Here is a 253,908-nt window from a genome sequence, read left to right on the forward strand (position 1 = left end):
TAGCAATTATCTCATAGGAAGCAGCAGTAACATAAAAGTGAATATACTTGGCAATGCTGCTTGGTGTGACACGAGACCAGTTACCAAGGGCATAGATTTGGGTATAGGCAGGGCATTTCGGGCTGATTCGGTCCCTACCAATGTTAAAACCAACCCTAAGGCCTTGCCTGTTAGCTTTTGGTTACACTTTTTCACTGCTAAATGAAGAAACCACTACTGTGCAGCTACAGTAAGAAGAGAAGCAGGGATTGGCTCATGAGAGGCTATGAATACACAAACATGCAGAGGCCTAGAGTCAGCCATGTGGGATAGAGGAGTATTGTTCAGGCTAGATATATTTCTCCAAAATTTATTACGATCTGCTTGGAAGAATGGAGGAGGCAGTGACTGACGAGTAGTACCAGGACCTCTATGAATGATGAGAAAGGATCATTCTTGCAATCTCTCTACACATCAAATATTGTTCATTATGAACTGGATAAGCAAACACAGCAAAGGTATTCCGCATACACTTAGTACTCATCTGGATGAGACTTTTATAGAGACCAAAAAGATTTAAAACGGGTCTCACGATTTCCTGGGTGTCCGACGGTGGGAATCAGTCTCTCCACATAAGGACTGCAGGAGGTCGTTGATGTTCTGAGCAGATGCTGGAGAAGCGACTTCGTAAATTAGCATAGGTCATGAGCTGTGACTTTGGTGCCTATGCTTTTAAACCAAATCCGGCATTCTGGGATGCAAGAACTTCATTTACAGGTCATAATGAGTATCTTAGCAACTTCTCCAACCTGCAAAGTTAAAGGTGTCAAAAGATCTACTCTTTATGAATGGAACCCATAACCTGAATTAGACTCAACTGCATCGCACCTCTTAGAGCAGTGTTTCCCAACCCAGTCCTCGGGGAACCCTGGACAGTCCACATTTTTGCTCCCTTCCAGCTCCCAGTCAATCAAGAACACAGAATACCTGGTACAGGTGCGCTGGGAGCTGAGAGGAAGGAAAAACGTGGACAGTCCGGGGTTCCCCCGAGGACTGGGTTGGGAAACACTGTCTTAGAGGAATTTCACTCATGATGATCCATGCCTTTCATATGCATCTGGTCAGGCTCATCATCCCCAGTAACGGACTTTGAAAGATCAAACCACTATTGCCAACAATGGTAAAAAAATCCTTTTATTTGATAAAAACATTTTCTGTAACTCCTTTATTACAAAATTCACAACTTGAACACGGTTTAACATTGGTTCACTCTCGCGGCCCCACGCAAGGAACGGAAATGTGCAAACAGTGCTTCTGCAGCAGTGACAGCATAATCCATCCGCCTGCTGGGCAAGTAAGAACCTAGAGTAAGAGTCTCCCACAGGAACAACCAACACGCGCAGATTAAAGTGACAGTTGGGCATAATTAAAAAGGGGAAACAAGCAGCTGCAACTCAACCCTTTGGTCTGTAGAACTCCGATCAAACCTCACACCCACCCCTCACACTTTCCATTAAAAAAAACAAACCTATCATAATATCTGCATCCTAAAAAAGTAGAACATTTTTTTTACAATTAGTGATATTGGGGTTCAGTAGGAGGTAAATAGTTTCCTGATGTGTGACATATATAAATACACACACGCACACGCACACACAAACACACACGCTGTTTTTTTTGGCAGGAAATTGTAACGAGGTGCCTGCATGCAGCCGGAGAAGCTGATCACTGTGAAACACAGGAGTGCAGCAAACCAAAGGGCGTCCGGCATGCTGGCCGAATGCTGCTTGCAGGGTGGAACGCAGAGGCGTTGGAACCCTTACTAATGAGAGACCGAAGAACTGCAGGTTTCCATGGAGAAAAGTTATTCTGGGGGGGAAAAAAAACCTGTAAACATTTTGCATAAGTAAAAACGCACTGTTCCACTCAACAGTGGAAAAGTAATGAGTTCCTTCTGGTGCATCCAGTGATGAATTAGTTTGTCCGTATTCATTATAGTCAAGTCAGGTGTTCCAGTCCACAGTCCAGTCCCACCATCCTTTCCACAGGAGAGCAAAGGCTACAGAAAGCTGCTTCTAACTGTCCTCCAGCTAGGTCATATACCCACTGTGACCAGCATAAATCTACCTTTTTTTTTTTTTTTTAAGATTTTGCATCAGATAATTCTATTCTGATTTAATATAGTTGTAACCCCCCCCCCCCCCCGCCCAAAAAAAGACACCTAGAATAAGGCAAGTGCTAAACATGATCACTTTTATACATAGGGTTGTTAAATTAAAATGAAAATAAACTCATACTGAGTTTTCCCCCCATTTTTAATACATTCTTGTGATGCTGACCTGACATATGATGTTCTTACAGGAATGTGGATTGGGATTGCAAAGATGCAAGCTAATGCAGTCATGAGGAATCCAGATACGATCTGCAAAAAGCTAAACAAAACTGGATTCTCTGACGCAATACAGCAGGCCAGAATTACAGCAGGATTACAGATAACTGATCTTAAGTCTTCTTTCAACTCAATCCCCCCCCAACCCAACATTACCCAGCCCTGCAAAATCAGTCTGAGGGGGCTGATCTCAAGAGATTCTGGCACTTGCTGTGCTTCTGAGCTTCAGTGTGGCCGTCGATGCTGTTGTCTTCCACTCGCGGCGCCCCCTGGATTTCCTTCAGCCGGGCCATGGCCTTGTCGATGGTGCCGATGCTGACCAGATTGAAGTCGTGCATGCTCACCATGTGCAGCAGAAAGTTGCGGCACAGGTTCCTGTGAGCGATCTGGGCTCCGCATTTCTCCACGAACAACAAGCAGGCCTGATTCATCTGATTGTCCGCTATGAATCTGGCGGGTAAGAATTTGACAGTAGAGGGCTTGAACAGTGCTAAGAGCATCGGATGTCTTTAAAACCACACTGTCTAAGATGAGCAGGAGCGTCAGGTTTTGGGCCCCATGACAGCATATGATACTGAGTGCCCAGCTCAGAACAATCCAATTATGTTCCTAATATTTTAAAGTCTCTGTCACTCCAGGGAAATTGGCTTCACCCTAACATTCCTGGCCCTGTACAGTATCCCGGAGAACCTCTCTCTCTCTCTCTCTCTCTCTCTCTCTCTCTCTCTCTCTCTCTCTCTCTCTCATATAATACATATATATTATACATATACACACACACATATACATATATATATTATATATACACAGACACACGCACACGCCAATCATGAATATGAGTCGTGATACACACCCATGCTTCATAACGTGCAGATTCCAGAGTTTCATCACTTCCTTCTCGCCTTCGTTAACATCCATAAATTCTTCGATTTGCTGTGAGAATAATTGGGACCAAGGTGAGAAACACCACAGTTATGCTGGAACGGGAACCAACTTTGCTCCATCCGAAGCCCACATGGGGGTGGGCCGCAGCCTCCCCCCGGGGCAGGAGTCGAGCCTCACCGTCACCGTCTTCTCCCTGAGCCAATCGGGGTCCCGCTCGTCCTCGCTGTCCACCTCCATCTCCTGGGGCCGCAGTGGCATGCAGCTGTCGCTGTGGAAGTAGAGCCGGTTGTGGCCGCTGATGTAGGTGCGCTGCTGCTCCACTTCGCCCTCCTCGGAGTCCAGGAACTCGGACAGGCTGGGCTTCGAGCGCTTGGGCCTGAAGCAGAGACCGGGTCAGAAGGTTCCTCTCAAGACGCATGAAGCCCTCCAGCACTAGTGATCTACATGCAGTTCCATTGTTAAAATATATCACGAAAAACGTGCACAAGATTGTTTATAAGACACTGGCTAAAATGATTGCAATTTTAGCAAATTAAATTACTGTTCGAATTCTCAAAGACAAAGCCTTACTTATGGTATGCACAATATGCAGTGAGGCTCAGATAATCACTACACAGATATAGAACAGAAATAAAATATATAATAACCATATATTGTAATATAATTAATATATAACTATCTGTCAGTTGCCTGGAAAGTGCCATGCCACCAGGGGGCAGCAGGCTCACCTGCACACCAGCACATGTGTCACAGCGGTCCTCTTCACGGGGCCGTTGCGGCTGAAGGCAAACCCCGGCTGGCTGTGGATATCCTGGGGGTTCCCCACGTAGGAGCCGTCGTAGCACTCGTTGACTGACACGTCTATCCGGGCTCCTTTAGGGTGAGGCTGGGCAAGGTGTGCAAGTTAGCGCGGCCTTAGCACCAAAAGCCCTCCGTCACAGACTTTTAGGCGTGTCCTCCTTCCAACACCAAGTACAGGCAAACTTTTCAGTTCAATCATCCTAAGTTCTAGTTGAAGAATCCGCCTTTAAAGAACATAGAAGACACCAGCTTTGATCTGAGCCTGCCACACTATTTGGCCAATCACATCGTGCCTTCACGCTCCTCCTTACTGTTTATAGGCTAAGGCTGAAGAGCGACTAACCAATGAGGAGATCAGTAAAACTGGAGGCAAATGAAAGGTTAATGGACTGTATCCATCCATGGCTCGATGAAGGCTCACACTGGTCTGTATCAGTCTAGAGATATGCAGCTGTACTAAAAACGCAAGTATGACTTCCATAAAGCACAAAAGGAGAATACCAGCAGTGTAACATCCACAACTTGCAGAATACAAGCCAAACTAAAAACAAACTCAGAAATGTCTAATGCAACTTCTCTCCCCAATGACCTGAATCCATTTATACTCACTTTGATCTTGCAAACCAAGACCCTCCCTTGCACACGTCTGCAGCATTTGACGATGCAGACTTCTCTGTCTCCGAGGGAGACTCGAGAAGAGCTTCTAAATAGATTAAAAATGCTCGCAGAGCAGCCAGTGTTTCAGGACACATTCTGAAAGCCCACAGCGACTGGCTCGCTGATGCTTTAATGGACATTATTAGTCTAAGTCCACAGTTGCCAGCCATTTTAAATAAGCTGCAATCATTTCAACGCAAACAATTACAACACGGCCACATTCACCCCAAATTCCATGGAGGCCTTGAAACGTTGGCGATGGGAGACAGAAAAATCAATGTCCTGTACAACTTTGATGCCCTTCCATTTGTGCAGCACTACTACGGGTCAACAGAGAACGCCATTCAATGTCTGTGGAGTACACATCAGCATTCTGAGGCTCTCCCTGAACATCATGGATTTTAGCTGGCACTTAGGAGAAGGCATCTGAGTAAGCATCTCACTGCGGTGAGGTAATTTCAGGGTAATTTCACTTTCACTTGAACTTTTAATAAGGTAGGAAAACCGTTAATAGTGAAGCAGCGGTTCTGCTCAGGCAGGGCCCTCACCACGTAGCTGAAGATGAAGCGGCTGTGGGACAGCTTAAGGTGCTTGAGGAGGCTGTAGAGCCTGCGACAGTTCAGCGTGCACCAGGGGCAGTGCAGGTCGTCCCGGGCCTCTGTCTGCTGCCTGCTGTTGTTGTTGTACAGGAACTGAGAAGGGACATTCCAAAAAGTGCTTAAAAAGGAGCAAACAGAAAGGAGGAGGAGGAAGAGGGGGGGAGGAGGGAGGAGAAAGCGCCATTCCAATGCAGGAAGATACCGGAACCACAACATGACAACTGCTTAAGAGAGCATGTCTGAGCACTTTGCAGTGACTACAGCAGAACCTCCAGTGTGGGTCTCCTCAGTTTGGCTCTATCCAGTTAAGACCAACTTAGAGCATTAGTGCAGAAGAAAGGGTGCCGTCATGAAGAGGAAGCAAATAAATAAACAAACAAACAAACAAATAATCACAACTCGTGGTAAACATTCACCTGATAAAACACACGCAGCTTCTGCCGGGGTTCAACCAGTATCTGTTCCTTTCTTGTCTGGATATTTGTGCTGATTGAATCTTTAACTGCTAAAAACATAGCAGGCAAACGTTAGAATAAGCTTTTATTTTCTGGCACCCACTGCCACGGTAACACCGCACAATGCGGAGGTCCGAGCAGGGCCCAGACACGCCGTGTGGTCTTACCAAGCGGGGCCGGCCTTGGCCCACTGGGCCTGCTCTCCGTAGCACCGGCATCCGAGTTACGGGTGGTCAGGGGCTTGGCCACCGGCGCGGTCGACTTGCTGCCGACGTCCCCAGTCCAGCGCAGGGTAAACTGCAGCGTGGGTCCCTGAGAGAGGGTTTCAAACGGAGGGAGCCGCTGTGGGACAGGCGACTTTACATTAATGTCCTCGTTATGCCGAAAAGGGCATCTACAAATATGAAATGTCCCAGACGGGGCGGGGGGGATGGGGGTCTGAAGCCAATCACCACTGACAACATGGGCCATCTGAACCCCTATCAGGATACAGTGCCGGTTAAAGCCCACATGGAGCCCCAAGCAAACTTCGCCCTCCCACCCCCAACTGGCACAAACCATCCAAAACAACATGAAACTGCCCAGCCACGTCAGGGCCACCTGAGGAGATGGCAGCCAGTCAGGGTGCCCAGCGGGTTAACCAGCATTATCAGGAGATGCACAAAAACCAAGAGCCGAATGATGATTGATCTATGGAGTCTATGACTACCACGTCACCGCCGGCATGTGGGGGGAAGAAAAGAAAAAGCACAATGCGGCTGTTTTTTTTGGAAACCACTTTAACCGGAACACTAGACCTCTAAAGTATAGAAAAACCCTGAGGATTATTCCTGTTAACAGTACTTCTCTGATAAAATGCTAATATGAACAATGGGTTTTTACGTCAACATTTTCAGTGCTCGACTGCAGATTTGCCCACAGTGATAAGTGAACACAATGCACCTCTGTATTACAGGGGCTGTACAAACCTTTCAGATCTGACGCCTACTGGCATTGCGGGGCGGGAACACGCAAACCAGCACCAGTCTGGTCCGAGAGCTAGATAAGCAAGCAAGCAATGCTTTCTCCCGCGGACGTACCTTCCCGTCCAGAATGGTCTCCCAAGTAGCCCTTTTCTTGTTGACCGGACATTCTTCCACTTCCTGCATAGAGACCTCATACTCGCCATCTAGTAGCTGTAAGCGTCTGCAAATGCCAAGGGAGACCATCCTTAACAGATGCATCATAGGACTAAATCAGGGTTCTTTAATAGGTGCTACTTTGTGTATCATCACTCCCAATCAAGGCACCCCCCCCAATCCTAAATGAAAAACACACAATTTTCAGCCTTGATCCACTCCTTAACTTTTATAAAACTGAAGCAGATGACAAGGTTTTAACTGTCAACAAATCAAACATGTATCTCTGCCTAACAGCTTGTCTGAAATGTGTTTGCTGTATATTATTTCAGCTACAGATACCAAAATCACCCTTCCATTTTTTTTTTCTTGGGGAAAAGGGAGATATTAATTTGTCTGTAAGCTGGCAGAAAACCTCGCACATCAATATGCGCACAGCACCTGTTCTTGTCAAAGACTGTCATCTGTGCAATGAAGGTGGTCTCTCCATCACCCCTGAGAGCATTTCTCGTTTTTCTGTTTGGAAGTTCTCCTAGAACATCTGCAAGTAAACCAGAGATATTCTTCACATAGATTTAAAACTCACTAGCGCTGCAGGATGGACACATCACTCAGGACTTAGCAGCACAAAGAAATAAGTGAGCACAAAACTCACCAATATTCCCATTGGGTTCTCCACTGAGATGCCTTCGACCCGGCCGGGAAACCCTGAAGAGCAAGGAGTAGGACTTGACCATGTGACTGTTGTTAGGCTCAAACTCGTTGCTGGAAACCAGGAGAGAGGGGAAGGCGGCAGGTTTGGCTTGACTGCAGTCCGGGTTCAAAGGCACCTGCTTTTTCCCCGTAGGCACTTGTTTAACCGGGCAACTGACATCCTAGGACCACAAAGAGAAACTGAAACTAGACCATCAGAAATCAGCAAAGACGTACAACTCCTGGGTGTGTCACGTTCAACACTGGGAATGGACAAAAGAATTAATGGCGTAAAGACCTTGTTTTACAAAAAGCAATGTAACTGACACAGGCAGTATGGGCAGGTGTATAAGAGATGATGAACAATTAGTGCAGCAAGAATTCTGAACTGTTATGTCCCCCTATAAAAACACCAACATCAGTGCTGTGTGAATCAGCCTAAACATGGAAAGTGACATGGAAAGTGACACTCCAGATTAGTAAATGAGCATATCGGCAGCTGCTGCAGCACAGAGCCGTCACAAAATACAGCGCCCAGGTGAAGTCTGAAAAGGTGGACAATGCAGGTATGGAAGAGAGGAGGAGGAGATGACTGTCAGAAAAGTACATGTTCTCCTGATATCAGCATATGTGGCAGACAGACACAGAATTCGCCCATTTCTCACCTTCCTTTTCTTGTGGCAAACTTTGACAAGTAGAACCTCTAAAGACACTGAATTTTGTTCGTTCTCTGAGTTTACAGATGGCTTTTCTGTAAGAGGAGAGGGCACACATGAATAATAAAAAAGAACTCAATAAAGGTAAAGTAAACCTTCTGTATGTACAACAAACTGAATATTCAAGAGAGAATAACCCAAGTGACTGAAGTGGAGCATGAGAGATCATCACAAAGACCTACCGATTTTATGGAAGAATCCTGTAAAAGTCAACTGTAGGTGTGAAGACAAGCTGTGGAGAGAATATATATTATAAGAAACGAATTCCTGCCTTACAGAAACATGTCCACGACAATCAACACCAAAAATGTCAGGATATCGTAGCTCCAGCAAGACACACTTTTACCTGTGTGACTCCTGATCTCCCTTCATCTTCTCTACTTTAAGCAGCATCTCGTCTACTTTATACATCTTCCTGTAGGGAGGGGTAAACCTGGTAAACCGCACAGGCACCTGAATGCATGCCCACTACAGCAGACCTTGCGAAACGCGATATCTGCACATTTACAGTAAGTACAGCAAAGTCAGGCACACACTGGTGAGTTAGAACAAGGCTGAGATGCCAAGACCACAGCTGTTCTGAGCAGATTCCGCACTCTGCAATTACACCAGAGCCTTATTTAGCACTGAATTTTTTCTCCCCCACCACAGACCCAGCCTCTCCCCAAGCAGCTAATATAAAAAGCACAATCTAAGGAACTATGTACGGTACATCCTGGGGACCCACTATTTCCACTGTAATAAATTCTATTGTGGATACTGCTGATGCAGCAGAGCTGTATATGAATAGCAAATGATGTTCAACTACCAAAGAGAAAGAGGAGATAGACCTGGGTAACAATCCAGGCTACAATCAGAATCCATGAGAACCCAGGGAGAGGCTGAGCACAGGGTCTTATTGCAGCTCTGTGCATTTTCGCTGCAGCTCCTGTTTCAAAGGACTGGGGCACAATGCTTAAAACATGAGAGAAGCGCAGAGCTCATCTTTTCAACCATTAAATGCCCCTTTGAGAATACAGTGACTAACTAAACGTGTTTGACACAAGTGAAAATGCTAATAAATGTGTTAGAGCGGAAGGAAATTAACAAGTAACACAGCAAATTAATACAATGACAGAAACAAAAGGTACATCAACTTATTTTATAGAAAATGGTCTATAGATTTTCCAGCAGCGTTATCATAAATAATCAGCTTTAGCTCAGCTTAACGAGATTTCAGGAAATCCTGTACTTGGGCTAGACTTTTGGCTAGACTGGCTTTCAAATACATATTTCAAAAGGGATTTGACAGATGTGTTTGGTGTCTTTTAACAAAGACCTGCGGGGAACTGTTAGCATAGATTCCAAAACACATGATGTCTCATGGTTTTTCCTCTCAGATTGTGCCCAAAGTAAAGTTAAGGAGATTTTTGAGGGGTAGGGAGAAGGAGCTGATGTTTTAGGTATGCATAACTGATAAATCTGCAGGTATGGGGGGGGGGAGGGGGGGGCGAATTGCTCCTTGTAATACATGTAAAAATTACCAGATGTACAAGGACAGTACTATCGGGTATCAGATAGGTGTGACGTAAATCAGAGCTCAAAGCCCGAGGCTTCAGATGTACAGAGGTGAGCTTTAAATACACCCAGACTGTAAATGCACTGGGCCCAGTACCTTAAATGAACCGATATCAATTACATAACAGTATCTGCTAAAAGTATAACTGTACATCATTCCAGAAACAAATAAAAATAAAAATAAACCTAATATTGAGCATATAGGCATAAACATGGTGTCACACCTTAGAACAATTTATCTTAACTGTGAATCAAAGAATCAATGTCAACATAAGTGGCATGTAGGAATGGGAATGAGTACTTGAATGCACGAGTACCCAAAAGTGCTCATGCATACTCAAAAGCGTACCCGAGTACTTGATGGTGAATCTGGAGATATATTAGAATATTTGCACACTGAAATTCAAATCCCCTTGAATAAACTCCAAACGAGCATGCAGCTGAATATTGAATGTTGCGTACAGTGTATGATGCATTTTTATAGCCAAATCACAATGCAGTTAAATTGGGGAAGGGCTGTATGTACTTATTTTTCTGATTGTGTAAGAAATTTGGGGGCAGGTAGTATATTTCCAGACCAGCTGCACAACAGTTAAGGGGGCCACGCACTCCAAAAAACATCCGGACAAAACGAGATTGAACATGTCACTGAGAAATATCTGTCACAAACTTAGAATGAATAATGTGGTGGTGTTTTATGTCATGCCACAATCCTAGAGGGTGCAGAATGTTTTCAATGGACACGCACACATTCCACAGCAAATATTTAACAGTTAAGACATTTACTATTAACATAGTGATAAACAGAGATGATTACCACTCATACGTCATATTGCTAAAACAACAGTGATTCCATTTGAAGTATGCAGCCAACTTAACTACGTTATCTAACCCTCCAAACACTCACTCTCTGCAATCCTGCCCCAACTCTGCCTCGACACCCCCAACAAGTGCTAATTTTTTTTTGCCATGTCAGGTAATCAAAAAAAAAACAAAAACAAAAAACGATAATTAACATCCCTAGTTGCAGGTAATCATTATTTGTGGATCGCCATTATTCCCATAGGCTGTGACTCCGAAACTCTACAGAACAGGCAAATCTGATATGTTTACAATCAGGCAAGCAGCCACATGACCAAATTACATCGAATAAACTCGCACATATATAAAGAGGAATGTCGTTATTGCATTATCCTCAGCCACTGAAAGGCAGCCACTTAGAGCACAGGTGTCAAAAATTTCCTTCTGCAATGCAGATCACTGACCATCCTTAAAACATACTATACTAAGTGTAATTAGTAGGGCTGCAACAGCACATGAATTCGTCATGTTCAGTAGATCACTTTCGGTTCATTACGCATAAAAAAATTGCTTGACACAAGCAGAACCTAAATTCACAAGTACATGTTCAACACAGAAAACATCATGCTATAATGTGGCTGTGCGTTATGTTTAGTGCTAGAGAGCTCAAAGACTCTCCAACAGCACTTAAATAAGCAGTTTGGGAAAATTTTTGGTTTCCCAATAAATTACACCAGCACTGGAGAGAGAGTAGCTGATAAGACCAAGGCTGTCTGTCGGCTCTGTTATTCCCAACTCTGATATGTTGCTGGAAAGACAATCAACACGCCGACTTATTTGAGGCATCATCATCCGAATGTGTCTACGACCGGAGAAGACAAAACCGGCCTCTGCAAATTATACTCCCCTTGGCGTTTAAGGCCTTTTGCCAGAAAACTCAGACTGTGCTAGAAAAAAATAACCACGGCTATGGGGGTGTTTTTCACTGCAGATATATGACCAGACTCGGTAACAGAGAACACTGGATTTAGACAGGATTTAGTTCATTAAGATTGATGATTTTGAAAGTTTACTTCTTATTTTCTACATTTATTTTTGTAATGTGCAAATGAGCAACTCAAGATTTGTTATTCGGTCATGTAAAAATACGCAACTGATCCTAATTGCGTTTGTGTTGGCAGTTTAAGTTACTTCTAAACAAATTCTTTTTTTCCCCTGCAGTACTGGAATTGCTCCAAATCATTACCCCAAATCAGAGGTCTGTACCAAACTGTGAATTTTGTGTGCCCCTAGCAATTAGAGAAGCACTTGCTCGGGTCTCTTAACCCTTTAGGAGTTCTCCACTTTGACAATGAGCAGCCAAAGTTTTTTTCCATTAATTTTTATTATAAATACAGTGCGGAATCAGACAGACTTATATCATATGTACAAGGAAAATGCTTTGGCGTGTTTACTACAGAGGCGCATGGTAGCAAGTATCCCAAAGGACACACAAGACATTGTTGTGCAAAATAAGAACATGCAAGTCTTATAAAATGATGCAGTGCATACAGAAGTCAGAGGCATGCCGGAAACCAGCATGTACGTACACAACAAACATAATCACTGTAATAAGTACATTCACAAGCATTGCCGTTATTTAAAAAGTATTTAACCCATCTTACCTTTTGGCATTTAATCTGGGGTTTCTAAGGGGCATATATGTGAGACTTCTGTGCAAGAATATAGGCTGAAATAAAGAAGTTTTTCACCAAGTTACTTCATGATATAGCAGTATGAGTCAGCAACTATAACACAGTCAATGTTCTTGTCACTTGCTCTCCAAAAATCAGTAAATGTCAGATTATTATGTTATACAGACGGACATAACAGATATCAACAACTGGTGTGGTGTGCCTTTATTTGCAGACACTACTTACTGCAATCAGGTTTCTTGTGCGAAGGAATCTGTAGATTTGGGTTGGTTCTGACAATAGAAAGTTGAAAAGGCAAAACACTGAGTGACTTTTGCTACTCAAATCTCCTTCCTACTATTAATGCAAGTATAACTCAATGCAGTATTGCTTTAGATACGGGTTCCCTCCCCACAAAGATGCAACAAATACAAGAGGCAAAAACTCTACTTCTGCAAAACTAATGGCAGATGCTGTAGTCTTTTACATTTTCTTTGCATTTGATCACAGGAAATGGTTCACCAGCAAGTCACTCTCAGCAAGTGCAGCAAGTGATCAAAAGACACCTGCGTTCTACAATAACAAAATGAATCCGTAGCGTAGTGTTTTCCCCCCATTGCAAAGGCAACAAATAAGTTACCGAACGTGCTGCGGACATCTTTATTGCAGGAGTGATATCTAATGTGCACGTGACACAGACGAGCTGCATGCAAGCGGACATGTGCATCCAAAATAATTACAGCCACATATAATAAATCTGTTGTTCGATACGGTTACAATAACTACATGCACTTTCGCCGATACAAGGTGCAAAAGTCGTCGGCAACGTCCAACAACTTTATTTCCAACACTCACACTTCCAACATTCACAAAACGCAAGTAAAGCGACTACGCGTCACTGCTTCATCCTGTTTGATCCCACCCACCGATTCTTAATGCCATTTTAACATTCGTCTCTAATCCTCGTTAATGTCAAATTTAATTCCGTATATTTGGTTCGTTCTAAACAGTAAATAGACTGGCTGCATAAGATAACTTAGTTAATTACAATGCAATGACAAAACTGAAGTTTTAATTCAGCATTGCTGAAGGCCAACATGAGCATAAGGACTGTGATCTATTCAGTTAGTGAGGGTAACATGTACACTTTGCACACAAACACCATCATATCCTGAGGATCATGGACGTCTAAGGAAGCCAAGTTTAAGCAAGCACGTAACTGGTATCATTACCAAAGTAGAAAACTGGCTTAGATACCTCACATCGATTAACTAAACTAGATACACAGCGATCTGAAGTTGATAATTTTTTTCATAATGGTCAAAGTACCGGCACGGTTTTTCGGTCCCTTTCCACAGTGTTGACCCAGCGAAGTCGATCAGCCGTTCTGCTGAGGGATGGCCACGGCGCTCAGTACATACTCACTTTCGAAGGCCTGTAGGAACAGCTCGTGGTCTGCTTGGATCTCTTCCATCTTCGGCTTCTTCACCGAGGCCATCGCAACAACTGGGGACGGGCACACAATGCCGCCGCCTTTACAAACGGTACCGCGACCCTTGACAGGAGCCGAACCCGAAACCGAACCGTGTCCCTGGGCGAGCAATGCGACAACCCCACGGCGAAATCGCACCGGGAGAACGTCCTTTTGCTAAACGAAGGTCGCAGTGAGCTTACTTTCAAAAGCCACACATTGATTTCTTTTAATAATTTAGACGGACAACTCAACGAGAGAAGTTGTGCGACTAATTAGCTACCCGTAAACATCCGTGTAAACAAAAAAAATGTATCAAACAGTCCGACTAAGCCTACGTATCGCCCTGTGTGAAATAAATTAAAGAATAAATTATAAAGATGACAGTAACACGGATCTTTCCTTTTCTCTAGCAAAATACCAGCCCACGACCCGGCTAACTGACGAAGTGCTGCCAGGGAGAAACCGTGAAGAATCAGAGGCGGCTTTGCTCGCTATAGTTATTTATACAAATATGTGAAATTCAGACACTGTCAATAAGGATTCTCCCAATTCCTCTATACCTGAACTATAAGCCTTTGTTAAGATTTTCTTGATTTTTTTTTTTTTAGAATATGTAAGTACTAGTAGTATATATATAGATATATAATACGGGGATATTTACAAATAGACACGACCCGGCAAACGCCTTCCCCACGCACTGCTACTTCAGTTTGACTGCTCTCACTAGTGTACGCCGCCTGCAGCGCAACACAGCCCCGCTGGCCGCCCCGCCCGCCCCCGCCTCTACTTTTGGACGAATGGACGGGAGCGCCGGCGCTCTGGACGCCATGATTGGCCGAGCGAGCGACGCGCAACTATGACGTCAGAGAAAAGTTAGGTAGAGATGACAAATTGTCACGCGCGTCCCACTGCAGTTTAAACGATTTTGCGGGAAAAGATATTGCGGCTTGACTGTAGTGTCGAGGGGGTAGCGATTGTACTACGAGGCTTTGGAAATAATGGATAGACGCCTATTTTATGCATTCGTCTTTTTGATAATTAAATGAAATTAAAGCTCTTTTCTGGCAAAATGTTAGCCGAATCACAGAACCAATTTGTATTTTATTTAGTAATCGAACGAATTTTTGAGTGTCTGTTTTGTAAATTGACGGAATACAGATCCGACAAGGGGTGATTTCCCCGTGGTAAAAAAACAACGCCCAGGGAAGACATTCACCGACGAACTCAAAATATTGAATAAACGCCGTTCTTCCTAATAACCCAATAATGCATTACTGATATTTCTTGTAACGCATTACATTTGCAAAGATTCAAGAATCATGGTAAATAGGGTTAATATAAGTAATCGAAGATATCAGAAATTAAATACTTAGTAAAAAACTGACCCGTGTGGGAGTTCTCTAAAGTTAAATATTGTCAGAATGTGACTCTGGCAGTTTAAACAAAATAAAATACAAGAATAATGATATATCACAAAAAACTCGAACACCTACTTAGGGAAACGCAACCATAGAACACTATTATACAGAACGTGACCTCTTAGTTTTTCTAGAATTGTAAATGCAAGTCTCATGCTATAAAACATTTCTTATAATATAGTAAATTATATGATATTATTACTGCTACAATATGGTACAATTCTGGATGGCTTTCACACCTTTTTATTCTATTATTTTAAATATTTTGAATATAGCGGGTCTGGTACAATTCAGGCGGTACATATAAAGTTAAGCCCCGTTTTCAGAACGGAATTATTACCTTGAGCACCGGAAGTTTGAGCTATCATAACTTCCACACATGTGTTCTGATTAGTACTGCGGACATCTGTAGTAGGTTCGTTGATTTTTAAATAAAATCTTGATATTGTATGCAATATTTGTTTGTAACCTATTACAGATATTTAGTAAAACATGGCTGATATAGTTCAGCTACGGATAGAGGACCGGATACCTGGACTGGAACAACTTGAAAGAGTAGGGTTATTCACTAAAAAAGAAGTGAGGTAAGTCCGATTTTGCTTCTGGATTATTATTTATATTATTACGATTAATGTAATAAAATACCATTTAGTGGCGTAATGCTTTTTTTGTCAGAGCAAGCATTTGTTGTATATTAAACTTTCTTATTTCACGTTTCTTAGCTTTCCTGATGTGTCTACGCAATACGTACCTACGTGTCCTCCAGTAGCAACTTGCAAGTATATTTTACGTAAATATGATGTTAATGTGCTCAAAATGCAGGTCAATGATTAAAAAGTCAACTGCTTTGGAGTACAAGCTGTACAGATCTGTACTAAGCAAAGAAGACTTCATCAGTTATATCCAGGTGGGTAGCCACGTAATTGGAGTTCACATTAATGGCCAGGTACACCTGCATGTACAGCACTACGAATGTGTTTGGCGATATTTTAGTGTGTATTTACTGACAACATAGAAAATAATTTAAGATAATTATGCACCACATCTATATTAAAAAGGTATATAGTTAGAAATAAAACAGATTTGTTTATAGGTTTGTCTTACCTTAGTTGATTTTATTGTACAGTGCTTTGTTTGACACCTACAGTATAAATAAAAATGACTTTGCTTGATTTGAGTATGGAATGTTGAGTGAACAGCCATTCAGAGAGTGAAACAATTTAATTAAAATTATAAGTCAGTATTTTACAAGTAGCGCATCTTGCTCTTTATTCAGCAAACTGTAACATGATACATCAATCACTTGTTCTCTTTTAGTACGAGATCAATGTCTTGGAGTTAATAAAGAAGAGAAGAGTGGTAAGTCAATTTACTGTATTTTAATTTGAGACCTAGAGAATTGCCATACACAAACTGTTCCTCACCATTTTTTTTCTGAGAGTAGTGCTGCATTCAACAATAAGCTGTCCCAGATGAAGTTTGCAATGTGTAGTAAGCTTTTACTTAATGTATTTGGTACAGCTTTGAGGGTTGGGATATGGCTTTATGTACAAAAAATTTGGAGTCTCCCATAGGCTGGGGACTTCTAGGGTTGGATGTTTATGATTTGATACAAACTATTAATGAGATATGTAAGCTGTCGATTTGGGGAAGCCATGGTCTGTTACGCATGCTATTCCTACAGTTTGATATGAAGTGCATGTAAAGAAAAAGGATAAATTGCCAAATGCTACAAATTGCGCAGCTGGGATAGAATCATTTAGGTTGAACAGACAGTCACTTATGATTTTACATGTGTTTTGAAGCCTTTTGTCAGACAGGGTCATCTTTTATTTTGTACTTGCATCCCATCAGAAGTCATGTGTCTGTACATTTATCCCAGAGGTGGCAGTTCAGAAGTTCAGGTCCAAAAAGTACAAATCCAGACCAAGAATTTGTTTCAACCAACCAGCTGAGTGCTCTGTGACTGTGACTCTTTATACACACCTGGTTGGTTGAAACAAATTCTTGGTCTGGATTTGTACTTTCTGGACCTGAACTTTCCAGCTCTGGTTTATGCCCATGTCAGTTTATCTGGCACATGGTCACTCTTTGTCGTGCGTCTTTCACAACTCAACAATGGTGCATGTACCTCGTTTCAGGACCATGAGTGTCAGCTGTAGAATGCATGGATTACTTTTCTGATTATATGTCTCATGTTGTGGTAACTCAGCGCATAGGTTACAGGTTTAAAAGGGAGGATATCGAGTACCCCATCATTGAGAGGATAAACAGTGTCTTCAGACGGGCAACCGTGAAATGGAAGGTGAGGAGAGAAGTTTTTTTAAAATGATGATATTTTACGAATGAATTGGCTCTAATGGCATATTTAGTCAGATAAGTCGGCATTTTGCATATTTAGTTAACACTCGGCTCCTAGAAGACGGGTGGGCTCAGCTCAGGGGTGCTCCTACTGCCTAGCGCTCCAACCTAGCAAATGTGTCTTGCTCCTTTCACAGGAGGATGTGCAGCTTTGGTTTTCACATGTTGCATTCTGTAAGAAGTGGGTAAGTTATTCTATATGTTTCACTGTTACTGCTTCCTCTGATAAATGTTGTGTGCTGCTTCCCTAATTAAAATGACCAACATGTTTGTTTTTTAAACTAGAACACAAAGGCTCAGCTCAGCAGAGTGTTTGCCTCGATGTTGGCCATTCACCCGGACAAGCCAGGTAACACACATCCTGTCACTTAATGAGTGGAACCGCACAAAAAATAAGTTCCTTATTTATTTTGATTTATTTTTATATAGATGTGTTGTATGTGGCATTGTGTATTTCTCCCATACGTACCCAAAGCCTTATGGATCATGGCCGCCAAATGTGAGATGGAGGACAGGAACTCCTCAGAGACTGCCAGGAACCTTTTCCTGCGGGCCTTGCGTTTCCACCCTGAAAACAAGAAAATCTACCAGGAGGTCAGTAATGGATGGGGTCCCCTGGGCTGCCCTTGCCCTGCTCTCATGGGCTGTTCTATAAAAGCATTTTGCTGGCATTTTGTGAATGGAGCAGAAGGTCAGATCCTGAACCAGAAAGCAGCATGCCATCATTTTCTGTGGTCATTTCTGCGGATTCGGCATATTATTTGACCTATTGCCCAATAATTTTTTTTAATCCAGTACTTCCGTATGGAGCTGATGCACGCAGAGAAGTTGAGGAAACAGCAGAAGGAGCTGGAGAATGCCAAGATGGACCTGGTGGGTGATGTTCTTGTGCTCTGAAGAACTCCTTTCTGGCGACGATGAGTCATCTTACTTTGTCATTTAACGTAATCGAAACTATTGAGGAATCGGTTACAAGATGTGCAAGGAAAGCAGCTGTGCTGTAGATGCACTTTAGAGCAGTGCTTCCCAATCCGGCCCTTGGGGACCGACAGACAGTCCATGTTTCTGTGAATGGAGGCTAGCAGCATTATGAGGTAGCCTTACTGTTCTCTCTCTGTCGGCCAGGGAGAGTACGAGTTCTCAGAAGAAATCCTGGGCGGGAAGTTGGCCGAGGTGGTGTGCAGAGACGCCACCTCTAAGATTAAAGGTATGATCTAGCAGAGCGTGGCCTGCCTCCCCTCATCAGACACGGCCCGGGTTAACGTGTCTGCCTGGCTCGCGGTCCCCAGGTGTCGAGTTTCTGCTGTCCCTGCTGAGGATCGCGGCCCTGTTCGACTTCACCCAGGAGCTGCAGGACGCCATCACCAGAGAGTAAGTCCTGCTCCGCTCGCGAGATCCAGTCAGACCCTTCAAAATGCCGAGGTGGGCGTTGACCGGAACCGCGTTCAGTCTGCAGGAGAATTACGTGGACGACTGCGTCACCTGGGACTACATGGCCAAGCGGGAGCTGGAGACCGGACTGGGGGCGGCGGCAGAGACGGAGCTGAGAAGCGCCAGTGGCAAGGCGACAGACGTGGCCAGGAGGGAGGAGAGGTGCTGCCAGGTCTACGAGGAGGGCTTGAAGAACCTCAGCACAGGTGAGGTGATTTTAGAAGCTTTGACGTTCAGACAGTGGAGTCGGGGAATGCAGCCACTTTGCCACCTGCTCCTCACTAATCTCCCTCATGTTCCCCTGTCACACAGAGGCCATGTGGGCCTGTTACATCACTTTCTGTTTGGACCGGTTCAGGAGGAAGACTAATGTCTCCATGTTGAAGGAAAAGGTACCTGATCTTTCCTCCTAACTTCAACCTTGCTGTGAGGTGGAGGAATCGGGGGTTATGTTTTAATTCTGAGTTCTGAGGCAGAAGTGCAACTAGAGGTGATGGGACCAAGACATCTGATTGGTTGGTCCCACCTCCTCTACAATCGGATTGGTTATCTCCCTGCACCAATCGTTTTCTTCTTCTGTCCTCAGAACATTTTTGTGTAAGTAAAACTCCCATGAGCGGTAAAGGCAGGGGGTGCATTTCCAGTGCACAGGAGCTTCATCTGGTTGTGTCTGTGTCCCTCAGAGGCAGGGGCGGCTGCTGGCAGTCCTTCAGAGAGCCCACGACGCCTCCGTGCTCTCCGAAGACCTCCACAGGACGTGGGTAAGAGGCGAGAGACCGCCATGTGCACTGAGAGGAGGGCAACAAAATCCAGCTTGGTGGGCTTGACCGGGCCCCATTTAGAGTACTTGGTGCTATGGAGAGCAGATGTATGTGGTAGGGACCTGTGGACAGACGCTTTTTGTTATTAGCGTTGAGTTACTCCAGCAGAATGATAATCTGCTTCGGTTTGCAGAAAGCTGCCGCACTTTGGTGCGTGTCCATGGTATGTTATATGAAGCACGATGTAGAACGGGCGCTGTGCCCAGAACGAACACTCCCTTTCCCGAGCTTCGAAGGACCAAAGCTGTGGCATGAACTGTGGATGTCCCCCCCCGCCCCATGTCCAGCTGCAGGTCCTGCTGTCGGCCGGGGACGCCGACGCCGCCGCTCAGGTTGCCGTGGCAGCCACACAGCGCTTCAGCCAATCGGCAGAGGCCTGGAGCTCCAGCCTGCAGGCGCTGGTACAGCTGGGCCGTGCTGAGACAGGCGAGCTATTCCAGGAAGCCCTGAAACGCGTGACTCCCAAGGTAAACCTCCTCGGCAGCGCTGTAACTGGGGCAGCTCTCTGAGATGATTACTTTTGTTCTGTTGCTGGCCTGCCCTCATTAAAATGCATTTATCCATGTGCTGGATGTTCCCTGTCTGAATTAAAGGACGAACTGGTTTGATGGTTTTTATGTTGTTTACATTGAGTGAATGGCATCAAATCCATGGTGGGTTTAACTGCGTTTCACGGTCAAACGTCCCTGACGTAATGACACGCTCGCCCCGCCGTGTGTAAGGGAATGCAGGACTCCGATCCCTCCTGAGTCCTCCTGCTGATTGGCTGCCCCGTCGCCCGGCCCGTCTGGCCATTCGTGCACGCTGTCATTCCGTCACCCAAGGGCTCGATTGCCTGGATGGCAGGGATGCTTTCGCTTATCACCTGCTTCTCGCTCTGATTTCCCAGGAGAGTCTGCCGCTGTGGCTGCTCCGGGTGGAATGGAGCACAGCAGCCCAGAGCCCCGAGGAGACGGAAGCTGTGTTCCAGGTACCTCTGTCTGAGGCCAGCCTGTGCTGACCTGCATCACCACAGTGATTCTTAGCATGTGCTGCTCTTAAGCTTACAGGAGGTCTGAGCAGGCAAAGGCAATACTAACCCTATATTTATGCACCATAACATACAAAGACCTACCCTAACCCTATACAGATGTACCCTCACCCAATATAAATCTTTTGACCATTCAGCCATGTTATGCTTAATTAAGTCTGACTCTGTTAATATCCCTGTACAAGTTAAGCTCACCTGTTATAAGGGCATTCACAGTTTTCTGGTATATGACATACTTTACTCTTTGATAAGACCTCGGAGTTGACAGTAAACGCTGTTTTGTTTTTTTTGTTTTTTTTCCCTCCTTACAGAAAGGTTTGGCATCCAGAGTCCCCGCTGTTTCCATGGAAATGAAGCAGAAGTACCTGGACTGGTCCTACAGAATGGGTGGATATAAGAAAGCCAGGAAGACCTTCAAAAGGTGATCCCCTTTACCCCCCCCCCCCCCCCCCCCTCAAAGACAGTGGTTTATCGGAAAAACGTCGCACTGCGATGTGAAATTAGAACATTGTCCAAATGCTGTGCTGTACACACACACTGTCGCTAAACCCTCCTCACGCCGTGCTTTCAGCCTGCAGGAGCATCGCCCCTTTTCCAAGGGATTTTTCCTCCGCATGATTGAAATAGAAAAGGAGCAGGTGAGGCTGGACGTTCTATTACACTCATATTTTTGTGAGCATCCAGATCTAAAAGTGAGCATTTTATCATTTAAGTTTGGTTTTCAGTTCCATTTTATTCTTGCACATAAATTGCCATCATGTAAAACCTCCCTTCTTATGGATTAGAAGCAACAACAGATCTCATAACACTGCCGATCGTTATTTTAATAAGATCATGTTACTCAGGGTTGCATATTGTCTGCTTATGTATCTGTCTGGTCCTGGTTTGGGCTGCAGTGTATTGTGGGAATGTGCAGTTGCAGGTAACTCTGAGTGTGTTGTGTCTGGGTTCACCTGTAACGCTGCTACATTTGCAGGATTCTCCAAAGATCAGCAACCTGAGGGATTACTATGAGCGGGCACTCAGGGAGTTTGGCTCCATGGACGACGGTGAGTTTAGCTAAGCGTGAGCTTAGGCCTCCCTTAGTGAAGTTAGGCCTGCTTAGGATTGGTTAGTGCAGTAGGGAATGTGTGTCGTGGTGGCTTGTCTGTGACATAATATCGCAATGAAAAGATGTGAGTCACCATCATCCTTTGTCACTATGGTGGTAAACGTGGATCTTGGTCTTTGCAGATCTGTGGCTGGGGTACATCAAGGAGGAGCTCGGTTCCCGTGGCAATGCAGAGAATTCTGGGACAATTCACTGGAGAGCAATGAAGAGCCTGGAAGGGGAGCGTGTGGAGCGCTTCGTCACCCAGTACACCCTCCTGCAGACAGGCCACATATAGGCCAGTGCTCTGTTCGCCTGGGGGCAGCCCCCGGTGACGCGCTGCCCCCTGTTTGTTCCTGGGCGCAGCTTGTTCTGGTTGGCAGGCAGGACACAGGTGCCAGTTTCATCCTTGTGTCTTCATGCGCGACCAGCACCTCTGGTTGCTCTGTTATCCCAACACAGTTTTAAAATGTTCCCAAAAAAATTAAACCTTTTCCCTGAAGACATCTGTTTCAAATTTCAAGCTAAGTCCACTGTTGCCTTTTTCATGGTTCATGTAAATTTTGTTGCCAAACCCAGCACCTCCTGCAGTACTTCTGGTTAGGAGGCTGAGATGAGACACTTTCAGGTCCATAATGAAGGGCCACATGCTACCTGCCTGTCCACAGACCTGATTAAATCCACTTCAGTACTGCCAATGACTAAGCAGAGTCAGACTATGATTATAACATGGTGTACGTCTGACAGAAAGGTGTTTATGGTTCTAACACATCACCTCATAACCTGCAGTTACCGCCACTGTAATCAGGGGTAACCTGGGCTGCTGTTGGATTCTGATCGTTGTGTGGCCTGTGTATCTTAAACCTTTAAGATAGTTTATTTGGAGAAGCATTTTTACAAGCCTGTAAAGTTTTACATTACCATACTTAGCTTCATTGCTATGAAGATACCTACCACCAATAAGTATCAATTATCTTATCTTAATAAAAATAGTTAGTGTTGTCATTAGTTGCACTTTGTGCTGTTGATGTGCAAATAAATCATTCAAATAAAGGCCACACTTTCACTTTTTATTTTGTGGCTCAATATAATTATTTTCACTATACCGTGTAATTTTTAATAGATGCAGCTTCTCGGTTACAACTTTGTAACAGCTAAGCCATCCTTCTTTAGCATTTTGGTTAGGGACACCACTATCATCAGCAGCCATTCAGGGTCTACACATCTCACCATCCTGAGCTCCTTGCCAAGTGGTCGCATTTCAGCTCCTCCATGTGGTCCTTGGTGGTGTGCAGAGACGCCACAGCTTTGATGTGCACCGGCACAAATGACCTGTCCAAGAACCACTCAGTTCACGTGTGCTTTGTGTATTATTGGTTCTGTGTATATGGACCAGTCAGAGAGATCAGCATAGCATAACAGGACAGTTCAGAAGTAATGCATTAATACAGTGAGCATAAGGTCCAATTATTTCTGACATTTATTTAGCAGATGCTATTGTCCAAAGCAACGTACAAGTGAGACAACCCATTATAATCATACGGCTGTCAAGGACTCAACTAGGCATCATTGCATCTAGGCTGAGTTGCCAGTGAATGTTTGGGTACATGAGTCATTTTCACCCGACTTTCACCCAAAGTCAATTTATTTGAGATCCATTATTTGTATTACAAATACTGCGACTAAAGGTACATTTTTTTTTACATTAATTAACGAGCGATTTTAATGACAAAAGTTGCCAGAAGCCTTTCTGGTTCAGGAGTTCTGTGCTAAACTCACTGAAACACAACACCTCAGACAAAGTGATCACAAAACATACGTAATGTATGATTAAAATACAGCGACAAACACTTCAGTACAAAATAGTTCCTTATCTCTATTTAAAAAGTAAATCACAGCTACTTGTTACTATAGTTACAATTAAACGATGACGTGGCCCCATTTCTGCTTATTACAAATGTCTTTTAAAAACAAGCAAGCATCTGAAAATATTTTATAACAGGCTAAATCAATGTCACAATCATTCCATTCAGTTATGGTCAAACAATAGATCTTAAAATTATGTAATTATTAATTAAGGTCACTTGAAACTTTTCAGTAAGACCAAAAAGGTGTATATAACTTCATACAACTACACCCTATGAAGTGGGAGATATGAACCCTCTCAGGATACAATTTACAGTCAAACTTATTGATAAACATTACAGTCCTATAAACAAATTAAATTTGATTACCTTAGTTGAACATATAATTCTAACTAAAATGGTTTAAATTCCTTGGGCAGGGTTAGAGTTTTCCTTGGGTTGAGAGCAGCTGACAGATTTCAGAAGGAGTCAAAGTTCATATACCCTGGTTTTCTCAAGGGGCAAAACCCAGATGTGCCAGAGTCTCTTGTTTGGGTTCTGCTGCTATGGCGATCACCTGGACGATGCCTTTGGGATTCCAGCGAGCCCAATCAGCTTTTAGCATTCAAGGTTATGTCAGCCGAGCAACAGTGTGGAATAATTTTGGGAGTGTCCTTGGCTGTGGCTTCATGCACCTTAGACACCTAAGTGGATCCTGGGTTGTCTTCATTAAAGTCTTCATCTCCAACTTTGAATCCGTTGGTGCTACTGACCAGATCTCAGTCCAACCTTTTCCATTACCTTTTTCACCCATGTGCCATTGAGCTAATGGACAGTTTTTAATGCAAAGGAATTTCACCATCTTGTTTGCCTGTTCAATCTTGACACATTCTTAGCACAAAGCAGCTTAAGGCAGCAGATGTAACGCACACACAATGAGGGGAGCTGTGATTAGTATCTCTTCCGCATGTGAGGCACAGAGCTGGCTTTCCAGTCACGTGGGCCATAGCTCTGGGGTGCCCCTGTTCCTGGTACCCATGCATCACTGCCAGTGGTGGACGTCAATGTCTCCTCAAGAAAATGTAGGTGACGAGTATGACCAGGCCAGCAATCAGCATCCCGATAACACACTGATAGATGGCGATGGCATTTTCCAGTGTTTGAATGTGTTTCTTCATATCGGTGTGCTTGAACTTGTAGATATCGGAACCGATTTGCCATGCAAGTGAAACAACATTTATCACAGCCTCCATGGTGGGAGAGACCATCAAGGGGTGCAGCTTACCTTGTGGGAACGCTCAGCTCTCCTCTTCCTAGAAAGAGAGGGGCACATGTGGCTTGGGAATTCAGGAGAAGGTGGCTTTATTAAGAAGCTTGATCACACAGACAGGGACGCCCTTTAGTCAGTCACGCCCATAACCCAGATACTTAACCCCTGGATCACTGACTTCAGACTGTATCACACTGAGCACCTGTGACATCACAAGTTTTATTGTTACCTGTGATCTTTGGAACATCATGTATACAGAATGGTACATGAAACAGAATGAAGGGAAGAGAAGGCAAAGGAAAGAAAAGAAAAAAAGAAAAGATGAAAAGGAAAACAGAAGACAAAGGAGAGGAATGAAAAAGTCCAAGTATCGAAAAAAATCCTCTGGGGTTTAAAGGTCCCCCTCCCCCCCAATGGGCATTTAACGTTTTAGTGTGCCAAACTTATCAGTTTCATTGATACGAAGAAAGATACCTACCAACAATAAAAAAAAAGTTATAGTGGTATCATGAGTTGCACTTTGTCCTGTCGACGTGCTAATAAACCAAATGAAGAACACACTTTCAGTTTTTCATTTGTGGCACTGTATGTCAATTATTTTCACTGCATCTTGTAACTTTTAATGGATGCAGCTTCTTGTTTACAACCTTCTAACAGCTAATGTGGAAAAATAATTAAAGGTTAAGTGGGATGAGTGTTGTGGGATTGTTGTTTTGTCTTAGGCCTTAGGCAAGAAGATGCTGTTGCATTGTGGGATTGCTCTTCTGTCCTGGGCTTTAGGCCAGAAGATATTGTTTGTTCTTGTGGACTCGTGACAAGAAGTATGCTGGAGAAAACACACTGTGGAGCACTCTCACCTGACACGAGTTAATGGAATTGTCGTAATAGGGAAGGAGGGGACACAGCTGGTAGCTGACTAAGGGAAACTTGGGGTTCGTGAGGGAAGGCTGTCATGATAACGGTGAATAGTGCATGAGTAGCTGGGAGAGGAGAAACCTAATATTACCCTGTTTGTGAAAGTCTGAGCTAATAATATAGGCTACTTAACGTTATTGTAGGATATCACAGGTACACTCACATAGCCACTGTCAGTACAAACAACATGTATCAGTAGAGCAATATGTAATTAATCAATCATGTAATCATTATGCATGCACTTAGTAAGCAAGACTGGAGGTCGTAAGAGGAAATTCAACATTGGACATGTTATATGGTGACCAATCATGTTGAGGAAGATCTTGTAAGGGGGCACTTTTCTTTTGAGGGGTGTGCAAGCACCCGGGTTATGCGGAGCACTCTGTCACACTAATTTGCACTCTTTATCTCACTAATAAAGATTTTACGTTACCAATCCGGAGTTATGGACTTAGTTATTTTTCCATCTAGAGCTAAGATATAGGGGGTCTTTCAGAGATAAATTTTTGCTTCCACTCTAAATGATCCTTGTTTAGCCTTTTGGAAGGGACACCACCACACAGAGCAATGCTGCAGGTTCTGGACCTACACATCTCACCATCCCAGGCTCCCTACTGAGTGATCGCAATTCAGCTCATCCATGTAGTCCTTGGAACGTCCTCTTTGATGTGAAACGGCATAAAAAACATGTCACTGCTGAGCCCCGTCCGGGTCAGGAACCCGTCAGTTCAAGTGATTAACAAGGTTGTCTTCAGATGCTTTCAACATTATATACAGTCATGTGAAAAAATTAGGACAATATCTAATACTTCATCAAAAGCTCTCTTTGGTTTACACCAAACATGTCCTCTGTTACTGCGCCCAAATAATTCAATTTCAGATTCATCTGATTCATCATCGTCCAAAGCACGTTGTTCCAAAAGTCCCAAGTTTTGTCTAGGTGGGTCTCTGGCAAACTTCAGTGTTGTCCAGATGTTTTTTGACAGTGAGGGTTTCCTCCGTGCACAGCTCCCATGTAAATCAAACTTGTGCAGTTTCTTTCTGATGGTAGTGTAGATGCATGTACCTTGACATAGACTGTGGCAATAGCTTCCTGTATGACCCAATTAGCATCTTAGTTCATTTCTTTTCATAATTAAGTGAATTTATTTCTTGTTTTTGCATGTACGTCTGACATAAAGGTGTTTATGGTTCTAACACATCACCTCATAACCTGCAGTTACTGCCACTGTAATCAGGGGTAACCTGGGCTGCTGTTGGATTCTGACCGTTGTGTGGCCTGTATATCTTAAACCTTTACGATAGAGTTTCTTTGGACGAGCATTTTTAGCCTGTAAAGTTTTACAGTGCCATACTTATCAGCTTCATTGACATGAAGATACCTTCCACCAATAAAAATAAAGCTATGGTATTATTAGTTGCACTTTGTGCTGTTGATTGCAAATAAACCATTGAAATAAAGGCCACACTTTCACTTTTTATTTTGTGGCTCTATATCAATTATTTTCACTACAGCTTATAACTTTTTTTATACACATCTCACCGTCCTGAGCTCCTTACCGAGTGGTGGTAGTTCAGTTCTTCCATGTCGTCCTTGGAAATTCCTCATTGATGTGAACTGGCACAAACAACATATCACTACTGGGTCCTGCCCCATCCAGAACCAGTCAGTTCAAGTGAATACTGGCGTTGTTCAGATGCTTCCTGCATTTTCTACATTCTGTGTGCACCGATCAGTCATAGATATTAGCATAGCATAACAGGACAGCTCAGAGGAAATGCATTCCTACAGTGAGCATAAGGTATACTAGCTAGGCTGAGTCCAATTATTTCTGACATTTACAATGATTTATTTAGCAGATGCTATTGTCCAAAGCAACGTACAAGTGAGACAACCCATTATAATCATACGGCTGTCAAGGACTCAGCTAGGCAAAATTGTGTCTAGGCTGAGTTGCCAATGAATGTTCAGGAACATGTGTAAGCAATACTGGAGCAAGACGTAACCAACACATTCCAAACAAAACAAGAACCTAATATGAGAACCATTCAAATCAATGGGCAGAGTCCAGAGGAAAGAGCATTGAGGGATCATAAGGCTAGCAGAGGTGTTCCCAGAATGGACAGGTCTTACGGCCTTTCTTAAGCCTCTTACGTATTGTCATTTTCACTCAACTTCAATTTTTTTATGTCAGTTTATTTGAGATACATTATTTGTAATATAAATTCTGGGACAAAAGGTTAAAAATAAATTCATTACAGTAATTAAGGAGAAATTTTAATAACAGAAGTTAACAGAAGCCTTTATGTCCCAACACACAAAACCCCAATCAAGGTGATCACAAAACATATGTGATGTACAGTTAAAATACAGTGACAAATACTTCAGTACAATGTAAATCACAGCTACTTGTTATTATAGTTACAATTAATCGATGACGTGGCCCCATTTCTGCTTATTACAAATGTCTTTTAAAAACTCAATGAAGCATCTGCAAATGCTTTATAACAGGCTAAACCAATGTCATGACCATTCTGCAAATGCTTTATAATAGAGGCTAAAACCGATGTCACACAACGAATCTTAAAATTATGTAATTATCAGTTAAGGTAATTTAAAATTACTCTTCAGTAAGATCAAAAAGGTGTTTCATTTACCATACTTTTCCACCCGAAACAGCCTTCACATAACTACACCCTATAAAGTGGGAGATATGAACCCTTCCATGATTAAATTTACAATCAAACTTATTGATAAACATTACAGTCCTATGAACAAATTAAATTTGATTACCTTAGTTGAACAGCATGTATTTCTAACTAAAAAGCTTTAAAAAGTTCCTTGGGCAAGGTTAGAGTTTTTCCTGGGCTGAGAACAGCTGACATCTTAGAAGGAGTCAAAGTTCATATACCTTGATTTTTTCAAGGGGCAAAACCCAAAGGTGCCAGAGTCTCTCGTCTGGTCGGCTGCCACTATGGTGATCACCTGGACGACGCCTTTGGGATGCCAGTGAGACCAGTCAGTTCGTTCTGCTATCTCAGCCAGGCAACAGTGTAAAGGGACATTTTGGGAGCTGGATCTGACACCAGACCATAGTAGGTCTGAGTTTTGATGCTAAAGTTTAATGTTCTCAAGCAGAGCAGGTTCTGTAAGAATCCAGTTGACTGAATAAATGGCTTCATGCACCTTAGATACCTTAGCGGATTCTGGGTTGCCTTCATTAAATTCTTCATCCCCAACTTTGAATCTGTTGATGCTACTGCCCAGATCTTTACAGTTCAACCTTTTCCATGACATTTTTAGCCCATGTGCCATTGAGCTAATGGACACTTTTTAATGTGAAACAATTTCACCATCTTGTTTGCCTGTTCTATCTTGAAATGTTCTCAGCACAAAGCAGCAGATGTAGCGCATACACAATGAGGGGTGCTGTGATTAGTATCTCTTTCGCATGTGAGGCACAGAGCTGGCTTTCCAGTCACATGGGCCATAGCTCTGGGGTGCCCCTGCTCCTGGTACCCATGCATCACTGCCAGTGGTGGACATCAATGTTTCCTCAAAAAAATGTAGGTGATGAGTATGACCAGGCCAGCAATAAGTATCATAATAAAAAAGTGTTGGTTGGTGATGGCATTTTCCAGTGTATGAATGTGTTCCTCCACATACTGACATTTGGTGATGGCATTTTCCAGTGTATAAATGCGTTCCTCCAAATACTGACATTTGGTGATGGCATTTTCCAGTGTATGAATGTGTTCCTCCACATACTGACATTTGGTGATGGCATTTTCCAGTGTATAAATGCGTTCCTCCAAATACTGACATTTGGTGATGGTATTTTCCAGTGCATAAACTCGTTCCGTAACATACTGACATTTGGTGATTTCATTCCCCAGTGTGTTAAGGTGTTTCTCAAAGGTGTCAATTTGATTCTGGTGTTTAGACTCTTTAATGGTGCTAAACAAGTCATATATTAACCTGATAGCTTCAATCACGTCTTTTGATTTAAGAAGACCCATCTTGGGAGCCAGGTTTCTTACCAGCAGGACCCCTCAGCTCTGCTCGTCCTAGAGAGAGAGAGAGAGGCACATGTGGCTTGGGAATTAAGGAGAAGGTGGCTATTTCAAGAAGCTTGATCACACAGGTGAAGTGGAAGAGAGAGATGCCCTTATTAGCATTTAGAAAGGCTCCTCCCACCACAGAAAAGCTTGCTTTAGTCAGTCACGCCCATAACCCACATGCTTAACCCCTGGATCACTGACTTCAGACTGTATCACACTGACCACCTATGACATCACGAGTTTTATTGTTACCTTTGATCTGAGGATCATTATGTATACAGAATGAAAGGAAGAGGAGAGACAGGAAAGGAAAAACAAGAAAAAAGAAAAGAAAACCAGAAGACGAGAAGAGGAACCAAAAACTCCAAGTAGGGAAAAAAAAACTTGTCAACCCCCCCCCCCCCCCCCCCCCCCCCACAAGGCCATGCTAATATTATAGAAAAAGGAAGAATGGACCTGCTTTGATCAAAACAAGGTGCTAACTGAGGTCATGTTCAAAGCTATCAGTGAATCACTTTTCCATGTACAGTGGATATAAAATGAGCACCACCCCTATTAAAAAGGCAGGATTTTGTGATGTAAAAAAATGAGACCACAATTATGAATGGGAATTGGTAAGATATTACTGATACCAATGCCATTATGCCGATTCTGCTTATCAATCTGGTTCTTTATCGATTACCTTATCATTTTTTGAGCCAATTTTCTATGAGAAAACAAGGACACCTACACAGGCTTTCAGCATCAACACAACTGCTTTATTATCTGACATCCCAAACAGAATACTGCCTACAGGTCACTGCCTACAGGTCAGTGACTGCAGTGCAGTAAGACCAGCAGCTATACAACTGTGACCAACATATCTGAGTCCATCTGTTGCATCTTCACTGCATCTTAAATTATAATGCACCTTTGCTTAAACTGTTTTAAAACAATTTGGAATAAATACTGACAAATAACTCTGCCTCTTCCTCTGCCACGGTGACTCCTTTTTCATGGCAAATAGACACACGCGTATGATGTTAATTTGCAATCAATGTGCACCTGCAGGTGTTGTGCTCTAAACTGCCCCCTGCCACGGATTGCCGACATAATTTTTACAGTGAAAAACTGCTGACTTTTGATTACTTTTGGTGTTTGGTTCGATGTCATATCATTTCCAGGTGTGATGGTGTGATGGTATGAAGCTAATCGCGGCATTATAGGTATGAAAAAAAGTCAGAAGAGGAAACATATTGAAGCAGAATGAATTCAACCAAGTGTTGAAAATATTATTCAAGTACATGAATCACTTCTTGTGACTGAAGGTGAGTGTAAAAAGAGTGATTAGGTCAGGGATATTTTCACTGGTTTAACATTAGCATCACGATCACACACTGACGGGTCACAGAGCGCATTCCTGAAGACAAGTTCAACAGGGTTTCAGGGCACACTGCCAAACATTAAATAAAATGATGAGAATCCTGTGGTTTCATGTTTCATGCCAGCTTCATAAAATGGTCGGTGACCAACATGTCGACCGAGCTCCCATTATGCTCCACAGACCAGAAATCTATAAACACCAGCTCATGGGGGAACAGAGGTATTGATGCTCTCTAACAAGTCCTCACATAATCACAATTGTTCCAAAAGAACCACTGCCAACCAAGAACAAGCTTCCTGGGCAGCTCCTGGTGACCAGCATTGTCATGAATGCCAGTCAATGCCACCGGCCTTTCAGTACTGGAACTTTTAAAAATATATCAGTGAGACAACTGAGACAATTAAGTTGAAAGGTATGATGAACGCATGCACAGTTTTTTGGAATCTACGCCCAATACATAATGCTTTTGACCGCGTGACATATTTTTGACAGTAACGTCACGGATGTCAATTCGCATTCAAAATGAAACCGAAACCATAAAATTGCACTTTGTATTTGTAATGTTTTAAAGTTATGACTTTTTAAAACGTATTTTGAAAGACAGAAAATACACACTACATATTTTATATATAGACCAGGGGTGGGTAATCTTATCCGCAAAGGGCTGGTGTGTATGCAGGTTGTCATGCCCCGATCGTCCGCTCCTCCCGTCTGCCACGCCCCCTCGTTAACCCCATGTGGATTCCCCGTATTTACCAGCTGTTCCTGATCGTTGTCAATTAGTCCATTGTATTTAGTCTGCGTTTCCGTTTGTTTCCCCAGTCCGGTCATTGATGTATTGTTGCGTGTATTGTTGATGCGTCATTACCTGCCTTTCCGTGGATTAAACCCCGTGTTCCTGATCCCTGGCTTTCTGCTCCTTTGTCTGTGCTCCGGGCGCTCATACACCGTGACACAGGTTTTTGCTGCAACTCCCTAATTAGATCACTAACTAGAGGACTGATTGGCTGAAGAGTCCTCACACCTGGGTTTGAAGAGCTGACCTGAAAGTTATCCTAAAAACCTGCATACACACCGGCCCTTTGTGGATAAGATTGCCCACCCCTGATATAGACTAATATCTATCCATCCCTTTTCCTGCACGCATATTTACTTGTACACACACGTCTCATTTGACAGCTACCTTGCCCCATATAAATCTCCCATGCGCTCAGGCCCTCTTGCTCTCGCTACACAATGCAAAATAATGCATATGATTATAATATAAGTTTGTTATGTGCACCCCGACACATGATAATCACCTCTTCCAACATGCGCAGTACAGAAAAGGAAACAGAAAGTAACATAAGAACCCTTATAAAGGTGAAAATGGGGGAATGCAGCACAGGACTACTAAAAGGGAGATATGAACCCATCCATGATAAAATTTACAGTCAAACTTATTGATAAACATTACAGTCGTATGAACAAATTAAATTTGGTTACCTCAGTTGAGAAGTTCATATTTCTGACTAAATAGTATTAAGTTCTAAGTTGTTGACCGGTACCACATTTATATCATTTTCATTGATATGAATATAACTAGCAAACAAGAAAAATTTAAAAAATAGTTTTTATTAGGTCCACTTTGTACTGTCAACATGCAGATAATTCAAATAAAGGCCACACTTTCACTCTAATTTGTGGCTCCGTATATCAAATATTTTCACTGCGCCTTGTCATTTTTAATAGACGCAGCTTCTCGGTTACAACCTTCTACAGCTAAACAATCCTTCTTTAGCGTTTTGGAAGGGACACCACCACACGCAGCAGCCCTGCAGGTTCAGGACCTGCACATCTCCCCATCCTGAGCTCCTTACCGAGTGGTCGCAGTTCAGCTCTTCCATGTGGTCCTTGGAACGTTCTCTTCGATGTGAACCGACGCAAACATGTAGCTGCTGGGCCCCGTCCGGGTCCAGAACCAGTCAGTTCAAGTGAATAATAAAGTTGTTCTCAGATGTTTTCTGCACTGTCACATGTGTGTTCTGTGTGAACCGACCGGTTAGTCAAGTTAGCATAAAATAACATGAGATCTCAGAAGAAATGCCATCCTACAGAGACTTCCTGCTTATCAGGAACGTAAGGTATACTAAGGTATATTAGCTAGGCTGTGACCCATTTAATTTAATTTAACCAACAGTTATTTACTTAGCAGACACTGTTGTCCAAAGTGAGGTACAAGTCAGGCAAATATCACATGACAAGCATATGGCTGCCAAGGACTCAACTAGTGACGTGCACAGACTCTTCGAGGGGCAGTTGCTCGAACAGGGGGGTTTGGCCGCTGCCTGGGGGGGGGAGACGGATGGGCAGTAAACCCTCTGTAAATTTTCACAATCAGAATAGACCTCCCAAGATGAAGATCGCCTCAAGGTTGCCAGCTTATCCTTTCCTTTCCTTCCTCAGACGCTGAAGTCTCCACTCAGATCTCTGCATGTCTGGTAGACATCTCATCATGACAGCTGAAAGTCAACCTCAGCAAAACTGAACTGCTATTCATCCTGGCTGTTCCATCCCCAAACCAGGATCTTGCAATCTCCCTGGACAACTCTACGATCTGTCCTTTGGTCACCGCCCGTAATCTTGGGGTAACCATAGACAATCACCTGTCCTTTTCCTCTCACATTGCTAATCTTTCCCGCTCCTGTCAATTTCTCCTCTTCAACATCAGAAGGGTTCATCCATTTTTTTCTACATAGGCCACTCAGGGCATTTTCCAAATGCAGTAAATGTAATGTAAATGTTTTCATGACCTGGGTGGGGGGCCCATCTCGGGAAATTCTGTGTGATCATTGGATGTCGAAAAAGGGCACTTGGAACATCAATGGGAGGGGGGGGCACTTTCATTTGTTCCGGTGAAAGCGGCAGGTGCTCAAGCACCCCCAGCCCCCTCCCTACACATGCCTGGACTCAACTAGGCATAACTGCATCTAGACTGAGCTTTCAATGAATGTTCACGTGCATGTTGTACAAAGCAAGAGCTACTCAACACTTCCCTAACAAAGCAAGGTTAGGTGCCTAATAAAACAACCATTGAAATCAACAGGGAAAGTGCAGTGCAAAGAGCGTTCAGGGATCACAAGGCTAGCAGAGGTGTTCCCAGAACAGACAGGCCTTAAGGTGTTTCTTGAGCCTCTTGTATTGTACTTTTCACCCAACTTCAGTTTTTTAAGTCAATTTATTTGAGATACATTAGTTCTTGTATTACATATTTTGGGACAAAAGGTTTATAACTAATTAATTAATTACAGTAATTAAAGAGCGATATTAAAAAGAAAAGTTAACATAAGCATTTCTGTCCTAAACTCACCAAAACATACAAAACCTCAAACAAGGTACATATGTGATGTATGGTTAAAATACAGTAGCAAACACTTCAGTACAAAATAGTTCCTAATCTCTTAAAAAACTGAATCACAACTACTTGTTACTATAGTTACAATTAAATGACGACATAGACCCATTTCTGCTTATTACAAATGTCTTTTAAAAGCTCAAGCAAGCATCTGCAAATGCTTTATAACAGAAGCTAAAACCAATGTCACTTTCATTCAGCTCAGTTATAGTCACACGACGGATCTTAAAATTATGTAATTATTGAGGTCACTTTAAGTTACTTTTCAGTAAGATCAAAAAGGTGTTTTGTAATTTATTATACATTTCTCCCCAAAAAAGCCTTAATTTACCTACAGCCTATGAAGTGGTAGATATGAACCCTTCCAGCATACAATTTACAGTCCAATGAACAAACCAAATTTTATTACCTTAGTTAAACAACGTAGATTTCTAACTAAAAGTTTATTTGGGCAGGGTTAGATTGAATAATAATTTGTACTTTATTAATCCCCATGGTGAAATTGTCTTTTACACCTCCCTCAATTTGCTCTTTGTAGAGTAAGTTGTCTGCAAGGGGCAGTGGTGCCCAGGGAGCTGGGGGTTAAGGGCCTCACTCAAGGACCCACAGACGTGCTGAGGCTGGGTTTGAACTGGCAACCGTGTGATTACAGGCACACAGGCTTAGCCCAACTGAGCCACACGCTGCCCCAATTTTCCTTGGGTTGAGAACAGCTGACGCATCTTGGAATGAGTCAAAGTTCATATACCCTGATTTTCTCAAGGGGCAATACCCAGATGTGCAAGAGCATCTTATTTGGGATTCTGCTGCTATGGCGATCACCTGGACGATGCCTTTGGGATGCCAGTGAGCCCAGATAACCTTGAATGCTGAAAAACCTGTCAGCCAAGCAACAGTGTGGAAGGACATTTTGGGAGCTGGATCTGGCACTAGATGAAAGTTGGTCTGAGTTGTTGATGTTGTAGTTTAATGATCTCAATCAGACGAGGTTCAGTAAGCATCCAGTTCGTTAAATAAACAGTATAGTCCATTAAAAAATATTCTCATGGATAAATCATTTACTAAATTATGTGTTAAAAGCTACTACACATGGCTTCATGCACCTTAGACACCTAAGCAGGTCCACTTGTCTTCATTAAAGTCTTCATCTCCATCTGAAAATATTGTTGCTACTGGCCAGATTTTCACAGTCCAAACATTTCTATTACATTTTCAGCTCAAGCGCCATAAAGCTAATGTACACTTTTTAATGCAAAGGAATTTCACCATCTTGTTTGCCCGTTCAATCTTGAAGCATTCTCAGCACAAAGCAGCAGATGTAGCGCACACACAATGATGGGAGCTGTGATTAGCATCTCTTCCGCTGCTCCTGGTACCCATGCATCACTGCCAGTGGTGGATGTCAATGTTTCCACCAGAAAATGTAGGTGACAAGCAGGATTAAGACAAAAATCAGCAGCCAAACAAGACGTCGATATGCGATGATTTGTCTCTCCAGTGTTTGAACGCGATTCTGGTTTTTGTTGTCATAGACATTCCATATTAAGCTCCCAATTTCCAACAGGGCCATCGTTAAAGCCATCTTACAGTGACACACAGCTGCAATAGATACCCAGCGGGACTCCTCAGGCCGGCTTTTCCTAGAGGGAGAGATCAAGATGTGGCTTGGGAATCGGGGGGTGTTTTTTTTCAAAGGCTTGATCACACAGATGAAATGGAAGACAGGGATGCCCTTATTTGTATTTAGAAATGCTTCTCCCACCACACTAAAGCTTACTCTAGTCAGTCACGCCCATAACCCAGATACATATCACCTGGCTCACTGATTTCAGACTGTATCACACTGACCACCTGTTACTAGCTGTCAACCCCCCCCCCCCCCACCTTGTAACATTGTAGGAAAAGAAAGGATAGGCCTGCTTTAATCAAAACAAGGTGCTAGCTGAGGTCACGGTGAAAGCCAAAGACCATCAGTGAGTCAGTTATCCATGAACAGTGGATATAAAAAGGTATAATGCCAGGTTTTTGTGATGTAAAAAAATGAGACCACAAAAAAATCTAAAAATTTTACCTGGCATTAATGTGACCTATAACCTGTGCAATTCAATTGGAACAAGAAGGGAAATAGTTAATAAAATAGGGGAGAAAATATAAAACATATAAAACGCACAATAAGCTGATTGCATAAATGTGCACACCCATGTCATCACCCATTCTCCACCCACTCACCCCCCCACCCCCGTTCAATTACCCTCAAGTTTATAAATCACTGCAGTTATTCAGTATAATAATTTTGATCTGTTATGTATTAGAAATAGTGGTTAAAATATGAACATAAGAACATAACATAAGAAATTTACAAACAAGAGGAGGCCATTCTGCCCATCAAGCTCGTTTGGGGAGAACTTAACTAATAGCTCAGAATTGTTAAAATCTTATCTAGCTCTGATTTAAAGGAACCCAGGGTTTTAACTCGCACTACACTAGCAGGAAGACTATTCCATACTATTCCATAAAGAAGTGCTTCCTCAAATTCATTTAAAAATGTTCTCCCGCTAATTTCCACTTATGGCTACAAGTTCAAGTATTTAAACTAATATTGAAATAGCCATTTGGCTGAACAGCATCCAGACTGGTTAGAATCTTATAGACCTGGATCATGTCTCCCCTTAGTCTCCTTTGCTTGAGGCTAAACAGATTCAGCTCAGCTATACTCATTAGACATTCATGGCCAGGAATTATTCTTGTAGCCCTACGTTGCACCATTTCTAAAACAGCAATGTCCTTTTTTTAAGGTATGGTGACCAAACCTGTACACAATATTCTAGGTGGGGTCTTACCAAGAAATTATATAATCATAGCATCACCTCCCTTGACTTAAACTCCACAGCCCTAGAAATGTAACCCAACATCCTATTGGCCTTTTTAATTGCTTCCCCACACTGACGAGAGTGGGACATGGAAGCATCAACATACACACCGAGGTCTTTCTCATAATCAGTTGCCTTTATTTCAGTGGAACCCATAAAATATCAGTACTTTATATTTCTGCTCCCTGCATGGATTACCTTACATTTATCTGTGTTAAATTTCATCTGCCAAGTATCAGCCCAGTCGCTAATTAAATCCAGATCCCATTGAAGCCTCTCTGCTGCTAGATCAGTATCTGCTACACCACCCACCTTGGTGTCGACTGCAAATTTAACCAATTTACTGTATGTATTGGTGTCAATATCATTATTGTAAATTAGGAACAATAGTGGTCCTAAAATTGAACCCTGCGGTACCCCACAATGAATGCAGACCCATTGTGACACTGTGCCTGTAATAACTACTCACTGCTTCCTGTCTGTTAACCAGTTTTCGATCCAAGCTGCTTTGTTCCTAAAACTCCTGCAGGTTTGAGCTTAAGCAGGAGCTGTTGGTGGGGGACAACATCAAAGGCCATCTGGAAATCTAAGTGATCAATTTCTCTTGTAGCTTACATTGTTATATTTCCTTGTGCCATAAGCACAAAAGAAGGTAATCCCACAGGTTCCTCGCCAATGACTTTGTGGTCTAGTCCTGAAAAGGAAAGGCATGCGCCAGCTTCATAAAATGACCAACATGTCGACTGAGTTCCCATTATGCTCCACAGACCAGAAATCTATAAACACCAGCTCATGAGGAACAGAGGTATTGATGCTCTCTAACAGGAGACCTGCTGCAAGTCCTCACATAGTCACAAATTGTTTTCTCCATATTGTTCCAAAAGAACCGCTGCCAACCAAGAACAAGCTTCCTGGGCAGCTCCTGGTGACCAGCATTGTCATGAATGCCAGTCAATGCCACTGGTCTTTCAGTACTGGAACTTTTGGTACTGGTACTCAATCGGAAGTCACTAGAAAAGCGAAAGTACTGTACCAAAAGTACCATACTTGATGTGGTGAAAAAGCACCCAATATACAGTATATAAATATACAATTGTGAACAACAAAACATAATCGCTATTGAGCTATATTTGTGGGGTAATCGAGGTAATAAAATCAGTCGGTTGAGAAAACATACCACTATCGAGCTGAATGTACATTAATTATGTGATAAAACATGTTGCTTAACATGAAACATGTTGATTGTACTGTCAAGTTAAATGTAAATGATTTTTAAATTATTATAATCAATAAAACCCACCTTTTTAAAACATTTGTAAACGTATTTTATATATGTAATTGCCAATAAACCATGTCGCTATGGAGCTAAATATATATATTAATAATCTAATAAAATATATCAGTGACACAACTGAGACAAATAAGTTGAAAGGTACGATGAACGCATGCGCAGTTTGATGCCTTTGACCACGTGACATAGTTTTGACAGTAATGTCACGGATGTCGATTCGCATTCAAAATGAAACAGAAACCATAAAATTGCACTTCGTATCTGTAATGTTTTTAAGTTATGACTTTTTAAAATGTATTATGACAGACAGAAAATACACACTACATGTTTTATATATAGACTAATATCCATCCATCCCTTTTCCTGCACACATATTTACTTGTACACACACATCGTATTTAACAGCTACCTAACCCCATATAAATCTCCCATGCGCTCACGCCCTCTCCCTCAATTCCCACTTGCACAGTACAGATAAGGGGCTCACATATTATCCAGACTGAACATAAATGGGAAAAAGCTTATAAAATGATACGATTAGATAAATTAAGACAAGTGAAAACATACCTAGTGGCATACAATTATAAAAGGTAAATTTCCCATGCACTCAGGCCCTCTCTACACAATGCAAAATAATGCATATGTTTACAATATATGTATAATATATGCATATAATTACACACAATTTAACCCCTACTTAGAATACATAACAGATCAAATTCATTATATCGAATAACTGAAGTGATTTATGAACTTGAGGGACCCCGACACACGATCCTCACCTCTTCCAACGTGCGCAGTACAGAAAAGAAAAGAGAAAGTAAAATCAGAAACCTTATAAAGGGGGAAAGGGGGGATACAGGACAATATCATCATGGGAAAATTAAAGGGGTATTACACCCATTAGGTTAATCAAACGAAAGACAATTTTGTAAAATTATTAATAAAATAATTTAAATTTAATTTAATTAATTAAAGTGAAATAATCTGTTACACATGCCACATCTTGACTTGACAATACAATGGAACCCACATATAGTGATCAACCACTTATATGGATCAGAAAGCTCAGGACAGAATCATTCCTATACAAATACTGCTTAAATAATTCACTTATAGTAATTAAGTAGTCGACTTACATTGTTCATTCTGGTCTTTTTATACCTGACAACATACGGAAAAATTTTAAACTATGTTAATTAATTATTTTTCTAACTTTAATTTGATAGCCCTACTTTGCCTTGCGGTAACCCATCTGCTTCTGGCTAGCTACCTGAGGCTAATGCTGTACGCACAGAAAACAGGATGGCAAAAGAAAGTAATTTTCTCTCTGACAAATTTAGACTCATCGAAGCTTATGATAATCAGCCTAAAACTAGCCACAGAGAGGCAACAGCGGACTGACACGAAGTGCATCCATCCATCCATCTCCTACCGCTTTTCCGGGTCGGGTCGCGGAAGCAGCAGCCTAAGCAGGGAAACCCAGACTTCCCTCTCCCCGGCCACTTCGTCCCTCCATAGTCTCTCCAGCATTTCCTGGATCGTCCTCCCTGTGGGACATGCCTGAAACACCTCAACAGGGAGGCGTCCAGGAGGCATCCTGACCAGATGCCCGAGCCACCTCATCTGGCTCCTCTCGATGCGGAGGAGCAGCAGCTCTGCTCTGAGTCCCTCATGAATGTCCAAGCTTCTCACCCTATCTCTAAGGGAGAGCCCAGCCACCCTGCGGAGGAAACTCATTTCAGCTGCTTGTATTCGTGACCTCGTTCTTTCGGTCACTACCCACAGCTCGTGACCATAGGTGAGGGTAGGAACGTAGATCGAATGGTAAATCAAGAGCTTTGCCTTTTGGCTCAGCTCCTTCTTCACCATGACAGACCAATGCAGTGCCCGCATCACTGCTGACGCTGCATCGATCCGCCTGTCAATCTCCTGTTCCATCCTTCCCTTACTCGTGAACAAGACCGAGATACTTAAACTCCTCCACTTGGGGAAGTACTGCCTCCCCGACCTGGAGAGAGCACTCCACCCTTTTCCGGCTGAGGACCATGGTCTCGGATTTGGAGGTGCTGATTTTCATCCCAGCCGCTTCACACTCTGTTGCAAACTGCTCCAGCGAGAGCCGAAGGTCTCAGTCCGATGAAGCCAGAACCACATCATCTGCAAAAAGCAGATACCTAATCATAAAGTCACCAAACCGGACACCTTCAATGCCCTGGCTGCGCCTAGAAATTCTGTCCATAAAAGTTATGTACAGAATCGGTGACAAAGGGCAGCCCTGGTGGAGTCCGACTTACTGCCGACAATGCGAACCAAGCTCTGACACCGGTCGTACATCCCTTATAAGGAAGCCTGGCACCCAATACTCCCAGAGCACACCCCACAGGACTCCCCGAGGGACACAGTCGAATGCCTTCTCCAAGTCTACAAAGCACATGTAGACTGGTTGGGCAAACTCTCACGCACCCTCCAGGACTCTGCCAAGAGTATAGAGCTGATTCACTGTTCCACAGCCAGGGCAAAAACCACACTGCTCCTCCTGAATCCGAGGTTCGACAATCCGGCGGACCCTCCTCTCCAGGACCCCCGAACAGACCTTACCAGGGAGGCTGAGGAGTGTGATCCCCCTATAGTTGGAACACAACTATATTCTTGATTGAGGGACCACCACCCTAGTCTGCCAATCCAGAGGCACTGCCCCCGATGCCCATGCGATGCTGCAGATGCGTGTCAACCAGGACAGCCCTGCAACATCCAGATCCTTGAGGAACTCCGGGCGGATCTCATCCACCCCTGGGGCCTGGCCGCCGAGGAGTTTTTTAACTACGTCAGCGACCTCTGACCCAGAGATAGGAGAGTCCACCCCCAAGTCCCCAGACTCTGCTTCCTCATTGGAAGGCATGTCGGTGGGATTGAAGAGGTCTTCGAAGTATTCCTTCCACCAACCCACAACATCCTGAGCTGAGGTCAGCAGTGCCCCATCCCCACCATAAATAGTGTTGATGCTGCACTGCTTTCCTGCCCTGAGCTGCTGGATGGTGGACCAGAATCTCCTCAAAGCCGTCCGGAAGTTGTTCTCCATGGCCTCGCCAAACTCCTCCCACACCCGACTTTTTGCCTCAGCGACCACCAAAGCCGTGTTCCGCTTGGCCCACCTGTACTCATCAGCTGCCTCTGGAGTCCCACAGGCCAAAAAGGCCTGATAGGACTCCTTCTTCAGCTTGACAGCATCCCTCACCGCCGGTGTCCACCGGCAGGTTTGGGGATTGCTGCCATGACAGGCACCGACTATTTTACCAATGGAGGTGCGGAACATGACCCATTCGGACTCAATGTCCCCCGCCTCCCCCAGGACATGGGCGAAGTTCTGCCGGAGGTAGGAGTTGAAGCTCCTTCTGACAGGGGATTCCGCTAGACATTCCCAGCAGACCCTCACTATACGCTTGGGCCTGCCAGGCCTGACCAGCTTCCTCCCCCACCAGCGGAGCCAACCCACCACCAGGTGGTAATCGGTTGACAGCTCCGCCCCTCTCCTCACCCGAGTGTCCAATACATACGGCTGCAAGTCCGATGACACGACCACAAACTCGATCACTGAACTGTGGCCTAGGGTGCCCTGGTGCCAAGTGCACATATGGATGCCCTTATGTTTGAACATGGTGTTCATTATGGACAATCCATGACGAGTACAGAAGTCCAATAACAAAACACCACTCGGGTTCAGATTGGGGGGGCAGTTCCTCCCAATCACGCCCCCTCCAGGTCTCACTGTCATTGCCTACGTGAGCATTGAAGTCCCCCAGCAGATCAAGAGAGTCCCCAGGAGAAGGGCTCTCCAACACCCCTTCCAAGGACTCTAAAAAGGGTGGGTATTCAGAACTACTGTTTGGCGCATAAGCGCAAACAACAGTCAGAACCCGTTCCCCCACCCGAAGGCGAAGGGAGGTTACCCTCTCATCCACTGTGGTAAACTCCAATGCACAGGCATCCAGCCAGGGGGCAATAAGTATGCCCACCCCTGTTTGACACCTCTCCCCGCGAGCAACTTCAGAGTGGAAGAGGGTCCAAACCCCCTCAAGGAGACTGGTTCCAGAGCCCAAGCCGTGCATCGAGGTGAGCCCGACTATATCTAGTCGGAACCTCACAACCTTGCACACCAGCTCAGGCTCCTTCCCCGCCAGAGAGGTGACATTCCATGTCCCTAGAGCTAGCTTCTGCAGCCGAGGATTGGACCGCTAAGGTCCTTGCCTTCGGCCACTGCCCAACTCACACTGTACCCGACCCCTTTGGCCCCTCCTACAGGTGGTGAGCCCATTGGAGGGGGGACCCACGTGCCTCCTTTGGGCTGTGCACGACCAGGCCCCATGGGTGCAGGCCTGGCCACCAGGCCTGGCTCCAGGGAGGGACCCCGGTGATCCGCGTCTGGGCGAGGGAAAATGTGTATCCATGTTATTTCCCATCATAAGGGGTCTGATGAGCCCCACTTCATCTGGTTCCTCACCCAGGACCTGTTTGCCTTGGGAGACCCTACCAGGGGCATAAAGCCCCAGGCAACTTAGCTCCTGGGATCATTGGAACACGCAAACCCCTCCACCACGATAAGGTGTCGGCTCCAGGAGAGGACTGACACAAAGTGATTCTTTATATTACTTTGTAAGGTGACCCCACAACATGCATCATTAATGGAAAGCCATGAATGACAGGAAAACACAGGGAAGTTACACTATGGATGGTAAGGCACACATAGGGCGGGTAATTACACAATGGCTAAGACACGCACGGATCAGGCAACAACAGAGTACAACCACAGTTAAAGGCACAGGCGACATACACAGCACAAGGGGGGTACTTTTCGTATGTGGATTACTCGTTTAGCTGGATGTATGTATATATATAATTTTTTATGTCGACAATTCTTTAAATAATTATATACCAATATTCACCAGCTTTGGGGCAGCATGGTGGTGCAGTGGTTAGCACTGTTGCCTCACACCTCTGGGACCTGGGTTTGAGTCTCCGCTTGGGTCACATGTGTGTGGAGTTTGCATGTTCTCCCCATGTCGTTGTGGGGTTTCCTCCAGGTACTCTGGTTTCCCCCCCACAGTCCAAAGACATGCTGAGGCTAATTGGAGTTGCTAAATTGCCCTTAGGTGTGCATGTGTGAGTGAATGGTGTGTGAGTGTGCCCTATTTCCCCCATCCAACAAACTAAGATAATCCTAAGTGAAAACAAAAGGGTGGAAACGAAACGACAATACCTACGCCTAACTCCCTAACCAAACAAACAGTAATCCCCACGTTTACGAATAAACAAAAAGGAAGACACTCTTTACACACACCTAGTGGAAGATGCAAACACACAGCCAAAGCGAAAGTATCCGAGGGAATAACGAAGAGACGAAGTCAAAGTACAGGCAATAGAGATCCAAAACCAAGCAAGCAGTCAAAACCAGGGCGAAGGTACAAGAAAGGACGAGGCGGGAACCAGGAACAAAACAGTCATACACGAGCAATCATACGAAGGCAAACCGAACGAAGCGCGAGCTAACAGGCGAGCAGCCGAAGTGATGACACTGCGGCCTCTTCTGTCGGCGAACCGGAAACTGTTCCAAAGGCGAGGAGGAGTACGGTCGAGAAGGCGGAATCGAAAGAGCGCCCATTTTAACGTATGGTTAAAATGGGCGAGTGGGCAGGACGTCCAGAAAACCTGTAGGCATCCTTCCGAACTTACGGCACGTACCCGAAACTTACGTCACGTAACATTACGTTTACAATGTTTCATTATTATTTTATTGTCATAATTGCAAATCAAATTCAAGCACAATAATGCAGGACATGGGAATAAGTGTTGTACAAACACGACATTTCATTCATATATATATATATATATATGTGTGTGTGTGTGCGTTATGTATTTTATGTATATGAAATGTAGGAAATCTTTATTATTTATAAAACATTCCTTTTGAAGCTAATAAGAAGGCAGACAAAACCTTTGGAAGTTCTGGGTAATGAGAATATTAGTGTGATTTTTAAATTCTTTATAGAACTGTAATTTTATTGCGTATACATTACCTGCAACGGCATAAAACGCGTCTTTAATTGCCTGCACTCGCAGGTGTCCGTGAAAAACAATTGCTAATTGCCTAGCAAACTGTACTCTTTGATATATTTCCCGCATCGCCTACATGCAGTATACAAAAAAGTGCCGCTTGCAAATATCTCAAGGCAATGCACATTGTCTGTGTGGCTGTGAGAGCCCGACTTCGCCTAATTGAACTTCTACTATACGGAGCTAATAAATCTTTAAGATATAATATTCCATCTCGGCTGAAGCAGTATCTTTCGAAAAGTATATCATCCGGCAACAATACAGGATCTTGCCGATCGCGCAAAACCCTCTGAATTTGAAATTCCCTTATTATTTGTGCACCGATTGCAATTGGTCACTCATCCATGAATGGCAAGGCCTTAATTGACTGAACGGATTTCCATGCACGGACACTGATTACGTGTGTGAGCTAATCCTTATTTACGTAGAACAAACCTGCTCCGAGCAGGTTTGAGGATTTGGATGAGCTGCGATTACAACACATCCAGCAAGAGTTTCGAAAAACCGACAGATCCTGCCAAATCGTCAACAATTACATCCAGCTAAACAAGTAATCCACGTACGAAAAATACCCCCTGGGCTCTAGCTGGGCCATTCCAAAACTTAAATTTTCTTCTGGTGAAGCCTTTCTTTTGTTGATTTGGAGGTACTGTATGATTGGGTTCATTGTCGTGCTGAAAGGTGAAATTCTTCTTCTTTACGAATCTCTTTATTTCTCTGCTCTTTTTCATCATTCTTTGCTGGGTCATCCTGCCCATAATGTTTCACCACCCAACACCCCGCATACAGTAATTAACGAGCAATATTAATGACAGAGAGGGGCCTTTCTGACCCAGCAGCTCTGTCCTAAACTCACCGATACACACAAAACCTCTAAACAAGGTGATCACAAAATATACGTAACGTATGGTTAAAATACAGTGATAAACACTTCAGTACAAAACAGTTCCTCATCTCAATATATTAAAAAAGTAAATCACAGCTACTTATTATAGTCACAATTAATCGATGACGTTGCCCCATTTCTGCTTATTACAAATGTATGTTAAAAACTCAATTAAGCATCTGCAAATGCTTTATAACAGAGGCTAAACCAATTTTCAGTAAGATCAAAAAGGTGTATATAACTTCATGTAACTACACCCTATGAAGTGGGAGATATGAACCCTGCCAGGATACAATTACAGTCAAACTTATTGATAAACATTACAGTCCTATGAACTAATTAAGTTTTGTTACCTTAGTTGAACAATGTAGAATTCTATTTAAAAAGTTCTTTGGGGAGGGTCAGAGTTTTCCTTGGGTGGAGAACAGCTGACGCATCTTGGAATGAGTCAAAGTTCATATACCCTGATTTTCTCAAGCGGCAAAACCCAGATGTGCCAGAGCCTCTCGTTTGGGTTCTGCTGCTATGGCGATCACCTGGATGATGCCTTTGGGATGCCAGTGAGCCCAATCAGCTTTTTGTCAGCCGAGCAACAGTGTGAAAGGACATTTTGGGAGCTGGGTCTGGCTGAGACAGATGAAAGTTGGTCTGGGTTGTTGACGTTGTAGTTTAATGATCAGTAAGCATCCAGTTGACTGAATAATAACTAAAGTGCATTAAAACAGATAAATGGATAAATCATTTACTAGATTATATTAAAAGCTACTACACATTGTTTCATGTACCTTAGACACCTAAGCAGGTCCTGTGTTGACTTTATTAAAGTTTTCATCTCCATCTTTGAAAATGTTGGTGCTACTGGCCAGATCTTCACAGTCCAAACTTTTCCTTGACCTTTTTAGCTCAAGTGCCATAAGCTAATGTACGCTTTTTAATGCAAAGGAGTTTCACCATCTTGTTTGCCTGTTCAATCTTGAAACATTCTCAGCACAAAGCAGCTTAAGGCAGCAGATGTAACGCACACACAATGAGGGGTGCTGTGATTAGTATTTCTTCCGCATGTGAGGCACAGAGCTGGCTTTCCAGTCACGTGGGCCATAGCTCTGGGGGGTGCTCCTGTTCCTGGTACCCATGCATCACTGCCAGTGGTGGACGTCAATGTTTCCTCAAGAAAATGTAGGTGACGAGTATGACCAGGCCAGCACTCAGCACCCCAATAACACACTGATGGATGGTGATGACATTCTCTAATGCGTGAATGCGTTCCTCCATGGCGCTGGTGTGCAGGTAGTCGTAGATAGAGCCACCGATGCTCCACACAGCCCAGACGGCATCAACCACAGCCTTCATGGTGGGAGAGACCATCGAGGGGGCCAGCTTACCTTGGGACACAGCTGCATTAGATACACAGCAGGACCGCTCACCTCTGCTCTTCCTAAAGAGAGAGGCACATGTGGCTCGATCACATAGGTGAAATGAAAGACAGGGATGCCCTTATTAGCATTTAGATAGGCTCCTCCTACCACACTAAAGCTTATTTTAGTCAGTCACGCCCATAACCCAGATACTTAACCCCTGGATCACTGATTTAGTTCAGACTGCTTCACACTGACCACCTGTGACATCACAAGTTTTATTGTCACCTGTGATTTGAGGAACATCATGTATACAGATGTTAGCTCTGTCCTAAACTCAGCAAAACACACAAAATCTCAGAGCTGATAACAAAACATACGTAACGTATGGTTAAAATACAGCGACAAGCACTTCAGTACAAAATACTTACTTATCTCTCTTAAAAAAGTAAATCACAGCTACTTGTTACTACAGTTACAATTAAATGATGACATGGACCCATTTCTGCTTATTACAAATGTCTTTTAAAAACTCAAGAAAAAACTCAATCCTTTACAGTAGAGGCTAAAACGAATGTCATGGTCATTCAGCTCAGTTATGGTCACACAACGGATCTTAAAATCATGTAATTATTCATTAAGGTCACTTAAAATTACTCTTCAGTAAGATCAAAACAGTGCTTAATTTACCATACATTTCCACCTAAAAAAGCCTTCATATAACTGCACCCTATGAAGAGGGACATATGAACCCCTCCATGATAAAATTTAGTCAAATGTATTAATAAACATTATAGTCCTATGAACAAATTAAATTTGATTGCCTTAGTTGAGCAGTGTATACTTCCGACTAAATACTTTTAAGTTCTAAGTTGTTGACCGGTACCATATTTAAATAATTTTCATTGATATGAATATAACTAGCAAACAAGAAAAATAAAAAAAATAGTTCTTATTAGTTCCACTTTGTACTGTCAACATGCAGATAATTCAAATAAAGGCCACACTTTCACTCTAATTTGTGGCTCAGTATATCAAATATTTTCACTGCACCTTGTAATTTTTAATAGATGCAGCTTCTCGGTTACAACCTTCTACAGCTAAACAATCCTTCTTTAGCGTTTTGGAAGGGACACCACCACACGCAGCAGCCCTGCAGGTTCAGGACCTGCACATCTCCCCATCCTGAGCTCCTTACCGAGTGGTCGCAGTTCAGCTCTTCCATGTGGTCCTTGGAACGTTCTCTTCGATATGAACAGACGCAAACATGTCGCTGCTGGGCCCCATCCGGGTCAAGAACCAGTCAGTTCAAGTGAATAATAAAGTTGTTCTCAGATGTTTTCTGCACTGTCATGTGTGTGTTCTGTGTGAACTGACTGGTTAGTCAAGTTAGCATAAAATAACATGAGAACTCGGAAGAAATGCCATCCTACAGAGACTTCCTGCTTATCAGGAACGTAAGGTATACTAGCTAGGCTGGGTCCCATTTAATTTAATTTAACCAACAGTTATTTACTTAGCAGACGCTATTGTCCAAAGTGAGGTACAAGTCAGGCAAATAGCACATTACAAAGCATACGGTTGCCAAGGACTCAACTAGTGACATGCACAGACTTTTCGAGGGGCAGGTGCTAGAACAGGGGGGTGTGGCTGACCGATACTGTTTGCTGCCTGGGGGGAGGAGACAGATGGGCAGTGCACCCTCTGTAAATTTTCACAATCAGAATAGACCTCCCAAGATGAAGATCGCCTCAAGGTTGCCAGCTTATCCTTTCCTTTCCTTCCTCAGACGCTGAAGTCTCCACTCAGATCTCTGCATGTCTGGTAGACATCTCATCATGGATGACAGCTGAAACTCAACCTCAGCAAAACTGAACTGCTATTCATCCTGGCTGTTCCATCCCCAAACCAGGATCTTGCGATCTCCCTGGACAACTCTACGATCTGTCCTTTGGTCACCGCCCGTAATCTTGGGGTAACCATAGACAATCACCTGTCCTTTTCCTCTCACATTGCTAATCTTTCCCGCTCCTGTCAATTTCTTCTCTTCAACATCAGAAGGGTTCATCCATTTTTTTCTACATAGGCCACTCAGGGCATCTTCCAAATGCAGTAAATGTAATGTAAATGTTTTCATGACCTGGGCGGGGGGCCCATCTCGTGAAATTCTGTGTGATCATTGGATGTCGAAAAAGGGCACTTGGAACATCAATGGGAGGGGGGAGGGCACTTTCATTTGTTCCGGTGAAAGCGGCAGGTGCTCAAGCACCCCCAGCCCCCTCCCTACACATGCCTGGACTCAACTAGGCATAACTGCATCTAGACTGAGCTTTCAATTAATGTTCACGTGCATGTTGTACAAAGCAAGAGCTACTCAACACTTCCCTAACAAAGCAAGGTTAGGTGCCTAATAAGACAACCATTGAAATCAACAGGGAAAGTGCAGTGCAAAGAGCGTTCAGGGATCACAAGGCTAGCAGAGGTGTTCCCAGAACAGACAGGCCTTAAGGTGTTTCTTGAGCCTCTTGTATTGTACTTTTCACCCAACTTCAGTTTTTTAAATCAATTTATTTAAGATACATTTGTTCTTGTATTACATATTTTGGGACAAAATGTTTATAACTAATTAATTAATTACAGTAATTAAAGAGCGATATTAAAAAGAAAAGTTAACATAAGCATTTCTGTCCTAAACTCACCAAAACATACAAAACCTCAAACAAGGTACATATGTGATGTATGGTTAAAATACAGTAGCAAACACTTCAGTACAAAATAATTCCTTATCTCTATTAAAAAAGTAAATCACAGCTACTTGTTACTAAAGTTACAATTAAACAATAATATGGCTCCATTTCTGCTTATTACAAATGTCTTTTAAAAACAAGCAAGCATCTGAAAATGCTTTATAACAGGCTAAACCAAAGTCATGATAATTCCATTCAGTTATGGTCACACAATGGATCTTAAAATTATGTAATTATTAATTAAGGTCACTTAAAATTACTTTTCAGTAAGATCAAAAAGGTGTATATAACTTCATATAACTACACCATATACCCTTCCAGGATACAATTTACAGTCAAACTTATTGATAAACATTACAGTTCTATGAACTAATTAAGTTTTGTTACCTTAGTTGAACAATGTAGATTTCTAATTAAAAAGTTCTTTGGGCAGGGTCAGAGTTTTCCTTGGGTTGAGAATAGCTGACACATCTTGGAATGAGTCAAAGTTCATATACCCTGATTTTCTCAAGCGCCAAAACCCAGATGTGCCAGAGCCTCTCGTTTGGGTTCTGCTGCTATGGCGATCACCTGGACGATGCCTTTGGGATGCCAGTGAGCCCAATCAGCTTTTTGTCAGCCGAGCAACAGTGAAAGGACATTTTGGGAGCTGGGTCTGGCTGAGACAGATGAAAGTTGGTCTGGGTTGTTGACGTTGTAGTTTAATAATCTCAATTAGTAAGCATCAAGTTGACTGAATAATCAGTAAAGTGCATTAAAAATAGATAAATGGATAATTTCCTAAATTATGTGTTAAACGCTAATACACGTGGCTTCATGTACCTAAGCAGGTCCTGTGTTGACTTCAATAAAGTTTTCATCTTTGAAAATGTTGGTGCTACTGGCCAGATCTTCACAGTGCAAACTTTTCCATGACCTTTTTAGCTCAAGTGCCATAAGCTAATGTACACTTTTTAATGCAAAGGAGTTTCACCATCTTGTTTGCCTGTTCAATCTTGACACATTCTTAGCACAAAGCAGCTTAAGGCAGCAGATGTAACGCACACACAACGAGGGGAGCTGTGATTAGTATTTCTTCCGCATGTGAGGCAGAGAGCTGGCTTTCCAGTTACGTGGGCCATAGCTCTGGGGTGCTCCTGTTCCTGGTACCCATGCATCACTGCCAGTGGTGGACGTCAATGTTTCCTCAAGAAAATGTAGGTGACGAGTATGACCAGGCCAGCACTCAGCACCCCAATAACACACTGATGGATGGTGATGACATTCTCTAATGCATGAATGCGTTCCTCCATGGCGCTGGTGTGCAGGTAGTCGTAGATAGAGGCACCGATGCTCCACACAGCCCAGACAGCATCAACCACAGCCTTCATGGTGGGAGAGACCATCGAGGGGGCCAGCTTACCTTGGGACACAGCTGCATTAGATACACAGCAGGACCACTCAGCTCTGCTCTTCCTAAAGAGAGAGGCACATGTGGCTCGATCACACAGGTGAAATGAAAGACAGGGATGCCCTTATTAGCATTTAGGAAGGCTCCTCCTACCACACTAAAGCTTACTTTAGTCATAACCCATAACCCAGATACTTAACCCCTGGATCACTGGTTTAGTTCAGACTGCGTCACACTGACCACCTGTGACATCCCAAAGCAGTCATCTTACCATTTACAGGGGTGCACACTTAACACGGCATTAGCGCAGCTGCGAACCCTATGTTGAACGGTACAGCTAGGAAAATGGACTTGCTGAACAAAGCTTTATCAGCTGACAGCCTGGACTCGGCTTCGGCGTCAACTTTCTCTGAATTGCGCAGTAAAACACGTCGCTTCATATATATTATATATAGAATCTGAAATTATGACGATTAATGTTTGTCATATGTGTGAATGGAATTGCACAAACAGGAAACAAATTAGACAGCTATAAGCGAAATGGAGTTTGTTTGAACTGGCTTGAAAATATTGTTTGAACAGTAAAAGCCATTCATAATGGCGAACAACGGAACTCACTCTCTCAACGGATCATAGTGACACACGCAATTAGTTATTGACATAATCGAGAACGGATGTTGAGACATAGCAGGCCATGTCTTTCATTGGGATTAACCCAAATCTGATAAATGTCAGTCACTATGTTCCCACAACGCGTCTTGATTTTTTACGTTTCACGCACGAATAGAAATATATTGAATGCGTCTAAAATTCACCTGACCCACTTTGCATTACGCACTGGTAGCTTATAGCAAGGTGCCATACGGATTTGTGCTCAGCTGCTACACACAAACAGACGCACAAAATGGTCATTAGGCGGCTCCCTCACTAGCAACAGTGTGACTAACGACAGCAGGGCTAGCTGACTGTGACGGAGAGGGACCGACCACTGACCATGCTCACCTCAGCGCAAAGACAGCAGGACGCCGCACACATCTGCCCGCATAGTCTTACTTGTTTGATTCGCGCAAAGAGAAGTATTTCCAGCTGCCGGTGTTCTGTCTGGGCGTTTCGCGTGTCACGGTCACGTGGCCACGTGGTCGACGTCATCACGTAAAGTAGGGCGCGCCACCAATTCGAAATCAGTGTTTCCCTCACGCGCTTTGGTTTGTTGTGTTTTAACAAAGCCAGGTGACTGGACGCTCCTAGTACTTTACATGTATAATACCTTTTCAGTGAGCACGTCCAGAGAGATTTTCACGATTTTACCAGCCTTTAAAAATACATTTAGACAGCATTTACACGTGTTAGTTTTAACTCACCGTCGCCATCATCCAAGTGGATGAAATTATGATTTACGATAACACGCTGCCTTTGGAAATTAAATTGCTAGATTTTTTCACAAAATTGTTCGTCATGTTTCGGTATATTTATCAACATCTAAAACGTAGTGAGTTAGTGCAATACCAACAATACGCATAAAGACATTAACACAGATTTAAGTAAAGAGATACATTTGACAACATCATTCAAACAAATTAGAAAATACGAAAATCGTAGGCGTAAATACAAAATCAATTAAAGGGAATACAAACACACCACATTCTGTTCTGCATGTGTCCCGTCCTTTTATCTAACGGTTCTAACCAAAAATAAAGCTTAAAATGGTGTTTTTACTTATGGACATGCTAACCCAGTATTGGATGAGTGGCCATGGTAAATCCCGCATCCCTGTGCTGGATAAGATGGAAGATGGATGGATGAATGATTATGAAAGATTAATTCATGAATAGATTTAATTTATGGACTTTTGTATGGTTCCCTGCTGAAGTTTCACACATTTCACAGCTTCATAAATTGGGATTTGAATCTTTATACATGCTTAACCTCCATAATAGAGAAGTACGGCGCCAATAGGCGCGGTGGCCAAGTGGTAAGGCGTCGGTCTCGTAAACCGAAGATCACGGGTTCGAACCCCGTCCGTGCCTTATATGGTGTGAAGTTAATGGCCAACCTTTTAAGCGGACAAAAAGCGAGTATTCTGCTACGGTGGTAAAGAGTCCCATGACATACAGTACGCTCTGGTTTGCACACAAACTGATTTCACCGTATCACCCAAGTCTAATGTCTTCTAGGGTTGAATCACGACGTCGTAATAATCACAATATTATTAAATATGGCCTTACTATTTATATTTTAACACAGATATGATCAGTTATTAATATTTGCTTTGTCTTAAAATGCACTTTTTAGAGTAATCCCGTTTTATTCGATTGTTCTAATCTCTGGTTAAGCAAATGAAAATACTTTTTTTACTGTTTTATCATTAGACAACTTCATCGTTATCTTCTACTATTTTACTACTTTTCCAGCTTGTGTACTTCCTTGTTTTCACCACTAGGAGACACTTCTTAACAATTGTGCACAAATTTACGCTGAATTAGCTAAATAGTCCTATAGACATTTTACCTCAAGCCGAAGAACTGGTATCATTCATTACACACACTCTGTGGCTTCGTCGCTAGCTCTAATCAGGTATCATGAGGGTTTGTGGGTTCGAATCCCATATCACATCCGCTTTGACTGCGTGGTGCTAACATATTCTTCCGGTTTCTCTCGCGCAGAATTGCCCATACTGTAGACCATGGGTTCGCATCCCCTTCAGGTTATATCAACGCTTTGTCGCCGTGCTTATTGGGATAGGCTCCAACAACCCTGACTAAGATAAACATCGAAAATTGACAGTCTTGCTTCTTGAACACACGTAAGGGCAATAAGAAACTTAGAGGACTCGTAATCTGAGGATTACCTGTTTAACGTACTGTTTAAGCAGGGCACATGTGGATAGTTCAGCAAGGTACTTAACCTGAATTAGTCTTGTAAACGACTGACCCGTTTAAATTGGCAACAGTGTCAGGTATTCAAATAAATGCACCACTCAAATAATCACTTTCTGTAGCCTTTTGTTTATTAAAAGCAAGTTTTTATTTCTTCCAATAATGTGACATTCTCCTTGTTGTCGAAAACGATTTTAGGTTATCCATTTTTCTGTGGTAGGAAATGCATGTGCCGAGAAACTTTAATAATTATGTTTTGTTTCTATATCAACTACGAAGAAATAAACAAAAGCCTGTAGCGCCTCAGTTTTCCTTTTGGTGGCAATAGCAATCTAACAATCATCCGGACTCGCCGAAAAACCTTACTGGCGTGCATAAAATAGGCAGCTTGATACCTTGAAGAATTCCATTTTAGGGAGGTCCCGAGATTTGCTCGAGCGTCCTGAAAAGAGAGAGCAACCACTCATATCGCCGTTGTCCCTCAATGAGGAGCAGTCAGTGTAAGCGGGTCTGTCTGCCGGACCATGGCTGTCTTAGGACCGTCCACTAACGCACGAGGTCGCCCTGCCTAAAAGGCTATCAAGACTTTAGGGATACACGTATAGATATTTACAGAAGACATTGTCATGGGTGAAGCGTATTACAGACTGAAAGCAATTTATCCTCGAGGATCATCATATCACTATCGGGTTCGCTGAAGATCACATCTTGTCACAACGGAGTCACTGGTCAAGATCAACTTCATATTTCACAGCCATCGTGATACTTTGTAGTGTCATCATCTGTGATTTGTCTCATGTTGGGACGACGACCATTTAATGCTTCAAGAACATCAGTCTTCAGACCAAGCACATAGGATATATTGGAAGGTAAAATAATTCGTCATCTCAGTTATGCATGTACTCACCAAATGACATATGAGGTCCTACATGTAACATAAACCTTGTTACAGCGCACCCAGCAGGTTAACTTTTAAAGACGCAGGAATTTCTAAAATTAATTTGTGCCCGTGCTTCTTATACCAGTTCTATTTTTACTCCTTTATACTTCGGAACTATGAAAAGCATGGCTTATAACGACATATTCATAATCAAACGTGGTGCCATTTAATCACTGACCCCATATCATTATTCGGTAGTAAATGTATTTAATATGAGCCATGGATACTAGCCTGCCCCGTTTTGTGTGCTCGAGGCTGGGTCTTTGCGGGCAAGGTGAGCGATCTGTTCTTTCAACTGGCCTACAAAGTCCCAGTTTTTGGCTCACGTGACCGCGAATGAGGATTCTTTTACACTGGCACAAGTAACATTTAAATGTCACGTTGTTTTAACATTAGAGGTGTAGATACTCGTTTTTTTTTTTTGCTCTCGTTATCGGGTAGGTGGGTCAGGATCCACATCAGTGGGATGCAAGGATCTATACACGATCACGCCGCCCGCAGAGACGCACATGCTTGCAAATGAATTGAAATTTAATAATTACACAACGGGGGTTATAACCCTTCGGCGCGTGCACTCTAAGATCCCTCCACGATTGTTTCAGCATGCTGGTATGATGATACACAGAGAAATAAATTTAAAAACAAGTTTTCAGCAATGTTTGAAAAACGAGAGATTGGCGAACCCATAAAAAACACTTGTAATAGGTTAAATTACTTGTAGCTCCTATAGTCAAAATGTTTAAAGATGTTGGAAGCTTGCCGTAAAGCAATACGAAATAAATAACATACGCCTTCCTTTCCAAAACTATTTCCTTCAGGCTACATGATAAGTGTTCATTAAGTCACACGATTAAGCTTTGACATTATAATCCTGGCTCTTCGATCCCCGTAACACATTTGTCTTCGTTTAGGTAACGGATCGCGCTTCAGTTGTTCAGGTGCCAGACACAATCCTGGAATGGCCCCTTCTCTGGAAATGCTCCTGGATAATGTGCAGATACATAAAATTTCCCATGCTGTTTAAGTCGGAGGCCTTGACAATATGCGCAGAAAAGAGAGAAGCATAGTGTCTCCCAAATCAGCGCGAGCCCAAAATCAAAGAATCTTCAACTGAGAAAATTTAACTAACTCTGTGCGGGCCGTTTAAAACTGTTCTTATTTTGTCGAATTTATTAATTTATTCGTCGTGTTAAAAAGTATGTAGTTTGGTGATATATTTAAATGTAGAATTAACAATTATGGTCTCTTTATTTGTGCCATCAAGAGATTCTGATGGCGGTAGAACAGTAAAATTCATTGTGGCAAAAACTAAGTAATGCATAAAAATACATTTAGGCCCATACAAGCCAGCAGAAACTGATTACTTATGCAATTTAGTTTTTAAGTTTTCAGTGTCATTGATCAAATATCTAACAATTTTCATTTAACAGCAAAGCTGAGAATATTGTGTTTTTAGTTCACATCATATGAAAAAACATATTTATATATGATATTCCATTTAACAGTGACAAAACTAGAAGTTAGTTTGAATCAGTGGAACAAAGAAATTGTTAATGATAAGAATGGTGTTTTTTCTCAAGGACAAGGAATCAAATGTTACTCCTTTTGATTTTGTAAAGTCAAATTCCAACTTAAGCAATGCATAATAGCAATCACATCTTAATATACTGATGTTTAATAAAAAGAAATGTTCTTTCTGAGAAACTTTACTTAGCATGATTGAAGAAGGAGTGGGCCAAAATATTTGAATAGGGTAGTGGGTGGTGGCGAGTGAAATACTTTATATATAAACTCTGAAAAACAGTTTATGTTTGTAAGTTTAGAGACTGCATATAATGCATATTGTATGCATGACAAGGCATCTCTTCACAGATTTCAATTTAATAAATAATTTAATAAAAATAAAGTGCATTTCAGCTCAAAATATGTAAATTATGCCGAAAAACAATCCAGAAATACATTCACCAGCCATAAAGGACAGTTTAAGGATACAAAAAGAGTTGCAAAGGGCTTTCATGGTATTATAGCCTGAAGTTCGTAGGGTGAAACATTTTTATAAGAAAAGAACCATTATGGCCAAAAAACATCAATGAACCATGACGATCAAAAAGCCATCGCTGCATTTTGTGGCTGTAGTGTTTCAGGTTCACCTCAGGGTTACACAAAATCCCTCCAGTAAGAACATGGGGTTTAGCGTTCTAATTAGATGTATGTGACATGAAATGTCACTTATATTACAATTACTATTAATACTGTATTATTAATGATATATTTGTATTCTCCACGAGACACAACAGTGTAAAGCATATCAAAAGAGTAATAATTAACTGAAAGGTCAATTAGCATTAAAAGATAAATGATAGCACATGATTAGAATGAGTATTATGTATACACATATATACACTTCATTCATCATAATGAAAACCTAAACTAACCCTAAATAATACACCATTCCCCACTGAACACGATACATAAACCTTTTGTGTGAACTATTTAAAAAAATATATCTGCATGTGTACTTATGGAAAGATGCGAGAATTAGGAAGACAGACATGTGAAAGGAGGAAATAAGATAAGTGAAACGAGAAAATTAAGAAATCGGGATAAGAAGGGCTGTTTGAAAGATGGTCAGAGGTCCAGGGCTCTCAAACACGACAGTGTGGTTAACACAATGGAGGATTCTGGGACACAAAGATTCTGGGACATACACCAAGCAAGCCGATTTCGTTTGTGATACTGAACAGTGTGCAGGCTTTTCTGCCAAATCTTCCTCAATGGAATGATACATTATTTTAAGTCCAATCAGCCTCATCTGAACAATAACTAAGCCGGGCCTGGTTCCTGTGCTCTCACTCTTACAGGTTTTATAGTGAGGGCAGTGCTGACAGTCAGCTGGAGATCAAGCAGAGAAGTTCATGTTCTATCTACTATATTAGGAGAGTAAAAGAGTATGAATGGCAAAGCAGCCTCACTCCAGTGACATCACTCTTCTAAAAGGCGTTATATATGAGGCAATGATATACCGAACAACCAATTAAACTCTTTTGAAGCTGTACATTAACTCCAAAGGCACAAACCTATAGACACAGGAAGCCTCTCTGTTTCAAAGAATGTGTGGTGAACTCATTCACCCCTTTTAAAATGTCTGCGCAAATCCCAATAAAATCCCTCGTTTTTCAGCGTGCAATTTATAAACCCTGGCATGTACGCTTCATGAGAGTGAATCCCCCCGCGCCCCTCTTAATTTAACTTCACGATTGTTGGAAGCCCGACAGCTCACTCTGGTAGGTTCCAGCTGCCAGAAGCTGGGAATGGGATTTCACCCCCCCCCCCCCCCCCACTTTCCAGCTCTCTGCTCTGCTCTCTGAGGACTGTGTGTCCACGTCCTGAAGACACCTGGCAGTTAGCAGGGAAAGAGAGAAGCACCTGGGAACAGCAGGGCACACAGGCAGCACTCGATGGCCGCCACGCCGCGGTGGAGCTCAGAGCGAGGGGGCGGACAAAAAGGCAGCAAGAAAAGTGAGGGGCTTTTAGGGGCAGCTGTGTTTTACTGGCCCAGTCATAATGCCCCTAAAAATCCTTATTGCTCTTGCAATGGTCAACTGGTTTTGAGAAGCCTACTGATCCTCCCTCGCTGGTTTAATGTGACAGAGAGTGGGCTGGTGATTGAGAACAGCATGACGCATCAATACTGTTCTCTTTGACACAGTTTAAAGCTATTAGATCTCATATGATCATCAGCAAAGAGGACAAACTGTGTTAAAAAAAAAAGTGTAAAAATCTTTATTGGCAGTTTTAGCACTGCCTATACGACATGTGCATTGTCCATTTCCTTAGACATATTTTGTATTTCTCCGGCTGTTGTTTTTTTTTTTTTTTTACATCTATCACATCAGAATGTCTAATTTTTTCCATTATGGTGAATGAAACCATATATTGTGCGTGTGTTAAGGCTGCTTGCTGGGTTTCCATTGAACACTTGCCCCGTTGTTACATTGTACAATAATTCTCAGGTTATGCTCCCTTGTATGTAAAGCGGTATTCTCTCTCATCCCCAGACACAAAGCAGCAATCCGCCCCTCGACAGAGAGGAGGCACACGGACTTGGACACAACAAAGTCTATGGCTTTTCGCTGTTTGCTATTTACCTTGCAGTGCCGGTTGCATTTCATTATCCTGTCAATGAGCAGATTTGACGGTTCGGCTTCCTTTCCTTTCTGAGGAGAGCCAGTGGGTCTTGGCGTTGGCAACTTAGCTGCTGCGATTTTGGGAAGGGGTGGGTGGGGGGGGGGGGGGTGCGGGGGCCGTGTCAGAGAGCTTTTCTCTCTGCATGCTCCATCCCCACCCCCCGGGTCAATGAAGACTATTCTCCCCAGTCTTCTCCAGGAGCACATGTTAATTGTCGCTGGGGCTGGTGGACTGTGGAGCAGATGAGTCAGGCCCATGCCCTGCTGCAAAAGGATGCTGGGATTACTCACCAGAAGCATGTGGAATCTCACGTGGCTATTTAAGGACATGGCGCTTCCCCGCTCATCAGCCGCAGCCCCATGTCGGGGGGGGGGGGGGACTGCTCCTATCCCACTCGAGGGCACAGTGGGGGCCAGGCTCTCAAATAAAAATAAAAAAACAACAAAAAACTTCACTTGGAGAACAATCATAACCGAAATGCGGAACTGTCATACAGACATACCAAAACTCTCCCGTTTATTTGCATTTTCTCTGTATAAGACAGGTCAGGAATGTGTTTTTTCGTGCCACTGGAAGGCCTGTAACACAGTAGTCGACCGAATGGAATGTTATCGTTGTTGAAACAGAGTGTGTTTCTTAACAGAAACTTTCAGGTTGGAGAGCATGTTTTCAAGAAAACCGTTTCAAATGGAAATGGGCTAAGTTGCTATGTAAAACAGTCTACTGGTGACTGCGGTTGACAAAGGTTTATTTCATTCCCTGGTTGGGCAGGGCAGTGTCCGATCGAATACATATCCAGGCCTTCTTCTAAGGGATAAGAGTATCACTCGTGGCACAGAGGCACGCGCTGTGACCGCCAGCAAAAGTGACTTCACTTAGAAATAAACAGTCACATGGTAAATACTGAGTTTCAGTCTCTGTGTAAGACAGTTCCTGGAAGGCTGCCAGGGTAGGGTAACCCCATGGGCCTTACAGAGCAGGAAAAAGTGCGGTCACAACATTCTGCTCTTTGACTTACTGACCTCAGCCTGTGAACTTCAGCTGCCTCAGAAGACTTATAGCAACAAGATTTGGTTTGACATTAAAAAAGGGTAGAATCCCGATGTGGGAAGCATAGCTGGGATCCAGCTGACGGTGCTGTGCTGCTGTTCAGAGGCAGTGTGCTGTAGGAACTGGCTGTTCAGAGGCAGTGCGCTGTAGGAACTGGCTGTTCAGAGGCAGTGCGCTGTAGGAACTGGCTGTTCAGAGGCAGTGCGCTGTAGGAACTGGCTGTTCAGAGGCAGTGCGCTGTAGGAACTGGCTGTTCAGAGGCAGTGCGCTGTAGGAACTGGCTGTTCAGAGGCAGTGCGCTGTAGGAACTGGCTGTTCAGAGGCAGTGCGCTGTAGGAACTGGCTGTTCAGAGGCAGTGCGCTGTAGGAACTGGCTTGTGTGTGAGCAGGTGGTTATACGTCGAAGCAGGCAAGCGGGCCAGACCGTTTCCCAGTCAACGCCTGAGGGCTCGTGCCAGGGGGCCGTGAGCTGAGAAATGTGCTGATGAACGTGGCCGCTTGAAAGGGGTTACCAGTCCTGCGTTATAGACCGAGGAGGATTCCCTGTCCACGCGTCACATTTTTAGGGATGTGAAAGCGAGTATTTGTAAAGATTGCCGGAAGCTATTGAAGTACCATCGGAGTGGCCGTAACGCCTCGGTCAGCCGGACGGCCAGTGCGAGGTCGGCGTAGGAATATCACCGCTGTCTGAACGCCCGCGGCAGCTACGTCGGAATGCTAAATGTTAGCATGGGCGGCCCGCATTCCGACAACCCTGCAATATGCTGAGTATGTTTAATTAGAAAACACAATCAGTCCTTATTCAACCACTGGCAGCTACTTGACTCACCAATCATCTGTGTTTGCACAGCAGGCAACAATTAAGGCCTCCTCCTGTAGAGCAACAGGCCAGACTGTATCAACAGAGCAATCAGAGCGATACCGCTGTAAACAATGTAAATGCCACGCTGTTTCGCACAACTGACGCTCATGGGGGGAGTCATGGGGGGGGGCGGGTATGCAGATAAGTAAACAGAGCGAAGGACACACAGCCTCTCACTTCCATTGGGTGGAGGCCTCTCTGCAAAGCCTCCCCCAGTGCCTCTTATCTGGCTGATGGTGACCATCTGTTTACTGCCATGATCAGAGGAATAACATTTAAAAAAAGGTTTGCATTCTAGTGTTCCACAGTTCATTCATTCAGACGCATGTACCCTAAGCCACGCCTCTGCTAATCTCATATCTCAGTTAAGACTACAGGATCTATCTCCTAATTCCGCTGTCTCCCACGCCAGGTCGAGATATCACTGCTTAGTTAGTGTGTGTAATCAGTGAGCACATAAACTTCCCGTTTGTTTGCCCAGTGCTTGCTTGATTGGCAAGATGATCATGATAAAAGCAGCTGAATTTGCTCACAGATCCTATATTCATGTTGAGGTTATATACCAGGGGTACTTAATTAATTGTTCCATGAGGTCAAAATTCAACCAGTGACATAAAGCCAAGGTTCATTGGGGGGGGGGGGTTTGGATCGATTGCACGATCGGAATAACATTGCTTCGTACCCTTGTTATGTGCTATATAATATACTAGTTGGGTTCAGTGTTACACAATAAAGAATCCTGAAATGAGCTTATTATTAAATGTTGTTAGAAGTGCAAATGCTTGTTCCCCCAGTTGTGTAGAAAGGCAGGGTAAATAACTACACATGTGGCTCTTTATCCAGTACACTCTATTTGAGAAATAATGGGTTAATGTAAGGTAAATTATGGAAGAGGCATTTGTGTAAAGATGTGCGTACTATTACAATTTGAATATGAAATGTCTAACAGGGTGTTAAGTTGGGGTCTGTTCTGGAATACAAAACAGGAACCCGACTGAATAAAATTCATAGAGATGTGTGTGTTTCAGTGAAATTAAACGGCTTTTTTTCTGCGGTGAATGGAACTGTGCCACCGCGATATCACGGCCATGCAACACGGTTCCCTGTTCCGGAAACCCATTGTGTGTGTTTAATTAATCCGGCGTGAAGAAGGTGTGGATTCAGGTCTGAATGTGAACTGGCAATATCACAACATTTCTGTCAGTCTCAGAGAAACAATAGTTTTGCAGACAATAGGAAAGGAACAGAAGGAATAGAAATTGTGTCTCTGTGTGCATTTTAAAAGTGACTGATTAAACTACAAGCTAAATCAACATTGTTTCTGAAAAACTGAATGATTGAGCATTAATAATTCATGACGGTTAAGAGATCCCTTTCTTTGTTCTTTTACGGTTGTTAAAGGACATGCTGCTTTCAGTGGTTTCCAGATGAAACATTTAGATCAGGTATGACTGTATTAAGTCAAAGAAATGAAGACTTTAGTGCAAAAACCTGCATACACAGGAGGGAGGTCCGAGTGACCATGATGCAGCATCTTGACACACAGAGGAAACGCAGAGTGCCACACTATCTCTGTCGCTACCTTGTCAGGGCTGAGCGTCACACTGTACAGGACCATTAAATTAATATTACTGCATTCTTAGAAGCAGCATGGTCCAAGGTTCTATAAAATGCAGTATTTTTACGTGGGTTACAGGCTGCCTATCTGCACACTAAATATACAGTACTGTGCAAAAGTCTTAGGCAGTCAAAAGGAAAGTTTAAAGTAATTTATCTGGTTAGTAAGTGTGTATTTGCTCAGAGCAAAAACACAATTTAACATTAGAACATTTGGAAATTAAGAGTAACACAATAAAAACTATAAAGAATTACTGCTGTCTTCCAAAAAGTTAGAATACTGCTTCAGTTTCCAAACGTCTCCTCGGGAGCTGCTCAGCCATTTCATCCATTTGTTAAATTTCACCCTCAGCTCATTTAATTAATTACTTAAATTAGTTTAAGCCAATGAGATGTTGATTAGGCATACCAGGTGTGCTAAGGCTTGAGTCAAAAAATGCACGGGTGTACTGGATGGTTTCTGCAAATCCTGGGGTGACTTTAGGAGAGGTTTTGGAATGGCTAAGCTAACACACTTTGACACAATGTCATAGTCTTACACTATGAAGATCATTTAAACATTTTTTTTTGCTTAAGACTTTTGCACAGTAGTGTACATTTGCAGTGAAAGCATGCTGAGTTGAGGAATGTTGTGTCGCATCCTGTTATGTGCATTTGGACTGTCTTATATAGTAGATCATGCAGTGTGCTGGGGGAATGCCAGAATGTATGGTGACATTGTCAGATATCTATTCAAACATGCTTCACTGATCAGATCATTTTATTAGCAGTAAAGAGATTTATCCACAACAGATGTGAAGCTGTATCAGGCCCAGAATGATGTCAAACAGACAGGCGCTCAATCTGTGAGAAGTATGGCAATACTATGAATGACACTCACTATTATCAGATCATATTCCAGGCATTAAGCAATTAGAGATTTTGGACTTTAAGTCTAAAATGACATTTGAAGATAATAATTTGATAATTTGCACCATGGGTTTAGAATTGTGTGTTGTTGTTGAATCGTGGTAGCACTAAGTGATAAGATTATTCCTAAGGCTGAAGTGGACTATTAAAATTTGTGGCAAACTCTAAAATGGATATCCATAAATCCTGAAAACGAGACTCTTATTTAAGTCAACAGGTCTTGGGTTATTAGAAAGTCCTATATCAAATCCTCTGAATAGAATCTGAAACCCAAATAAGATATACATCTTACATTTGATATATAACAACATATATTTAAAAATAACATTCTAGTACATTAACATTAGCAGTCCATAATTCAGAAAGTCCCCTGGTTCTCAGTAAATGGCAGTGATACATTTTTTTCCCTGTTTGTACAACTTGCACGCCTCCATACATGATCATGAGAGAGGCACAAAGGAAGCCAGCTGGACGAGTCTCTCGGTGCAGAGAGCAGACGCTACGTGACGATTCGGTTTCTGTCCCTCCCCCCCGCAGCTTTACATTATCGGGAGGAGATCACGTCAGGCTTTCTCAGGCTGGGAACTCAATCCTTCACAAGCTCAGAAACAGAGAGATATACCGATTCCTTTCTCTGATAATGTTTGTGAGATCGTTTTTTTTTTAGACTAAGAGATTAAACCACTGCACATCTTATTGACATAAATGCAGGATAGTTTGAAAGTTAAAATATTTAATTCAAAAATACTACTATTCATACTTGTGACACTGAAGTCATTTTACTGGGTTTTCTCTCATTGATATATATTTTTAAATTCTCAAAACAATGTACCATGCCCTCCGTCCGCCAATATATTATAAACCAAAGTCATATAACTTGTTTACACTAAATCATGTGTGACATAAATGCGTTTAATGCGAGTACCAAATATGGTTTGTGCTTTTTTTCTCCTAGTCATTCCTGCAATATCCACATTTGTCTCAGAAGGAAACTTTCCCTCCAAGATCAACACATTGTTTCTCTGTTTGCCTGTAGCACGCCACACCACACTGCACCACACAGCACTCTGAATACGTTTCTGCGGACTGACACAGCCTACGTCTTTTCACTGGCCATTTTAATGGCCTGGGTCTGCTGTTTGTCTCTGGTGTTTGGCCCGGCCTCACAGCACTGGGATCTGCAGCCGTGCTTTCAGGATCTATGGACAATGTTATCCATGAAGCACGTGCTTCACGCTGGCACGGACTCCTGCAGGCTGATGACCGGCCCTTCCACGGGTGCTCGCTGGGCCGGCCTTTTTTACGTCTGAGTCCACTGCACTACAGTGCAGTCTGGATGGATTCTCCGCCACTGCATTATGATGCATCAATCATTTTTTAAATATTCAGCCTGATTTATGCGTATGAAATAAAACAATGGTAAACTGTTAATTTTGTACTTCCAGCTGGATCAACAGATCAGTGTTAAACAATCAGTAATTTGGGAAATCTGTTTACTTGAACTTTGCTTTATGCAAGGTAAGCAGAGGAAAAAAAGCACTCAGGGTAAACATAACCATAACAGAGTTTTGGGTAACGCTTCACATTAACTGCACCTTCATAATGCATTAATAATGCAGTCATAGAACATTCACAAGCAGCATGTACTGTAAGTATACCATCCTAACATACTTAAACAGATTTTACATACTTTAATAACAAACATAATATAATATTTGTTATTATCATATAATTTCTGTTATTAATGTATATTAAAACTGCTACAAAAATGTTAGGATGTTAAGGTATACTTACATGCTGCTTATGGAGGTTCTAGGAATGCATAATGAGTGCATTATAAAGGGGCATTAAAAGTTCGATGAATGCATTATAAAGGTATTAAGTTCTATAAATGCATTATAAAGGCATTACGAAGGTGCAGGTAACGTAAAGCATTATCACTTTTTGCATAAGACTGAATGTACAAATGGTTTAAAATTAAAGCAAACAACACTTTATTCACAGATTTAACATTAAAACACTCCTGTTATAATGTTATATCAAAATCGTTTAAGTGTTATTTGCAGTACTGAAAGAGGAGAACAGTGAATTCTGTTCTTCAGATCAAATGAGGATCTCTCCCTTAGTTCTCCTATGAAGTTTCTCTTGAAAGGTGTTAATTGCTGCTTGGCAGGGTGGATCGCAGGCTGAAAACAATTATTATGCAGTGAGATGTGAATCTAGGCCCTCAGGAATGACAGACGCATTTGCACAGAAAAAGCAGAGTACTAAAAAAGCCTGCATATCATTCAGGTCTTCCCCTCAAACTAAGCAGTTATAAACCAAGCCCCTGGATCCTAAAGGAAAATCACTTTGAAACATCAGTGCGACAGCAGGAACTGTGCACACCTTCATGGATTAATTACGCCTTGGGGAAAACAAGAGCTTAATAACCACACCAATATTGACACAACGATGTACTGTATGTTCAAAGACAGGAACTGTCTGGATTGATATCATAGCGATTCCTTACGCAACAAAACAACAAAAAAATGTTTCTGAAAAGAGAGCAACTAGCCTTTTGATGCTAACAGGCCTCGTGGTTAGCAGGACACCAAAACCAAGCCACATCATGACTTTGCCTCCAAACCCAGTCGTGGGCAAAAGACCATATTCTCCCATGTCTAAAACATATGCTAAGCTTCAGTGCCACCTGAAAAGGGGGACAGATTCTTCCTCTCCCTGTCATGAAATATCCTGCATGCCTGAGGCCCATCCTGAGGAGCATCGTGGCCTACAACTGGGATGCTAACTAAGCTAGCCGAGATTAAGGGGGAAGGGCACAGCCCCTTGGTCCCACAACAACACTCGTCCTCACTCAGCTGTGGTCTGTGTAGGTCATCGAGTTTATTTTGACCGTAAGACATATTTCAGTGTGACAAGCTGCTCGCTTACCCCATCATAACTTAATACAAGCCGTGCCCAGGAAGGAGGGAGGATGTTTTTGATGAACCAGAGAGCTTAATTTAGCAAGTAATTCTCAGCATTTGTCACACAACTCCGATACCTCACAAGTGGAGCCACCATGCTTAACAAGGTAGCATTTTGTCACGGGGTGGGCGATACCATCCGCTGCCCTCCTTTGGCTGGCACACTCTGCCCATATAACAGAATGCTTTTTGAAAACTTTGAAAAATCCTAGCAAATTCCAGATGTTACATATACATTTCAGTGCTTAAGACTCCAGAAAAATAATTTCTTTATATGATCAATAACAAAAAATAAGTGCAGACCTATCAGCAGTTTCTCTCATATATATTATAGATGGATTTTTTTTTTCAATTTGTTCTGTGTTTTCAATTACTTTCGCAAAAACATTAAAGATAACCTGTGTATAAATATGTGCATGTTGTGCTGACTGCCTGACTTGCTTTGGACAACAGAGTCCACTAAATAAAGTAAATGTAAATAAATGCTGAATTAAATGTGTGAGGAAAAGTGGCTGATTTTTCATGCCAAAGAGCAGATTTTGAATCTACTCCTGACTGTCGCCTCTTCTCAATGGTGTTTTTGATTACACTGTCGATAGAAATACCAGTGAAAGAATGGAAAATCAAACGAGTGCACACCCCAGGAATGTGAAGGTGAGTGGAACATATCATCAACAAAAATTCAGAGCCACTGATAATTGCAATTGTAACCACTGTAAATGCTTTATCTTCTCTGGTCTACACCATTGTTGACCTCCAGGCTGTAGGCAGAAGGTCCTCTGACAGGGGCACGGGCGGCATTAGGGCATGTTTATGACCATCGCAGGCAGTGACCCAATCTGCAGTCTCTTCAGTTCCACCCACGAACTCCGCATGTGGGAGCGCAGTGTTATGCAGCTCGGTGGATATGGGCTGTGGAAGTAGATATGAAGTTAAGCGCTAGCCACAGGGGTAATAGCATGTACAGTATAATGTGGCATTATATTACCCAGCTTACACAAACCTGCACAAACACAGAAAGGCAAAAAAACAAAAAGAGGATTTCAATAGCATAGGTACTGCCGGTGGTTTTCACTTTAAGGATTTCATAAGTGCACAGCAGCTTGTATGACAAAGAGACGGCAGCCTGTCCCAGCCTGTGCTGTGTGCAGATGCTGCTGTGAATATCACATTGTGGATCACTCAGATTTGCACCTGGAAAGACTCCTGGAGGCCTTCTGCAGCAGCGACTGTGGCAAGATTTCATTAGTAGCTCTTCATTAATTTGAACCCAAACAGTTCAAGAGTAATGCCTATAGCATTACGCTATAGCATGCGAGTTTAACCTTCGAGGAATGCTTGCGTTTTTTTTCTCTGGTGAAGAAATTCTTTTTGCTTTTAAGAAACTTATCCCTAATCACTGGGGTCCTGAAATCAAGTCAAACGTGGGCACAGATTGATTGTTCCTGTGAGGCGAAGGATCTCAGTGTATTAAGCTCCAACCTAGACCTCATCGCCCACTCACAAGGACTGAACGACCTTGCAGAGCCAAGCACATGTTAAAACACTTACGAACGCTCACACACACGGACACGAACGCAGACTGAGAATGCAGTGTGTGACCCCTGACCTGCCCAGCCCCATGTAATACATACAATGTTCAGCACAAAGCCTAACCAAACAAAAGCAGCACTGAGGAGAGGTTCAAGCAAGGCTGAGGTACAGGTCACAGGGTTTATGCCTCTGGTCCCCTGGGCAAGTAACTGAAGCACTGAATAAATCACAAACACAGAGGAAAAAAAAAAACATATGATAAATCACACTTGATTAACTATAGGACTATGAGCTGAAGTAGCTTGTAGTCAGAATCTTAAAAGATGGTTTTCTTTTCTGAGGGTCAGGGTTTCATCAGAACCGGTGGACGATTCAGATCCATCTGCATTCCTTATCTCAGATACGATTGTTAAACACATACGCAACCACAGAAAGTCCGTCCACCCCAGCCTCTAATCATGAGATTCCTCTGCTGGCGCTACCACTGTATCATGTGAGGAACTGCCTGTGGCAGTTGGCTTTACTCCAAATAAAACCCATTCAAATATTTTAACCCTTTTTGTGATCCTTTCAGTGAAATAAAGGCATGAAAGAGATTTAAAGGGATTGTTAAAGCAGCTGAGTCTGTTATCAAAATGTTAAAAAAAAAGAAGAGAAACCTTTTCGAAGTCGTCCGTCATCAAGTTTGTCTTCTTTTTCCAAAGCAACAACTTCACGACATATTGATTTGTAATGTGAAGTAAAAGTTTCCTGCCTGTTCAGAACATTCTCTGTGAGACAATTGATTTAGGAGACCAGTGCCTGCATCACATCAGGCCTTGCTGACAGGTGGTGTCAACACTCTGAATTCGCCATAAAATTCCTGCTTTTATTTAACAGCAAATGGCACAGAAGAGAAGCAAACAGAGCCGATATGACAACTTAAAAATGTTCTGGTGATTTTGAGGTGACAGATGATATGTATTATTGACTGTGTGACACTGATATACCAGTAATTTCTAAATAAGAAAATAAAACGGACCGCGCCGTGCAGTTAATGGCTCAGAAAAGGGTGCAATAAGGACAACATAACAATTTTGGGATTTTAATGTATGAGTTGAAGACGGTAGTATGAGGCTTCCGAACAGCTGCTTGCAGAGTGCTGATCGTTCAGGTGATTCAAGAACCCAGAGCCCTTCAATGACAATGAGGACCAGGGACTTCAAAGTGACCAATGACAACAATCCTATAATAGTCACATATACAGTCTTATTGTAAAAATTGATCAAGGGGACTGCGATGCCACCTACAACAATTCTGCAAAGCTCAACAGAATGATGGGATATCTACCCGGTAAGGATTACGGCTTCACGTTAGGTGCAGCAGGTCTGTGTAAAAAGCTCTGTAGTCATTGGGATCTGATTTGGGTGGTTTGGAAGGTCGGACCTGGACGCCCAGGCAGAACAGAACTTCACCTCTGCTCCAACAGCACACTGAATTCACACCAGCAGTATAATCCGTTACTTTAAACTGGGTAGCCAGGTTCACATTATTATGCAACAACAAAAAGCCTGAGATATAAGGTGTGGGGTTGAATGTGTGAGATATGCAAAATAAATGAGTGAATCATCTATCTCTACATTTTAATTTAATTTGCCTGACTGAGAAACAAAGGTGACAAGGCTTTCTGTTTTCCTTATAATTGGTACATCTCCCTGCATGGAAGAGGCACTTTCCCCCACATGCACATTTGCGGGAAAAAAAAAAAAGCATTAAAATGCTTTGTTTACCATTGTGAACAAAAAACAAGCAGCAGCCAGCAAGTCAGGAAGCTAATGAAGTCGCAGATTCGATAACTTCCCCTGCTTAAGCCAGATGAAACTCCAGTGGTTTAACCCAGACTGAGTGTGTTATCAGTACTGGCCATCAGTGTGAGCAGTGGGCTGGTGCGTGGGGGTAAGGGGTCACAGACTGGGGCAGGGGGTAAAAACTGTCCGGCCCAATGGCCGCACCCTTGAATGGGAGCTCAGTAGGGAGTGTGGAGAATTTCAAAACATTCAGCAGACACTCCTCCTCTGTGCTCACACCCCCCCCCCCCCAATCTGAGGAAGACCTCCAGTACTCATCTGGCAAAGCGCACTATGTAGCCAACCAGCCACTGGTCACACCCTTGGCAGAGAACCAACTGGATGCGAGGTTGATGCTCACTGTACAGATGTTACTGGGAGCAGTGCGTGTCAGCAAACTCCCACTGGCCGGCATCTACGTGCGATGTGGCATACAGAACGACTATACTGCACACACTCAAGAAACTGAGAGGTGCAGATAGGTCACAACAATCTGAGTATGTGAGTGCGTGACATTATAGAAATATCATATCTTTATCTAATGCTTGCAAGCGTAATGTTGTTATATGTATATAGTGTAGATTTCATTAAAAATGGAAAATTTACCCATCCACCCACTTATCCACATATGTATTATGGGCAAATTAGAAATGCCAGTCCACGTAACGTGTGTCTTTGGAGCATGTAAACCCGCTATACACACAGCAGGGATGCAATTTAAGCCCCCAACCCTCGGGATATGAGATGCTGGACAGTTCTGCCCACTAAGCCACCGGACTGATAGAGTCCAGAACAATCACTCTTCAGTCAGCAGAGAAAATAGTGAGGAGGCTCCAGTAAAACTGAATGGATATAACTGCACAGCAGCATCTCAGCCAATGCTGTCCCAGAGCGCTAACTGTACAGCAGCATGTCAGCCAATGCTGTCCCAGAGCGCTAACTGCACAGCAGCATCTCAGTCAATGCTGTCACAAAGCGCAAACTGCACAGCAGCATTTCAGCCAATGCCATCCCAGCGCACTAACTGCACAGCAGCAATTCAGCCAATGCTGTCACAAAGCGCAAACTGCACAGCAGCATTTCGGCCAATGCTGTCCCAGCGCGCTAAATAGCATCATTTTGTGAGAAGGTGGATGGAAATGCCGCAAAAGTGCATTACTGCAGCACACAAGGTGCAAAAGCAGTTCATCAAGTTCAGCTTCAGGGGTGAGAGGGTGCCATTCCGTAGTCTTCTGCTGTCAGTGCAATTAGAAAGGAAGCAACTGCTAACAGGTGCTAAAGAGGCTGAGGAAAACACATTCCCAGGAAGTCGAAAGCTGGCGAAGTCTGGCTACGATCAAACTAAGACCAGCTACGTAATTATTTCCAAAGTAAATGCAGGCTAACATCCCTTAATAATATATATATATATATATATATTGTATGAATATTATGAATTTTATGCACATTTTAATATCATGAAAATATTTAAGGTTTGCACCAGATACCATTCAATGAGACAGATCATAATGCACTGTGGTCCGTCAGTCCCTCTTAGGAAGGAGATAACACAGACAAGCTGGAACTTTAAAAGGTTGTGGTACTTTTTAAATGGTGGTGGAGTCTGGTGCATCTCAGATTTCAAGCAGGAGGTGAACTATGGACTGCATAAGTCAACTCAAGAAGGGCAACTTTCAGAATAGGGAGACGATATTGTCTCCCACGCATTTCAAACACTGGAAACTAATGTCCTCAGTAAGTGAAACGCAACTCATGTAAAGGAATGTATCCATCTGAATGCCAGATAAAGAAAGATTAAGTAACAGACAGAAAACATCACACTCACACAGTCGGTTTTTTAGACGTATGAAGGAACATCAGAGCTCATCTATGCAAAGAAACCAGGTCTGACGTACAGAAAAGCAAGACGTGGGTGGAAGCTGAAAGATCCTGCTATGACCTGAAGACAGGAAACCAACCACAGCGCTGGGATGCTACCAGACCAACAAACAGTGGGCAAGCTATGCTATTTAAGCTATATATTCAGGGATTGACATAACTGGTACGCAACTACGAATTCACCTTTAAAAGCGATACGTGCGGCAATCAATTGTTGTAACCGCGTGAACGCGTACGTATTTTATGTGCATTTGCGCCGATATGACAAGAATTTATTGTGCATTTTAACCTTTATATGCTAATTCGTACTTCATTTGCTGTATATACGTTAAAATGCACGATAATTTCTTGTCATATCGGCGTATTATTAGAGGTGAATGCGTACTTGCGTACCAGTTATGTCAATCCCTGTATATATAGTTAAATACTAAATATTCTATTTTTTGTCCACACACACAGTATGTAACAAGCTCCCCAAACTGAACAGATTTTTAGTGTAGTACATAATAACAAGGCAAGTAAAGGTATCCATGACCAAGGCGAGAGCTGACAGAAAGCTGGATGTCACCATTACTGGAGGCCATGTCTTATACTGGGTATCAAACATGCTGATGCCCCCCCCCCCCCCCCCATGTGCCAATCACCCATCTGGACCACAAGGCCCAACAACAACAAAAAATCTGCCCTGAGTTTCACACAGCACTGCCTTCTCTCAGCAGGGTGCAGGCTCCTTTCAAAGCCTTTTCCAAGCTTACGCTGCATCGAGACACATCCGGCGGTACAGAGCAGCTGCAATACTGAGTGAATGTTAAGCAATTATTTTATACGTTATTTGCAGAAAAAAGCACAAAAAACAAAGGCTTATAGTAGGAGTTCACAGCTACATGAAAAAAGGAGAAGACCAGCAAATACTCCACGTGACGAGCAGCCCGGAACCATTTCATTTCCATTTCCCTTCCTGCATGTCTATTGTTTCTAATTAAAAAATAATAAGTACAATAAGCTGATTAAGAAAAAGTGGCAGTGACCTCATACACAGCTCTGGAAAAAATTGAGACCACAGCAAAATATTCAGTTTCACGCATTTCTCAGTTTATGGGTATGTGACTGTATAAAATATGCAGCTTTTTGCAAACTCCAGCCTGCCTCTTCCCTGCTTCTCATTTATGAACGGCTTCTTCCTCGCTTTATGGGTCTTCAGTCCTGCTTCTAGGAGCCTGTTATGAATTGGCCTTGCAGTGCACTTCACACCACTTAATGTTTCCCATTCTTTTTAAAGGTCACTTAAGGTCATCCTCTGATTTATGAAGCACTGCCAGATAAGTTGACAACCAACTTTGCCATTAGAAAGTTGCTTCTGCCCTCTACCTGGCTGGATTTTGGTCATTCCCTTGTCTCCTGCTTCACTTTGTTCTTCTGTACTGCTGTCATAGCAATTTCGAACCTGGAAGCAACCTGCTGCTTAGCGTAGCCTTCTGCCAGCAGAATCAGGATTAAACCGGGATTTTTTTTTTTTTTTTAAATATGGTGGTCTCTTCATTTTTTCCAAAGCAGTCCCTTCATCTCCGCTGAGAATATTCATTGGGCCTCAGAGCTCCTCTGAGTCACCATTGAAAGTAACTGATGAAAAAGCACTATTTAAATCACTTCTGCATTTGTCATGCGAAACTGCCGGTCATATACATGTATTGCTTAAACAAGTAAACAATTTGTTTGACAGAAAGCAGACCCTTTTCTACCCTAAGTTTCATATCAAGTCATGAACAAAGAATATATTTATATTTCACAGTTATAGTCTACACTTCTTTCCTGAATTATGTAATTTCTGCTGACATTAATCCCCTTATAACATTTCCCCTGATAAATGATTTGACCAATACTAAAGAAAATCTAGGATTTCTAAGCACTGACTCACAATTTAATGACTCTCTTGCAAGAAAACACAGATATATGACTGAACTCCAAATAAAGAGCATGCAGTGGTGAGGTGAATGTTTGAGATGAGGAAAAAAATTAAACCAGGTTGCTCCAAAATAACGTTTTAATGCCAGTTGCTGGATCAATGATCTTTTGGATTAAAATACAGGCCTATTCCTTGATTCTCATTTTAAGCCATACTGTGTCTCTGAACTTGTAGCGGCCAATGTAGGAGGAACAATAGCAATGAAAGCAAGATCTGGGAGCCTGACTGAGTGCCTTTACAGTAGGAGCCGAACATCTCCAAAAGTGGACCCATACCTGGGCTACTGGAAGGTCTCCAGCTTGAGATGACTAAATCTGTCTGTCAGATGTGCAGATCTCACTCAGGGAAGGTTTTCCCTGTGCCAGGAAGACAAACGCGACATCAGTGTTGAAAGGAGGCAGCAGTTTAAAATGCTGTACACAACAGGGGCACCAAGCAGCAGGAAGCTTGTGGAGCAGGGGGCACTGGGTAACAAAGCATTTTGCAAGAGCAAAAGAACCACACTAAGTATCCCAGCTGTTCTGCTCTGCAACCCACAGTTATTGCCAGAACTACTCCAATCTGTCCCCTTTTTGCCCCACCCCCACCCACAGAAGCAACTGAGGGCCTCTGGACAACCATTTTCTTCCTAACGTCCAGCATGGACAGCATACGTTTCTGCCAGCGTCCCAAAATAGTGGCCTTACCACACTTGGGTCAGATGGTTTTGAAATACATGACAAATGCCGTGTTGTGTTTATAGTTCAAGTGGTTGAAGAGGGCCGGCGCGAGGGGACCTGACACACCTCGGACCACCGCACGGATACAAGGAGAAGGAGAAGCCCCTTCAGCGGTGGGGGAGAGGAGGACGGGACTAGAAAACACCTGTGCTCTCTCCCCAGGAGACTCAACAAGAGTCCTCCAGCCCCACTGTTGCTAAATATAGAAACTCTACGGAGAGGGTTATTATTCTGACACACACATGATGGTTAGAGGGTAGTATCAAATTGAATTTTGTGTTGTTCCGATGGTCCACCCAGCTGCTGCCAGTGAATATGATCTGGGGTAGTAAAAACCAACAGGAGCCATTTAAGGACAACATATTTTAGTTCTCTGTACTCAGTGCCTAAATAATGAAACTAATAACATGTCGATAAAATAATTACAAGTTAAGTTTAAATGTGTTTGGAAAGTAAGCTCAGGTTAACAGAATATTGTTGTTTTCTTAGATGTGGGGAGCCCAGGTTTTGAAGTGAAGAGGCATCAGATTCCGTTACTGATGGCTTACAGGATGGAAGGACATGCCTGACATTGCTGGAACTAAATGCTGACTCTTAACCACATTAACCCCCCCCCACCCCCCGTAGACTCAGGCTGCCGTTAAGGCAGTGAGTCACGGCAACATTAAACTGGACCGTTCAAAGCCACTGAATCTGCCTGCCCCTGCCACCCACTCTGTGCTCACCCCCTCCAGGATAACCAGATCAATATGGCTGCTGGAGCCAGGCTGGGGCGCCCATTTCCATCCGGACCTTACCTCCTGGGCCGCCATGAGACCTGCACCCCGCCCTTGCTCCCTCCCACACCCCAGCAACCGCTGCCATGTGAAAGTGTAAACACACTGAACTCATTTCCCACAGAAACTCTGGCTTTCTGGTTTCTGCTAGTCGATGCACGCTTCCGAAATGCACCTGGTTCCCTCCCCAAACGGCCTGCCTTCTCCACAACACCCCACCTACCTGACCTATATGCCACCTACTCCGGCCCCCCATGACTTGCAGAGGCCACTATAAGCAGTTTCTACATAAAAGACGACATCCATCTTCCAACAGCTGATCCAGAACAGGGTTACACAAGGGGCTGGTGCTAACCCAAGGCAGGCAGCGCAGGACACAAGACTGCGGTAAACCTTGGACAGGATACCAGAGGCAACCATGCCCCCCAATGAGCCGGCGCAAGCAGAACAAACAAACATTTTGTATACATAAGTCAAACCCTTACTATAGTTATGAAAACTCACACTGATATATGTGTGAAACAGCAGAAATCATTATGAGGCAGACACCGGAACAACTAGGAACTGAGCAGGCGGCCGTAGGGAGACCTGTTTTGAAAGCCGGTTCAGATTAATCCTGAAAACCTCACTTGCTAGACAAGAAAAATCACTGCACACCCAAAACCCACAGGTGATGATTTTTTCACCCCCCCCCCCCCCAAAAAAAACAACCACGCCCTTGCCTGACCTGTGACGATATTTACAGCTTAATAAGCATGTTAATTCCTCAGGGACATTGAGTAGTGCTGAAAGAGAAGGAAAGAAATTCACAGACACACACTTTTCATCAAATAATCTGTCGCCTGGTCACAAGACTCTCTGACTAGTGTGCCTGTGACCTCATTTGGAGGTAGAGCAGAAATCTAGTCATCTTTGCAGAGCCTCATGACCTCTGACAGTTCATTCTGGTCCATTCACTCATTGTCAACTCCAGAGACACTCGAGGCAGGGGGCAGCTCTCTGATCTCTGATGCATTTACCAGTAGAGCTTCAGTGGTGAGACATGCCCGCCAGACAGATACACACCCGGCACAGATACACACCCTTGCCAAAGGAGAGGAGCTTACGCACATATCGCTGCATGGGTGGGAGGGCTTGCTTCTCTAGCGAGAGAGGCCAAAGCACTCGCTCCAAATGGGCTTCTCAGATATGCACTGTAAATTAAAGTCCCTTCCTAAAGGGTGGACCCAGTTTTCATCCCCAAATTAGCCATGCTGCAAGGTAAAGAGGCCTAGAGAAAGTGGATTGGGTAAGTTACACAACTGGGTCGCTGTTCTCCTCGCTGCTTCTAGGTGACACCACATGCCTATATGAATATGGGAAGAACCGTTGCTGCCCAGTTAGACCAGCAAGCAGCCTGGCAGATGAACAGTAAGGGTGCATCCTTACTGACACATGTATGTACAGAATGTCATTAGAAGCCTACTACTCGACCATTAATGTAGTATGTACTGTATGCATACATACTGCGGTTGTCATCTTGCAAATTACATGACCCAGATATTTACAAATGATGTAGCTCGACTCCTGTGAAAGTTGAAAACTATACATATTTGAGTCAACTTATGTAACTGGATAGTTTTGTACTTAAATCTTTACCAAGACAACAATTCCATTGCCGTTTTAACGCAAATCTCAGAGTGAGCAACATTTGTCGTCTCTGGTTGCAGCTCTAGTGGCTTTGTGGGATAGCGTAGCATCCATTGGTTGCATACTATAGTATTTCACAAAAGATATAGTCATCCGGGAATTGTTTGCCTACTGTCTCATCCACACTGAGGATTCAGACATGCTGCATACTACATAGCAAACAAATACCGTATATGATTTCAGAAACACTCTAAAAGTGTGGCTGGCATAACATCTATCAGAAGAAGTTTCACCTCTTCAGGATTATGTATTGTCCAGTGAAACCAGACCGGAGACAAAAGCCTGGCTATTCAAAATTAGGAGAACATGGTGGCATCAAGAAATGCAGGGGTCACTAGGTTATCCAGGGGTGTGTTTTTGATGTGGTAGATCTGTAACTTGGCATTGCCTTCAGTGCATGGATCAAAAGGAGCCAGGCCCCTTGTGGTCGGATGTGGTTGCCGATGGCGGGCAGGCTGAACCCGCAGTGTCTGAACATTGATGTTTGATGCTGAGCTCAGTAGATAGCTTCAAAAGGATGTCCCACTGGCACAGGGGCACGAGGGATCGGCACAATATCCCCTGTGCTACCTGCTTATTTAAATACCCAGAGCAGCGTTCTCAGCTGGGTTCACACCAACCCCAACCCCTCCCCTCCCCCAACAGGGAGTCCAGTGCATGTTTCCAGTTCCGGACCAGTGACCAAATACTTCCAGCTCTAAACTGAAAAGTACCTCACTCTGATAAATGACTAAGCAATAAGTATAGGCAGTCCCCAGGTTAAGAATGCCTGAATTACAAACATCTCCTACTTATGAATGGACTGCCAAAAGCCTATGATATTATACAATTTGGGCTGAATACAGTGCTTTGTAATAAGAAACACACGCATTACTCTGTGACACTTGCGAAAACATTGCATGGCTTCAGTGGTTTGTCGACTTGAGGTACAATACAGTACCATATATAGTTACATAATAATAATACAGTAACAATAAAAGTATTGTATTATTTTTTTTTCCAATTTACCTACAAATTCAACTTAAAGACAGACTCAGGGAATGGATTTTCTTCATAGCCAGGGGACTGGCTGTACCAAAGTAATATATTTTTCTTTTAAAACAAATAAAAATAAATCACTAGATTACTTTGGTTTCGGCACAAAGAGACCTTACCTCTGTTTATGAAGGATCTATAAAATGTGAAAGTTAGTAAAGGTGACAAAATATCCAATGAAACATAATTTACTGAGAGGTGTTACCTCCCTGCTCTCCCCCACACATATACACCCAAGGTGCAGAGAGTTATGGTGACCATTACTCTGTTCCTCTCATCCACTGGCTTCATCATCCTCTTCATTAAAGCCTTTGGGATGAAGGGGAGTGGAGTGAAGGAGAGGGGGCTAGTATGCTCAGGACGAAAACAGAACTGACCGTATCACAAGATATATTCTGATGAACAAAAACACTTTAAACAAGCACAATTGGATGCCTGAGGAAAGGTGAGAGGAACAAGGATTCCTGGGAAAGTCAGGACATCTTCTGGGGCTCCTGTTCTTACTGCTCATGGCAGCTATGGGCTTCACAGCCTTAAGCAACTCAGGAGGCTGGAGGTTGGTGTAGTAAAGGTGAGACTGGAACATCAGCGCATACAAACGTACCACACACTTCGCTATGAGTGGGTGGTGGACGGCTTAATAAAACATATTCATGACTGATGTAATGTTTTTTGTCATAATGCCATATGAATATGGCTTCAAAACAACGTGTTTTTCCCAAAGCTTGAGCGCGAGACTCCAAACCAAGAACAGAAAGGCATTCCTGAACATGGTGCGGTTTCAGCTGACCAATCCACGAAAACAACGTGTTTTCATTAATGACTCGAATGCTGATCTGGTGAAGGAAGAACTAATTAACAGCGGTTATAATAATTGAAAGCTTAAACTCACTTTTAGCTTCCCTAACAAAAGATTCTCAGCGAGCAGCATTAGCCAAAATTCCACTCAATCCCGTCTGCTGAGAAACCCGTTTCTGACTCATCGGAGAGAGGGAGAGCGGAGCAGCCACGCCTGGAGTTCCCCTTCTCTCTCTGACTCACCAGCAGCTGCACACCGGTTGTCGTGGCAAGAGGCTATACGGACAAAGGACATCCTCAAAAGCATCTCAGAAACAAGAGCTAGTAGACTGGAGTGGTAATGACATATATATGAAAAGGTACTTCACACATACACTTTTCAATATGTAACATTTCATGCATATAAGTTCCAGAACAAAAGTGTAATACAACCAAAAAAGTCTCCTAAGACATATACCGGAATCCTCAGTGTGAAATTGAGTGAAACGATCAGCTCATGACCGGATGTGCAATCAGATGCCACATGACTTCAAGGGCCGAGTACTGAAGGTAACTAATGAGCTACACATACTTGCTATGCTAGTCAAGCCATGAAGGTAACCGCATAAAGGCCTGAACAGTCCCCATGTAAGCTGAAGGATACAGACACACTGCCAGCTTGAGTGGATACTCTCAGTACTGCTAACAGGAGAATGCTGGAGGACGTCCAGGCACTAATCTCCTGCACCACCAGCTAAGTGTTGATGGAACACTCTTACAGCATGAGGCCAGAGCATAAGATAGGATAATTTATCTATTAAAATGTGGCATGGCCATAACGTCTTCAGACAGAAGTTGACCAGAAGTTCAGCATGCTTAATCTACAGCCTACAGTTAAATTAGACCATGAACAGGCATTCTACTGTACAGATTATAAATTTAGTGACTCGAGCAATTATATGATTTATCCCTTACCTTTTGAGTAAAATAAGAACCCCTATTTCTGAACTTAGCAAGGCAAATTGCATAAGGTAATGAAATGTTCCATGGTGCCTTGCCAAGCAAGAATACCTAGTTCTTTAGCTTGAAGCAATTTCATTCAGGAGTTTTGTCACAGTAAATAAACGGCAGAAAAAAAAAACAGGTTTTGAACAGAAAGCCGTAGCAGGTAGCACAGTGGTTGAGGAACTTTCATACGAGGCCAAGACGTTACTAGCACCATAAATGGTGCTGCCATTATGAACAGGATAAACTAATTCTGTAAAACTTTCCAGCTGTAAAAATCAATACACTTGGACCTCTGCAAGTGGTTTTGGATAAAAGCCCCCGCTAAGTGGCAAAATAACGCAACGTATCTGCTGAGCCTGAGGCCAGAAGGGGCCACAGGGGATGATTTAGGGGGGTAATCTATTTTCTGCCCTGAAAGTAAGAGGAAACTCAACCCGTCTTTCCTGTGGAGGCTTTCCGACTTCCTGGAAATACTTCTGTGAAGAGGCCTTGCTCTGAACCTGGGGGTGGGGGCGCTAAGGGAAAAGAGGGCCCGGAAGACCACATGGGCTTGGGGATCCATTTACAGTCTGGGCTCAAGCCTCAAACACTACCACCCGCTTCCAGGTACCCTGCGTCTTGTACATGTAAATTATTGGTGGCATTCAGCAATCAAGCAACACTTAACGTTACCGCTCTGTGGGTTCCATTACAAAAAAAGAAGGGAGATACAAAAACTTTCTTGTATGGCGCTACTAAGAGATGTCACGCAAGGAGCTAGGCTTGCAATGACTGATGCTCAGGTCCAACGAAGTGCAACCAAGTGACAAATTGGACTGGAAAGCTCAATACCAATTAGCACATACCATTTGAAACAGGTCATTTTGGAAATATAGCTTTAATGGTAAGGATGACATAGCAGCGAAATACAGCAAACATTATCTGAGATGCTAGTTTAGGAATAATGTGTTAAATTAATGTGGGGAGCTAAGGAAAAACACCACCTGCACAGACAGGGTTGTTGCTAGAGATTTTGGACCCCAGTAAAGCATATCACATTGGGCCCCCAACCCAGAACAATCTAATTATGTTCCAAATTTTTTTTGTGTCCCTGTCACTCAGGGAAACTTGAAATCATCCTAACTTACCCCCACTTTATAGCACCCCTGTTCACAGTATAATTAGAATACCACTGAAGTATGCACTGTAATGCACTGTAGTTATGTGTGTGTATCACATTGATACACACACATAACATTTTTGTCAGCTTAAGGTACATCCCATATTGTCATGATGTCCTGGGATTAATGGCGAAAATGTTGCTTCATCAGCTGTTCAGCAGAACTGATCAGATAATTACTAAGGAAAATGAACCCTGTTTCACAAAGAACACTCAATTCCTATTCAGCATTTTGACCAATCGCAATGCAGTTCTGTGGAACGCCGGCATGCCTGCAGGGTGATGGGGTGCTCTCAGTGCTTGGAAATAAAGCCTCCCTATTGGCTGGTGTCTAATCTGAGATGCTCCAGCTCAGGCAAAATGTGGAGCTCCATTTCAGGCAAGATGACCTGGAACGCTGCCAAGTCATTTTAGTTTTACTACTTGCTCTGTGTTTTAGCGGGAGATGCAAATAGGTTTTCCTCCCCCATCTCAATCACAAATACACAGTTAATACAGTTATGAGGGGAGACCCAACTCAACCTAGGGGAAGGACTAAACACATATCTGAGACACATCCCACCACAACCCGTATGAGTCCCCAGGACAGATTCCAGATCACTGTGATTCTTCCTTTGTACGAGATGCTTGAAACTGACAGAATTAAACCCTTTAATTTATACCCATACACTAGAAAGGTGCAACTTAAACATTTTGTCAGCAGCAAAAGACACCGTATGTGCATCGCAAGTTCCACCAGGAACAAACAATGCTGAATTCTAAAGAATCATGCTGTCTAAACAACAGTCATCAGCCCCAAGTATCAGACTGTTCCAGTCGAGATTTCCATCAGCTACACTCGCACTACAGTGTGATACTTATCTTAAATGGCCAGTTATGATACAGAGGCTTTGGGTGGTTGAGCAAACTCAACAATGGGTTGCCAATAAACCAACATGGCAACTCTTCTCTACCAAATACATTTGGCACTGCTACTGATAAACAAAATGACTATGAACACCCTTCAGCTGGAAACCTCAATAACCTAAACATGCAGAATATGAATATATTGTAACGCCATCAGTTTGATCACTACTAAAACAGCACCCAGCCACAGGCCTCTGTTACCAAGCGGGGTCAAGACAGAAGACAGCAGCCATAGGGTATCATATAAAGAGTTGGGCCTTCGGTAAAAATTCTGTGCGGCAGAAATTTAAAAATGTCTAAAAAAACCTTGGCTTCAGATAAACTGTGATAAAGCAGAGCAGAACTAGCGTTAAGCGCATTCCTGGGTGGCGTGTTTGGCGGTGCGAGTGTGGGAGGGTGGCACGCTTATCGGACGCGAGGAACAGCTAGGAGGCGTGAGGCCCCCAGGCCTGCTGTGCCTGTGCTGGTGAAAGCCCACAGTCGGCAGCGGGACAGCAGTGTTAAACATCATATTTTCTGGAACATGGAAGGCAGGCCTTGAACACAGTACAGGAGACTTCATATTCCCAGAAGGTTCCTCTGTGAAACATGTACCCAGTTCTTAGTTAACTAAGCAGGGCTGCTCAATCTTTCAACAGAACAAAGGTGACATGGTCTGTGTGACCTCAGACACAGACATCTGAACCGTAGGAGACCTCAGATGTCGGTGTTTACACAATGTTGTTTCAGACTCAGAACAGGGTTGCTCAAGAATGAGCCCAGCTCCCAAATTTGGGACGCACAGCATTACCCTCATCATTGCAAAGTCCCCTAAAGCATCAATGCTTTTTTAGTTCACTCCTTCTTGCACTTCTCTCCATAGCTTGTCAGGTCTGCTGGGGTCTCATTACAGGGAACTCTGACCTTGATACATGAGCGTTTGTATGTTAGACAGGCTTAAAAAAAAAAAAAACTGCTTGAAAGCAGATCAACAAGCATATCGTCATGACGCCAGCTCTGTGGCACTTGTCCAGCAGTGCCTTCTGGTGGATAACTAACAACACTGCAGCTAAAATAATCTGATAAGTGGAGACCAGGCCAGCAGTAGCCAATTGGGAGAATTCCAGGTGGGCCACTTAGCTGTTATGCTGGTTGGAAACAAAATAATTTTACAACTTTAAAATTCTACAACAAATGCTTCAGAATGTTAACCAGCGAGTTCTCTCTCACATAGACATACATATTTGTATTCATATCTTTGTGGAGACCATCTATTCATTTCCATGAGAAAAACCCTAATCCCAATGACAACCTTAACCTACCCATCGCTAACCTTAACCTTAACCATAACCGAACAAACAAAATACAGACGTTCCCCGGGTTAGGATGGGGTTACGTTCCGATAAATTTGTCGTAAGGCACAAATATTGTGAGACAAAAATGCATTTTAATACAGCACACCTAAACTAACAGACATCATACCCTAGCCTATAGCCTACCTTTAACCTGCTTAGAACACACACATTAGCCTACCGTCAGGCAAACCCATAAACCGTCAGGCAAACCCATAAACACAAAGCCTCTTATAATAGTGTTATATATATCAAGTAATTTATAGAATAATCACACCCATCATAAAGTCGAAATATCCTAACACGGACCATCATAACCCTGAGAGCGTCTGTACAAAAATGCGTTTCTCAAAGTTTATCAAAATTTAGCAAAGTTCCTCCAGAATGAAGATAAAATTGGCTCGTCTTGGACATAAAACTCCTAGGCTGAACCTTAGTCCCACTCCATGCCTGGTGGAAACAATGATTTGCCATCAAAGCTTTGTTGAATACATCAAAGTTATAAGCTATAAAAGGCCTTGCCAACACAAAATCACAATAACAGCAATTAAATCCAGCACGATACTCATCCATTCTGCACTTCTGAAATGTTGAGATTTACGCTAACTGATCAGTGCTGAATGTTTACTGTGATTTTAAAGTATAAATTTGATTGATTGCTCCAACTTTGATCAGTGATACACCGATTTGAAAACCTGCTAAATAAATATACTAAAAAAAAATGTAAACAAACACAAAACACAGGCCAAAGACAATTTGTGAAATCTTAAAGCTTCCAAACAGGCATCCTGGCCGACTTAGAAGCCCCCAGGCCAGGCTAGAAGCTGATGGCTTTGCACCAACAGCTCATTGTATTGTGGGTAATTAGGACACAGTCTGCCCAACCAGCAAGCCAACCGTATCTGCTTTACTAAGTCCTTACAGAGGGTCCAGCTCTGACCTGGTGTGTAGCCCCATGCAAAATACACTGCATTCCAATATCAAAGATGGAACACTCCTCCCTGTAAATACTCAGATCTGCTCTTCCAAATGACATAGTATTTGGCACATCCCACAGTCTGATGCCAGCTGTCAGTCCTAACTAGTGCTCCTAACCAGTTTAAACCAGAGCCCCAGTTAATAATGGAGCTAAATCACTGAATGCTTTTGGTTGCGATTAAAAGCCAGGACCCAATGACTCAGGGCTGAGTCATATGGAAAGCTGTGGCTCTATGAGAACAGAACCGACTGCCCCCTCCTGTAGATTTTTCAGATAACAGGATGTGGCCGTCAGATAGGAGGATGCAGCTAGATGATCAAGGTGGTAGCTGGAAACCACAATTACTCAGCAAAAGCATCACATTTAAAATATTAACAATAGACTGACCATTATTAACAGCAAGGGATGGAATTTTGTTCAATAGTGGAAACAAATTTGTATTTTATGCTAGGCTATTTACCCATTCCTCCATTTTCCATAAATGCTTATTTAGTACAGGGCTGTTATAAACCTGTACCAGGAAGCACAGGACAAGAGGCAGTGGAACAGCCTCGACAAGACGCTAGTCTTTTGTAGGGTTCACACTCACACACTATGAGCAATTTAGAAACAGCCATTCAACTATTTCTTCAGACTGTTACGGGAAACCATAGTATGTACAGGAAACCCACGTCAACAAGCAGACGCCTGAAGATATATACACTTCTGTCATGTTTCTATAATGACTGAGTTTTTACGAATCTAACAAAGTGAAGTAAAAATATACTGACATTTCATATGAAATACTGGTCTGTGGTCTGTACTATGAAGCGGGGTTACTGGCTTATCGGAGTAACTTGTCGGATTTAAGGTACAGTACCACAGTTTAAATGGACTTCATATTCGTTCACTTACATTTTGCCCGGACTACCTTAAATCCAACAAGTTACCCCGATAAGCCAGTAACCCTGCTTCGTAATACAGGGCCCTGGTCTCAGGTTCAGCAAAGTTCAAAAGACATTGAAGCCTTTTACTCCACTGCATCCAGTACCCCATGATCTCTAGGCCAGCCTGTTTCACGCTGGAGCTGGGTGCTACTCGGAAATACCAATGATCCATCCAATGTCCACCAGCCAGAGGAAATCAGAGGACAGAATTCCAAAAGTGGCTTCCTATTCTCTAAACAACTCTGATCTAAATCTCGCTCTCTGAGAAGGGTTTTTTACTGAGACGCCAACCACAAGCTCTTGGCACCAGGCCTCTGGCAGCTACTGTGAATTCCAGAACACAGAGTATCATTACTGGGTTGGTCGCACTCGCACTTCTATGAACAGACTGTGGCGAAAGCCTTGTTTCCTCTGATGGTCCAGAACCACAGGGTAAAAACCACCAGGTACAACAAAAGCATGTTTTCCTCTATACCATGTGTACACCACATCTCCATTATTTCCTAAGCAAATGCACCACACAAATACAAGACTGGCAATGGGCACCACGTTAATGACAATGTATATTGTCTTCACATATTAAGAAATGACACCTACCTGTTAAGTTATAAGTGTTCTAAAGTAAAACGGCAAACGTGGTGATATTAGTTGCCATCTTATAATGTTGTTTCTTTGTCACCCAGCTTCATTTTTTGATGCTAAATTCAAGTGCATTTATTACAAGGAATAATAAATGTAAGATGACACTCTCTAAAGTTAAACACATAAGCATAAGATTAAAGGAATACAGATCCTTTCCCTAGGTGGTGCATGATTTGGTGGGTAACCCCTGTATGAGAATAATATGGATTTGCTTTAGAGATGGAATACAGAATGACTGTTGGATGTGAGGGGATTACTTTGCACTCCCATCTAGTGGAAGGACTCTACCTAGCAAAAGACACTCAAGCATCCCTGCACAGTAAATCGCACAAACTCAACATAATCAGACACAGAACCCCAGCAAGCGTTTAGTTTAATTCCACATACATTTTCACTGAAAAGACAACAATGGAAAAGCAGGACTGTGGACTTTGCTACTACTCAACACAGACCACAACCCTCTGAGGAAGTCATCATGGCTGTTTAGGGCACAACCCCAATCCATAAGGAAAAAGAAAGAACACAACACATGTCTGCTTCCTTAACTCAACTGCCTTCATTTGCTTATTTCAACACCTAAGCCTTTCTAAATAGTTAAAACATACAACAAAACCGTACCAATGAGAAACTCAACTAAATCGTCTCATTTCCAGCTTGTTTCCAGTAATTCTATAATCTTCAAAGAATAATTTGAGAAGAAATCAAAAACTATGATTTAAAACTTTGAAATGTTAGATTGATGCTAATGGTGGTGAGGGAAAAGAATGCATATGCCGTCTTATTCCTAAGCATCTGCAAACTGGCCTACCACTACATGGGTCCGCTGGCAGACCCTCTTCACTGGGGCTACATGGTGCACAGCAGGGATATAAATCCCCTCCTTGAGGCTGTAGTATTGAACATGGATGGGGGCTTCCTGCACAGTATCTGGGCGGAACACATCCTCAGAATCTGCAGACACCAGGAGAGAAGCAAGCAAGGACACTTAGAATGCTTCGACAGTCGGCAAATTTCAATAATCCACTGACTAAACAGGAGAGCAGACAGATGTAAGGTAGGGGTTCCCAACTGCAGGCTTGTGGACTAGTACTGGTTCATGGGCAGTATTGCAGCAGGCCGCAGAATGCTGGGGGTTTTGCAAAAGAGTTGGTTAATTTCCAAAAATAAACCATATACAGCTCAGGAAAAAAATCAAGAGACTACAGCACATTTTTTGTTCAACTAATTTCTCTATGTGTCTGTGAATAATAATAATTAGAATTTTATATGTACAGCAAACTGCAGCTTAGTTTCTCAGTTTCTCATTATTGACGGGCTTCTTCCATACTTTAGTCCTGCTTCTAGGAGCCTGATACAAACTAGGCTCAGTGTAGCCTTCTGCCAGCAGAACCAGGATTAAGAAATGCTGATTTTGTTTTTTAAATATGGTGGCCTCATAATTCTTTCCAGAGTTGTATTTTCAATTTTTTCCCTACCACTTACATTTGTGAGTTCTGTTTATATCTGGAAAAAAAAGGAAAGGGTTAAACTTATGAAATTCTGATCGATTCGCTGGTGGATCAAAAGGCTGGGAACCCCTAATGTAAATGAATGAGGAGACAAACATAATAATTAAAAGGACCTGAAACTTGGCATTGAATTCAGGAAAGTGAGATGGAAATAGTCTTCATACTCATTTTTACATTCAGAATATGAAGAAATGTGGACATTGGTCTTAGCCGCTCACTTCCACACTATGCTCACAAGACATCTGCAGACCAGTTTTGTTTACAAACCTCTTAGCTCATCCAGATCTAACAAGTCGTTTCTAGTACTCCTCACCATAAGGAGAAGACTCCTCTCTCCGCTCCTTCTCTCCAGGTGATGAGGAATCCTTTATCTCCTCCTCCCAATTTTCCTCTTCTAAATTATTCCAGGTGTGATGATGCCTTCTCCCCCTCCTCTTCTGGGCCTTTATTTTTCTGACTGGGTGGGTCATACCTATGGAGGCCCTTAGAAGGTTCACCTTCTGCAATATCACGTTGCCCCTGGCCTGCTTGTCTGGGTGTGAAAAAGTGGGTTGCAGTTCAAAGTTGACAAGGGAACCTTTTCTGCTTATATATCCAAAGCATTAGAAAATAGCACTGTAATTGTCTTACGATTGTATCCAAGGCCAGCTTAAGAGAATATCTTGCAAATGCACCTGGTCATGGAATGGTTTCCAATTTTGTTGTTCTCTTAAGATAATGATAATTTTTATGACAAACCTTACGGCCTATGGTTTTCACACTCACTACGTGGTGTAGTTTTTGCACTGTGAGGCTCCCATTACTTATGAAAATTTCACCCATTTGTACAGCGGCATATTTTACTGGCAAGCATCAAGTTACACTTAACGATCAAATCATGAATCACACCTGTATAGTTATTTGTGTAATTAGTTAAAATATCAGTTACATCATTTTCGGTTCGGTATGCACAATGAAACGAACGAATACATTGCTTCATACATTCACAAAGCATACATTCGCAAGTAGATTTTAACTGAAAACATTAAACTATATTATGGCTGTGTGTTGGTTACAGTCAATCACAAGCAGCAGCCTGAGAAGATTTTCGTTTCCCAATAAATTACATCAGCACTGGAGAGGGAGCCGTTTATAATACCAAGACTAACTGTCGGCTATATTATACCGAAATGTGGAAACACATCCAACGCGCTAATTCATTTGTGATGATCCGAGTGAGTGTACGACCGCAATGCAAAAATAGCCTCAGCAAGTTAGTCTCCCAGTAGCATTAAACTAAAGGACTAAATAAAAAATAACTACGAATCCAGGGATGTTTATCTATAAATATATATAGAGGTTTTAACAGTCCTAAACCAAACCGGTGTGCAGTCACCTACCGAAATGCCTGCCACGTTTTTTTCTAGGAATCGTTGGAACGTCAGAACGTTGTTGCTATAGTTACTGGTCACGAGTCAAGACGATTCCATTAAGCCGCCAGCAGAGGGAGACTTAGTTTCGGGAATTGGTTTGGAAATGTATGTTTTTCCAATTAGAAATAATACAGTGCGTGGGCCTAGCATGTGTAATCAATCCCTGAATAACTTAACAACACGGATAAAGTAACGGAAAAGTCTTGTCAAGCACAATGGGTGTTAGATACACCTCTCATGATACCAATTATGAGTTATTGACATTGCAACACGATTCACCTGAGTGATTCAGTGAAAACACTGGGGACCACGTTGATTAAAAACGGCTACTGCTAAAAGTGAGCTGGTTCGTCTCGTTTTACTCTTCTACCAATGTTATGCACGCGAACAACGAACGAGATTCCCGGATTTCTGGATGTCTTTGCAGCGAAATGGAAGCGATTCTGCAGTGGAAGGAAACTACATATCCACAACCTCCGAAGTGAAAAATACATTAAGGTTTATTAAGAGGCATCCAACGTTCAATTAAAATGCACTGAGAATTTGGAAAGAAAATATTCGTAGGTCTACAATTAAAATAAAAATTTGAACAGGCAAATCGATTAAACGTTTTTAAGTCGCCTGATTATATACATTTGTACAATAAAACACTGAAGGCTACACGCGTCTTAGTCATGCTAAAGCAGATAATTTTATTAACAGCATGAAATTGTATGGCCACAAGCACTATAAAGAACTGCGTCAGAGAAGTTAAGATTTCTCTGGTATAAAAGGACAGTGGTCAAATAGTGCAGTAATAGCGGTAAATTAGCAAAGAAATAGCACTCTGGTTTGTGTGTGCAGTCAGTAATACTTCTACAAGCATTACCGTCTCCACAGTATTAAGGTAAAGTTTATCTTCTCCCGTTTCTATGCAAAGCGCATCCGAGTGACCAGTTTTTCCCAAAACGCAGAAACAGGGCAGGCAGTGTCGTAGAACTGCTCTTGATCAATATAGGTAGTTTGCAAACCACATTTATTAACTGGTGTACCAATAGAAAATGCACTGGACTGGCGCAGAAAGAAAGAGGGAATTCAAGTGCCACCACCAAGAATTTCCTTTCACTGCAATAACATGTATCGCAGTTAATATTTTGTACGTCATTTAGACACCTTTGGAGAGTTTTTGTAATGTTCAGGGGAAGACATGAGACAAGTCCATTACTATATCAAAAGGACGTGGGATGAAATTTGCGGGGACAAACTGAAGACAAGCAGAGATTGCAGCTACTGATGGTACGGGGAAAAGTATTGTCTGCTAGACAGAAACGCAACCAAAAAGGGGGATACTTATTTGATGCCAAAACTAAAAACATACCTTAAGTCGAACAGGGCTGACAAAATCATTTTGGAAAACAAGTCTCAAATTACAAGGTTTTAGAACCAAGTAATATCAAAATATTTTGCTGCGAGTCTCGTATATGCACGCAAGATGCTCTCATATTGCCCGTTTTCTAAGTAAAATAGTAAAAAAAATGTTTTTAAAAGTCTTTGGGTGGCACATGAATACAAGTAGAAACTTTAATGTACAATATTTACAAGTTATGAATTATGTTCACACATATTATAAATGCATACTAAATGCGTATAAAAAGCTCTATGCAGCCAGATACAGAAAATTAGAAAATGTCACTTGTTAAGAAGGCACAAAAGCCCTAGAACATGCAGAATAACGTGTTTTGTGCAACATAGCAAAACTACAATGATTCACAGTAGATTATTAAATGTAACTATTACCCTTAAACATCTTTTGAAATACGGTGATGCACAAAATGTCTCATCGCAGTAAAAAAAAAAAAAAAAATTCAAACAAGGGAGCCGTTTCAGAGACTACAGTGAAATGGTGATACATTCAGTGACATTTAGAGCACACTAATTTGCACCGACCCACACATGACCTTTATTCAACCTGCCAGCACAGAGTTTTAAATTTGTTTATTGCAGAATAATAGTTCTTAGCCTACAAAGAATTTTCTCCCCCAGATTACATTCTGGTAAGAAAATGTAATCACTCCCCAGATACCACTACAAACATGAAAAGTTTAAAATGTTTCAGACAAGCTTTCTGTAAATAGTCCATTTTCAAGTTTCCGTTCCAGAACACTGTGTCCCCCTGTCCAGTTTTCCATACAAGAAAGCTCACGCCTTCCATCAAACTCAAACGTGGAAGGCCAACCACAGCCTACCTACAGCAGGGTGCACATCACCGTACTTGGTGACCCTTGACCATGACATGTAGTCTTGCTACATTCCAGCAAATTCCCACTTGCGCCCAATCCAGGATGGCAGGTCTGGACGGAGCTTCCCTACCTGCCTAACAGATGAATGCTGAGCCACATCTGTCTTCACAGAAGGCCGAACCGACAGGCCCTCATGTGAGAGTACCATGTGTAGGGGAGTAACAGACAAAAGCAGACACTTTGTTCCCATTCAACCCGGAGTACAGAGTGCTGGTTTGCCCTTCTCACATAAATGTATCTGTCAGAACCTTCTGGAACAATACCACAAGAAAGACCAAAACAATAATTATACATGTTCCAGATTTAATGTATAGATCTGTGGGAAAATAAACATTCTTTTCTGCTTTTATATTACACATTGAAGACTTGTTACAAAATAAACTTTTTTTTTTCCTCAAATAACTATTATTCAAGTCTGTTTTTAAATGTATGTACTGTAACAGTATGCCCAAGTACTTGCATCTCTTAATTCTTCCCTCTATACAGTTAAATCAACTGTTCTACATTCATCTGCTGGTAAATGTATAACTACTTTGTCTTGCCACCCACACCAGTTCACAGGACATTCTGGTAACCTCAGCGGTTGTCCCCCCCCACTGAACCCAGGAAATTCATGCGCAGGGAATAAATCACATAATGCCTCTTCTCAGATTTCACGGCCAGCATTCACATTCACAGAAGTAAAACCTCCAGCATTATCTCTGGGTGAGTCAAATGTTCCCTTGCTTAGGTCTGCTCAGAGCTTGTGCATGGTTACACCAGTCGTGCCTAAACCCAGAAGCACTACTGATGCATGACGACCCAAGAATGGCTCACAAAGCAGATAGGACTCTTCACAGTCACAATCCATTACTGCAGACTGCAGAATGAGCTTTTGCAGTATCCTTGGTGCTGAACTCAGGGAGCCAACAGCAACAATTGACTAATAAAGACACATCCAAACCATTCAAGACTGACTTCTGGCTCCAAACAAACAAAACACTCTGAGAATACTCTCTCCTTAAAGGATCCAGATCTGTTCATGTCTTGATGTTTCATTAATGCACACTTAATAATTTAAAAGATATATATCAAAGTGAGCCAGAGCAAGCATGCCTCTTTACAATCACTCAGCCTCAAGTTCAATAACCAGTTAGAAGGGAATGGTCTTTGTCGATTGGTTATCACAGGATAACCAATCACACAAGGAATATGCGCACCATTGCATGTCTTGGGGCCTTTTTAGTATGACTAACAGCAGAGACTCATTTCTCCACCTCCTTCTGTTGCACTAAATGGCTTCATAAGCCTGAGAACAGGCTGAAAAAAAACTTATTGAAACCGATCACCTTCAGTCCTCTAACAGACCAGACTCCATCTTCCCCTGATGTACTCCTGTGCTGCTCCCTGTAATCCACCCTGCATATTTCATCCTGCCCAGGAACCATCCCATCTCACCCTGCATCTCCCCACGAGCGTGACCACAGTGTGGCCGATATCCCAAGTGCTTTACAGCCCCATCTCACCAGACCTGGGCTCTCTGCTTAGCTTCACCCTGGTGCCAACACACACACGCATGTTCCAGTTTACCTCCTTACTTGACTTTCAGAACTTGCTCTACTCCATATTCCAACCCTCCTCCGGCAGACCATAGTCTACAACCACTGTTTACCATTAACCATGTTTATATATCTTTTCATTGTTTAAAGTGTTTTCTTTTAAGCACAGGGCAGGTTTTCTTTTTTACCATACCACTTACATACCCAGAGGTAGTATATATTTAAACTCAAAGATAATGCTTCTCACGATCCACTCATACCAAATGCTTTTCCAGTAAATTCCCATAAAAACTACAGCAGTGGTGACAACCAAATGGAACAAAAATGGGGAAAAGTGCATGAAAAACATGAACATTTTTGTGATTCACAATTTTCAACAGTCCCAAAACTCTGTAAACACAAAAGGACTCCGGTTCCAGTGGCTGCAACTGTGCAGTTTATACTCCCAGCCTGTTGGGGGCAGTGCCTGCTTATTGTGGCCCTCCCAAACAGGTTCAATCTAGTCTTTGATTTCCAAGATGGAAGGGTTGTGGTCCAGGATAGCCAAGATAATCTTGTCCATGTACTGCCTGAGGCGAAAATTGATCTCCTCCTGCTCCTTCAGGGCTTCCATCAACTGCCAAAGAGCATCACAAAATTAACATTTGACATGAGACTACATATTGAGGAAAACATCACCCCCTTTTCATGAGCCTTTTAAAGCTAGACACACTCAACCCTACCACCTGAACATCCACTCACCTCATCCCGAGAGGCATTGTCTATCTCAGCAGCCAATGACTGAGCTTTTGTCTGGGTCGCAAAGAGGTTCTTGGCCTCATGTAGGCTCAGGCTAAGAATCTGCCCATTAAGGTCTTCATTCTGGTCCCGAAGCTTCTGGTTCTCCTGTAAAAACGGTGTGGAGGGACAACTCAGTCTGGGGTAAGGAGTGGACCCAGGATCAACCTCTGCCTTGGCATTCCCAACCCACAGGTGGACCTCCCACTGGACAACAACCTGTCCTTAAGCACTATCTTCTACTCAACCCCCTGCAGTGATTATCATTCAATGCACCTGGCAGCAAGATTTGTAACCTGAAGGTTCCCAGTTCAAGTCCTAGAACAGCTTTGTTGTTGCACTCCTTAAAAGTCACTTAAATAAAATGGCTTCTGTAAAAATCTACATCTGTATCAACGAGTGAGAAACGTTTTGGAAAGAAATACCGATACACCTCTTTTTCACTATTGCTGTGTCAGTATGGGTGCCGGTGCTGACAGTGAGCTGGTTCTCAGGTGGTGCTCAAGTAGCACAACCCAAGAACTGGCCTCTATTTCCACTGGTTAAAAACAACATCTATAACAGATGGCGAGTACACACGACGGGTATGTAACATTTTTGAGTTCGTAAATATAATGTTTTCTGATGGAGAACGTTTAGGCTAATGCCAACTTAAGCTCTCGTTCATAGTTAGCTTTAGCCAAAACATTCTTTTTAATGAAACATTGGCTAGCTACAGTACGCAGCATTACTAATTAATATTTATAACCAAATATTCGCTGCTTTTTTGCTGTGCAGACAATGTCACCTGGAGTTTGGGACACAATAGTCCCCAGATTCAATCAGATGCAATTCATCCAAAACTTCAATTTCTCCAGTTATTTGACTACATATACTCTCAAACATATATTTGGGACAGCAAGCACCAATTTTTGTGTGTGTATCCATAAGGAAATGTGCTGCAATTGCACTTTGAAGGCTTCCTAGGAACAATGAATGCAGAACAGTGATGGGATACTTAAGCTTTTGCCATCCCTCGCCACTTCATGGGAGTTCTTTTCTGTAGTTTGGGTAGCCTTTTTTTGTATTGTTTTCTTTTATTTGTTAATAATTTGCTCCATACTTCGAATGTAGCCTGTTCTCTTCAGCTCTTCTTTAATTTCTGCATATTTTCAACACTAAAATCAAGCAAACCATCAAACACTGGAAACAACAAATGTAGCTCTGCTGAAGTTTCTAACACATTATAGCCCCTCCCCATATGCAGAAGACACAGGTGCGCAGTTTCAGACCAGCATTTCTCTTTAGCCAGGCTGGAGCCAGTTTTTCAGGCATGGTGCCAGTTGACTGGCAGTGGAAAAGCATGGAACCTGTTCCAAACATGGCACCAGCACTGCATTGGTGGAAAAGGGGTATAAGCAAATGACTGTGGTCTTGTCTGACCATCTCCAATGGGTTTTTGATGGGATGCCATCCTGTCAGTAAAAATGTGTGGTTATTCACTGTTAAGTCATGGAGTCAGTGGACGACTACGAGGACAAGGCGGCATGCAGTGTTTAAAGCACTGCATGAACCTCTATGTATGATGGTGTTATTCAAGGGTTAATGGATCAGAGAGGCTTTGGGAAACACGCATTACCATAAGACTGGGAAGGAGTCGTGCTCCAGCAGAAACAAGTTGCTGGAGCTCACAAGAAATGTCCTGGGGGGTTATCTTCTGGGTAAACAAAAGCAGAGGGCGGGACGTCAGACCAGGAGGGGCAAATGTGCTGTTCTGACGCTCATAATTTTTGTGGAACAAAGCGTGGCCAATGCCACAGCCCAGCTTGTGTTCCATTCTTGTACGATTACTCTTCACTGGCATTCAGGCTTGAGAGGACCGCAAACGGAGGGGAACTGAGGGGAGACTTGTGAATGCCACATGGCAATTGCCCCCCCTCAATAGCACCAATCCAAGCAGCTACATCGCTGAGAGACACAAGGGCCAGCATAAGGCAACATGGTTTCCCTTTCAGTGCATGTTTCTGGAAAGGCGGGGGGGGGGGGGGGGAGAGAGATTTATGTTGTTAGCAAACCAGTGTGTGGCTGTTGTCAAGGCGATCCTGTTACAGGTGCATGGGGGGGTTGGACCTCAGCCTGGAGTCAGAGTCTTTTCTGAAGAAGATTTTAATCATTCCAATGTACAAATCTGAGATGTTGTCTCAGAATATATATGTCTTTGGAATGCCTGCTGCAGGACATTATTTTTGAGTTTCCACAAGTGTTAGTCTTCAAAACAAAGGACTGAATAGATAATGGTTTTATAAGATCTGTGTCCTGAAACAACTTGCCTTCATGAATATTACTAAAATACAGTGCTTAAAAAGTGCAAGAAAAGTACTTCGTGTGTTACAAGAAAGAGTCTCAATACTTATGAATAATGTGAATGATCTTTCTGAGACTAGCTGTCACCAGGCAGTTAAACAAATGTTCCTGAGAATGGGCAGGACACTAAATATCAGCTGCTGCCCAGGCAGTCTCAGCTTAGTGTACAAGGTCATCAGTCACTATATGCAGGTAAATGACCTAATCGTCACCATTACGGTGTCATGACATCAGCGGCACTCCATGACATCAGCGGCACTCCATGACAACTGCAGCATTAGCCCCCACCTGCTTGAGACGCTTGTTATCATTCTCCAGCTCCAGCTCGCGGCTCTTGGAGTTGAACTCCGACAGGCTCGAGGAGGAGCTACGCCCCCTTCCAGGCCTCTCGGCCTCCAGCTTGAAGAGCTGCAAGTGTTCCAGCTCTCGCCGCAGGTCCTCGATTAGCTGGGGAGCGAGGAAACAGTCTCTGTAGTAAAAAGCCCAACAGCAGTTGGCAAGAAGCAAGCGTGTGTGCACATCAAGCAATCTTACAGCCTGCATGGCCTCCCGCTCCTTCTGGAACTCGTGCCGGTTCTGCCTCAGCTTGTCCATCATCTTCCTGTACAGGTCCATCTCATCCTTCAGGCGCAGGCTGGTGTCTTCCAGCTTGTCAGTCATTCGCTGCTTCTCCTGCATGCACAGAGATGCACAAACACGCACAAGGCAATTACTGCTGTTGTCCACGGCTGCCAAGTACCGCAATTCCTCTGAGCAGGTGAGAAAACAGATAGATGGACAACATGCTTTTTTTTTTTTCCCCAGAACAAATTTTCTGTTGTATTTTAATGCAGCTGCAAGAAGCACACCAAACAGCTTGCTGATCATCTTGATGTTCTACAATGTTGCATTTACACCATGTCACTGGGAGCTGTGGGGGTTCACATGATCACGTTACGTGAATTAGACTAACAGTTTGCTCATGGGTAGGCTCCCCAACTCAAAATAGATGTGTCAACAAGCAGCTTTCACACGTTCCCCCGTTCCAAACAGAGTGCCGGTTAGCGTTCTGATTAACAGGGATATTTTAAGGAACGTTTCTCTGGCTTCACCTGTGTGTGTCGAGACATTAGTAACGGCACACAAAGCCAGAGCATCCATGTTTCAGAGACAGCAGCACCACACTATTTAAGGACACATCTGCCCTGTGTACTGGTGGAGGTAGTTATGTCCCCCCAAATTACGGGCCTCTCCTCCAGGCACCCTACTGGGAAGGAAGCTCGCCAGTCAGCACGCACCTCATCCAGCTTCTCTGTCTGGGACTTCAGCTTGCACAGGTTGACTTTCATCTCCCCGTTCTCCTCTTCCAGCTGCTGGAGTCTGTGGTGGGGGGAGAGCCCCGAGTTAACAGGGGCACCACCCAGGCATCCTGCTCCACCTGGACCACTGCTGCACTCGCTTATGCAATACAAGCACAATGCTACGCTCCCTTTAGCCAGGTCATGCTTGGAAGTCCCTGCCCAATACTGACAAATGACACACCCCCTTTTATGCATGTCCTACTTATCCTCGATCCTAGGATCTTCACACCCAGCTGCACGCTCAGCCGTTACAGCATGCCGCTGTGGCCGTTCCCGGCTATTGTATACCCTACTCGCTAGTGCCCAGCCCAAACTACGACATTCTCATCCTGCTTTTTTCAGCCTGGCGCAGCCAGCTGCAGGCCGCCCCGTCCTGCCCAGCTGCAGGCCGCCCCGTCCTGCCCAGCTGCAGCTCGCCCCGTCCTGCCCAGCTGCGGGCCGCCCCATCCTGCCCAGCTGCGGGCCGCCCCATCCTGCCCAGCTGCGGGCCGCCCCGCATGTCTAGCGTCCAGGGGCCGGGTGAGCGGGCAGCACCTGTTGCTGAGCAGCTCGATCTCCGTGTTCTTCTCCCTCTCCAGCTTGCTGTAGGCGTCACGGTGCCTCTTCAGCTCCTCTTCCATAGATTGCTCTGCCCGAGCCTCCTGGTCCTTTATCTGCTCCTCCAGCTCATGAACCCTTGGGACAAAAGCAGAAGGAAAAGAAAAAGATCTATATACATGAAGTCGCAACTTCAGCAGTGGATTCATTTAACAGGTGTTCTTGACTCAGAAGAAGCGCTTTCGTTGAGGTGACATACCTCAAAAACACGTGCGACTTTTGATAACTTATGAGCACTCAATGAGACCCAGTAGTGGGTACAGGGGCAAGGAGCTTATTGCCCTGGTGTGTCTACCTGTGCACCAGCTGCGTGTTCTCCTGCTTCAGCTTGGACTTCAGATCCCCATTCATCAGGCTGTCATTCTCTAACTCTGTCACTTTCTTCTCCAAGTAGCTCACCTGTTTGTGTGGGAGAGGAGGGGAAGGGATTTAACAGCCATTTATATAATACACCAGCTAGTTTGTTGCTTTATAAATTTATGCATAAAAGATTTGTCAGGATCTGTCCCTGCCACGTGTTTCCCTGTCTGGCCAGCTCGTGTCACCAGTCATCCCATTTTGTGTAGTCCTGTGTTCTTCACAGGACATAGCGTGTTCCCCAGTTCCGCAGGCCGCTGCATGGCTAAATGGGCTGAGCCTGTGGCTAGAAGGCGAACGTTCCTTCCATCATTGCTGATCATGTTTGAGTGTTTTTCATTTTATTTCTTGGTTTATTTCTGTTATGTTTGCCGTTTTTTTTTTTTTTGCCTGGTTCCTTGTTCTGTACCTTTGTTTTATTCCTGGTTGTGCCCCAGTTTCGTAAGTCTTGTTATCGTGGTATCTCCTAGAGCTGGCACCCTTAAGTATGTGTTAATTACCCTCACCTGTGTCTTGTTCCATCCTTAGTGTTTGGTTAAATCTTACGGTCTACACCTGCCCCTCAAGTCGCCCTCGTTATCTGTGCATTTAAGGGCCCGCCCTCATTCTGCTCCTCATTTGGTCATTGTGGTCGTTTCCGTGCTTGCTCCAGTTTAGATACATGTCCTGTGTTAGTTGCTGTGCTGCTGCATTTGTTCCTGTGTTGCTCCCAGATTTGGTTCTTGTTTTCTGTCTGCCTGTGATCAGACCTCTCGTGGTCTGTATTGTTCTATCTGACTAATGAAACCCCAGTTCTACAGAGCTGCTTTGTGGATCGTCCTTGTGCCATTCCGCACCACCATAACAAGGTTAGATTACAATGGAGGAAGTTGTTTTGTCTAGCTACTAATTTCAAATTTCAGTTCCTCAGGTCACAATAGATCAAATGGCCAACAGGCTCATGAATCTGCCTCCATTTTTAGCAATTATGGAAATAAAATCAAATGGTTTGCGGTTTTATTAACCCATATATAAAAACTGCTCTTCTGCCCATAACTGCAGGCAAAGTACCTCCCAGTGTGTGATTTACAACTGTTGCTATAAAATGTAGAAGATGTTGTGCTGATATCTGATGTTAATTATAACCAAAAGGGGAAAGAAAAACCCCAGGGCTTAGAAATCTGTGCATTATGTAATGTAGGGTGGTCTTAATTAGTCAATCAAGATACATTTGTTTTAAATAAAAATTTGAATTCTCATTTTCACCTCAGAGTAACCATCTGGCTGCAGTTGCAAGAATCACTGCTAACAACACAATACAATCACTGCAGTCTGTGTACATACATACAGTACATAACGAGTCTGAGGATAATTGTTTCACGAGTAGTAGCACTCAACATAGAGTGCATATTCCACAAAGCAGGTTTTCTTGCTTAGCCAGATAACTTCTTGGATTTAAGGTAGTCTGGGCTAAACTGTCTATCTTCGTTAACATACATTTAGCCCAGACTACCTTAAATCTGACAAGTTATCCGGCTAAGCAAGAACACCTGTTTTGTGGAATACCGCCCTGGCTGACAGTGTCAGCAGCGCAGGGGGGCGTTCTGATGCGGCCGACGGCGTTCCCACCTTCTCCGTGATGTCCGCATCACAGGAGTCGATGCTGTCCCTGAACAGGTCTTCCGTGCTGCCATTGCTGCTGCTCAGGTTGCTGTTGTGGAGGAGCTGCCTGGGTGAGACACCAAGGAGGCATACAGCTCAGCCAAGACACAAGGGAGTAGCCCAGCAACAGCTCCACATTTGCTCAGGCACAAACGATCAGATCTCCAAAGAAGCTTGATGTTGGTCTCTAAATGTAAAACGAAGGAGGTCCTCATCCATCCACTGTGACCAGCTAAGTTGGTCATAACCCTCTAGCTAGAGGTTTCACAGCTAAATCATTGACTTAAGCCTGTGTCTCCATCCAGTTGGGAGTCTGAGGATTAAGCCTGGGGGGGTGCTTCAGTACAGTGTTTTTCAAACAGGTCCTTGGGGACCTCCAGACAGTCCACATTGCTGAACTACCAAGAGCTGGGAGGTAGCAAAAACAGGTACCACCTGGGGGGGGGCCGAGAGGACCACATAGAAATGCTGCTTTAAATCCCTGCCCATCTGAACTGCAAGTTCTCTGCTCCTCGACTAATGCAATGACTTCATATGTGGGCACCATTAGCCAGATTGCTAAAATGGAGGAGGCTGGAGGTGGAGTAGGAATAAACACATGTAGAGTCGCTGGTGCGCTGTGTAAATGCTGGTTCAACGAACTGCAAGAGTCTCTGCGAGTGGAAGCAGTCTCAGGACATTACTAAGACCAGCAGATTTACGCCAACATCAAAAAGGAAGCACGCAGTGTGTCAACTAAACCTTACCTTAAAACACAATACCCATATCCTCTGAAGCCTCTACATTTCTACCTCGGAATCACTTAGTACTTCATCCATAAATGTCAAATGTCAACGGAATAAAAAATGTTCCTCTTTCTAAGTTAGGAAGTCCAGCACCGAGCAAGAAAAGGAGAAGCAATGTGTGCGTTTGTGCAAGCGTCTGCCTTTCCTTAAATCACACGAGTCAATAACAGGTACACATTTAAGGCCAGGGGACGGTGAATAATTAACCAGGCAATAGTGAAAGCGAATGAGAGTTCACTTACCTTCCAAATGCTGTGCTGGAGATCATTCTGTTAGGGCTGAAATAAGAAAAAGGATAGAGAATAGATTCCTATTACCCCACACCTATAAAAACAGACAAGCACTTCAATGATGAATGACATGCTATATGAAATTGCAGCGGGAGAATAAGGTAACCAGTTTCCTCATAGCTCAAGTGTTTTTTTAGCATAGCATTTGTCCCGATTCTATTTTAGGGATCGTTGCATCTGTGCTTGTACTGGTGCAGGACTCATTTGCAGACACACGTACTGCAGAGAGACCAGGAAAGTCACACACACTGCGATGGCTGCAGTGAGGCTCCTCCGGCTTGGATCACCGTTACTGGTCCTCCCCACCCAGCAGTGCACTCAGACGGCTGCTTCCTCTCACTGGAAACACAACCCCCGCCCGCCTCCCACTCAGCAACCAGCCCACCCTCTCCTGCTGATGTTCATTCTCTCACCTTCAGCCCTATCCACCTCTCCTGCTGACCTACTTTAGACCAAGTCTTTAGGGATACCAGGGTTTTATCAGAGCTTCTGAATTTTTGGAGAACACTGCATGTGTACCATTCTGAATATATACTGCTGCACATACATAGATGCAGTCACTCACTGTACATTAATGTCACACAGGAAAAGCCAAAATAGCGCTAACAAGTGCTGATGGGTGCGGCTCACAATGACTGCACCGTTATGTTCAGCTTAGAGGAAAACCACTGCAAACACCTCTTATCCACAGAGTAAGCCGACTGTGCCACTGCACTGTGCTTGGGGCTACTCATTATGGGCCAACATCCCCCAGGTTCAAAATGTCAGGAAGACATGTGTCAATAATGCAACCAACGAGCAGAGAGAGACTCATTTGTCCTTGAGGGGCTGACAAGGTACTTTGGCAAGAAGGTTCAGATGGAGTCTGCTGAGAAGACCAGCAGCTTGAGTGTTAGATAAGGGCATAACGCCGCGCTCCCTCCTGGCTCCCTTACCGCAGCATGATCTCACCTCCAACTGTGAAGGATGGCATCAAATAATCCCAACATTAGCCCAGAGACTGTAATGGTGATTTGTTCATTCACAATTGACTGGAACTGCTGTCGAGATTCTTTGTGAGAAGATGCTCCGGACAGGTAACCCTGGGAGAACATGAGGAGAGCGAGTCCTCTCTTTTCATTGACTTCCTGCCCCCCCCCCACCTGCATTTATTAGCTCAGCCACTACTCCACTGCAGTGTAGAGTTTTATCTGCCTGCTGGATATTTACTGATGATAGTAAGGTTTAATTCCCTGGAAGGTTTTTAATCATATCTCTAGGTTACGTTGTGGTAAATGGACACCAATCACAAACCTTCAGGTCCTGGGGGGGGGGGGGGGGGGGCCTTTCTATTCTTCCCTTAAGAAAGGTGCTTGATCTGAATAATTTCAGCAAAATTCATGGTCACTTTGCATGAAGGCATCGACCATTATTATAATAATAAACAGCGAGGCTCCTCAAGCAGTAAAAACTGCAGCAGGGTCAAATCTCTCCTGCATGCCCATGTCACAATTTTCTGCTGCCATGGCAACTGCTTCTCCAAAAATCGAATTACCCCTCCCCAAACAGGACGGTTGCGATAAAACGAAGGGTGAGGGAGGCAGATGTGGGTTAGGAATTTGGAATCGAATTTTGACGGTGTGGTCGCTCAGCCAGACACTGGAGGGCATTACCGGCCGGCTCCCTTTTATTGTCGTGCCTAAGCTGACAGAGTAAATCATTAATGCCAGGGAGGACTAGAAGTATCCAATGAACCACCAGAGGCAGCCTTCTCACATCTCCAACGTGAAGCCAGGAATGGAAATAAGGCATCTATTGCATAACATTGTGAGTCATTATGGGATCTGCTATGAAACATGAGTCAGTGGGCAGACGCTTCCTGCGTAATCCGGAACGAGTGTTTACGGGCACATGGTCCATCAAGCTGTCACAACTCTGTGGACGGGGTGCCCAGGTGCCGTTTCAGGTGACCCGCACCCACCCAGTCCCCCCACACTCCCCACCTGTTGGCCTTCAGGTTCTTGAGCCGTGCTTCCAGGTCGTTGAGGAGGTTGACCTTCTTGCAGCACTGGGAGCAGTAGACGTCCATCAGCTCGTTGTTGTATACGTGCCTCATCTTGCGAGGGGTCTGGCCGGCGCTGCGGAGAGGAAGCAGGGAGGTGGTCGGGAGAGAAGTCACAGGCTGCCTGGCTCCGCATTGCCAGCCCCCCCACCCACGCAAAGCCTATCCTGGATGCTCAGAAACTAAGAGACTGACAACGGAGCAGAAGGTATGACGGTGCACTTTTGAGAACGATAGCTCCCTCGTCCTTCCTGTCAATAGACGGGACGTAAGGAGGTCCATCAGCACGTCAGGGGAGGCAGTACCCAGAAGGTACGAAGATATCAGCACAGTATTTGAATCGCATCTGCCGTTCGAAAACATGTCAGCAATTCTGAGACGCCAACAGGGACATATTTCATCACGAAACAGAAACTGTGACACTGTCCCTATGAACATTGGTATTTTAGGCAACTTTATGCCATTGTTTGAGTGCAGGGCTCTCAGATGTGCCAGCTGAGATCCTGCAAGGTGAAAGCCCATGTCTAGATTGTGCGAAGGAAAGAAGAAAAAAAAAAAACTAACATCATTTCCAACAATAAGACTTCTCTCTCATATCAGTCATGCACAGCAGGTCACGGTGATTCTAAAAAAGAACCCAGCACAATTGGTCGGACTGGAAAAACCGAAACGAATACTCAAGCTAATCTACAGTTTCATTCTTCTGAGCTGTTTGTTCGTCATTCGGTTTGTTCAAGAGTCAAAAGTGGTGGGGGCATGTTGTATGGCTACACACCGAAACAAACCAGTTAGGAGGTTAGGGTGGGATTAGAGGCCTAACTAGCTGAAGGAGGGGAGAAACTGGGAGGCGGTCAGCTGTGAAAAGGGTTTCTGAGCCACGCAGTGCAGGGATACGCCGTCCTTGGTTACGGGGGGGGGGGGGGGGGGCAGCGATTGTGTGTGTGTGTGTGGGGGAGGGGGATTTGGCAATCTAAGGTGTAATATTTAACTTGTACCAGCATGTTCATCATTTGTGATGCGCTAAATTTAACCTTGTCAGTTAGGTTTCAACTGACCTTGGGTATTCTAAGCCATTTCAGCAGCAGATATTCAAACTCCCCAGAGTGCCATTTGTCAGTGTCTATAAGACACGCTGCTTTCACACGAAAGGCTCAGAAGGCAGAGCCGCTGTCTGAAGGTTTCACGGGGTATTGGACTGAAGCACATCTTCCATATGTCTGTTTTCTGGTTTTCTCCAGTTACTCAAGGAAGAATGTACCTGGGCTGATGACACTGGACTGGCCCAGGAGTGTGTGTGTGTGTGTGTGTGTGTGTGTGTGTGTGTGTTTGTGTGTGGGGGGGGGGGGGGGGGGGGGGCGGGGGGTCATGTATAGGTTATATTGTGGAGACCAAATTTTCCCACAAACAACCTGTTTGACATTATGGGGGCAACTGAAACGTCATTTTATAAAAATCTGACTGCAATCAAAAAACTAAAAATGCCAAAAGTCTTGTGTTCTGTTTAGTTACTTTATCCATAAGTCAGGGCTGGATTGGGGTTATGGTTGTCATGTTGGGATTAGGGATTTGCTCCTAGAAATGAACGAGGAGCCTCCAGGAACATCTATGTGTGTGTGTGTGTGTGTGCGCGTGTGTGTGTGTGTGCACCAACCTGGAGGGCACCGAGGAGCCCAGGTCAGAGTATCCGTTGGTGCGCGTCTCGTCATCTGGACATGGGCTGCTGGGGGTGAAGTCCACGTCCTCACCGACCCCGTAGTCCTCAAACTGTTCCTCATTCAGGGAAGCAGGGGAGCGCGTGGACACCTCAGACGTCACCGAGGGGTTTGTCGCAGCACACCTGCGAGAACGGTAGCGCTCACGACACAGGACGCGGGACAACGGCGGTGATGAATCTCACCCGTTAATGACCCGAGAAAATGGAGGTTTTCTTGGAGTGGTACTGACTTTTCTTTGGGCACAAAAAGTCCTCGGAGAGTCTCGTCCTTGTCACCAGGCCTCCCTCCCCTGCTGGTCCCAGAGTCCTTAGGGCCCACCATTGCGTCGTCCGCGTTGAACTCTGTGCCGTCTTGGCCGTTCAGGGCGTCCTTGTTGGGGAACACCTGCCCATCGGGGTCCGATCGCGTGCACATGACGACGGGACAGCCGGTTCCCTGGTCCCCGTGCTGCCGGCAAAGCAGGGGGAGGGTCACATACACAATCAACCAGCCCAAGAACCTTTATGGTGCTCATATGGTGCTTATGATGTCATACATGATCCCAATTCAGTATTATGCTTAGCTTCATTATTTGCTAAATAAACTAACAAAAAAACAGTACTTATATGCTAGTGGTGCAGAACGCCAGGCAGCATGTGCGTGCTGCATTGGTTTTTTGTTTTCTTAATTACGGTGTTTCCTTGGACGGCTAATTACCAACGGCTAATCACCACCAGCCCTGAAAACCTCTGCTTGACACAGACCTGCGCACCCCTGTAATGTACAAACTTGTCTTCTGTTTAAAACTGACTTTACCAGGACTGGAATTACCTGTATAGAAGAGGGCTTGGTGACCTTTGCTGAACCAGTAACCTTGGGAATGACGGTGGGAATGCCCGCAAGGTCGCACGAGGCGCGGTTAGGCTGAAAGTCAAACGACAGCTTCCTGAACCACTTTTGCTTTTTTTTTGCTCTCCGCCCTGTCCGAAACCAGTCTGATACAAATAGGGATGGTTTAATGCGACCTGTCTGAGCGTGTTCGAGGCAGCTTGACGACACGAACCCGTCGCACAGGCGTGTGAGGGCACCGAGTTCTGGTGGCAGGACAGACACACACGCAGGCGCTTCTCATGTACCGTAACAATACACAACACACCCCCACCATTCAAGTAAGTAGACACAAACACAGGCGGCATTACTGCGACCAAAAAGGGTGAAACGATTCACATATTCCCAAAGAAACTCTTGCTCTCGTCTCCTACTTTCTGTCTCATTTGCTGTGGCTTCCACTACTGAAAGTACCATCTGTTTTCCAAGAAAGAAAAGCAATACCTGTATGCCGATGACGCCTAGAGCGCGACGGCTCAGAGGCCAGCACTGGCTGGCTGAGCTGATTACAGGGAACGGGCCTCAGCTGACCAATTCAGGTCAACCGAGAAGATCAACCATTGGACGGATTTGAATGACACTGGGTGAGAAAGGCTTCCATTGTTCGAGGGAGTTCTTGACGCAAAACACCCCCAGATCCTCACACACACAGGGTACCAAGTAATTACTAACACTTCTTTAAAAGGTGGCGGTTTGACTGAGCGTGTATTTTAATCTAAACGCCAAGAACTCAGCGTGCGGACGACTCCAGTCTGATATATAGGCGAGCTAATGAAGAAACCAGCAAAGCGGCAATCTGGGACTGGAGGTGTTGCCAGACCTTTTGCATAAGTGACACAGTAGCCCTTTAACCTCCCTGCGGCCTGTGGGGGGACGGGGGAGGGGTGGGGGAAGAAGTACACACACGGGAATTAAGAGGCTGAATCGGGAGGGGGGGGAAGGGTCTGAGTGTTGATGAATGTGGTGGTTTGTAAAGGGGGGTTTTTAGTATTCTCCAGCAGCTTTTTGTGTGGAAGCAAAACACCCACCCAGTAAGAGGTCGGTCGGGCAGCCCCTCCCCTGAGAAAGTGACACAGTCACTGGCATGCACACGTACGCACGTGCACGCCACTCGCACACCGAAGACGCGCTTCGGAAGATGGGCGAGTGTGAAGCGGGAAACCGCGGTGACCGGCAACAGCGGCTGTGGTCTGGGGACACGCCAGCCAAGCGGGGGTCTCCCAGGGTGACCCCCAGACTGATGCTGCACATCCACACTAATGGCCCACATCGCCGGCACCTGCCGGCTCTCTGCCTTTTCACAAATGCTGCCGGTTAGTTTACAGCCTGTTGTGGCGCTTTCAGATTTAATGACTTTCTTGATGCAAAAACAGCTGGCATAAGAGGGGCCACGATCCATAGGGGACAACCGTACTTGCCAATGATGTGTTTCGAATCAGTGAGTGACAGGAGAGGGGGCACCCTGAGGGCCAATCAGTTTTCAGCTAGGGCCAGTGCCCCTTTGGCTCCACCCCTGTACAAGCCTATAAAAAAAAATGTTCTACCAAGCTCTGGTAGAAAACAGGAATCGTCGTGCTCCACTAGATGCAAAGTATTTCTGAAGAGGGCTGGACCTTGACCTAATTCTGGAGTTTCAGTTCATCCCCGGATGTTTAATCAGGTTGATCTGCTGCTGCCTACACAATTCATTATGATCCCTCAACCACACGTGCCTCATTAGCCAAATCGTCATCCCATGACCTTCCAGCAGGTATCCAACCCCCACCCCACAGCTACCACTCCAGCCCCTCCCTCCAGGTACCTACAGCACCACCATGCCAAGGCTGGGGGGGGATCGCTGGCGCTTCTGGGCCTACAGGTCCAGTTGGTGATCACCCGGGGACAGAGGCCGGCTCGGAACGTGGACAGCTCCGCATACCTTTGCCATCACATGCCGCTTGGTTTGGAATGTCAGATACTGCGCTGAGACCTCATTCATACTTTTGTCTGGGGTAATGGGGGGGGGGGGGGGGCGGGATTGGGTGCTGTACTTCTCATGTGACAGTCAAAACTACGAAAATACATACCAGAGTGTGTGCGCTTGGGTACATTGTGTGTGACCTCATTTTAAACAATTCTCAGATGTATTAGGGGAAAGATGCCATTATTAACATCTTTAAAAAGAAAAAAAAAATCCCAGTAAGGATAGTGCCTGAACTGGGAAATGGAAAATGGAAGGCGTGTTGATCGTCAGCGCGCTCAGGTCCCAATGACAGTAATTACAGTATGATGCGAAAGTCTTAGGCAGTCAAAGAAAATGTTTAAATGACCTTCATGCTGGTGCAAAACTACGGTGTCTGTGAAAGTGTGTGAGCGTAGCCAAACGTGCTGAAGTCAGCCCAGTATGTGCAGCGACCGTCCGATACACCCGAGCATGTTCATCTGACCACTAGCACACCTTGTTTGGCTAATGAATATCTCATTTAGGTATTTACATAATTAATAATTAATTCGGCTGGTGGTAAAATTTTACGGATATATGGAATGGCTGAGTTGCCCCTGAGGAGAGGTTTGGGAACTGAAGCCATCCAGTAACGTTTTGGAGAACAGAAGAAACTCTAGTTAGTTATGTTACTGTTCATTTGCACGTTCTAATGTTAAGTTGTTTTTTGTGAGCAAATATGCCTTTCTACCCAGATAAATAGCCTTAAACATTTGACTGCCCGACATTGTATATAAATATGCATGTGTGTATGTATGGATATATAAAAAACATGAATTTATTCATTAACCATCAATTGCACTAAAGCAGGGCTGGCAAACCTGATCCATGGAGAGCCGGTGAGGGTTTTTGGGATGGCCTCTCAATCAGCCAATAACAGTGGGTTATTGGGTCAATCAGCCAATAACAGTGGGTCTGCAGGACTCGAGTTGAGAACCGCTGCTTTATTATTGGCTGATTGAGAGACCATCCCAAAAACCTGCACCGGCCCTCCATGGATCAGGTTCCCCACCCCTACACTAAAGTATAATTGAATTGCCCAGAAGGACAGTGTGTGCAGGTACCTACATGTGACTGTACTTACACACCAACTGCTGGCTCCCCCACACTTCAGCAGGAAGACCGAGTGTCTCAGCTTCACACTGGCTTCACTGACGGGGTCGGGCCAAAGGTCATGTGATTCTGTGTACAGGGGCAGAGCAGCGAAGGTGCCCATCTGGTGGCCTCATTAAAATGGGGCAGTTACTGCCTCCCCCCCCCCACGGCACAATGGCACTTGAAAGCACGCGATCGTGACAGAGATGATGGACAATCGGTGGGGGGGGGGCAGTTGGGTGAGAAAATATGAGACGAGGTTAACATTGCGCTCTTTGGGTGGGAAACGCACCGGGAAGCGATTTACACCATGTAGCAGGTGGAGTTCGGTGTTTTTTTTGGAAGGGATTCCTCTGGCAGTTCTGCAACAGCATCTGTGGTTGGGGGGGGTGGCTGTGGGAACACAGTGAAACGTGGTGCCGCCTATTGGTTTGTTTTGGGGGCGGCGGGGGGGGGGGGGGGGAGGGGGGGTAGGCGTGTAGACGGTACTGGATTTTCCACCCGTCTCTTGCACAACAGGGATACCACAAGCCAACTGGCAAAGCAGCTACAATACCTGCTGGAGCAGGAGTCAAGCTCGTCGTCCCCGGGCGTCGTCCCCAGGGAACCGCAGAACATCGCTTCAGGAGCGACCCGGCCATTGCTGCTATACATTAACCCCCATAACGCCATACTTTTCGAAGCTTTTAAAAAAAAAAGTTAAAGCTGCCCTACATTGCAGAGTTGCGTTTTTAGAGTCTGTGCAGCTGAATTTTCCCATCATCCCACCCTAACTCTTTACAAGTGCCTGTGGCAGACGGGTAGGAGAGTATGCCTCATTACACCGGGCTCGCCAAGCGCTGGCAGGGCGCTGGCTGGCTGATGGTAAGACACCCCCTGGGGCTCTCATCGCTCATCTGGCAGGACATTGTTCCCGCCGCCATCTCCGCTGGTTTGGCTCGGAGTGCCCTGCGCTGCCGCCAGGCCTGGGCTGGACCGGACCCAGGGGCTCCTTCCCAGACGTAAGCCTCCGCTATCCCCCTAACTCTCCCCCCCACGCAAGGCCAACAGGGAGGTAAGCAGAGGCGGCACGATCTGACCGCTTTCTGACTGCTTCTCTGACTGGCCCCCTCCCCACTTCCCTCAACCGAACCTTAATGTCCTCACCCAGACGGAGGCAATGAAAGTCTAAAAGCGCCACCCCCCATGCTGTGCATCATCTGTCCCCCCCCCCCAAACAGTTCACGATCTCTGCTCAGACTGCCGCAGGAGTACCGCGGAGGAGCGGGCCGCACCCGCCGCGTCGTCAGGCGGCCTGACGGCTGTATCACAGTCATCATCGACCTGTCACTCGGGGCGACGCAGCCCCTCAGAATCGCTGCTCTCAGATCGCAGGAGCGTCCAGACGGACACCAGGCCGGGACGGACGCTTCTCAGGAGCCTCCGCAGCTCTCATGGGCAGCTTATCCTTCACCTGCGAACGAGGTTCCTGACGAGAGGCAGCTGCAGGACCTTCAGTCATCGCCGCTTCTGAGCCGCCTTCAGAGCTCTGCGGCTGTCTTTTGTTTTATTTATTGATTCTCGCCCCAGGTGGTTGAATTCTACACAAACTCTGCAGCACACTGTGGGACATCATACAATGTATCCCTGCAGCCAGATGCATGACTCTTCTGCTGCAGGGCTGGGTGCATCGCTCCAGAACAAACCCCCCTCTCCTTCACAGACCCCAGAGGTTGCACTTCGTAACTGGTTTCACAGCCCAGATACCTGAAAAGAAGTTCACAAAGACACCTCTTCTACTGAAAAGCCCATTATAACTGGCCTGTGACCAATGGGACATCTTCTGGACACTCACTATCAGAGAGTCATCATCAACAGCACCAAAAATGCCTGCTTACTGACTTCTAATAGGTCAAGGTCATTGATCGACAGTTCCATTAAAATGACAAATCCAGCATATTTTTTTTTATATACACATCTGCATTGCTTTTATTTGGTGTGAAATGCCTTGCTGACAATGTCACACACTCTGCCCATTCATAGATCTGCACAGAATACTGATGCAATTTAGGTGAAATTGCTTTCGGAGCTTCTTTCCTGGGATTTTAACTCTAGATTCCAATTAGGTTAAAAAAAAAAAAAAAAAATCTATAAAAAAGGTTGCGTTGATTGGTTGATGAAAGCCCAATTAAAATGGTTAACTTACTGGGTGACAGATTTGCAGGTCAACGTATGAAGCAATTCCCAAATGACATTTTTAATTATAGAACATCCTGAGACCTGGTGTTTATCCCATAATGAATACAGACACAACAGCTTAGTGCCCCATTAACGGCAGGTAATGTAACCACCTCAATCTCTGGCCTGTTTGTGAACAGTCTGACACGGATACAGGATTTCCACAAAACACCCCCCATCCCAGTAAGGTGGTGATGTGTGTGGAAATCGTGTACCTAATATGGTGCTGAGCTCACCAGGTAACAGATCACACCTGGATACACTGATATCACCAGGACACAGGATCTCGGTACGCTGCAGACAGCCTTGTGACTCGGCCTCATCCCAGTACAGACCAAGTTCACATTACCAGGGCACAACACCAGACGTCCTAGCAACACCATGCTGACAGCAGCAGTAAAGAGAAGAGCAACAAATGCGCCGACTAAATCAAGACAAAAGGGCACCAAGAACGCTGTACAGCCAGGAAGGGAATCTGTGAGGAAACTGCTGCCCAAAGGCGATGAAACGTTGCTGCTGTAACCAAGGCGCCTTCCCAGTGACGGGATCATGTCTGCATCAGGCTGTTAGCGGAAGGTTCTACTTCTTTGCCTTCAGGAACCAACGCCAAAGCTCATGCACAGTCCTACAGTATGAGAACCAGAGACAAAGCTACACCTGGTCTGAGACACAGGCACTAAAGCATATCGTTCTGGGCTGCCAGTTGTTAGTAGCTCACTGTCACTGCCACCACGGACAAGTCAGGCATCTTTAACACTGCAATACTGCGAAATTAGAACCAAAACCTATAATATGAAGGATTTTATTTAAAGGATGACAACAGCGAGAGGCAGCATTATTAAAAAAAAAAATTTTTTTAATGCCAAAGAGAAACCATAATTCACACGGACACTGACCCTATTTTTGTTTCCCTTCAGAAGACAGCCAGTGCATAAAAGGGAAAAATCCATGCATTCCTCTTCTCCCTGCTTATTCTGGTCATGGTCATAGGGAAGAGTGAAAATAAAGCTTTAAGAATTACATCTTCTTTTTTTAATGCATGCACTACCGCAATTAAGACTCCACCTTAACAGGCTGTTACAGCATCCTTAAAAGCCTTGGTCAAACTCAGCAGTTTCGCAAATAAGTGGCTTTTAATATTGCGAGAACAAGAAAACATCAATATTACCTCAATTAACAACACTGGCATTCTATACAACCTGCAAGTAAATAACAATCAATACTGAACAAGCCATTGATTTCCTGTCCCCTTCCTGCCACGCGGAAAGACACGAATGACCACTCAATGACACAAAACCAGGACACCACAGATGGATGACGACCACAAATGTGTGACATATTCAACAAGGAATGATTTTAAATATTGATAAACCAATACATGACAGTGCAGGGGACACACCTGCTCAATTAAAACGCATATACTGGAAATTGTTTTGTCCCCCTCTGAGCAATAGACTGGTACCTCAATCACTTCTGCCTATTAATTAGGACACAGAGGGGAAGAAGAATTATACCGTTCTTCCCTGCTTGTTTTAGAGCACAAGAGAAAAAAGGACACCTAGCACAGTAGACTAATACGTCCAGGTTATCCTTCTGGATCATAAATTATGGAAATGCGCCGCGATGCCCTGGAGCACAAGCATCAGACGGGATGACAGCATCGGGGCGGGGAGAGACACTCAATAGGAGCGTCACGAAATCATTTACGTTTGTGCAGAGTCAGCACGCGACGTGCTGGTGTGAAGGTTCCCATTTATTTGTCAATCGGTTTTTGGTGGGGGGGCTTTCGGCACCTTCTCAAGGACGAGAGGGATACCGCAGAGGCGTCCCCCGCCCGCCGGGATCCGTCTCGGTTCCTTCTCTGGGGATCGCACCGCCAATCCTCCGCAGTTTTTGGAAAATGGGTTTTCCACCGCCGGACTGCATATCAGTCTTACGTACAGAATAACTAATTATATATAAATAAAAACCCGGCTTACCTACGAGTAACGATGCAGTGTTGCATCACATGTGCATCGATTATAATTCCGCATTAGAATGACGCTCCTGCCCACATACAGGAAGCCGTGTGTCACCCTGCGCCGGTCTGGGCCACCGTCTTCTCTAAAAGTACATCAACTATAAATTCAGTTACAGGAAATAACCTGGTTACATTTTTAGGATATGGAGAACAGCTCGAGGGAAATTTACAAAATTAGACAAATAAATAATGTGATTAAAAATAAACACGCAACGAGCCGTCACAAAATAAATATGTAACTGAATACATCTGAAGCCATGCTGGGAATGTTTAACTTCTGAGACCTCAACTCCAATACTGGAGCCGATTCAAACAGAATAGTGGTCTACAAAAGGTTTCGTGAAGAAGAGGATTCCATACAAGAACGGTTCACCAGTCCTAAAATGCTTTGGTCTTTGGTAAAGGCGACTAATGACCAGGTTAAGATAGAGAAACTCATGGAGAGCAGGACTATTTATAATAAGCCTGGGAATCTATGGGAATAAGGCATGTGGCAGAGATCAGAGGAAAAGGTCTTTAATCCAACTGAATTCTAGATAATTAAGTACTTAATTTGGTTATTTAAATACAGCTGTTCAACGTTAAATATTTCCCTTGAAGATCAAAGCAATTCTTCCAAAAAAAAAAAGCTGCCAAGACAGTGTGAAAATGAGTAATGGCCACATAATTTGTAACCAGCAAGAAGTCGGAGTGAGTTGGTTTTCACCAAACTGTCATTAATCCCTCTGCGTTGTGGTTTACCTTTGGTCTTCTGCAAGCACCATCCAGCCACTGAGTCTAGAGTCCGTTGGCCACATATCCTCGTATAAAGAGGTCAGGTATGGTAGTAATTCCCACTCGATGTCCGTGGACTGGTTTCCATAATACAAAAACGTAAGGGGCGTGTATAATGGCCAGGTAGGGTAATGGCGTATTAATCGCTGATAAGTTTAACCTTTTCCATCTTTTATTCAGATGGACAGAATGTGAGGGGTCGTAATAAAATGGAAAATATGTAGTTTATTTTTGGGAATTAACCACCCCCCCCTGCAGAACCCCCAGCTCTCCTTGGTCCCAGGGTACACTGATTACGGACCAATACCGGTCTGTGGACCGGAGGCTGGGAACCCCCAAGTTATGGTGTCAGCCAACACACCATGTCTTAAAAGCATATTCCTGAGTCCCGAGGCGGGGGGGGTCATTTTCCTGTGTGCGCTTCTCTGCCCCCACAGAGCCCATACACACCTGTGACTGCAGCTGTACAAACCCTACGGACCCCGATTCCATGCACAGCTGGGAGCCCAGAACCAAGACGGCTTTCTGCAGACATTCCCACAGTAATTCTGGGACTGCCAATTACCCCGTCAACCAAGCATCACCGATCTGAAATTTAGGGGATCTTTATAGTAAAGGCCCGCTTTCTATTTGCAGTACACACAGAAAACCTGTTTCAGCATATTTTGCGTGCTTGAGTTATATAGGTACACACAGAAGATGGAAATGGAGCCTCACAGGTCATGCACTCAATAAAAATGGGCATGGAGGTAAATTTAACAGCCTGATTTACCACCATCTAGTCCTGAGTCCTCAATTACCTTTTCAGCTGGCCAGTTGGGGGGGGGGGGGGCAGCTACTGTGTCCCAACTTAATATGTGAATAGCAAAGTTTGGTGTGTTTTTTTTTCCCTTTTTTTTTAAATCATGTTTGCTGGGAGTCTGGGGGGGGGAGAACTGCTGCATTCCACCCTCGAACCCACATGCAGTACTTGGCAGAAACAAAAAAACCTAGGAACTATGGCCAAGCCGTGGTTCGACCCCCCAGGGCGCTAATTTACCAGCTAAATGAACCGGCTCAGATATCTGGAGGCCTAGAGAGAATGGAGGCGCTTCCCCGTTCACTGCGAGATCAGAGGCCATGCAGCCAACTTTTGGCTACGACAGGATGTTGTACCGAGCACCTTGACTGGAAGAGCTTGCCCTTGTGTTATCAGAAACAGAATTTCAGATCCCCCCAGATTAAAGAACAGCCCTCCATTCTGATTGTGTTATTATGGCTTTCTTCCACACGCTGGCTAAAACGTAAACACGTCAGGCCACCTTCTGCCCGCCGTGACATTTGACTTGACTTAATCAAACGAAGAATCAGAGGAGCCACCCCATGCACGCAAACGCAGCCACGGTTTTGGAAACGTCAGCATGACCTGGTCAAGTTTCCACAGAGCGGCTCAGCCACAGACCGACTCGCGCTCATGTCCGGAAAGGAGAAAAGCAGCCTGGATATGATCGAGGCGGAATTTCATGAATCTTCCTTTCCACTGACCTCTCCTTTGACCTGGTGTCTAAGTCAGGGCATTCACAACAGCAGGAGGGCACTACATCTCCCCACCCCCCACCCCACCCTGTCAGTGTCATTCATAGCACCAGCGCCCCCACCAACCCTACTGGCCCATTCCCACCGGCTAAGACTCTGAAACATGCAGATCAGGGCAAATTCTCAGACAAAAGTACAGGGACCCATTCTGAGGCTCCCAGTCAAGACTGGGTGCTGCTCTAGTAAGCCGACACCCCACATGAGGAACTGATCCCCCACCCCCACCCCCCACTCAGGAGGGTAAAGCTGAATTATCAATCAGCTTGGACAGATTACGTTCCACTCAAGCACTGAAGACCACCTACTGCTTCATTTCACAGATATCTCATCCAGCTGAAGCCAGGACTGAAGCTGACGGGGTACCATGGCATATGAACTGGAAGTCTCAGGCTTAGGATCTCTCTCACACACACACACACACACACACACACACACACACAGTTTCAATGATACGTCCTCCTTCTGCCTATACAGAAACATCAGGGGAAAAAGCGAGCCACATTTTCCTCAGACAGGAGTAACTGTGGCACACAAACATCCATCTGGTCATTTCAATACAGAAGTAAACACCGATCCAGTCTGAGGGAAGGGAGCTACCCAGCAGTGCAGACAGTGAGCCGGCTGACGCTGCCCGTATGCCGATGCCTGTACCGAGCCACGTCTCCCAGCGTCGGGCTCACGGCCACACCGACAGAGCCTCCCGAAACACCAGGCCCACCTTCACCCATTGGGGCACTGTGTGAAGATAGGCCTTCCCTTTTAACACAGGGCCACTTCTCCTTTCTCCTGAACCACTGGGCTTTCTGCCCAAACCAAGCAGAGTGACCCCACTGCAGAGGGTGGGGGCAAACATCTTTTTGCACTCCCCTTTCAACTTTTTAAGGCAGACCCCCCCCCCCCCCCCCCAAAGTCATGCCATTTCCCAGCCACTGATTTCTAGCCATTAATTAATCCCATTGCTGCCAGGGGAAGGTTGAGGAACACAGACGGGCGGGCGGGTTGGGGGGGGGACCAGCCTCGCACCCGGGCCTGGACACGCACGGGTGAGCATAACAGAAAAGCAAAAGGGGGAACAGATTACAGAAAGGGTGAGAGAACCCAGCATGGTCTCTCACACACACACACACACACACACACACACACACACACACAAGCTGGAACAATGGACTTTGCTATCTGTGCCGTGCTCTCCCTCGCTCTCACCCCCCCCCCCCCCAGAGGTCTCCCGCACACCCCCTGAGCCCCATGCAGTGTAGCCTCTTACCCTGTCACCTACTGGGGGGTCACCAGCCTCCCCCCCATTCCGGGTGGCGCAGCCCGTGCCACCATCCCCCGAAGACATCCGAGCCTCAGGGCCTTCCCAGCCTGCCAGGTCGTCCCACGCAGGTGCTACAACAGGTGAGGCGACGGGCAGGGGAGGGGCAGAGGAGGTATCGGCGAACGTGCCGGCGATTCTTCAGTAAGTCTTTCGGATCTCCTCCGACGGTAATCCAGAGGAAGAGGGACCGAAAGAGAGAGTTCCTCTCACAGCAGAGCGGAGCCGCTTGAGTTTCCCTGAGTCGCACCCGCTGTAACTCGCTCGCTCACATTGATTCACACGGAGACGCACACACAAAACACACAGGCAGCACTCTGGCAACAGTTGAGACTAAGCCCCTCCTCCCCCTCTCTCTCTCTCTCTCTCTCTCTCTCTCTCTCTCTACGGAATGTTGCCGGGCAACTGGCTTCGGCAGGGCCGTCCCTCCACAGTGACATCAGCGGGAATGCAAGTCTCGCATTGCAACACTCCTCTGGGCTCCTGCGCAGCATTTGCATTTCAGGTTGGAGGCCTGGTCAAGTGTCACGCATGCGCTCACAAAAAAAAAAAAGTAAGCGGAGACAAACAAAGTCCTGAGAGATAACACGGGTTAAAGCGACCTGGAGAGAAGGGGAGAGCGGCTCGGCTCGTGAGCGGCTGCCTCGGAGGACTGGGCGTGAGAGCGAGAGCCGCCGCTGCCGTCGTGAGCTGGGCCCAGCACACTGGCTTACTGCACTTCCTGCAAACAAAACCATGGCTGCCTGAGTCAACAGAGGGACACGGCAGGCAGGATGTGACAAAAACGCTCAACTTTCATTACCTACCCCTGGCATGCCTCCCCCAGCGAGGCTGGAGCCCCAGAGGTTAACGTGGAGCCAGAGCCTCGGACATGAGTGTCCCTCTGGGGGGGGGAGACTCTTCCCAAAATTTATATCCCTGATGGGTGGTATTCATCACCGAGGACGTTTACTTCATATAGTAAAGGCAGCACACAGTTTGTGGGGTCCGGCGCCATGCTTTGTGTGTCCCCACTGCTTTCTACACACACTGTGGCGTCAGAGCAGAAGTGAAACTGAGGCGCCCACGTCCGCACATACGCTTCCACGACCCGCCGCCAGGGCACGGCACTCCCCCTTGAGCTCAACACGTCCATTCCCACATCTCAGCTGGATGCCCCCCCCCACACCGAAACCCAAAACCCAACCACACCCCACCTCAGGACCAGGAGTCTTGTGCTAATCACAAGAGAGCAACATAATCCAGTTACATAAAAAGTGGACTACCATCATTTCAACAAGCATATAATTACCCTGATTAAAGAGGCTGCCAGTCGAAATCCCAGGAGGGACACTGAAGTTGTACCCTGGAGACAGGTCTGTTCATTACCAAATATCCACTGATATAAACACCACTAAAAACCAGGCATATCGACTCACAACAATTAAGCGGCTCATTATCCCGTTCACATTAGTGATCTTCATGAAATGTTAAGGACGCCTTCATCACGCGTTGAAAACTCAACAGGCAGAAACATTTAGCCAGAACTTCCACAGAGGCCAAAAAAAAAAAAAACTCGCCAGACTTAAGAGCAAGTCAGAAATTCAGCAGAGGCTCTGACACCTTCAGCTGACGTCAGGCATGTTAAATGATGAATGCATTTTTAATAAAATTAATATTTCATTTATGATATTACAGCTCTCTGGGTTGTTAAACTTGGTCAGGTTGTTGCTCGAGGAACATCCCCACCCCACAAGCATCGAAGCTGACCTGCAACATTATTCAGATTATTTTCTAATTTCATTTGACAGTTTTTGAATACTATCCTGAGATTTATTATTGTAAGTCAGCTAGCTAACCCGGCCTATGCCAGTCCTGCCTGCATCGCCCTTCTTCGGAGTCATTCTTTTGGTTGGCAAGACATCATCATGGTGGTGGTGATTGGGGGGGGGGGGGGGGGGTCAGCCTTGTTCTCTCTTGGCAGGATGGGGGTGGGGGGGCTGGTTTAACTGACCTACCAGCCCCCACTACCCCTCTGCTGGCTGGGTCTTACTCCTCATTCCCATTTTCCCATCATCTCACACGTATTTGGTCATTGGGGGGCGTCGCAGCAAGCTGAAGGGGATCCCACCCCAGATCCGTCCCCCCTTCTCTTTGGGGGCCGAGCAGGGACACGGGGTCGTGGTTACACAGTGGGGGTGGACGCTCAGGAAACGCAATAAAAGCGATTTATCCGCGAAGAAAGGTTCCCCTTCTCAGGTTCTCGCGCAGCGTGGGATTCTGGCAGCGGCTCAGCGGCGGGTCGGATCCCAGGTACAGCAGCTTAGCGTGGCATCTTTTTAAAAAAGAAACCCACAGAGTGTGCATTAGGTCTGGGGTGAGTATCAGCGCTTTAACAGTCAGGGGGCAAAGTGGTATGTTGAGTTTGCAGAGCTGAACCAATGCTGGAGCGTCGGAGAGAGAATGAGGTGCCAACCCGAGAGCAGCAGCTTACCGATACCATTCCCACTGGGTATCCGACACAGTAACAGTCATACCTGAGGATGAGATAAACGGGAATCAAACCAATGCTCATTGTCAAGCTTTTCTGAAAATAATTATTGAGAACATTTCAGAAAGGACTAGCTCTGAAATTAATCTTAAAAGTAAATCTGAAACAAATCTACTACAGAGGAACACACACACACACACACACACGATCAATATGAGCTTTGTTTGATGGCTGTTTGTGGGCCTCATTCAAAATGCACACACAATTCCCCAGAAATCTACACCGATAACCATCACAGGGACGACACCTGTCACCAGAGACAACGCGGCAGTCAAACACGTGTGTCATCGCCTCAGCCACAGGGAGGAGTCCCCGAGACGGCCCTCGTCCGACGGCCGCGGCTGACTCACCGGGGCCAAGCAGGGGCTGTTCCTCAGCGCGTCATGCCGATTACGTATGACGACAGAATGAAAACCCTAATGAGGGAGCTGCTCTCGCCTATTCATCAGAGCCACGTTACGGCACAGCCTTGGAACACTAGAAACTTGTAAAGGGGGTGGGGAGGGGAGCGGTTCTTAACCACTCACAGCAGATTAAACTAGCTAGTTTAGTCAAACCAGTGTGGAATCATGTTACCACTCAATGCTTTACTTCCTGTTTGGGGTTGCTGCTGCTTTTGATGTCGACCCTTGGCTGACAGCGTTTGGTAACAGGCTCCTTCCAGACAGACGGAGACCACAGTACTGCCTTACAAATGAAGATGTTTCAAACAGCCAGAATCCTTTGTATAAATAGAACTTAAAAAGCAAACTATCATATTTCATGATTTCATGTAATATGTACCGTCATTAGACAGTTAAGGAAACTGGTTTATACCGTTTCTCCCCCTGCTTTAAGCTAAAGGAGGGGAAGCAAACTGGCACGAAGAGGAACATGACCAGCAATCTGCTGGTACAATCAGAATGACGTCTAATGCACGTCTAATGTGCACAAGCTCACACCATGAACAGGCAGCCATGCTCACGCCAAGCACACGGTACCGTCCTGTCTGACAGCAGTTAGTGGGGAACTGGGGCCGGTATCTGGACAGGTTTCAGAGTTAATCTCCGGGGGGCTCCACACCATCGCATTTATTTAAATTTTTCGCTGCAGTCTCACTCCTCGATGCTCGGCTACATGCACTGCGGTCTGCAGCAGCCGCCCTCCCCAAAAATCGATCCCCCACCCTACGTGTTATGGGCTCCCAAAAACGCAGTGTCTAGCTGCGGAGGTCTCAGGGAGGACGTGCAGACTGTGCTGTTTTGGGGGGGGGGGGCTCATCCCACAGGGGGACAGCTAATAAGTACTCATAAGCTGCAGTGGCCACTTCAAAGCACTGCATGTGGAAATGCAGGGCTGCCAGAGCCAGTGCTGCAATGGGGGCGCGGGGGGGACTGAAGTGAGCCGCAGTGAGAGAGACAAATAGACAATGTAAGGGGATGAGATGGAAAGTCTATAAAGGCGGAAGAGACCAGGATAATGACCTGAGTAATGGCACAACACATCCCAAACCGCACTAAGACCCTCCCCATCCCCATCCCCCTCCCCCTCCCCTCGCACGCAGGGACACAGGACACAAAGTAGGGCAGCTGCCACAGTGCGCTGAGCTGCCCAGCCCTGCTGCAGTCCGCACTACCAGCTACCTGGATCCTTCATACTGGGTCAGTCATTACTTTGCCGACGGCAATCGTGACGACATGACAACGGCCGTAGGCGTCTGAGAGAGAGAGTGCTCTCTGGATTGTGCCCCCCCACCTACAGTTTCAGACATATGACTACCTAGTCAGCAGGAAAATAAAGGAGCTGAAGCAGTGCCGTGAAGAGCCAGGAGACCTCAGCCTTCATGGAGAACCTGATCCAGCATCCGGTGTCTGACGGTACCGGCCAGTGAGCGGCTTCAGCACAGAGGGGAACCGATAAATGGGGAAGCATCCGCCTGACGATCAGACCCGTCCGGGGCTCACTGGGTCACAGGGGCCACGAGAGGCTGCGGCGTCGCGCTGCATCTGCTGACATCAACTCCAGCATTTTACCTCTCTTGGTGTTTATCACCGACTGCAACCAGAAACCCAGATACAAGCAGACATCTAATTCCCAGCTAATTCCCCTTTCAATAAAAAAACCACCACACAACAATTCCAAGGATGCTTGATGGTTTTCTTGTCAAAGGCTAGCGTCTCAAGCACTGAAACGATTACCTGACACGACGGGTTCTGAAAGGATCCACCCCCACACGATCATGAGCTTCTGAAGCTCCTAGGTTCCCACCAGATAACTGCAAAGGCTCTTCCGTCAGGGTGACCTGGGGCTTGCAACCACCTAACTCCTTTACATGCGAGAACCTCACCACTGGCATCGGAACCTTGGACAACTGCCTGGAAATTCATGGGCGCCGACCAACACTGCGTGCACTAAAGGCGATGCAAGAAATACGTCAATCAAACTCATTCCCCCAGGATGAAATCGAACGATTCGGGGCACCAGAACGACGTCCCCGGGATGTTACAGGAAATGACTGGCTGCGACAATGAGGCCCGTAGGTGAGCGTGTTCCCACGTGGACAGCTCTGGGCCGCCACTGGCTGCTGCGGCTTTCATCTGCTGCAGAAACCAGACATGCAAATGACAGAACAACAAGCGCAATAAAACGAGGGGCGAGCTCTGACCTCTGGGTCGGGAGTAGTGGGGAGGGGCCGTCATACCCCCATGCTGGACCTGGGTTCTGATGGACCAGCTTGTGCTGTGTTTACACTCCAGGCGCAAGTCAGCCTGCCAGGCAGGGGAACAGCGCTGCGACTGAGGGCTCAGCCCCCCCCCCAGCCAGCCCCATCTGCTCCTGCCAACCCTGTCTGTCCCTCCCGCTTCCCAGACACTGTTCTGGACCCGCTGCAGGTCAAAGGGCACCACCAACCTGCCACGATCTGCTGCCACGCTGCAACCTGAAGCCACGAAGGGTGCAAGAGCCAACCAGGTTTTTACATCGTCCCCCCCCCCGGCGCTACTCCACTGCAGGAAACCCAGTCCAGTATGCCCACAGGAATGCATTTGCATTTAATTATTTTGGAGATTGTTCTATCCCAAGAAATGTCAGGACATAGACCAAATCTGAACACGTAACAAAACACTAGCTGATAAAAAATATCCTACTGACACTGAGTTTTTTCCTCAAATATCGTAATTCAAATGATGTCTGCATAGGTAAGTCTTCCAGTTAGTGTTTTTATTACTATAAAGTAGTGCTGTCAAACGATAAATTTTTTTAATCAGATTAATCACAGGGTTGCTGTGGATTAATTTAGATTAATCACGATTAAATATCATTCATTTTTAATTTATATTAATCACAATTCATTTCGCATAAGCAAACGGACTCAAGAAAAAAGGGAATATATATGCACTTAAAATGTTTATTGAACATCTTGAACAGGAGTTGGATGCATTGCATCTGTGACAGAAGTGTAATACCTAGCAAGATGTTTTGCTTAGCCGGACAACTTGTCGTATTTAAGGTACCTCAGTTTAAATGGTATTTATCTTCGTTCACTTACAATTAGCCCGAACTACCGTAAATCCGACAAATAATCCGACTAATCATGAAATCCTGTTCTAGCCCGGTTAATTGCCATTGTTTGCAATATCAGTTAACACATTATGTTTAGTTTACATATAAAACTCCGTAGCAACACGTCCACAGATAAGTTGGAAGGTATAATGTGTGCGACCAATTTAATGAGCCACAAATGAGAAGTACTTAAATAGTATAAAATAGGGTGACCAGATAATCCATGTCAGGGAGGACACTTTGAGCTACTTCAGGTTTTACAAACTACTTTCAAATTGAAAGGCTCCTGTGCTCGGCTAATTAGTTCAGCTCTTCTTGTGCTTTGACTGGTTTATTTCCTTGACTGAAAGACTCATCCAGCTGTTTCACATTAACATTAGTGACACATGCATGATTATAGGAGACTGACCAATCAGCACACAGCAAGAACTCAGTGCTCAAGTGAAATCCAGGTCCGTTTAATTGAAATGGTAATTTACAATTCCTGTCCTAGCTCAGAGTGTCCTCCCTGACATGGATTATCTGGTCACCCTAGTATAAAACTACAACTTTCCCTTCTGTTGATAAAATACGCAGCCATCTTGGATTCTGAACTCGGGGTCCTCTGTGCTGCCCTGATATTTCTCGGATCTCCGAGAAACGGGAGCGCGTATGTTGTCACTTCCGGCTTCAAAACTCCGGAATACAACTCGGAATACGAGTTCCCAGGGCAAACGGAACGCACCAAAACTGCCCGAAATGGGTTGACAGAGACATTTCAAGGACTTTGAGTCATTCTGCGCTGCAGATGGGTTAATTGCGTTAATTTTAATCAGATTAATCATGATGATGGATTAATCCGCGTTAACCCGTTAATTGACAGCCCTACTATAAAGCCAAACTAAAATGCAACACAACCCTTCAAGACATACATATCCTACACCAATGCAGCATTAAAACTGAATGTTATAAGAAAAGTCACATGATAAAAGCCTTGAGACACATTAATGCAAATGAGCTCTAGTAGCTTTTTATCCTGCAGTAACCCAGGGTACATATTTCCCAAACACACAGGCAGCGTCGTGACGCTACAAAAGGGTGGTTATTTAGCTGGGGGAAACTTATTTGTTGTGCAGACATGAAGGATAAATTATTTATCTTCATATTTTACACCTTGCATAACATATCATTTTTCAACTAAGATGGCTGGTAGAATACACTTTGTTTTAACAATTCAAGTATTTTTTTTCCTTAATCATCCCTTAAGAGAATTTATATTACATAAGTACCTTTTATTATATCTGGCAGAACTTTTCCCAAACTGGGATTTATCGTCATGAAACAAAGCTATTCACGACAAGTTTTTTTCCATGAAAACAAATAAAATTCCTGTATCTGATCGCTTTGATAAACACACACACACACACACACACACACAAGTTGCTTCCTCAAGTAGTACTGAAAACAGCTTCGCCGCATCTCGAATTAGAAAATCATTCCTCTTACAATAGTCATCAGCCTTCGATGCAGTCAGGCCTACTGGAATTAGTGCGTCCCCTTTCAAGGTTACATGCTGCCATTGAGCTAATGCCCTTATCAAGCGACTGAAACCTCAACAAAATGTCTTTGTCTAAATTATACAAAGATAAAGTGCTCTTTGCAGAAAGAGCCATGTGTGGATGAGTGTCCTCTGACTGAAGAGCAGCTGCGAGGCATTTGTCTGGAATAATTAACGGGAGGCCTCTCCAGGTCCTCGTCCGTCTACGGGGCTGACTGATCACCGCCCGGCCATCCATAGAATCAACGCGTGTGAATTTCGGTCTCGACAAACATAAAGCAAGAAGCCCATGGCGTGTGAAACTGACGCAGCCCCGACGCGACACCGGCTCCGCGCACCTCCTGTTGCACAAATGCATTGAGTTGTGCAACTTTTTGAGCCCAGAGTAGCCTTAACCACACGTATGTGGTTCACTTCCTGTAAAGATTACAAAGCGTACAAACAACCGCTTGACATGAAGGCCTTGACGTTGACACATGTCGTTTGTATACAGACAACTGGAACCAAAACTGAAGAATGCAGAGTGAATGTTCATTCTCTACATAATACTGGAGTTCCACCCAGGTCTGAACGCTGCTACAGACTGGAATCATAGGTCTCATTCCTGTAACCCAGCACAGCAGACATCTTTGCACTGGTGCATTATCTGAACTACCCCCCACCACGCTCCCCAAAGATTAGTAGGAGGTCTGGGGCGAATCAGGCTGCCGTTTGGGAGATGAGAGAAGCCTCGCTAGGTGGCGGGACCGAGAGCCGCCTCAAAGGATGGGCCTCATGCGGCCACGCAGCTCCCTGGCCCCCCCTGCCCTCTCTCATAGCCAAATCTCAACATGGCAGCTTCCCGGACTCAGCTCCGGCAGTCAACACTGTCAGAGAGAGAAGCCCGTCATAGTGACAGAGAGCCCACCCCCTGCCGTGCACCTTGGCTGCTACACAGATGGAGGCAGAAGCAAAGTCATGTGACCTTCATCCCCCTCTTTCGGATTTAACGTTCCCGGATAATCTGTGACCTAATTAGCGAGGCGAGCCAGGGACAACGGGAAGGAATCAAGAGAGACATTGGGGAGGGGGGGGGGGTGCCTCAGAGTTTCTTTAAGAAGAAAGGCCAGCACCATCGTTCACTCCCACGTCTGCATGTCCGTCCAATGCTGGAGCGCACTGGCTCTGCGCATTTTAGCAGGCGGAAACAGGGCACCGTGCTCTCGAACCCTCCGCAATAACAGCCTGAAGAGCAGCGGCAGTGACAGAATCACTGTGTCTCAGCGCTGGCTGCGGTCCTGCAGGGCTCCCCAATGAGCCTCTCCCTCCTCCGCTCTGGCCTGACAGCAGGTATTCAGTATGGAGTCCACGGTTCCCCCCCCCCCCGCAGAGCTTAGCGACTGGGGGAAGCAACAAGCTGCCAGAGGCCAAGGAGATGCACAAGGAGAATGTGGTTTGTGTGTGTGTGTGTGTGTGTGTGTGTGTGTGTGTGTGTGTGTGTGTGTGTGTGAGAGAGAGAGACTCGATAAAAAAATAAAAAAAAAGGAAGGAGAAAAGAGGGAGACGGAGACACAGATATGGAAGCATTTGCATGATCATGCCCAGAAAGAAGATTTTTCCAGGGGGGGGGGGGGTCCAGGTGCCTGCTCCAGGAGGGGACCGGCGTCATGTCCCTCTGTCAGGCAGCAGCCGCGCATCAGCACCCAGCCCGGGGCCCACGTTGGGCTGCCTTCAAGGTCAGTGAAGGGCCCTGCAGAGCTGCCACAGCTTAGCAGCAAGCTAACAGCACCACCTTCCACTCCTGCGTGGCGCCACAGTGGTACAGTAGACAGCCAAGTACGTGTGGAATTTAATTATACATCCAACTCCACCACTCATGCTTTTATCATAATGCAGCTTTTCAGCGCGCTTCCGTTTCGATTTCCAAGCATCCTTCAAAGATCCGAGTCGATTCAAGACGCACATAAGGAAAGCTCCACCAGATCACAGGGGATCAAGTCCATCCATCTAGATTCAGCTTGTACACGATACAAACACAAATTCTATTTGAAAGGTTTTACGTATTAGATATCAGGTGTTGCCAAATTTGCCTGAATGTTAATTTTCAATTTCCATAGAACAACACTGGTTTTCACAGCCCCTAGTTTCAGTAAAATATCACCCCATTGATCACTCAAGGCAACGGACGTCGTAAACAAGCAAACATTTTGCACCAAGTCCAAACTTCAGGAAGATCAGTGTTTTTCCACCGTTTTTTGCACTGGAACATAAATCCAGCACCAATGCACTGTGATTTCACGTCATGGGATGGAGCACAGTCACTTGGATGTCTCCTTTGCGGGCATGAGGCTGAGCCAACAACCCAACCAATGATGATCCGCAGCAGAAGAGTCTGGGAAAATAATGTTTAAACTTCAGCAATGCTGAAGGGGAAGAGGGAAATTCACTGGCAGGTTCCAGTCTAAACAAATCACGTGAAACAGTACAATAATAAAGCAATATAGCACTATCCCAAACTAATCTTATAGCTAATCCTGGACCATAAACCTCCAGCCTCATCACACCAGCTCCTTAACCACTGAGGTAAACGCAACCCCTAATGTTCTCCGTGGTGGGGGGGTTGTATATTAAGAGTGTTAATCGTGCCAGAAGCATCCCTGCCATCTGTAAGCCCCCCCCCCCCTGCCTCCCAGTCCCAGACTGTGACCGGTTTCTGCCAGACAGGCATACAGACCGCGGACAGGAATCGGCCTCCCGCCATCAGCCGCATGGGCAGCGCCGATCCAGTGCCAGTGGAGGCCCGGCACGTCACCCACACCCCCGCGGGGCTCACTGCGACCACACAGCTAGAAAAAGCAGGAACAAGAGCCACACAATAAAGCAAGAATAAGACAAATCGATGATGACATCCAGTGACCGAGTTGTGCTGGAACGGACTACAATGTACCAATTGCAAGGAGTGTGTGTAACCCATGGAAGGTCAGGTTCTGGCCACTACATTAGTTCAAAATGTCCTAGTGATCAGCATAGCAGTGGGATAAGTCAGATGAAGGACACACCATGTCCCGAAATAGGCCAGCCTGTCCTACACAGCTCAGCAGGGCCTAAAGGGTGCAAGCAGGACCCACTGCATACTCCTGATGTACCGGAAGCTGGGGGGTGAGAGGAATCGCCAAACAGCTGGACTGAGAACGAAAATGAGTCACATGGCTTCTCATCCATTGGCTGCTCATTTAGTAAGACAGCCAGCTCTCTCGCTGTCACAAACCGGGCTGAACCAATAGGAATCTCCAAAGCAGAGGCTCATCGTTATATTTAAATAACCTCAGGAGGCCTTGGCTCAGCACGACCAACATAAATCCAGTTTCTGGGAGGGAGCAAAAATGTGGATTGTCTGGCAGGGAGCAAAAAAATGTACTGTCTGGGGGGTCCCCAAGGATGGGGTGGAGAAGCACTGACGGACAGCAAGCGGCACGGGCGTGTCGGCCTGCGTGAGCGTCTCTCTGCGGCGACCCCCCAGCGAGCGGGGGCTTATCAGTACCTCGCGGAAGGTTCCATATTTACAAAATGCTGACTCCAGGAGAAGCAGAGGTCACCACTGGGAATGCACATGGCCAGGTGGCTGCCACTTTAAGCTCACAGCGACGGTAGCAGGTCTCCATGAAGACACGGGAATCTCCTGAAGGGAGCCACCGTGTCTGGGGAAGCGCCGGCGTCTGGAAGCTGGTGCCACCTGCCACATTCAGCTTAAAATTTCATATATTCAACAGAAAAAGTTACATCCCCAGTTAGCCGACAGACATCACAGCTTCTCAAAGTTAAGCACAAGATATTCTTTTGACAATTTGTCACTTGCTGCTCTTAATCATTTCCCAGAATTGCCATAAAACTATTTTTGGGAAATGCTCCACCAAGCAGGGAGTGGATTATAACATCGTCTTTGGAAAGTACGCAGATCCTCACACGTTCTCCAAGCCAGTGGATTCATAAGCACACACCAGTTCAACCCATTTAGAAATGAGTCTACAGCACAAAATGTGGAAAAATAGAAGGGCTGAATACTTTTTTGAAGGGACTATATCGCTCTGATAATTAATGAAGCCATTTCACATAAATTAAAAATAAATCAGCAGATTTCAGAAGAAAAAAATGGAAATATTCCATCCCCTTTGTCCATACGTCATCTCTCGCTTCTGTAATTCCCTGAGTGTTTTCAGCAGAGGTGGATAGTTCAGGTCCAGAAAGTAAAAATTCAGACCAAGATTTCCTTTCAACCAACCAGCCTGAGTACTCTGTGACGGCGACGAGTACTGTGACGGTGACGAGTACTGTGACGGTGGCTATTTACACTCGACTGGCTCTTTAAAAGAAAATCTTGGTCTGAATTTTGAACTTTCTGCAGCTGAACCTTCCCCCTCTGCTTTTCAAGATGTCCCACTTCAGTACCGTGGGAATGTGTCTGCAGCAAATTTACTTGTTTGCACTATATGCATATTCATCTATACCACTGGTGTCAAACTCCAGTCCTGGGGGGCCAGAGCCCTGCACATTTTTGGGTTTCCCCTCATTTAACACACCTGATTCAACTCCTTGTGCTAATTATCACGCAGCTCTTGAGCTGAATCATTTGTTGCAGAACAGGGAAAGAACTAAGCTACACAGGGCTCCGGCCCCCCAGGACTGGATTTCGACACCCCAGATCTATACTCTAAATACTCGTTTAATGTATGCATCAGGATTTCCCCCAGGAGCGATAAAATTAAGATGATCAATTTTAAGATTAATATGGACTTCAGTGCCCCCAGGGGGGAGGTCTCCGGACTGAAGGAGAAGCCACTGTAGCCACAGAAATGGAAACAGACCCAGGAACAAAGTCACCACGCTCCACACAGCCATTCTGACCCTTCCCACGATACAAACAAGAGCTAACAAGTTAGAGAAGTCTGAGCATGAAACACGATCAACTAAAAACGGCCTTACTCATAGTTTTCTGGGAGATAAATGAACAGGCTACTGCGGTAGTGAGAGATGCCATCTCACTTCCCCATCCGTCGGGCTCTCTCACTCTAAAGGCACGTCTCGCGTCACGCCATAGGAGGCTAGGAGGTACCAGCATTCCGCGTACCGACACCTCCCTTCAGACAGCCATCAGAAGGAGCAGAGGTCAAGGGGGTCAGAGGCATTTTAACTGGACATTCAGGCCCCCGGCTTTTATTGAACCCCCCCCCCTCCCCCCCTCAGCCTACCTTGGGGAAACTCGAGACTAGGCTCTGTCAGCCAACACGAATAAGATGTGAGGAGCTGAAACAGGATTAAACATTCAAGAACCAGCCTTGTTGTGGATCACCAGCAGGGTCTCCCTACACTGCATAACCCACGCAGGTCAGCAGGGGGCGAGACTGAGCCTCACACGCAGCAGAAGTACCTACGCTGTGCTTTTGACAGCCAACGAACTCGCAGCAAATTCATTACCTTTGGGAACCTTTAGCATTGTGTGTGCAAGATTAGACGGCGATCATTCCGTTCTGTCCAAAAACCCAGCTGTACTCAGGTTCGCCATCCATCAATACAGAACATAGTTTGAAACGGGGCCGAGCAATTAGTCGAATTTTTCAATTATGATACTGGCTTCCAAAGATCATCCAAACAAAATTCCAGATGATTATTCTGCCACATTTCCTTTCTCAACACTGCTCATGTTTGGCGTTATTAACCCAGTGCCTCCCTGCCCAGCTACGCTTTCTTTGTTTTTCAGTTGAATTATATGTAGAGTTGTAGGAAACCCACTGTCAGACAAATGTTTTTAGAAATCCAATAAATGCATGATGATTACTCATTGACTTTGGAAATTGTGTTAAATAATTGTGATCCCGATATTGACCAAAAATAAATCATTATCGTAATCTTTGCCATAAATCGAGCAGCCCTAGTTTAAAAGCTCCTAATATATCACTGAGCATACTCACTCACAGGAAAATCACACTGACACTCCCCGCGAGACCTAATATTGCGGCACATTAGTCTTTTAGCCAAAACTGTTAGAGTCCACACAAACCATATGCTTTCTTGTTCCTCATGATTACCCCCCCATAAAAACAGACACACACCAATTCTTTCAGCCTATTATAAAGAGAATCGCAGGCCTGCATTTTTAATGTAAGGCGTCTGCTGAAAAGGTACAGGGCATCCTAAACATTCACCAGCTTACTGGCAGTGCTCCAGAGCATGCAGCATGCATCGTGCCCTCGTTCTCCAGAGCATGCAGCATGCCCTCGTGCTCCAGAGCATGCAGCATGCATCGTGCCCTCGTGCTCCAGAGCATGCAGCATGCATCGTGCCCTCGTTCTCCAGAGGCCATGCTGGTTCTGCTCTTATTCGCATGCCAGTCGTCGTATGACTCACGAAACACAATTAAGTTACAGGCTCCTTCATTTACAGATACGCTACAAAGAGAGACGACAGTTTGCTGGAAAGGGAACGATCCACCACTTCGCAGGCCGCGACACAATGATGACCCGGCGCGTCCAAGGGGAGCTCAGACCCACATGCACACGGAGGGGTACCAGCGGCTGCCGGCCAGCCGCGATCGATACCATCAACCCCCAATTTGTTTAGCAACCTCCCGAGTCCTGCGGTGGAAATCGGAGGCGACATGAAGCACTTGTTATTCTTCCAGCCAAGTTCTATGACCTGATTCCCAGATCTGGGCCAGATGTCTGAAATCCATCACGGCAGCAGGATCCCTTTCGCAGGTTGTGTTGTGTTGCTCTCCCACCCAACATTGCATTGAATATCAATGGGGTCGACCTCAGCGAGGCTGATTAATTGCTCAAAGCATAGCCTGGGATTAGGAGGCTGGTCTGTCGGCCAGACATTTTAGGGCATTGTCATTTGGCCATGACAGCTACGCTAGGTTGGCGTTATCCAGTTACAATGTTGAGATTTTTGTTGTCCTTCAAAAGGCACAACTCCTACTGACAAAGCCCAATGCTCTTTAAAATAAAAAAAATAAATAAAAAAAATGCCATTCCTGTTGCTAGGCAATGACAAAGTTCAGGCAAGTCTTACGATGGGTTTGTAAGGCCTTCCCCCACCCCCAACAACTGCACTCTGATAGAATCGGATCAGCTGTAGGTGGTTAAAGCTTTTGCAACATTCACAAGTACTGGTTACCAAACGCCGGATGATGTAACTTCACCTGACTCTGGCGAAAACTCTGATAGGTTTAAATGGATTCCGGTATTGGCTGTTTATTAATGTCTTGTTTCCTTAATACAAGCCCTGGGGATATTTCAGAGTAACTACTGCATGTTAATTAACTTGTTGTGAATTCAGGTGCTCGAGCCCTGTCCTCTGAGTGCCTTAAGCACTGCGCCCCCTGTTGAATACCCCCCATTCATGACAGTTAGTGAGGACTCCCATTTAAAGCCACCAATCCAGTGATGCACAGGCCACACTGCATCTCATAATTTTACACAACAGGATAGGCTTGGGCAGTATTATAATAAAACTGCATCTCGCAGAATTTTGGTAACAAAATTAGCCATTTTATTGCCAAGATTTCAAAATACTGGAATAGCACTGCATTTGAAAATACCATCAAAATAGAGCACACCATGATTCGATGTCTGGACGGTATGATGGTATGAAGAATTAGATACTGCCCAACCCTACATGAGGAAACCCCCCCTGCACTGAGAGTTTTGGACAGCAGGTTCAAACAAGGCAATGACCACCCACACCATGCAGTGCACTGACAAGAGCATAAGCAGAGTTTGTGGCCCTCTGGGAAACGCAGTGACATCTCCTGGCTACAACTCACTGCCGGATGAATGATCGTTGCATTCTATGAAGCACGTGGTTCCTCTTCAGCAAACAAGGCAGGGCTACCAAGCCGCATATCTGCAGACTGGATGTGTGTGTGTGTGTGTGTGTGTGTGTGTTGGGGGGGGGGGCACAATATTACACAGCAGATTGCACACACCAGCCATTTCTGTATAGTACACACGGCACAGAATAGCAATAACTGAAAGACAATGGCAGGGACCCCAAGGAATCTGTGACAGCTAATCGGGGAATCCGTTCAAAGGCGCCAAATTGCACCGGGCGCATGTACAACATGCAAAAGGTCACTCCTCTGACAGAATTTCCAATCCCCTCAGGAAAAATGGATCTTGATCAAAATAAGCCCCCGTCTGCAGTTACGTTTCCCGCAGCTCAAACAGCAGCTGCCAGCTGCTCTCCCGGCCTACATGGGCACCATAAACCCTCACGATCCCAGCAGGGCGCTTTTCAGTCATGTCACCAGCATCATGAAGACTTCACAGAACATCCATGGATTTCATTGTGGGGATAATGCTTCAGTTGTCTCTTTACCCTACTCTATTCCCGATAGGAAGCTGGGAGGAAGAAAAAATGTGGACCGCTTCCCCTCCGCACCCCCACCTCCTATCTAACTAGGCCATGCTCCCTTCTCCCCGCTCCTGCAGCTGCTCTAGATGGCCTGACTTTTCTACATCTTCTGTTCAAAGCTTCCACCAGCTCCAGAAGCCTGCGTGGAGAAGCCCAGTGGCAGCACCTGCTCTTCTCCTGCCGCTCCACCAATCGACCGAGGTCCCGAAGCACAATGAAATGCTTGACCCCCGGCTCTGCTCCCATTCTGCCATACAGTTCTCAGCAAACATGGCGGTCGAGTTATGGGTCTCCCACTTTCTTTGGGACTTTGGCAGCCCCGCAAAGCAAACATGTGTTTGGAGCCTGCATAAAAAGGCAGGAGACCAAGTAGAGAGCTCAGTTCCTCTGCCCTTCACTCACCACCACAGACCAGACTGGCCAAGCCACAGGAGACATGAGTGAGCCTCAGCAGAGGGCAAAGGAAATCAGAAGACTTCAAGTTTTTCTTAGTCCTGCGAGATTGAAGCAAAAGGTGACAGAGGCTGCTCAGTTTAAATCTACCAAAACAGAGTGTGTGTGTGTGTGTGTGTGTTTGCATGCAATGTAAACTCAGTTCACCTCCTCAGAGGTGTAAACAGAAACAGGCTTCTCAGGGACGATGGAAAGGCAAGTCCCCCCCCCCCCCCCCCCCGAACACACATGCCACTGCATTAACCAGCCCACACCACAGAATGGTCAACAGAAATTAACCCTGGATAATTGTGATGATTGTAATAATTTAAGCCCAACCCCCAAAAAAAAAATAACTTCTGAAGCAACTCCCACCCACACAGCTTCCCCAAATAACGAGATGATGAACCGGACATTTGCCAGTGGTTGTAGAGAGGATGGACGGCCTCTTGTGAAACTGCTAACTGCTTTTCACTTTTGGGGGGGGCTTCACCTTTCTGCAGGCTGCAAAGCCGGCTAAACGGCTAGGGAAGGAAACAATTTACGTAGTCAGATTGCCCCACCAGGTCCGGCAAGGGTCCTTATAGCCATTATCACGGGGCTGTTTTCTAAGTGCTCATTGCGTAAATGCTTCCTGTGTCGGATAAGGACTGCGTAGCCCCTTCATGCGACGGTGCCGCACTCTGACGGAGAATGAGCCCGTAAGCCCCCGATGTTCCAACCAAGGAATTAATTACGCTACGGATCGGATCGCTTTTTCACCCCGAACGCCAAAAAAAAAAAACGTAACCGGCAGACACAAAGCACAACGGAGCCTTTATGTTTACAGTAGCACTTCCGCAGTTTGGTTTAGCCCAGCGAACCATTTGCACTGGAAATGCCTTCGCATTTAACGAGAATATCAGTTAACGAGGATGTCTGTTGGAATGTGATCCTGGGTGTGCAGCAGCTCAGCAACACAAGCTAACAAAAACGGGCTGTGCTGGAATGTCAGGATATCAGTTTTAAGAATTAAAATAAATAAAAAACTAAAAAAAGAAAGTAGGTGTCATACTGGTTATGAAGTCAGATGACAGATGATGGTTTACAGGTCCAAATTCCAGTAGTGGACCTAGCGCCTGTGAGTATAGCCTGATGAACTGCAATTGAGCTGGAACTGTTAACTGGAAGTAGATCATTAAATGGCTACAGGATTAGAGACAAAAATGACAAGAGTTTTCAACATGATACAGACCATCCTGAAATTAAACAGTTTTGCAAGATCGTCGCCCATACAGCATTTTATAAGACGGAACTAGATTTACCGGTAGCTCAGTGGCCCATGAAGGTTAGTATCAAATTCCAGCCTTGCTGAATTTTTAAGGGTTACTTCCCCATTTCTACAATGAGCTATTTTGGCCCAAAGGAGGAGGAGGAGGAGGAGGGAAAAAAAAAAAAAAGCTTCTACAGCAAAACCTCAGGCCGTTGTTGAAGGATGCAAGACAACACACAAACATCCCAGAAATTCTGGGAGGCCCAGGTGATGAATCACACCTCTCCGACATCACAGAGCAGCGATCATTGTGTTGGGTACTATACTACCTCACAATAAACACTGCAAACAGTTTGGTGCAAATACGTGTCACACTGCAAGCGGCTGTCTGGCATATTTACAGGGCAGCGACATCCTGTGATAGAATCTCTTGGCCAGTTCTCAAATAGTTGACCCTGTGAGTGCCCCCCCCCCCCCAGTCTTGGATTATATGGCGATTGCACATATCAAGTAGATAAAATGATAACTAAGGGTCCAAAGAATGACTACATAGCCACTCACCCTAAAGTCACCCACCATTCCGAGCAAACACACACTTATCTTCCTGTACAGCTGTACTCCTAAGGATGAACTAATCTAGTCAGATTGATGGATCACTAAACCTTCAGTTTTATCAAGAATACTGAGAGGCGCTGGCATGATAGGCACAGAGAATCTGGACAGTCCTGTAATTTATAAGACAAGTGTTCATGAACCTCGCCCAGGATGAATCAGCTTTCCTGTCCATTTTAATTGCAGCGTCATAAATTTTCAAAAAGAACCGTGGAGGAATTCAGAAAATATTTGGACATACATAGAAGATCGTATAACATAGATTCTCTGCGAAATTAACCTATAAAATAAACGCAGCATAAATTACGTATTTTGTTTTACCAGTGTATACTAACTGTATGGGGAAAAAACGGAGTAGACGAGCTCGCATTATTTTCCTGTTCAATAACGCCCTCTAGCGAGGAGGAGAAGCAAAAGATGGAAGCGCACTGCGGCGCGTCGACGTGCTTGTTTTTTAAACTTACAAAAAAAAAATGAAGATTCGCACTGCTTACATTTACAAAACCGACATCCATTCATACTGACCGATACATGTAAAATAATTGGAGTCGAGTTTGACGCATAAAAACGTCTTATGATGGCGGCACTACTAAGATATAAATTCTTGAATCTATACATTTTATATATTTGGCGGACACTTTTATCAAAGGTGACATACAGTTGAGAAGGCAGGGTCGGCCAGTCCCTGGCGCAGTTTGGGGTTAAGGGCTTTGCTCAGGGGCCCAACGGTATAATCTGTAAGACGATCGTGCGATCTTCCCATGACAGACACAGCCTTCTAACCCACACACACACGTTCCTGATGGACTAACCTTCCATATCTCCTCATCCAGTACGATCTCGCAGTCTAACCCAGGATTCATGGGCAGGGGAAACCCGGGACCATCTTGCCAGGCCATCGAGGGCACACTACGGGAAATTCAGATCGACCAGCTGGATGAAGAAACAGGGCATGCAAACGCTACTCACCAGGCCGGGGTCACCCCAGGCCACCATCCCATCCGCCTGTCAATTATAATCCACCGTGGTTTAAAATGTGTGGATATGAGCAGTAGAACGGCTAGAAGATTCTACTCGTTTATTTGTTTGAATAAGAAGACTAAGACATTTACTTACTCAAACCGATTAGGCCTATTTATATAAAAGTTACTTAGAATTACTTTCAGGAAATATGCATCTAAAATGTATAAGTGTTTGATACTAAAAAGAAACAACGGTAATTTACACAAACCCCAATAAACCTTCGCCTAGATCTTGCGTAAAGTGTCAAATCACTGTCCGGATAAAGTCAATATCCCTTAAAGTTTAATCGATTGCAAGCCGAGTTGGGACGAACGCCGACACAGCCGGTCGCCAGCAGCCCGACGAGCTGATTTACTCCCTACAAACATCGCCGATTATAGAGAAGTAACATGCAGCTCTGCGTGTTACAAAGACGAAACTGTTTTTCATTCACTTACCACAGTTGATCAGCGAATCATCGTCCGCACGTTGAGCCGCGATGAAACCTGCACCCTGGGCTCCTTCACAAAATAAGATGCGGTACATTCGTTCCTCTCCTCCACCACCATTTTCTTGGAAATTGATTCCTTACTGCCTACCTTAAGATACTCTCAGAAACAACGACGGCAATTAAACAATCATGCTATCATAACGGTGCAGAACAGATATTCGTTTGTTGGAATAAATACCTTTAGAAAGCGAAAATGAGCTACGGTCGATAAGCGCCATGGAAATGCGTGTAATAAAAATAAACTGAGCTGAATCGATCGGCACCAAAAGTGTTTCAAGTCTGAACTCTCAAGAAGTATTAATACGTGCGTTTTGTAAGCCTTCGAAGCGTTTGCAGACGCTAAGTGTAGGGTGGGTTATGCGTGCGTATGTCCGTAAGGTTATGGGTATTAAATTCAGTAATAATTTCATTATGCTAATAATCAAGTCTATATTGATATGGATGTAATAATTATCCTTGTATTATGTTTATACCTTAAATTAATGAATCTGCTGCATTGAAAATTAGTATTTTTGGATAAATGTCTAACAGCAGGAAGGCCGAGCGAATGAACTAATGATGTTTTGGCAGGTATACCACTGATCAGACCACATAAAACACCGCATGAACCATTTTGGTCTTGCGTCGGCTGCTTCCACTTGGGTGTCTTGTGATGCAGAATGTGACCCCCTCTCAGCTTGTGATAACGTGCAGCCGCTCGTCAAGGTAAAATCAAACACTCAGATTTGAGGAATCGTTACTTAATCATGTGTGCGAATTTGTGACTAATGTCCATTCAGGAAAAACTGGAATAATATATGCAAAAAAATCCCTTTTTTTGTTTGCTGGGGTCTGAGTATTTCCCAACACATTTGCTTGCATTAATGAGATGCTTAAATACACATTTAACATAAAAGTCACTGTAAATGATAGATTCCAGATCTGCTTGGAAAATGGTCAGATCTGAATGGCACATATAAAAGGAGAAAACAGCTAAGCTTGATTTGTATTGGTAGCACTGCCATACAGTCATCCTTGGTGTATAGATAATTTTACACAAATCACCCACTGAGTAATTCATGCATGCGATCATAAGTATAATGACTGGTACCAGCCCTAGGCAAGCGTCACCCCCCCCCCACCAGTGCAAGGCAAAGTGAAATTGGCTGGCAAATTGGGTTCCCCTTAAAAGCTGGTGCCCCAGGCGGCTGCCTATGTCACCTATAGGATTGACCCACTCTGATGATTATATCAGTAGTTAGTCATTCTGATTCAGATGCAGTTCTTTGACTTTTTCTGTTGTAAAGCCCACCACAGTTCTTGCGTCACCATTTATAAATGGCTGTAGTTACTCTAGAAGCAAGTTTGCATCTTCCTCTCATTCTACCAATCATATTAATAGTGATTAAACTGACAGGCTCACGGCCAGTGTACCAAACAAAGGGTGACCAAGTCAAACTGATCCACCAGTCACGGCCAGTGTACTGAACAAAGGGTGACCAAGTCAAACTGATCCACCAGTCACTGCCAGCGTACCAAACAAAGGCTGACCAAGTCAAACTGGTCCACCAGTCACGGCCAGCGTACCAAACAAAGGCTGACCAAGTCAAACTGGTCCACCAGTCACGGCCAGCGTACCAAACAAAGGGTGACCAAGTCAAACTGGTCCACCAGTCACGGCCAACGTACCAAACAAAGGGTGACCAAGTCAAACTGATCCACCAGTCACGGCCAGTGTACCGAACAAAGGGTGACCAAGTCAAACTGATCCACCAGTCACTGCCAGCGTACCAAACAAAGGCTGACCAAGTCAAACTGGTCCACCAGTCACGGCCAGCGTACCAAACAAAGGGTGACCAAGTCAAACTGATCCACCAGTCACGGCCAGTGTACCGAACAAAGGGTGACCAAGTCAAACTGATCCACCAGTCACTGCCAGCGTACCAAACAAAGGCTGACCAAGTCAAACTGGTCCACCAGTCACGGCCAGCGTACCAAACAAAGGGTGACCAAGTCAAACTGATCCACCAGTCACGGCCAGTGTACCAAACAAAGGCTGACCAAGTCAAACTGATCCACCAGTCACTGCCAGCGTATCAAACAAAGGCTGACCAAGTCAAACTGGTCCACCAGTCACGGCCAACGTACCAAACAAAGGGTGACCAAGTCAAACTGATCCACCAGTCACGGCCAGTGTACCAAACAAAGGCTGACCAAGTCAAACTGATCCACCAGTCACGGCCAGTGTACCAAACAAAGGGTGACCAAGTCAAACTGATCCACCAGTCACGGCCAGCGTACCAATCAAAGGGTGACCAATTCAAACTGATCCACGAGTCACGGCCAGCGTACCAAACAAAGGTAGACCAATATTCCATTAAAAAGCATCCCTCCCGGAATCTAGGTTTTCAGAAAAATGCCTCAGAATGAAGAGACCATAGCGATTTGACCCCTACCTGGTAGTAATAGCCATTGTCAGTCCCGTAAGGTCGGAGTGGGATGCTGCCCGATGTCCGGAGGGTCCCCTCACAACCTATATGGACAGAAATCAGGCACATATGCTAATTACTCATTACTATAATCATATACAGTAAGCATATACAGTATTTGATTAACAATCTTAGTTGACTAGCATCAAGTACAATTTCTGCAATTTCTATAGGCAAATATTGTAAATTAAAGTAGGCATTTACATAAAAGCTCTATTTCTTAATTACAGCCCACTGATGTCCTTTTTATAGTGAAATAAGTCCATCAACACCTTGAGCATCCATTCTGAAAAACATGGCAAACCAAGACTATGGAAGTTAATGGACGGAGATAATTACTGAATTCCCAGAGACACAAAGATCATTTTTAAGGAGCCCCAGAAATCAAGTAGTAGATTTTAGTATTGTAGGTCACCCAATACTAAACACACAGTCAAGGCAAATTATTTTACAAACATCATAATAAACGTAATCTGTGCACATGATATCTCAAGCTGCTCAAGGATATCACATCAGCTCAAGCTGAATGAAACATTCAAAGAAAAGATATTCTTTCACTCATGTTACAACTGTCTAAGGATGTGTATCCTTGACTGATACAGTGCGCTATTGTTATTGAGCATTGTTATTGGATTTCATACTTTGATGTAATATTAATCGTATGATGCATTTAAATATTGTGCCGTATGCCAAGAAACTTATACTAGCGGCATGGTTCAAATTACAGGGAAGCTAAGGAGCGCTCAGCTCCACTGAAAAGGATAGGGGCCCCCCCTGAAGAACTCCCCTGAGACCTTTAGGGGGAGCTCTAAAAAATTGCCCTTTTGTGTTATAGGCTGTATAACCTATATCAGGGGTGAGCAATCTTATCCGCAAAGGGCCGGTGTGTATGCAGGTTTTTGGGGTAAGCTTTAGGTCGGCTGTTCAAACCCAGGTGTGAGGACTCTTCAGCCAATCAGTCCTCTACTCAGTAATCTAATTAGGGAGTTGCAGTGAAAACTCGCATACACTGTGGCCCATTCTGGATAAGATTGCCCGCTCCTGACCTATATATTTAAGTTATATATCTAGGCTCCTGAAATAAAACAATAGTATAAATATGTCTGTGTTGTGTGTTTCTTCGCTCACTAATTAATAAAATTCTGTGTCTATTGTGCCTATATGAAATGTTACTGATGGTATTAACTGGCTGCAGTAGTAACAGTAGAATGTTTTTCACAAAGACCCTGTGATTGACCACGCTGCCGCACACTTGTATGCATGAGTGTGCATGTGACTGCACACCGGAAAACAGGGCTCCCCCGAAAGCCTCTGTGTGACTCGAAGCCTGACTAAGCCGTAATTCAAACTTTTATTTGACATTATAATTAAGCTCCTTCATCCTATGCAGTCCTCTTTACTTCTACCCTGCCTAGACTCTAACATTACTGCATGTGGGGCAATTTTCGGCAGCGGAGGGGGGCCTAAGACAGCCCACATTTATAAAACCTGTGTTCATGGTTAAAACAGGGTCTAATTGGTGCCAGTTTGGAATTATCTGATCTGCCGAACAAGAGAACGCGGGAGGCGGGGGGGGGCATTCATCATTGCCCCAGATTCCCAAACAGCCGCAGAAGGAGACGGATGCCCCAGTGCTCATTAATGCGATAATCGGCCGGGTGGGCGCCCTCATTCAGTCCTGCGTCGTGCGGCTGCTGCGAGATGCGATTGGCTCACGGCCCACTCTCTGCCTGGAGTCCCCAGCGGCAGGGTGTCTGCTGTTAACGTGCCCGGCTGGGCCTTCCAGAAATCCCACATGGTCACCTGTAGCTGTGACTCCCCGGGCAACGGATGTTGTGGGTACAGCAGCAGAGAGAGAGTTTCAGGAGAACGTGCAGCACATGGACTCATCCCTCAGGGAGCCGCTGGTCCCTGCAGAGGCTTGTTTGCATCATTGTTGAATCTTAACTTGAGTTGCTCCAGTACAATGTCCAGCTGAATGAAGCAACTAAACTTTAATATATGATGTGGCTAAGGATTCATTTTTTTCTCTATTTAAAAGCTGATATTGGACTTACACTCACAACCTGTCATCGTAAAGAAAAACAGCTTTATGGAAGAACAGCTTTATGGAAGAACAGCTTTATGGAAGAACAGCTTTATGGAACCTTCCATCCATTTTCTGAAACTGCGTGTCCTACTCAGGGTTGTGGGGGTCTGGAGCCGATCCTGGAGGTTATGGGTGCAAGGTGGGGAACAACCCAAATGGGGTGCCAACCCATCACAGGGCACACTCACACACTCATACACACACTCATACACTCATACACACATTCACACACTCATACACACACTCACACACTCATTCACACACTCACACACTCATACACACACTCATACACACATTCACACACTCATACACACACTCACACACTCATACACACACTCACACACTCATACACACACTCACACACTCATACACACACTCATACACACATTCACACACTCATACACACACTCACACACTCATACACACACTCACACACTCACACACTCATACACACATTCACACACTCATACACACACTCACACACTCATTCACACACTCATACACACATTCACACACTCATACACACACTCACACACTCATACACACACTCACACACTCATACACACACTCACACACTCATTCACACACTCACACACTCATACACACACTCATACACACACTCACACACTCACACACTCATACACACATTCACACACTCATACACACACTCACACACTCATTCACACACTCACACACTCATACACACACTCATACACACATTCACACACTCATACACACACTCACACACTCATACACACACTCACACACTCATACACACATTCACACACTCATACACACACTCACACACTCATTCACACACTCACACACTCATACACACACTCATACACACATTCACACACTCATACACACACTCACACACTCATACACACACTCACACACTCATACACACACTCACACACTCATACACACACTCATACACACATTCACACACTCATACACACACTCACACACTCATACACACACTCACACACTCATACACACATTCACACAGGCAATTTGGCAATCCCAATTAACCTCAGTATGTTTTTGGACTGTGGGGGGCTGGAGTGCCTGGAGGAATCCCCATGATGACACGGGGAGAACATGCAAACTCCAAGCAGATGGAGCCATGGAGGAGACTTCATCTCTGGTCCCAGAGGCGTGAGGCAACAGCGGTAACCAGTGCTCCACCTGAATATCAAAATACCAAGATCTCTAAAAGATGTACAGTACTGTGCAGAGGTACTGAGCAAATACACACCAGATCGACAGCTTTTAACATTTTTTTCAGTATGATAACTTGCATCTGTTGTCTCCGGTTGAAAGATATCACAGTAACTGCACTCTGTCCCCTGTAGTCTTTACAAGGAGAATTCTGCTCAGTAGCTGTTTACTCAAGAAGTTTGTACTAATAAGAAAGCCTGTCTCCTGGCTGCTATTTGGCTGTGATTGCTACAATAAAACTTTAGTGCTCCAGACACAAAAGCTTTATGAAGTGCAGGGGCCTTAAATGGGCTAATGGATCTGCCTCTCCAAGCTACATCCTCCATTACTTCTCTGTCACATTTATTGCTTCTGGAAAGAAATGCAGGTATGTGGTCATTTCTAATGGGCACATCTTCTTTAGTTTTTCTTTCCTCTGATTTAATATTCTCTACTACATTATTATTATTATTATTATTATTGTTGTTGTTGTTGTAACAACATGGAGCCAAAGGTGTTTTCTTTCAAACGTCATGTTTCTTTTTTTTTATGCCATGTGATCAGGCTTTGTCATCTCATTAAATCGCACAGTGTCACCAATCCATTTCTATAACCAAAGCATGAGGCGGGGGATGCTCTATAAGTGATGTAGAGATACCAGGTCGCTCGATTGTCGTTGATGCGTAGCCAGTGCTACCCCAGGGAGGGGAACCCTACAGGCATGAGCATGCAGTGCCACCACGTCACTGCAATACCATATAATTAAACACTACAGAAACACCTACATCATGCACACTGCCCCTCCTGGAGCTTTTGGCTCTGCGTGCTTCATGTATTAAGTCAGAGTTACAAAGCTCTCTGGTGTAACAGTAGGCTGCTGGCATTTAAGGGCAGGTGTACCTAACATAATGCCCACTGAGAAAATATTCTACGTACATTCAGTACCACTTGCAGGTGCCTCTGCAAAGCACCCAGCAGTAGTGATTAAAACATTTGGAAGTCACAGAAGGTAAGGGCAGCTCTTAATGTAGAGGGAGGTATAACAGGTACAGCCTGGCCAAACCCAGGATGCCATCTGAATTACTCACGATAAAACAGTTACTGTGATTAACTGGGTAAATATCCATCTAATTCCTGTAACTGCTTGATCTATTCAGGGTTGTGGAGGGAACAACCCATGATGGGGAAACCAACCCATTGCAGAGCACACTCACACACCATATATACCTGTGGGTAGTTCAGTGACTCTAAGTAAGCTCAGCATGTTTTTGGACTGGGGGGGGGGGGGGTGCCAGATTACCTGGAGGAACCACCATGTGGAGAACGCATATGGAGCCAGAGCAGATACCACTAACCACTAACCACTGCGTCACCAAACCCTGTCTGGATATTTATAATGTTTATAGCAATGATTATTTTCCCCACTTAGTGACACATTGAATGTGGAAGTCCTCCCTCTCTGAGTCACCCGTCACTTCTTTAAGACTTTACTGTAATATATCACATCAGTCTAGAGTATACAATGACCTTAGTACTAAGTAGCTATTAAACAGAGCGTGTGAGTAGATCTTGTGAGGGTACGGCTACTTATAGTGTCTGCCAAGGTTCAGGTACTGACTCACATCACTTCTGAACACTAAGGTACAGTTTTCTGCACAGCTGATTGGTTGGTTTATGATTGGCAGTTTTAAAAATACACATAATAATGTTTCTTAAAACACTGGAAATCCACAAAATATCAAACTCATATCAAAATCATGTATTTCAAAAAATGTATCTTACCCAGGGGTGGCAGACAATATGTTCCTTCAGAACATATTGTTGGGCAGTGGTGGCTTAATGGTTTAAAGGGAAGCACACTTGTAATTGAAAGACTGCTGGTTTGAATCCCCGACCAGCAAGACACCACTGAGGTACCCTGAGTGAGGTACTGGTCCCCGGGCGCTGAACTAGCTGCCCCCTGTTATGTCACATATGGGTTAAATGCAGAGGACACATTTTGTTGTGGTGTGTCAACACTGATCACCTAAGTTCTAAACATGACAGAGTATGCTTTCTGCAATTAGACAGTATAATCCATATGCTTTCTGTAAGGGTTACCTTTGCATAAATGCATCATATAAGGCTCTCACCTTTGATTGTGAAAACTCCATGACAGAAATCTTTGAAGTTGATCCTGCCTTGTGCATGGGGGTCCAAGTATTTTGCAAACTTTTTTACCTGGGGAAAGAGAAGACTTACTGTATATAAGATCCGACAACGGACTTATAGTCCTTGAAGTTGAAGAAGATCAGAGCTTTAAGTATTAATCAACATGGCATGCTCATCAACTAACACTGAGTGTCTGAAGTTTACATGTCTTTCAATTCAATGGTTTTGATGGTCAAGATGCTCCATTTACACATATAAAACTATCCATTTGAAAGTCAAACGTGGCCAACAGTTGCCAGAGGTCACCAACTGTAATAACTCAGTGCTGAAAAATGTCAGGCCCTGAGTCAGACCAGTTCCGTCTGCAGCACTGCACTGGGAAATGCTGTGTGACTCAGCAGGACCAGACCAGTTTTAGAGTCTTTGCTGAGTAAGTGCACTGTACAAACAAATAATATTTATAATTTCTCTGATCTCAGATTCAGCTCCCACATGAATATTCTATTTTGGAGAAGTAAAGCACATTCTGCATTAATTATGAGGCGTCATGCTGGGACAGGCCTGTTCCACAGCCGTGAATCGGGCATCTCCCAAGGTCATCGGCAGAGAAACCGAGCTAGTGTGCTATAAAAACCGGACATTTTTTTTGTGGCTCAGGGGCATCCCTGATAAACTGCTGAGGAGCTGCCTTGGCGAGGTGCCTCACCTCCTGGCAACTAAACCTGCTTAGGAAATTTATTTCTCTGCGACGAATTTGGCTGCTCTCAAGTAGAGACCTCAAGAGATAAAAGGGAGACTTCCCAGTAACTTTCCGGGACGTTGAGGGATGGCAGGTGTGTTGAGATGCTGTGGGTGTCTAAGGGTTCTTGTGGGCACTGAAGGGCCAGCAGAAGATACAGACTGAACTGCAGGATGGAAAGAAATCCGCCACCCTCGCAGTGACAGTGTCCACTGAGAGCATCCACTTTACTATTTAGCATCAAGGTCGCAGACATCCAAACATGCCCAGATTAACCCAGGGACGTTCTCTGGCTATGTCAGAGGTCCAACCTGAGTATTGAGAAGCAACTAAAGAAAAGAAATATTTTTTCCTTCCCTTCACAGTAACTTGCAATGGAAAGAGCATTATGCTCTTTTACACCTGAAATATATTGTCTGAACTCTTAATAAGTGTTAATGAACAAAAATTCAGATTGCTGAAGCAGCAAAATGATATTATATGATAATGGAAATGATCACCATATGTACCTTCTGATTCACCTCGTCCTGGAGCCATTCACCTCCAATGGAATTCTCATGCCCTGCTCGTGCCGATCCTCCTGTGTGTCACGCCCCCCCTCGCTACCTCGTGTGGAATCCCTGTGTTATCAGCTGTTTCTAGTTGTGTCTAATGAGTCCTGTGTGTTTAAGTTAGAGTATGTGTCCCGAGTCTGGTCATTAATGTTGTGCTGTTTCTGTATGTTCTTGAACATATCCTCCCAGAGTAAACCCCGTATTCCCCCGATTCCTCGATTCCTGCCACCAAGATTCCTGCAGACAGTAGGCAAGTACAACCCTTCTGCGATTCATTTTGTTCATTGATGTTGTCGTGTAAAATTTGTCAATGTTGTTCAGTTGTGAAAAACAAAAGCTACACATATCTTTCCAAAACCAACACAGTTTTCTCAAAAAGAATCCAACACGGAACACAGCCATGACGGCCTCTTCTTGCATAGCTGCCAAAGGTGAGGTGGGAGTTACCATCCATGGCTCCTGATTCAGAAATACTTTTCCAATGGTTTCCGTTCTGCTTCAGAAGTGTAGGGGATACGTCAGAATTCATTACTATTGGTGCTAAACACTAGGTTAGGAAAACATGAGGTAGACCACATTGGAGCGATCTCAAAAGTCTGGCCCCTAATACTGCAGCCACACGGGATTATGGGAATGGGGTTTCAGAAGTGAGGGGAGTTCACGTTGGAAGTTGTTCAAAGCCAAATGATATGTTTATTTATGCACCGATCTATCAGATGCTGTTATGTGGAGTGCCTCAAAATTTACCTAAAGAGTAAAACAGAATTTCAGCACGTTGTACACATGGGTCCCGTCACTGTAAAGCATCTCTGAGGTCTTGCATGTCTTGGGTTTTGTCTCTTACCCCTGATTCACCTCATCCTGGAGCCATTCATCCAGACAGCAGCCCAGGTACCTCTGGTTCCCTGTTTCCTGCAATGTTGGTCTCAGGGGCCAGGGGGCAGAAGACCTGGCATGATGGATGGATGGCTCAGGTACAGGTTCTGTCACATACTTTGTTTTGTGAAGGCTAATAAATGTTTGAACCTATAAGCTCTTAGTCCAAGCTGTGACAGTCTGTTTATTATCCATAACTACTTATCAAATGTAAGGTTGAGCAAGCAAACACACAGGGTGGGACTTGCCATGATGGTGAGGTGGCAGTACTAACTATTAAGCCAGCGCACTTCTAACATAATTTGAAAATTTCTATACACTTCCTATAATCCTAAAACTATCCTAAAGACTAAAGAAACAGCTCAAGTGTTCAGGTTTTTTATAGAACTCGGTTTAGCTGTCATGACCCATACTTTCCATCCCCCAGTATGACCAGAAGGGGTCGCTACTGGTTCTCCGGATCCCTTCTGATTCTTCCCAGGTGTGTCTTTCTTGTGATCCTCAATTTTATTTTGCTAATCATCCTCACCTGCATCATGTCAGCCCCTTATTAGTCCTGCATATATGTGCTTCCCAGTCCTATGTTTGCAGTCTGGCCATTCAAGTCGGTCCCCTTGTTGCCTGTGTCCTTCCTGATACTTGTCTTCCTGTTTTGACCCCTCATGGTCCTGTTTGTTTCCCAGTTGCTGTTACTCCCAATACTGCCAACCCTTGTTTTTGTTGCCAAAAGCCCTCAAGTTCTTTGTTTCACAAGCCACAATGCTAAAATAGCTACTTAATGCTAGTTGTCAACCTGGCCAATAGCAAATTAAGCATCTTATATCAGAGCTCTGTTTCGAATGGACAATGCAAAGTTTCCCAGTACTCTCAACATATATGAACCTGACAACAACATTTTTTGTGACAATTTCTGGTAAAGAGATTAATTTAATCCAATTATGTGTCTATGTTGTGTATGGCCTCATTTGCTTAAATTTGCAAATGCATTAAAACATTATTAATAAAACATTACTAGTTAAATAATCTATGCTGTATATTATACATAAATAATGCATAGGCCTATTTTTACTTTAAAGAGATTGTCACAGCATATGGGACTAAGGACTCAAAGGTGGGCGTTTAGAGAAAAAGGGGTTTTATTAACTGAACTGAATGGAAGCAGGGAAATAAACGAGACCACGAGGGGTCAAAACGAGAAGGCTAGCATGGGGAAGGACGTGGGCAGGCAGGAGGGGGGACATCAATGACCGGAGTGGGTCCTGACGAGACAAACAGGTACTGTAATGAGGTAGGTAGCCATGTAGGTGATGAGGGGCAACAAGCAACAGGTGTGACTCATCAGGGCCCGTCAGGGAGGAGAGAGGAGGGTCAGGCAGACATGAAGGGCAGGACGTAACAGATTGCTGCACATCCTTGGCCTCTCATGTGAAACAATTTCCTTCCTTGCCTCACCCACAAAGCATCATCAGATCAGCCACTTGCTTCGCAACACAGGGAAGCTGCAGATGAGTACACTCTGTGCTGTGGTATTTGCATCTGACGCTTCAGCCAGCAATTAGGCCCAGGGGTAGCAAGCAAACCTTAGTAATCCTCCAGCTAGAATTTGCACAAAAGGTGCAGGACGATATAATAAAAAACACTCTCCGCTCTTAGCTCAAACTGACCTAGTGTGTCCATGCACAGACATGGTAGGGTTTGCAAATCTAACTGAATTAATGCAAATCTGTGACCTTAAAACACTTGCATGAGAGAAAGAAAATGTCCAGTCATGGGCTCATTTTTGCTCAGATTTCGGGGCTCAGATTATTTACTGAAGTAATTACAGGGACTGCAGCTCAGTTTACCTGGGACTATAAATTAGGCATAAATCAGGCACTATGAAAAATACTTAACGAAAGCTTGGGGAGACCTAAGTTTGAAACCCCTAACTTCAACTGTGTATACGAGTGAAGGTTAAATAGGATTATTTACTCAGAATCACAGCTCTGAACAGTTAACCTCTAATGAATAATCTGTCAAAAAAAAATAATCATTTAAGTTAATTCATCAGGAGGCATGACTACATCTGATTAATTCTGCTTGGAAAAGACACTGTTACACAACTGCCAAAACAAAAAGCCTTAAAGGACAAGAGCACATTCTCAAACAAAGATTACATACAGAAGGCAAGTTCAGAGCCTGAACTGCTTCATTAAAAAAATAAACGACGGTCAATCACCAGTGCTAATTAATGCAGAGTCAATGTGGCTTAAGTAGAATTTGAAACATGAAGGAACACTGTGTATCCCTCATTCTCTCCAACTCTTTGTTCATTTCCTCATCATCCATTTATCAGACTCTATATCCTTTTCCAGGAGGAAACAATGCAAGCCTTTGTTCCCTAACAGCCCAGTCTCGGTCAGGCTGGCACAGCACCGGGCATCCCATGCCGGTTCTCCACCTGCTAAATGAATCTCACAGGCTGCCGAGTCCTCTCACCTCTCCGCCTGAGTGCCTCGTTAATATCTCTGCTTGCTTGCCATTGGACGCCTCTCTACGCTGGCTGCATCATACTCAGCTGCTAAGCATGCCAAATTTCATTCTGACTCGGCCCCGATCCAGTTATTGGAAAATCTGTAGTTAATTATAAAGGTTAGGCGTGCATACTGCGTGCCTCTGTCCTCAAACTCATAGGGGACTTTGGCTGAGTAGAGTGGTGCAGTGGTTAGCACAGTTGCCTCCCCCATGCAGTGGGACTTGGGTTTGAGTCTGTGTGTGTGGAGCAGTCAAGAGGAGTGTAACTATCTGGCTCTATTGTGCAACTCCTGTGAAGATCTGTAAATTCAGTATGATTGTGGTGAACAGCTTGCAAATAAAAATAACTATTATATAATAATCATCTACATACATTTTTTCTACCAGTTTCTTTGTTTTTAATGTGTTTTGTAGAATACAAAACTGGCACAAGTAACAGGATATTTGAAAAACTAAGGCTTTCAAATAACGTGAAATATTTAGCAGGGATGTGCATCTCCATCAGTGAAGCCGATGCACTGCACATCTCCCCTCGATGCGTTGACAAAAATCCAATGCATTAAAGAAACATCATGCCACTACTAATGCAATATGATATAATTCACTCTTATTGCGACGCAATGCGATTCGACACGATTTGATTCAACATAATGCAATTTAATTAACGGAATTTGATGTGATGCACAAGGTCTTATACTTCTGAACGTTTATGAACCTAACAGGTACTGGTTTCTAGGTTGATAGCAAGAATTCCGTCAGAAACGCATAGTCAATGGCGACCATGATACGACTAGTTTCCAAGTTGGGAGACGGTAGTTTTTTTCCGAAATTATGCCATCAGCACGTTAATGTTACCAGTGCTTGAAGTGGGGAAAAGCAGGTGCTGGTACTCCACTTGTTATTCAGTACCAGGAGATATTGAGAGGTGTCAGTGGTGTGAAGAGAAAAAGACGGAGGTGCTGGTACTGTGTACCAGTGAGAACCGGGCACTTAAAGCAGTGAGTCTTACGGGCCTGTCCTCGACTATAGAATTCTGAGTTAATACCGAGTTAAATGGGAAGCGTTGGCTTGTTGCTACAGCAACCGTGTAAGAGTACACGATCGTCATCCATAGGAACCGTACTTCAAGAAAGCAGCTTATAGTATGACAAGCAAATTGTCAATTATCTATAATGAAAAATGTTATCAGGAATAGGATAAAAGATTTATAAAAGACTGAATATGCATAAATCACTTACGATGAACTATTTTCTGAAAAGCGAGTTATTGATATTGCTTTAATGTAGCTTATTAATAAAGCTTAGGCTTTATACGTATTAAGCATATTTATTTAAATCATGTTACCCTAAAGTATAATTATATAAGTTGAGGTTTCTGGCAGATCCCGTGACTAAAACCATGAATTTCTTTTTAGTCTACGGTTCCTTTGTAAACGCGGGATTTGACTGGTTTCCCCTAAAGTAACATTACATTCATTGACCTAGCAAAAAATATTTTAAGCAAAAAATGTATACCCAGTTTTAGTCATAAAGATTAAAAATTACTTATTTGATGTTCATACATGTTTCCATCCCATTTTTAACCAATCAAGTTCTATGATTGCGTTTACATAGTATTGCTTATTAGCTTCAATGCATGAAGTATATCGCAGAGAACGAGGTATTATCCAAGTATTATCGTACCGATTTTTCTTTTATCCGTTTGTACACGGGGGGACCTTACCTCATCTCCCTGCCCGAACTGTAAACCGAGGTCTACTATATGCTCAGTCCTAACGTAGCCATCCCCGTCTTCATCACACACGTCGAACACCTCCCTAAGCTTCTTTAAAAAGAGTATCCGCTGCTGCTCCGGAGTACCGTTTCCATCCATCCCTTTCTGGGGTCACTATAAGAGCGATACCGAAAGGACCCCAGGACCCGCGCAGCGGCGCCATCGGCGTCCCCACCGCTCTGCTGGAAATCGGAGCGTACGTGACGTCACCAGTATCGTTCTATAAACGGAGGGGAGCGCAGGCGGACGGGAGAGATGGATGTGTAGTGATGCGTCGGAAATAATTACATTAATTATTTAAGCAAACTTCTGCTACTCCGCTTTTTCTGTGTAGTTTGCCCGTTTTACTTTACAAGAATAAGGAAGAAAATGAACGCGCAAAAATATTCCTTGAGTATTTTAAATGAAAGGCATTACAGAAAGCAAAAAACTATTGGGAAGAAAACATTAATTTACATTAAATCAGTTATTAAATAACTCTAGTTGAATGTAGATAGATCCTGTTTTTAAAGTCTAATTTTTTTAAAAGTCCAGCGATCCCTCCATTCATCCAAAGGCACGTTATTTCTGGATCACAAGGTTGAGCGGTTACAGCAATTTAAAAAAATATATGGGTATATCCGATATCCAATAAACGTCCACATGCCTTTCAGTACTGCTAGTCAACAAACAAAGACGAGTGCTGCATATTTGTAGATACACCCAGTGTTTGAACTGGACCCTTTTTTCTTAAGATAAACCCAATTTAGACCCAACGACGCACTTTTTAAAACAGGAATCTTTCTCATTCTTTATCAGTTCGACTATTTTTTCTGTTGGCTGACTGCAGTGGGGTTATAGGCCTATCTGATAAACTCTTCTCTTCGCATGTATCCACAAACTTGGTAAAATCTGATAGCTTCCTTCAATCTTGTTAGGGTCATTTTTGTGGGTAGTCGTGGCCGAGTGGTTAAGGCGATGGACTAGAAATCCATTGGGGTCTCCCCGCGCAGGTTCGAATCCTGCCGACTACGGGGAATCTTTTTAGGGGTGGATAACTAGGTTAACACGCTGATCCGGTGATTGAAAGGTCGCCGGTTGAAATCCAAATAAATTCATAACGTTGGGAATAAAGGCCGTAACCCCCAGCTGCCTCAGGAACTGCCTGACCCCGAATGCTCAACTATAATACGTCGCTTTAGGTAAAAGCGTTTGCTAAATAAATTACATGTAAAATGAAGCTCTTAGGAGGAATAAGCTTCGGATCAGACATTTGCCAGTGATGTGTTAAATCAAGCGGCAAACTACGAGTTTTTTTTACTACAAAAATCGCACATTTTACTGTCAGACGCTTGACGAACGCGTTGTATGGGTGCAGTGATTAAACAGGATACATACCTTATATTAAATTTCATTGTGATGATTAACATAGACACCATTTAATGTAACACTGCAATAAAAAATAAGTACATTTTGAGTCGGGGTAAGTATAATATGTATCTGTTAAATAAATATTCTCATTGTTTATTTATGATAACGTTTCAATTTAATATATCCAGTGGGTGGCGCTGAATTCAGCTGGAATTAAAAGATCGAAGGCGGAAGGTGAGTTCAGCTGCTTGGATTTGTAAGAATTTTGACTGAAAACTATGGAATATTATATGGAATATAAAACTACACAGCACTTAGACAATATAATCTTAAGTACAACACTAAAAAGGTGTAACCCATAAACAATGTAACCTTAGAAAACTAAATGAAGTCAATGTAGCTGCTTTGCTTGTTAAAAGAAACTTTATCTTACGGAGTCGCGAGGTAATTGTTTATCGTCTGGTAGAAAAGAAATTATAAAGAAAATAAGTAAGGTCCGATCAAGCATTTTTTTTCCTTCCACAAACGAACATATATAGACGCCATTTACAATGGTAATAGCGACGGGTGTTCTGACGAGTTGAGCTACCTATCGAAACGTGCTATCGAGCCTTTCGGCGCATGTGCAGTTCCACCGTCTTGGAATTAGGGTTAGGTTTTTAGGGTTAGGGTTAAAGTAAGGTTTTTAGGGGTTTTTGGGTGGTTATGGTAAGAGTTAGGGTTAGGGCTATCGATTAGCACTACGGTAGCCTAACTCGACAAAGTAGCTCAACTCGACAGAACAACGGCAGGGGCAGGGAAAAAAAGCAGGATAATCATTATATAACGCATCCCGAAACGCCGTAACCTGCGAATGCCAAGCGGCTGCATGATCTCTGAAAAGCACAGAGCTACGCGCATGCCCAGTGCTGTCCGAGCAGGCGAGGGTGACGCAGGATACGGAGTGCTGGAGAGTTGTTTGGTCTTTTACTCCTAAAAAAGAAGAAAAATCAGGTAAAATGTGTGGCCGCTAATAGAGATTATTTGACTCATTTTTTTTTTGATAGCCTACAAATATTTATTTGTTTCTTTTATCTGTTAGTGATTTCTACAGCCTAGTTATTAGCTGTACTGGAAAAAATAATTGAAGCTACCTACATGGAAGCCTTAAACCGATTTCGTAAATGCATATCAAACAGTTGGTTGTAGATGTTAATCTGTATTCATCACCTTAACGTTTCCCATTATACATAATGTAACCTATAATGGTTTTCAATTTTTCAGCATTAGATCCATTTTTTATCATCAGAGGTAGCTCATTTAGTTTGTTTATGTATTTCGATGCCAGCGGTGATTCCAAAATGTCTATCCGCGTATTATTTCCATTTATTGTTACATAATAGAATAAAAATACATTATTGTTAGGCCTTGAAAATCCATCCATCCAACTATTTTCTGTTCCGGGGTAGACCACGAAAATAAACTTGTAAAAAACAGGATGTCAGGAGTTAATCTGATTTTAGTATTATAGCAGACAGAAGCTGCTAAACGTTGTCGGCAATGTGTAATAGAGCCCTGCGCAGGACTATTTTTTAAATCCCGTTCCCGCCCAATCCCGCTGAATTTCTGAGTCTCTGTCACTCCCGCCCGCTCCCGGAAAATACATTTATGAAGAAAAAAAAAGTATGAAAATATATTTATAAAGTAGAAAAATATATTTTAGGTTAGTGGCGCGCACTGGCTCTTTCACAGAGGACGTGAAACACTTAAGTTCAAAAATTAAATGCGCTCTCCGCCCATTAACTGATATATCGCACGACGCAGTAAGTTTATATGCGTTGCATGTTTTATTTCATTAGAACAAGAACTGAATAAATAAAAACAAATTCCTAGAAAACCTCTCAGCTTTTAATCGCAAATACAAATCTAACAGAATCTAAACTAGATGTGTCAATATATGCGCAGTTATTTAAAATAAACAAATATATAATGTGCAAACATCACATTTATTATGAACAAGAGCAGTTCAAAAACAGAAGAAAACCCTGAGACAAATTTCAAAGAAATTAAAACTTGCTGAACATCACAATTTAATACATTTTCTTATCTTACTTAAAATCCTGAAGTACCAGATTTGTGCCCGTTGTACACTAGCGCTTTGCCGCACTTCACACAACACAAAGTTCAGCTCTTTACCCTCTTTGTTTGTTACAATTTTGAAGTTTTTCCATATCTCCGATTTCTCCAATTTTAGTTTTGTTTTATATTCTCCTTTCGCAATTTTATTAACAACATCAGCTGCATCCTCCATCCTGCTAAGCTAACAATTCTGGGACCCGCTGTCTATTTTTATCCCGCCTGCTAACTCTGTTGCTCCCGCCCGCGGCAACCTAAAACCCGCCCAATCCCGGGCTTCTGTGTAACGTCAGCAGTTGTTCGACGCGGTGATTATGCTGGCCGCCACAGTTTCAGTTTCGTTTCCTACTCGCAGTTGAGTTTCGTGCGACAGCGGAGCACTTGGATTTCCTCGTCATGGCCGACGAAATGAATTCACTGCTGAGCCTGGAGGAAGAGCTAAGTTGTAGCATATGCCTCTCCGTCTTCGATAACCCGGTGACCACGCCGTGCGGGCATAATTTTTGCCAGGATTGTCTGGATAGGACCTGGCAGGATAACGATCAGGTGGCCCTAGGCTTTAACTGTCCACAGTGCCGGACCCACTTCTACACCAAGCCCGAGCTAAAGAAGAATACGGTTCTCAACACCGTAGTGAAGACGCTAAAGCTGAGGTTGGAAGATTCCAACGATGTGGACGTGGAGGTTAAGAAGGCGCCAGAAGTGCCTGAAATTATGTGTGACGTCTGTCGGGAAACCAAAGCATATAAGACGTGCCTAACATGCATGGCGTCCTATTGCGAGGAGCATGTGAGGCCGCATAAGGAAAATCCAGTTTTTTCGACGCATCAGATGACAGAGCCGCTGTCAGACCTCAAGGAGCGCATCTGCCTCACTCACAACAAAATGATGGAGTTTTACTGCAGCACGCACAGCCAGTGCATTTGTGTCGTCTGCCTTCCGGAAAAACACAACAGCTGCAACATCTGCAAGCCAGAGGAACGTCGCAACATCCAGGAAGTAAATATACATTTCTCTTAATGTGTTACGCTTATTACGCATCTAGCGTAACTGCACAACATTCACACTAACATTAACATATTCTTTATTTCTGTAGTCTGAACTAAAGAAAATTATGTATAATCTTGATGGAAAAATAGAGAAGACCCACACAGTTATCAATCAGATGAAGGAGCAGCAGTTTGTACTGAAGGTGGGTGTCTTTCATTAGGCTGGATTTTATTTAATCAGATATTACAGTTGTTTGAGTAACTTCTTCATATGCATCATTACTTACTCTGTAGGGTTTTCTCTATTTACTAGTCATGTTACTACAGTAATGTACAGTATGTAGAGGGAATTTATGTATTTAAACATTCTGAAATTCTCTCTAACAAATGCCATTTTATAATAGTACTTTTTATTATATTTATTAAACTGCTCCAAATTCTATTAACTGTATTACTTATCTCTGGCCAGCATACAAGATATAATAATGTGTGTTTCTGGCTTTGGCTGCTGAGTGTAGTGCTGGTCCTGTGCTCTCTGTTCCCTTGCACATGTTCACCACTTCAGGATTCAGCCAGTAGCAGGAAGAGGATTCTGGAGAGTGAGTTTCGGCAAATCCGGGAACTCATTGACAGAAGTGAGCAGGAAGCCATTAAGCTTGTGGACCGAGAGCAAGACAGTGGGAATGATAAGATCCAGTCTCTGATGAAGCGATTTGCCCTAAACGTGGAACAGATGAAAGGAACGAAAAGTCAGATCGAGAGCCTCTTGAGCAAGAAGGAATCATTCATGTTCCTGCAGGTGTTTTCCTGGCCACAAGCATTTTATATACCTTAATAACCTGTATTTCACATTCACATCACTGTTCCTGTTTCCACAAAGAGCAAATTTGTTGTGTTTCAGTTAGTATTAAGAGTTTCTAAATTAAATGGTGCTGCTGAGAAGAATATGAGATCAATATTTATGAACTGTGAAATACTGTATGACATTATTTACGTCCGTGTCCAAAGCACCAGCTAAAAGACCAAATGGTAACAAAACAATTGAGTTGCATTTTTCCTGTATTTCAGGCTAAAGTAAATCTGCCCCGAGCTGTGGACATTAACCCATATGCGCCCAGAGTCAGTGTCAATTCCAAACAGGTGTTAGCCTCTGAGGACTACATACTTGCTCTAAAAAAATTATTTGAAAACATATTGAAAGAGCCAGTTGAGAGGAGGCTTCAGCTGCTGAACACAGGTATGTGTATTACTGTGGTTTACCTCTGATTGCAAATGGCTAATGTAAGAAATAAACGGGAAATGTACATGCTTCTGACAGCTGCGTTTCTGCCAGATAACTCACAACGGCACATTTGTTCATGGTGAATTTTATTAAAGAAATACAGGTATTTTGATTTCCTTGGTCAGGTGATAGAGGATCACCTGCACCTTCTGGGAAATAGGTTGTACATGTCTTGATTCTACTATGCAAACAACTTACAGCAATACATTTTTGGGGGGGGTTTAGGTGACGATATGTTCCGTCAACCTCAGCTACTTAACACAGGTATGTATATTCAGGGGTGTAGGAACCGGAGGGTGATCTGCCTCCCCGTATTTAATTTGGCTTCATTCATCCCCCCAACACACAGACCTTTGTATTTAAATGATCATGTTGTGTCCCCTCAGTCTCAGTCTCTCTCCTACGCCTGTGCATGTATTTGTATAGTTTACCTGTTTTGTAGTTTACTTGTTGTATATGAATTCTGTAAGAAATAGAAGGGAAATGTGCATGAGCCTGACAGTTGCATTTTTGGCAGATACTCGCAACATCACATCTGTCGATGGTGAGTTTTATTAAAGAAATAAAGATGTTTTGATTTGCTGAGCCTGCACTGAGGTGATACAAGATTTTTTTAAACTGCACCTTCTGGGAAATAAGTTGGATTATGTAAACAGGGCTGCAATGTTTATTCTCTGCAGATAGAAATAAAGAAGTTCGCCATCCAACGATGCCTGAGTTCCGTGGGACACGTGAGTGCCGAACTGTTTCCACCATGACTTAAATACACGATTCACTTCAGGGATTTCAAAAGTGGAGCTTCACTCCAACCTTTTGTTGTAGCAGTCCTGTAATTCTAGTTGTCAGCAGTTCTTTCTCCTTACTTTTGCTCCAGCTTGGCTTCTCAATTGAAGAACATAACATGTCTTGACTCTGCAATGTCACCAACCTAACAAAGCAATTTTTTTTTTTTGGCGGGGGTGGGGTTTAGGTCGCGATATGTTCCGTCAGCCTCCTGGGCAAGTAGGCGCAAGGAAGAAGTCTCCATGTAAGTTCTTAGGGGTCAGTCATCACTGTTAGTCATACACCTATGATTTGTTGGAGCGTGTGTGTGTGTTTTGAATTATATTTATATTACATTGTGGGGACCAAATGGCCCCCACAATGTAATAACCCCTACCCAGCCCATTAGTTTTTAAGGTCGTCATGTTGCGATTAGAGTTTTCCCCATAGAAATAAATGGAGAGTCCCCACAAAGATATAATTACAAACTGTTTGTGGGTGAGTGAGTTCACCTGTCTATTACTGTCAATGAAGATGGATCCTTTTGAACAGGAAACAGATTTTTTTTTTCTGAACATTTCACCCTTGCTTATTTTTTTTTGATGCTTGCTTTCAGTTCCCAGGCCCATGGAAATGAAGGGTGAAAAAACTGACAGTAAGAACATTCTACACTCCCTTTTGTCATTCTCAGTTGAAATGACTTTATCATTTGTACCCTTCGCATACAGTTTAGAATGTTTCAATTTGCATTTAAGAAAGAGATGATCCAGTCTGCATTCCACTGCACATTTTTGTGGTGTGAAAAATACCGATGGATTGCATTTAACGCCCAAAAAAATTACAGAGCATTTGTAAAGCTGAAAAATACGGCATGCCGAGAACTGGAAACTTTGAATCTGGTAAAGTTTGCAAGCTGATACAAACTATTCTACTTCAGAAACTCAGAAGAAAAAAACACATCCTCCAAGAGAACCAGCCGCTCCAAAGAACTTTAATGAGCCACCAAAAGCCACAGGCTGTTATATCCCTCTTGGTAAGCAGAAGCACCATTTTCCATATGTGTCGATTTTCAGTTGCACATTAGTATGGAGTTTGCTCTGGGTTTTATTACATAACACAACATGTACATATACAGTTTTATTTCATTTATTCAGAGACCTAGTACATAAAACTGAATTATACAATTTAATTCCCTTTATTTTATTTAGCCTCATTTCCAGCATAGTAATCAGAAAGCATTTAGCAGAAGCCTCAGACAATAGATGACACTGATTTTTATCAAGATATTCGTCACAGTGGGCGTCCCAGGCATCATCTTTCTGGATCAATCACTATCATTGTGCTTCCCCTTCCGGACCCAGAGTCCTCGATTCTCGTTTCTTTGGTCGAACCATCCTAGAAAAATGGCCTCCACGATGTTTTATATATTCATAGCAGAGAGCCCAAAATCTGGCCAAGGACATTACGATGGAGCTCCAGGCAAGACGCCCCAAGCTCGTACCGTGAGAGCAGCCTTTGGAAGATGTAGCTGACCGAATGCTGCTTAGCTGCAGAGTCAGTTATACCCTTGGGCCTTCAGCATAATGACAGAGCTGAATAAGGCACATTTTCATATAACCAGGGCTAACATAACATAGCAATACAGAGACTAACATTAGGTGCAGAAACACTTATTTTGGTTACATATTTGCAGTATTGTCCTAAGGGTTACATTCACTAAGTGTTATACACTGTTATTCCATATTATGATCCGTTCCTAGACAAGTAATTTGCCGTACGATACTTTCTACTGGTGCTGAGCGATGGCAGCATTGATGCAGCTGCATTTCCAGTCTCTGTAGCAATCATGAGTGTAAACATCTCATAGTTTTTAACAATGTATTGTACTTTTTCCTGTGTTTAGCCAAACACTTTAAAAAAATTTTTTTATTTAAAACGATTTACTGTCTATGATTCCTGTATGTCAAAATAATCGCTGAAAACAAAGTTTACCCCCGTGACTTAGCTGCATAATCCTTAAATAATACAGTATATGTAACCTGTTAATATTATTCATTTTATTTTTTTGTGGATTGTATTGTGTGTTAGGGATGAACGATATTGGAAATGGAAGTTTTAGCGATATTCAGAAGTTGAAAATTAACTATATGGCCAAACATAACTTATCTACCAACAGGGTCTGTCAAAGTTGGTTGTACATGGATGTAACAACCAGGATGTAAATGATTGATTTTCTCAAAGTTCATGCAGAAGCAGTAGCGGTGACCTTTAGACTTTGTTAAACATATACTTGATAATGTTGAAAAGGAACCATCATTCAAATTGCAAAGCTTGCTAAGTTTCGGTTTCCTGTGACTGAATAAAAGTATTTTGCTACAACTTATTGGTGGTTTGAACCCAGCAGATTAATCGTGGTCCTTGAGATGTGACAGATGCATGTGATTGAAAAACCATGTCTATGTTAACATTACACACCGTGCAAGCCTAGTGGCACAGTGGGTAGAGCTGCCGCTGCTTTCTGTTTGTGGAGTTTGTGTTTTCAGTGGATCCTTCGGTTTCTCTCCACTGTCCAAAAAAACAACTTAAGTGATTTGGAGTGCCTAAATTTACTGTATGGTGACTGAGCGTGCACCAATTGCAATGCATATTTTATTATAGATGATCACTTGATGAATCGTCAGATTAATCAGTAGATTACTGGATTATTGATATCCATTGTGACAGCACTAGTTATTTACTTATTCAGTGACAGTAGTTGTAATGTACTTGGTTGTAATGTACTTGGTCATATCCAGTTAAAGTATTTTCCACTTTCCTATGGCTTCATCAGAACATAGTCCCATCGTAGTGGAACATATAACATTATTATTACATATAAAGTAGTGGAACACGTGTAGTTAGCTAACAAATCTATGTTTTACACTAGCTTGTGCTGGGCAATTTTGAATTATTGGAATGAAATCATCCATTTCAAATTATTATTTATTTATTTATTATTAGCAATAACCGCTTTGTCGTTTAGTTGTTTCAGTTTTTAGTATCATGCTAATTTCCGAGTTGTTTTTTGGTGGAGATATATAATAAGTGTGGCATGTGTGTGTTTATGTATGTATATGTGTGTGTGTGTGTGTGTGTGTGTGTATATAATCATAACATTTATAATTTTATTTTATTTTTTTCCAGAACCAGGAAATATCGCTCAAAGAAAAGATCTACTGAAGTGTGAGTTTGTTTCTTGTTCAAAGTAGTGGAGGTTTGTTTCTCCTTGTAACTCCATTGAATATTCCGGAATGTTGGTGTGCGGTGACTGATTGTTCTCACCCTTTTACCAGACGGCGTTGAACTGACTCTGGATCACACGACGGCCCACAAGCGCATCCTCCTTTTGGATAACCTCACGAAGGCCATGGTGTCTGAGGAGCCGAGTCCTTACCCCGACGGGCCCGGCCGCTTCGCCGTGTGCTCCCAGGTGCTGGCCACCAGAGGCTTCTCTCAAGGACGCCACTACTGGGAGGTCAAGATGAGCAGCAACAATTTCTGCGGCCTCGGCCTGGCCTACAAGAGCATCGACCGCAAGGGCCCTGCCAGCCGGCTGGGCCGCAACAACCAGTCCTGGTGCGTGGAGTGGTTCAACGTTAAGCTGTCTTCCTGGCACAACAGCAAGGAGACAGTGCTGGAAAACCCCAACCCCAGTCGGGTAGGCATCCTGCTGGACTACGATCAGGGTCATGTCACCTTCTTCACCGTGGCCGACAGGGCCTATCCCTTCCACAGTTTCACGCATGGCTTCTCACAGCCTGTTTATCCAGCTTTCTGGATCTTCTCCAGTGGTTCTCACGTCACTCTGTGTAAGATGACCAACTGAGCAGATGCCCATGCAAATTATCCAATGCATGCTTGTAGCCTGGTGTCTCGCTTTCAGCCTGCTATTAGTTTTCATGTTAATCTGTTAAATAACTAATACTTGCATTTTATGGAACAGTATAGTACATTATCTGTGGTTGATCTTGGGTTTGGAAGTGCACCATTAGCAAAATAAAGCTTTATAACACAACAAACAGGGGTAACGCTAATGTGTTTGCTGCGGATTAGCAGTTAGGATAATAGTTAGCATGATCTATTACTGGAGAAGAAAAAATATGAACAATCAAAGCGAAATCAAACATTGATTATTACGAATGATTTAGTTTTTTCTTAAATATATTATCCCACATGTGCCATGTGGTAATTATACAGTAATAACTTCTGTTAGCAGGCACTTCTGTTATGAGCTTCTGCAGCACCATGTGTGTCAGAGACTCATATTTCTAAGTGAAAACCTGGTAATATGAGTAAACATTGTCAGTATGCTAACAGGTATCTCAAAGCCATGTATCCTGAGCATAGCACTTGTGGTTCACTAGCTAGGTACTGGACTCAGAAACCAGATGCTTTTTGTCACCAATATACACTGGAATGACTGATGTACACTGGAATGACTGATGCGTTCAGTGATGCTGATCACGTTGTACATCCATAATTTGATGCAACTGATGAGGCTGAGAATTATTTTACATGTGGAGATATTACAGACCTCCTCCATATTATACAGACTCCCAGTGAAACATCCAGTCGATTTGGAGTCTGGTGTATTAATAATAAAGTCAAAAGCCTTAATGTTTACTTAAAGCAGTTCAATTTTGGTAATAATTTCCAGGTTTATCATCATGATTGACTTGAAAAGCTAAAATGTGAAAATAACAATCCCTGGTGCTATAAGCCCCATTCATTAGGATTTCAGAAATCAGACTTTGTTGTTTAGCTTATATTGAGATTTTGGTGTTGAAATGCTTTACTATTTGAGGTGACATGCATTTAGTTAATTTTAAAGGTTCTATTAGGGATGTGGCTCAGAATATATGTGATTTTGGATAAAAGTATCTGCCAAATAAGTAAATTGTATACATTGGATGGCAGCATTTTTCCAGTATGTTGAGGTGGAGTCAACACTAGAGGCAAGAGACCTCGAATATATCAGGACTCGCCTCAGCTTTTGCTGACACCAGTGTACTAATGGACTCTATTCTCAATGTAAAGCATTTGGGACCAGTGTGGAAAATGCTGGTTTTCCAGGAGATTCTGTGGAGTACCATGAATGCAGCGGCTTCCAAATAGATATAGTGGACCCTGCTGGTGTTGCGTACCACTTTGCTTGGATTTAGAGAAGATGTAGACTCTAAGCAGGTGAGAAAGCAGTGGTTGTACCTCATCATTGGTCGTCGCCAGGGATCACCAACCTGCTCGCACATGGACAAGCATATCTATGCTGAGACTTGCTTGCATCCATGACAGAATGTTTGGATTGAGAAAAAATACCATGTAAGGTGCATTTTTAGATACAGTGGAAATCACTTATACTGAATCACGTCTGTCTAGGTGAAACTAGATGATCAGTATACGATGAGCACGTCCACATTATGAAAGTACGTTAGAAATGCACCCTGTACTCTGTGAAATTTATACGCAGTCCCACGGATAGAATGCCTTCCACTTTTAGACAGGGCTTTGGTCACTCGGCCGTTGGGTGTGGGTGGAGCAACATCTCTCCATCCAATAACAGGCACGCCTGTCCAACAGTGAGGCAAAGGACAAGACATTGGGTTGAGCTGAGGTCACGTGCAAATCCTCCTCCTCAGAGATTCCCAAAAAGAGCGACCAAAGGGTGGGCATTGATCACACAGCCCAGGATTTGAGAGAGTGTTCGAAATACTTCTCTCCAGAATTTTTCTAAGCTGGGACAAAGCCGATATGTGAATCAGTGGAAGAGGAAAAACACAAACATTGCCAGTGTAATATACCTAGTAATGAAATCAAACATTGATTATTACATATAAATTTGTTTGTGAAACTAATGCAAGCATTTACATAATACTTTATCTTAAATATCTTATCTCATATGTGTCATGTGGTAATTATACAGTAATAGCTTCTATTTAAAGTCAGAAAGTTTTTACTGTTTTGTCCAAGCAGCTACTTCTGTTATGAGCTTCATTGAGAAGCTGTACAGTGCCATGTACCGGGTAACATGAGTAAACAGTGTCAGTATGGTGACAGGCATCTCAAAGCTAAGCTTCCACTGCGCTGCTGAAAATGCTGTTTTCACATCCTGAGTGTGACCTTCAAAGAAAATGGAAAATTAATAAAAGCTCTCTGGCCGTGTGTCCCGAGCGTAGCACTTGTGGTTCACTAGCTGGGGTTATTATTATTGATTTATCGGTGTGTTGCTGCAGGACTGTCTGACCATGTCTTCTCAGAAAATGTATGTCATTTTGGATGAAAACATTTACTAAATAAGTAAATTGTATACATTGGATGGCAGCATTTTCTGGTATGTTGAGGTGGAGTCAGCATTAGAGGCAAGAGGCCTCGAATATATCAGGGCTCGGCTTCTGCCGACATCAGTGTCCTAATGGACTCTATTCTCAATGTAAAGCATTTGGGACCAGAGTGGAAAATGCAGCTTTTCCAGGGGATGTTGTGGGGTAGCATCAATGCAGCGGCTTCCACGTAGATTTAGTGGACCCTGCTGGTGTTGCGTTACCTCTTTGCTTGGATTTAGAGAAGATGGAGACTCTAAGCAGGTGAAATAATGGTGGTTGTGCCTCATCATCGGTCATCGCCAGGGATTGTCAACCTGTCTGCATGTGGCGACACTCCATGGCAAAATGTTTTGATTGAGGGAAAAACACTATGTAGGCTATGTTTTTAAGTAACATGTCCATGGTAAAAATTCCATTTTGATCAAAGTATCTGTCAGGTTGCCATGGTGTTGACCCCTGGTCATCATAGCAATGTGGCCCACTGTGATACAGGGGAACTGGGCCCTGTACCCATCACTGGTCTCCTTCCTCCAAACATACTTGAGAAATTACAGCCAAATAAACAGGTGATGTTCATTTCTGTTGCCATTGTGTTTGGGCACAGTATTTAAGTGGCGATAGATTCTGTTGTTTCAGCTTGAAATGAACCAGACCTCTGAGGCGCTCTCTTTGGGAAGAAGGAGTTTATTTCCAGATGATGTTCTCACAGCCTTCTCAACCTTCTTCAAAGTTGTGTGTGATACCAGCCTTTTTACAGAGTCTAAGACGGTAGATCTTGTTTGATCACGGCCGGGCAGGAGCCACAAGATAAAAGGGCAGAACCCAGAAGATGGTGACGAATGACTCTGTTCCGTCATCTCACCTTCTGACAGCCTGATTCCTCTTCTTTGGTAGCTGACTTACATTGGATAGTATCTTGCCTTTTGGTCTCAATAGGGAGTGACAGCAGGGTGATTTTCTAATTACCGTTACTATTGAAGGAGGCCACACAAGCTAGAATTTCTGTGTTACGATGTAAGAGAGCAACCAGTAGCATAACAAAGTAACAGCAAAATTCTACAGCGGGCATACAAAATAGATGGATGGCATGGATTTTAACGGTCACCTAGGTAATTTTGGCGGGAATACAAGAATCCTATGTTGAGAGACAATGAACTCATGTTCTAGCTCATAACAGATGTCATTATTTGTATGCTTTGTGTCCTGTAAGGAACGTGCATCTGTCAGGGATCAATGGTAATAAAATGTACCTTGTATGCTGATTCTAAGTCATGTTCGTGTTCCATACACATTGGCAGAGCGCAGACCTTTCAACAGTGATGTGCCTGGTGCTTGTCTTGTGGCTTTACTGGTGATCTCTGTCAACCCGCGAAATATTTGTTTTCCCGTCATGATTAGGTTGATTATTTGGACAAAATTATCAAAAAAATCTGTAAATGAAATAAAGCTTTACTGTGTTAAACAAGTGTTACTTATTTTTTTTCTCACGAACTGACAGTGTCCAGGTTCCTGCGTACACCAATTGAAATGATATTTAGCTTTTTTAGGGTTTTTTTTTTTGGGGGGGTGGGTGTTAAAAATTAAGTCCACTATGTCTTGCATGCAGTGAAAACCAAGTGAAGTCCCAAGTCCCAGGTTCTTGCAGGTCTATGATAAAATTCTAGAGAGTAGGGAGTTTCATGTCTGAAGAAGAGTTGAGCTGAAACTAAGAGAAAGAAACTATGAAAATGTGAAATATCTTTTAAATCAATTCTTACTACAGTCAGGGTGCAGTTGGGTGGCTTGAGTGATTACAGATTGTACTGTGGTGTTGAAACCTGGGGTTGGCCAGGCTAATTCTTTGAGGGTGGTGAGGTTTGAATCCTGTGGCTGGGAGATGGAGCCTTATTAGACATCATAACCTAGTTTATCCGGCAAACTCAATGCAGGTTTTTTTATGCAGGTTTTTGGGGTAACCTTTAGATCAGCTGTTCAAACCCAGGTGTGAGGACCCTTCAGTCCAATTAGTCCTTACAAATCTATTTAGGGAGTTGCAGCGAAAACCTGCATACACAGCGGCCCTTTCTGTATAAGATTGGCCACCCCTGACCTAGATGGATAGAAAGCAGTAAAGCCCATGAAAAACATGTCTTTTTTCACTTTTGGAGTGAACTATATAAAACGGGGGGGATTGGGGGGCTTTTTTCCAATGAGGCGCCATACTATTTAGTGCAATTCCATCACTGAATCTCGATGCATTGCCAACCATCCGATACATTAAAGATATATATATGAATCAACTACTACTGTGATACGATACGTTTCACCCCTGTTGCGATGCAGTGTGATTCGACACGACGCGATGCATCGCCGGACAAGCTTCCAGCTCAGATGAGACTTGGCTGTGAAACTTGTGGAGAATTGGCCACTAACAGCAGTGGAGAAATGGAGATTAGACATAAAAGAGCATCCTTAAGAAGCAGTTTAGAGAGGGGGAATTAATTTAGACGTAATATTGATCAAAACGTTTTGGTCACATTTCTAAACATTAAAGGAATAGGGCCTCTACTGAAAATGATATATTATTGTCATTCTGGCCATGCACTGCTTCCATCTTGGTAACTCCAGTAGACAGTGCTGGGCAGGCCCAAACTGGAAACCCTGGAGGTGCTCCCTCCTCCGATGCCGGACATACTACTGTCAGCAGAACAAGTCCACCAGGGCTTTGAGCTCGTTCCGTTCCTCAGCCATCAGGTTCCTGCTGCTATGCCGTCCCAACTCCAGGACAGCTTGCGCCATTTTGGGAGACGACCCTGCTTTGATGCTGCACTGTTCTGAACTCTGGGAGGAGCTTGGGCCTGGTCACTGGTGTTCTTTCCCGGAGTGCTGCGGGCTGCTTCCTTCCCACTACGCGCAGGCGTCTTCATCTTCCACTGCTGGCCACCACTGTCACACTGGAGGGCCACCATGTCTGTGCCGAGGCGGACAGCTGCTTCCAGCACATCCATAGCGGCCCTGCAAGTCCAGGCCGATGATGCAGGGGCTGGAGATGTCAGCAAGACCACCTGTCTGGTCAGCTGGACTCGTAGCTGGACAGCCAGATCTTCCTGTATGGCACGGGGAAATTGTGGGTGGCTCCTCCAAACAAGGATGTGGAGGTCTGCTGCAAACCCTCCCAGGGTCTCGCTGTCCCGCTCCTGCCGGTTCGCCAGTTCTGCCCCCCCCACCCCCACCAACAACCACCCGTGAGCCGTTGCTCCAGTGCCTCCACCAGGGTGGTGAGGTTTTACTGCTCATCAGGAACCAGGCTGAGGAGAACCTGGAGGGCTTCCCCCTCTACTGCCAACGCCAGATGCACCTCCGTCTCCTCATCGCTCCAGGCATTGTGCTGGGCTGCCATCGCACTTGCATGAGGTTGGTCTCCAAGGGAACCCTCCCTCCATAAATCCCTGAGCTCTGTTGATCGCAGCTCTCTCACATGCCAGTGCACCAGGCTGGAAGACTTCCAGGTGGCATGGTGGGTGGGGCACGCTGGATTTATCGAGTCGCCCCGAGGAGGCACAATGCTAATTTCCCCGGGTTTCCTTCTGCTTGGCTAGCACTCGCCATTGTTGCAAGCTGCAGAAAATGGCCGTAGGACCCCTCCGGTCCAATCCTGACACCATTGTGAAGGTGGGTTTCTGAGCCATCTTGCTCTTCAATAATCATGCCGAGGCCAATTCAAGTTTCAAATTTTTAAGCACAGGATGTCTTTTATTGCACCTGTACCAACTCCCCACTCACACGGCCCACCGTGCCCATTACCCCACGTCCTCCTAACACACATGGCAGGCATACACACACACATACATGCACACACATGCTATGCCTGTGTGCCTGTAATCAGAAGGTCGCCGGTTCAAACCCAGCCTCAGCACGTCTGCAGGTCCTTGAGCAAGGCCCTTAACCCCCAGCTCCCTGGGGGCCACTACGGGTGGCTGCCCTTCGCGGGCAACTTACTCTACAAAGAGCAAGTTCAGGGAGGTGTAAAGAAAATTTCCCCAAGGGGATCAATAAAGTATTGATTATTTAATTATATTAATTTGTTAGCATCATATAATATGTACAAGCATATAATATGAATAACTGGTATATAGCCATTACCATTAAACTACCATTAGTGTATCTGTTACAGTTCTTATTGTGTTGCAGAAAATTTTGGTTATAGTGTGAAAGGAGAAACAAATAGAATATAAGTATTTAAATATATAACAAATGTAAATTATATAAATGACATTTTCATACATGAACATTAAAACATACAAATACAAGTAATCACCTAATTGGTGGGGAAAGGCAGTAAATTAATAAGTATACAGTGTACGTATCACAACAAGGACTCATGGCATTTAGGTATTCAGGTATAAACACATATATTAGCTTTTATGTTTCTAGGATTCGGTCTTTTTAGAATTTGTGCTTCACTTTCACATTTCCAGGTGACCCATCCAGTAGTTCTAGAAATTGTACAAGTTGGGGAGTATGTGATGAATATGGCTCAGGTGGCAAAATATCAGTAACTTTTGATCTCAGAAGAAAATCACAACGGTGTCTGTATGGTATTATATAGCAGTTACTTAGTTATACCATTGATGTGTTTGTTATGGTTCTTTCTATTATGTCACAGACAAGGTCATAGTGCAGTGTGGGGCAGGGAAACAGGCACGGGAGTCCAAAGGTACGGGGGCAAAACATAGGATTTATTGGGGGCGACACACTCAGGAACACAGAGAACTTCTGATGATAAGACTTTAATAACCAGACTCAGGAAAGACTCACATGGAAGCACTGAAATACACTGAATCATTAAACAGGACTAGGGATGGCTGGTAACCAGGAGGATTCCACACAAACAAGGTGTGGCACGATCAGGGCGTGACATGAACACAGAGCATTCGGGCAAAACATATTTGTTGACTTTTACATTTCCAGTTGATCCATCCCATGATATTCAATTCAATTCAATTTATTTTTATATAGCACCTTTCACAATAGTGTCGCCCCAAGGTGCTTTACACGGGTGTGTTGTGATACATTCCAACGTCGTTAAGACCGAATAATACAAAAACGGGGAAAAACAAAGAAACGGAAGAAAGAAAGCCAGATGGCAACAGAGGAGAGGAAGCAAATATTTTGAAGTAGGGAGAAAAAAAACCTCTGGGGCCCAAGGTCAACAAGCTGCCCCCCCCCCCCCAAATAAGTATCAGTAACATGGTATAACCAGGTACCTACCACATAATATCATACAGACATAATACTAGAACTTATAGAGGTTGAGGGTGTGGGAAGACTGGGAATAAATGGGAGTGGGGGGATTAACGGAGCTGTCCAGGGAATACATTGTTATCATTCCGACAGCATCTTCTCTAGTTCTACCTCCTCCTAACATTAATGCCAGGCGATCACTCTGAAAAGTACGAGATTATACACATAGTCAACTGAGGAAAGCTCTGGAACCAGGGATCCGGATGCAGAGTCAATGATAATCAGAGACAAGAGATGGGAATCGTGGTCAAAGGTACAAGCCAGGGTCGGTGAGCCAAAAGGCTAGTCGTAGGGGTGCAGGGAAAGTGCAGACACACGCTTATACTGAGAAGGGGACTGAGAAGAAAAGGGCAAGAGATCAGGGATCACAAGAACACAGATGAACACGGGGAGGAGATTCAGGCTTTTGGGAAACAACAGGGAATCGAAAGTAGTGCTTGGCTGTTATACATGAGTTTCTCACATTGAAGGAACCGGTACAACCCGTTCATCTAGGGTACCTACATTGCAAATGCTTCATACTCCACGGAGAGCGACCAAAGCGGGTGTGGCTGCGGTGCAGGGCTGCAGTGTGGCTGCGGTGCAGGGCTGCAGTGGAATCCTGTCTTTCAGCTACATTGTGTGAATAGGCAAGAGTGACGCCTCAAGGTGTTTAAGGCTGAAGTGCTCTTTAGTTCCCATTTACCACCATCAGAGAAGGCAGAGAAATCAGGTAAGACTCGTGGGTGCCAACAGCATCCATTTGGCCACTTATAGTATAGTCTGTAAATACTTATTTGGTTGTGATCTTGGTTAGTGACTTTAGTCCTTTGCTGTACTAAAATAAAAATGAACTACTCTAAGTTACGGTATATAGAAGCATTAAGCTGTTTTTTTATGAAAGAGTATCTAGTGATTTGCAATATATGCTTATCAGTATTCATAACCCTAAGGTTTCCAGTTATATATTGTAATATGGATATTTTTTTCAGTGTATCATGTGTAGCTGTTTATTTAATTAATGTAAGCATTTTTATCCCACTGCTAATACCAAAAAGTATCTTAAATGCATATTTCCACCACATTATTGTTATACCAGGAAAATAAGCTTGTCTGACTGCCAGATTTGGTTGCCACAATGTAACATCGGCAGTCGTTTGTCATCCTGATTATACTGGCCACCAGTTTCATTTCTCTGACAGCTGACTTTCATCTCACAGCAGAACATTTGAAATTCATCGTTATGGCTGATGAAATGTATTCACTGCTGAGCCTGGAGGAAGAGCTGAATTGTAGCATATGCCTCTCCGTCTTCGATAACCCGGTGACCACGCCGTGCGGGCATAATTTTTGCCAGGATTGTCTGGATAAGACCTGGCAGGATAACGATCAGGTGGCCCTAGGCTTTAGCTGTCCACAGTGCCGGACCCATTTCTACACCAAGCCCGAGCTGAAGAAGAACACGGTTCTCAACACCATAGTGAAGACGTTTAAGCTGAGGTTGGAAGGGACCAATGATGTGGACGTGGAGGTTAAGAAGGTGTCAGAAGTGCCTGAAATTATGTGTGATGTCTGTCGGGAAACCAAAGCATATAAGACGTGCCTAACATGCATGGCGTCCTATTGCGAGGAGCATGTGAGGCCGCATAAGGAAAATCCGGTTTTTTCGATGCATCAGATGACAGAGCCGCTATCAGACCTCAAGGAGCGCATCTGCCTCACTCACAACAAAATGATGGAGTTTTACTGCAGCACGCACAGCCAGTGCATTTGTGTCGTATGTCTTCAAGAAAAACACAACAGCTGCAGCTTCTGCAAGCCAGAGGAAGGACGCAACATCCAGGAAGTAAATATACATTTCTCTTATTGTGTTACGCTTATTACGCATCTAGCGTAACTGCACAACATTCACATTAACATTAATACATTCTTTATTTTTGTAGTCTGAACTAAAGAAAATGATGTATAATCTTGATGGAAAAATAGAGAAGACCCACACAGTTATCAATCAGATGAAGGAGCAGCAGTTTGTACTGAAGGTGGGTGTCTTTCATTAGGCTGGATTTTATTTAATCAGATATTACATTTGTTTGAATGACTTTCTTGTTTCAGATGTGTCATTATTTATTCTTTAAGGCTTTATGTATTTTTTACTAATACACAAACTGTGGCATGCAAAATTTTGGGCACCTCTGGTCAAAATTTCTGTCACTGTGAACACTCGAGTAGAAGATCAATTGATCTCCAAAACATAAAGTTAAAGATGAAACATTCTTTTCAACATTTTAATCAAGATTAGTGTACAATTTGTTTTGTACAATTTTAGGCTGAAAAAAATGTGCACCATGCAAAAGACTGGGCACCCCAAGAGATCTGAGCTCTCAGATAACTTTTACCAAAGTCTCAGACCTTACTTAGCTTGTTAGGGCTATGGCTTGTTCACAGTCAATAGGAAAAAGCAGGTGATACAAATCTCAAAGCTTTATAAACCTGACTCCTCAGACCTTGTCCCAACAATCAGTAGCCATGGGCTCCTCTAGGCAGCTGCTGTCAGGGTTGGGGCCGGCAGAGCCGCCCTCCTTGACATTTCCCTCATTTGGCCAGCAGGGATCGCTGGTCATCCCACCTTTACCAATCTCTGTCGTATAGCCCTTCAACCCTAATGTGTTTTCCTTGCTCCTGCATAGTTTTTTTTCTTGCTCCTCATGGGTTTGAGGTGGCTAGAGACCAGTCTCATCTGTTTCCTTGTCGGTGTTTATTTTCTGTCTGGTTTCCTGTCCTAGGTTTTCCCTCCTCGTGTTTTGTTTTGATTTTGTTTTATAACTTTTGTTTTGTTTTGTTAATGTCTCTTAGTTTGGCATCTGTTAAGGTTCCTAGTTTTTCACTCATTCTTAATTGGCTCCACCTGTTGCTTGTTGCCTTGTGTGTTTGTTGGTTGGTTGTCTTAGTCATGTGTCATTCCTGCTCCCTCGTTAGCCCGGTTTTCTGTGTGTGCTTAAGTGCCTGCCTCTTTCTGTTCTCTTGTGAGTCATTGTTATATGTTTGCTGTGTGTTGTTGCTCTGGTTCACGTTTCTGGTTCACGTTTCTGTTTTTTTTTTTGAGTGTATATCTAAATAAGTTTCTTTGAGTTTATGTTCGGCACCCTACTGTAAGACAAAGCTGGGAATTCACACATTATGATCATTTAAGAAAGCGTTACGGCGCCTCATTGCGCCTGCATTTACACTGTATGGTTAACTGTGTGGTAGATTGCTTCCTTCAAATGATACAAAGAAATGCCTCAGTCCCATTTGCCTGAACAAAATACAGCTTGTCATAGCCCTGAGCACTCGCTATACATTTAGTTTATATGAAACTTTCTTTAACGTTGAAAAGAAATACAGAACTTTATGCATCTATGTGACAGACGCCTCCGACATTCCCTGGTAAAATGCCCGCTACGCGCAAATCGTGACGTAATACGCATGTAACTTAATACAATCCATTAGCATACGCTGGAGTGGTGATGCACTGTACTAATGTGCAGCAACTCCTGCACAAATATGACCTTAATGGAAGAGTCATCAGAAGAAAATCTTTCCTGCATCCTTCTGCAAAATTCAATATCAGAAATTTGCACATGAACATCAAAACCTAATGCAAAGTTCTGGGGACTCATAAAGTTAAAATACAGTGGTGCCGGTGGTTCACGAACGCAATCCGTTCCAGGAATTTGTATGCAAACCAAGGCAATTTTTCCCATAAGAAAGCACTGAAATGCAATTAATTCGTTCACAAGCCTACCAAATAATTTTTTGTTATTTAATTTTCTGGTTTTTATAGTAAAAACTTTAAAGGAAAAACACAATATAGTGTGGCGACGGGCAGACCGAGGCACCGCGGGAGCAGAGAGACATGGAGACTTGCTTGTTGGGGAAATCACTCAGTTTATTAACAGCCCTTAAAGATCTTGTATTGCTGTTGTTAATGGTTGCATTTTCCTATTGTTGCACGTGTGTTTGCCCGTGTCTTGTGTGTGCCTGGTCCAACCCTCGCGTGTATTTAGCGTGTGTAAATCTTCCACCGTGTGGGCATCTTGCAGTTCGGCGTCTGACAACCTTGTGTTTCCCGTCTGCGTATTTGGGTTCGGTGCTCGTTGGGTGCCTGTCGTAGTCCTTCTATTTACAATTGCACGTGGGGCATGCTGGGACATGCGCCCAGTGCTACACTAGTATAAAAAAACGGAATCTGGTCGAGGAATCTGTTTGTCGACCAAATTTTGTATGTATTTTTGGTTGCAAAACAAATTGTGTGTAGGCCAAAGCATTCGTGAGCTGCAGGCACCACTGTATAACTTTTTTGTCCACAATGAGCAAAGGTTTGTTTGAAGGAAATTGGGTGTAGAATGTCACACAAAGAACACAACACAGCTATTCAGCATGGGGGAGGGTTGGTCATGCTTTGACTTGTGTTGCACCCAGTAGCATGAGGGACATTTCACTCGTAGTTCTTTAGGCAAATTGTGAAAGCAAACATCACGGCATCTGTACAAAAGCTGACGATGAAAATAGGATGTCATCTATAACAGGGCAATGATCCGAAACACACTGCAAAATCCACAATGGACCACCTGAAGTGGCACAAGCTGACGGTTTTGGAATTGGCCCTCACAGTCCCCTGACCTAAACATCAGGAACCTGTGGATAGACCTCAAAAGAGCAGAGCATACAAGACGGGCCAAGAATCTCAAAGAACTTGAAGCATTTTTTGGGAAAGAATGGGCTGAAGTCCCCCAAACAAGAAATGAAAGAATATTTGGTTACATAAAGCATTCACAAGCATTTACACTTGCCAAAGGGGGTGTCACTAAGTGCTGATCGTGCAGGGGGGCCAAACTTTTGCTTCGGGCCCTTTTCCTTTTTTAATTCTGAAACTGTGGATGGAAATAAAAATTTCCTTAAAATATTACAGAAATTTGTCTTCTTTAACTTTCTGCCTTTTGGAAATCAGGTCATCGTTTACAGTAGGTCTCCCTGTACCCATGGCTGATATGTTCCAAGATCTACTGCAGACAGTCAAAACCTTGGATAATAGCGAATTATCTGCAGACCCCGCATATAACGTGATTTGCATATACATACATATGGTAAAGTTTAATTGATAAATTATGCACTGTAAGACATTATCAACATTAAATACATAATAATAAAATACATTGTACATTATTGAATGAAAGGGATTTTGTCATTTTAGCCTGAGTCTCAAGAGATGATATAGCAATGAAATAATATTAAGTGTCAAGGGACGACAAGGGATGACAGAACAATTAAAATCATGCTTTTTTATGTCCCTCAAAGGACGAAGGAACAATGGAAAAACAAAGGCTACTGTTACACATTTTGCAATGAAAAATATTGTATCATGTACAGTGTATGTATATGACCTGTCATGATAAAAATGTAGTTGTTAAAACATATCTTAGCCTATTATGGTTGAAACTTAAGAACTGTTTCTGGAATTTTCAAACTTAATTTCCAGATTTTAAACTGGTTATCAGAGTGCCACTGTACTTGCTTAGCTATTCACAGTAAAAAACTTTTGCATGCCACTGTATCAGCAGAGTAGTATATAGTGGGAATCGATGTATTTAAACATTCTGACATTCTATTAATAGCAAATGTGATAACATTACATTTACTGAACTGCAGTGAACACTATGAAATGTACTGCATATCTGTGGCCAGTTCTGTGTTATTCACTTGGAAATCTGAGAAAGGTTGAACTGATGAAAGAGCAAACAAAATGTAACGATGCATGTTCCTTGGCTGCTGAGTGTAGTGCTGGTCCTGTGCTCTCTGTTCCCTTGCACATGTTCACCACTTCAGGATTCAGCCAGTAGCAAGAAGAGGATTCTGGAGAGTGAGTTTCGGCAAATCCGGGAACTCATTGACAGAAGTGAGCAGGAAGCCATGAAGCTTGTGGACCAAGAGCAAGACAGTGGGAATGAAAAGATCCAGTCTTTGATGAAGCGATCTGCCCTAAACGTGGAACAGATGAAGGAAACGAAAAATCAGATCGAGAGCCTCTTGAGCAAGAAGGAATCATTCGTGTTCCTGCAGGTGTTTTCCTGGCCACAAGCATTTTATATACCTTAATAACCTGTATTTCACATTCACATCACTGTTCCTGTTTCCACAAAGAGCAAATTTGTTGTGTTTCAGTTACAGTATTTCAGAGTTTCTAAATTAAATGGTGCTGCTGAGAAGAATATGAGATCAATATTTATGAACTGTGAAATACTGTATGACACTATTTACATCAGTGTCCAAAGCACCAGCTAAAAGACCAAATGGTAACAAAACAATTCATTTACATTTTTCCTGTATTTCAGACTAAAGTAAATCTGCCCAGAGCAGCGGACATTAACCCATATGTGCCCAGAGTCCATGTCAATTCCAGACAGGTTTCAGCCTATGAGGCCTACACTGTTGCTCTGAAGAAATTCCTTGAAAACTTGTTGAAGGCACCAGCTGAGAAGAGGCTTCAGCTGCTGAATGCAGGTATGTGTATTTGTGTGATTTATCTCTGATTGCATATGAATTCTGACAGCTTCTGACAGCTGCGTTTCAGGCAGATACTCACAACAGCATATCTGGATGCTACTGATGAGTTTTATTAAATAAAGATGTTTTGATTTGCTGGGTCAGGACTGAGGTGATACAAGGTTTTTCAGGCTGTACCTTCTGGGAAATAAGTTGTTCATGTCTTGATTCTGTTGTGCAAACAACTTACAGCAATACATTTTTGGGGGGGTTTAGGTGACGAAATGTTCCGTCAACCTCAGCTACTTAACACAGGTATGTATATTCAGGGGTGTAGGAACCGGATGGTGATCTGCCCCCCCCCCCCGTATTTCATTTGGCTTCATTCATCCCCCCAATACACAGACCTTTGTATTTAAATGATCATGTTGTGTCCCCTCAGTCTCAGTCTCTCTCCTACGCCTGTGCATGTATTTGTATAGTTTACATATTTTGTAGTTTACTTGTTGTATATGAATTCTGTAAGAAATAGAAGGGAAATGTGCATGAGCCTGACAGTTGCATTTTTGGCAGATACTCGCAACATCACATCTGTCGATGGTGAGTTTTATTAAAGAAATAAAGATGTTTTGATTTGCTGAGTCTGCACTTAGGATATAACATTTTTTTAAATCTGCACCTTCTGGGAAATAAGTTGGATTATGTAAACAGGGCTGCAATGTTTATTCTCTGCAGATAGAAATAAAGAAGTTCGCCATCCAACGATGCCTGAGTTCCGTGGGACACGTGAGTGCCGAACTGTTTCCACCATGACTTAAATACACGATTCACTTCAGGGATTTCAAACGTGGAGCTTCACTCCAACCTTTTGTTGTAGCAGTCCTGTAATTCTAGTTGTCAGCAGTTCTTTCTCCGTACTTTTGTCCCAACTTGGCTTTTGAACTGAAGAACATAACATGTCTTGACTCTGCAATTTCACCAATTTAACAAAGTAATTAATTTTTTTCCCCGGGGGGTGGGGGGAGTTTAGGTGGCGATATGTTCCGTCAGCCTCCTGGGCATTTGCCAAATCAAGGCGCAAGGAAAAAGCCACCATGTAAGTTGTTAAGGGTCAGTCATAACTGTTAGGTTGACTAGGTTAAAAGGTAGTTCTTCCCATGTGTCGCATATCTGTTGATATACATATACAGACGTAGACAAATTTGTTGGTTCCTTTCCACAAGAAAAAAGAAAAAAAACACAACTGTCTCTGAAAGAACTTGAAACTGACAAAAGTTTAATGGCATCCCTTATTGTTTAGTCCATATTTAACACAAATCAGACTTTGATTTTGATTATTGATTCAGCTGAATATTTTATATAATGAAACAAATGAAAATGGTAGCTTGAATGGTTTTGGCTGCTTTCCTTGGCACTTTTTCTACTATCCACACTATCCTTCTGATCAACCTGGGGTTGCATTTCCTCTTGCGTCCACATCCTGGGAGGTTGGCTACAGATCCCATGAACCTTATACTTTTTAATAATATTGATAACTGTGGTCACAGGAACCTGAAGCTGCTTGGAGATGGTCTTACAGTCTTTACCTTTAACATGGCTATCTATAATCCTCTTTCTGAGCTCCTCAGACGGCTTTATCCTTTGCTTTCTCTGGTCCATGTTCAGTGTGATGCACACAATGATACCAAACAACACAGTAGCATGTTCTTCCCCTTTAAATAGACTGAATGGCTGATGAAAAGCTTGAAGGCACCTGTGATACTAATTAAGGTTAAACACTTAGTTTGAAACATGACTATAATGCAAGGATAAATAGTCTCTTTAGGGGTATCACCAAATCTATCCATAATATTTTAGCATATCTTTATAAAATAAACAACAAACCATCTCTTTTCACAATTTTATTGGTTTACCCTATCACAAACCAGAGGCATGCATGTATACATTAGACAATTGCTTTTAACTGAATCACTTTTCAGGAGAAATGAAGAATTGTTTCAATGAGCTGTAAGGGTACCAGCAAATTTGTCCATGTCTACATGTGTGTGTGTGTGTGTGTATGTGTCAGACAGAGAGAGACTGGGAGAGAGATCGGCAGGGCTTGAGCACAAGCAACAGATATTTCACATTAATCATGGGGCAGGGCACAGATTCAGGTGTTTTTCTCTGGTGCTGAATTTTGACAGATACCAGCTGTCCATAGTGCTGTAACTTGTGCATATATACAGTGCATATATTATTTTAAAGTCACTGTTTGTGGCTGAGTGAATTCACCTGTCTATTACTGTCAATGAAGATGCATCCTTTTTGATCAGGAAACAGATTTTCTTCTGAACATTTCACCTGGAACCACTGGAGGGTTGAGTTCAATATAACAGCTCTCTGATGGGTTGGGTCTGGGCATCTCTGGTGTCTCTGTCATCTATTACACTCTTGCTTATTCTTTTTGATGCTTGCTTTCAGTTCCCAAGCCCATGGAAATGAAGGGTGAAAAAATTGACAGTAAGAACATTCTACACTCCCTTTTGTGATTCTCAGTTGAAATGACTTTATCATTTGTACCCTTCGCATACAGTTTAGAATGTTTCAATTTGCATTTAAGAAAGAGATGATCCAGTCTGCATTCCACTGCACATTTTTATGGTGTGAAAAATACCAATGGATTGCATTTAACACCCAAAAAAATTACAGAGCATTTGTGAAGCTGAAAAATACGGCATGCCGAGAAAATTGGAAACTTTGAATCTGGTAAAGTTTGCAAGCTGATACAAACTGTTCTACTCCAGTAACTCAGAAGAAAACACCTTATCTTCCAAGAGAACCTGCTTCTCCAAAGACCTTTAATGAGCCACCAAAAGCCCCAGGCCTTGATGTCCCCTATGGTAAGCAGAAGCACCATTTTCCATATGTGCCGATTTTCAGTTGCACACTAGTATGGAATTTGCTCTGGATTTTATTACATCACACAACATGTACATTTACATGTATTTATCAAAGCATTCATTATTTCATTTATTCAGAGATCTAGTAAATAAAACTGAATTATACAATTTAATTCCCTTTATATATTATTTAGCTTAATTTCCAGCATAGTAATTGGAAAGTATTTATCCAAGCTTCGGGAAGAACAGCACACCAACAATAAATCACAGTGAAATCATGCAGTATGAAAGGCCAACAACAACAAAGTACAGTTAAGCATTGTGTGATGCAGACGTCTGGGTCTCAAGTCCAACCCCCCAAGACGTGTAAACCTTATAACCAGAAATAAGTGTACAGCTATTATAATGGTGATGAAGGTCAGCAGCTCAGTCTGTGGTGTCACTGCATTCGTGATGAGGGACAATGCGTTGCCCTTGAGAATGCCGTTTATTATATGTCTAGTTGAGTTTTGTAAGGATGTAGTTAGACTCCTAGCTATCGGTATTTACATTAGTTTTCAATTTGCTTTTTTTCAGAACCAAAAAGTGGGCCAAATGTTTCCTCTGCCGCTAAAAGAAGTGATCTACTGAAGTGTGAGTTTGTTTCTTGTTCAAAGTAGTGGAGGTTTGTTTCTCCTTGTAACGCGATTGAATATTCCGGAATGTTGGTGTGCGGTGACTGATTGTTCTCACCCTTTTACCAGACGGCGTTGAACTGACTCTGGATCACACGACGGCCCACAAGCGCATCCTCCTGTCGGATAACCTCACGAAGGCCATGGTGTCTGAGGAGCCGAGTCCTTACCCCGACGGGCCCGGCCGCTTCGCCGTGTGCTCCCAGGTGCTGGCCACCAGAGGCTTCTCTCAAGGACGCCACTACTGGGAGGTCAAGATGAGCAGCAACAATTTCTGCGGCCTCGGCCTGGCCTACAAGAGCATCGACCGTGATGGCCTCACCAGCCGGCTGGGCCGCAACAGCCAGTCCTGGTGCCTGGAGTGGTCCAACTTTATTCTCTCTGCCTGGCACAACAGCAGTGAGACGGTGCTGGAAAACCCCAACCCCAGTCGGGTAGGCATCCTGCTGGACTACGATGAGGGCACCATCACCTTCTACACCGTGGCCGACAGGGCCTATCCCTTCCACACTTTCATTCAACGCTTCTCAGAGCCTGTTTATCCAGCCTTCTGGATCTTCTCCAGTGGATCTCATATCACTCTGTGTAAGATGACCAACTGATCCGATGCCCGTGCAAATTATCCAAAGCACGCCCATAACCTGGTGCTTATGTTTTTGCTGAATATTGGCAATTAGAACAGTAGTTAGTGTCTTATTACTCGGGGGTGAATAATACAAACAATGATATTATAATATACCTAATAATGAAATCAAACTTTGATTATTACATATGATTTTGTTTGCGAAATTAATGCTAACATTTACATAAAACCTTATCTTAAATCTGTCCAATGGAAAAACATGTATATCTCCAAAAGTTCTTTATTTGAGAAGTTTGGAAAAATGCATTTTCTTGTAAACTACATTGCAAATTAAACCTTAAACAACACAATGAGGCTCCCTTAGCGCCACAAACAGAAACCTGTCTTTACACAGCCAGCAGTGAACGGTTTAATGTTTTAAATGGACTTACGTGGATTGTTGTCAGCAAGGCAAATATGTCCCTGACAAAATACAATCTAATCTCACTTTATATTCACAATTAATAATGATGTTACTTATCTAGCTGTCTAGCTGTTAATGTTGTTAAAATTAGTGATATAAAGTAATCCATGAATACATATCTTAACCAGTACTATAAATAGAGAGGAGAATTCCATCTACAGTAAAAAGTCACAATCAAAATGTGGACGTGCATGTCCATTGGACAGCGACATAATGATAATTACACAGTGATGCCTTATGTTTAACGGCAGACATTTTTACTCTTTTATCCAAGCAGGTACTTTTGTTATGAGCTTCACTGAGAAACTGTACAGTGTCTTGTACCGGGTAACATGAGTAAACAGTGTCAGTATGCTAACAGGTATCTCAAAGAAAGCTTCCACTGCGCTGCTGAAAATGCTGTTTTCACATTCTGAGTGTGATCATCAGAAAAATTTAAATTCAAGAAAACCCTCTGGCCATGTATCCTGAGCATAACACTTGTGGAATCTGGATCTGGAATCTGGTGTATTAATGATAAAGTCAAAAGCCTTAATGTTTACTTAAAAAGGTAGTTCAATAAAATTATAATTTCCAGGTTTTTATAATTATGATTTAATTGAAAGGGTAAAATATGAATTGTGATCCATTCAAAAATAATAATCCCTAATGCAGTAAATCTAATTCATTAGGATTTCAGAAAACAGTTGGGAACTGGGATTTGATTTTTGTTGTTTAGTTTATATTGAGATTTGGGTGTTGAAATGTTTTACTATTTGAGGTGACATGTCTTTGGTTCATTTAAAAGGTTCTATTCTTAGAGGCTATGACTTAGTGGGTTCTGATGCTGTGTCTATGACTGGAAGGTTGCTGGTTCAAATCCGAGGCCTAGAGTGAGTTCATTGTTGGCTCCTTGAGCAATGCCCTTAACTGCCAGTTGCTCCAAGGACGGCCAAATACGTAAACTGTATACACTGGCTAGAAGTATCATGAGAATTCAGCACGGTGTTGGCCCCTGGTCATCATTGTCTTTTGCTTTAGCAAAACACAGTTAATAGCAATGTGGTCCAGCTGTAATACAGGGGAACTGGGCCCTTAACCCATCACTGGTCACCTTCCTCCAAACGTACTTGAGAAATCACAGCCAAATAAACAGGTGATGTTAATTTCTGTTGCCATAGTATTTGGGGGCAATTATTATACAATATTTAAAAAGTCACCTAGGGAATTTTAGAAGGAATAAAAGAATCGTAAGTTGATAGACAGAATGAAACCAATATCATGTTGTAGCTCATAACAGATGTCATTATTTGTATGCTCGGTGTCCTGTAAAGAACGTGCATCTGTCAGGGATCAATGGACAGCACTGATAATAAAGTGCAGCTTGTATGGTGATTCCTTCCCAAGTCACGTTTCTGTCTGTGTTGCATATACATTTGCGGAGCGCAGACCTTTTACCAGTGATGGGCCTGGTGTTTGTTTTGTGGCTCCACCAGTGATCGCTTCATCAACTTGCCTCTCACCTGCACTCAGATTAATCAGTTCTTACCAGTTAAAGCCGTGCTCGCCCCTTTCATCTGGGTGGCTTGAGTGATTACAGATTGCACTGTGGTGTCGAAGAACCTGTGTTTTACCCTGGGGTTGGCCAGGCTAATTATTTTACCCCAATTGCTCCATGGGTGCTGGACCCCAGGTTCTCACCTGTCTGTCTTATGGAAAAGACGAAAAGAGAGGGATGAAGACAATACATCCATTCTATTTAAACACCAAATCATATCAAAGAGGAATAAAGATGAACCCTTCTGATTAGCTGATTCAATTCAATGGTTGAAACAATGTTGAGGGTTTCACATCTATCAGATGTTAAATTATGATTATTAATAATTTTGTTTTCGCCCCCCTCCCCACCTCCATTAAACTTATCATCCTAGATTTACCATCTGATCCCCTTACTTATCTTTTAGCATACAAGAGAAAAGAGAGAAGGCAAAGAAGGAAAGTTCTCTCTATTATTTTTTTTAGGCCAGTGGTCATTTAATTGTTATTTTTATTCAGTCACCACCTCCACCACAAAATGTCTGGCTATAGGATGCATCATCGCAACAACTGTGCAATTACTGCAAGGTTAAAGCAAAATGCTTTGAAATTAAACTCTGTGGCTCAGTATGTGAATGCAGGCAAGCGGAGAAAAGGCCTGAAGGCTCAAGGACTATTTTCCAAACACCACATTAAATAGTGAGGACTTCACGAGTTTAAAACACCAAAAAAACGAGCAGGGGCCTGGGACACAGAGCAGGATTTCTTGCTTAGCCAGATAACTTGTCAGATTTCAGGTAGTTTGGGCTAAACGCAAGTGAATGAAGATAAAGTCCATTTAAACTGGGGGACCTTAAATCTGACAAGTTTTCTGGCTAAGCAAGAAATCCTGCTTTGCCATACAGGGCCCAGAGGTGGAGAAACTCACAAAACGACAAACACGAACCAAAACACAAACAAAAACACATAATATTCCAAAATATTCTCAAAAAAATTGGAATATTTCTGTCCACCTGCTTTTATAATATCTGACAAGGCATGAACTGTATTTTTCCTAAACAGTGACATACTGCATTTGCTTACGTCTATAATACATAAAACTGCATGTAATTGTCCATGTGTCCTGGAATGGGGCGGCGTCTCAGACAGATGCACCCCAGCCCAGATCTCTGTGCTCTACAGTATGTGACAGGCTCCAGGCCAACTGCCACTCTGTCCATGATAGGTGGCCATTAAAATGTTATCAGCGACTTGTAAACATAACTAACCGAGATCCAAAAGGCCTCATTGCTTTCTTCAGAAGTGTTTTCATGTCGTATGCGTGTGAGAGGACAGACAACACAGACATTTTATACGCAGTCATACAGAAGACTTTCATGTACTGCGCGCCAGGTGCCAACGCCAGTTGTAAACAGGCGGAGCTCAAACACGAGCCACTCAGTTTGCAAACATTCATAAATGATACATAGCTTCTTGAGATATTATGAAGCCACACAGAAAGCATTATCATAATCGGTTCTCTTAGACATTACGAGATCATCAACATCATTGCATAAAATATCATCTCGGTGCCCCCAGCACATTAGCCCAGGTAAATTACTTAAATTCTATCCAATAACAATAAGGGAGTGAATTCATTTATTCACCCGACAGGTCATTTAAATCCTTTGGAGAGGTAGTGTTCTGCTATTTACCCATCAGTGCAGTGCAAGAACACAAACGCAGGGTATATGCCGCATACAAGCTGCACCACTGCTCAGATCAGACCCTTAATGAATGGGATTGTTTCTTTATATGTCCTGGGCAGCTCAGTAGGCAGTTACCTCATATCTATAAGCTGGAGCGGCAAGATTTCTCCACATAAATGAATCGGTATATAATCAGAAAATATGACATGCCATACAGTGAACACAAACATATATATATATAGACATTTCATAAATAAACTTCCTCTTTGGTGGGAATGACATTTTTTGTGTAAACTACCTTTTCTCCACAACCAAGGAGAACCAGAGTTATCTGATACTAAGTAAGAATATTATACGGAGCAGTGCAACAGAAATGAACAAGCGCAACACTAAACAGTAGCACTGAAGATGTCAGTACTCTCACTGTGGTGAGCTGCTTTGTAAGCTGTCTGGGAAGAGGTGCGGAGGTTCCCAAGTCCCAGTCCAAGGACCGGTACTGGTCTGTGACCCGTACTGAACCCTGCCACGACATGCTGGGTGAACAGCTGCCACCTGCCCTGATTATTATGGGATCACCCCACACTACAGAACAAGACGCCGTGTCCTATACAGATCCACAAAAAAAATACAAGACTCGTCCTGTATTTCCATACATTGTGTACTCCTGCTTGGAAAATGTTACTGCTGGAGCCGCTGCCTGTTTTACAGGTCTGCAGACATCAAAACGTTGGGATCCCCTAGTGTAGTATTATCTCAACCACCCAGACAGCTGAGCCCGAATCACGAGAGGTGGTGCACGCAGTGCGCAATGTACTGAGACGTGTATGACTGAGACTCACAGCATGGCAATTAAACTCTCCAGTGTGCTGGCAACACCTCTACCTTTCAAAAGGTAAACACAGTGCCCTGAAGATTAGTCTTATTTGCCTTATTAGTCAGTGCTAAGCCTGGGCTATACAAAGGTAACCACTCCCTTTGCAGTCAGTCGTGGTCAGGCAAGACGATGGCCTCATGGCAACAGTGGCAAATGGAATCAGTGCAAAAATCATACCCTGACAACTGAGTACAGCACAAGTCATGATCGATCAGACCTCCCCCCCCACCCATCCTCTGTGACAGAACATCCTTGGGAGTGTGCAGGCATTGGAGGGGCTGCTGAAGGGCCGGACTGAACCTACAGATGACTGGAGGGGGGAGAGGTGTCTACGCTACATATGGTTGACTAGCTCTGCTGGTTTGGCAACGGTTTTGAGGGCGTCCGTGTCAGAGCAGCTGGAGTCGTCGTCCTCCTCATCATCAGTCTGCTCCAGGCTGTGGTACAGCATGGGCGCCCGAGTCTTGTGTGTGATGGTGATCGTACACGGCCCCTGGGCCCAGGGCTCACCATCCACTTGCATGGGCATCCGGGAGCTCTTCAGCACCAACTGAGGACACAGAAACGGGCCTTTATCCTTTGCGGTCCGACAACAGAGACTGTCCTGTGAAACGCTGAAACGCTACAAAACTTCTAGAGCAGTGTTTCCCAATCCAGTCCTCAGAGTCCCATGGACAGTCCATGTTTTACCGTGAGTCAGGAGTAATAGGGAGCTGAGAGGGAGCAAAAACGTTGACCGTCTGGGGATTGGGTTGGGAAGCACTGTTCTAGAGGCTTCTTCAATGGACGGACCACAAACGTAGATCCCATAGAGACACGGTGAATAGACTCACCCGCACTGTATGAGCCTGGCCCAGGCGCACAGGGTTGGCTAGTTTGACCTGGATCTGGGCACAGTGGAAGGACCCGAACACCCCAACCACCTCCAACAGGCCGTCATCCAAACTGCGGGAGAGACGGAGAATTTGGTTGAGATCATTTTTGACCAGTGAGAGTAAAATGTGTCACAAAAACGTATATAACCCTAACCACTTGTAGTGCAGTTGAGGCACTCTGAGGGAAATGTTAGGCATGACTCCTTTTGTGCGAAGCGAAAAAAACGAACCTAGCATTCATTTAAAGAAACTCTCCTGCTGCCAGTTTAATGTTTGTTTGCTGTTATCCTGTTGAGATCCAATTCTTCCAGTACACAACAAAGCTTATTTAAGTGAACGTGAAAGCAGAATGGGCTCGTTTCTTACTCACCGCGTTGGCGGGCACGGCTCATCCCCCATTCCTTCCCAGAGACGGCAGCCACCCCCCCAGTAGCCGATGTTACAGACGATTATCCCCTCCAGGCGGGGTAGGTTCACCCTCTCCCCATCCAGCTCCAGCTACGGGCACAAACATGGCGGGTGTTACGGCCAGATCATCTCAGAGCCGCCCGGACATCAAAGCTACAGCCAGGCCAAGATGGGTATTTCAGGCAGGGCTGCAGTCACAGTCCAGGCTATGTTACCAGCTGTCTAGGTCCAGCTGGAAACTCTCAACATAACAGACACTGTTCGTCACGCTTGTCCTCCGAAGGCAGCCAGCTGTTCCCTGTCGGGGACGTGGCGGTGGCCTGCAGCCTGGCAGTTCTCCAAACGCGAAGAGACACACTCCACTTAGCACTCTACCTCCAGCCCCAAGTCAGCCATAAATAGCCGTCGGTGGCCAGGGGTGACATGGAGGCTGGCTACGACAAAACTGGCAAAGGTATTGCGGGAGGGGGGGCATCACATCATATGATTTCAATTGTACAGACAAAGCAGGGTATATGTAATAATTTACCTGGGGGGGGGGGGGGGGAGTGAGGCTCCAACTCCAAAAATGAAGAAAGTTCTAATTGCAATTTCACGCCTATTAACCTCATTGGAAAAAGGAGACGCAGTTCAGACACAAACCTCAATCTTTTTATCCAGATCTTTGCACTCCTGCACCAAGCAGTCCTTGGTCCCGTACAGAAAGTAAACTGCCTGCGTGAGTAAAATAATCAAAAATCACTATAAGGGGGTAGGAGGGCAACAGGGCGACTTACACTATAAATGAAAATCGGAGCAAGAAATTGCCTGTCAGAGCAGACAATCCGCCGATTAACAATTAAACATGGATCCAGATCGCCTGCAGTTTTACGGCATGGTACAGTCTCATGTCAAATGGCCAAGCCCCCAGCCGCACCTTGTTGATGATGCGACTGGAAAAGAATGAAGGCGTCTTCTCACGATGGGCATGAAAGTTCAGGGCCATCAGAGCGTCTGGGCCCACAGAGAAATAGTTGTTCATGGACAGAACCTGGCAGGAAAATTGCAGCACTGGTATCAATAAGAACATCTGAAAATGGAAACAAGCACAGATCTCCCAAGTTCAAATCACTGGATTAAAAAGGTATCGGAGACTGCAGAAGTTCAATTTTACTCACTTTTGGTTTCCGGAAATAGTATCCTTTTGAAGCCACCTGGACTTTCCACCTACGAATTATTAGCCAATCATTAACCAATAACTACTAACAAATAAGAAACTGTTCAGATGTAAAACAACCAAAGAAGGTGGAAATTTCAAGTCCAGAAAGTAAAAACCCAGACCGTGATTTTGTTTCAATCAACCCACAGAATACTCTGTGACTGAGACTCTTAATGCTCTAAAAACTAAATTATGGTTTAGATTTTTACTTTCTGGACCTGAAATTTCTATCTCTGCCAGGAAGAGCACTGCTATGGCAATTCACATTTGTTTTTTATTCAGATATCTGGCCCCAGTGTAATACTTAATCAAAACATGTAAACTGGATCAGATAATGGAAGCTGGTATGCAAAATAATATGTTAAATTAAAGAAAGTGAGATAGATGGAAAATGCTAACATGAGGAGCTAAGTACTACCAAATGATACCCAGCATAATGGCACCGATTCACCATGGGTAGAGTGACGTGGGGGTACCTGTCCATGTTGACCACCTCAGCATCCATGATGTTCCTCAACACCTGCTCGACGGGTATCTCTCCAGCATAGCCCGCCCCCCAGCCCAGCGAGTTGGACAGGTCATTCCCTGTGCCGAGGGGCAAGACAGTCACCCATGGGATAAACTGCTCTTGGCCCTAGAGAGGGACAACCAGATATGCATACTGAGTTTAGTTATTGTCTAAACAACCTGACTCATTAGGTGCAGCCTAAATGGATGCAAAAACATCATCATTAACCACTCATGCACTCGTGATAAAACTAGGAAAAATTTTCACAACAAAAAAAAATTTGCTGTTGTGCAATTGTTGTGGTTACAGTGTTTCAGTATTTGCCAGTGATACTGAACACACAGACACACACACAGGTTGGTAGGGCTGCATGATATTTAGCATGCATGTGCAATAATCCCATTGCATTTGTCTGCACTCCTGTGTGTCTATTGACACACTCGCAGCAACACCACCAACTAATTTCACACACTCTATTGGTAGATAACTTTTATTTGGCTATAGTTTATTTTGGGAAATTTCATCTCATTCTTTTGTTTTGTAAATATCACAGTGTTACTTGCAGAAATTTCACATGTGATATCATGCACTGCTATTGATTAGGTATCTATACCTAATCACCATTTATTTCTATGGGCATAATCCTAATCCGAACTATGACAACCCCAACCCAGCCCTAACCTTAACTGTAATTAACCAAACAAAATACAAGACATCTGGCATTTTTAGTTTTTTGTTTGCAGTCACAGATTTTTATAAAATTGAGTTTTCCCATGTCACGACTGAAAAAAGGGTCCCCACAACGTCAAAATAACAGGTTTTATCACATTGTGGGGACATTTGATCCCTACAATGTAATATACACACACACACACCCAACAAGCTGTAGACCTGAGTTATGGAACAGCGCCACCTGCTGTACGTGTTGCACCATCTAGTGACAATAAAGCTGAGTCACTAAGTGGGAGTGAGGATCCCTTTAGCATTAGCCCTTAGCATGAAATTCACACACTGACATGTAAATACTGGCACTGTGTAAATCCTGAAACTGTTCACTTCAACAAATACTAGTTTGCAAACATCCTCACAAACAGCCTGACCGTCCGGAAACAGCACCAGGTGCCAGACACTGTCTTTGTGCTGGTTTGTTTCGATTAGCAAAGGCTTATAGTTACAGTAAATCCCAGCGATGTAACTGGGACCAACAGCTCTGAGCACATTCTGCTATGCACGGCCTGTCTAGGGGGACTGGCTCCGGCACGCGCACAACCTACAAGACTGACAATTTTGCATCCGACAAACAGGTGCGTTAACCAAGCCCAGTGATCGTATATAAAAGCTCTGACCATGTGACCAGATGTTTACATGGCAACAGAGGTAAAGCGGTACCCAGTGGGCAGAACCCCCGGAAAGAGGGACTATGCAGGCAGGGGGACGGATCAAGGGCCGATGCTCACCTTGAGCTTCATGGTGTCGATGGCGTCCAGCACCCAGCCCACGGTGCCGTCCCCCCCGCACACCAGCACGCGCACGCTCCCCGGCGGCAGCAGAGTGCACAGCTGCAGGGCCCTGGCCGGCGGCAGCTTGGTCAGATCAAACACCTACGCAGTGACAGAAGCGGAGTCCAGGCGAGTCAGAGCAGGCCAGCATCCCCACACCGACATACAGCTGACAATTTTCAGTAGCCGCATAGACACATGCAAACGATCGAGTGATTTTTTTTTTTTTAAGTATATTTGTATGTTACGAACCACAAGTTAGTCCACAAGCAAACTGGTTTAAGTACCAGGAGAAAAAAAAACTGTTGAACCCTTAACTAAAGCAGTTCAGTGGATCAGTGCCGTGAAATCGCAGTGCTGCTTCAAAGTTGACTTTGGTAAAAGTGCCAAGGAAACCAAACAGAAAGTTTACTGATGATGATGCTGTAAATGCTGCCCATCAGAATGGCAGGAGGGACGCGCTGACCTGGACGGGGTTCAGCAGGATGCGAAACTCTCCCAGCAGAGCCTCGGCCATGTTGTTGCCACTGCGCGTGTTTGCCAGGACGAGCACTGGAGTCCACCCGCTTCCACAGAGCACTGCCAACTACAGTCACAAACACGTGCAAAACACTGAAAGACCAAGCTACGCAACACGCAGGAAGATCTGCAAAATCCGCTGCTGTTTCTAGCACTATCTATCTCTATAATATGCAGATAAAAAGCGAATAAACTTTGACTTTAAAGATATACGAGTGCAGGCTCCAATCACTCGTACACAAGTGCCTTTCAGTGGTGAAGAACGGAACAGTTCCTCGGTGTCCATCATTACATTTCATGGGACTTCCTGTTGACTCGTAGCCATTTAAAAGCAGTTTGGGTGACCCTTGATCCTTGCCACTGGGTTTCCGATGACTCTGATCCCACAAGCGGAAAAGTGTGGGACCGCCGGAGCAAGAGAGCGCCCCCTACCTTGACGTACTCGTCAGGGTGCCGGCGACGCAGCTTGTTGACGTGGTGGAGATAATGCGGCGGGATGATGAGGCTGCGGAACTCGCCCAGGTCACAGCGGTCCTCGTCCCCCAGCCCGGCCTTACAGTCGTCATGCACCGTGGTTTGACACCAAATGCACCTGCAAAGACAGTCGCCGGTGCAGTCAGCGGCCAATAACGACGCCAGGAGACAGTGGCTCCGGTCACCTGTCCTGTACAGCCCCCTGAAATGTGAGCTGAGGTCCCACCACAAGACAACAGAGCTGCACACTTATCAACTGGTAGCAGAACAAAAAAATGTGAAGGAGCAGCGCGAGCAGACGTGACCTTGTGGATCAACTTTCCTACAATGAATTATAGTGGACTTATAATAGGGAGCGACAGCTAAGCATAATGGCTGGAAGGAAGCGTAAAAACAGACCCTAAAGCACTTCTGATTCAACTTAATATTTCCCTCCCTAGAAATGTCACATTTTAATTTTTTTTACAACATTAAAATATGTTTCTTACTCTTCTTGCCAACTTATGCCTTGTTGTTATTTCTTAAAAAAAAAAAAAAAAAAACACCCTAAAATTTTCCGTTGAAATGCAACAAATATCCATTGGTTCAAACAATATTTATATAAAGATTTAGCAAAACAGGAATACCACCCAATCTATGGCAGTTAGTGGTCTATTGGATAAGGCACTGGCATCCTAAGCCAGCGTTTGTGGGTTCACGTCCCATCTGGGGTGAGCTGCCTTTCACCTCTTCATCAGGTTTAGATCTGTAAAATGCTCGTGCAGTTTCTCAGAACAAGATTCCGCCGTAAGATTTTACTAAATACCTGTACAACAGTTATAATTTGATACTCACTCCTTACATACTTTATTTGAGCCATATTGCACATCTCTGGTATTTCCAGTATAATTTTCTGTTCCTTATTTACAACATATATATTATAGTGATTTTTTCCCGTCATTCTTTTATTGATTTTTTTCATTATGGTAGAATCCACCACCTTTCATTTCACTGCAGGTCATAGTTTCACTGTATATCTTTCATGTGGCAAATAAAAATCCACGGATCTTTTAACTTGAATCCCGTTTCCATTCTGATCACTGCCACAAGGACTACAGTCTTGCTTGTGTTTGTGCGTACAAACTGTATATACCCTTCAATGGACAGGCATCCCTTCCAGGGTGTCTAAACTGTATATACCCTTCAATGGACTGGCATCCCTTCCAGGGTGTCTAAACTGTATATACCCTTCAATGGACTGGCATCCCATCCAGGGTGTCTAAACTGTATATACCCTTCAATGGACAGGCATCCCATCCAGGGTGTCTAAACTGTATATACCCTTCAATGGACAGGCATCCCTTCCAGGGTGTCTAAACTGTATATACCCTTCAATGGACAGGCATCCCATCCAGGGTGTCTAAACTGTATATACCCTTCAATGGACTGGCATCCCTTCCAGGGTGTCTAAACTGTATATACCCTTCAATGGACTGGCATCCCATCCAGGGTGTCTAAACTGTATATACCCTTCAATGGACTGGCATCCCATCCAGGGTGTCTAAACTGTATATACCCTTCAATGGACAGGCATCCCTTCCAGGGTGTCTAAACTGTATATACCCTTCAATGGACAGGCATCCCTTCCAGGGTGTCTAAACTGTATATACCCTTCAATGGACAGGCATCCCTTCCAGGGTGTCTAAACTGTATATACCCTTCAATGGACAGGCATCCCTTCCAGGGTGTCTAAACTGTATATACCCTTCAATGGACAGGCATCCCTTCCAGGGTGTCTAAACTGTATATACCCTTCAATGGACAGGCATCCCTTCCAGGGTGTCTAAACTGTATATACCCTTCAATGGACAGGCATCCCTTCCAGGGTGTCTAAACTGTATATACCCTTCAATGGACAGGCATCCCTTCCAGGGTGTCTAAACTGTATATACCCTTCAATGGACAGGCATCCCTTCCAGGGTGTCTAAACTGTATATACCCTTCAATGGACAGGCATCCCTTCCAGGGTGTCTAAACTGTATATACCCTTCAATGGACAGGCATCCCTTCCAGGGTGTCTAAACTGTATATACCCTTCAATGGACAGGCATCCCATCCAGGGTGTCTAAACTGTGTATACCCTTTAATGGACAGGCATCCCATCCAGGGTGTCTAAACTGTATATACCCTTCAATGGACAGGCATCCCTTCCAGGGTGTCTAAACTGTATATACCCTTCAATGGACAGGCATCCCTTCCAGGGTGTCTAAACTGTATATACCCTTCAATGGACAGGCATCCTACATCAGGGCTGCCGATTCCTGCTCCTGGAGATCCAGCACCCTGCAGAGCTTAGCTGCAGCCCTACTTTAACACACCTGATGCAGAGAATCAGGCCCTTCGGTGGGATCTCACTATTAGAGCCAACTTAGCTTCAACAAACTGTAGCTGAGTCTAATACCGAGATGCTACCGAAGGGCCTGATTCTCTGTACCAGGTGTGTTAAATTAGGGCTGCAGCTAAGCTCTGCAGGATGGTGGATCTCCAGGAGCAGGGTTGGGCAGCCCTGTCCTATAGGGAGATGGGTGGATAATATCAATGACAAGAATAATAACCAACTATCAAAACCACAAACCAGTACAGGATTGCAACTGGTGACAATGTACCCAGCTGTGCACCCAAGTCATCCCAGGATATAGGTTTTCATCACCACTAACCTGTCTAGCTGGTTATTGAAGAATAATAGGAAACTCTGCAGAAAACTACCTTCCCTCAGCACACGTCTAAGTTCTAATATATCTGGTTAAAAAAAATCATAGATGGTAAACAGAAAAAAAAGCCTAACACTAATATGCCTGAACAAAGAGAGACATATTTTGATGGGAAGCTTCATAACATAATAGGCAGGTATAGAAAATGGATGAATGGGTAAAGAAAATTACATCAGTGATTAAACGGCCAGAGAAAATTGGGGGTCTGGATTCTCAAATGGAATTCTCTGGGCATCCAGTTTTAAAATTGACTTCAGTATGAAATGAATACGTACCATTTTAATTACATGATTACATATCCTACCCTAATTCTTACCGATCGCGTATTATTCAAAACGAATCAACATTAAACCGGCATCTGCATACGGTCCCTGAGACTCCTGAGCAGCAGTCGGGTTTACCTTAGGTCGCACAGGCTGGGCTGCGTGCCGCACTGTTGCTTGCACACCGCGCAGTAACTGCAGAGCGGCACGTTGCCCCGGACCCAGTGGTGCGCCAGCGCACCGTCCTCTCGCGGCGGGGCCGCGATCTCCTTGCACTGCAGGTTGCGGTCGGCCGCGCGCAGGCACTGCTCGTCTGCGCAGAGCCCGCAGCAGTCACAAAAAGCACCCTGCAGGATGTGCTGCGAGCACACGCAGCAATACGTCGGTTTGCTGAAGAGGTCGGTGTAGTGCCAGCCGTGTTTGCTTTTCCGGAATATTTCCCGTATGAGCGTCTTGCGTTTGGAGCGCTGTATACTGCACCACAGAGTAATGATCACCGGCGCTACCACTGCCAGGAACGTCCACCCCAGGAGTTGCCATTTGCCTTCGTCGAGTTGTTCGTTGTTTTCCTCCACCTCCATTAACCTGACTACCGTCTCCAGCAGACAGATGGCACCGTAGTAATTCGCGAATTAATGATTAAAGCTTATGAAAAACTGTTTTGCCCTTTCGCCGTGTTTTAATGTCCTGCGTAGGAAGCAGAACAGGCGCTGTCTTGCTGCATGACTCGGTATCTAGCCAACTGAATGAAAAGTGCACATTATCTCATAAGACAGGGTGGCACACGATCGAAGAACAGCCCACTTATAAGACAGTCCCAAACTGGTCCAAAAGTCACCCTTAAAACAGAAAAGGAGCTCTGCAGCATCGTGTTAACAGAAACAGCTTCAGCTACTCAGACGTTACGCACATTGACTTTCCGTACAATGCCAACGTTAAGCTAGACACGGTTAATAAACTGCACTGCGTGCTTACAAAATAATATGAAATCGATAACCACTATTCAACAACAATTTCATTTTAAGACATCACTCTCTAAATATATATACTGACAAATACCGTTAACATAAAACCATAACGTGTCGTCATCTCAAAACACCAATAGACGGAAGCGGAAGCCGTGACGCGCTGCTTCTCGCTCCACGCCGTCATGCTTCAAACCAAAAGCACTGGCGACCTGAAGCGAGCTGTCATAAATAGCCTGGCTGTGTGTCATGCTGCCACCCTGTCATGCTTAACGCAGTCTTATAAGTATCACGTGACACAGAGATAAGCGATGGGGCTTTGTTTGGAGACAAGAATTGAGATGCATATAATAAAAAATGTAGGGGAGGAACGAAAACAAATGACACCCTTAACGTCAGTATAAAGGGAAATAAGCATCTGGATGTGGAGGTATTCTTGTTAGATGTGAGGAAATATAACTCGGCATTAAACGAATACAGACTGGATAAACGGAATGAAAACGCACGTTATTCCTGACCTTGTTACATCAGTATACTGCTGATCTTAAAATTACGCGTGTTTTGGTTTAACAAAGTGAGGCTCTGCATGTAAATTTCAGCTTTGCAGATCCAAACAAATGCAATCCGAAATAAACAATATCACAACACTTACTATCAGCAATTTATGCCGAGCCAGTTTTCATACTGAAAACAGATACCTGCACGCAAAAGTGTGCTCTCGCTCAGCAAGAAATCCAGTGATACAGCGCCCAGGATTTGGAAGGGCTCACTGCAAAAGATGCTGCCCTCTAGCGTCAGTTACCAGTACTACGTTTTCGCTCCTTGACATTTTTCATTCCAGCCGACTCCAGATGCTGGGTCTTTAATTTTTTTCTTTCCACAAATGTTTGCACACATCTCTTGCAGTGTTACATGCATAAACACTACCTACAAACTCCATGACATGAATGCTGTGCCATTACTGAATGCGTATGTCGTACATTTTTATCCAAGCCATTAATTATATTGACTAACTGTAACTACAGAAATATTTATATCGTATTGTATTTCAGCTGTAAGAAGCCAGTCACACAAGCTGTCAGCCCTACCGCACAGGTATGAAACTGCTGAAGGCAAAATCTTTCAACAGCAAGGCAATGTTTTTGTAACAAAACATAGCAGGTTGAAAGAGATGAGAAATCAGTTAATTTTTAGGTGGAGAGTTCAGTGGAGACGTTTGCGAACGTTTTCCACATTGTACCATAAAAAACAAAGTTGTTTTAAGGTTACATATTATTGCATATTTTGCAGAGAATTGTAGTATTTGAGGCAGTGGCGGAATTACTCTACACTGGGTCCTGGGGCAAAAATGGACCATGCTCCCCGTTTCCAAATTCACACCTAGGTCCTGCCTATGCCAGCTGCAGCAGTTGTATATGACGAAATTTAAGTAGCCTCCAAATATTGTACCCATCATGCACTGCAGTAGTTAGTAAATTCCAGAGACGTGTTTTTTTTTTCGTTAAATACATGCACCAGCAACATAGTTTGACTGCAAAACTTTTTAAACAATTACGTTTCAAAATTGTTTTAAGTATTGTACCTTTTTTTGTGTGTGTAGACTCCCACCATAATTAGATTGTATACATTAAAATGAGAGATATAATACTTACTGGTCGCAATTGCACTCAGTATGCATGACATCAGTGGTTTAATTCTCAGTGATAATCGCTCATGTAATATATCTACTACTTGATTGTGGTCTGAAACATCCTAGAAGTACAGATGTTGTTGATATGTCATCAATGGTGCAGAATTGTTCCCCAGACTCCGTTCCTGTACATTTTAAGGTTACCTACAGCAATTGCTAGACCCTTGAGGGTACAACCCCAGGGACAAACAAAGGTAAATTTTCCTGCTCCCAACATATCAACTTCAAGAACTGACTTCACTTACTTAATATATAATGGCACCCTTGACAGGCGTCATTGTAACAAGATAATGAATTTTATTCACTTCACTTTTTGATGTTATGGCTAATCAGTAGATGTCACCTTGCCTAGTGTTTTTGTAATCATAAGATGCTGTATTTATGATTTTGAATTTTTTTAGTGATTATTTGTCATTGTTGTCATACCACAGCACACAACAACAATGAAATGTGTTCTCTGCATTTAACCAATATGTGACATAGCAGTGGGCAGCTAATTCAGTGCCCGGGGAGCAGTACCTTGCTGATCAGGGATTCAAACCTGCAATCTTTCAATTTCAAGTGCAATTACCTCACCAGTGCCTTATCCATTAGGCCACTTGGGCTGGATAGATTGGTGGAGGATCTATTTGCTTTTAATGCTTTGTTTTGGAGATGAGCAAAATTGATGTCCATGATTGACAGAGTAATTCCCACAGAATTCTGGTCACAAATAAACCAGATGGACCTCTGCAGGTTTGACACGTGAGATGCTGCAAAGTAGCTCAGGCATTATCTTGATGCTTTAACAGTCCTGTCAAATTGAAATGTGATGTAACATGAGTGTAAGTGACCCCTCACCTTCATGGGTCACTTAGGTGGCAAAGGTCTCAGTTTGCCTATTTGACTTGCTGATCATCCTTATACAGTAGGTAGTGACATTTATTTATTACGTCATTCATATATGCCGTGATGTCTGTAGTGTAAGATTTTAATTAGTTTCTACTAATATTAATAAGACAAAGAAAATAAAATAGTCAAAGAACACATTGTTATAGCTATACAGTGACATAGTTATATCAGATTCTATATCTTCTTTTAAGAATAAAAATAGTTTAATAGAATGTTATAAACTCAATTATCACAGACAAATAATTTCTGTCAAAATGTCCATATTATACAATATATAATTTCATTACATATACACACATTGATTGCCAAATCCACACTTTTGAGCAAACACACTGTGCTCCATTTCAGTATTGTCTAGCCTATCGTTATTCTCTCTCTCTCTCTCTCTCTCTCTCTCTCTCACTCTCTTTTTAACATTTTCTAAAGTTGCACTGTAGATTAAATGGTGTGAAAACAATGCGTGAGCGTCCCCGGCGGACCCGGGAGTTTATGCGAAGCTTCCTCCTTGATTCGAACCCTTGCCCGTTGTTTAGCCACGACGCTGCGCGCCTCGCACCACACACTGAGCCAGGCGCGTTTTCATAGCTCTTCTCAGGTCGGCCTTTCGGGTCACATGTTCCCTGAGCCCAGATCCCCGTGGAGATGGGGGAATGAATGGGCACTTTGTTGCTCCCCCAAAAACAACCTCTAATGGCATTCTGCTCTGAGATGGAGTGAATTCCTCCGAGAGGGGGGCCAGTCCCTAGGGACTGCATAAAAAAATCCGTAAAAGAAGAATAATGCTACAAATTTAGCATCCAAATATGCAACAAATGTATTTTTTCACCTAATTTAAAAACAGTAACAGCAAAAAACAAGAAGTAATAAGAAAAGAACAGACAGATCATAATAAATTAATTTCTCATAGTGTTGGAACAGCTGTAGGTTTGTGGATTTCCAGCAGATTTCTGATATTTTCTGCGGTCTGGTGTTCCGGCATGACGATTCTGTGTACAGATGTCAGTCTGAATCCAGGAAAGGCGTCACCATTCCGACTCATTGTTTAAAACAGCTGGTCAATCAAAACATGGACAGATAACATGAATGAACAAATAAGAGGCCACAGCACAACTTTTTGATTCAGTCATTTAGCAGCCTGATTCTTCCCTATTTCTCATTAATAAAGAGCCTCTTCTTTGCTTTATGGGTCTTCATTCCTGCTTCTAGGAGCCTGATATGAACTGTACTTGCAGTGCACTTCACTCCATTTAATGTCTCCCGTTCTGTTTGAAGGTCACTTGAGGTCATCCTCTGATTTATGTGGCACTGCCGGATAAGTTGACGGTCATCTCCGGCATTAGAAAGTCGCTTCTACCTTCTACCTGGCTGGTTTTTGGTTGTTCCCAGTGTCTCGTGCTTCACCTTGTTCTTGAGCACTGCTGTCTTAGAAATTTCGAACCTGGAAGCAACCTGCTGTTCAGCATAGCCTTCTGCCAGCAGGAACAGGATTAAACCAGGATTTTATACAGATTTGTTTTTTAAAATAGAGTGGTCTCATTTTTTTCATGGCTGTATGTGTGATTAACCTCAGTGTACTTGATATTGACTTGTGTACCCTACTGGCCCAGGTGGCAAGTACATGTTTGCTGCTCGTGAGCACCCCCTATGGACTGGTCAAGGGCACTCATTTTGCCAGGTCCCAGCAGCCTACCGCATGTCACTCTTGATCTACAATAACTACCCTGAACTGTGCTCCTTGTCCTGTTGCCTGCAAAGGAGGGCAAATCAGCATTAAATGTGATCACTCACACTCATCAATAATCTGAATTTTACAAATGCTTCCATCTGCCTCTGATATGCCGTAAATAGGCAGCCCTTAAATAATTATTAAATCTTGTCACCTTTCTTTGCTGTTCCATTCCACCAAAGCCACAGGGGAAGGGAGACCAGCTACCCGGAGCAGAGGGAGAAATTCGGGGGCCTACGGACAAAATTTCACCTTGCCCCTCTGCCCAATTGTCCACATCGAAGGGTCCCTGAAAAGTACTTGCCCCCCTGAATCTACCAGGGTATCCATGTCCCTACTGCAGCCCGGCTGGGGGCAGTATTTGAACACAATCCTGCTGCTAGCTTAAGGCTCCTAACAACAACTCACAACTGACTCACAGTACATACTAGACTTTGGCTTTAAAAAGAGATATTCCAGTCTGTTTGAAATTGATATTTAAAAAAGAATACATTTCATTAAAAACTAAGCCATTTGGCAATTATTTAAAGCTAATTTGGTTATCCTTTGATATAATTAGAGTTATTCATACCAGATACTGAATCATGGCTGTCAGTCGTTCCAGTTTTAGACAGTTTATTTTTTCACATACTAATACTGGAAATTGGTGTGCGAGTATCTTAACTACCGGCGTTAATAATGCATCATACTCTGAGTTAAAAACAGCATGAAATATTGCAGACAGATGTAAATAGGATTTCAGATGCTGCTGACAAAACCAGGGCAAATGCATGTTGACTGAACATTTATCTTTCTTATGTGTGGTGTGCTTGATAAATTGTCTTTGTCTATAGGGTAAAAGTGCAGAGTGAAGTTGATGGATGATACAACTGATCAGACAAAAAGTCCCTTGTTTTTTTGTATAGCATTTCTGTTGATATGCAAACATATATATATATATATATATATATATATATATATATATATATATATATATATAGCTAATCTTTACTCTCAGTTCAGAAACACCATGTGTAGTAAATGTATATCTCTTAAGTGACAACTAAGTTATTCTTATAATGAACAGATTACTTATGCGATAACAATTTTGACACTTTCTTATATAAGCTGCTGGTGAGCGCCGCGGAACTGTTGTTCAAAAGCAAAAACAAAAAAAAAGCAATTGTATGCAAATATTTAGTGCGTATTTAAATAAATATAGTAAATGTAAGCGAAACATATAATAATATGGCGTGTATCTGAAAAACTCTGCGCTTGATTTTGTGAAGCCCAAAAGATTTTGCTTAAACAAGTTATAGTTAAATAACTGAATACATAGTACCGGAATAAAAAGCGCACAGGAAATACAAGGAAACAGAGCCGGTGTGGGAGGGGTCGCTACGATCTGAGAGTCGTCATGACTGAGCGGTCAGCTATGAGGCCGTCCCTGACCTGCACCCGGGGTCAATATACTAATTCACTTCTCTTTCAATAGTACAGCGGGACTTGTTTGTGCATTTCTGGCACGTCTCACTGTTATTCTAGTGTTTAAAAATGGCGTCTGTGACTTTAGGCTTAACGCGGAAAAGAAGCGGCTAAACGTGTAAGAAAAAGCACGCTGACATCAGACTTACTGCTTTAGCCATCGCCGAGCCGCATTTGTAACATCTGACAAAATTAGAAGCTTTAAACCGATTTGCGCCTCGAACTAGGAAAACATGGAAACTTACTCGAAAGGTTATTTTATACAGCCTAATTTTAATATTATATGTGCCATATAGGGCAGTCTGTAACATCTGTCAAGTTAATGAACTGTTCACTGCCTTTCACTTTCAAGACATTTTTCTTCTCATGAGAAAATATGGTTATCACATTACAGCTTACTAAAAGTTTACTAATATACTACGAAGATAGTAAGTACAACCATGTCAATTCGTTAACTCGACTTTGTGGGGACTCCTTTGGTGAAATAGCCTATTATATACGTGAATCCGAAAAAATGCAGCAATATTTAAAAGTATTATTAAATCTGAATGCACTGTTGTATAATAACATCCACTTTAAATAGGTTTTTGAAAGTAGGCCTCCTGTTCCGCTGACTGAGAATATATCATAGGACGGTATAGTGCACTAAGCTTAAAATAAATGATAGAAATTATATCGAAGTGAATAAAATATCGAGCAATATGTTTTTTCTCACATGGAGACTGTTTCGAATAATGTACTTGATTACAGATTCTCCGTGAATGTCAGACATGCCAGCACTATTCCGAAGTAGTGGAAATAATATCTATGGAGAAAATTGTGGGAAAAGTAACAGATTAATCAGCTATACTGTACGTACGTATTTGCGCTGAGGACATTGCTGAGGAGATACAAAGGGCATTTGGCGTATTTCACCATTGTTAAACTATGGTGGGTTTTGTTGCCAGAATTATTCAGAAACTGGGATTGAAGAGTCTATAGGGGTTTAAATAAAGTGATTTCGAGGGAGCTAAACTTTTTGGAATATACGTAATATGTAGCACTACACTTCTAAATGACTAACCATATCGGTAGCTGTAGGCCTAAGTGACGTCTTCAAGTATGGACAAGATACAGAGGTGCAAAAATACTGGATGTTTAACGGCGGGTAAGGAATTGAAGACCAATGCAGAAGAAGCACGTCAGTTAGCACGCATCATTTTTTATACAGAAAAAGCTCGAAACAGGTTTCTTTTTCAACTAAATTTAACTAGTTGTCTAAACATTTGTTTAGGCTGTTACCAGGATTTCTTAAAATGCTTTTGAATTTTTCTTGAAGATAAAAAGCTTCACTAGAGCATTCATATACATAGGGACGCTTGTTGTAATTTTACTGATATAAATGTTAATGCTAAAAGTGTACCCTAAAATTTATATTGATACAATCTGAGTACAGCGTATACTGAAAAATATTTGCTTATATATGTTCAAAAAAATTCGATTGCAATATAATGTTCGTGTTATTTTCTTTACTGATTGCGGCATATATATTTTTTAGGAATTTCATTGACAAAAATCCACATATCTACTGAATGTCAACTTTTAACGTAAAATTTAGCATCTGTAATACTACAATAAATCTCAATTTCTAAAGTTGTTTTCTTATTAATGCAACAAAGATACGATCAAAATTACTACGTAACAGAAACTGTAAATTTTAAACGTCAAATTCGGATAATTTGGACTAAACCCTTTTAAATGTTTCAGGAAGGTATTTTTTCCAGTTTTCTGCAAATACAGATATTATAAATACTGGGATCCATGTATGACAAAAGACAGCGCTTAGCTGCTGAACAGTACTGTAAAAAAATGATTTTTTTAATCTCCATTTTTTATGATCCAAGCAACTTTAAATATATACTAATACATCGCACACTTATGTAAATTTAGCAGATTTAATGATTTACTTATACCCAAATTAATTTTCAGACCTATTAAGACTACAGAACTGACTTATGTGATATAAAAAATCCTTCCTGACTTTCCTCCTTAATCTCTCAAGGATGAAAACGATGAAAATCGATTAAACATCTTATCTTTCAATATAAATATAACCATTCATTAAGAAAAGGTAAATTATTTGGCGCCCTGCTCAAACAAGAAGGACGATAATCACCGCGTCCAGTGATCCATATAAATTTCACGTGAAATGTCTGCTTCATTAATACCTATAAGATTTCAGTTACCGATTGACAATTCGTGTAATTTATTTTTTAAATCTTTAATCACGCATTCACTAGGCCAGAAAAATAGAGAAACTGTTGAAATCGAATAATAAACATTTTAACTAAATCAAGGTCCAGGTGTCCACTTGCCATAACAGGTGCAGTGTAGTTACACTCTGTATGGAGTTTCCTGGTTTTAATGGTAATTTTCCGTATAAAGGAGACTTCGATGTCGTTTACGTTTAATTCTCCAGCACGGGATCAGGGTTTATATTATTATCAATACTAGGCCAATACAATGTCTAAAGAGTCTTTAAAAAGTTACGTTTGTAAGAGCTATGGGGTAATCCCCGATTGTCAGCTACATTACAATTAAATTTCAATTGCTATTTGAAATGAACGTAATTAGACAATACCGTCTTTCGCGTGCCGAATTTTTACCGAGTTGATTTACACAACAAACAAATTGAGAGTAAATATTAACATTTTTCGACGTCCCGAAAAGATCAGGAAAACACTAAAATGTTTATTCGCACACATACATACACAAATACAAATGTCAACGTTGTGCTCAGTACTATTAAAAATAATAGTACTGACACTGCGAAATGTGTACGCGAAAGGCAAATTGGTTCAAAATAACAGAAACAAATTTCCATTCTACCCACAGAATAAGGCATGAAAGTTACAAAGATTATACATAATTTCCTGCAACAGTTTACTTAATGCAGGTTTTACTTAAAAGTTCGCTATCGACGCCACAAAGAAAGTATTGCAATGATTTATATGCCAATGCATTGGAACCACGGAACCAAGTTGACCAAGCGGGAAAGTGAATGTTATTTCCAACATTAAATACATCCAAGTCAACAGAATTTCGATGAACGTCTTGATGCTACTGAACACACTCTGAAATAATTCAGAATAGGAAGTTACTTAATTTTTCTGCCATCAGATAGAATTAATACTGTAATGTTGTTTTCATACCTATCTCGCTTTATCTTTATTATGTTGCAGTTAATACTTAGTGTAAATGTTATTTTCGGGCCTATTAAACAGGCAAAATGAAACAACTGGACAATTTAGGAAACTTTACTTAGACAGGAATCCATAAAAATATTACGCTTTTTTCTTTTACGTATTCACACTGTCCATTATGAAAAGTGCTGTTTCAATATTCTGCACTGGAAATTAAATAATAATTCCTCTGTAACTCAATCAAAATACATAAAATGTTTATGATCGCACAATAAACTTTCACCTTTAAATTTCAGGAGTTGTTATATTTCCAAATTTTTAAAACATACACTAACTACAGTTAATGTATTTGATTCATGCAACCCCTTTACAAATGGTCTAAGTTAGGAGATGTTATATACTGTCTAGGGACTTTGTGTCTTTTAATCATTACATCTAGTCCCACATTTGTCCACACAAACTGACATGTAATAATTTCAGTACTGTTATATAGAAAAATTTTAATTGTTAAATGATCCCATTAAGTAAGGATTATTTTCAAAGAAAATAGTAAAGAAAGTCTTATGACGCAAGACAAGTAAGATTATACAATCATCTTTTATCTTTGAAGAATCCTTGGTCTGTAGAGCTCTCCTTTATTGTTACTGTCAAAAAGTTCGTTGTCACATCTGTCACCACAACTTTCTCCATGTTCTCCAAACACGGGCTCCAAGAATCTTCCTCAGCCTGTCCAAGAATCCTCGTCACAGGGATTTTGGCAATGAGCGACGACTGTTGCGATGCCAGGCGTTCCAGCCTGGGATGGACGGAGGGCATGGCGTCTGGGCGCTCTGGAGTCCTGCAGCTCTGCATTTCCAGGCTTGCTCTGTGTGCATGTGAGCTCCTCTCGGACCCGAGGAGCTGCTGTGAGCTTCCACTGGGCGCAGCCCGCATCTGCACTTGAGAATAACCAGGATCTTCCTGATGCCTCTGATGCAGTTTAATCACCTTCAGAGGCACTGTCTTCTCACTCTCCATAGGGGTGTGCTTCCTCATTTTGACCGGGAGATAAGTCATGTGTTCTTCGGACCTTCTCTTTGGATGCTCTGCTTCGCCGTACAGGTTGTCTTTGAAACGTATCTTGGGTTTAGGCCCTCTCTTCTTGGGCGTAGAGACCAGGCCGTCTGGAACTGGCTTTGCTGGTATAGCGGGTCGGTGGTCCCGTGCAAACTCCTCAGGACGGACGCGAACACTTTCCCCCCTGTTGACCGTGCTAGGGGGGAAAATCATGGGAACAATAGCACGAAGGCCCTCGCGGGCTCGCGGGGTGATGACGGGTTCTGGACTGGGAAATGACACCCGGATTCCCCTTGCGGCTTCGCTGCGGAATTCATACATCTTAGCTTTCGCTTTAGCTTGAGCCTACGGGGGGGGGGGGGGGGGATGAGAATGGAGTGTAACCCAGAAACACAGCAGGGGGCAGCCTAGTGGATGTTGGTCCAAAATTATGTCAATTCCTTATCATAACATACATAGCAATCAATTGGTACAATGTTAAATTGTCACCATAAGTCATAAGACATGCAGATGAATTTCTAAATGAGTGTATCCTCCATTAATCCTGCACCTAAGAAAATGTAATGCATTTACCTAAATTATAGGTATCATGTATTGTGAATTTCTGTATGACTGTAAGTTACACTAATTATTATTATGTGTGCTAAACTATACACACACTCTTAAAACATGCCTGGCTCCGTGATGGGGCTTGCCCATCCAATCACACACTTAGAACACCAAGGGTGGCTGGGTTAATGCCAACCAATTACAGATTTTTAAACAGTAAGCAAGCAAGCCAAAATATCTGAGACATTTTTACACGCACCACCCCCAGTCTCTCCAAAGAGTCCAGTGGCCCACCCTACATATTTGAGCTGGAGCCAGCCTGTATGAGCCCATGGCATCACTTGCACAATATAAAGAACTTACACAAGGATTGCTGATAGCTATATTACTTTAGTTCTTAGTTTAGATGTAGGATTGTGGCCTGCAATTTTGACAGCACTTCTGTAGTAATCTTCAGAAAAGGCTGTTAATGAATAGCCAATCTCAGTCGTCCTTTTTTTTTCTTACTAGCAAAGTGTTGGTATTTCAGGTAGTTAAGGTGAAACCGTCTTGCAGCTGGGTTGAACTGTCCAAGTCAAATATAATTGCGTGGAGAGCAGCTTAGTCTGTTTACATGCTACGTGCCTGACAGTAGATTTGACCATAGCACCATTTTGATAGATACACTTTTAGGTCACTATAACACAAACATTGCACTTACTCTTAGAAGGAAAGTCTTCGGTTTTGGTCCCCTCTTTTTAGGTCCAAACAGCTCCCGCTCCCGCTCTCTGTAACACCAGTATCATAAATATATTACGTATCCAACGGCAGCATACAAATACACGCTGGTGCCTGTGTGATTAATGCCGACTAGCTGGTTTAACAAACGTCTCTCCTACGCTGGCGTGAAGGCCTGCTACGGACAAGCTTACCTCTCTTCGAAAGCAGCGAAGAGACGAGAGTCCAGGATATTCTCCTCCGGCTCCCATGTGCTGTACCTACGGAGCGACAACAATACGCTGACAGGGGAGGCACTGCCGTATTCTGCGTCTCTGACAGGATATGTTGAGCAATTATATGAAACCGACATCTAATTGCGCATATATCTAATGTTAACGAGCTAGTAAGGGGTTAGTACAACAAAACCAGCAGGTCTGCCGCGACGTCGCAAGCTCGCTATAGTGACGTTTCCAAACGAGAGCCGCTAGCAGAGTATCTCGCTTGCGATGTCTGCGTGGTAGAAACTACTCACTTCGGAGACCATCCTTTCCATTTCACTAGATACTCCATTCGACCCTGCAAGTGTAACGAAAGGGAGAAAAATATACGTAGTTAGTGAAACGCTATTACCTCTGAAATCTGAAAAATAAGAAATACGTCGCTGGCTTTACATACTCTTCGTATTCGCCGTTTGATGATGGACTCAGCCGCGAACACCCTCTCCCCAACAGCCGACAACTCCATGTTTACTTCTATCTACCGTTAGATATTTATCCCCTCTCCACTCGATGCTGAATTCCAGACAACCCATAATACTCATATCCAGCAAAGACGTCATTACGTTTTAATGTGTTGCCTAGGCACGGTTGTCGGTGGAATCATTTAGAGGAAGCCCATTGGTCTATCTGTCGCTACGTGTTCAGGTTGCTAAGTTAAGGAGGAGGAGCTTCCCATTAAGAGGAAGAGAAGCTTGTGTTGCAAGTACACTATAGTCTCGAATAACTATTTAACTAGCTATGGCTTTCATGCTAGTTCTTTCCAAGATAGCCGATCGAGCTGCTAGCTTGAAAGCTTAAATGAACATGTTTGGCGTATTATTAATAAATACGTCACTTTGCGCAGTTCGTGTTAGCTCTTCGTGGCTGTTTGTATTTGCATATCTTTTATTTTCTTCCATGGGTGAGAGCTATGTGTGTTATTAATATTATGATTTATATTATACATCTTAATGAATTTATTCTAATAAATTTGTTTCACACTCCAGTATTTCGACTATTTAGCTACAACCACTGTGTATAACCCCAGTATATAGCATATTGATACCAATTTTGTGTAAATAAGGTAATTTAGAGTATACTTATTATTTGTTTGCTTCAAAATTAAAACTAATCACCTCAGTCACCCAGTATCCGCAGTGAATCTGCTTTAAGCATCACAGATGTGCTTTTGCACGTCTGTGTAAGCACATACTTACTTTTGTCTATCTTTAGTTTTCATATGAGCTGTACTCTCATATTACCTGTTACAATTAACACATTTTTTCTCATTTATAGTAAAAATAAAAAGAAATTTACATTGAAATCCGCTTACTTTGTACGCCTCTATATTAATCTATTTTCTTTTTTTTTCTTTTTCTTGTTTTTGAGTTTTTAAGTTACAAATGTAAGGTTAAAAGAAAAAAAATCTGTTCTAGAATATATATTCTAAAATTTACAAGGAAATAATTTTCAATAGCAGGCTTCCTAGAGATATTTTACTTTTTCTGTGTATGATCAAATCTTTGCGTGAGAAATGTATAATAGATTCGCTCGTTTGAGGTAATTTTCTTGTACTAAAATTTATAAGGGAAGCCTGTTGTTATGACATTTTATATATTTATATTCTATTATTACTAAATTAAAATAAAATTACGTGAATATAAAGCCACAAAATAACCGACATAACGTAATTTCGTTTAGTTTTTTCGTAATGTTATGTAAATCATATGATACATATCGGTTTTATTAAATATTACCCGTTATATTAATTTGGTTTAAAAAAAACATTCACAAAAAAATATATTACTTATACTCCTTAAAATATTAACATAAGCCTATGTATCACATTGTTGTGGCCACTATTATTATTATTATTATTAGTAGTAGTAGTAGTAGTAGTAGTAGTAGTAGTAGTAGTGATAATCGGCAGAAATGCATTACATAAAGTGTGCGATTAATTCTTAGATAATATTAATTATGTCGGCTGTATAATTTATGCGGAATTCATTCACAATACCTCTTCACAGGCAATGGGAATATGAAGGAAATCTGATATCATTTCATGTTCCCTTTTCAAGTCTTCCATCCGAAAAGTCTAAAAAAGCTCTTTTATCCGATTAAGCAACCAAAATAAATTTTGTAAAATTACTGAAATGGTATTTTAAATTCAGTGTTTGTCGTATGGTACTTTCGACCGTTCTATTTTCATAGACATTTTTAGGAAGCGATGGGATAAACGTTTCTAATTCCACCAATTCCCCCTTCGGTTTTAAGAAAAAAATTAATCAAAAATGTATATTAAAGTTTTCTAGTTAAGTTCCAAGATAAACGGTCGGAAAATATATAGATGTATAGTAATCGAAATGAACAAAAACGTTGAGTAAGTTGTGGTATTCAGATTGTTAAGGAAATTTGTTGACGATCGAGCTACGCAAAAGCAGGTGTAAAGACCAAGCAAATACAGCATAGACCTATTTCATTTTACGCTATTATGCTTAAAAGGTGTTAAGAGTAACTTACATAGGCCTATCGGAGTGCCGACATTACAAAAAAAACATCTTTTTGATATGTTCCAGAAGCCGCAAATTCGAGCATTTAAATGATCAGTATTAGCCTTTTGTTGCCGAACACAATCATACGACTAGATATCAGTCTGAAAGTTTAAATGGTCATAATTAAAAGTGCAAAATTCGTTAAAATATCAATAAAAAATTCAAAAGAGCTCTTTCGTAACGCCAGAATTATATAATTAGTAATTCTGTTTATAATTATAATTCTTACTAATTCTATGCATAATATGATAAATGCATCTTCACATTAAAGTATAACTGTAAGCTATTGCCTATATAAAATACATACATACACACACACACGCACATGCATATGTGTGTGTGTGTGTGTGTATATATATAAATATATATATATATATATATATAGGCACAACGATATTATTAAGTAAACATTTGAGACAATCAAATAAAGCTTTTAAAGATTGTTTATGTCTAATGCTACTATAAAAGTAACTTCATGAAGTACTTCTCTACACATCTTAGCGACGTTTTACACAATTATAACAATTATTCTGTTATTCGTTGATACAATTTATTTTTTCTTTCTGTAGGAATTCATTGAAACCCCGTTTCTTCTAGACAGGTATCAATGATATTGTTTTGTTCGGCGAAAGCGCTAGAAAACAGCTATTTGTGAGCGAACTCTAAAATACATGCATGGGGTAGATGTCTAGGAATTAAACATTAGACTTAAATGACTTGGCTGTACGTGTTTATTCGAAAATATAGCCGTCATTACTGTGAAATGTATGTGTGTAGCAGTCCAACAAAGACGTTATTGTCATACTCTAAATGTTGCTCTGTCCAAGTGTACTTCCCGCGTTAAATTCGGCTTTACGACTGAAAATTAATGTTAAGTCGATGTTTAGAGAGGTCTGAATGATCAGACGGTTAACTGTGGAAGATAGAAACGCAATTGTTAACTCATTTCGAATAATATTGTAATGTAACTCATTACATTAGACCATGAGACCAAACATAATATTATCATTTTTTTTTTTAATTCGCGTATTTCCCTTTTAGCAGTAGTAACGCGCAATAGGCTACTGAATTTGAACTTCGAATTTGAGAGCCAAAGGGGCGGGGGCTGATCTCGCCCAGAATACGCGTCGCCATTTCGCTTTATGTTGGTGTACCTCTCCTTTCATTAGAATATTCTTCTATTTTACAGTATAAACCGGAATCAAGTTATATGTCTTTACAATATTAAGCGCTACCAATTAATTTATGCAGGAAAGCTTTCATATTCATCGATTATATTTTCACATATTAATTGTCAGCTCGGTAATTGCGAAGCATAAACATTTCGGTATTACCTTGAAAATGCGCATTAATAATGACAATAAAAGGAGGTAATCTAAAAAAAGCACGCACGACAGAGATAATGGAAGGTTGGGTGTGTACGAAAGAGACAAAAGAATCGCTCATTGCGCCATTGCGGGTGTAGACAAATCGGATTTGGACATTAACCATTTGTTATACGTTCTGTTACATTTCCGCGTTTAATGTATTCAACGCGTATCAATGGATGTACAAAAACATTTGTATACATAGTGAAAAATATTAAACATGTAAACACAAAGCGCAAATGTATCAGCAGTCTTCAAAGGGAACAGCACGGGATTTAGTGCAGCCCACGTAAATTTGCATGCAAGGGTTACATATTTTATCTATATAGTGCAGAGCCGATCTATTAGGTCTGCAGTGCGCATTGTGCAGTGCTGCTAAGAAGGAAAAAAGGATGCGGGATTCCTTTTATGGTGGTGTAAATGATTGGTCTCTGCGCGTCTGCACTGCAGCAACGTTACAGCCGTATAAGGGAGCACAGTCGACCTGTTAAAAGATTATTGGTTCGCTAGTATCTGGGCAACCGTCTTTACCGCGGGCAAAGAACTGCACGATGCGCAAAGCCAAATTACCGACGACGAAAAAAGCCTCACGCATGAGACAAAAACATTTGGTTTTATTATCTACTCAGCGTCACCACTATTGTTTGTTCATTTCTTTACATTACTTTTTTACATTTTTCTTTTAAAATTGTGCTAGTGTTGTATTTGAAAGGGATGCCATATAGAGAATATTAATAGGAAATGACGTTAAGCCCATTATTTGTGAAGTAGACTATTCACAGTAACGATTTTAACGACCGTGGATGTCAATTTAATACACATATTAAGAAAACAAAGCTGAAAACGACTATAAAGATGTTTAAATTTTGAAATTAATTCTGATGCTATGTATTACATTTTATACATTATACCGCAGCCCCTGTCTATGTATTTGTTTCTTTTGCTAAGACATGTAATCCTATGTGCAGACAAGGCAACTTATACGCTATTGGAATGATATGTATCATAACCTTAAATAATATAGGCATTCATGGTTTTGACAGACTTACTACCATAGTGAAACATCAGAAATGTAAACATCACACCATTGTTTTTACTACGGCCACATGCAAATGAAAGGCCTGCTTCATTGTTTTAGAATATTGCCTAGCTACAAAGTCAATGAACTAATAAACACGTTTAAATACCTTAATTATACATAGGATCTGGGGAACGTGCGGCGTGACTTGTACGGTTCAGTCAGAAAATATACGTTTCAATCGTTAATTTCAAATCGAAAACCATTCAAATGTTCCTGAGTGGATAATAATGGACACGGTAGACTGTCAGCCTAACCTGATTTTGACGATATGAGTGTTCGACTATAATCGAAATTAACATTAGGCCTCCCCAGACCAAAAATGAAATGCAGTTTTATGTAGACAGACAGCCATAGTGCCCTCAGCAGCTCAGGGCATGCACGGAATTTGAGCAGGTAGAAGGACAGAGTTTTCGCATCCAGTCAGATTTTTCAGTTTTATGAGACAACAGCTTTACAGGATTATCAGTGTATACCAATGTAAAACCGCCTTATGTAAATTAAGTAAACCATATCGATCAATGAAAGTGTTTGTTGTTTTGGCCTTTCCAGCCTAGCCAAATAATTATCTAACTCAGTGTATGCAATAATTCTAGATTCCTAAATGAAATCAGACTGACGCAGGTTATCCCCTAATAGCCCACTGATATTCGTAGAACACACACACCTACGGCTGTGTTTAGCTGTATTGCCATGTCAGTCATGAAAAGATCACTCAGTGGTTCATCTTGATTTGGGATCTAATCATCGAATTAAGTAAGGCTAGAGTAAGAAATGCATATGGAAGCTTTCTATGGTTAATATAAACCACGCCGTTCCTTAAACTGGAGACAAAACAAGCACCAAAACATGTAATCTGCAACTTATTATCAGTGTCATAACTGACTGTCGAATGTTTAAATGTTAAAAATGGATGCATGTGTTTTTATTTAGAGAACATGAATGACTATATACCGCGCATTTCCGCAGGATAAGACAAATTGGGAAGTGTGCTCTCCGGCTTCTGAAGCCGCAATTCCTCAAATTAATACTTAATTAATCTTCTAATTGCTTTTCTTTTGCTCAGCTAAATTGCTTAACAGCTTTTTGATAACGCTGTCATCAGTTATTGATTGGGTTTAACATTCAGTCATTTCAAAATAACACGTCTTAAGTCTGCATTACTCTCTTATTGAAAACATATTATATTCGTAAAACTACGGTCTCAAATAACACTCTTTCAACGAGACAGACAGCCATTTTCTTTGGTCCGCTCGAAGAAACCTATCGAAAGCTGCCGTTTTCATGGGCTCTATGAATTAGGAAATGGTCGATTCAAGTAAAGCGTAGTAGTTGTGAGGTGCAACGAATCTAGCGCTTAGTGCTTCGCGTTGCCAACTCCTCAAAAGGGAGTCGTTATGAGTAAATTGTAAATATTAAGCTTTTCTTTTTTGTCACTATAATATATCAAACTAAATGTCTTTTTTTTTGTTTAGAGGAGAGTCTTCCAGTCTTAAAGACGGGCGACTGTATCCTTAGGCACAGCGCTTAATTAAGGAACTTTCGACCTGTATCCTGTTGTTTCTCGGTCATTATCGGAAATATAATTCAGTGACATTTTCAGGTAGTCTGAAATTTCGTCCCATTTCTAAAACAAATCATACTTTATCTTGCTATTAAAAGCCTATTTATATTAAAGGTTTGTAGTCTTTATATGTTCACAAGTTGCACAATAAAAAAAACGCCCTGGTTATGAATGAATTATTTCGGGATTTACTCGAAGAAGCTGGCGAGGGTGAATCAGGTGTTCATTGAACCAGAGAGTCTGATAATTACAGGTTCAGATCCCAAAAAGTGGTGTACAGCTTTCTCCTTCAGCAACGTGCTTGACCTCCAGAGCAATATCTTGTTGTACAAATCAACGGGGAAAAAAGTGGTTTGGGGAACACCTCAAATATTACAATTATAAAGGATTCGGTTAGATTAGATTACGTCATTTTGGGTTTGTGTATCTGATTATTTCCCTTCTCATCATACGCATATTGTGAAATAATTATTTGGCTTGTTTATATTCCGACCTTTCCCCTCAAGCTGGAAAGATAACAGAAATACTTATAGAAAGTTGATCAGATGAAACATTCATCATTTATCGTCAGAACGGCGTAGGAGAAAGCTAGTTGTCATGATATCGTCGCCATTCGGCTGTTTGAGTCACTGGCATCTAGAAATTAAGAGCTGAAGTGTAAGAAAATGGCCTTTAAAATGAACACTTTTCCGAGGTGGTCGTTGAAGTGATTCTTCTCCAAAGTAATAACATTCCATTTTATTTGGTGACATACCTAAATTCTGCACACAAAGTTCGTCGCAGATTGAAATGCATGCATTTAACGACAACAAACGTCGAGACTTATAAGATTTCACACCTTTAATAGTGCTTTTGTCTTGCTGATGTAAAATCTTAAGTTTTATCGTACCCATACCTATAGCAGGAACAGGAGACGAACAGGAGAGCAAGACTGCATGAGAAAAGTTAGAAATCTGGCTATGTTAAACTCGTATTATTGGAGCAAGTCGTCTAAATATATAATGCACTGGTTTATTATTAATTCAGGAGACTGTGTCCGTTTAAACTGAACCCCTCAGTGGAATTTCCAGTATTGAGGGTAAATTCAAATGCGGTGCATAACTGAGTCATTCGGGGATCTTCTCACTATAGCCTATTCGTAGCGAATTACAGTTTTTTCTGTAGAGTGCTGTATATCCAACCACTGTGGGATCATCACATTGTTTTACTTATCAAATCAGGAAACTTTGAAACGTTTCCAATCCACGTTACCCGAGTTGATCCATCAAAATATATAGACCACTGATGCAGCGGTGGTAACTGAAAAAAAATATATGCCCTACGTTCATGATCGTGATCGTGTTCTCAACGACCCTGAAAGGTTACGGCCTGTATGATAAGAGCTAGATGGATATTTAAGACAGAGATAAATAATCCTCTTAAGTTAACTGGAGAAAATGTGGCTGTTGTATTTTAATTTCAAGTGACGATAACCACGCAGTGGAGAGAGGGATGGTGATCAAATATCAGGCGCTGGGGAACCACTATACTTTGCACAGCCAGTTAAGCATGTTGATTTCATAATTAATACGTAAACGAGAATGTAAAGGTCACCAAGGGTGATTGAGTAATGAAACTAAATTTAAAGGCAGCTTTAATGACACTATGAATTTAAGGGGAGGGTAAACGTGTACTTTCAGAAGTATATTAGGCTGCATAATATTTTAAAAAATATCCAGTTTCTAAAGGTCTACAACCCTGTACGACAGGAAGTGAGATTAGCTCCCCAGCCCTTGTTAAAATGCAAATTACTTGCGGTTTCTTCTAGATCGAGCGAAAGACTGCTGCCGATCTGTTTAATTCATGTCGGTGTAACGTACGATGCGCTACATAGAGACAATAGGTACGTAAGCCGGCATTTCCTTCCTTGCTTTTTTTTTATTGCAAAACATATAATAAAAGTCATCCAGTTCAGTCTTAACAAAACAAAGTGCTAATTTACCCCCTTTAAGCAGTTTCACTGTTTAAAACTGAGCAACCAAGTGCAAAAACAAAAACAAAAAAAAAAAACATATGACAACTGACCTTTGAAAGATTACAACAGATTGAAAAAATGTTTCCGGTACACAGTGCATTGACTGTATACTTCCTAAAGGCAATTAAACTCAGTTCAGAGATGAAAAGGCCACTGAAAAGTAAACTGAGTCAGAAAGAACATAAAACTCATTTGGGAGAAACACTGACTATGACAGATGACTCATAAGTACTTGAATTCCTAATAGGATGTCATGTTTGTTTGTTTTTTCCCACAGTCAATTGGTGAGCTTTTCACTGAAAGTCATTTTAATGATGTTAGCAGTAAATCTAAATCAGTTAAAGTGCAAAGGCAGTTTGGTCTAATGGTCATCATTACGAATATAACCTTGGTCAACACCTGTCCTGACGCAACATTTGGAGGACAGTTTTGGTACCTTCTCTCAACAGAATTTCACCACTTCAGCAACTACCAAAGTCATGATGTGTAACAGAAAAAGGCCCTTTTTTCTTAGTCCAAGTTGCATACAAAGTCCATGGTACTGGCAAACTGCCATGCTTAACCACCACTTATTCTGAAACAGAAAAATAACCACAACACTATGACAGAAGTGCCTTAATTTATTTTTAAAGTGATGCATCTTACAGATGCCAAATCATCTTTAAACTTTGAATCAGCAGAGGTTACATTCAAGGATCTTACATTATATCTATATACATTTTCCAGGCATCTCTAAATAGGTTTTAAAACCTGTTAAATTGTTATCACTGTATGCAATCCCAGAATTAGTGAAGTATGTTCTTCATGAAGACCTTTCCCCTGGATAGTTTTAATAGTTTAGGTGACTGAGTAAAAAATACTAATAACATAATTTATCTTTCATATCAACTCCTTGCCTATGCCAGAGAATGTTGCAATGTGTCTGTTCTGACAGCTAATTGGAACCAAGAACCCTTTCTATACTTAGAGATCATGAAGAAAAGAAAATCCTACAATGCTTGGTGGCCATGGAAGTAACACTACTGAGCTATACATCAGGTCATGACATTCGCATCTGACCACCTTCTGCACATGCATATGTACGTACGTGACAATGTGTGACCTACAACACCCCCACTGCAGAAAGAGAAATGACACAAAGACGTGCAGAAAGAGAAATGACACAAAGACGTGCAGAAAGCACAGTCCTTTTTGATTTGACCAACTTCCAAAACAAGGCCTGTAAAGCAATAATCATCATCAAGGTCTAATGGAAGCCATACACAAAAAAACGCAAATACATAAAAAGTATATTCTGTACAAACGTAAGTGCTTTTTTCCTGATCCCTGATGTCCACTGATAACTACCAACTTAGCTTCATATTCCTTAATTAGAAATAAGGACATCATTAAGTATTAGAAGATCCAAATAATTGTTTGGTATATTCTAATTTGCAATAATGGTCAAACTCGTACCATTAGAATGTATTCTATCGAAAAAGAATTTTAAAGTAATTTATTTAAGCCTACTGAGCAAATACATTCAAAATCATGAGGGCACCCCTTATAGTTACCCCTGCAATGTCAGAGAGCTTCACAACATGTCTCAATAACGTTATCTACTTTCCTATCACAGATCAATTCCTCCACATATTAAAGTCAGTAGTCTTCCGTTTCTCTGTAGTCAGTATGTTAAACAGTGATGTATTCTTTAAATGTCACAGTAAGACAGTTTGCAGTGACGTCAGTAATAATGATATTCCCCAGGAAAGGTTTAAAACACGGCTTGGGGTCCTCTGCCTCTGCTGCCGTTGTCGCTTTTGCCTGGTCCACAGGCGTCAGGGATTTGGGGGGTGTACTTGCTTCTGCTCTGGGCTTCACACAGCTGAGGTCGATTGGCTCCTCTGGAATGGAGTCTAGAAAGTCGCAGTCCGGGCCTTTGCTACAGTGGAAGCTGCTGAGATTCAGGTCCATGGGCTTGGTCTGGGGCACCGAGGACACAGAGCTGGGGGTACTGATGCTCCTGGAGCTGATAAACTTCTTGTACCTGCCCCTGTCCTCCAGAGGCTCAGAGAGTTGCCGCTTCAGGGAAGGGCTGGTGCTTAGGCCCGGCTGCTTAGTGCTATGGTCCAGTCGTGAGAGCACACCCATCTCAAAGGGCCAGGGGGTCAGGTTGGGCTTAGTAGTTAGCTGCAAAGGCTGATCCTGGGGGAGATCTGGCTGACTCCCACACTCATCTGTTTTCTCCCCTTCTGTAACAATAGTATCCTCCTTGGCAGAATGTTCCTGTTCCACAGAAGACTGTGTGAGAGGCAACGGAGTGGCTGACATTTCAGTTTTATTCTCCTTCGGGAGCCCATTGTCCTGGACCGGTTTCTTGACAAGTTTAATCTTGTCTAACAAGCTCTCTGCACTGCTGTCTTCTGATAGCTTCGCATCATTTGGTCTCTCTGCACTGTTAGGGTCTCCATTCTTAATCCGAGCTGACTGCATGCCGTTTTCCATGTACTTACTCATTACAATTACAATACGGCCATTTTTGTTTTTGTTCTTCACAATTTTCATCTTGCTGCTGATGCCATTGGGGACAACAGGCTCCTTGTTGTTTGAGGTGAGTGTTGGTTCACTGCCATTAAATTGCCCTGGCAACTTCTTCATGTCCTCTGTCAAACTGCTGATTTTGTTTAAGCTTATGTCCTTGTCACAAAGCCATTTCTCTTGCAGTGCCGAGGGCAGGTTCCATCCTTGACTGTTAGATTCTTGACCTTTGCCTTCTCTGGTTTTCTGGTACTGTAAATCATACATCTTGGGGTCCGGCTGATAGTGATGATGCTTTTTGCTGTTGAGCTGATAATAAAATTTCTTCTTTCCATGTATCTGCTGCTCCACTTGGCCCTCCTTGCAGTTGGGCTGATACTGGTGATGTTTCTTGCTGTTTAACTGGTACTGCTGCGTTTGGGATCTGTGCATTGGGACGGCATCGGATTTCAGCCGACTGTCTTCATCCAGGGAAGACCCCTGCAGCCCAGAGAGGACGCTGGATCTTCGTGCAAAGGCAGGTAGCTAGAACCACAGAAGAAGAGAGAAATAAATGTAAGCGAAAACCTAAAAATGACCAGGAAATACATATTTACCTGCAGTAAAATAAGTCAATCTTGCATAAATCAGAAAAATATTATTTTATAGTAGTTATTCCAACTGGCTCCTGATGTGTAAGTTCTCAGTTGACCAACTAAGAATGGCAAATAGATTTACAGCCTGACCATTAAACCGTCCAATCAGAAGGCTTGACACATTCTCCTGCTTCAGTGCCTCATCCGTGTGCCCCATGGCCACTCTCAGCAGACTTGTGCAAATTTGTGTTCCCATGACCTTAGCTCAAAGGAATTCCAATGGCTGTGTCATGCTGGCTCCACACCACAAGTGCATGACAGTGAATCACACATTATGTGCAGTGTTCTGGGAGGGACGAGTGAAGCTTTTCCAGTTACAAAGTCACACATGTCTTTACCTTTGGACTAGAGGCATACATCATAAGTTAAACTCATCTTCCAAACTTTGAACTATTAAAGAAATGGCAAAACCTTGGAGGAGAATGCTCAAAAAACAACTGTAAGAAACATAGTTGCTTATAAAAATGCTAGAGCAGTCCAAACAAACCTTTGCAGTAGGAATGCATTAATGCAAGTTTCTCAGTGTCAATATACTCAAAACAAGGCCAGATTGCAGGTAGATCCAAGCATACTGCAAATCAAGAACTGGAAACAGGGTCACTCACATCAGAAATCAGAGAAATGGTGCGACAGATACCTGGACTAAGAGGTGCTTGGGTTTGGGTCCCCGTTTGCGATATCCCAACAGCTGCTCCTGTTTCTCCCTGCGAAAATGAATGTTAAATTCTGAGCCAACAGTGTACAGTGACACCACAGTGTGCTATAAACTTTATACTGCGATTGCAAAAGCACAAAAAAAAAGATGCTTATCTTGTTACATTCCTGCCAAAAGAGGTGCTGAAAAGGCCCACAATCATGGATATGAATATGCAACAACATGACTAACACGGATTTTTAGTGCTAATAGTTTAGGAAGAGGCTCTTCGCACATACGCCAGGTTCCAAGGTCCATTCTCTGTAGCAATCATTGTATTGTAGGCTTCCCTCATTGGTTAAAATGTCCACAGTTACTGCTGAAACGAATACATCCCCTACACATAACAAGATCAACAGCCTGTTCTGTCTCTTTACCATAACTTACAAATTTACATGTTGACAAGCTGGCATACAATAACCACAAATGCCTTTAAACCAAGAACGAGGCCTAAATGTAATTATCTGTGTTTATAGAGTTAAGTCCTAATAATGAAAATATGATCGCAGCAAAATAGTCTTCATCTAGGCTACACAACAACGTTCTTCAACTTCCAGAAAAAAAAGCTATCTATGTTGTTTCTGCGACATAATGAATGTATTTAATAAAAAAAAAAAAAACTTATTTCAGGACAGATTCACTTTCTTAACAATGCCTTTTCACTGACACACAATCAACGTTTGCCCCCTATTTTAGCCACCAAGCCTACAAGGCCGCTAAATCGAATTTAATGTGGCCTAAATTGCAATGGCGATGAGTCCTACTTCTGTTCACACTGCTACACACATGTTCCGCAGCACCATTTACATTATACAGGGTGCCTACAATCCGACACCGCGTTATTAAAAATGCTATCGTGGTCATTGCTATTATTGCAAAAAACATCACACTTCTTATGTACCTCGACAACGACTACGAATGTAGCCTTTGTATATTGGCGCCCTCCGCAACACCGCAGTCGTATATAACTCTATAAACTAACGAGCCGATTCAACACACTGATCGTGCGAGGGGGGAAAAATCAATTAAAATCCATACTCGGCATCCCCTCCCCCTTCCAGCATGCCTCGCACATACTACAGTTCTAATTAGAGTGACGACGAGTGTGTATATTTTCATAACACTGTATTTAAGCTACTATCAGGCTCCCCGGAGAGCAATGCCATTAGCTAAAATAGAAGCTCCTTCGAAATAGACGTGACGACGGGTACAGATAAAGGTACCGGTCAGCGCCTGCTGCAAGTTACTGCTAATGAGTAACCTGTCAGTATCCAAACGCTGGATGGAAACAACTAATGACATAGAAAAGCCGGGTGAAACTTTCTGCTCCATAAGGCAACAGCACGTACGACTTATCTTAGGACGTCAAGTGAGGCACACCCCCTATTACTGACGATCCGGCAATTAGACGCACATTGAGATCCAGCCTCCGGCCCCTCGGCCATAGGATACTCTGCTATCGGGACCTGTCTTCAGACTTAAACTCCCAGGATAATTCTTCTCTGATGCCACATTTTGTGAGAAGCCTACAAGCGTTCCGAGTCAATTTATATGTTGATTATGAACCCAATTCCCTCCCTCCCCCCTCTCTGCTCTCTCCATCTTTCCCCAAAGCGGTATAAATTGAAGGAAGGGCGAATGGAAAAAATACCACATGCGTTTTAAAGATGGGAAATTACTCCGATTAGACTGTTCGAAATTAAAACAGCACACACTTTCACATTTAACTAAGCACATTCTGATTATTCCGAGCACAATTAAAGGCAGAGTACTATTTAAGCAAACGTGCTTTACAACACGTTATTTTTAGCCATTTCATCCGGAAGCGCTGGATTATATTCGGGAAATAATAATAACGTCGTTGTTTATACATGTTCCCGGTTAAATACACGTTATACAAGTTAAGCATTTTAAGTCTCACACTGACATTCCTATCATCCTCTTAAGTCTTGTTGGTTTCTACACAAGCAGCCTTTGTTTCAAAATATCTAATCTGTCGAGGTTGTCAAAAGTTCCTGGTGTATAAATAATTGTAGAAACAGTCTATTCTCCCGCGACCCTGACCAGGATAAGCGGTTGGAAGATTAATGAATGGATGGATGGATGAAAAAGTCTATTCTTTAAGAGACGGGCACAGTGAAGCAGGCAGCGCCTGTAATAGCGTCGAGCCCCTCCTCCCCTTTTGACTATATATGGTCGACATGTCAAGTCGAGGCGGGCTGTTTTTCCTCACCTGTTTTGGAAAGCGACTAGGAGTCGCGGGTCCAGGATGTTCTCTTCAGGTTCCCACGTACTGTGTCTATTAAGAGCCGAACAGAACCATTTATTATCACAGCATTAGTAGGGCCTTCAGATCCCACGTATTTATGCTTTCTGTCAAGCGTCTGCTACAATATTGTTTATGTAGGTGGCAGAGTAAGTTATTAAGTATACAAACATAGCCATCTAAGGTTAAAAGAGTAACATTCCCAATTGTTAAAAAAATCAACACTAACGCGCCCTTGTGTTTACCCGTCAACCGCCATGTTTATTTTCCATTTAAACACCAATTATTAAAACGTTCTTCCTAAAGAAATCAATTCAACTGAAACGAGGGCAGCGTACAATTTGTAGAAAGCAAACTGAAAGAGCCGGGTAAGGCGATATTATTCACGTGTTCATTTTGATATCCCATGATAGAGAAAGCTATCAGAGGCTGTAAATAAAAAATATGCGAGGGGGGTGTTCACACATTCTCCATTCCCTAGCATAAATTAGTGATGGCATCCTTACATCGAGCCGCGCTCTTTCTCGCGCGCGCACACACACACACACACACACACACACCCTTTCTCACCATACGCGCACGCACAGAAAAGCACACAAGCGCGCGGACACACTCTGGTGTACACACACTGACACGTACGTGTGTAAAGCCATACTATACGGAATACGTAGCACCGGTTTGGATACATATATGAGATGATATATGATTAAATCTACATGATAACGTGTGGATAAAAGTTTGACACTAAATATTGACGTACTTAGGAGACCACCCCCTCCACTTCACCAGGTATTCTGTTCTGCCCTGGAGAGAAAAAAAAAATAATGGACAACATAAGTTAATTACGCAGATAGCTATAGAACATTTCAACCGCTTCGAGCTGAGCGTACAAGGTTACAACTACAGCAGCTTAACACGAAGGCAGCCGCGACCGCGCTTCGTGCAGAACAACACAAGTGCCAGGTCGCTTCTGTCGCTACCGATAATCTTGACAGATCTACGTCTTATTAAGAGTTTTAGTGAGATACCTTTCTAGTCCGCTTCTTTTCGATGCTCTCCACCGCAAAGACGTGTTCTCCCGCGGCGGGTAGCTCCATTCTCGCCGCAGTGCACGGGTTTGCAAAAGACAGACTGCGGGAGGCTGTCACTTGGTGGCTTCGTTTGGTAATTTTCCTCTTATTTGAAGGGAAAAAAACGAAGCCTCCCTCTTCTCTGTGTGCCCCTCTCTCACACGTTCGCTTTAGTTCCCGTTGGCATAGGCAGCGATACACGGTACGCACTCTAGTAGAAGCGGTGAAAAACAGTATATGCAAATAGCCCGTACTGTGACGTCAGCGCCACGAGGGGGGAGGGCAGGGGCTGGGACGAGGTTTTATTCTCTTGGATGTAAGCGCGGAATTGAACTGCAAGAGGGAGCTATGGAAATAGCACTATTTCCCTCAAAACAACTTACTTGCTAAAATATACTTAGTATTACATTGGTAAACAAGCATGGCTTCTTCTAGCAAGAAAAAAGTCGTTTCCAATTCCCGAGCGATCAATGGAAATAAATTAGTGTTGTACAAGTCAAATGAACTATATTTTATGTATTACATTATACATTTAAAAAGTTAACTAACTTCCGTCTAATTCGAGCAATGTTTGTTTTATTTAAAATTCAGCTGCGGCTAAACAGTTTAGGGATCTTTCCTGTGCTTTCGACTAAAAGTAACTCATGCGAATTCCAAAGGTGCGGTTTTGCTTTTAATTCCCTCAAGTTAGCGACAACAGCTGGAAAATGTGGAGCAAAACATATCCTCGATGTTTTACAGTAAACATGTAAAACAAGTGTTATCTTTATCTATAAAGAAAAACAGGAATGGCAGTTTAAAACCGATAAATCGCAGACACATCTCTCTTTTATTGAAAAGAAACAAGCACGCATTTGTGCAATAAAATGAAACATAAATCGCAATTTCCTTTTGAAAAAAAAAGTTTTTACATGGTGCTTGTAACAGAAATTTACTCTCAAACAAGAATAATTTGCCCATTGAATATTATGTAGTCTAATTAAACGTTCACCTGAGTGGATACATTCACCTGAGTGGATACATTCACGTTGATGTCTGTGTGATCACATTCGGTTATTCTATTCCCGAAACCGAATACATTCTATATGTACAACAACTATGCTTCTTAAGAACTCAGAAACATAATAATATAGAACCGTTTCTAAATAACAAAATAACTGCAGTAGAATGACTTATTCTGTGAATTACCACCAGCATGAGGGAGAAAATTTGAGAAATTTCCGACATATACGAACAGTGACGATTTTTTTTTTGCAAGATGGTTAAAGAACATGAGGTACACCCATTCGCTATAATCTAAAGCACCGATATATAACTTATAAGACATTAATAGGAAAACATTTGAGATATATATAGGCAATCTGACAACAGTAGACAGTTGACTTCATTTCGAGGGAAGAGCTTTTGGAGTTTTGTTTCCCTTGAGATATAATCACGTACATTTGTAGAAACGATACATAATCCATCGTCAATTTAACGACTATGCGGAATAATGCAGGTGAGTCTTTATAGTGTGTGTCAGATCTTGTATTTTGGTCTGCCGAGCGCTGCTCTATCGATTTATTCTATTTTAATTGGAATGTTCATTAGACCAAACGATTTGATAAAGCTTTACATGGTCTCCTAAGTAATGTATCAGGTGTCTAACGTTAATCGGTGGCACGTGGTTTAAAAAATATGTAGGTCACATCAGTGGGAGTTTAAACCCGGTGGCATTTCCCCTAGTGCGGTTATTAATGCCATCTGAATCCTGATGGGCACCAGCCGGCTGGTATATTGCTGGCAAGAGGCGAACAGCTCTGGCACATAATTGTAACACATTATGTAGTCCACATAATAGCACACTTGGTCCACTATGTATCATGGACTATTAATCACGTTTTCCTTTATAGAATGATATAATGGGCATCAATGGAACCATTCGGGACCTGTTACAATACTGTTACAGAACAACGTTATTGGCTTAAATCACTGGAAACACGCGCCGTCATGCCCAAACGTACACACACAATGTCACCTTGATCTTAAGTTAAAACGGCAATATGAATAGAAATAGATTAAATAGGTTTATTAGATTGGTATAAAACTCGCTTAGACCAAACATCTTTCTTAAGAAAAGTAGAACAGTTTGGACTGATTCTTTTATTGACACCTGACAAAGCAAAACTACAAAAAGACCGTCCTCGTGCTTAAAAATGGTTTCGAGAATTTCAGCTATAAACGAGGTGTTATTCACTAAAATTCAGCACCAAAAGGGTTAAGCTACAACACAGTCCTTGCAGGCGGCAAGTGCCAGCCTATAGCAAGCAAGCACGACTGCCTTCCCATATATGGTAATAAACACAAACCAGCCATAAAATATCAAGCGAGACATTAATTAACTCATTTTAATCCGTTGGATATTGGTAGAACGTGTGTTTAGTTATATATTGTTGGATTTATATAAGTAAATTAGGAACAAGAAAGGTTAAGACACAAGATAGTGCACCACTGTTCTTGAATTCTATTTTCTATGCAGTGAAGAAGAAAATCCGCCCAACTGTCGCAATGCAACAGCACGGAAGCTAATTTCCCCATTTTCTTTATCAGACCGACCTTGAGCTACGCTAAATGCCGAAATGACAGCATTCTGTCGATGTATTAGGTTTATGCACCTTGTCTCATCAAAATGTTTGTCGTAAAGTAAAATGGATCACCACCCAAAATAAAACCCACCCAAAGAGCTATAATTTATCCAATTGGTTACTTTTATTTATAATGTATTATATCAAATTTTTTACAACAGATTTCTGTTTTTGGTTTATGCTTTGGTTGAGGGAGATTCATTCATGTCGCTCAGCAAATAAAATAATCTGCGCCGTCAACCATAGTGTTAAGATAGTATGTGTTTCTCACACTTGTGCTATCAGGTGAAATGCAGCTGCAGGGCGAAATTGAAATAAACATTGCAAAATTCCTCGGTGTAACTGGAACCAGTGTGAAGCAATTCCGCGGAAGGGTGACACAGCAAAACGTTATCTTTATATAACTCGCGGAACACTGTCAGGTGATACTGTTGTTTTCCCGCATCTTGAGTACATTCGTTTCCTAAACAGATTTACCCATAGCAACTCTATTTACATGTATTTAACATTTAAATATCTCCATTACTCATTGATTTGGACATATGGATGGTTTGTCCCTATTTAATTCAGGCAGACATATTTGATTTTATGGATACTGCTGTGATTGGTTAATAAGGCATTTTGGTGCCAAATGGCGAAGGTAAAACTAATCATTTTAAATCCACATTTCAATTACATGTGACTGTAAGTTGTCAAGGCCACATCATGAATAAATGTCAGCAATCTGCATATATTCTAAACATCAAAAGGCTTCCCCGAGGCTCTACAGAAATACTTCTGTCGGGAATGTCATGTGGAAGCGAAGCTGACGAATTGATTGGCATCACATTGGAACCCATCTGCGGCAGCCCTCTTACTCTGCCGCTGCAGCTCCCTTCCACGGATGTATGTCGATCTGTCCTAACCATATTAACGCTCTCTCGCCGCCCATTTCAACACGTTAAGTCGCAGTAAGTCATATTTCCTTCGACAGTTAAAAGTGCACAGCGCCTCTTATCTTTCATGGCGAACACTGTAATGTATTGGCACGAGTCACCATTTTGGAATAAAAAAGGGACTCATACATTTCCCGTTGTCTGCGTTTGACCTTCAGTTGTGGCAAGAACCCGATTACGTCACACTCTATGCAAAACAGATGCAAATAGGAAACATTCTAACAACCACTTTCTCTGTATCGCGAGATACCTCGTTTAATGCTTTAGCTGATAGTAAATGGAAATTAATTGTAACATCTGGGTAGGAAGGCTAAACACAGGTGATGTAAGTGTGACTACAACTTGTGTGTGGCTGTGACTGTCACTATCAAAAACACATGGCTTTAGGCAACAGCAGCTTGTCCTTGCCCTTGGATTTAGTGGAAGCAGCTCAGGGACACAAACCCTGGAGAATCTCTCACAAATAACAGTTGCCTCCTCCAGACTTGTTTTATGACATATGTGTGCTGTGGGTGCTGGGCTAGATAAATGCTTGACCCGCCTCTTGGATTCGCCAGTCATATGCATTTCCTTCAGGCCAAAAAAATCCTTAATAATGACAATGATTAGAGAAGGAGATGAGTAGAATCTCATGACACAAAGGAAATGACACAAAGCTTGAGATCTCCAGCACCAAAGCCGCAAGATATAAATCAAAATGTTAAAAGTTTCAAACTTTTTCCAAAGATTTTAATTACAGTTAAAAATAGTTTCTTGTTAAATAATCTTATCTGATATTTTTATATTTTATGTGTTATGTAATATTTATGAGTTTAGCTAGAGCAGTTTAGATGTAATATCTAAAACACACAGTTCCCAAGTCCAAAAGTCCAAACGGCTGCCTAGCATAACATGTGCTGCATTATAAGGAGATGCGGAACATGTGCTGTACCCACTTAAGGCCACGTCTGCTGTCCTGTGCATCAGAAGTTCCTTTGCCCAAGGTCTCTATTTCAAGGGACAGTTGCTGAATTGCATTTACATTTGCTCTCTGAGAAAGTTCATTTGAGGGCCATCCATATCCAGGACCATCAACAAACAGCTCTCCTGGATCTATGCATTTCATCGTTTGCAGACAGAAACACACTTCAGTTGAAATATAAACTTTAATATATTTCCCCCCCCCAGCATTCACCTTTGCTTAATTCAAAAAGGTGATACAGAGTTAAAGGGCACTTTTGCAAAACTGATACTTTCTTTGCCCCACAGCTCACACTCACCCTTTGAGGAAAAACTGGAAGTCAAACCTGAATATAATTAGAGATTAAATTTACCTGTTTATTTACTTATAATGTACAAGTGCTATTTATTAACAATGTAATCACCCAGTTTACATTCTACCTTTCCAGTTGACATTTAAGTAAAAAAAAACTATGCAAAATTCCATAATAATTTCAGTAGCGGAATAACTATCATATCTTATGAGATTTCACTGTTTGATGATCATATTGTCTATTCATTAACATGCCATCTTGTATTTGATGTCGCTTGGCTGTGTTATGACGAATCTAAATATCTCTAGCACCACAATAGTTGTATATGCCTTTCAATACAACATCATCTGAGCAATAGTTTCAGTTCCCATGCATTGAACACCCTGCATTGAACTAATGTATGTTCATGCATTCTCTAAATCTGCACCTGTGCTGCAGGATGTAGAGTTTAACAATACATTTTAATTCATATGGTGTTCAACTGCTTTTCCTTGCTCTTGTGTCTTACCTCTCATGTATTGCCGTAATAAAAGTGGTTGATATGTTTTTAGTACCAGCTGAGAAGACGATGGTAATTAGGAGCGGACAACAGGTGGAACATGTAGAATGGGGCTCCATCTTTGGAGGTTCACCTGCAAAATGACTTGGAAAAAACTACCAGACATAAGCTGGATATGAGGAAGTCAATGTCTCCAAATTTTATATTTTTTTTAAAGCCTGGCTTAATTAGTCAGCATGGCTGCCAGGAAACAGCAAGTAAGTCAGCATTCCATATTTCTCATTTACCGAGCTTAATGTGGAAGAAAAGTCAGACAAAAGGTCCATCCATCTACCCAGCAAAGCTGTGCAATAAGGAAATGTGACAACAGCAAATAAAATAACGTGACTTATAGTGGTATCTCTATGGGCACATTTTTGGAAATTAACTAAGATGCACATTCATTGTAGAGGAAATGCAAATGTAGCTCAGTGTAATTAAATGAACAGACGCCATACCTTACAAATATTGGGTGGAAGCAGTTACAGGCGACACTAATTAAGTCACCTCCAACTCTGAATCGAAGCTTGAACTGTTACTAATTCATTTTTCTTGGCAGATTTTCAAGTTTCTGGGGGATCACCATAGGACAGCAGTTATCAGGTCTCCATAGATTCTTAATGCTAACATCCCCCCCCCCTCCCCCAAAGGCTATAAGGATATTCACAATCTTCATTTTACATTTTTACTTAGCTTTATTTTGAGCGATGTACGCAGGGTCACACAGCAGCTAAGGGTTAAAGGCCTTGCTCAGAGGCCCTGAAGTGAAATCATCCTGCCGATCTGGTAACCTTCCAACCACAGGCACGGTGTAGCCTACTAACCCACTACTCATAATGCTACTCAGGTGTAGCGCTGGATTTTCTCCAGGGCCAGCATGCCTTTTGCTTCTTCTATTTCAGGTTTAGTACCGACCCGATAAGTTGCAGGAATTCATTATGCTCCTTACTTCTACAATCAGTGTGTCTGCTTGCATGTCGGTCTTATCGACCGATGCCTCTTTTTGGATCTCTTGCTACACTATAAGCTTTAAACAGACAAGTTCCACTTCTCTATTCCATTATCTATCACTTAACCACATCACCCTGTACCACAAAATTTGTAAACTGCAGGGGGAAGCCCAGTCTTCATCTACTGAGAGACAAGATCAGTATCACCTGGATAAAATCCACATCGGGGTCCCCAGTTCCTGCCCAGCTTACAGCTGAATCAGGTGTGTTTCAGCAGGGATTTCACAGATATATGTGACAGACTGGCATTCCACCCAGCTCTTTCTTGCCTGGGATAGGCTCCAGGGCAAGCAGTTGGAAGATGGACAGAAATGCTAGTAAAAATAAATAATAATAATAATAATAATAATAATAATAATTAACATCATATTTTTTGCAAGGATTTAAGGTCAACATTGGGAGCACACATAAAATACTAAGAACCGCAGTATTTCTTTATATATCAAATACATATTGCGTCAAACTGCATAAATTGCAGCTAATAGCAGTACCGTGTATGTATCGTGCATTCACACGCTACCAGAAATGCGGTTTATGGAATTAATACCTTACCTAGCCATTAACTGCATTTATTAACACAATGACACAAACAAATAGCCAAATTACAAGACAAAATCTGCAGGGAATGTCGAATAATTTAAACACCGATTATTTGGTTGCATCGAAGATCGTCACCACAGATAAATAGCGCATGTTAACGCTAGGCATACGTGGCTTTGAATGAGAAAGAACACCTTTCTCTCCAGCGGAGCTCGGTCACGACAAAAATAGACTATTTAATGTAGCTGCATACGTCTGAGGAGCTGATGCAGACACCCCCGTCATGGTGACTCAACTCTCCCTGTGAAAGCTCTATTTAATTGCGAGGATCAAACACGTCAGTGGCAGGTAATATCGCATAATTATTGAACAACAGTGGCGCTACTCAGAGATTCATTGGAAAACTCTCCATTTGTTTTTTCTGTTCTACGATGGTGACGCACGAATATTAACCGCTCTAGGCAGCGTAACAAAGACCGATCGATGCAAATCTCCCATGTGCTTTTAAAGATGAATTAGAGTCTTAATGCCTCCTTAAGCGTGACGTCCAAACTCTTACAATTAACTGTAATGATAAAGTTACACAACGCACATTGATTGCGGCCAACCTCTGCAATTTGCACAGTATGAATTGAAGATCGTAATAATATAGGTATTTAGACAGTAATTGGTATATGTACTTCTTCAGTTGTCGTAGAGAGAATAAATGAAATATCTGAGCTTAGAATCTGAACTTAGAATTTTCACAGCGGTACAAATGGCCTTAAAGGAACCACCAAGCTTGCTTTCAGAAATGGAGAATCCCATCTTCCATTTGGTGGAGAGCTCAAGACACGCCATTTGTGTAGTCTGTCAGGGTTTGCTAGTGGCCTAAAGAGAAGATGATAAACAACTACACTGGCAGACAGAGCCAGCAGACTTGGGGGTAGCAAAGACTGAATCGTAGGTTTGTAGATGCCACGCTGATGCTTTCTCCCAGCATCTCCCATGATGACACCAACGGCCTCGGGATTGGAGAGTGCCAGTGTGGGCAGAGTCTGTCATTGCCTGGTGCTGATACACTGTAGGATGAGAGAAATAATTCACACCTGAGAAGCGACTTCCACTCCACTCTCCCGGACAAGCGCCTCGATTTGGTTCAACGTAGGGAGAAGGAAAATGGGGTGGGGTGGGGGGGATGGGATTCTGGCAAAAATGTTAAGAGGAGCTTACAGGCGATCTGACAGAACTCAGCGGGTGGTTATTAAACGATGCCATATAGCTGGCCGGCTAATGCTCAGTCAGAAATGGACTAAGATAATTTGCCAACATGAGGATTGCAAGCCTGGCTACATGTTAATTTAATGGACATTTACCCAGAAAGCTTTGCCTGGAAATGACATAATTTCTTATGCATTCAGAAGATCTTTGATCCTATTAGGACATTTTTGACAAAAATCATCCGGTTCTTGTAATAATTGTATGATAAACATTTACACTGTCCTGCAGCATGTTTACACTGGCGAGGATTGATGTAATTGTGGTTCTGCATTTGATGCCTCGTGCCTGTAAGTGCCCCTCTCCCTAAGTGAAATTGTTGTGCAGGTCTGCAGAGGCAGGCACTTGCTATCCTTATGGGTTGCTGTGCTGGGAGATTCCACGTTATCCCCTCCCTGGAGCTAGAGAGGGGGGATGGGGGATGGGGGACAGGGTGGTGGTGGTGGGGGGGGGGTTCAGTCAGAGGCCGCCTGTCTCGTGTAAAGGTTCTGCAGGTTGCCACGGCAAACCCGTCGATATTATATCGAGCACCTGGATGCCAGCGTAAAAAAAGAAAGAACAAAACACATCATAAACTGAGCAAATCAAACCACTGAACTGTACTGGAGGCAGACGAGTGTGTGAACAGATGCTGAACTGGGCCTGATCATTCACTGGTGAGCACTGGAAGTACATCGTCATGTTTCAGGATGGCATCCCCCCCAACTGGACCCAAGCTCATTTTAGGAACCTCTCTGCAGGTGGTTTGTAGTCAATACCACGGAAACCCCGCTGGGGGAAGCACCTAACCCCAAAAGTTTATACTGATCATGTGACTGCAGAGTCAGCTCTCATCTTCTGTGTCATGCAGATAAGAAGCGGCCCTCACCATGAGGGGAACAAGGCCCTTGATTGAAGTACCTAAGCAATGTTGCCTCTGCTCTCAATAGCATCTCAAGGGAGAGCTGATTTGCCTGTTTTAATTGCACTTTAATTTATACAGACTGTGTGGCGAGGGGGTCACGTTTTCCATTTATACCAACCCGAAACAGGACTGCTGATATTTATGTAGGTGCATTGATCTCTAAGGCAGCCCCGAGAGCTTAGTACTCAACAACAGCATCTTGGCAGAAGACAGCAACAATGGAGAGATGGTGACTAGGCACATATATGCTGGCCGCTTTTCCTTCACTCTCTGGTCAAACTCTTCCAAAACAATCTCTACTGTGTTTAGGTCAAGGGGCCAGGTCATGTCACGTTTAACTCTTTTTCTGGTGGGAATTTCACATCGACAAACATCGTCTCGATCTGAGAGGCCTCTGCGATCTTGTACAGGTGACAGAGATACTGGCATCTACTGCTAGGACAGAGAAGAGATCTGCTTTATCTAAAACAGGCCTGGTCAGTAGAAAGCTCTATGTTCTAGTCTCTCTGTGAAATCAATTTAACTGCCATTGTAATGGGAGGCTTATAGATCTACACAAGGATTCACTCTTGAAAGCAGGCTGCTTTCACATCTATAAAGCAAACCGCTGTCTATCATTCTGATTCCAGAATCAAACAGTACAACAAGGCGACATGTTCTGTCACCCTATTAATGCGCACACTGTAATCTCCTAATGAATTATTGTTGATCATGAATCGCCTTCCTTTTCTATTGTTGTTTCCATTTTCCGTTTGCATTCACCACATTTAATCAAAGTCACTTTAATTAAAACCATTCTTGGTTCCCTTTTAATTATACCCATCCCACTCTTCCAGCTCCCTGCAGTGTCTGACTACACAAAATGACAAAAAAATAAACTGTTGAAGGATTGATTCATTCTGTAATCGTGTCTGAATAAATCATGCTTTTTAAACTCAATTTAGTGGCAAAAATATCACTGGAACCCTCATTGGATATATATATTACAAATATTGCAAAAATACATTTATATATTAGTATAAATCATGTTTACTTTGCGTATCCCTCTAGTTATCTGTGTAATTAATGTACTTCTTCATGATTTATGTTATCTTTGACTAATAGCTGTAGGAAAGTTTTACCTTAAACAGCCAATAATAATAACAGAGCTACTACAGGGAAAGAGAATTGGAAGCGTGAACTTTCGAGATCCTCTTGGATGTCGTCGGAATGTGAATGAGCCTAACTGCTTTTTTTATAGTCTGGAAAGCCAGCCTTGATTCATTTTCTGCTCTGAAGTTAATGCTTCATGGAAATGCTCACACACCAAAACCTGAGTCCAACACACCCGCGAAGTTTTTTTGTTCTTTACCACCGCTGTTCCGCTGGGCCCGTTTAAGATTGTATTATCTTTCATTTTTCTCTTTATTATCTGTCCCCCGCATCGGCAATCTGGTCTCACGATATTTGGCATATTCATAGTCATGCATTACTCACTCTAGAATACACAGCGGAGAATGGAGGCTGTGAATTAACTGTCCGCTCAGTGAAAGCAGGCCCACTCTGCCAGCCTGTCCCTCCATGGGTCCTATTCTCCACACATCTCCCCAGAAATAACTCCCCCCTTCGCCAAACAAAGAAACAGACAAAGTTGCTGCTGGTGTCCTTTCTCAATGCTCCCCTATAGGCAACCCAGCCTCTAAACATCGTTGAGTCAATTACCCCTTTCCATGCATTTCTGGCATCACCACCCCGCTTCGTTCTTCCTCCGTCACGTCAGCCTGCATGCACGCACACCTCATTTGCGCGCCCGTACTGCTGGTGGTGGGTGTCGAAAGCGCGGCCGTCCTGCAAGTGCTCGACACCACATCTGCCGCTCCAGCTGTGTACACGCTGCCTTTTCCCTGCGACCCGACGCACAGGAGCTGGCAGAGGTGCAAGCGTGGGGCCGGCGGAGGGCTCCGTGCAGCTTTGGGGGCTGTGGGGGTGCAGCCTGCAGCGGAGCCCCGCCGACTGAGCGTGTAACTCAAGCCCGGTTTGGCAGCGGACAGCCAGCGTGCTTTAGCCTCCGTGCTGAGATCTGTCACATAAATCTGAGCCCTTTTTAAAGACTCCGGAAACCAAGAGACAGCTCAAACACACAGAGTCCCACGCTGTGTGCACGCGCGCATGTGTGTGTGTGTGTGTGTGTGTGTGCGCGGGTGCACGCACGCATTCCAGCGCGTCTCCATGCTCGTGACCGTGCTCACATGCTTGCAGGCGTACGGATGTGCATGCAGTGCGTTTTGCTCCATGTGTGTTTTTCCAATCAGAGCTCTAGTCTCCAGGCAGCCCTCAAACCCCCCATACACACCAACCCCCACCCACCCCCCCCCCCCCAAATCCAGCAGTGAGAGACTTCCACTCCACATGATGGAATGGGGGGAGGGAGCGGCTCTGCTCAGGCATGAATTATGGATTCTGAAGGATTCCCCACTGTTGCCCTAGTGCTGGTTTTCGGACGTGGGGAGGAAAGTTTACACAGGGGCTCGGGAACACTTGGAAAAAGTGAGAGGCGGCACTCAGCCCTCGACAGGCCCCAGTGTCTGGGAATCGTGCTTTATTTATTTTTGTAAAAGGCTAAAAATAAATAAATAAAACGTGTAACCATATACTGAGCCTGTGTCTGTCAGTTCTGTGGGGATTAGAATATAAATGCTCACTTAGTTAGCTGGCGCTCTCTGAATTTGATTAGTCATTACAGAGCTGAGAGTTCACTCTGAATGCTGATGACAGGGGCATGATGACCTGCCCGGTGGACCCCCACCCCCTGCACCCACCCTATTTTTATCTCAGATGTCAGTAAAGGGACTGATTGAACAGAGCCAGGTAGGAATCAATCTTCAGCTCCACTGTTTCTTGTCAACGGAATCACTCGTCATTTTCCACATCCCCTGGCGGGAACCTTCCCAGAAGCCTATTTCTGGACATTTATCTTGACAAGGACGCCACACGTTTTAAAGGCCACATCCATGACGTCAGAGTTCACTGCAGGAAAAGGAATGATAAACGGGGTGGCGGGGGGGGGGGGGGGTGGGCAGGACAGTGCGACTCTCCTCTGGTTTGAAGAGCTGGCTTTATTTTCCATAACTGTGATGGGGGAATATCATCAGCGCTGCCTTTGGAGTGAGCAGGTCGGACTCATAATACTGGGAGTCGTGAGTCATTAGACCGAGCCGCACAGAGGATCTTTGATTTTAGCCCTCACTGAAGCTCTGTTTATCCAGGGTTACTCTGTAAATAAATAAGGAGAGGAAGAGCGAGTCTACCACTCATACAATTGGCTGCGCACTGATGTCACAAAGCAAGCTGCTGTGTAAACAGTCGCAAAGACCCCCCCCCCCCCTTTCTGCCACCCTGCGGAAACTATGAATCACCGTCACTGAGCTCAGTGATGTTACTCCCCGGAGACGTATGACCGCACACCTCCACGGCCACACAATGCACACCAACATGGTATTTAAAAAAATATATATTAAAAACACTGTGGGGGTGACAGCGACCGCGAGCTCATCGTTTCCGATCCTAGGAAACTGTCAAAACTAATTATGCTACAGGTTGGATCCAGCACTGAAGACGCAACTCCATTCCTGTAATATGCACTCAACTTGCTGATGGCAGATAAAACATGCTGCCATTGAAAATGAATATTCTGCACTAAGAGACAGAATGCCTGTGGGACATATTTATTCATAAAAAGATACATCATGTGAGTGCAGAAAAATAGCAAAGCAGAACTGAAGGCCTTGTGAAAAACTAAGAAAGCAGGGTTTTGGTGGGTCTCAGGCACATATACAGTCTTATCTTTGGAAAGGACAAATATATACAGACGAGCCAAAACACCCCCACGTGAAGCGATTAATGTTGACTGTCTCACAAAAATGGTGCTTGTTAAGGTTTGGGATATATTAGATATATATACACTCACCTAAAGGATTATTAGGAACACCTGTTCAATTTCTCATTAATGCAATTATCTAATCAACCAATCACATGGCAGTTGCTTCAATGCATTTAGGGGTGTGGTCCTGGTCAAGACAATCTCCTGAACTCCAAACTGAATGTCAGAATGGGAAAGAAAGGTGATTTAAGCAATTTTGAGCGTGGCATGGTTGTTGGTGCCAGACGGGCCGGTCTGAGTATTTCACAATCTGCTCAGTTACTGGGATTTTCACGCACAACCATTTCTAGGGTTTACAAAGAATGGTGTGCAAAGGGAAAAACATCCAGTATGCGGCAGTCCTGTGGGCGAAAATGCCTTGTTGATGCTAGAGGTCAGAGGAGAATGGGCCGACTGATTCAAGCTGATAGAAGAGCAACTTTGACTGAAATAACCACTTGTTACAACCGAGGTATGCAGCAAAGCATTTGTGAAGCCACAACACGCACAACCTTGAGGCGGATGGGCTACAACAGCAGAAGACCCCACCGGGTACCACCCATCTCCACTACAAATAGGAAAAAGAGGCTACAATTTGCACGAGCTCACCAAAATTGGACAATTGAAGACTGGAAAAATGTTGCCTGGTCTGATGAGTCTCGATTTCTGTTGAGACATTCAAATGGTAGAGTCAGAATTTGGTGTAAACAGAATGAGAACATGGATCCATCATGCCTTGTTACCACTGTGCAGGCTGGTGGTGGTGGTGTAATGGTGTGGGGGATGTTTTCTTGGCACACTTTAGGCCCCTTAGTGCCAATTGGGCATCGTTTAAATGCCACGGCCTACCTGAGCATTGTTTCTGACCAGGTCCATCCCTTTATGACCACCATGTACCCATCCTCTGATGACTACTTCCAGCAGGATAATGCACCATGTCACAAAGCTCGAATCATTTCAAATTGGTTTCTTGAACATGACAATGAGTTCACTGTACTAAAATGGCCCCCACAGTCACCAGATCTCAACCCAATAGAGCATCTTTGGGATGTGGTGGAACGGGAGCTTCGTGCCCTGGATGTGCATCCCACAAATCTCCATCAACTGCAAGATGCTATCCTATCAATATGGGCCAACATTTCTAAAGAATGCCTTCAGCACCTTGTTGAATCAATGCCACGTAGAATTAAGGCAGTTCTGAAGGCGAAAGGGGGTCAAACACCGTATTAGTATGGTGTTCCTAATAATCCTTTAGGTGAGTGTATAGTAGCTGACATATTAAATGCAGAAGAAATGGACAGGAATTAAAATCTGAGTGACTCTGATAGTTGCAAAATCATTATGGCCAGATGACTGGATCAGAGCATCTCCGAAAGTTGTTGGGTGGTATCGGTGATCTTTCTCATCCACACAGCCAGGCGCCTGTCTCGATAAAAAACCGTTTCTTGTGTTTCTCTCCATCCAGCCCCGAAGTGTAGATGCTTGGAGCCTGATTGCCACTTTTTATCCAGAAAATCACTCACTGGAGCTTCCTTCTCATGGAAATTTGGGAATAGAATTCAGGGAGGGGCTTGCAGGATGATAACGTGCCCCCACGTGAACACGGTGCTCTGAGTCTCCTATTCGGCCTTCTTACGCAGGCCGTCACTCTCCTGCACATGCTGTCAACGAGGCAGCCCTGACTATGACACTGATTGGGTGTAGGGTTGCAAAGGGATGGAAAATTTCCAGAAACTTTGCAGAATATTTCCATTCCATGGGAAGATAAGCTGGGGAATTTTGGAAATACTACAAATTGGAAACTTTCCATGGGAATATATGGGAATTAACAGGAAAATTTCCAGAATTTTGCAACCTTAATTGGGTGACACATTCTGATGGCCACCATTTTACTGGATCTGACCTAAATCAGCTCGGTCTGCGATCAAGGTCTAGAGAGCATGGACGCAATTTATCAGTCACAGTCGTGTGCCGCATGAGCCTAGGAATCCTTAGAAAAATGTGACATCAAATGCTGTGCTAAGTTCCCTGAAAACTCAAAGGAAAGGAAAACATTCTGATGCCCTGACTATACAATACCAGTAGAAAGGAATAGTTGTACTATTCTCTACATTTTAGAATAATTATTGAGATATCAAAACTATAAAATAAGATATATGGAATTATACACTGACCAAAAAAATGTTGGGGGGGGGGGGGGAGAGGGCAGTTCTGAAGGAAGTCCCACACAAATGCTGAGCTCTCTGGTCAAACTCCCCCAAAACAATTTCTACTGGGTTTAGGTCAGGTGATGCAACACTATCACGCTCCTTTGTAGGCGGCTTGATGTGTCCAAACTTTTGACTGGGACTGTATGTTTCACCAGCCGGTCGCTTAGCACTCCTGGTCCTCACTTATGCAGATTTATCAGGAAGTCAGAGGCTTCAAATTCAAACCGTTACTGGATTCCAGGAATGTGTTTTCCATCCAGCTGGGCCCGGTCTATCTGCCTTTTTGGCTTTCACTGGGCTGTTTCATTTGGAGAGCACCTCAAATGGTTTTCCAATAACAATTTTGACTTAACAGTGTTAAATGGCCCATACTTCCCAGCTTGCATGGTTGGCTTTGAGTCATTTGAGTGGTGCAGCTGATTCAGTCAAAAGCTGACAAAAATGTAATTAACAAACCTTATCTGGAAAGTAACCCAGTATATTCCGTGGCCTACTAAAGCTTGGAGCTGGACACCTGTGAAGTTGTCTGCATTATTGAGTTATCTCCAGCTTCTCTAACAGGAGTGAAACATGGTACACTGGGGCTGGCAAGTCTTTCTGATCTGAAGTCCAGATATACGCCCTTAATACTTTTTTCCAGACACCATCAGCTCTCTACAATACTATTAATGATGTTAATTAAGATTCTATCGCTATTCTCACATGATCAACACATCACTCATGACTGGTACATTCCCCACTACATTTAAGTAGGCTCAAGTAACTCCAATGCATAGAAATCCACACTTGTCCCAGTTTCTGTCTAAAACTCTTAAGCATGCTGTCCTAAATCTAAACTTTTCACTTTCACATACCTGGAAACAGTGCAGCTTCAGAGCTGAGCACTTAATTGTGATCCTGACCATTGTGAATGTCTTGCAAGAGCTGGCCACCCATCCTCAACCTGCTAAGATTATATGTAGCTTCCTCCTGTCCATCCTCTTTCAACTTGGTATCATGGGAATTGCTCTGAGATGGCCTGACTCTTACTTATCAGGTAAATCAAGTGTCATGCAAATCATCTCAGCTAACTATTGGTGTTCCCCAAGATTCTCTTATATCTGTACCCTACCTATTTAGGTCATATATCTTCACCTACCACTATTATGGAGATGACATCCAAATCTACCTGACCTTCCCTCCAGGGGACACCACAGTCTACATTCAGACTTCTACATGGCTAGCTGGCATTTCATTCTGGACAACATTTCAGAAATTCAGCTTCTTGTCTTACCTGCTAATCCAACTATTCATCATGACATCACTATATACCCTGGACCAGTACATTAATGCATTTACCTGGATTTGTCCAAATTAATATACATCTAAAGATCAGAGAGCAAGGTCAGATAGTGTCCTTGCAGCAATTGGGGTTAAGGGCCTTGCCCAAGCATGCTGAAGTTGATGATTAGCTCAAGGTGCTATCACTCTTCCTGCCACAGGCTTTGAATTTTTGATTAAGGGTACAGTGTCCTAAACTGTAGAGCCACGCACCACAAACTATTACCAGTGTGAATACTCAACATTGTCTGCATCAAGGTCTTGTCGTCTCAGGACTAGACTTCTGGAATTCTTTACTGACATGGTTACCAGCCAGCTCCACTGGGTGAGATCCTTCCAGCACATAAAAATAAGTCTAACTCTAGACATTTCTGATATGTGGTTCTTTGGTCGTAAAATCAGCTACCCGTCCACATCTGCTCAGCAGAGACCCTGCAGGTGGATCAGAGTCTATCAGCTGAATTTGATATGGTAGTCAGAGACCTCCATGGTGGAAAGGTGAAAGGGGTAGATGAAATCTGTCCATACATGCGGAAGGCATTGCATGTGGATGGGGTGATGTGCTTCTGCATTGCTTGAATCCTGGACTGGTAAGGTGGGACTAAAAGATCTGTTTACACTATAGCAGGGCTCTTCAAATCTGGACCTCGATTCCAAATTCAGGCCTTGTTTTCAGTTCTCCCAGGTAGTTAGTTTAATAATCACTGATTCTGATTGGTCAGAGGCTTCACACCTAGCTCACAGGTAAAGGAAGGCTGGAAAACCAGCAGTACTCGAACCTCGAGGACGGTGATTTGAATAATATGGCACTATAGGGTACCACAAGCCTCCTGGGAAAAGCTGATGACTGGGTCCTCTCCAGTGATAGAATCTAGGATTGCAAAGGAACAATGCTGGATTGGCCTGGCGATGGAACGGTAGGCCATCTCAACTTCCTCCCACAGTGATGGTAAGAGGGAACTTCAGACAACAGTTTGGTGGCTGAAGTTTTGCAGACACTGAACAAACCTGTGGTGGGGAAGTGGATGCTAAGTCGTTGGATGAGGCTTTGTGGTTTGCTGGTCAATCCTATCATATCCTAACCTCTGGTCATGAGCTGTGGGTAATAATCGAAAGACAAGGTTGTGAGTAAAAGAGGCAGAAATGAGGTTTCTCCACTGGCGTGCTGGGTTCAGTTTCTGAGAGTGGGTGAGGAAAACTGCTTCTGTTCCCCCAAAAATGAGTCATCTGAGGTCATGAAGAGTAAGAATACCATCTAGTCAACATCTAAAAGACCTTTTCTAGGTATATCCAACAAAGGCTGAGGTCCGGGGGCAGACTCAGGAGCCAACTGGCGCGGGGAGTTTCCAGGGGATTGCCCAGAGATTCTATGGGCTTGGAAAGAGAGATCTGGTCTCAACCGCTTAGTGTGCCGCCACTGCAACCCTGAGCAGGCGAGGCGGTATGACGATGGATAGGTGGATGTTACCCAAAAAGGAATGAAGTGATCAGTGGAGATGGGAGAAAGGTGGCTTTTAAACCCTGCTGAAGCCTCCTAATGCGACACTGTCACCCATATCCCACTGGTTACTTGATTACGTCTGGCTGGTTTAAACCAATCTAATCCCACATGGTATGATTTACAAGCCCCCTCTTTTCACCCATCACCGGTGATCTGACCAAGCCCCAAAAATGACACGAGCTGCCTTGCACACGTCACGGAGACGGGTTATTTAAGAGTGTGGACTGTGGTGAGAGCGTGGGCGTGAAAGGCGATGACCCACACAAACATACGGAAAATATGCAAACCACACACACTTCACAAACTGGTGGCAAACCCTATACAATAATGTGACTGTGTAAGCTAATGATCTTAGCCTATTGTGATTCATTCTGAAAGAGATGAGTGTACTGCTACTGATCTGCTGGGGCTTCATGCAGATGCACACAGAATGCAGAGTGGGGGCAATCTAGCCTGGAGAACCCTGGATGCTGGGTTTACTTTTCTCTGGATGGTGAATCACCGCGCCAGCTATGACTCATCAGTCCCACCACCAGGAGCTGAGGTGGTGACGTTCACAGTGACGCGGGTGTGACTCCATTCATGGAAAACAACAACAGTGCCTGCATATACATGCGCACGTGCGTACAGGTATGCAACAATGCATGCACACGTATACATGCACGCCACGCAGCATTCCAGATAGGCGGGCAGTTTGGCACGTTTCCATTCAATGTGATGCAGAATATATTTTGTCCCGTTTCCACGTGGGCCTGCACCGCTCTCCGCCTTGCACCAGGTCACGGAAGCTGTTAATTAAACCGGGGATCAGGGATCAGAGCAACAGCTGCCATTTGAACACCTGGAGTGGCTTGGTACCGTCACGACTCCGGTGCTGTTAGCTTCTCACCTAACACACCCCCCAAGGCTGAGGGGTATCTGCCAAGCCGCCTCCACCTGACCCCCACCTCCACAGTACGGTCGAGTAGCTTAATTCATTTCATCTGCTCATCCATGCCTGCCCCCCACCCATGGACATACCAGTGAAGTCCAATTTTGCAGATGCTCTCTTTGCCCTGTCGGCAGCTCGCGTCGGTATAAAGCCTGCAGACCGTAACACCGCCGGCCATCCAGCGACGGCCCGGTTAAAGGTGTCACCCAGACAATTACAGTGTTTCCCGCAGCAGCCTTGAGAGACTGTAGAGAGGACGTGTAGGCTAATAGTTTCCGTTTCACGTTTATCAGAGGATTTACTTGCTCCCGGCAACTGTAATTAGAATGGATTTAGTTAAGCAGTTTTTTTTTTTTGCCATCCGTAATTCACATAAGTATGTCCATCCTCATCTGGATCTTCTTAAGAACCCCCCCCCCCCACTCATGGATTGAGATCAAACACCCTCCTGTGTGTCAGCCAGCGCCCCCCCCCTCCATTAGGCGCTGTTAGGATGCCATTACCCCATCGAAGGACACGCGCGGGGGGGGGATGGGGGTGTTTGCTGTTTCCCCCCCATTAGCTTCCATCTCCGGTCCCCCCCCAAATCGGTGAGTTGGGTATGAGGGAGCATCCCCTCATCGAGCCATGCTTTCACATGCAAATCACACTTTTATCTCACTCGCCTAACAGACAGGCATGGCCACATGGCGATGGCCCTAATGAGGCAGACACGCAGGTTAATAGTGGCCCCCGTGTTCCCCATCAGCACTGGCAACGCGGGGGCCACACATTCCCATTCGCCGCGCACTGTGCTCCCGCGCAGCCAGCTGAAGACTCGCCATTCCACACATAGCTGCTCCACGAGCCCTTTCATTTCCAATCACTGCTTATCTGGCAGTGGGTTGCAGTGACCTGGAGAATTCCATGGAAGGCAGAGGGAGCCGGGAAGCTGGGATGACACTGCAATCCTTCCTGACGCATAGGGCTGCCTCTTCCTCATACTAGGCATACTGTACCCTGTACTCAAACAAACAGGCAAAGAATCACTGTTCCATACTCATACTGTATATAGTATATTAACACAGATAAAGATTTGCTGTTCCGTATTCATACTGTACTTACACACACAGGCAAAGAATCACTGTTACTCATACACCATACTCATACTGTATCTATTGTATTTATTCACAGAGGCAAAGATTCATTGTTCCATATTCATACTGTATATATTTATTGACACACAGGCAAAGATTCACCGTTCCATACCCCTTATTGTATATCCTGTATTTACACACACATGCAAAGATTCACTGTTCCATGCTCATACTGTATATACTGTATTTACACACACATGCAAAGATTCACTGTTCCATGCTCATACTGTATATACTGTATTTACTCACGTGCTGGAAAAGATTCACTGTTCCATGCTCATACTGTATATACTGTATTTACACACACATGCAAAGATTCACTGTTCCATGCTCATACTGTATATACTGTATTTAATGACACTTAGGAAAAGGCTAAAATTAACTGTTCCCTGTTAAAATTATATTCTTAAATTATACCTACTGAAGCTCACACATACACTAAACGTAAATGTGCAAAAAGCAGATTCATCCATCCTCTGAAAGCACTTGTCCTATTCAGGGTCACAAGTGGTCTGGAACCTATGAGGAGAAGGCAGGGAACAACCCAGGATGGGGCACCAGCCCATAATAAAAACGGCAAAGCGAATGATTACTTGAACAGCAGATTTAGTATAGGTGATTTATGAGCTGTTGGCACGATATAGATCCTCACATGTGAAGTGTGTGTGTGGGTTTATTTGACACCGTCATCGCGGCTGGCCTGATTTCAATTTAGGGCCATATTAAAACCATTATCCCAACACGTGTTTTGACACGGTCTCCCAGCGAGACCATCCATGCCGTCCCTCTGGAGTCAGGTTACAGAGCGGCGGTCTGGCCCTGCTGCACCTCCCCCTCAACGACACTCCCTCTTGGGAGGCTCTGAGAAAACAGGCAATGTCCTTTGCGAGGCCCTGCCATTTCCCACACACTGGGTGCAGATATTTAACCAAAACACAGAGGCAGTGGGGGGGGGGACATCCCGTTTTTTCCATGAAGTACTAGGCCAGCACCCTCTGCCAGGTTTTTATCTCGTTGTCCTTGGAGCGCATGAGCTTGAACCCTGGGTCATCTGAGGACTGCCAGCTAACAGGAGCCTTCCAGCAGAGATAGCGCCCCCTGCAGCTACATCACACGCTATGCTCCCCAGACCGCAGTCGACCCCCTTTGGCCAGACAGTCCACATTATCTCTGCTCACCTCAAGCGTCGTGCAGCCTATCTAGCAATATGCTGGACACCGATTGTGCAAATGGTCTGTGGAACTTGGGGGGGGGGGGGGGGGGGTGCTGTACGTGGGCTGGCGGGATGGGGGGTGCAGTGCATCATTATTAGTGGGTGCTTAATTTATCCACTAAACGTGACAAGGTTAATGAGTGGCGATGAGCATCTGGGGAGAGCATGGAGCAGAGGGGGCGGCGGTGCAGGCTGGACAGAGGGGTGCCTGCTTTGCCCCCCCCCCCCCCAGCATGACCCCAGCAGCTCTTCTCCTCTGCCATTATGGGGGGGGGGGGACGCTGGCACCACGTTTCACAGCCCTTGCTAGATGGGAGATCGCCCCATAGCAGTGACGTCGACAATGCGGACAGATGGTGGTGTTTGTTTGTTGGTGCCTTCAGTTTTAATTACCCCAGTGTGCCCCCCCCCCCTCCCGTCGCCCCCCCCCCCCCCTCCCGTCGCCCCCAACCCCATCCTCTTCCCAGCCTGGTGCAGATATAATCCATTATCTAATTATAAGGCACTTAGCTATATTCACCGATTTCCTGAACAGGTAGAGTCAAGAGATGGGGGAGGGGGAGGAAAACCAGACAATGGGAGATAAAAATGGGGGCGGCGGAGTCAGAAAAGCCTGAGAGTAGAAGATGGAGGGAGAGGAGAGCCAGGGAGACGGTGATGGATGAGCAGATCGTCAGTGTGTGATCGCTGGGGGCCGGCAATGTGATTTGTGGGGAGGAAGCGGCAGACTTAACGCGGTCCGCCGCCACCGCTGCTGCCCGTCTCCATTAATACGCAGTGCTGCCTGGTAACACTGGCACTTACCGTCTCGGAGGCGTGCCGTTTACCCTGCCCTTTGCTCCAGACAATTAAATCTGCCATCAGCACAGTGGTGTGTTCAGAGAATACACTGCACGTGTGTGTGTGTGTGTGTGTGTCTGGGTGGGCGTGTCTGTTTGTGGCCGTGCAAGGGTGTGTTAGGGTATGCGCACTAGGATATGCTGTTCCACACAGCGAAGCTCTGACTGGATTCTACACTCTCTGTGCTGCTTGTCCGTTTTTGGGGCAGGGAGGTAGCTTTTGCTTAGATACACCGATCTGGGCACAGCTGAAGGGTTAAGGGTTAGTCATTGCGTGTAACACTTCTCGTGCGTGTCAGTGAACGCAAATGCGCGGGAAGGGGTTAGCGGTGAGGGTGGGCCACCCCCTCCTCCGCCTTTGTTACATCATATGCAAAATGGTCCAATCCCCCGGAGGGGGTGGGACGTGTCCCACGCAGAGCAGGAGGGTCACTTTAGGGAGAATAATAGGCAGCGTTTGGAGACACGTGGGGGTCTCTGTTTGCTGCTGTGCAAGATGAATAAAAAAAAGCATCTCTGGGGAGGCCATAGGGACATGTTAAGGTCAGGGGTCTGGGGGGGAAGTGGAGGCGCCATTGTAATGCCATGCACACACAGAAACAGAGAGAGAGAGAGAGAGAGAGGTACACACACACACACGTGCACACACAGGCATACAGAGACACACAAACACAGACACAAAGAGTCACACAGACACAAACACACATGGACACCTGCACTCACAGATACAGTCACAGAGACACACACAGACACACGCACACACAGATACAGTCACAGACATGCACTGACGCACTCACAGAGACACACACAGACACACAGACACTCAGACACATACACAAAGATGCACAGAGACACACTCAGACACGCACAGTTAGACAGGCATACATGCACAGACACACGCCCAGGAACACAAACACACGCCCAAGGAGACAGACACACAGAATCACACATAGAGGTATACACAGATACTGTACACGCAGACAGCGATGTTTACTGACAGTCACAAGCAGATGTGCACACACACACACACACACACACACATACAGACACACACCGGTCACAATAGCCTCACGGGGACCAGGAAAAGAGACATTTGTGTCTGTTAACATCCTAACAAAAAACCCTCAATTGATCAATAAAAAAAAAATCAATAGGCCTCAAGCATATCAGCCTGGTAATGGCACAGAGGATCAATTGATCAACGTGACCTTTTTTCACAGCTACAATGGTCACACTTTTTTTGCTTGCTGGTGGATTTTGCTTCAGACAAACTGAATACAGTATGTGTTTTTTTTTGTTGCCAAAAATACAGTGTCACTACAGGCAGCTGAGCTTGTAGGATTTAAAAAATAATTCCCCCTTTGCCTCTCGAAATTATTAATGATCTTAACAGGAAGAAAAAGAATGACCTAAAACATAATATTTAGGGGTCATGCATTTATTCAACAGTCCCAAATGGATTGGTCCTCCTAATCCAGAAAAACGGACCCGTGGAAGGTGGGATTTGAAGCCGGAAAATCGATTGGGGATTGTCAGCCGGAGTTCCCCTACTCTGCCGCAAATATGGTGGAGAGAGTACAAAGCAATTTAGAGACCCGCAGAAAATGAGCACAAGGGAGTGGCTATCTTCAGGGCTGGCTCTCTGCCAAGGGCTGCAGCCTGCCTGCACTGTCTCCATCTACTGTGACTCCAGCACCAAACCATCCTGCTCGCGGTCGCTGATATTTCCTTCAGACGTCATGTGATTACGGCAAACCTTCCTGTAGCATAACCCGGAGAGTAATGGACAGCTATGGTTGGGGCGCTGTTTACGACAGCGCCGGGACCATCCAGGAACGCAGAGGGCCGTGACGGCACGGGTGAGGGAGCGGGGGCGGGGGGTTGTCACCAGCGTGTGCTAGTGCGCCACGACGGGTGAGTGGGGTTGAGGTGGAGCGTGTCCCAGCGCCGGTCTGGGAGTTGGCGGAGCTGCGGCGGAGCATACCCGGGCTATTTTTAGGCTCAGTTGATTGCAGATTGATTCTCTAGGGGGCTGAATCGCAGAGGAGCGAATGGGGGAGGTCGTGGGAAGGGGGTTGGGGGGGAGCATTAGGGGTGGCGGCTGGGGGGGGGGGTTGGTTGAGGGAGTCGGAGGGAGAGAAAAGAAGGCGCTCAGAGAGGAACAGCTGTCACTTGGCGTGAGCTAAAATGGCTAATTTCCGGGGAGGCTCCCCTGATGGGAAGCGTCTCTCGCATGAGCGGGTTCCTGTCGGGGGTCCGCATCCCTGTCTGCCCCCCGCCTTCAGGGGACAGGAGTAGCTGTGCGTGGGCTCGTGGCTCTGAATCAGAGAAGGCAGAACGCGAGCGTTAGCGGTTTAGCCACCAAGTTACCACTAGACAGAAGCAAACGAGCAGATGCCAGTCGGCCGGGCGCACGTGTGCCCCAGCGTGCATCTGGGAGCGATAAACCACATGCCGTTGGACCGGCCTGACGAGCTCTCCCTGGTGTGGCCCTCGGTGGCTCCTCCCGGTAGCAGTTTTCACCCAGAGACTTATCCGAACAAAGGCTGGAGCGCTCAGTTACACTACGCTGCGCCCTCCTCACCTCTGCACGCCCGCCACATGTGCACGTGACTGTGTGGCTAGATGGAGAAGCAACCGGGTCCAAGTGGCACACGTCTATGAGGCCCTGGCAGCTCCGCAGGGCCGCACACACGTGCGAAGCGGCGAGCCGGCTGTCTGTCGGGCGGCGGACACAGTGAGCCTCGTCTGCCAACCTGCCCGTGCCAACAAAGCCAGCGGAATCACGGCTTTATTTCACCCCCTTTACGTTAAAAAAGTGCCGTGGAGCGATCAGAGAATCGCTTCTGCCACGGTTTGCCCTCATCCTTTTTCGTGTCGGAGGACCCTTACGACCGTTACCATGACGAAAGCGTGTATGCCAACGAAACTACAGGCACCTGGCTTTGCGTGTTGTGACCCTTTGGCTGAGGTCACAGGTTTCCTTGACCTTTTCCTGACCGTGCCTTGCAGGCAGAATTACAAACATTGACTCATCAAAATGAAACACCCAGGGGAGGAACCCGCAACATCAGGCCATAAGTACAGGAACAGAAGCGGCCTCCTGCTTTCGGTTCCTCCTGGAGGTTGGATTCCTCAGCCACATGACACCAGAAACACGGCACGTTAACACCTGCCACAACCTGGAGGGCAGGAGGGCCAGCTTCCTCACTAATTAATTTTTTTAATTCCCCTACAGTTTAATAAAATGAACAACATCAGTAATCCCATGTGGTTTTTCTACCCTGAATTTGACAAAGGCTGCATCTGAAATTGAACACATCACACTTTACACTTATTCACAAATAGAGAGCATACTATAGGGTAACCCTTTACATTAACTGCACCTTCATAATGCATTCATAGGATATTCAGTGCACCTTCATAATGTATTCATTATGCATTCATAGGATATTCAGTGCACCTTCATAATGTATTCATTATGCATTCATAGGATATTCAGTGCACCTTCATAATGTATTCATTATGCATTCATAGAACATTCATAAGCACTAAGTATACCTTAACACCATTCTCAACTTAACAGCTTTAATATACATTAACAATAAACATTATATGATTATGCGATTGTAATGTTTGATATTATAGCGATGTTTACTATTAATGTATACTACACCTGTTAAAATATGTTAGGAAGTTAATGTATACTTACATGCTGCTAATAAATGTTCTACAAATGTATTATAAAGGCATTATGAAGGTACAGTTAATGTAAAGCTTTCTCCTGGAATTTGTATTACGGCATTCAAGTGAGCATGGAATGAATTGAATGTTCAATTTTTACCTTTTTATGTCTCAAAGGTGCAGTCTCTTGTCTTGTGGTGAATTTGGATAACTCCTTTGCAAACATTTATAACATTTCCAACATAAATTATATTTGTTCTGTCTTTAAGGAATACAGGCACACTTGTAAACACACTTGCTTCACCAGTTTGCATATCTTTTTGTAATACGGTGACAATATAGAACAAAAGATACTGAAAACTAAGCACATATTAACCACGGAATACAAGAAGTAAACAATGAATAATCATAGTAATATATCATGATAATAAAACATACTTTATAACTTTAGTAACAGGTTTACAACCATTTTTGCATTTTGTTATCAATTGAGAATTGCACAAATTCTCTTTTAATACCAGGAAACAATGAGGGACTCTGGGGGAATTACGTAATGCTGAAATACTGAAAAAAATCTTCACTGTTTACTAACAACAAATTTAATACCACTGGACTCATATCGATGAATTCTATAGATGATCCATCTATAAATGCAAAACATTTACAATTACAATTACAAAAGATGAACTCAGTGGTTTCAGTTTGACGATCACAAAATTTACTTTTATGCTTGTCTATGTTAAACTTCACCTTGAAACATCGTGGCCCTTCCTACGCCTGGAATTACTATACGGAATGGTTTTCAGTGTTGGTTGGACGCAGTGTGCGTATGGATACGACTCTTTGATGAATACTTGGGTTTTCAGACTAATCTTTCTGAAAGTATTATGATGGCAAGCTAATTAGTGCAGAAGTACATGACTCTGAATGAAGCCTGAGACAGGAAAAGGAGGTGTTCTGGCAGACTACAAATGGGGGGGGGGGGGGGGGCAGCATTGTGTGCGTGTGTGTAGGAAACGGTTAAGGATAAACGCTAACAATTGAAAAAAATCATGCATGTGTGTGTGTGTTTGTGAAAAGGGTTCCCAAAAAAGGCTAATTGTGCCTCAGCTACATTAGCTGTTCCGTTAACCATATTACCGCAGCAAACAAACACCACCCTTTACAGTTGAGTTGCCTCAATCAATATGAAAAAAACTGGCCTTTTTAAAAATAATCTCTCCAGCCGCGTTATTTCCACGCCACGACGCTCTGACGATGCCGCCGCCAAAGCCTCCGTGGGCCTTCTGGCAGGAGGCACGCCCAAGCATCCTTGTGAACATGCTTTCGGAGATGTTGTGTCTGGCATGCAGGAGGAGGAGGGGGAGGAGAAGGAAGGAGGGACCTCGTCCCGCTAATTCGAAGCCGAACAGCTGGGCGAGGCTGGCAACAGGCCCAGCTGTGGTACCGGCGGGTCCCACTGCTAGCGCACTTGGCAGGGGCTGTGAGAGTCTGCTCAGTTTCCGCGCGCGCTGTCCCGCTGTTGCCCTGAAGGACGGCCCTGATGTGCCCCAGACTGAGGGTACCCTAGTCTCGTCCAGCCCGGTGAAGCTCACAGAGAGGGATGAGTTGATCTTGCGGCCTGTGTTTGTAATCTTCCCATTTAAACAACCTCATGTGTTTTATATTATACTGGTTAGCAGATACCTTACAGTGAATATTCCATTTTCATTTTATCCGATCCTAGATAAATTAGAAGTCTTTCTCAGGTGTAGAACCAGACAGGTACTCCAATAAACAGTAATGTGTGGATCAATGCTAAAATATAGATTCTTTCAATGTGAATGTTTTCCATATGAGAATTGACTCTAATGTTAAAATATAAGTTTTTACTTGGTAATTTAAATGTTTATATTATTAAAGGGAGCAGGACATTAAATATTATCGGCCGGGGGTGGGGAGAGGAAGGGGCTCAGACACTAGGGAAACCACATCGCCCCCCCACCACGCTTGCCAAGTTTTATTGTTAGGGTTGGGTCGTGGAATATTTACTACAGTTATTCAGGGTTATGTTCCATGCCTTATGGTCCAATAGCCTGAACCGAGTGTCTTTACCCTAAATGATACCTCACCAGTACAGACAGTTTGACTGCACAGGGCGAAGTGTGTGTCCAGAGTTTGGGCGACAGAATCCAGGTCAGAGTTGAGGCGCAATCTGTTACCCGGCTTTTCGAAATACTGCATCTGGGGGAGAGATTTTTGCAGTCAAAGTCAGCACCAAAATGTGCACAGGGGTGACTTCCAGCTATAACTGGCAGTGTGTGAAAGAAGTAGCTATCCTGAGTGCTTGGACACAGTTCAGGAGGGTTCTAAAAAAACCATAACCGGCTGCCTTAAATAGTTCATCCCCTCATCTGTTTTAAAGTACATCCATCCTACATCCTACATCCTTCCAACCACTTACTTATATAAAATATAACATGATGCTAACATTAATTTATCTTTATTATGCATAATATTGAAAACAGATTTAAGGAAAAGAGTATATTGATGACATTTAAAAAGGTTCAAGAACATATATGTACAAAAACACTGAATGTCTCTCTCTCTCTCTCTCTCACACACACACACACACACACATATTTCAGTTAAATGAAAACAGGCCAAATCCACAGTGATTACGGACCAGAAAACATGGTTACTGTTCCGGTGATGGTTTTGTTGTAAAGCTCTGGGGAGGCACACAGGTGTGACAGCTCTCCTTGGTACTGTGTTATTAACAATGCCGGTAGTGGGGGGTGGGGGGTTACTAAAACTAAAATTAACCCCCCATCATTGTTATATTACTGCAATTAATCCTGTATTTTGAGGCTTCTTAATGTGCCTAAAGCCCAATTCAAAAGTATTTTCTTTGCAGAAAATTTTCCACACGTAACTGAAAACGGCAAATGAGCGGTTTAGGGGCTCCGCAGAACTGGGCTGGATTCAAATGAGCAATAAGCAGACCTGGACACTGGAATATCATAGCCATCTACAACAGTTATCAGGTTATACCCAGTTTTCTGTAAGGACACAGAGCAATATAAAATGTAGACTGCAGTGGTAATTCCAGTTTGTTGTTATGTTTGCTATGCATGACTACAGATCTTAAATGCTTCCGGTACTTTTGACATGCGGAAAGCATGCGTGATATTCGCGTACAATGGTCGCCAGTCGCGTGATAAAGCGGCGCGCGCTCTTGGGGCGGGTGGCTGCTGAGGCGCGCGCCCGCGCCCGCGCTATCACTTTGTTTCCCTGCAGGAGTTTTCGTTTTACTGGACGGCTCGGGTAAACTCAATATTCATGAAGAGGCGCTACCCGATTGGCTGGTGAACGTGCTCTCATCCACACGTGCCACCCGTTTTTTGCTGCCAAAACTTTGGCTGATGGCGGTACGGCAGATTATGCAGAGTAGCGTTACTTTATTAAATGGTGTAGTGTTTCTGCAAAAACATGTTGGGTCCTTAAATGGAAACTTAGAATGTAGTAACCCCTTAGCCAAATTAGCTAACCGCTTACACTAGGTGTGGCTATTGAACTATGAAACTACTATTACGAGTTCTGTTTAGGCATTCACTGACCAATCACATAGCGGTTCACTGATGAATATTAATGAGCTTTTCCGAACCACCAGTAAAACGAATATTCGTTGCCCGTGGAGGCCGTGCGGTTGCGTCAGTACCGCATCCTTGGACGCACAATCCCCCGCTAAGGGATGACTGTCCGCCTGGGATGCTTAACCCCTTCCCGATGCTACGTGACAAGGTTACATCATCCCATCTGCTCCAATGGGAAAGTTTTGCGGCATAACTCTCGTCAGTTTCATCATCTCCGTCCCTCTTTGTAATTTGCAAATACAAGTACTACTGCTGGTGTTTGTATATGATCTTCCTGTTGAGTGCCTGTCACCGGAAAGGAAACCTTCTTAAACGCTGTCAGGCGACCCTATAGAGGCCGACCGCAGATTTAAATACATATGAATGACGTCAGCCCAATTTAAAAGGCGTTGTAATTTATTTTAGTCTGTTCTGGCTAAAATAAAAATGCGTTTACCAGCTGAGGAATTCGGCATATACATCTTTTTTTTTTCTCTAGCCAACCTAATTTTAGATAACGAATTAAACTTTTATATCAAACAGACTTGGCATAAGAAAATATTGATGCATTCCATCAACATGAATCAACTGAACTTGCCCCCTTTTGTAACGAGAAAACTGTAAAAAAGTTAAAAAAAGGTAAAATTAGTACTGAAGCAGTTGAATAAAGTGTTCTACTTTAGTTCATGTGTTGAGGACTCCTATCATGTTACCTCGGATTAGTTCTCATTCAGCCACAAGCAGATAATGTAGTGCCATTCATTCCAGTGTTTAATTAATTCCAGTGTTTATATAAGTCTCTGGTATTTTGCCAATACATTAGGAGTGCAGGCAGAAATATCGCATAAACCTGCCATATCACTGGACCAGAGTGAAACCGCCGGTGACGGCTACGTTTGTGCCTTTACTGCCAGTGTGCCCCTTCAGTCTTGACTAGCTGTCATAGGGAAGGCGGCGCTTGCTATTGTTTCACAGAAAGACTGGATAATGATTTAGGTTTCTTCGAATTAACTCTGCTCTGCTCTCCTCCATACACAGCAGGGCAATCCATTGATCCGTTTTAGTCCCTCTTCAAGCAGGACCATGGTGACAGAGCCCGTTCCAATAAGCTTCGGATAAAATGGCTCACCTGGGTAATACCTAATTCCACTGCAGATTACTCACCTTCCACGAGATACCTTTGTGGTTAACAGAAGCAGTAACGCCCACAAAAACTACATTTTATATACTGATTATTTTTATTGTCCAAATCTATTTTCCAGAAACTACAATGACATTATTACAGGTAGAGTATTGAAATTGAGAATATAAAAAGCAGTCGGTCTCAGATCAGTCAGTTTAACAATTTAATATCATGTAAGCTTTGGATGGTCTTATAGAGCATATATGTACATAAAACGTGACGCTTCATCTGTTCATCAGCCTGTGTTGCTCAGATGAAGGCAGTGTGATACAGGAGGAGGGTTGAAGTAAACTGGAGATGTAGATGTCAGGCAAATATGCAGGTGGGGCATGGGTGTGAAGGTTTTATTACTGTGCTTTCCTGTTGGGATGGGGGGGGTCAAATTTCTGTCATGGTTTACATACCGTATAATGCATGCTTTGTAAAAATAATAAAATTTTATTAACTTCAATTCCTTTCAGTTCTTTTAAATGTGCCACTTTTGAACCACCCCTCCCTCTAGAAGCCGTATAATGAGTAGGGGTCAGAGTTAGCAGTTTCTCCCACTGCAATTACTGCCTGCATTGATTTAAGGAATACGAACGTATTTTTATGCAGTCCCCACCCCCCAGGACACATTAGACCCTCCCTCTCTGGTCCAAGACGGCCCTTTCAAGCGCACCTGCCAATGAACATAAATCGCAGCCTGCCATACCTTCCGCAGAGTTAAGCCTCTCGTTGCCAAACGTGAAGTCGCCCACCCCCCTCCTAGCCAACACGGCACACCAGTGCAGCACTAAAGCTTATCGACCACCTTTCTGTGGCCATTACCACAGCGGGGCCCAGTGACAGCTGCACCTTAGCAATTACCACCCACCCCCCCCACGCCTCACTTTCCCCTGGAATCACCTGGCAGGAACTAAGGTGACGACTGAAAACACAAGACAAAAATAATGCATAAAGTGCAACGGACGAAGGTGAATAAAAGTGCGTACGTCGCACAGATATGTAAATGACAGCTTGTCCTCACCTATGCCCTGCAGAAAATGTGCATATATTTTTTTAAATTGCTTCTCACTTCATATATAATATACAAACATGGAGCGCATAGACGGAATCCATTGCCCTTCAGTGCGTCAAGGTTTTACCATCAGGTGACCACAGCAGGGCCGACAGGGAGGAGAATCCCTTTGTGATCAGATCACCGGCTGACAGTGATGGCAGGAGAAAGGTACACGCTACAGAAACAGACACTCGCACACAAAAGATTATGGCGTTCGGGAGAGGAGAACAAAAGCCGTGTGACTCTGGCGTGCGGCGGGGTGGTGTGTGTGTGTGTGTGTGGGCTGGGGGCTGCTTCATTAACACATCAGGGCCCTGCACACTCCCTCCCCCCCCCCCTTGGCGAGACGAGAGGCCGGATGCCCACCCTAATGCTTCCTCTACATTCATCATCACCTCTGCTTGCTCCTGCTCCCGTAGCTTGGCCTGGTAATTGATAATTAAAGAGCAATAAACACAGCGGTCAATGTAATCTCACGGCGGGAGAGCCTGGGCTCACACAATCGGTCTGGGGGAGGGAAAAAAAAGGGCTGTAATTCACCCACTAAGGCTCCCCAGGACAAACACGCACACACACTGGCTGTAACAGAAGAACAAGGAAACACCCGATTGCCGATACAGATCACCTCAACGACAACGAAACCAAAACATTTCTTAAATATTTTAAATAGCTTCTCGCTCCTGACACATCTACATCTGAGCACACAATCGAAACCCTAACCACATCAATGTCAGAGATGACAGGCTATCGAAATATTCCATTTTCATCTTCACCATGTGACCACAAAGAGGCCCGTTTAATTCTCTGCGACGTATCACAACAGGAAGGCATGACAATGAGGGAGCAGAACACGATCCTCTTATAAAGGGTTCATTCCGTCCTGATTGGTCCACCACTGTCCATCCGCAGGTACCTGCCTCTCTTCCCCTCTTCAGAGTCTCCCCAAAAATGTAACATGTGGGGGGAACCCACAGATACGGTACACCTTATGTGGACTAAGGGAGCCCAAACATGACCTCTAACCCTGACACAGAAGTCCAATCCCCTAGTGGCTAGTCTGATATCATCCATCCATCCATCCAACCATCCATCCATCGTCATGGTCACCATGGTGTTTCCATCAAAGTATGTACTCATCATGCTCTTGGAAGCCATGTGGCCATCAAATGCCGAATCAATTCGGTGATAATGCAGTGTAATCGTGTGCAGACTGGGAACACTGAATGACAAAGGTTTCTCCTCTGCTTAAAGGGTGTCCTTACATTATTACCCAGAAAGGGGGCAGCTGTCAGAGAGCCCTTGGCTGCCCCCCAGTATGCAGGGACCTGGTGTCACCCACCCACCCGCTGGGCTTTGCCTGGTTGGCCAACGGTCACCGCGGCCCACAGATAAATTTTTTTACAGCTTTCTTCCACTGAAAAAAAAATCCATCCCCAACAACAAAGCATAATAACCCATATTTTCAATAACCACAATCCAGACTCCCCCCCCCAGACTGCCCACGCACACACACACACAACCACACAGTTCCGCATCATCTCGCCATGACCAAAAACGCCTTACGCTTCCTGACGCCTATCA

At 43.6% G+C, this 253,908-nt stretch overlaps 7 protein-coding genes, 1 long non-coding RNA gene and 2 other non-coding genes across 21 annotated transcripts; 4 read left to right on the forward strand and 6 right to left on the reverse strand.

Annotated features, from left to right (window-relative positions):
• Positions 1-1,147: 1,147 nt before the first annotated feature.
• On the reverse strand, positions 1,148-14,542 carry suz12b (SUZ12 polycomb repressive complex 2 subunit b). 5 transcript variants are annotated; one of them, XM_023791944.2, is made up of 16 exons: positions 13,749-14,542; positions 12,570-12,616; positions 12,315-12,379; positions 8,639-8,707; positions 8,475-8,524; positions 8,242-8,327; positions 7,539-7,758; positions 7,325-7,424; positions 6,845-6,950; positions 5,933-6,077; positions 5,727-5,815; positions 5,260-5,403; positions 3,982-4,139; positions 3,431-3,629; positions 3,222-3,301; positions 1,148-2,818 (listed from the first exon to the last, which is right to left on the reverse strand). In XM_023791944.2, the coding sequence occupies exons 1-16, from the start codon at positions 13,819-13,821 to the stop codon at positions 2,539-2,541; spliced, it is 1,911 nt and encodes a 636-aa protein (XP_023647712.1). In that variant the 5' UTR covers positions 13,822-14,542; the 3' UTR covers positions 1,148-2,538. The 5 variants fall into 5 exon arrangements, with proteins under 5 accessions (XP_023647712.1, XP_023647711.1, XP_023647710.1 ...); XM_023791943.2 differs by having other exon boundaries at positions 5,727-5,812; positions 5,933-6,107; XM_023791942.2 differs by having other exon boundaries at positions 5,933-6,107.
• A 1,008-nt stretch (positions 14,543-15,550) lies between these two features.
• utp6 (UTP6 small subunit processome component) lies at positions 15,551-23,021 on the forward strand. The gene is made up of 19 exons (XM_023791729.2): positions 15,551-15,799; positions 16,038-16,122; positions 16,533-16,574; positions 17,428-17,520; positions 17,714-17,761; positions 17,862-17,925; positions 18,052-18,170; positions 18,372-18,449; positions 18,702-18,783; positions 18,866-18,947; positions 19,026-19,213; positions 19,320-19,399; positions 19,691-19,768; positions 20,116-20,295; positions 20,718-20,798; positions 21,170-21,279; positions 21,430-21,496; positions 21,835-21,907; positions 22,092-23,021. Exons 1-19 carry the CDS (start codon positions 15,708-15,710, stop codon positions 22,244-22,246), a joined length of 1,797 nt encoding a protein of 598 aa, XP_023647497.2. The 5' UTR covers positions 15,551-15,707; the 3' UTR covers positions 22,247-23,021.
• Positions 23,022-49,857: 26,836 nt separating this feature from the next.
• On the reverse strand, positions 49,858-52,545 carry LOC140590853 (uncharacterized). Its single transcript, XR_011991710.1, has 2 exons — positions 52,449-52,545; positions 49,858-51,511 (listed from the first exon to the last, which is right to left on the reverse strand). It is a non-coding gene; the product is annotated as an uncharacterized lncRNA (long non-coding RNA).
• Positions 52,546-53,401: 856 nt separating this feature from the next.
• Positions 53,402-53,473, forward strand: trnat-cgu (transfer RNA threonine (anticodon CGU)). Its single transcript has one exon. It is a non-coding gene; the product is annotated as a tRNA-Thr (tRNA).
• Positions 53,474-66,755: 13,282 nt separating this feature from the next.
• On the reverse strand, positions 66,756-150,840 carry rab11fip4b (RAB11 family interacting protein 4 (class II) b). 7 transcript variants are annotated; one of them, XM_072712152.1, is made up of 20 exons: positions 150,595-150,840; positions 144,171-144,258; positions 138,714-138,790; positions 104,857-105,074; positions 104,564-104,749; positions 102,854-102,988; positions 100,824-100,859; positions 99,764-99,863; positions 98,094-98,197; positions 97,736-97,876; positions 97,139-97,220; positions 96,396-96,533; positions 96,150-96,308; positions 95,137-95,214; positions 93,483-93,626; positions 88,892-93,357; positions 87,826-88,044; positions 86,813-86,955; positions 74,333-74,413; positions 66,756-67,769 (listed from the first exon to the last, which is right to left on the reverse strand). In XM_072712152.1, exons 1-16 carry the CDS (start codon positions 150,742-150,744, stop codon positions 93,241-93,243), a joined length of 1,953 nt encoding a protein of 650 aa, XP_072568253.1. In that variant the 5' UTR covers positions 150,745-150,840; the 3' UTR covers positions 66,756-67,769; positions 74,333-74,413; positions 86,813-86,955; positions 87,826-88,044; positions 88,892-93,240. The 7 variants fall into 7 exon arrangements, with proteins under 7 accessions (XP_072568253.1, XP_072568252.1, XP_023647508.2 ...); XM_072712151.1 differs by lacking the exon at positions 74,333-74,413; XM_023791740.2 differs by lacking the exons at positions 66,756-67,769; positions 74,333-74,413 and having other exon boundaries at positions 86,361-86,955.
• Positions 150,841-151,576: 736 nt separating this feature from the next.
• trnas-aga (transfer RNA serine (anticodon AGA)) lies at positions 151,577-151,658 on the forward strand. Its single transcript has one exon. It is a non-coding gene; the product is annotated as a tRNA-Ser (tRNA).
• Positions 151,659-152,430: 772 nt separating this feature from the next.
• trim25 (tripartite motif containing 25) lies at positions 152,431-179,775 on the forward strand. Its single transcript, XM_072712785.1, has 28 exons — positions 152,431-152,988; positions 154,466-155,109; positions 155,207-155,302; positions 155,665-155,898; positions 156,168-156,336; positions 156,607-156,645; positions 156,899-156,925; positions 157,062-157,112; positions 157,352-157,408; positions 157,760-157,798; positions 158,081-158,176; positions 160,327-160,365; positions 160,476-161,006; positions 166,399-166,553; positions 166,756-166,861; positions 168,148-168,198; positions 169,985-170,610; positions 170,708-170,803; positions 174,630-174,863; positions 175,136-175,304; positions 175,563-175,601; positions 175,860-175,886; positions 176,022-176,074; positions 176,301-176,382; positions 177,750-177,788; positions 178,073-178,168; positions 178,745-178,801; positions 178,912-179,775. Exons 2-28 carry the CDS (start codon positions 154,507-154,509, stop codon positions 179,442-179,444), a joined length of 4,344 nt encoding a protein of 1,447 aa, XP_072568886.1. The 5' UTR covers positions 152,431-152,988; positions 154,466-154,506; the 3' UTR covers positions 179,445-179,775.
• Positions 179,776-181,896: 2,121 nt separating this feature from the next.
• On the reverse strand, positions 181,897-193,680 carry dgke (diacylglycerol kinase, epsilon). Its single transcript, XM_023792005.2, has 11 exons — positions 192,598-193,680; positions 189,405-189,564; positions 188,920-189,039; positions 188,412-188,555; positions 186,923-187,080; positions 186,406-186,454; positions 186,165-186,278; positions 185,891-185,962; positions 185,211-185,338; positions 184,799-184,910; positions 181,897-184,515 (listed from the first exon to the last, which is right to left on the reverse strand). Exons 1-11 carry the CDS (start codon positions 193,038-193,040, stop codon positions 184,300-184,302), a joined length of 1,716 nt encoding a protein of 571 aa, XP_023647773.1. The 5' UTR covers positions 193,041-193,680; the 3' UTR covers positions 181,897-184,299.
• An 8,225-nt stretch (positions 193,681-201,905) lies between these two features.
• Positions 201,906-205,530, reverse strand: cbx8b (chromobox homolog 8b). Its single transcript, XM_023791754.2, has 5 exons — positions 205,357-205,530; positions 205,214-205,257; positions 204,894-204,959; positions 204,683-204,749; positions 201,906-203,778 (listed from the first exon to the last, which is right to left on the reverse strand). The coding sequence occupies exons 1-5, from the start codon at positions 205,423-205,425 to the stop codon at positions 202,969-202,971; spliced, it is 1,056 nt and encodes a 351-aa protein (XP_023647522.1). The 5' UTR covers positions 205,426-205,530; the 3' UTR covers positions 201,906-202,968.
• Positions 205,531-214,115: 8,585 nt separating this feature from the next.
• On the reverse strand, positions 214,116-220,964 carry LOC111833586 (chromobox homolog 4 (Pc class homolog, Drosophila)). Of its 2 annotated transcripts, XM_023792020.2 has the most exons (5): positions 220,654-220,964; positions 220,386-220,429; positions 219,593-219,658; positions 217,303-217,369; positions 214,116-216,555 (listed from the first exon to the last, which is right to left on the reverse strand). In XM_023792020.2, the coding sequence occupies exons 1-5, from the start codon at positions 220,720-220,722 to the stop codon at positions 215,185-215,187; spliced, it is 1,617 nt and encodes a 538-aa protein (XP_023647788.2). In that variant the 5' UTR covers positions 220,723-220,964; the 3' UTR covers positions 214,116-215,184. The 2 variants fall into 2 exon arrangements, with proteins under 2 accessions (XP_023647788.2, XP_023647789.2); XM_023792021.2 differs by lacking the exons at positions 220,386-220,429; positions 220,654-220,964 and adding an exon at positions 220,013-220,356.
• Between the last annotated feature and the right edge of the window lie 32,944 nt (positions 220,965-253,908).

Source organism: Paramormyrops kingsleyae, chromosome 5, assembly GCF_048594095.1.
Source record: "Paramormyrops kingsleyae isolate MSU_618 chromosome 5, PKINGS_0.4, whole genome shotgun sequence".
Classification (NCBI taxonomy): Eukaryota; Metazoa; Chordata; class Actinopteri; order Osteoglossiformes; family Mormyridae; genus Paramormyrops; species Paramormyrops kingsleyae.

Coding starts and splice junctions, on each gene's coding strand:
- dgke (XM_023792005.2), bottom strand. CDS start 193,040: ATGGAGGTGGAGGAAAACAACGAACAACTCGACGAAGGCAAATGGCAA. Junction 187,081..188,411: donor TCGACACCATGAAGCTCAAG/GTGAGCATCGGC, acceptor GTCCCTCTCTAG/GGCCAAGAGCAGTTTATCCC. Junction 184,911..185,210: donor GAGCCGTGCCCGCCAACGCG/GTGAGTAAGAAA, acceptor TCTCTCCCGCAG/TTTGGATGACGGCCTGTTGG.
- cbx8b (XM_023791754.2), bottom strand. CDS start 205,425: ATGGAGTTGTCGGCTGTTGGGGAGAGGGTGTTCGCGGCTGAGTCCATC. Junction 204,960..205,213: donor TGGAAAGGATGGTCTCCGAA/GTGAGTAGTTTC, acceptor GTCGCTCCGTAG/GTACAGCACATGGGAGCCGG. Junction 203,779..204,682: donor CGAAGACTTTCCTTCTAAGA/GTAAGTGCAATG, acceptor CCCCCCCCGTAG/GCTCAAGCTAAAGCGAAAGC.
- suz12b (XM_023791942.2), bottom strand. CDS start 13,821: ATGGCCTCGGTGAAGAAGCCGAAGATGGAAGAGATCCAAGCAGACCAC. Junction 8,708..12,314: donor CCCAGATTAAATGCCAAAAG/GTAAGATGGGTT, acceptor CCCTCCCTACAG/GAAGATGTATAAAGTAGACG. Junction 2,819..3,221: donor CTGCACGTTATGAAGCATGG/GTGTGTATCACG, acceptor CTTACCCGCCAG/ATTCATAGCGGACAATCAGA.
- rab11fip4b (XM_072712151.1), bottom strand. CDS start 150,744: ATGGATGGAAACGGTACTCCGGAGCAGCAGCGGATACTCTTTTTAAAG. Junction 105,075..138,713: donor ACAATGGCTATTACTACCAG/GTAGGGGTCAAA, acceptor CTTTGCCGGCAG/CACGGGGACCAGGGAACCGG. Junction 96,534..97,138: donor AGACAGAGAAGCTGGATGAG/GTGCGTGCTGAC, acceptor CTGTGCATGCAG/GAGAAGCAGCGAATGACTGA.
- trim25 (XM_072712785.1), top strand. CDS start 154,507: ATGGCCGACGAAATGAATTCACTGCTGAGCCTGGAGGAAGAGCTAAGT. Junction 174,864..175,135: donor AATCATTCGTGTTCCTGCAG/GTGTTTTCCTGG, acceptor CCTGTATTTCAG/ACTAAAGTAAATCTGCCCAG. Junction 178,169..178,744: donor AGGCCTTGATGTCCCCTATG/GTAAGCAGAAGC, acceptor GCTTTTTTTCAG/AACCAAAAAGTGGGCCAAAT.
- LOC111833586 (XM_023792020.2), bottom strand. CDS start 220,722: ATGGAGCTACCCGCCGCGGGAGAACACGTCTTTGCGGTGGAGAGCATC. Junction 220,430..220,653: donor AAAAGAAGCGGACTAGAAAG/GTATCTCACTAA, acceptor TTTTCTCTCCAG/GGCAGAACAGAATACCTGGT. Junction 217,370..219,592: donor CTAGTCGCTTTCCAAAACAG/GTGAGGAAAAAC, acceptor TCATTTTCGCAG/GGAGAAACAGGAGCAGCTGT.
- utp6 (XM_023791729.2), top strand. CDS start 15,708: ATGGCTGATATAGTTCAGCTACGGATAGAGGACCGGATACCTGGACTG. Junction 18,171..18,371: donor ACAAGAAAATCTACCAGGAG/GTCAGTAATGGA, acceptor TTTTTAATCCAG/TACTTCCGTATGGAGCTGAT. Junction 20,296..20,717: donor TGAAACGCGTGACTCCCAAG/GTAAACCTCCTC, acceptor CTGATTTCCCAG/GAGAGTCTGCCGCTGTGGCT.